At 41.3% G+C, this 277,255-nt stretch overlaps 2 long non-coding RNA genes across 2 annotated transcripts; one reads left to right on the forward strand and one right to left on the reverse strand.

Annotated features, from left to right (window-relative positions):
• Nucleotides 1-38,241: 38,241 nt before the first annotated feature.
• Nucleotides 38,242-136,610, reverse strand: LOC140457893 (uncharacterized). The gene is made up of 3 exons (XR_011953407.1): nt 136,521-136,610; nt 95,830-95,932; nt 38,242-38,291 (listed from the first exon to the last, which is right to left on the reverse strand). It is a non-coding gene; the product is annotated as an uncharacterized lncRNA (long non-coding RNA).
• Nucleotides 80,633-189,744, forward strand: LOC140457894 (uncharacterized). Its single transcript, XR_011953408.1, has 3 exons — nt 80,633-80,746; nt 87,749-87,819; nt 189,694-189,744. It is a non-coding gene; the product is annotated as an uncharacterized lncRNA (long non-coding RNA).
• Nucleotides 189,745-277,255: the final 87,511 nt, after the last annotated feature.

Here is a 277,255-nt window from a genome sequence, read left to right on the forward strand (position 1 = left end):
TTGTCACACAATCTTGCTGTGAGTCTTCACTGAAGGGTAGCTTCCAGGTGTGTGTTTTTATTCCTTTCACCCCGACTTTCCTGAATGTTCCATGTCTTTAGTCAATGGTGTGATGAATGCGGTTAAAAGTATCCAATGGGGTTACACCAACACCCTTTACTATTGCCATGTCAGGGAGGTGGAAATGCACATTCTCAGGTATTGGCCAGAAGTCAAGGTGTCAGAAGGTCTGATGGATACTTTTCCAATTCAAAAGCATCAGGCTGGTTGTGACTTGTTCCTCATGAACTTTTGTGACCTCTTCGACCTTGGTTTCCACTGTTCTCTGTTGCTGATAGCTGCTGGCTGCTATTGAATTTAGTTTGACGGATTTTCTGTTGGGACTGATTTCTCCATCTGTGGATCAGTTTCGAATGTCCAATCTTGGGTCCATGGTTGCTCGACCATAAGCCTCAGTGACAATCCCAGAAAATCACACCAATTTCCCAATACAGCAGGAATCTGCAAGGGTCACAACTATTTCACATTTTGAAGTTGAGCAGCAGACTGTTTATGGTGGAACACATCACATAGCAACCAGCCATTGATTGCATGATTGGACAGCATCGAAACTCAATAATAAAAACACAAGAAATGTACATAATAGTAGACCATGTGGCATTTTGGACTTGCTCACCCATTCAGTGCGATCATGGCTGATCCTGGGCTACAACTGCATTCTTCCTCCCACTACACATCCCCTGATTCTCTGAGAGACTGTGCATCTCTGTATCCCAGCCTTAGATATATCCAGTGATGTGATCTTCAGAAATTTGTTGGGCAGAGGATTTCAAAGATTCACAATCATTTGAGGAAAGTGATTTCTCCTCAGCTCAGTCTGAATTGACTGGCCACTTATTGTGAGACTGTGCCCTTGACCCCCACCCCATGTCTACCTTTACCCTATCAAGTCTCTTCAGGATTAACAATAAAAGTGTCACATCGTGAAACAAAATTAAGGAGAAAAAGCCAACACAGTAGTCGGGAGCTTTAAAAAAAATGTTGAGACTTCCAGAGATCAAAGAAGGCAGAAACTGCCAAACTGAGCATATTATTAGAGAATTATGCTCTACTTTCTGCACTGTACATTTAGCTATTAATGCTCATATAGACCTAGGCATTTTGGTGGGGGGGGGGTAGGGGAAATTGTTAGTGGAGATGGACTTCTGCCTGCCACTGAGCTGTCTCTTGACCTGGTAAAAACACAGACTGCAGATGCTGGAGATCAGAGTCTAGATTAGAGTGGTGTTGGAAAAGTACATCAGGTCAGGCAGCATCTGAGGAGCAGGAAAATCGATGTTTCGGGAAAAGGTCCTTCATCAGGAATAGAGGCATGGAGAGATAGATGAGAGAGGGGTGGGGGTGGGGGGTGGGGAGAAAGTAGCATAGAGTACAATAGGTGAATGGGGGTGGGGATGGAGGTTATAGGTCAGAGAGGAGGGTGGAGTGGATAGGTGGAAAGGAAGATAGGCAGATAGGACAGGTCATGAGGGCAGTGCTGAGTTGGAAGGTTGGAACTGGGGTGAGGTGGGGGAAGGGGAAATGAGAAAACGGGTTAATTCCATGTTGAGGCCCTGAGGTTGAAGAGTTCCAAGGCAGAAGTTGTGGCGTTCTTCCTCCAGGCGTCGGGTGGTGAGGGAACAGTGGTGAAGGAGGCTCAGGGTCTTCATGTCCTCGGCAGAGTGGGAGGGGGAGTTGAAAGGTTGGGCCACAGGGCGTGGGGTTGATTGGTGCGGGTGTCACAGAGATGTTCCCTAAAGCACCCTGTGAGGAGGTGTCGAGTCTCCCCAATGTAGAGAAGACCTCATCAGGAGCAACGGATACCATAAACTACATTGGTGGATGTGTAGGTGAAACGGTGATGGATGTGGAAGGTTCCTTTAGGGCCTTGGATGGTGGTGAGGGAGGAGGTGTGGACGCAAGTTTTGCTATTCCTGCAGTGGCAGGGGAGGGTGCCACGAAGGGACGGTGGATTGTTGGGTGGCGTGGACCTGACCAGGTAGTCACGGAGGGAATGATCTTTGCGGAGAGCGGAAATGGGTGTGGAGGGAAATATATCCCTGGTGCCGGGGTCCGTTTGGAGGTGGCGGAAATGTCGGTGGATGATGTGGTTTATGTGAAGGTTGGTAGGGTGGAAGGTGAGCCCTGGGGGGGGTCCTGCCCTTGTTACAGTTGGAGGGGTGGGGTTTGAGGGTAGAGGTGCGGGATGTGGACGCGATGCATTGGAGGGCATCTTTAACCACTTAGTAAGGGAAATTGCGGTCTCTAAAGAAGGAGGCCATCTGGTGTGTTCTGTGGTGGAACTGGTCCTCCTGGGAGCAGATACGGCAGAGGCGGACAAATTGGGAATACGGGATGGCATTTTTGCAGGAGGTAGGGTTGGAAGAGGTGTAATCCAGGTAGCTGTGGGAGTCGGTGGGTTTGTAAAAAATGTCAGTGTCAAGTCAGTCATTATTAATGGAGATGGTGAGGTCCAGGAAGGGGATGGGGGTGTTAGAGATGGTCCAGGTGAATTTAAGGTCAGGGTGGAATGTGTTGGTAAAGTTGATGAATTGCTCAAACTCCTCTCGGAAGCACGAGGTAGCGCCAATGCAGTCATCAATGTAGTGAAGGAAGAGGTGGGGAGTGGTGCCGGTGTAATTACAGAAGATGGACTGTCCAACAAAGAGACAGGCATAGCTGGGGCCCATACGGTGCTCATGGTTACCCCTTTGGTCTGGAGGAAGTGTGAGGATTCGAAGGAGAAATTGTTAAAGGTGAGGACCAGTTCGGCCAAACGAATGAGGGTGTCAGTGGAAGGGTACTGTTGAGGACGTCAGGAGAGGAAGAAACGGAGGGCTTGGAGGCCCTGGTCATGGCGGATGGAGGTGTAAAGGGATTGGATATCCATAGTGAAGATGAGGCATTGGGGGCTGGAGAAAGAGGAGGTCTTGGAGGAGGTGGAGGGTGTGGGTGGTATCTCGAATGTATGTGGGGAGTTCCTGGACTAGGGGGGATAGGACAGTGTCAAGGTAGGTAGAGATGTGTTCGGTGGGGCAGGAGCATGCTGAGACAATGGGTCGGCCAGGGTGGTCAGGCTTGTGGATCTTAGGAAGGAGGTAGAACCTTGCAGCGCGGGGTTCCCGGACTATGAGGTTGGAAGCTCTGGGTGGGAGACCTCCTGAGTTGATGAGGTTCTGTATGGTCTGGGAGATGATGGTTTGGTGATGGGGGGTGGGGTCATGGTCGAGGGGGTGGTAGGAGGAGGTGTCTTCGAGTTGGCATTTGGCTTCAGCGGTGTAGAGGTCAGTGCGCCAGACTACCACTGCACCCCCTTTATCTGCTGGCTTGATGGTGAGGTTGGGATTGGAGCAGAGGGAGCGGAGGGCAGCACATTGTGAGGGTGAGAGGTTGGAGTGGGAGAGGGGGGTAGACAGGTTGAGGTGGTTAATGTCTCGGCGGCAGTTGGAAATAAAGAGATCGAGGGCAGGTAATAGGCCAGCATGGGGTGTCCAGATAGATGGAGTGTGTTGGAGGCGAGTGAAGGGGTCCTCGGAAGGTGGGCGGGAGTCCTGATTGTAAAAGTAAGCTCAGAGACAGAGGCGGGGGAAGAAGTGTTCGATGTCACAGCATGTATTCAATTCATTGATGCGTGGGCGGAGGGGGATGACCCTGAATGACCTTTAGCCCTGACATCATCTGTCCATTGGTGGCAGATGCTCTGTTGGAAAGTCATGTGCACTGGGGTCAGAAACTTGCAATGGTAGACCTTTGGAAGCTTGCATAAAGGGAGAAAGAGATGGCTTTGTAGGTCACTAACAAAAAAAAGATGCCTTTTAAATTCTAAAATATTTTAAATTTGCTTCTGGGACTCATATTCTGAGTGATTGTACGTGGAAAAATACTGCCCAAATTTCCTAAGTTTTTATCTCTTTCCGCTGCCAAATTCCTGTGAAGGGCTTATTCCCGAAATGTCGATGTCGATTCTCCTGCTTCTCAGCTGCTGCCTGATCTGCTGTGCTTTTCCAGAACCATCCCTTTTGACTTTGAATGCTGGATGCCAACTCATATTAGGTGTCTAGGTGTCCAGTATTCAGATCTGTTCAATTCCACAGACACTGCATTTCTCATGTTACACTGTGATTTCCAAGGATATGTTCCATGCAAGTAAGCACCTTTTTGGTTAATGGGGAGGAGAGTCTGAGTGAAGTTTATCACTGAAACCATTTCCAGCTTGTACACCCTTATTCTACTGGAATCAGGCAGAAGAGCCCAGCAGAGCATGATTGATATTTTACTGACACTTGGTAGAGCTTTCAATCTTTAATCTGTTATGTGCAGCTTTCTGACTGCACCATCCAGCACTGTGCTATTGCCATCTGCAGGGGAACATCAATCCAATCAACTCGGTAATTGTGACTGCATATAAGAAATAATGTTCGTTCATGTTTTTCGAGAGTGATATGAGTAGTATCAAATTGGAACCTATTTTACATCTTGATGAAGTCATTGTAAATAAAACAAAACAATACAGTGTGTTGCTGATTCTCTGTCAGTCATTTTGTGCTATTGCACAAAATACTATCTTCATAATTTTAAATGTTGAAGTTACATTTTAAGTTTTGTCTAATAGAAATACGAAAAAGTGCTCTCTTGTAAGAACTACATATTTTTTTCCAGTTCTAGTTGGGCTGGTGCCATTTCAGTGGTCGGAAAAATTATTATCTGTTTGTGGTCGTGGAGGACTCAATATTTCTAAAAGCGATTTTCAAAAGTATTCAAGAGAAGTTAGTACATTACTGATGTTGGAGTGTTGCCAATTTATGATCCCAGGTCAGACTGTGAAATTCTTATCATCTGGCAAGGGATCAGCAAACCTTTTCAAAAATAGGCAAAATGTGAGAACAGGGCACTTAGAAAATAAAGCCACAAATTCCACAGTTTTGAACAAGTAACAAATACAAATTTAGAACAGTAATATACTTTGTTTATATGGTTTATATCCTAGGATGTAGGTTCGCTCGCTGAGCTGAAAGGTTCATTTCCAGACATCTCATTACCTTACTAGGTAACAACTTCAGTGGAACTCACACAAAGCAATGCTGAAACTTTCTGCTTTCTATTTATATGTTTGGGGTTCTTTGGGTTGGTGATGTCATTTCTTGTGGTGATATTTCCTGTGGTGAAGTCACTTCCTGTTCCTCTTCTCAGGGGGTGGTAGATGGGGTCTAACTTGATGTGTTTGTTGATAGAGTTCTGGTTGGAATGCCATGCTTCTAGGAATTCTCATGTATGTCTTTGTTTGGCTTGTCTTTGGATGGATGTATTGTCCCAGTCGAAGTGGTGTCCTTCCTCATCCGTACACGAGGATGCTAGTGAGAGAGGGTCATGTCTTTTTGTGGCTAGTTGGTGTTCATGTATCCTGGTGGCTAGTTTTCTGCCTGTTTGTCTAATGTATTGTTTGTTACAGTCCTTGCACGGTATTTTGTAAATGACATTAGTTTGGCTCATTGTCTGTATAGGGTCTTTTAAGTTCATTAGCTGCTGTTTTAGTGTGTTGGTGGATTTGTGGGTTACCATGATGCCAAGGGGTCTGAGTAGTCTGGCAGTCATTTCCAAGATGTCTTTGATGTAGAGGAGAGTGGCTAGGGTTTCTGGATGTGTTTTGTCTGCTTGTTTGGGTTTGTTGCTGAGAAATCAGCGGACTGTGTTCATTGGGTACCCATTCTATTTGAATACACTGTATAGGTGATTTTCCTCTGCTCTGCATAGTTCCTTTGTGCTGCAGCGTGTGTTGGCTCATTGAAATAATGTTCTGATGCAGCTTCATTTGTGGATGTTGGGATGATTGCTTCTGTAGTTCAATATTTGGTCTGTATGTGTTTTTTTCTGTTGACACTGGTTTGAAGTTCCCCATTGGCTGTTCGCTCTACTGTGACATCTAGGAATGGCAGTTTGTTGTTTTCCTCCTCTTTAGTGAATTTTATGCCAGTAAGAGTATTATTGATGGTCTTGAAGGTTTCCTCTAACTTGTTTCGTTTAGTGATGACGAAGGTGTCATCCCCATAACGGACCCAACGTTTGGGTTGGATGGTTGACAGAGCTGTTTGCTCAAGTCTCTGCATTACTGCCCCTGCTAAGAATTCTGATATCGGAGATCCCATGGGTGTTCCGTTGGTTTGTCTGTAAGTTTTGTTGTTGAAGGTGAAATAGGTGGTAAGGCACAGGTCCACTAGCTTGATGATATTCTCCTTGTTGATGAAGTTAGTGGTGTTTGGTGTCTGTGTCTTTGGGTCTTCTAATAATGTAGTCAGTGTTTCCTTGGCCAGGTTAATGTTGATTGAGGTAACCAGGGCTGTTACATCAAAAGATTCTATTAGTTCATCCTCTTCTATCTTAGTGCCTTTGGTCTTCAGGAATTCTTGGGTAGAGTGAATGGAGTGGCATGAGCCTTCTACTAAATGTTTTAGTCTTTGATGTAGCTCCTTGGCCAATCTATACATTGATGTTCCAGGCAGCAAGATGATGGGTCTTGGGGGGGGGGGGGGGGGGCTCCTGGTTTGTGAATTTTAGGTAATCCGTAGAAGCGTGGTGTGTTGGATCCGTCTGGTTTCATTTTTTGGAAGTCGGTCAACAAACACATCAAGTTAGACCCCATTTACCACCCCCCTGAGAAAAGGAACAGGAAGTGACTTCACCACTGAAAATAACATCACCACAGGAAATGACATCACCAACCCACAGAAACCCAAACATATAAATAAAAAGCAGGAAGTTTCAGCATTGCTTCGCATGAGGTCCACTGAAGATGTTACCTAGTAAGGTAATGAAACATCTGGAAATGAACCTTTCAGCTCAGTGAGCAAACCTACATCCAAAACCTCAACCTGACCTACAAATCTTCTCAAAACTTGCTAAGTTTATATTATAGTATGCAGAATTACCGTGACATAAGTATGGATCCAAAACACTATGATCATCCACCCCACAGAGCACATCAAATAGCAAATGGGTTCAAAATAGAACCCATACATATCTCAGCAAGATGTTGGTGACACAATAGTTCTTGAAGACCAATTAAAACTTCCCAAGGGATTAGAATTCTTCACAGTTGAGCATCTTGCCTCAAAGTTCTCCAAGGAGCTGCTTTTTCATTGACTGCTTTAATGACTGTTGGTATACTCCCTGCTAAAGGAATAATATGGTTCAACTTAAAAGGATTCAGAAAGAGTTTACAAGGATGTTGCCAGGGTTGGAGTGTTTGAGCTGTAGGGAAAGGTTGCATAGGCCGGGGCTATTTTACCTGGCGCATTGAAGGCTGAGGGGTGACCTTATAGAAGTTTATAAAATCATGAGGGGCATGGATAGTCAAGGTCTTTTCCCCAGGGTAGTGGAGTCCAAAACTAGAAGGCATAGGTTTAGGGTGAGAGGGGAAAGATTTCAACGGAACCAAAGGGTCAACATTTTCACACAGATGGTGGTACATGTATGGAATGAGCTGTCAGAAGGAGTGATGGAGGCTGGTACAATTCATCATTTAAAAGGCATCTGGATGGGTATATAAAGAGGAAGGGTTTAGAGTTATATGGGCCAAATGCTGACAAATGGGACTAAATTAATGTAGGCTATCCCGTCAGCACAGATGAGTTAGACTGAAAGGTTTGCTTCCATGCTTTACATCTTTAAGGATCTATGGCCCACCTTTCATGGGATTATGCTTTCCTGAATTCTAGAAACTTCACCCCAAAATTTAATTCCAGGTGCAAATCTAGTTTTTCACTGATTGCTTAATCATATTAGGACTGCCCTTGCTTTTAGATATTGACTGAATTGACCTGTTCTGAGATGTTATTCTGTAACTCTGGAGTACATGGGACTTGAATTTGGACCCTCCTGTCTTTGCTTTCTTTTTATAAATCCAGAAGTGCTTTTACTGCATTCCCACCACTAAATCACTGTGACCTTTTGTTTTTTTTTAACTATTAACTGCCAATAATAAATCATGCAGCTAATTAGAAATTTGCATGCAAAACCCATGATGGCCAATGCAAACCATCAAAGTGAAGGAGGGGTAGGGAGAGAAGGAAGGGACTAAATCAAAATTGACTTGTGGGAGGAAATACAGCACTGTCCCTATTCTAATCATCTTGTTCAGAGATATTATTACATATCACTGCAGCAGAGGACACTTGAACCTGGGCCTCTTGTTCTAAGGGTAGGGAGACTACCACTGCACCACAAGAGGATCCTAAATGCATTATTCCCTGATTTCTATACTGGCTCAGGTGCATCAAATGGTTAAGGCCTAATGGCGCAAAACAATCAAAGTATTTTTAGTTTTTTTTCCTGAGTCCTAACACAACCAACAAGTATACCTCAGTTCCCTTATCAGCAGCCCAGCTCAACATCAATGATTCTTAACATGTAACCTGTTTCTGACTGTTTCTTTAACACAGACTATCTGTAGTCTTTGAATAGTTTTTCTGTGACCTTGAACTATTGAGTGATCTGTTGAAAACTTTGCAACATGCCTCACACTTGGGCATTACTAAGCCACATTGGAACACCCGATTCCCTGAATGTTTCAGCTGACAGGTTGCTAGCTTCGACAGAGATCAAATGGATACAACAAAAAGAAGGAATTCATCATGCATCATGGGAAACAATGATAGCAATAACAACGATATTATGTAAACTATGAAAGAACTGCTTAACATTCAAAACATAAAACACTACTTTTACGATATGGCAGAATAATGGAAGAAGTATTTAAAGAATAGCAGCAATTCTGAATAGTCATTACTTTTTGTTGGCATATAACCCTTGTTGCATAACTAATTGAAGTTGATTATGATTTTCCAAGCACTTTTATGATATTTTTGGCAACGTTAAGATGAGTTATCATGTGAATACCATAACAAATTGCATTCATATAGTGCCCTTAATAAAGCAAAATACCTCCAAATGCTTCACAGAAATGTAATCAGACAGAAATGGATGCCAAGCTAAACTCAAGACCATATGGCCTGAATTGTTGAAGGCATGGCTGCAAATGATGAGTATTACAACCAAATCCAGAGGGATAAATAAATTCCTTTCTTTTCTTTCCCAAGGTTCATAATGACAGAGTTCCTTTTTGGTTTTAAAATGTGACTTTTTAAAAGTTTAGTATGAACCTGGCCATGTAAATCTATATTTTAAAAAAATCAGCAAAATCTCTTCAGGTAGTAATTAAGGGATTCATCTTGTTAGTAAGACTCACTTAGTTAAAAAAATATAACCATTATTAAAAGGTACAACTCATCCTGAAGGCTGCAGCATATAAGTAAACACTAAAATACAAAAACAAAGCAGGTTAGAGGATGGGGGAGATGGAATGTAAAAATTAAAGTCTATAAGAGAAATAAGACATATATTCTTTGTTGATGATCTTGAAATCTCAGTTGTATAGCAGCAAATGCAAACTGTTGTTTTCTTTTTCACTTACAAAACTCTTTTAAACAGCAATCCAGCCTATTCAAATGAGATACTAAGGAATCTGGAATTCCTTTTTGAATAAAACTTTCAATCTTTTGTGATGTACACAACTGAGATGCATCTGAATTTTTAAAAGTCTCTTGGGACAGAACTGTTGCATTCATGCTGCCCTGTCTGCCTTGTCTTTTATCCAGTGATCCACTGCTCTTCCTCTCATCGGTTATGCAGATTCTTCAGTGGTTTTCTTGTGCAATCATGTGGCAGGAAAGGAGGAAGTGCTCACCACTTCTGGGACTTTCACATTGCTGGGACCATATTTAATAACCAGCTGCACACTGCTTTAGCTGCTGGTGAGCTATCCTCATTCTGTGGTGCTGGACCATTATGGCACAGAAAGGAGTGCTACCTCCTTGCTTTGTGGCCTGAGAACTGGAAAAGCTGGTGATTGGGTTGGTGAAGAGGAGGACCGTTTGTTTTTCCAGTCAGATCAGGCCATCCTGGACCCAGATAGTAGCATGGGTCAGCACTGCATGCTTATTGAAGTTGAACGCCCAGCAGTGTGGAAAGAAGCTCATTGATGTTCTGCAACTGTAAGTCCCACCATCTTCTCTCTGCTACCTCAAATGCACAGGGTCAAGACTCTCTCTAACTCTGCCATTGTACACACACTTCACCAAGGCTTATAGATTGCCTTTGCAAGCATTATGTGCACTTCATTGCTGTCATCCACCTCGTTCAGCCAAACAACTAATGTTCCCTGCACTCCGGACTTCCGACTCACTCAATACTGCCATCTCAACACCTCTCCTGCTCAAGAATCACCACTAACTGATTTTCCAACCACATCCGTCATACTCAATACCACCATTTGTCTCATGGTTTGGAAACTGAGTCCACAAAGGAACTGAGACACCCAAGAGTAGTGGATATTGGTCGGACATTCGGTTCCTCAATCTCTACATGGAGAAATTTCCAAACTTGCCTGAGAAGAGCATGACCATTCATGTTAGAACAAAGAGACCTCAATGGTTTGATTGTGTGTTTCTGCATTGTTCCCCCATTACCACCAGTGCTAACTCGTTCTTAGCCTGCACAAACTTATATCTCTCTTACACAAATAATTCCCTCTCTGCTCATATGTAGACACCAGCAGCGCTCAGCAAACCTTAATGAAAAGACTGGCCCTGGAGACCCTCAGCTCTACCACCATCTACAATGCAGAAGTCGCTGAATCCTCAGAGGATACATCACAAAGCTTTCTCCCACATCCTCGACTGACTTAGAGACAAGCATCTCAGTGGGTACTCTTCCTAGATTAGAGTTGGCAGCACAAATCCACCCGCCAATTTCTCTGACAGTCAGAAGGCTGCCAGAGACCTGACTTTGTTAAAATATACATAGAGGCAAAGGAACACTAGGCAGGTTTTTCCAGAGGCATCTGATAAGTTGGATTGAAAGGTGGAAGAGTCCACCAATGTTATCAGTACCATCTGGCTCCAGGATGTATGCACCTGGACGCTCAGTGTCTGCCAGATACACACATAGATCTGCACTCAATGTTGAAGGTGAGATCAGGACAAGGAACTAGGATCTCAATCCAGGTGCTCCTTCATCTCATGTGTTGGCAGGTACTGATTAGGAAGAGTTGAAAAGTGCAGTACTGGAAAAGTACAGCAGGTCAAGCAACATCCGAGGAGAAGGAGAATCGACATTTCAGGCATAAGCCCTTCAACATGAATGTGGGTGGTGCTGGGGAAGGGGGCTGAGAGATAGATAGGAGGTTGGGCATGGGGGTGGGGAGAAGATAGCTAGGAAGGTGATAGGTGGATGAAGGTGGGGGGGTGATAGTGATAGGTCAAAGTGGAGAGTGGAGCAGGTAGGTGTGAAGGAAGATGGATAGGTAGGACAGTTCAAGTTGGTGGTGCCAGGTTGGAGGGTTGAATCTGGGATGAGGTGGGGTAAGGGGAGATAAGGAAACTGGTGAAGTTGATGTTGATGCCATGTGGTTGTAATGTAAAAGATGAGTAGGTTTTCCTCCAGTCATCAACAATGTCCTCCAGTCATCAGGTGGCTTGAATTTGGCAGTGGAGGAGGCCCAGGACTTGCATGTCCTTGGTGGAGTGGGAAGGGGAGTTGAAGTGGTCAGCCACAGGGTTTTGGGGTTGTTTAGAGATGTCTCCTGAAACATTTCGTGAATTAGCATCCTGTCTCCCCACTGTAGAGGAGACCATATCCAGAGCAATGAACAATGAGGTTTTTGGATGTGCAGGAAAATCTCTGCCGGATGTGGAATGATCCTTTGGGGCCTTAGATGGAGGTGAGGAAGAGATTTGGGTGGTTTTACACCTCTTGTAGTGGAAAGGGAAGGTGTTGGGAGTCGAGGATGGATAGGTGGGAGGCATGGACCTAACGAGGGATTTGAGGAGGGAATAGTCTCTGCAAAACGCAGATGTGGTGGGGAGGGAAATATATCTCTGATGGTGGGGTCTGATTGTAGGTAGCGGAAATGGCGGAGGATAGTACGTTGTATCTGGAGATTAGTGGGGTGGACGGTGAGGACCAGAGGGCTCTATCCCAGTTGCAGTTGGAGGGGTGGGGTTCAAGGGCGGAGGTGAGAGAAGTGGAGGAGATGGGCTGGAGGACATTGTTGATCATGTGGGAGGGGATATTGCGGTCCTTGAAAGAGGAGGCCACCTGGGATGTCTTGGAGTGGAATGGACCCTCATGGGACTGGATGTGGTGGAAACCAGAGGAATTGGGAGTAAGTGATAGCAATTAGGAAAAGGACCCCAATAAAGGATATCAAGAAACTTCTTCTGATCGCACACTAGATGTCCAGCCTTTCCAACAATTTCCCCAACCTCCTCTGCACCTCACAATTTCCCCACATAAAGGAGGGTGCCTGCTTTTGGGCAGACTTTCAGAAGACTAGGGGTCTCTGGTCCTAAATAGCACCAGGAATGACCATCTGAGTCTTCCAGGTTCAACAGCCGACTACAGAGCATGATCTCACCACCTACTGAGGGTATGCTTGACATAGGTCACACCTCTTCATTGATAAACTTTCACTTCTGTAAATATATTTTCACTTGCACCATTTTAAATGTTTATTATAGTATAACTTTCCCTGTGCAACCTGGTTTGGCAGCATCAGTTTGAGGAGAAAGTGAGGACTGCAGATGCTGGAGATCAGAGCTGAAAATGTGTTGCTGGAAAAGCGCAGCAGGTCAGGCAGCCTCCAAGGAGCAGGAGAATCGACGTTTCGGGCAGAAGGGCTGATGCCCAAAACGTCGATTCTCCTGTTCCTTGAATGCTGCCTGACCTGCTGCGCTTTTCCAGCAACACATTTTCAGCCGGCATCAGTTTGAGGAATGAGTAACTTCTTCAGACACTCGAAGGATGAAAGAAGTTACAAGCTTTGCTCGTCTCTCTCTCTCTCTCTCTCTTAGATAATGGATGCCCTTCTGTTGAAGTGGTAAGTTGAAGCCAGATAGGTCACATTACTAAATCAGTAGAGGCTAGATTACTACAATTGTCCCTGACAGCATCTGCCATTTCCAAGAGTTTTACTCTACTCCTGAAGATCAAAAAGGGAACTTACTTACTCCCACTTTGTATGAGTTGTCAACCATTTTGTGCCATTATTGTGCAGTTGACTTTTGATCTGAACTGGCATGATTCTAGCTTCATGGTCTTGGAAGTGAGTTGCAGGCTCTGCCTATGATGCAAGAGATTTCCCATTCTTCATGTTCCCTTTGGTTTGCTGTCTCTGTCGCTGCAATAATTTTTAAGTCTTTTCCTACCTCTGTTGAGTCCATTCATATGACAGTTAATGTACCCACCTTACCCGAAGTCCATGACTTTGGACATTTTCACACCTTTGATGGCTCTATATACTTCCCAAACAGAGACCAGAATGATTGTGACCTGTGAGAATTCCCCATCCCTGAGCTCCCAGTTCCCTCCTACTAACTTTTCCAATATGCATTATTGATTTGGATTTTGGTGTGCAGGGAATAATTTCAAAATTTGCAGATGATACTAAACTTGGAAGAATTGTAAACTTTGAGGAGGACACTGTGGAAATCTATAAGGACATTGACAAGTTGGTAGAGTGAACGAACATGTGGCAGATGAGGTTCCATGCAGATATGAAAAGACACTATAAATTTGGGGTTACAATTCTAAAGGGAGCAGGAGCAGATGGACTTGGTGTACTTGTGCATACATTATTGCAGGTGGCAGGACAGGTACAAACAACTGTCAGTAAAGCATAGTGTTCTCAGCTTTATGTACATAGGGACAAAGAGTACAAAAGCAGACAGTTGTTGTTGAACTTGTACAAGGCACTTGTAAGACCTCAGCAGGAGTGTTGTGTACAGGTGTGGGCATCACATTATAGAAAAAATATAAATATATTGGAAAAAAATGCAGAGATAATTTACAAGAATGTTGCCAGAAATGAGAAACCTGAGTTATGATGGTAGATTGAAATATTTGGGACCAATCTCCTTGGAGGGGAGAAGGCTGAGAGAAGGTTTGATAAAGGTGTATTGAACCATAAAGTGGGCTGGACAGAGAAGCTAGAAGAACCTGTTCTCACTCATCAATAAAAATAAAATAGATTTAAAGTGGTGTGCAAAAGGCAAAAGATTGATGCGAGAAAAAGCCTTTTTAACACAGCAAGTCGTTAGGGTATGAAATACACTGCCTGGAAATGTGGTGGAGGCAAATTCAATTCATGCACTCAATAGGACGTTTGATGAGTATTTGGATATGAAGAAAAGGCAGAGAATGGGCAGTAGATAATTGAAACAGAACAGATAGGATGGACTGAATGACCTACCTGCATCATAACAATTCTGTCTTTAAAAGATTCAGTTTGAACTCCCCTCTTTTCTTTCTGAAACCGCCTCCTATCACTATCACCATTCCTTCAGCAACCCACTGCAGTGAATACCATCATTCGGCTTGGTCTACCTCCTTTGTCCAACAATCTGTGGACTGCTATCCAGATAAGACATTTGACGAATGTCATGACAATGTCTTACAACCCTGAATGTGTTTAACTTTTAAGTACTATTTTTAAAACAAAGATATTCAAGCCAAAAGATGGCTGAGGATATATATTATGTGGTTGTCTGAGGTCTCTATCTGGATTATACATATTGGGAGAGGAATCATGGAATTCCAGATGTGAAGAATGTTAAGAGAACTACAGATGGCAACACTTGAACTGGAGAGATGACATTCAGAAAAATGGAACCTTCATCTCCTGTGGGTTGTTTCTCAGACTGGTCCTCCACTCATCCCTGGAACATTTGGATAACCACGATACCTATACAGTACCTATATGTACTGACTGCAGTTCTGCCTACAACACCATAATTCCAAGCAATCTCACCTCTAAACTCCAAGACCTTGGTCTTGGATTGCCACTCTGCAATGGGATCCTTGACTTCCTGACCCAGAGAGCTCCATCAATAAAACTGGGTGACAACATTTCCTCTATCATAATCCTCAACACCGGTGCCCCAGCAAGGCTGTATACTTAGCCCCCACTATACTCCTGAAACATTGATGACTATGTTGCCAAATTCCATCCCAACTTCATTTACAAATTTGCTGATGAGACCAGAGTTGTATGTCAGATCTCAGGCAATAATGAGGCAGGAAAGAGATTTAGTGCATAGCGAAATGGTATAAAGTCAATAATGTCACCATCAACATCAGCAAAACAAAGCAGCTGGTTATTAACTTCAGGAAGCAGAGTGGAGGGGATGTCCCTCTCTGTGTCAATGGTGCTGAGGTGAAGATGATTGAAAGCATCATGTTCCTGGGAGTGATGATCACCAACAATCTGTCCTGGTCCACCCATGGAAACAATGGTCAAGAAAGCACAACAATTTCTCTAGTTCCTCAGAAGGCTAAGGAAATTCAGAATGTCTACAAGAACTCTTACCAATTTTTATCGATGCACCACAGTGTGATGATGTTTTGGCCTTAAGAGGTGTGTTTTATCCTGGTTTATTTTAGACAGAGAATGGAGGACTGGTGCTGAACTGTCAATGAGAAGAATAACAACTTGTGAAGCCTTTTTTTTAAGTTGGAACAATAGAAGCAGCCTGAGTGTCTGTGGTAGGGAGCATCTATCAAAGATCCAGAATTTTTAATTAGCTTTCTGCAGTTGTTGCTGATATTTCAGCAGGGTTGGAAGGTCATGAATCTCTCCTGGCTGCCATACTGTCTGTCTCAAAATTGTCTTTTGATGTTCTTTCCTCCTGGATTGGAGAACTGTATGGGAAACATTTTGTTTTCTGAATTTTCCTATTGCCGATGGTGTGTTTATGGGCTGTGACTATTTTGGAACAGGTCCTGTTTAGTCATAAAATAACCTATTGTGCTTTACGTTTTCCAATAGAGTTAAGTTATTCCAAGTTTCTCTTTTTTTTGTATTTTAACTACAATGCTTGAAAAATTATGTTTTGCCTAATGTCGAACAGTTTGGCCAATCAAATTGCGCCTTGAACACAGCACTTCACATCTACCTTTAAAATAAGAAAAACGTTAGCATTTGGGATGCCTTCTTAATATGTTTTGAGGGTGTCTGATCTGGTCCATAACAATAGAAGGAATTCTATCTGGATGCATCACAGCATGGTATAGTAATTGCTCATCCCAAGACTGTAAGAAACGGCAGACAGTCGTGAACACAGCCCAGTCCATCACACAAACCAGCCTTTCATCCATTGATTCCATCTACACTTCCTGCTGCATTGGGAAAGCAACGACATAATCAAAGACCCCTCCCAGCCTGGTTATACTCTCTTCCACCTTCTTTTGTCAGGCAGAAGATATAAATGTTTCAACTTATATATGAACAGAGTTAAGAACAGCTTCTTCCCTGCTGTCATCAGACTTTTGAACAGACCTCTCAAATGTTAATTCTGATCCCTCTCTCTGCACCTTCTCTACAGCTATCATACTGAATTCTGCACTCTATTCTGTTACCCCGATGCACTTTGAATAATCCATATGGCCACTTCCTCCCCTATGTGCTTGAAAGCAGAAACACTAGTCTACGAGCTATTTAGCAGTTCAGGTTTCACTGAGCTAAGGTTTGCTCTGAGAACTTCCTTTGGACATCCCTGTGTTTGCAGGTAAAAAGAAATAATGTTCCTCTCTGGTGAAAACAAGTCATCAGAACTTCTTTCAAGTAACATTTCCAAAATAACTTAGGACAAGTCATCAGCAAGGCCACTGTTGAAGGAGACTGTATAAACTCCTTTTAAGCTAAATGTAGAATCAAGAGTCTCCAAACAACTATTCAATTTCTAAAGTCAGCATCATCAGAATCACCATCTAATGGCAGCTACTTTTGACAATCTAGTCATCATGGGCAATCCCAAGACTGATTCTTTGGTATTCTAACAGGTTTCAACAAGGGAAGGGATCCTTTCTCGATTTGCCTTGGTGCAGCCAACCAAGGGAGGAATTGAGCAAAGAAGAGGAGTCAGTTCATTCTTCCTCAACTGGGAGCACATCAATCTGGGAGTATCTCATTGTAAGCCTGAAGGATGGTGAGTGGGGAGGCAGCAAGTTCAAGGGTTGCTCCAGGAAGATTGTGATGTCTGTGTCGCTGTTGGCAGGCAAGAGCTTGGCCCCAATTTTGGACCAACATCAAAGTCCCAAAATCCCTGGACAAACTAGTTCCCTGTGACAGAGCAAAGTACAATTATATTGTTGACTGAGGCCCTTCATCCCATTTCTTCTTTATCATCTATTTGAAATAGTAACATAAAACTAACCCCTTTCCCTTTTTTCCCTTAGCTCTGCCACAAAATATTAACTAAATATTTGCATTTCAAAAGAATAACTGAATACAGAGAAATTTTTAAACTCATTGGTTGCTCATAAATTGTCAGCTTCTCTCATTTGTTATCTATATATTAATTTTCAACTGCTTCTTGGATCTATCAGTTTGTGTTAATGGCTATAACTATCCAGTTTAATAAAGCCATCAGTACTGTTATAAAGTTGAAGACATGTATTGTACCGTTAAAATGAAGTAAATACTATTATGAACTGAGAGCTGACAAGCCACCTGTGGTGACTAGGTAGCAGTCTCAGAATGTAATGGAAAATTGAAAATATATAACGTTTAGCTGTGAAATGGTTACCTGAGTTGGTTGCTGATTTGACAACAATTCAAATTTAACCAATCAGTTTATATTATGCCCCAGAATACTAAAACTCAATCTAGTTTGAATTTATTGTTTTGCCAACATCTAACCAGTGAGATAATCCAATGTTGGGGATATAAGAAGGCAGGTACTTTGAAAGTTGCAGATGGAGCAACTGCCATCAACACAGATCCAAGAAATTAGGAAACAATCTCTATCAAAGACACCTGTTCATATGAAACATATTCACAGTAAAAAGAAAGAAGATGACCCAGGGAGATCTTCAGCTGAAAGAAGACAGACATCAAAGACAACAGGTATGGCTTTGAAATTAAATTCATGTAATTTTAATAAGTGGTTTGTTGGAACAGTATATTGTTATAGAGTTGGAGGTAGATAATAAGCAGTTAGGAGAAATGGGGGCTTAGACTTGTGAATAGTTGTTATTTAATGTTCACTTTTAGAGTTAAGAAATAAATTGTTTTTTTTAAATAGTGGAACTTGGGGAGTTCTCTGTCACTCATATTTTAACAGATTACAAGGTGAGGTGAGCTTTTCTGGGTTTTTGATTAAAATAACATAAGTGTTCACCACTGTGTTATAACAGTACACAACAGAGTTCACTTAACTGAATTCCAGTAGCTCAATTATATGTTTCCAAAATCCCTTAGGGCCATCCACTTTAAATTCTTATTTCTAACCTTTACCCATTGTGTGTGTTTTTTTTTCCTGTTTCCTCTTTGTGGTAAAACATGTTAAGATGTCACAAATGTAAATTGTTGTTCTTATAAAGCACTGTGATCCATGTGAACTTAATAAAACAGATAGTCATAGCATCCAGGTAAAGCTGGCAGATTGATCGGCAGTTTAAGACTACAATTGTGATAAGATCAAGGTGGAAGTCACATTTATTGACATGCATCTTGAATCCATCAATATCTCCAATAATAACAAATATTTGATTGAGTAAGCATTTTTGACAAGAATATACATTTTAAGTTTTGCACCATAGTCACAGGGGCTGAAATTTTTCTGAAGCTGTTTTGCTGTATTAAAACAAAATCTGTAAATGGAAAATAAAGGAGGCCTAGTGTTTGTTAGAGTTCCCCTGATCTGTTTCATCATTCTGATACTTAGCATAACAAATTGCTGCAAGTGGGATATGAAAACAACATGAAAGCATCTGGAATCTGCATGCACAGAGCAAACGACTGTATATCTTCTAAAACAACAGATTAGAACATTCTGAAGTGAACAGCATGAGACCTGAACAAGCTATTGAAAGTTAGACTTGTGAATAAAAATGTTAAATTAGGTACAGAAAAAGAAATTTTAAAAAATTGGACTCAGCAAGAAAGTGAAAAGATACAGAAAGAAAATGTTTTAAGATATTTTTATTTAAATTTATAAATCTTCTTAAACTCATCAAATTTGAAGAAATCAGACTGTTAGTTTTCAATGTCAGAGAGGCTGACTAGGGGTAATTAGGTTGATTACATAATTGAAATGCACTTAAATTTCAAATTACTTGACTAAATTTTTCATGACAAATCAATTTTATAATTATCATTTAAATTCAGAAACTTCATCCTGCTCAGTATATTTGAATGGGGAGGCAGGTAGCAAGACTGTTTTTTTGTTAAGCCAATAGCTGAACAACACATTTCTGACAGCAGCTCCTCATTTAAGCACATAGTTGCAAATCTGCGCTCACTTGTGGCATTTGCGCATCAAGAAATGTAGTCTTTCATAGGTTATAAGTGTCACTGCCTAGGCCAACACTTATTGGCCAATCCCTAACTTAAGTAACAGAGGGCACTATTAGCCATGCCAATAAAAATCTTGATTGCAATTTTTGGGCCAAAATCCTTTATAAGTACGACTTCCCGTCCAATGACATTTATTACGAAGTGAAATGCAACAGCTGCAACTAAGCATTAAGTTCTCACAGAAACTAACAAAAGGTCAAAACCTTGACACGGTAGCTGTAACACACAGTACACCGCTCTAAACTGCTGTGTGTTCACCCTACATTTTAAATGTGCACCTGTTCCATCATAAATACTCGCTCATTTTCTATGGTGTTGCTCATGGCCACTACATCAAGACATTTATTTGATTGTACAGATTCCCAAATAAATTCTGCCCTTGGAATAACCCAGTTCTACAGGGAGCATCAGTAAATAATTCTCCTTTGCTACATCTCAACAGCATCTAGAGTTGGTTATTAGCTATGCTCAATTACTTCATGTTTGCTTTTATGCATATTGAACAGTAATAATGAAACCTGAGTTATTTGTGTTATCAATGAAGGAAAAATATAAGGCCATAAATTCATATTAGCCAGGCTGAACTGTTATTTTGCCTCATAGTGGGAATCTGCTATGAACTGTTATGTGCCTTTACGTCCATGATTACTGTAATCTGTGTCTAATAAGTTTTGACAGGTTGGGATGTCCTTGGGAAATGGGGATGTAAATTCACTTTGCATTAGAGACACAATCTCTTCAGGGAACGTATAGTGTTAGCATGTCTTGGGATTATCTTGCCTGTTTTTGCAAACATTAATGCAGCACCATTTTAACAACACAAAAAAAATGTATTTTTAAAGTAGATTTCCTTTACTTTTTTTGTCTTTTTTATAGTTTTCGTGAAGTTTGCTCTGGTGTACACTCTGTACTATTGCTGTTCAATATCAGAATGTTACACTCTTAATTCACTAATAATATTGTTTCAATATGGAATGAAGGGTGATATTGTGACCAACCTATTGCAGACAGCACAAATGGGACATTGCAGTCAACCCTTGGCTGTGCTCCTATGATTTTCGAAGATGTACTTGCTGTGAGTGTGACACATCTGAATACGCACAGCCATCATAATTCTTCCTTTTTACAATTATCCTTCTCTCCCGCCTCTCCACCAACCTCACCCTCCCACCTCACCTTCAACCCCCTCCCTACCATCCCCACCCAACAGACACATTCCATTTCCCTATTCACCAATTCCACCTACCTTCATAGCCATTGTCCCAGGCTGAGACAGACTGTTTAGAGTCTCACCATTGTCCTTAAATCTGAGCTGAGCTTCAGAACCCATATCTTCTCCATTATTGAGTATCATAATGTCCACTTCCATCAGTAGCATTCTACAGAAAGCTGAATTTCTCTATTTATATTGAATGGATAGCCAATCTGTGACAATGGCAAATATCCTTCAGGTTACGTAACAAAACCTCTGGCTTTATAAACATTTCCACTGTACACCTGTAGAGCCCACTGCCAGCAAATGCCTGGTCTCTAAATTAACAACTGAGGTAATCCCAACACACTTCATGTTCTTAGGTTGGGCCAGGCTGTTTACAAACTTGGCCTCTGATTTGGTCTTGTGCTGAGCTCACTGACAGCATTTACTCTGCATCACAAAGATCACCTGTTTCCATTTTCTTTTTTGTCCATCTCGATCCCGTATACCCATCTTTTGAAACCATTATTCTGCCACACTGCTGGTAAGATGCCCATTATCTAGCCTCCATAAGTATTAGCCTATCCAACACTCCATTGCCTATGACCAATCACTTCTGTGTCCAATCTTTTTTCCAACGTCTCAAATTTAAAATCTTCATCTTTGAGTTCAAATCCATTTATGGCCCCATAACTTCCAATAGCCGTGACATTTCTTTTCCACCCTTAAAATAAATATGAATTGCACTCTTGCTACTTTGTGAATTCTACTTGTTCTTTCCAGGCCTCTAAGCTTTAAGATGGGGTGGTATGGTGGCTCAGTGGTTCGCAATGTTGTCTCACAGCATCAGGGACCTGGATTCAATTCCAGCCTCGGGTAACTTGGAGTTTGTGCATTCTGCCTGTGACTGCGTGAGTTTCCTCTGGGTGTTCCAGTTTCCTCCCATAGTCCAAAGATGTGTACATTAGGTAAATTGGCCGTGCTAAATTGTTCAGGGATGTGAAGGTTAGATGCATTGGTCAGGGAATAATGTAAAGTAATAGGGTAGGGGAAGGTTCTGGGTGGGTTACCCTTTGGAGGGTCATTGTGGACTTTTTGGGCCGAAGGGCCTGTTTCTGCACTGCAGGAATTCTATTTTAAAAATCTGAATTTCAATCCTTGAGGAATTTCACCTTCTTTTCTTCTCCTTTAAAACACTAATTAAAATGTGCATCAGTACTAATGTTTCTTCCTTTGTCTCTGTGTCACCTTCAGAAGTCACATGACACCAGGTTATAGTCCAACAGATTTATTTGAAATCATAAGCTTTCAGAACACTACTCCTTTGTCAGGTGAAGTGGAGGGAAGCACACAGGCACAGAATTTATAGGTGGAGAGATAATTGTAAGAAAATTCCAGTTCGTTAAGAGTTTCAAAAGATAGTACAAAAGGTGTGAGTGGTGTGTCAACAGGCTGAATAACAAGTGAATGAATAACCTATGATCCAATTAATTAAGGCAGAGAGATAATAACAAAAAAAGATGGTGCTAGAAACAAGCGAAATGGCTGGAAGAACATATAGGTATAAGAGTCACATGATGAGGGTCTAACCAAAGTATTAAGCAGTCTAAAAATGTACACCGTAATTAAGGTAGAGAGATCATAAGAAGTTATCAAGGTGATGGTGTCAAAACAGGACATAAAGAAAGATTTTGCAAACACAGAACAGTATGGTGGGGTTACATGTGGTGTAACATGAACCCAAGATCATGTTTGAGGCTGTTGTCAAGAGTACGGAACTTGGCTGCCAGGTCCAATCAGCTATTCTGCATTGTTGTGCATCTCAAAGGCCACCTTGGAGGATGTTTACTCAAAGATCAGAAGCAGAACATCCCTGGCCGTTGAAGTGTTCCCTGACTGGGAGGAAGCATTCCTATCTGGTGATCGATGTGCAGTGTCCAATCATCCATTGCCATAGTGCCTGCATGGTCTCACCAATTTACCATGCCTCGAAGCATCCTTTCCTGCAGCATAAGAGGTAAAGAACATTGGCCGAGTCACATGAGCACCTACCATGTATGTGGTGGCTGGTGTTCCCACGTGGATGGTAGTATCCATGTCAATGATCTGGCATGTCTTGCAGAGGCTGCCATGGCAAAGTTGTGTGGTGTTGTGGTCTCTGTTCTCTTGAAGATCGGGTAGTTAGCCGCATATGAAGGTCTGTTTGAGGTTCGCTGGTTGTTTGAAGGCAAGAAGTGGAGGCACAGGGATGGCCTTGGTGAGATGTTCATCATCATTGATGACATGTTGAAGGCTACAAAGAACATGGTGTAGTCTCTCTGCTCCAGGGAAGTACTAGACAATGAAGGGTATTCTATTGACTGGGTCCCATGTCTGTCTTCTAAGGAGGTCATTGCAGATTTTTACTGTGGGACATCAGAACTGTCAATTGATGAGTTGAGCATTGTATCCTGTTCTTATGAGGGCATCTTTCAGCGTCTGTAGGTGTCAGTCACGTTCCTCCTCCTCTGAGCAGTCCCTCTGTATATTCAGGGCTTGTCTGTAGGGGATGACTTCGTTAACATGTTTAGGTTGGAAGATAAGTACAGTATCATGAGGTTATCTGTGGGTTTGTGGTAGAGTGAGGCACTGAGGTGTCCGTTCTTGATGGAGATCCATGTGTCCAAGAGTGAGACTGATTTTGAAGAGTAATCCATGATAGGTGTCTATTGTTGTCAGGCCATGTTTCTGTGAAATTCCTTTGCCAGTGGTTGGGGTTGGGAAGGTACTACATTAGATGGAAAAAGTAAATGCAAGTTGTAATTCTGAAACTGTAGATATATGATACATAAGCAATTATGGTTATGAGTTTTTGATTGTAGTGATCAACTTTATACATGGGGCAAAACTAACTAAACTAGTAGATTTGATCAAATTAAGCAGACAATCCATTTTGGGTTTTGAAACATGAACTTCTGCCTGAACAGTACAAAACAGGCCATGTGATGTCTTTTTAGCAGAATTCTCTGAAGATGCCAAAACAGCAAATGCCTTTATGGCTGCAGTATTGTAGTAATAAACCAAATGCATCTATATCCCCAATGCACCCTTTCTATAGATCTTTAACCCATATTGATAAATAGCTTTACCTTTTTATAGTAATCTGCTTCTCATTATCTACCATATTTTGTGTCAGCTTTTAAAGAGAAAATGTCCACTAAGTTCTAATTTGGTTTAAGAGCACAGACCTTGAATGAGCAAAGAGGCAGTAAAAGGCTCACTTGATGATGCAACAATGTAGTCTGACCTATGGTATTTTGAGATTTGGGATTCGATTGTTACTTATTGTTTTTCTTCAACTTAATTGTCGATGTTAAGACAGGAAATTGAAGAGCACTGGAAACAGTGTTATTCTTTGATCAAGAACGTGTGGAAAAAAAAGCTCTTTTCTGTCTTAACTAAAACCATTTCAGTTAATTGAATTGCAGTACAGGTGAAAATATTTCAAAGGATTACTGCAACAACACCTTTTACAGGCCAGTAAAATCAGATTTTAATAGGTCCATGTGACATCCAACCATAGAAAAATAATGGCAACTGCAGCAGGATACTGATAAGAAACTGAGCAGTGATGACATGCCAGCTGTCTGTGAGAAATAACAGAGTTTAATGAACAAGGATGACATCTTCTGTATTGACATTTTAATGAGATAATATATTTTATTTTCACTGCTGTGACTGTCCCTTAACTAATCATTAAAACTCAACAACATTTTTTTGACTAGGTTAAGTCTTGTCATGAAATTTAACACAAACATTTACTAATCTAGTCATGTAAAATGATACTTGTGCTACAGAAGGTAGCTAGTTCAATATTTCCATCAAAGGACACAATGGGTTATTAAAGCCTTTACATTGGCACTACTATGTAAGTCTCTTCAATTCAATAACCCACATGCAGTTTCTCTGCAATTAAAGCATTACTCTTTCATTGAGTGAGATGGAAGATAATAACATGATACACAAGCTGCACAATGAGATTTTCTCGTGTGGGTGCCTAATTTTTCCTCCCTCATGTTGTGATGATATTAGATTGACTGCAGAAAATGACTTCCGCTCTGATCAGACTGTAGAATGAGTGCTTTCATTCCTTTGGAAATTGAGGAGGGGCAAGTGATTGCAGAATATTTGAATTCCTATGTGATTCTGGATGAGGCACACTGGAAACTAGTAGAATTTCAAATGTTCTAATGCAATAAAATTGAGCCCTCGGCTAAGAATGCTTCCTCTTGTCTCAGTGTGCGACACACACTATCTGGATTTATTTCAGACCATTGCATCCTTGGACAAAGATGCTTAAGTCTTGAGAATAGAGACTTGATGTAATAAGCTCCTCACTTTTTAATTGTTTTTTTTGTTTGTACTTCAAGATTTGCTTGAAGTCAGCAGAGGACAATTTACTGCCAATTTGTGGTTACCCTTTAAATTTGTGGCCTGCCTTATTGAGCTATTTTGTTCTTTGTAGCTCTTATAATGTAGTTAAGAACAAAATTCCAGGGAGTAGGGAATTTAACTCATTGACAATGAAGGATCAGTGGAATTATATGCAAGTTAGTGTGCTAATTGTAGGGGAAATTAACATTGATGGTATCCCCAAGACATCGCAAACCCTCAATTCTTTGGTGAAGTGCAGATAAAATGTCTTTATGAACAGATTTAATATAATTTTGAGAATATTTTAATTGTACCTCGAGGATTTTCATGACTGTCTCCTGCTCCAGCTCAGTCTTTGCTGCAAGACTGGCAGCGATAGCGATGGAGGAGCCCAGTCCCAGGATCCAGCTGATTTTCAGCTTCAGGAGGGAGAGCCAACAAGATTGTGGCTGAATAAGCTAGTCGGAGTGGAGGCCTCAACCAGACATCATCACCTGGACAAATTCCAAGCCTGCTACTTTAATTTCTTGTTTTTTTATATATAAAAATCCAGGATGTTGCCAGAATGTGGCAACTCTTGGCAGTTTTCACTGTATTCTGGTACACATGACAATAAATTTAATCTAATCTAATAATAAATTTAATAGACAAGAGGAAAATAGATTAAATAAAGAAGCATGTAGTAAGGGGCACAAAACTTATATCATTAACAAATATGCACTGTAAAGAACAAAACAGGAACTTGCCCTCAATTAATATTTCTTCTAGTCTCTACTAATAACAGCAGCTGCCCAGCTCCAGATGTCAGATCTTCCTCACCTTCTTCCCTGAACACTTCTTGCTTACCTGTAGAGCCCCAAGATAATTGGGCTGAGGATATTATTCTGAGGAATAGTTTACGTGATTACCACATACTGTGATGACTTCCCGTCCATAAGGCATTGCCACAAGTGGAAAATTTTTATTTTAGCCTCCAGTAAATTCTTCATTGCTTGTGCTTCTTGGAACCATAAAGTCAACTGCTGTAATGACATCAAGGACATCTTCTGTTTCCTTTTCTCCGGCAATCAACTCTTGAGCCCAATCAGGATCAATATTGTGAAGAAATCTGGAGGTGAGTGATTGTGACACAATTCAAGCGCAGTGTAGGTGAACAAGTTACTAATGCTGCGTGAAAACATGATTGAAAATCTCTTCCATCATTTTACTTATAATCGGCAGAAGGTCGCTGAAGTGATCATTAATCAGCCTACATCTGCTATTAGGCCCATTTTAGCCTTTACATCTCACCATTCACCTGTTTGTATCATTCCACTGTTCCTTTTACCAGAACATCTTCAAATCTGTTCTTATTCTGAGCTTATCAGTCAATTTGCAAAAGTTTTTTGTTATTTCTACCTGCAATATTGCCATCTTCCTCGCAGTTTACTCCATCTTTCTCAATTGGTATCAGAAGCAACTGTCTTTCTATCCTTCCTCAATGTGAGAAAATCTGACAGCTGCAAGAAACTTTAGCCAGTGACTAATACTGGAAATCATTTTAATCAAGAGCTGAGGTATTTGTACTTGCTTGCCATGGCAGGAATTAATATGTTTGAGATACCACAATACGGTGTAACGATGCTTAAGCAATGCTTTACTTAGACTTTAATTATGATATCAGGGGTGTGGGGTTAATCTGAGTATAATCAATTTTAACATGAACTTGCAGAATCTCAACAGAAATTCATTTCTATTTCTTGAGAAGCATTTATGAAGAAAATATCCAGAAAATAAAAACTGACTTTAATTAGACTCGCCTGTAATATCTTCCAAATCAGTCCCTCACATCTTGTTCTATGTTCACGTTGCAATGAGCCTCTCAGAGGCCGTTTCAGTGATTAATTGGAAATTTGGAACGTCAGTTAGATTTTCATGTGAATGATGTTACTGCCTAGGTCAAACCAGTTCAGGTATTAGCCTTCTTAGCAATAAACCCAATCATTAAACATTAAAGTACTCAGCTGATATTTTGATACCAGAATAAAAGGAACATTGCTAGTGAAAAATGAAGATTAGAATGTTTGGCCAAGTGACAAAAAGCAGGCCAAGCAATTTATTATTTCTTTTAAATCCCTTTCAAATTATACTTGAGCATCTGGCTCTGAAGTCCAGTTATGTGCATATAAAAAGGTACTACAGATGGATTTTTAAGATACTTGCAACACAAAAACAGATCTTTCATTTCAACAGGACTAAGTCAGTTTTAGGCTGCATACGCACAGGCCTCCTCACAACATTCTGTCCTATCCCCATTAGTATTTTCTTCAATTTTCATTCTCACCCAGGTGTTTATTTTGCTTCCCCTTGAAATACTTCTGTAATATTTACCTCAACTACTCCTTGTGCTAATGAATCCCATATTCAAACCACTTTCTAGCCAAAGACATTTCTCCTGAGTTTTGTTGGATTTATTAATGATTAATGATAAATAGATGATTCAGAATAAGACAACTCTATTTCTCAGCCTCAAAAGTGATATTTTTGCACATACTCAGTGTTCAAATTGACCATCTTTTCAGCCATGCCATTTTCTACTCGTGTTCATGGTCTACCACAGTTTTTCTCCACAAAATGACATGATTTATGAACTGGAAGTTTATAACTGGACTCAACCAGCTGATTCAGATTGTATTACAAAGATGTACAGGAGCTTAAGATCCCAGGTAATAAATGGAAAAGATGGTGACCATTAAAACCCTTCCACCAGATTCCAGAAGGTTTCAAATATCAGCATATAGGCTGACATCTTCTGTTTATTACACTTACAGTCCTCAATTCTGGCTTTGTCTGCATGGGAAACCTGCACCTGGCATTAACCTTGACACCGGAGATGACAATATCAAAAAAAAGCCCTGTCAACCTTGAGAACACCTCTTCATTAAAACCTAGAGCCTGTGCCAACACTGGGAGAACTGTCTCACAGACTGGTCAAGCAACAGACTGATACTGTCATACTCATGGAATCATCCCTGACAGATAACATCCCAGATACCATCACCACCATCCATGGATATGTCCCATCCCTCTGGCAAGACAGACTAGGCAGAGGTGATGGCACAGTGGTATACAGTCAGTGGGACTTGCCCTGACAGTCTTAAACATTGTCTGTTGACCCCATGAAGTCTCATGACTTCAGGTTAAACATAGCAAGGAATCCTCCTGTTGATTACCATCTGGTGTCCCTGCTGACTATATCTGCAGGAAGTGCACCCAACTCCAGCTCCTCTAAAACCATGTTAGGGAACTGGAGCTGGAGCTGGATGAACTTTGGATCATTCGGGAGGCAATGAGAGTTATTGAAAGGAGTTACAGGAGGTAGTCACTCCTAACGTACAAGAAAAAGGCAAATGGGTTACAGTCAGGGAACGGAAAGGGAACCGGCAGGCAGTGCAGGGTTCCCCTGTGGCCATTCCCCTCAACAATAGGTATACCGTTTTGGATTCTGTTGGGGGGATGACTTACCAGGGGAAAGCAGTGGGGCATAGGGATCTGGTACTGAGTCTGTCCCTACTGCTCAGAAGGGAAGGGGGAAAAGGAGCAGAGCAGTAGTCAGTGGGGACTCCATAGTTAGGGGGACAGGTAGGAAATTCTGTGGGGACGAGAGAGACTCATGGTTGGTGTGTTGCCTCCCAGGTGCCAGGGTTCATGATGTCTCTGATCATGTTTTGGGATCCTTAAGGGGGAAGGAGAGCAGCCCCAAGTCGTGGTCCACATAGGCACCAATGACATAGGTAGGAAGAGAGATGGGGATTTAAGGCAGAAGTTCAGGGAGCTAGGATGGAAGCTTAGAGCTAGGACGGTCAGAGTTGTTGTCTCTGGTTTGTTGCCTGTGTCACGTGGTGGTGAGGCATTTAATAGGGAGAGAGAGGAGTTGAACATGTGGCTACAGGGATGGTGCAGGAGGGAGGGTTTTGGATTCTTGGATAATTGGGGTTCTTTCTGGGGTAGGAGGGACCTCTACAAACAGGATGGTCTTCATCTGAACCAGAGGGGTACCAATATTCGGGGGGGGGGGGTGTGGAAATTCACTAAGGGGGGTGGGTTTAAACTAATCCAGCAGGGGGATGGGAACCAAAATTGTAGCTCAAGTATAGAAAAGGTTGAGAGTAGGGAGGTCCAAAATCAAGTTTCAGGGACGTAAGATGCCACCGGCAAGCAAGAAGTTGGTTTGAAGTGTGTCTACTTCAACGCCAGGAACATCAGGAATAAGGTGGGTGAACTTGCAGCATGGGTTGGTACCTGGGACTTCGATGTTGTGGCCATTTCGGAGACATGGATAGAGCAGGGACAGGAATGGTTGTTGAAGGTTCCAGGATTTAGATGTTTCAGTAAGAACAGAAAAGATAGTAAAAGAGGGGGAGATGTAGCTTTGTTAGTCAAGGACAGTATTACAGTTGCAGAAAGGATGTTTGGGGACTCGTCAACTGCGATAGTATGGGCTGAGGTTAGAAACAGGAAAGCAGAGGTCATCCTGTTGGGAGTTTTCAATCGTCATTGTCTACAGGAATAGTGCTAGAAGACTGGAGGATAGCAAATGTGGTTCCCCTGTTCAAGAAGGGGAGTAGAGACAATCCAGGTAATTATAGAGTAGTGAGCCTTACCTCAGTTGTTGGTAAAGTGTTGGAAAAGGTTATAAGGGATAGGATTTATAATCATCTAGAAAAGAATAATGTGATTAGGGATAGTCAGCATGGTTTTGTGAAGGATAGGTCGTGTCTCACAAACCTTATTGAGTTCTTTGAGAAGGTGACCAAACAGGTAGATGAGAGTAAACCGGTTGATGTGGTGTATGTGGATTTCAGCAAGGCATTCAATAAGGTTCCCCACTGTAGACTACTGTACGAAATGCAGAAGAATGGGATTGTGGGAGATATAGCAGTTTGGATCAGTAATTGGCTTGCTGAAAGAAGACACAGGGTGGTGGTTGATGGGAAATGTTCATCCTGGAGTCCAGTTACCAGTGGTGTACTGCAAGGGTCAGTGTTGGGTCCACTGCTGTTCGTCATTTTTATAAATGACCTGGATGAGGGCATAAAAGGGTGGGATAGTAAATTTACAGACGACACTAAGGTCGGTGGAGTTGTGGATAGTGATGAAAGATGTAGTAGGTTACAGAGAGACATAGATAAGCTGCAGAGCTGGGCTGAGAGGTGGCAAATGGAGTTTAATGCGGACAAGTGTGAGGTGATTCACTTTGATCGGAGCAACTGGAATGCGAAGTACTGGGCTAATGGTAAAATTTTTGGTAGTGTAGATGAGCAGAGAGATCTCGGTGTCCATGTACACAGATCCTTGAAAGTTGCCACCCAGGTTGACAGGGTTGTTAAGAACTTCTAGGAGAAAGTGAGGACTGCAGATGCTGGAGATCAGAGCTGAAATTGTGTTGCTGGAAAAGCGCAGCAGGTCAGGCAGTATCCAAGGAGCAGGAGAATCGACATTTCAGGCAGAAGGGCTGCATTGTCCTGTTTTCAAATAATTCTCCATTATCCCATCAATTTATTGATTATTTCAGTCATGGTGACATTCTCCAGATTTATTTTCTCTCCATAGTTGATTCTCCTGCTCCTTGGATGCTGCCTGACCTGCTGCGCTTTTCCAGCAACACATTTTCAGGGTTGTTAAGAAGGCATACAGCGTTTTAGCTTTTATTAATAGAGGGATCGAGTTCCGGAACCATGAGGTTATGCTACAGCTGTACAAAACTCTGGTGTGGCCACACTTGGAGTATTGTGTACAGTTCTGGTCACCGCATTATAAGAAGGATGTGGAAGCTTTGGAAAGAGTGCAGGGGAGATTTACTAGGATGTTGCCTGGTATGGAGGGAAGGCCTTCTGAGGAAAGGCTGAGGGACTTGAGGCTGTTTTTGTTAGAGAGAAGAATGTTGAGAGGTGACTTAATAGAGACATATAAGATAATCAGAGGGTTAGATAGGGTGGAGAGGGAGAGTCTTTTTCCAAGTATGGTGACGGTGAGCACAAGGGGGCATAGCTTTAAATTGAGGGGTGACAGATATAGGACAGATGTCAGAGGTAGTTTCTTTACTCAGAGAGTAGTAAGGGTATGGAATGCTTTGCCTGCAACGGTAGTAGTTTCACCAACTTTAAGTACATTTAAGTCGTCATTGGACAAACATATGGACATATATGGAATAGTGTAGGTTAGATGGGCTTCAGATTGGTTTCACAGGTCGGCGCAACATCAAGGGCCGAAGGGCCTGTACTTCGCTGTAATGTTCTATGTTCTATGTTCTACCGTCCTCCTTCGGCTAATGAATCAGTATTCCTCCATGTCGAACAGCATCTGGAGGAAGCACTCAGAATGGCAAGAGCGCAGTATGGACTCTGGATAGAGGATTTCAATATCCAGTACTAGTTTGGCAGCAACACTACTGATCAAGCTGGTCAGGTCCTAAAGAACATTACTGCTGGACTAGGTCTGTGGCAGATGGTGAGGGAACCAGTTCAACCTCATTCTCACCAATCTCTCTTCCACTGATGCATCTGTCCACAACTTAACAGTAAGAACGACCAAAGCACTATCGTTGCGGACTTGATGTCCTGCCTTCACATTGAGAAGACACTCCATCGCATTATTTGGTAATATCGCCATGCTAAAGGGGCAGACTGAGAAAAAAATTCAGCAACTCAAGACTGAGCATCTGCGAGGTGTTTGGAGCCATCAACAGCAGCAGAATTATACTCCAAGACAATTTGCAACCTCATAGCAACTCATCCCGCAATCAACCATTACCATAAAGCCAGGGGATCAACCCTGATTCATTGGAGAATGCAGGAGGGCATATCAGAAGCAGCACCAGGCATATGTAAAAATAAGTTGCCAATCTGGTGAAGTTACCAGACATGACTACCTGTGTGCCAAACGGCAGAAGCAGCAAATGATAGACAGAGCTAAGTGATCCCACAACCAACATATCAGATCTAAACTTTGCAATCTTGTAACACCCAGACTTGAATAGTCATGATCAAATAAACAACTCACTGGAGGAGGCAGCTCTATAAATATCTCCATGCTCAATGATAGCAGAGCCCCACACATCAGTGCAGAAAATAAGGCTAAACGTTTTCACAACAAACTTGAGCCAGAAATGCCAGGAAAGAAGGGCTCATGCCCGAAACGTCGATTCTCCTGCTCCTTGGATGCTGCCTGACCTGCTGCGCTTTTCCAGCAACACATTTTCAGCTCTGATCTCCAGCATCTGCAGTCCTCACTTTCTCCCAAATTCAACCTGGGGCCAGTTACCATTCCATCAGTCCGCTTTCAATCAACAGGAAAGTGATGGAAGATGACATCAATTGTGTGAACAATCAGCACCTGCTCAGCAAAAACCTGCTCACTGATGATACCTGATAAGGGCTTTTGCCTGAAATGTCAATTCTCCTGCTCCTTGGATGCTGCCTGATGTGCTGTGCTTTTCCAGCATCACACTCTTGACTCTAATCTCCAGCATCTGCAGTCCTCACTTTCGCCTACCTGCTTACATATACCCAGATTGGGTAAAAACAATGACTGCAAATGCTGGAAACCAAAGTTTAGATTGGAGTGGTGCTGGAAAAGCACAGCAGTTCAGACAACATCCGAGGAGCAGTAAAATCGATGTTTCAGGCAAAAGCCCTTCCTCAGGAATACAGGCAGAGTGCTGAAGGATGGAAAGATAAATGAAAATGCCCAAAATGTCAATTTTACTGCTCCTCGGATGCTGCCTGAACTGCTGTGCTTTTCCAGCACCACTCTAATCTATACCCAGATTGGGTTCTGCCAGGGGTTCTCAGCTCCTGACCTCACTACAATCCTGGTTCAAACATGGATAAAAAAGCAGATTTTCAGAGGCAAGATGAAAGTGCTAGCGCATGACGTCAAAGCCACATTTGAATTATTATGGCATCCAGGAGCCTGATCAAAAATCGTATCACTGGGAATCAGGAGGCAAACTCTTTGATGGTTTGACGAGGAGAAAGTGAGAATTGTAGATGCTAGAGATCAGAGTCAAGAGTGTGGTGCTGGAAAAACACAGCAGGTCAGGCAGCATCCGAGGAGCAGGAGAATCAATGTTTCGGGGAAAGGCCTTTCATCAGGAATGAGGCTGTGAGCTGAGGGGGTGGTGAGATAAATGGGAGGGTGATAGGGCTGGGGGGGAAAAGTAGCTGAGAGTTCAATAGGTAGATGGAGGTTGGGGTAATGGTGATAGGTTGGAGAGAAGGGTGGAGCAGATAGGTGGGATGGAAGATGACAAGGTAGGACAGGTCATGAAGACAGTGCTGAGTTGGAAGGTTGGAACTGAGGTAAGGTGGGGGGAGGGGAAATGAGGAAACTGGTGAAATCCACATTGGTGCCATGGGCTTGGAGGGTCGCCAAGCTGAAGATGAGGCGTCCTTCCTCCAGGCGTCGGGTGGTTAAGGCGTGGTGATGGAGGAGACCCAGAACCCGCATGTACTTGGTGGAGTGGGAGGGGGAATTGAAGTGTTCGGCCACAGGGCATTGGGGTTGACTGGTGGGGAGAGTGCCAGAGATGTTCTCTGAAGCGCTTTGCAGGTGGTGCCGGTGTAACCGTGGAAGATGGACTGTTTCTACGTGACCAACAAAGAGATATGCATAGCTGGGGCCCATGCGGGAGCCCATGGCTACCTCTTCTATCTGGAGGAAGTGGACGAATTCGAGGGAGAAGTTATTGAGGATGAGGACCAGTTCAGCCAAACGAATGAGAGTGTACTGTTGGGGATGTCAGCAGAGCAAGAAACAGAGGGTTTGGAGGCCCTCATAATTGCGGATGGAGGTGTATAGGGACTGGATGGTCAATGTCCCGGTGACAGTGGGAAATAAAGAGATCGAGGTGGATACCAGACCAGCACGGGGTGTCCAGGTGGATTGGGTGTGTTGGAGGTGGGAGAAGGGGTCCACAGAAGGTGGGCAGGAGTCTTGGTGGAAAAAGTAAGCCCAAAGGCAGAGGCAGCGGAAGAAGTATTCAATGTCACAACGTGCATTGACTTCATTGATCCAGGAACAGAGGGGCATGAAGGTAAGGCCTTTGCTGAGGACTGATCGTTTACCCTCAGTGAGGGGGAGGTCTGGGGGCATGGTGAAGACTCAGCAGAGCTGGCAGCTAGGACCAGTCTCTATACACCTCCATTCGTCATGATAAGGGCCTCCAGGCCCTACATTTCTTCCTCTTCCAGTGTCCCCACCAGTACCCTCCACTGACACTCTCAATCGTTTGGCTGAACAAGTCCTCAATAATTTCTCCTTTGAATCCTCCCACTTCCTCCAGACAAAAAGGTAGCTATGGGCAGCTGCATGGGCCCCAGCTATGCCTGTCTCTTTGTTGGTTACGTGGAACAGTCCATCTTCCACAGTTACACCGGTACCACTCCCCACCTTTTCCTCCGCTTCTATGAGTAGGTTGAACAGTTCTTCAACTTCACCAATGCATTCCACCCTGACCTTAAGTTCACCTGGACTATCTCTGACACCTCCCTCCCCTTTCTGGACCTCTCGATCTCCATCAATGGTTACTGACTAAACACTGACAACTTCTACAAACCTACTGACTTCCACAGCTGACTAGACTAAACCTCCTCAGAGAACATCTCCAGGACACCCACACCAATCCCACTACCCTGGATGAACACTTCAATTCCCCTTCCCACTCTGTCAAGGACATGCATGTCCTGGGCCTCCTCCATCATCACTGTCTAACCACCTGATGCTGGAGGAAGAATGCCTCATCTTCTGCCTCGGGATCCTCCAACCCCAAGGCATCAGTGTGGATTTCACCTGTGTCTTCATTTCCCCTCCCCCACCTATCCCAGTTCCATCCTTCCAACTCAGCACCATCCTCATGACCTGTCCTACCTGTCCATCTTCCATCCCACCTATCCGCTCCACCCTCCTCTCCTACCTATCACCATTACCCCATTGCCATCTACCTATTGCATGTTCAGTTACCTTCCCCCCAGCCCCACTCCTTTCCATTTATTTCACCAACCCCTCGGCTTACAGCCTCATTCCTGATGATGGGTTTTTGCCCGAAATGTCAATTCCCCTGCTCCTTGGATGCTGCCTGACCTGCTGTGCTTTTCCAGTACCACACTCTCTTTGCCTGGCATATGGGAAGATGGCTGTGGTTGTCAGAGGTCAATCACCTCAGCTCCAGGACATCTCTACAGGATTTCCTGAGGATAGTGTCCTCAGCCCAATCACCTTCAGCTGCTTCATCAGTAACCTTGCCTCCATCATAAAGTCAGAAGTCGGGATGTTTGCTGATTATTTGTCAATGTGTAGCATAATTCGCAAATCCTCAGATACCGAAGCAGTCCATATTTAAATACAACAAAATCTGGACAATATCCAGGCTTAGGTTGAAAAGTGGCAAATAATGTTCATGCCACACAAGCATCAGACAGAAACCATCTCCAATAAGAGACAGTCCAACCACCGTCCTATCACATTCAATGGTGTTGTCATCAGTGAACCCCCTATCACCAACATCTCACATTTATCGTTGACAAAAAACTCAACTAGATTCACCATATAAATACAGCAGGTCAGAGGCTAGATTACTGCAATAAGAAACTCACTCCACGCTTCCCAAATCCTGTCCAATATTGACACAGCACATGTTAGGACTGTGATGAAAGACTCTTAATTTGTTTGCACCATATCTACAAACATCTACTTCCTTCAGCACCAATGCTCAGTAGCAGTAGTGTGTATTATCTACAAGAAGCGATATAGAAATTTACCAATGATCCTTAGACAGCACTTTACAAGATCACAACCACTTCCATCTGGAAGGACAAGGGCAGCACACACTTGGGAACACAACCACCAACCTCCAAGCTCCCTTCCAAGGCATTCATTATCCTGACATGGAAATATATTGCTGTTACTGCACTGCTGCTGGGCCAAAATCCTGGAATTCCCTCCCTAAAGATATTGTGAGTCAAGCTACAGCACACGATCGGCAGCAGTCCAAGAAGGCAGCTCACCTATGAATGAATGAAACAAAACCTAACAAAAATTCTTTTGTAATCTTAACAATTTTCAAGCACTTGAATTAGGGAAAATAATTTCAACATTCTTAGTGTAAAACAAGGGTGGGATTCCATTGCTGATTGCTAACTCGAGGCTCCTATTCAAAAGTGCATGTTGATGCATATTTTGTGTCTCCAGGATTGATCCTGAAGGGGTTAACCTTCATGGTTGCAAAGCCTGTTAGTATACACTGGGCTTCAAAATCAGTTAGAACCACTTAAGCTAAATACTGGTCAACTGCCTATGCTCATGTATTCATTATCCAACAAAAAAGATGGTTGATGTTCAAGATGGAAACATTGCTTTGATGAAGGAGGCAAGGCCTTCTGACACAGTGGTCAGAACACAATTCTGGACAGAGTAGATAAGACGTCAGCTAAGACAACTGCTCCTTTTGGGGGAAAAAATAGTATATGGACTAGACAGGACTTCATGTATGTTCCCACTCTTTGTTGACATGAATGTCAAGGTGGTCCCTGTGTTTGCAACTCTTTAATCCTAATTCCACTGTAAAACAGCATCTGGGGAAATCCCCAAAGCTTTACCTGAAATCCTACCAAATTGACATCTACAAAAAACAGTGGTAAATACAACAGCCAGAAATAGTTGAGCTTGATGTTCTGGGCTGCTTGGGGAGGGATGTTGCAAATGGCTCCAGGTCATAGAAATACTTTTCCCTGCTACTATTACAGTAGAGTGACAACACCACCACAATTCCTTGACATTTGCATATACTCATGTTGCAGCTGTCTGGAAATGCTTGAATCTGTCATTGCATGTGAAGAAAAGGATTGAACTCCCAGTTATGAATGTTTTCCTCAACCTATCAAAAATTCACTTTAAAAGATGCTAATGAAAAACAATACATCACAGTCTATTCTCCACATGCATCATCTTTAATATCACCCTATTTTAGTTAAGTATTGAGTTATTTTTGGCCATCACTCTTGTTTACATTTACCTAACAAATTGCAAGTGACATCCTCTTTGAGGCATTTAATTGTGTGTGTGCTTAATTCCCCAGTGCAGTATTTTATTGTCACTTCCTAATTTGGGATGATAGAGGCTATGGTTGTTTCAGTTTTATTCAAATATTTTCACAATAGTATTTTTCATTACAATTTGTGGCATTGATAAATATAAGAGCTTAAATTAATTTGTTAAATGCTCAAATGATTCAACAGCACTAGATTTATTCAAGAGTGCATTAATAAAGAGAGACTTTGCAAACCAATAACATAAAGGTTGTTCCAGAATAATGGTAATAATATCAGTACTCACAACCACACTGAAGAAAATATGACAGCAATGTGTAGTGTCCTTGTTTAACCAGTTACATTCAGAAACCCAGAAGAAATACACTGCTCTTCCAAAGGGTACACTGTTGCAATTCTCACCCATAGATTCAGCATTGAAATAATTGGATCTGCAAGAAGTTGGAGCAATTGGCCGTAAGTTCTATATTAGAATTGGCTGATAAAGTAGGGTTATTTTATCCAGAAGTAACTGAGATTTTAATGGTGTAACGAGGGTAAACTATTGCTGAACAAACTTGTCAGTGATGTAAATCTAATTTTATAAGTGTTTGGTTCCCTCCAAAGAAAATTCTTGTCAGAGATTATAAAATATGTTCTTTATTGCTTTAACTCGGTATCTCTTATTCCATTCTCTAAATTTTATTTTATTTTCCTTTTTGTACAATTAAAATTTGGTTCCTGCTTTCTTCTTCTTGGTTTAGCCCTCTGCCTGTCTCAGTAAGGGCCCTTCATGTTAGCTGAGATTCCTAACTGTTGCTTTCCCCGTTCACAGACTTAACCGAGACGCTAGAGTGAGTGCGGGACTGCAAAAGACACTGGGTTCAATTTTACCAAAATCAGTTAAATGTAAATTTTGTCAAGTTTCAGGAAGAGTTTCTCTCTGGGAGACTGCAGGACATTTTTCACATAATTTTTCTTAATTCTTCCTGTTACTATGCATGACCTAAGCAGAAGTCCCAATGGCAACCCCTCATCGTGTCCTCCCTTTTCCACAGATAGAGGTACTTGCCACTGCTGGGATCTGTCAGGATTCCAGGTATTAGTGCCACCTTTACAGCCTCACCATGAATCTGGTAATGGACGCTAGCCAGCGGTTGCCCTTCTCCATCTGTGTATTGGGAGGGAAAACAAAAATAAGTGCTTCTTGGAGTACATAGGTAGCAAAGCTTGCATGTCAATACACATGAAGGTGCACATTCTTACAGTTATGGACTAGACTAAACCCCTTCAAAATATTTTAAGAAGATACCTCAGACCCCAAACTTTTCTCTATTTTAAAGATCAGTGTAAGATGTAGTGTTCCAGATGCAATATAATTAGTCGAACTACACGACTTTAAGCAAAATACACTTTAGTTTTATACTGTAGTTAAAATACAAACAAAATAAAATGGTAAGACAAAAACAGGTAAAACTGTAACTCTATCAAAATGCTTAACAAAATAATATTTTTATTAACTACTAGTAATGTTTTAGTAGGGTCAGAGATGGGGGCAAAAGAGGGGAAGGTGTGGCATTGCTTGTCAAGGATAGTATTACAGCAGTAGAAAGGGTGATGGAGGAAGACTTGCCATCTGAGGTAGTTTGGGCGGAGGTTAGAAATAGGAAAGGTGAGGTCACCCTGTTAGGAGTTTTCTACAGGCCTCCTAATAGTCCGAGAGAAGTTGAGGAAAGTATTGTGAGAACGATTCAGGAGAAGAGTGAAAGTAGCAGGGTGGTTGTTATGGGGACTTTAACTTCCCAGATATTGACTGGGAAAGCTATAGCTCGAGTTCGTTAGATGGGTCGGTGTTTGTTCAATGTGTGCAGGAGGGTTTCCTGACATAATATGTAGAAAGGCCAACAAGAGGTGAGGCTATACTGGATTTGGTTCTAGGTAATGAACCAGGCCAGGTGTTAGACTTGGAGGTAGGTGAGCACTTTGGGGGCAGTGACCACAACTCGGTGACTTTTACTTTAGTGATGGAGAGGGATAAGTGTGCACTGCAGGGCAACAGTTATAGATGGGGGCAGGGAAATTATGATGCAGTGAGGCATGACTTAGGATGCGTGGATTGGAAAAGTAGGCTTCAAGGGAAGAACACAAATGATATGTGGAGATTGTTCAAGGAACAGCTAATGGGTGTCCTTGATAAGTATGTACCAGTCAGGCAGGGAGTAAAGGGTCTTGTGAGGGAGCCGTGGTTTAATAAGGAATTGGAATCCCTTGTGAAAGGGAAGAGGGCGGCCTATGTAAAGATGAGGCGTGAAGGTTCAGTTGGGGCGATTGAGAGTTATAAGGTAGCCAGGAGGATCTAAAGAGAGAGCTAAGAGCAGCATGGAGGGGACATGAAAAGTCCTTGGTTGGTAGGATTAGGGAAAACCCAAAGGCTTTCTATAGGTATGTTAGGAATAAAAGGATGACTAGGGTAGGTATCGGTCCAGTCAAGGATAGTAGTGGGAAATTGTGCGTGGAGGCGGAGGAGATTGGTGAGACACTAAATCAATACTTTTCGTCAGTATTCACTCAGGAACAGGACACTGTTGCTGATGTGAATATTGAGTCACAAGTGATTAGAATGGATGGCTTTGAGGTACGTAGGGAAGAGGTCCGGGGAATACTGGAAAGGATGAAAATAGATAAGTCCCCTGGGCCTGATGGCATTTATCCTAGGATCCTCTGGGAAGCTAGGGAGGAGATAGCGGAGCGATTGGCATTGATTTTTATGTCGTCGTTGTCTACGGGAATAGTGCCAGAAGACTGGAGGATAGCGAATGTGGTCCCCTTGTTCAAGAAGGGGAGCAGGGATAGCCCGAGTAACTATAGGCCAGTGAGTCTTACTTCTGTTGTGGGCAAAGTCTTAGAGAGAATTGTAAGGCATAGGATTTATGAACATCTGGATAGGAATAATGTGATCAAGGATAGTCAGCATGGTTTTGTGAAGGGCAGGTCGTGCCTCACAAACCTTATTGAGTTCTTTGAGAAGGTGACCAAGGAAGTGGACGAGGGTAAAGCAGTAGATGTGGTGTATATAGATTTTAGCAAGGCGTTTGATAAGGTACCCCATGGCAGGCTAATGCAAAAACTACAGAGGTATGGCATTGAGGGTGCATTAGAGGTTTGGATTAGGAATTGGCTGGCTGGAAGGAGACAGAGGGTAGTAGTTAATGGTATAGTTTCATCTTGGAGTGCAGTTACTAGCGGTGTTCCACAAGGATCTGTTTTGGGACCATTGCTGTTTGTCATTTTTATAAATGACCTGGAGGAGGGGCTTGTAGGCTGGGTGAGCAAGTTTGCAGATGACACGAAAGTTGGTGGAGTTGTGGACAGCGAAGAAGGATGTGGCAGGTTACAGAGGGATATAGATAAGTTGCAGAGCTGGGCAGAAAGGTCGCAAATGGAATTCAATGTAGCTAAGTGTGAAGTCATTCACTTTGATAGGAGTAACAAGAAGGTTGATTACTGGGCTAATGGTAGACTACTTGGTAGTGTGGATGAGCAGAGGGATCTTGGTGTCCATGTACACAGATCTTTGAAAGTTACCACCCAGGTAAATAGTGCTGTGAAGAAGGCATATGGTGTACTGGGCTTTATTGGTAGAGGAATTGAGTTCTGGAGTCCTGAGGTCATGTTGCAGTTGTATAAGACTCTGGTGTGGCCTCATCTGGAGTATTGTGTGCAGTTTTGGTCGCCATACTATAGGAAGGAAGTGGAGGCATTGGAACGAGTGCAGAGGAGGTTTACCAGGATGTTGCCTGGCATGGTAGGAAGATCGTATGAGGAAAGGCTGAGGCACTTGGGGCTTTTCTCATTGGAGAAAAGAAGGTTTAGGGGAGATTTGATAGCGGTGTACAAGATGATTAGGGGTTTAGATAGGGTTGACAGTGAGAACCTTTTTCCACTAATGAAGTCAGCTGTTACTAGGGGGACACAGCTTTAAATTAAGGGGTGGTAGCTATAGGACAGATGTTAGGGGTAGATTTTTTACTCAGCGGGTTGTGAGTTCATGGAATGCCCTGCCAGTAGCAGTGGTGGACTCTCCCTCTTTATGATCATTTAAGCGGGCATTGGACAAGCATTTGGAGGTTATTGGGCTAGTGTAGGTTAGGTAGGCTTCGGTCGGCGCAACATCAAGGGCTGAAGGGCCTATACTGCGCTGTATTTTTCTATGTTCTATGTTCTATGTAATTAACTGTTCCAATAGAGTAACATCCCATAAATGCATCCTTGGCAAAGTAAATTCAGTAAAATAGATCATCTCGCATGCAATTCTAGCAGCAGGAAGGGAACCCCCGCTTTTGGCTGTAACAGAGAGAGGAATAATAGCTTCCATATCCAGCTTTAAGACCAAAGCAACTGCAGAAAGTTAAAACTAAAAGTCTTGGTGTGTGAGATTTTGACCCTAACCATTCAGGCTGCTTCTTTTGTTCCAACTCTTAAAAAAACCAGTCCTTCACAAGCTGTTTCCTTTATTGGGTTTGAGCATACTGCTCAGTAACTCTATCTCAGTCTTTCTTCATTAAACAAAAGGATGGAATACACCACTTAAAGCCATAGTATTGTCACACTTACAACTATTGCTTTTTAAAAGCCAAACTACACATTTATTCATCCTTAGCCATCTTAGAATCCTGTCTAAGTGCATGCTATTGTTTTCTCAATACCAATTATCCTCTCCTTGTTTGAGTTGGAAGCAGACAAGCAATGTGACCAGTCAACATTCATAATCACACACAAATTATGTTTAGCATACTTCTATATTTGGTGAGGCATGGAGGATTTCAACAAGGAAAGCTATAGGATGCTTGTGCATGGGTCTTTGACCTAGGCATCTTATCCAATGAATGATGCACAAGCCACATAACAGAAAAGTGCAAGAGCCATTTGACAACTGATAGCGTGTTTCTCCCCCCCAACCCCACAGTGAACATCATCCAAGAAAGGTAGCCTTGTATATAAGAGCATGTTGGCAAGTACCGATGGTACTGAAAATGTGTTGCTGGAAAAGCACAGCATGTCAGGCAGCATCCAAGGAGCAGGCGAATCGACGTTTCGGGCATGAACCCTTCTTCAGGATTCCTACACTATCTACAGCCAATCATCTGGAGTATTGTGTGCAGTTTTGGTCGCCATACTATAGGAAGGATGTGGAGGCACTGGAACGGGTGCAGAGGAGGTTTACCAGGATGTTGCCTGTTATGGTAGGAAGATCATATGAGGAAAGGCTGAGGCACTTGGGGCTGTTTTCATTGGAGAAAAGAAGGTTCAGGGGTGACTTGATAGAGGTGCACAAGATGATCACGGGTTTTGATAGGGTAGACCATGAGAACCTTTTTCCACGTATGGAGTCAGCTATTACGAGGGGGCATAGCTTTAAATTAAGGGGTGATAGGTATAGGACAGATGTTAGAGGTAGATTCTTTACTCAGTGAGTTGTGAGTTCATGGAATGCCCTGCCAGTAGCAGTGGTGGACTCTCCTTCTTTATGGGCATTTAAACGGGCATTGGATAGGCATATGGAGGATAGTGGGCTAGTGTAGGTTAGGTGGGCTTGGATCGGCGCAACATCGAGGGCCAAAGGGCCTGTACTGCACTGTATTATTCTATGTTCTATGTCCTCAGTGTAGTGTCATCTCCCAATCTTATTAATTGAGCTTCTCCGCGCACACAAGTGTTGACTCCATTCATTCAATCCCCACATCAAAATCCCTACTACAGCAGTGACTTCTGATAACCCCCTTTAACTTTCACTGAGCAGGTCTCCAGACCTCTGTGGTCCACCCACAATTGACACAACAGATAGCCTTAACCGATGTGTAACTGGATCCTCAACCAATCTGCGTACAGATGTCCCAATGAATAACCGTAACTCTCTGGACTGGACCTGTAGAACTGACAATTGTTATCTCCTTGGACAATAGTGAAATGCACCCATGACACTAGATGTCCAAAATCATTGACTGATGGTGTCTAAGCCCCTGGATTGATAGCAAATGGTGCCCTTGGTTTACTATGTTGGGACCAATGATTCTTTTCCCTTTGACTTGACTGAAGACTACTCTCCTAAAACTTTGAGACTTGGCCATCAGGCAAATGCAGTGGGCTTGCCACAGATTCTGCTGATACACAGTGTAGATGTGAGGTTGATGTAGAATGATGCCATCTGGCAAAACACCCTCACTCCCTTGACTGATTAATACTGACAACCATGACCAACTCTCTGATTTTGTGACTACTCTTAAAGGTAAGGCCAAACAGAATCACTGAGACCCTTTAGGTTCAGCTGATGGGACAAAGCACAGAAAGGTAAGGCAAGGCAGAGATGATGTCAGCATCTAAGTAGGTGCAAAAATGTGTGAGCAAACATTGGGCATTAAAATGTCACCAGTCCATTAGTGAGATGGGTACCTGTCCCTGCATGCAAAGTTTCCTTGCAGTAAGATTGCAATAAAGGGGACTTGTGCTCCAAAGTGGTTCAGCACTTGGTTGGAAAATGGGACCTCTTTTACTCTCAGTGTCAAGAATCATCTTCCTGCCAATTTCCTCATTCTCTAAACCTTCTTTCCAATGTACACAATGTTCAATAGTTGTGAAGAATCTCCCATCCACAACCAGCACCCTTCCCCCAGATTAGAGAGAATTTCCACTGATGATCCTGCAAAGTACTTGAGCAGTTGTCAAAGAAGGTGAACAATAAATACTGCTCCTTCATTGCTGACTACAAAATCCAGGACATTATTTCTTTTTATTCATGATGTATTAAACATTTTCTTCCTCATTCATTCCACATGTTTATGTTTGTATAGTTCTACATCAACTGTCAGTTTCATACTTCAGTGTAATGCTATAGATATAGATCCTGACAATAAATAAAGCTTCTGCTCATTCAAAGACAAAACTCTTAATTGTGTTTTTTTTTAAAAGAGTTATCCTCTGCCTAACTTATATTTTTAGATAATTGGGAAATAAGTGTTTTTATTCACATTTTGCATTAACTCCTTGTCATATAATGGCAGCAACTGACTGGAATGCAAAAGGAACAGAGTGAACAGTGGTGTAAGTCAGTATTGTTAATGTGCTAGGTATGTAAGTGTTCTGTTATCTTAATGCTTATTATTTCAACGCAGCTTTTGAATAATCCTCCATTGATCACTGTACATGTACTCCCACTTATTGAAAACACATCGGCCCACACCCCATCCTACATCTCCCCGACCTCTCTCTCTCTCTCCATTTTCCTCTTTTTTTCTCTTCTTGATTTCTGGTCTGAAGATTAGTCTTTATACATTGTGGCACTAAACGTTCCTGGAAGTTCTATCCATTTCCTACCATTTCCCTGGGGCTTTCGCCAGTCTCTCACCAATATCGTGTGAGGCTAATAGAATCCTGAGAACGTCTCAGCATTCTTAAACAGACATTTGCACTGGCAAAGCAATTCCATCTCCTGGGTGAGCAGCAAGCTGCATTGTACCCAGCTGTCAATGTATCAGAGAAATATCAAGGACCTGACAAATGGCCTAATGCTGATGTAAACAGAGCAGGACTCTGCTGAGGCAGCTTCAATATCCTATTTTAAGAATAGAATTCCATTTACATTTAGTGAAACTGTCCGAGAAATAATTAAGAAATCTGAATAATGTTTTTCAATGTAGGGCATTCAGTTGCAAATGTATTCACGGTTTAATTAACTTGGTAGAAACAAACTTGTCATATTTATCAGATTATTTTCAAAATGCAGACTCTATTGCTCAAAGAGCAATGTTGCCTTAGTTTTGCAATAAAAATAAAGGCGAGGTTAAAAGCAGTCTCCATTAATATGGAATAAATTGAGCAGCAGCTTTGGCATCTGCAGTTAAACTTGGAAATCCAAACATTAATGCCTGAGTTTTCTTGCTCTTTACAAGCTTCATTACAGGGATATCTTGCTGATGGATTTGGCATTAAAATCAGTGAAAATGAATATTTAACAGCTGTTCACAAGTAAACTCTTTGACCCTGAAAATTTACAGCATGGAGTTTTATTCGTTTATAATTTAATTACTGTTATACATTTTTTTAAAAATGAACTATAAAAATAAAACATTTTCCGGTTTCCTTCTGTCTCTTATTTCTCTTAATCCAATTTTTCTTTGCCTCATCTCCTGTCACAGAATCAAAATGAAGCAGTTTGGACCTTTGTATCTACACCAATTCTGAATGAATATTATGATTTAGAACAAATCTGATTTTTACCCATAACCCTGCAAATTGTTTCTATACAATTCATCAGCCAACACCCTCTTGAATGCCTTGTTTGAATCCACTTCTACCATGCTTTCATGCAGTGAATTCCAGACTCTAACTTCTCACATTGCATTTGTTTCTTTCACAAATTACTTTAAATCTGAACTCTCATTCTCAATTGTTTTATGAATAGGATCAATTTCTCCTTATGGATTCTCTCAACATATCTCATGATTTTGAAACCTTCTATCAATTTCCTGTTAAACTACAAGGAAAATAATCCCAAAATTCTCCAATTTATCTTCATAACTGGAGTATCTCATCCCTGGAACCATTCTTGTAAATTTCTTTGGCTTTGTCTCCAATGTGTTCACATCCTTTTGAATTGTGGTGCATAGAACTAAGCAAAATACTTCACTTAAGGTCTAACTACAGGCTTATGCAAGGTCAGCATGGAACTTTTGTATTCTTTGCCTTTGTTAATAAATCCTAGGATACTGTATGCTTTATTAATTTTTCTCACCAGCTCAAAATTTTACACTGTTCTCCACACACTTTGCAATGCTTTCAAGGTTTATACCATCAAATGTATGTATTTTCATTTTTGTGCTTTTTATAATTGTAAACTGAAGCATAAAAGAACCATTTGAAATCCAAGGATCTACAAAAATGGGTGCATGTTTGAAACCAAGGAATTTGGTACCTTTTGTGAACCCTTTTTCCGCAGGTGTGGTTCTAGAAAAATACAGACAAATTGGAGTTGAGGGGGGTGTTTGAGTGAAGCTGATTGGTTTGTGCATAGGGATCAATTATCAATGACAAATATTGTCTGCCTGCCAACAACAAGATGATTGGTTGTCAGTTAGCAGAACAACCTGAGAATTGAGAAAGACAGAGAGAAACTAATTCGGACTAGGAGAGATCATCGGCAACAAAAAAACACCGTCAGTTTGCTACAGTAAGCCACTTTAAACCTGAAGCAAGCCAACTTATCTTTCCTTTAGGTGATGCTGCAAGTTATAACTTAGCATTGAAAAGCCACAGGTCTGACATAAGTGAAAGAGCCACCTTGCCCCTCTGGAAGTATTTGAGAAAAGGAAGGGCAAGAAGAAGCTTTTGGATCAGCAAGAGCTGTTTTCCCAGCTTTCTCTCTGCATGTGTGTTTTTATTTCTAGTTTCATTTTGTCTGTGTGTCTGTCCGTGTGTGTGTATAAAAGCAGGTTTATAAAAGGTTTACACTTCTAGTTTGTAGAGTTTACTTACTTTTATTCAATCTGATTAACTTGTACTCAAATCTAATTGCCTATAATAAATAGTGATTTCTTCTTAACTACAAAAACCAGAATCTGGATCTGAAATCAGGCACTTTGTATACTTCTTTTAAACGTTTTTGCCTATTGTGATGACTCCAGGAATGGGGGAGGGGTTTCATTTCTAGCTTGCTACTCCAGTGAACTCCATATACAATGATTAGATTAGCTTAGATCCCCTACAGTGTGGAAACAGGCCCTTCGACCCAACAAGTGCACACCGACCCTCTGAAGAGTAACCCACCCAGATCCATTCCCTCTAAATGGTGTACCTAACACTATGGGCAATTTAGCATGGCCAATTCACCTGACCTGCACATCTCTGGACTGTGGGAGGAAACTGGAGCAGCCGGAGGAAACCCACACAGACACGGGGAGAATGTGCAAACTCCACACAGACAGTCACCCAAGGCTGGAATTGAACCTGGGACCCTGGTGTTGTGAGGCAGCAGTGCTAACCACTGAGCTACCATGCCACCCATTAGGTTATTAACTTATGCCAGAAAAAGGCAGTTTCACAATACTTAACCCCTGAGGATCTCCTTTACAAATTTTCCCCAGCCTGAAAACATTCATTAATTATTATTCTTTGTTTCCTTTTATTCATCCAATTTGATATCCACATTGCTATCGTCCCTATTGCTCAATGACTTGTATGCATAATTTTGCAATTCAAGTTTATATTCCCTCATTTCAATGTTGTGTATCTTAGTGAAGATTCTTCAATCTGATTGTTTGAAAAAGTGGGGTATTGCTGCTTGTCCTAGATCCCCATTGAATTGTGTTATTACTCAAAAGCTACAAAAGGTCTGTGAAGAGCTGTAAGAAAATCAAAAATTACTGTGAGCAAGCTTACAATTGTGGACTTAAGTTATTTGTCAGGTTGAACTATTATGTCAGAGGGAGAAAGTGAGGACTGCAGATGCTGGAGATCAGAGCTGAAAATGTGTTGCTGGAAAAGCGCAGCAGGTCAGGCAGCATCCAAGGAGCAGGAATGAGGAAGGGCTGATGCCTGATACGTCGATTCTCCTGCTCCTCGGATCCTGCCTGACCTGCTGAACTATTATGTCGAACAACTTCATAAAAAAGAAAGTTGTCAGGATAAAGCAATATCTAAATTTTGACCTACTTTGTTCCTATTGATATTGGATTGTGCACACATTTCACAGAGAACTTGGTCCCCATAATTTTTACACAGTGAATGCAAGTGTATACTTAAGGAACGACCATTTATTTGGAATCACGCTGTTTGATGTTTACAATAATATAATACCTTTGGGCTACTTAAAAGCTTAGATTATGTAATTTTGGCTGACTATGTTCTGGATAATGGATAAACAATTAAAAGATTAGTGCTTGTATAGATAGGAATGTGGACATAATCTAATACTTAACAGATAATTGTTGATATAACGTGTGGAAGAAAACAGGTTTGTTTTTAAATGGAAACATGGGTTGGCAACATTTCCCTTAAGACAAAATGTGCAGCAATTCAATCCTTTTGAAGACGAGAGGGAAAAAAACTGGACTGGAAACAAATTATATGGTTTAAAACTGCAGGATGCATTTTGCTCTTTGCATTAAATGAAAGAAAATAACTTTTTATTAAACTGGACAGGTTTACAATCACATGGTTTTTCTTTCATTTAATGTATGTAGTAACATTTCGGAGTAGAATTTGAGCATTTAACATTGACACATTGGAATGAAGTATACAACAAAACAAAAACATAATACTTTGAGCTGGGAAATTAAGATTTAAATGGAGGGGACCAAAGCTATTGTTTCCTCTCTTTCAAGTCAGAAGGGATCAAAGCTATTATAATCTTCCTTTCAAAGCAGAATTTCTTTCTCAGTGTAAAGTATTATCAGCTCCATAGGGTCTAAATTATCCCAGCATGAAACAGACATTCCGTCCCATTCTGTGGTTATAAAATATAAACTGCTCACAAAATACTTAAAATAACCACAAGTTATTTGATAAAATTGTACTTTGTAATTGCTTCCATAAGCAAACTTCCTGATAAATAACCACTTTTATTACTATTCCACACAGCCACAGCTTTCTAAGCTATAGGGGGCACAATTAAATTGGAGGTGCTTCACAGGATTAAAGAGCTTGTTTAGCCCAGAAAACCAGTCTCAACAAATACACAAACATGCAGCAACACAGATACAGACACACACACAAAAAGAGTTTCCATTGTCAGGGACTTCTAATTTACAAAAGTTGAATTTGAATGAATAGAGATCTCTCTTAATAAGATTCTGTTATTTCTTGTTTCCTGAATATTAAAAATCAACAATCAAAATTGACAGCTGGTCATGATTTACTGAATAACAATTTATAGCTTAAATAATAGTTCACCACTCACAGATCATATGTAATAATGCTGCTTCCATATTCTAGAAGCATCTAAGTTGCAATTGAAAGAATCTAAATTGGAAATATTCATCCAGTGGGTAATTAAGCAGGAGAGAATTGAACTTTGCTGTGTTCTTAGCATTTACTTCTGAAAGCTGGTGCTGTGTACTGGCATTTGGCTGACCGAAGAAAATACATTATATCTTTTGTTCTGTCAATTATTATTTAAAAGGAGAAGAAAATGAACTCTGGGAGTAATGAGCATATGTTTATTATTGATTTTAGGAAAGCTGTTATGAAGCATTATGTGGAATTTACGATCACTGGGAGGGTTATAAAGTCATATGGACCGGTTTTTAGTGACACTCCCGCAACACACATCAAACCATTTGGGTTGGATTAACATCTTAAATTGATCTGCAGCTCTTGGTACCATGTAACAGTCATTTGTTTGGACAGAATTTGAATTTTGCAGAAAAAAATAGACATTTTCTCAAACCTTTTCATCTTACACACCTCAGGACAATTTGCAGGAATACCAATTTAAGAGGTCAACAAGCATTAACACTGCTTGAGAGAAGGGCAATGACTCAGAAGGGCAATGAAGATAACTACCATGGAGAATACTGAGTAACAGCTAACATCCAGGCTTTGTTTAAATTTAAGCAGGCTGACTCTAATTGGTCAGGGTATTGCTCCGAGAAGTGAACCAGTAAATGGCAGTCACCAATATTGTTGAGTTGAAATAGATGCAGTGTCTGTACAGGTTCTTTTCATTGGCAAGCAACAAGGCCTTATGCAATAATAAACGTAGCTGCCAATACACACAAGTGCAAACCCGACTGACATTTCTAAATTGGTTCAGTATAATCCTTTGCATTTTCAAGATAATTCAGCACGTATTGTCCTGTAGCATTAGATCTTTTCTTTCGATTAGATTCCCTACAGTGTGGAAACAGGCCCTTCAGCCCAACAAGTCCACACTGACCCTCTGAAGAGGGACCCACCCAAACCCATTTCCCTCTGACTAATGCACCTAGCATGATGGGCAATTTAGCATGGTGGTGACATGCACATCTTTGGACTGTGGGAGGAAACCGGAGCGCCTGGAGGAAACCCACACAGACATGGGGAGAATGTGCAAACTCCTCACAGACAGTCTGCCCAAGGCTGCAACTGAACCTGGGACCCTTGTGCTGTGAGGCAACATTGCTAACCACTGAGCCACCGTGCTGTCCCACTCTGTGCTGTGAGTTTCTGCAAACATATGTCGATGTAAGGCATATCAAAGTCAATCTATTTGATAATGACTACCCTGATCAGATAATTTCTCACTGTGTAGTGTGCAAACCCATGAAAGGCCCTAAGTTGGTCCATCTTAGTCCTGAAAGGTGCCTATCTACCTCAGATTACCCCGATAGAATAGTATATTTTAAAAGTCCGGACAACAGATGAAGCTAGTTATTTCATGCTGCTACTGTCCTGCAGCATCACTGGTAATGTTAGCCATTAGTAGAATGCTGCCATCAAACTAAAAAGATGTTCTGCCTATCACACAACTGAATAATGTATATGAATTTCAGTAGCAGTGTGTTGCCAGGTATGCAGCCTTTGATCCACCAGTCTTTGGGATAACATTAAACAGCATGCTCCTTAGGCTGTTCATGACAAACAAATTATTGATTAAACTCAATAATCCAACACTTGCAACAATTTCCACCATTAGACATGGTACTGTAATAAGCCAAAGTTTGCTGGATAATCCTGAAAATGTGGAAATTAGGCTAAAACTCAATTTAGGGTTGTCATTTGACCTCATGGTATGGTGCATTCACTTGGATTAGAAATTAGATACATTGATACACAAGACCCTGTTCTATGCAGAAAGAAAAAAAGTATGTGCTTACACTGCATTTGTTTAAACTCAGTGCAGTAGCTGACAGCCATTAACTTGTTCATTGGTTAAGGCATTCTCCTGAGCAATCAGTCAACCTGTGTACTTTTAAATTTGAATGAAGTTTAACAATTAACTATCACTCAGCATTAATGAGCACATTCTCTACGGCGACATCTCAATGAATCAGAGTTCCATAGCAAACCAGCATTTTCATCTCATGCAATATAAAGATACAAAGATAGGTGGAGTTGTGGACAGTGAGGAGGGCTGTTGTCGGCTGCAGAGGGACTTAGATATGATGCAGAGCTGGGCTGAGGAGTGGCAGATGGAGTTCAACCCTGCCAAGTGTGAGGTTGTCCATTTTGGAAGAACAAATAAGAATGCGGAATACAGGGTTAATGGTAGGGTTCTTGGTCAGGTGGAGGAACAGAGGGATCTTGGGGTCTACGTACATAGATCTTTGAAGGTTGCCACTCAGGTGGATAGAGTTTGTAAGAAGGCCTATGGAGTATTATTGTTCATTAGCAGAGGGATTGAATTCAAGAGTCGTGAGGTGATGTTGCAGCTGTACAGGACTTTGGTTAGGCCACATTTGGAGTACTGTGTGCAGTTCTGGTCGCCTCACTTTAGGAAAGATGTGGAAGCTTTGGAGAGGGTGCAGAGAAGATTTACCAGGATGTTGCCTGGAATGGAGAGTAGGTCGTACGAGGATAGGTTGAGAGTTCTCGGCCTTTTCTCGTTGGAACGGCGAAGGATGAGGGGTGACTTGATAGAGGTTTATAAGATGATCAGAGGAATAGATAGAGTAGACAGTCAGAAACTTTTTCCCCGGGTACAACAGAGTGTTACAAGGGGACATAAATTTAAGGTGAAGGGTGGAAGGTATAGGGGAGATGTCAGGGGTGGGTTCTTTACCCAGAGAGTGGTGGGGGCATGGAATGCGCTGCCCGAGGGAGTGGTAGAGTCAGATTCATTGGCGACCTTTAAGCGGCATTTGGATAGGTACATGGATGGGTGCTTAATCTAGGATAGAAGTTCGGCACAACATCGTGGGCCGAAGGGCCTGTTCTGTGCTGTATTGTTCTATGTTCTATGTTCTATAAATGTTGAATTTGCCCTTATATTTGCATTCTTCTGAATTGTCCCAATTTCAAATGCAACATGAAAAGTTTTGACACAATGTGTCTTTTTCAGCAATATTGTGTAATATTCAGGGTTTCAATACCAGTTGATTGGCAGAACATGTAATTAAGATGTTTGAATAATGGCTGTCCTATTAATACTTAAAAATAATCTGGGATTCTGAAAAGAAATGCACACTTAGTCTCCAAGTAACCAGAGGTTCTCTAAACTAAGGTGTTGACCATCCAAGAGGAAGCTTCAGTATCCTCCTCATCCTACTGTCATCGCTATTGTGGTGGTGAAACTGGGCAAGCTGCTCTTGAGTGTGCAGAAATGATAGCACAAGGGATATCAAGGGATTGTAGGGCAGGCTTAACCCCTATTCCTCTCAACTGGAATTGATGTCAATGAGGGATTCTTCAATATTCAGTGTGTCTCTTATTTATACATGTGTGTGTACATATATGTATATATGTACAGTTTAGCAGTAGGCTGAATGGAGATTTATTGGTGGTGTTCAAAGTTCTGGAAGGTTTTGTGAAGTAATTAAGGAAATCTATCTGCACTGGTCAATGAGGTGTAATTGGAAGAAATGAATTTCAGATCAAAAGAGTGGAGAAAGAGGTTGACAGAAATATTTAATGCAGTTGTTAGGACATGGAGTACTTTACTGGGAACAGTTTTGGGCGTCAAATCTATAGCAATGTTTAAAAAGAAAATGGATAAGCAATGTGAAAATAATTATTCAAAATATTATGGAAACAGGAATTCAATATGTGTATTCAACCAATTAATTGTCTTCTATGTCTAAAAACTGATTCTCAACAATAACATTCCAATGAAAGTGCCCAGTATCAATAAATTCTTCACATACATTGACATTTTCTAATCAGCTTGTTCAGGGATGGTATGACACAGCAGATGAGACTTGAACCAAGCCTCTTGGTCCAGAGTTAGGAATGCTACCACAAGTGCCACCATTACATGAAACTATGATGATCTCTGACCCAGAAGCAGTGCAGTAAAAAAAACTTATAATTTCTTTAAAATGTTTGTAGAATCTACATTTGGGCTTAAGTATGTATGAAGCAGCTTTTAAGAGTTTGCACCATTATAATGAGATCAATAATAATCTTAAACAAAAATAAATATTAATTTATGCAAACTAGCAACTGTTGATCTGGAAGCAACACAACAAGGAGGAAGTTAACATGTGAAAGTTGTGTAGCTGGCAGACGTAAGAAAGACCTGCAAATAAAGGTGAATTTCAGCAGGACAATTACAAAGGCAGCACATTTACAACATGCTATATTGTGTTACACTTAAGAGATTTAAAGCTGTTTAGAACAGAAATTGTGTATTGGAAAAATCTACAACCTTGCTTGAATTTTATCAGAGCTGGCTAGACCATTTAACAAGATTTTTTGAAAGTGACAGTGAAGGAGTCCTTTGGGGAATTTATGTCATCGAGATAGTTATGAACCTGGTTAAGAAGGTATTGCACGATAGTGTCATTTGATTAATGACATATCTCCAGGGGATTTAGATGGAGTGCAGCTACTGTTATAGATGACTTGAGGATCAAAACCATTGATTGAGAAATGTTATGTTCCAAGACCAAGCTGGAAAGACTGCAATTGCACATGATGCTACATTTGTAAGAGTAGTGACGTGAATGCTTGTGGTTGTGTAAAACAGGTCTTTATTGTACTAACTGTTTAAAGGAAATTAGCCTTTCTAGTTGATGTATTACTGTCACTTATTCATCTGTAATTTGCATTAGTTTTGATTCATGTTTAAATAGAAGCTATAAAATGTGGAACCTTGGTGGCATTTTCTTCATTTGGCAGTCATTCAGTAAATTTTGTTATTTTGATTTACAGTTGCCCCAAGAGAGATTGTATGAGAGCAGATTTTAGGTGACAGAAAACCTTGAAATCATTGAAGAATTGGTTATAAAAAAATGTAATTGCTTTTCAGATGGCATGTTTGAATGACTCAATAGTTTCCCTTACCCACATTGATCATACAAACTTGTGGTTGTTTATTTTTGTTTCCTTTATATATCAACTTTGAAATTGTGCACTGCTTATATTAGCATTGAAGCATTAAATGTATCCATATGTAATTCACTTAACAGTTATTTTAAACACATTAACATTGCCAGTGGAGGTGGTAGAAGCAGGCACAATAGCAATGTTTAAGGTGTATCTTGATAAATATGTGAATGGAAGACAAACAGAGGGATAGAAACCACGCATGGGCAATAAGTAGTGGGTCTAAATCAGGATTAGAATCAGTGCAGTCTTGATGAGCCAGAGGGCCTGTTCCTGGTCTGTATTGAATTGTATTGTATTGGTAACAAAGGAATTGCTTACACATTAATTGTTCTTATCTTAACTTTTGCATAACATAATTTCAAAGTCATTCTCATTCAATGCTTTTCACCTTATATCAGTTTGCTTTATTTTGTCTGATGTATTTTTAAACATGTTTTCATGTTACTGTTGCCAAACAATTTTCTTTTTGGCAAGAGGCCCAAGAGCCATTGTGCTATCTTTGAAGTTATATGTCATAGTTTTACCTGTTAACACTTCCTCGCTTTCCTAGAATGCCACATCCTTCATCTCTATTTGATATATAGCTATAACTTTTAAAAATGGCTATTCTCTAATTTCTGCTGTCTTTCTTAGTTTCCACAATTATTGTTACCAAACTGAAGCACATCTTCCGATCAATTATTTCTTTCTAGAAACCTCTGGAGATGGAGTTTCTACTCCCAATGTAAGACCTTTTCAATTCAATCTGAATCCTCTGCAAGTTTGTCGATATCTCTTTCACTCAAACTAATCTTCAAGAGGTTTTCATTTAATACTACTGGTTTCAATTGCTTCTGTTGGCAGTTGTAATAATGGACACTTCACACAATTTCTTTTTAATCAAAATTTTCTGTTCCACTCTATGCTGAACAATTCATGTCTGATGCATAGTTGTAGCTTTGTAATATGCCTTCAGGATGATTTCATTCCAGTCAGATTAGCACTGTTACTCATTTGCTACAAACCTTTGGGAGTGAAAAGAAAGCAATTCTTATCAGAAACTCATCAGCTTCAAGATGTGTTCAGCTGATAGAGATTTATAGCAGTTTTACTGATTATACAGCAGTTCCAGCCAGGATCAGAAAAATATTTGTTCTCATGAGATGTTTGTGATGAATTATTATAATGTGGCTTTAGCATATTTCCCTATTTGCACAGTTAATAACTGCCAAGTTGGTGAAGCATTCTAGGATTGAAGAGAACTTTAAGCAGAATGATATGTAATTAATCTTTTGATGTTATTTGAATTGAAATAGCAGAAAGAGCCAGAAAAATTAGAACATTCTTTATGCTTTCACCTTGAAGGAACACCTTGAGATGTAAAAAGGAAAATTAATGAATATGTTTACAGAGATAAATGGCAAAATATTTTCATCAACAGTCAACACTGAATATGACATGTACCTACATATTAGAATTGAGTGTTATGCAGGAAGTATCACATTTAGTCCATGAGTCAAAGGATCTAAACTGCCATCACTCAGATGCAGTTAATTCAAAAGAATGCCATGGCTTCAACAGAATTAAGTTTTTTTTTCATTATTTACTCAAATATTGCTGTGATCCCTTTCCATGGATTATAATTTATTTACTGTTCCTGTGTAATTTAGCTTTGCTGCCAAGATGTCTTGATCCCAGCTTTAGTTCCAGAACACAGAACAGAAATTCCACAGAAAATACATAAAATGGCAGAGGCAGCCAATACTGCTTATCATTTAGATCAAAGTTTTCATAATGTGGTGTTTTTAAACAAGCCATATTAAGTCATAATAATTGCAGTCCCAGAAACAACAGCAATCAGTCAGCTGGGGTTCAAATTGTACTACTTCAGCTTCTGAGTCAGAATGGGTTCAACGCATTCTCCAGCACCTCAGCAGAGAAAATCAAGACTGGCACTCCAGTCAAGTACTGAAGTAATCCTGCATGATTAATGATGCTGCTGTCATTTGGTTGACATAGAGTCATAGAGATGTACAGCACAGAAACAGACCCTTCAGTCTAACTCGTCCATGCCAACCAGATATCCCAACCCAATCTAGTCTCACCTGCCAGTCTCTGGCCCATACACCTCCAAACCCTTCCTCTTCAAATATCCATCCAGATGTCTTTTAAATGTTGCAATTGTACTAGCCCCCACCACTTCCTGTGGCAGCTTATTCTGTACATGTACCACCCTCTGTGTGAAAAAGTTGCCCTTTAGGTCTTTTTTATATCTTTCCCCTCTCACCATAAACCTATGCCCTCGAGTTCTGGACTCCCGCACCCCAGGGAAAAGACTTTGTCTATTTATCCTATCCATGCTCCTCATGATTTTATAAACCTCCATAAGGTCACCCCTCAGCCTTCGATGTTCCAGGGAAAACAGCCCCAGCCTATTCAACCTCTCCCTATAGCTCAAACCCTCCAACCCTGGCAACATCCTTGTAAATCTTTTCTGAACCCTTTCAAATTTCACAGCATCTTTCCGATAGGAAGGAGACCAAAATTGCACGCAAAATTCCAACAGTGGGCTAACCAATATCCTGTACTGCCGCAACATGACCTCCCAACGCCTGTACTCAATACTCTGACTAATAAAGGAAAGCATACCAAATGCTGTCTTCACTATCCTATCTACCTGCGACTCCACTTTCAAGGAGGTACGAGCCTGCACTCCAAGGTCTCCCTGTGTAGCAATACTCCCTCGGACCTTACCATTAAGTGTATAAACCATGCTAAGATTTGCTTTCCCAAAATGCAGCACCTCACGTTTATCTAAATTTAACTCCATCTGCCTCTCCTCAGCCCATTGGCCCATCTGATCAAGATCCCGATGTAATCTGAGGTAATCTTCTTTGCTGTCCACTACACCTCCAATTTTGGTTTGATCTGCAAACTTAGACATATTAAACAGAGGCACTGCTTATAGACTTCCTAAAGTTTATTTCTAAATTAACATCACACAAACAGATTGCTTGGTAATTGACACATTGCTGTTTGTGAAAGTTAACTGCATGTAAACTGACAATCTAGTTGAATCTGAAAAACCTTCTTGCAAGTCACTCAGTTCAAAGATCATCAAGAATGAGCACCATATGCTGTTTTGCCAGTGTTGATCACATACCAGGAAAGAATGAGAAAAAGAAACATAACTGGGCAATTTTTCATATTGTCAAGTAGGTGTTCATATTGTAGCCATATTCGGTCACTGGCCTAAGGGAACAACTGGTTTTGCAGTGCAAGTCTTAAGCACAACAGCCAGGGTGTTGTCAGAGCCCATAGATGTTGCAGTGTCAAGTGCCTTCTGCCATTTTGTGATGACAAGTGAGGTAATTGAATTGGCTGATATCTGGTTATTCAATTGGCTGATATCTGATTACTGTAATCGTAGGGAACTTCAGGAGGAGAGTACAACTTCAGCTTTGTCTTTGCACTCAAGTGCTGGGTTCTGCCATTGTTGAGAATGGGGATGTTTGTGGAGCCTTCTTCTTGGCTTACTTGGTTAAGCTTCACAATGATGAAGGCTGGATGTGGATCTAAAGAGCTTTGATCTGATCTATCGGTTAGATGATCACGTAACCTTTTCTGGGACACTTTTCAGTGAGGTAATTCTCACAGCAAAACAATAGAAAAGGAGATCCTTATTTAGGATTAACTCATGCTGTAACTTCAAGGCTAAAGATAAATAACTGTTGTGAATAAGTAACATATGGCTTATGACTCATCATGCAAGTAAAACTAAAACAACTCTATTCTAGTAACTAGCCGGGGGTTATATTTTCCATTATTACACATTATCTGTGATGCTCATAAAGAAAACAAGACATTTATTCTATAAATTACAAGAGAAGAGCAGAACCATTGAGAACTTGTCAGATCAGCAAAATCACTTGAAAACAGACTGCCATTCATCTCTTAGTGATGGGAAGATAATATCTGAATAACAATTTCTAAACAAGTATATTATTTAATGTATACAAACTAGACATAAAATGGAATACAAAAATTGCAATTAAACCAACACTGACAAAATCTCAGTAGAGGAGGAAGTTGCGTTATTTTCTTTAGAAGACATAAATGTATAATATATACGATATGTAAAATATGCTTTGACTTAAACTGAGAGGCAGATTTTGAAATCACTTTCTCAACAGTGAATGCAGTCATGTTACAGATATGTTGTGAGTTCAGTTAAAATAAACCAGCAGCTCCGAGTGGCAAAGCATAAAGTATATGAGTAATTTATCTATTGAAATGCCTGCAGAATAAGATGTAGTGATTTACTTAAAGTCTTCCAGTGAAAGCTGGGAGGTCCACAGCAATAGTTACTGTTCCTTCTAATTGAATTTTTGGAGTGGAATATTCCCCATCCCTATGAGGCGTGAACATTCATAAGAAGTGAAAAGTCAGATTCTTGACATCAAGAAAAATCATTCCAATATTCTGCTCAAGCTTTAAATGGTGATTTCAGAAGCTCACCATTGAATGGCGAGTACTTGCTTACTTACTTTCATGTTTTTGCATTTCATTAAAGCTGCACAGTCACATCCATTTTCATTCACATAAGTTAGCACGGCAAAACACCAGCCTCACAATATCACCCCGCCTGCTCTCGAATCAACTGTCACACTACAGCCATCAACACTTTCCTATTGAGCTCACTGACATCTCTGACCTATATGCTTTTGACAGGTTGCTTTGTATTCAAGGACACACGCATCTCAGACATCTACACAGGCTGCATCTTATGGACGTCAGCTTGCTTTCTAAGCATTAACCCACTTTACACTTGCTTGGAGGCTGATCACCTCTGTGTGGCGTGCATTACTTTCTCAGTGCGCAGAGACTTCAGTGCTGCTATACAGGCTGCCAGCCTTTGTAACTTGTATTTGTTTTTGGTGCAGATTCAGAGATGGCAGTTTGGTGTGCTGGAGAGCACTGAACAGTCCAACAAGTGGACTTGTCACAATATGGCATTGTGCTACATCAGTGTTACACCTGCAACATATGTCTGTGGTTTACACAGCAAACACACTGCATTTGTTTCCAGCGAACTGTTACATCTGAAAGTCAAAGGGGAGCAGTCCTTAATGGGTGAAGGGGGTCAGGTGGATATGGGGGTTACTGCCATATGTAGTCAAAAGGCTGACCAGAATCCAGTCCAGGAGTTGGCCACAAACAGTAAATCCTTAGCTCTACCTAAGTCAGAGGATTCATGATTTTTCAAACTAGGGGTTGTGTCAGTCTGTCCTGAAGGTCAAGTACAATCCGTTCAGGATTACCGATAGGTCAGTTCGGGGTCGGTGAAGATATCAGTCTGGGAGTGAATCATGGTCAGTGGGATCTGTTCTGTCAAGATCAGAAAAGCACCAACAGGTCAGGCAGCATCCGACGAGGAGGAAAATCGACATTTCGGGCAGGAGCCCTTCATTCCCGAAACGTCGATTTTCCAGCTCCTCAGATGCTGCCTGATCTGCTGTCCTTTTCCAGCACCACTCTAATCTTGACTCTGATCTCCAGCATCTGCAGTCTTCACCTCTGTTCTGCCAAGTCTGTCCATGAGGTGGCCTCTCGTCACTCCTGAGGGTTTGCTCAATTAATGATCAGGGGACTATTCAGGAGGCAGATTTGGAGTCCGGGTGAAAGTGGCCATGTCTGGACATGAGAGTCAATGTGCTGTGCCACTGAGGAAATGATGTCAGTGATGGGGGCAGTTGGAGATCATAAGGCAGGAAATCAGCATTTCGGAAGGTATTGGGAGCTCTGAAAAATGGGGGTGTTCATGCAGGCTCTGATAACTCTGGAATCTACATGTGGACAGTGTAAGGCCAATGAGTTCATGGGAATTTCCAAAACCATGCATTCTTGGGCAGACTAATTGTTGTACAAAGGGGTGCAATTGAAATAGAGGGAAGCTGAAAGGTCATAGGAGCTACAGAGACAGCAACACAAAAGGTAAATTTAAGAATGGGAGGACCATCTTGCATCTCAGATGAAGCCTGCAAATCACTCACATAAAATTTGAACTTTCTCATGGCAATTTGAAAATCAACTGCACAATAATTGTACAAAACAGCTGATAGTGCATGCAGAGGAGGGGTCCCACTCATGATGCAGAGATTGTGTTTCTAACTTTGGACCAGGAGCCCAGGTTCAAGTTGCATCTGGTCCAGAGGTGTGTAATGACATCTCTGAACAGGTTGATTAGAAAAATGGGTTAAAGCTTTGTTAGCAAATCAAGTAAGAACAGCAATTTACAGAGGGAGAAATGTAAGTTTCACTAAGTAGGCACAAGCCTCACTCTAATTTCCATTCAACTGTCTATATACACTGAGTAAATATGTTCTGATCCATCATTATCACGCTGCATCACCTTCTTGTGTAGAACTTGCACACAGAAGGACTGGATGGCAATTTACACCTGCCCTGAATTGTACAGTACTTCATTTCATGAAGCCAATGGGGACAAATGTGCATCTCCCAATCCTCAATCCACAAACCTATCCAAGACGTAATCATGCCATTTTCTCCACATCCCAGCTGTTCAGATCCTTATTCCATGAAAAGGACAGCCCATGCAGTGCAATTGTCCACAATCACTCGCTTCTCCCATATTCAGGCTCTCATCAACTGCACCCACATTGCCCTGTGAACCCCTATCATCAACCTGCAGAGATCATCAACAGAAAGAGCATTTACTTTATCAATGTTCATATGAAATGTGATTATTGATGCCAAATCTTGGAAGCCTGCACCATGTGTCCTGGACTTGCCATATCTCTTATACATCAGACAACCCACAGGTTCCTACCTCCTTCCAAGGTCTTTTGACCATAAAGGGATGGCTTCTGGAAGACAACGTTTATCTTCTCTAAACATGCCTTATGCCACTTTTACGAAAATCTTGGACTGACTCAGAACAAAGACACAAAGCTGCTCACACTTCGACTTCCAACAGACTATTGGCCTGTTTAATATAAGGTTTTGATGCCTAGACCATTCCAATGGAAGCTCAGTTTAACCCAGAAAGAGATGGTCCATCATTGTGACATGCCGTATTCTTCACAACTGGAGCTGAATAATGGAGAAAGCACAGTGATCTATGAGAATCCAGACGAGGATAATGATCAACAGTACCGCCCTAGAGAGCATGACAGAACACTCAGACCAATAGATCAGAGATATTCCAACTGAAATCTAATAGCTTTCAAGATTAATCAGCTGGCTTTTGAAATTTTAATTTTTGCAGATTCTGTTGGTATTATGGCAAACAGCAAAAGACATGAGGACTTTGTTATTTTGGCAGTCCTTAATCTGTTGAGTTGGTGAGTAAATGTCTCATTATCTATTTGATTGTACACTTGAGATCTTTGGGTGACCCCACTTTTATGTCTCTACTGATTACATTTCACAATGACTGTTAGGGAGAAAACAGTCTGTGAACTGACATTGTATGACACTAAGATAAGGTAATTCTTAAAGCTTCCAGCAGGATTTCATATTCAATTGTTGTATAGTGAATTCTTTCATATTAGCCAGCAAATTGAGAGGACTCACAATAATCTCCTTTGACTCTTCCATCATTGTAATGCTTCAGTGTTGCCTGAATTGTGTGAGCATCTTCTAAGGCAGCAGTGAACCTGCAAGAGGCAGCACATTGTGTGTTTTATCTCAGCAGGTAATAACGTTATGACAAGAGTGATCATGTAAACTACCTATGTACATCTCTCAGTCTTGAATGGCAGTTCACTCTCTTGAAAAGCTCTTGGATAACAAGTGCCTTTCCCAGCAAAATTGTGTTGAATCATCACTGATTCTGTACTCTCACTCACAAATTAAGGGCTACGGGGAGAATGCGGGTAAGTGGAGTTGAAATGCCCATCAGCCATGATTGAATGGCGGAGTGGACTCAATGGGCCGAATGGCCTTACGTCCGCTCCTATGTCTTATGGTCTAAATGTGGAATAATGGGTGTTGGCCTATGGCACAATCCCTGTACACTGTAATTAACCTCCGTGTTGTCTGCAGTAAAGTGCAACACCTTGGGTGCAGTCTACAGTATCATGGATTGGGGATTCCTAATGACTGAGTCTATCTCAGTAAACTGTTAGTGAGTGATGAGTGATGATCGCCTTGGCATTTCTAAAAAAGCTGCTCAACTTTCACAGGACTGCAACTTAACAAGATTTGTTGGCGAAAAATCTACGAGAGCAATCACTTTAGCAGTGCAAGTGAACACACATTTTAGAAGTGACAGGTTATTTACAATGTATATCAAAGTTCAGCCCCAACCTATGCAGCTGCATTGGAGGGATCCTGCTCTGTTTTTTCAGCCTGTTGAATAGTCCTCCCTAGTGCCTTTGGTCCTCAAGGGCCCAGGTTTGCTGGCAGTTTCTGGACCAGATGCTAGCGTAACCTCCTCAGCTTGAGCTGGCTTTGAGATCACAGGCACTGGGGAAATCGAGGGCTGGCTACTTCTCCCCTGTTCAGGGAAGAAGCTTTAGAGAACTCTGTCTCTCACTCCTCCTTTCTGGGGGTAACCTGTTAGCACTGCCCTATCGTCTTTGGAGAAAAGGAAAAGGAAATGAGGTCATGGTCGTTCATTCCTTACCATTGTTGCTGGAGAATGTGACTGAGCAGACGCTCAGTGTGCTGGAGCTGGATTTCCATGCAGTCACCAAACTATTGATTGAGACATGAAGATGCAGGCATGCCAGAGCTAGAATAATGTTGCTGGAGGTTCGTGTGCCTGTCTGTGCAGTTGACAGGGTAATTAATTACTGAGAACAGGGGAAGGGGCTTGTCTTCTGCCTGGGTCTGAGCAGGTGCCAGCTCTCAGGCAATGTGCCAAAGACCTTGGGCATTTCTTCCTCGACCAGTTACATTGATGTGTCAGAGGTGCGTTACTCAGGTTCTCCTTGGTGGATGTTCACTCGTGCCTGCACAAGAATGGGAAATCCTTGTCTAAGATTATGAGTGAGTTAGCACTGGTAGTAATGGGACAGCAGTGACACAGCTAAATGAAGCTTACTGAGATTTGTAGCCATTGAGTTCTCACTGAGCCCAGCATGCCGTCTCTGTCCAATGCAAGCGTTTTCTCTTTGTCAAGGGTCAGGAGCTTGGTGCCTGACCACACCATATTTTGTCTTCGACTTTTCAGCCTCATCATGAGCCATTTTTCCCTTCAATGAGACAAAGGGAGGGATTAAGTGTGATGGAAATGGATGGAAGAGCAGTTAATGGGGGACACATGATCAGAAGTGGTGGTAAGGTGATCAGAAGAGTGAGTAGGAAGTACAAAGGGCAGGAAGGGTTATTAATTTGAGAGGATGAGGTACAGAATGGACATGATGCATGCAGTCAAGATTAGAGTGGTGCTGGAAATGCACAGCAGGTCAGGCAGCATCAGAGGAGCAGGAAAATCGACGTTTTGAGCAGGACCCCTTCATTATCCTCTGCCCTGCAGCTCTTCAACCATATCCTGAAACAGACTCGCTACCACAGCCACATTTCTTTCCTTAGTGCCTGCCTCTGCAACCACTGATCCCACATGGACTCTGGACTAAATTCAGACCAGCACAGTTTCGATCCGAATAGGACAACCAGTACAGACTACAAATTCAAAACCACCAGCACCGGTTCTCCTTCAGGACAAATCCTCTGCCATGATGCATGCAGGACTGAGAGTTGTACTGCATGACCCTTCGTGAGAAGTGTGTGCAGTAGCAGACTTAAAGTGAGTGAAGGCCCTCTGAGCACAGAGAGAAAGGTGACATCTACCCTTGTGGAGTTCAGATGTTTATTGATCTCCTTCCTGTACCTCCCGGGGGACACAGCATTGACCCAGGGTGCAATTCATTTTCAGGATGGTTTGGCTCAGATGACATGGCCTCCTGTGGTAGTTGGCCAGGAAGAGGATTGTCCTCCCCTCCACCACCTCATCTGATATTCGGGTCCCTGTCCATAAAGCAGGAAACGAGCTTTCCCTTCCTCTGTGCCATACATTTGGTAATAGTGATCAGGCATCACTGTGTGAGGGTCAAACAGTAGCTTGCTGGATCTGACATATTGTACAATTGAACTTAAAATGTAATACTAGAGGCATGAAAAGCAGTGGCAAGCAATTTCAACTCCCTGGCTACACAATTCCCCAAGAAAGACAACTAAGAGCTCACTTGCATAATTAACGACGTGAAATGCAGACAATCGTGTGAGAAAAAATGAAATCTCATTTAACAATATACTTGAACTGAAAATAGGAATATTTTGTGGATGATATTTCTGCAGTTTATTTGTTGCTGGTTTCTTAGTTTCCTGATGCATGCAGTGTTCAGACCAATATCTGCCATCCGCACTGCTTTAGAAAAGATCTTTGTGTTTTTCTTCTTGCTTGTGGGAAGAGAAAAGTTCTTATTGCTAGCCAATTTCTAGCTCCTTCACAATGATGTGATTGAGATGAGTACTCAGCAAATTGTGGGAATCACACTTCTGTTCCATCCCGATGTGATACTACATTTGGCATCCTCCATTTGTGAATCTAGACAGATATTGTTGGCTGACTGTTCTCTCATGAGGAAAATCACAGCTTGGTTCATTCCTATTCTCATTTAATATCCAGACAGGTTTCCAGTTAATGACAAACAGCAAACCACTACAAGATTTTTATTTCCCTTCATCACTCAAGAGATGCTGAGGCTAATTTGCAGAGCTTCACAACCACTGTGTCTGAGATTAGCTTATTCGACACAGACCAGGATGTGAACTTGGCACTTTCCTGTGTGTATAATCCATCACACACTACATGATTCATTTATTGCCATGTCCCCTAATTCTGGGTTGTTCTATTCACTGGGAGACTTCCGACAAACATTGTCTGATGTTGCTAACTGCATCACAGCAACTCAGAATGGCTCTTGAGAATTAGAAAAAAAACACACACACAAACTCATATGCATTTTATTTTAAGGAATAGTAAAGAAAAGGTGATACTGAGTGAGCCTTTCCGGGACATTTGAATTGTTAATCACTTCAGCACTAGTTTAATTTGTGAGTGAAATGGCAAAAGGGCTGTTTACACCAAACTACTATCAAGTTTTGCTGCTCTTTTACTTTTTATAACATTTGATTGAATTTCAGTTAAGGTAAGGCCTGCATATCAAAATCTCTTCATTTAGTTAAGATTAGTCTACAGCTGAAGTCTCTCATTGCTGTTCAATTATGACTCTAGGAAATTATAAATAAATTTAATATTTAATAGAGCTAATCAAAATTTGCTTCTTTCATATTACTTAACTTATAAGCAACATTTGAATAGCATTACAAGATGGTAGCTCGATTGACTGATTAACAGAATATCAAGAAAGATCTAACAGCTGAGGTGGTGGCAGTTTTTAATAAAGGAACCATCTGGCATTGCCACCTATTTGCTGTGATATTGCTACCCAACAGGTAGCTGTACTGTAATGTCCTCAATTTACTGTGACAGCAGCTGCTCAATTCAATATTAAGAGCACTGACTTCACCACTCATGAAAAAGACTGAAGTTTGATCAAACGCAGAATTCATTCTCCACAAAAAGTTTGGGGCGACAATTGGCATCAGTTCGTCATGTTCTTATGTTGGTTGAAGGAGCTAGAGCTCATGAGCACAACATTTGAATTAATCAATCAGGGACCATTGAATGTCTTGAGCAAGTTAGCTGTCCCAAGTATATACTGCATAACAGGCACTATATACAATCTACATTTACCTTTTATTTAACTGATCGCCTGTCTTAAAATGACAATCAGTAAGAAATTAAGTAACAATTACAGATAAATTATGTTACATCGTGTTTCGTCTTCAAGGACACCTGTAAATTCTTGACAATCGATTTCAAGTCTTTAAAGTTTTCAAACATTATGAAAAAATAATCTGCATCTCTTGATATATGAGCGAGTGCTGGATTGATTTTCAGGAAATTCATTGTTATCTAATAATGACGATATGTGACAACTGTTTGTGGTTTGGTAGACAATGATTTACACTTAAGTGACAAGGTCACCATGAGTTATCTTGACTAACACTGTGACTCAAGCAGACATCATTTATCACCAATGTTTGTGTATTCTATACTTGTACATGTGGCCACAACATGTGAGAAATTATCAAAAACAAATTGTGGCACAAATACAAATTGTGGATTTTTTTTTGTTTTGCAAAGATTCACAAATGATAAAGAACTTTATGGGCTTTGCATTCCAAATTGTACATTTTTGTTTGAATTGAAAAATTACAGCTCTTCCCCCAAGCTATTTGATATTCTCTGATGATTTTTCACATTTTTTCCTCTGTTATCTGCTGATTTAAAAAAAAAAGTTTCCATTTATTTTGCCTGGATTTGAATTTCAAACCATTGCCCAGAACTTTTGTACACTCTTACTGGCCTCCATTTTGATTGAAAATATATTCATATGTATTTGGGAACAATTGTGCATGAGTTTGACAAAATTACACAAAAGATCATTTTTCTTTCCACAATTACTTTGGATTTTACCTGCTTATGAAACACTCAAGGTGTAATCTGAGCAAATCTGGGAAATATTTCCCAAAATAAGTTGAGGAGCCATAGCTCGAGATATTCCTGTTGATGTTATTTGCAGATGAGGGTGATGATAAATTGGCAATCTGCTTTCCATCTTTTCTGGTTTCAATCTCACTGGCTTCATCAACTCCAGACCCAATCTGAGTCGTTTTGGCCTTCTTTCTGTCTTATCATTTAAGTTAATGTGTTCAGCTAAACTTGTAGTTTTATGAAACAAAGAAGTTGAAACTACAAGCAGTCTGATGAAATGAGATATGCAATGGGTGTGCCCCTTAAAGAGTTGTAATAGTGTAATGCTAAAAAAAAAATTACCCTGACATTTTTATTTAAGTCTGTTGGAACTGCTATCTGCTCTACTTTCTGTACAGTTTTCATCCCTTTGTTTTCTTGTGCTGAGGCATGGACTATAATTGGTGTCTACTTTCTCAGGTTCCAAAACCTCACCCCTCTTTTCCTGAGGGTCATAAATTTTGTTGATTTCAGAGTTATGTCCTGCATTAACAGACTATGTCTTAAATCAGGAGTGGCAAATGGTTAATAAACTGTGAAGGATATCGCAGCTAAAGCTCATCTTACGTTTACCCACTGTCTATATAGTTACTTGGCTTTTCAGCAAGAATCACTGAATAGCAATCAAGGGTGGAAGCCTAATTTCTCCTTCCAAGCTCAAGATCATTGAAGTCAATCATTCCTCTCCAATTTCTATTGCACTGCTCGCTAAGTCAATGGCGATAATACATCTCAGCCCTCTAATCAAACTGTCAACACTGGTTTATCCTTTTGAATATATCAGAAGGATGGAGACTCAATTCTTACTCCAAAGACTTCAGTATTTAATTATAAATGGCCCTTGTGTTGTACTGAGGGGAATGCTATACTGTTGCAGATACTTTCTTCTGAGATGAGATATTAAACAAAAACCAGTACCACAATCTCAGGTGGATATCAGGAGTTGTACCAGGTGTCCTGATTCTTCAACTCACACCTGGAATGAATAATTTATTTCACCATGCTTTGCAGAACCATACTGTCCAGTTTCCTATACTACAGCAATGGCTACATTTAAAAAGTACTTTGTTGACCGTAAACTCCTTTGGAACAACTTGAGCTTATGAGAAATGGAATATACATGCACATTATTTCACCTTTTGTATTTGGTCCAGCCTAATGTTACTGTTTGTTTCTGGGTAGAATGTAATGGAGGCTGTAGGGCTGGCAACAGGCCTGCATCATCTCATTTCTGGAAAGCCCACCAAATTAGCCACCTCTCAGGAAAGTGTTGTGCAGGGCAAGGCTTTGCCCAAGATCAAGAATCCTCCACTCAAAGATCAACCCCCTCAGCATTCTTCCCAATTCCAAGATATTCTTATCAATTAGAGTCCAGCAGCACTACATTGTCTCACAGCGCCATTGGTGTGGTGTGGTGGCAGCTGCTGGTAATGCAGTCAGGCCAGGCTTGGATTTGCAGGGGCCCCAGGCGACAGTGATGACAAGATAGATGTCAGAGTGGGCAGTTGTGGGGCAAGAGGGAGAGGGAGATTGACAGCAAGGACTGAGGGTGGATTTCAGCATTTCCTTCACTCTTAATGCCAGGTTCTTCAATCAGGCATTGACAGCTTGTGTTCAAGTTTGGAAGGCCCTGCGAAATCCTGTTAGGATTTTCTTTCCTTGATTCCCATATGGCAAGTCCTCCATCCACCATGAGATGAATATCTGCAGCTGTAGAATGAGGCCTGAAGAGGATGTTAATTCACTAATTGCCTACTTAAAGGCTTCAATTGGCTGGTAAAGGCACCCACCAGCCATCACGCACCAGCCTTTAGTTCGGGAGAGGTAGACCACCTGTGAGGTGCCCACCTGCCTTCCCACCTGATTAATTGCCCCTGCCACCAACTTACCATGGGGTGCATTAAATTCCAAACATTGAAAAATATAGTAAAGTTTCATTTGGCCTTTTTAAAATGTCTGCTTTCCAGTACCTGCCAAAAAATTAGGAGGTAAAATGTACTTTGTCTGTATGTTAAACATTTTCGAGAGCAACACTAATAGCTGGCAATTATACTTACAAGACGTTTGGACATGTCCTGTCTGTTCAGGTCTGTTTGGCTGGACATTAGCTTGGAGGTAGGTAGGCAGTAGAGAATGAGAGGTGGGGAACATGTTGGTCACTGGGATCTATCTGATGGTAACTGAGGTGATGATAGTCATTGGTGGATAGAGAGAGACTCAATCACTGAGAGTCAGGTAGTTAACTGGGAAGCCTGTTAGGCCTGAAAAAGACACTCCTGCTCTTGAATTGGGGCAATAGATTCAACCTCTCTTTCTCTCTTTTACCTGCCAGATTTTGCAAAGTCAGAACCCTGCTCAGAGTGGTTAAATATAGAATCACTTGAAATGAAGGCGCAGCACCTAATTAAAATATTTAAATGACCTAACCCTACCCTAATTGGTCACTTGTCCATCATCCCATCTCTGATAAAACTACAAAAAAAAACAGGTTTAATCTGGATTGGCCTCTTGATTCAAGTTTCTGGAATTTTAACCTTTCAAATTAATCAAACTCAGCCATTCAAGGGGAAATTCTTCACCCTAAGTTAAAACACACTGCATATCATAGCTGGTGTGCTGAAGTCAAAATGTAAGGTACCATTTAAGAAATTTCCACTGAATATGGTAGTTCAGTAGTTAATTTTACTTACACTTTGTGTTTGCATTTATGTTACAGCATTGTTCTGGAATTCACACATGGTTTTGAAAGAGATAAACCACTTTTTCAAGGATCTATTTATATGACAGAAATCTTTATTGCAGTTTTAATAGTAAGCAAGATGAATTATAGGGAGACATGTTTTCATTATTATAAAAGTCTACTTCCTCAGTTATGAGGATCTAATCAGCCAGACTGCCCAATCAAAGCATAAGTGTTATTGGGCTGAAATGACTAGTTCTTTTGATTATCATGGGACAATAGTCTTCAAATGTGCACCCCTCCAGGGTTAACTTTGATCTTTATGACTGTAAACAGGTCTGGAACGTCCCTGAAAGCTTGAAACTCATCAGAACTACTTTCAAGTTAGTAAAAGGACAATATTTGGTTCACAATCTGCCTACATTTATTTCCTCTCAGGACATCAAACAGGATTGAACAAAGTCATTGTAGACAATCATCCAAGAGCTACAAATACCTGAAACACATTGACACTTCTGTCCAACATCTGATGGGAATGATGCAGAAATGGCAGGGTTCTTGTTTTTAAATATCGAGACAAGTCTAAAGTTATTTTGCTGGATTGTTCCAGGACGAGGAGCTGAAGATGAATGATTTTAAAGCCCATTTTGAAGGTTAGATTTGCTTTAGGGTAAAATTTATACACACGAAGGGCTAGCAAATCTGTATTTGGCTTCTGACAGGGCATCCTGAAATCACTTGACATCCTAACAAATTCAGAACAGCTATCTCAAGCCACCTAGTTCTTGTGTTCTTTTGTAAAGATTTCTAAATATCATGCTGTATCACTTTATTTCATTGTATACAGAGTTGGGCAATTATATAAATGCACCACATATTAAACTGATAATGCGTACATACTTTATGAGTACTATATATTAATGCACATGTCCATTTACCATGCAATTAATTCCACAAACGTGAAAGGTATATATGTTTCCAGAATAGTGATTTTCTATTTCATCACTGAATCTGTCACAAGCCTCATTGAGCTTGGATCATGGTGCAATTTTGTACTATGTCAGAAGAGCTGAACTGGGTCAGTGCTTTTATGAGGACACAGGAAGAGTCGTCAATCTGATGGCAGAATGCAAGACCCAGAAGAACATAGATGCTCACTATTGTTTTCTGTATGGAGGTCAGCCTGCTTGTTTTGATAAACCTTTATTCATGAGGAACGTCACAACATCACAGTCCTAGGCATCTGAAGGCAGTAGTACTCACTAAAAATTTGTCAAGTGTACAAATTTCAAGCAGTTCTTAATAAGATTCTGAATTCAAATTCCTTCACCATTTTGAACAGGTTTACCTCTACAATGGGAGAAGCCATTTTTTCTACTAGTCTCCACATAGGGATTCCCATGCCACAAGACTGTGTATCTATCCACTGATTGGATTGATTACAAGCAAACTTAAATGTCACTTTTAACCATCAAGTCATTGATGTTAAAATGAGCTTTGTTGCCCTGGCTTCTGGAACAGAGAGTAATTGTTCTCTGTCACTCACTCCTCCCAACGACAGCACTAAAGCTTATGACTGGATGCACAAAACAGTCCAAATCACAAGCAAACCTCAGACTCGTTCTCAAAGGATACAATCTGAAAAAAATTCTCAGTTATGAAAAATGTTGTTTTCATAAAAATGCCTGAAATAGACAATTTCGAGCCTATTTTGATGAAAACCAGCTTTATGTCTTGAATGAATTTCTCCCTTTTCTTTTGATCACTATAATCGCCTTTCTCATTATTGCTTTACCAGCATTCTCCATTGACTGGCTCACAAACTAGGGTTTCTCAGTGACGGATATTTCAGTAATAGAATCTCAGCACCATTGGAAATCTGATTGCTGACTGAGAATGAGTTACAAGTTCATTTAAGTCCAGAAATCTAACTCACATTGAATTTAAAGAGCCATGTTCAGTTAAAGTTTTGTAGTTTGTTTCTAACAAGGTAAAGCAGATTTTTTTTATTTGTTCTGTGCTTCCGAACCATCATCATAAATTGTATCTGTTAAAGAAATATCTAAATTACTCTCACTGTGCCAGCCTCATCCATTGTTTTTTATTATCCTCTGTTTCAAATAGTTATTTTCACTGATAAGAAACATTTGTCTCTGTTTCCACCATCTTCCATCCGGTGGCAATGCGTTCCCTGCTGTAACAGCTTGCAACAAAATTGCTCCGATCTCCTATTCTCTCAATTTTCACCAAATGGATGACCTAAGTTTGCAGGTTTTCATAAAAGACAAATAAATGACGACTCCTTAATTTGGTTTTGGAGAATTCTCCTGTTCTTTAGCCTCTGCATTCAGATTTTACAGGCAAATGTCCCTTCTGAAAGCCCAACAGGCTGATGTTGTATGAGTGAGAGACACAGAGAGTCTGTGTTTCTATCTCTCCTCTCAGTCCTATAGTTGCTTGTGCCTCAAAGATTCATACACTGCTGGTCTTAATTACTTCCCTTGACAGGTCCTGTATATGATCCCACCTATCCCCTCTGGTTAGGGAACCTGAAACAGGATGCAAATACTGTAATTCAGTTAGAAAGCCTTAGCAAAGCCAGCTTCTTCATTGGTCAGATACTTTACTCACTATAGAGTCCATCACTTAGCAGAATGTAAGTTCTGAAACTTCTGCTGCTATATTGGGCTGTGGGTGTGAAACACTGGTAGCTCATGGTTTAGTAGTACTTTGGCACCAATTCCTCTTGTTGGTCTAATTGTTAATGGTACAGATAGACCAGTAGTGAGACTTAATAAGAAGAAGCACATCATAGGCGCGGCATAGTTGCACGATAGTTAGCACTGCTACATAGGGGTTAGCACTGTCACAATGCCAGTGACCCAGGTTCAATTCCAGCCTCAGGAAGTATGGACTTTGTAAGTTGTCCCTGTGGGCTTCCTCCAGGTGCTCTGGTTTCTGCTCAGAGTGTAGGTTAGGTGGACTGGCCAAGGGAAATTGCCTCATGGTGTTCAGGGATGTACAGGCGAGGTAGACTTTTGGCAGGAAAATTTATAAAGACTGCAGGCACAGATATTTATTCAAACATTTGAGTAAAGGGATGCGCATTGTGCTTTAGACTGTGAAAGGTGAAGAAATGTCCATTTTACCAATGAAGAAGGCGAAACCCAAAATATTGATGTGGAAAATAACTTTCAAGTCTTGTTTCCAAAGAAAATGCTGCATTGTTACTATAATAAAGCTTAAAACTCTGAATACAGTCACTGGACTCAAAACCTAAACTCTACTTTCTCTCCACAGATGCTGCCAGACCTATTGAGTTTCTCCCAATTTTCTGTTTTTGTTTCAGACATGAGGTATCCACATTTCTTTGTTTTAGATTACAAAAAGCACTGGAATGCTTCAGAGAAAAATACAGTTTAAAAAAATAAGAGAACATAAGCACACTGAGATGAAATGGAAGGCAAAATAATTCCAATGTCCAAAATGGGCCAATTAGGATAGCACTGAACATCTTGGAGCAAACAATTCTTAAAAGGCAGAATTGCTTCAAAATGAAATACTAAATCTGAAGCTGAATAAGTTAATAGACTGCTGTGTTTACTAGGCCAAGTATGATAGGAAGAGACAGCATCAGTGTGATGGAATAACAAATCCTCACAGGCGCAGGAAATGCCCACTCATTCTCAAAGAATACTACAACTCTCAAGCTATGGGCCATTTTGCAGAAACTGAGAAAAAGCTGCACACAAGCTCACAGCAGCAAAGAAAACAAATATCTGTTCATACAACGGCAGTTGTACCTCTTTCGCTATAAAGGATTTCTGAGGCATTCTTTCAGAATTCAACCAACCAAATATTGATAGAACTTCTTACCAACATATTCATTTAAGATAAATTGACATACTGGGCAGCACGGTGGCAGAATGACTCACATTGCTGCCTCACAGCACCAGGGAGCCAGCCTTGGGTGACTGTCTGTGTGGAGTGTGCACATTTCCCTATGTCTGCATGAGTTTTCTCCGGGTGCTCTGGTTTCCTCCCACAGTCGCAAGATGTGCAGGTTTGATATTGGTCACGCAAAAATTTTCCCATGTTATTTAGGGATAGCCAGGCAAGTTGGATTTAACTTGGGAAATGTGGTGTTATAGGGAGGGTGGGATGCTCTTTAGCGGGCCGGTCCAGAAAGAAGGGTCGAATGGCCTCGATCTGCACTGTAGCAATTCTGTGATTCTATAAATGTTAATTTTGATCCAGGAACAAGATTCACTCTCGTATCAGGTCAGAGATCATGACCAAAAAACACAAGATACAACCCACATAGATGAACCTATATGGTCCAGGTGGAACAGTTCCCTATTATATGCTATAAGTAATTCTGCAACAGAAACAAAGCATGCAAGTTAAAAATGTGTCTGTGGTTCACAACCAACACTCTTCAGTTTTGAGTCTGCGTTTGAATCTTGGTCTAAATATCCTTAAGTTATCAGAAGGAGTTCAATTACTTTCAAGAGAACTAGACAAACATTTTTGAACAACAATCAAGGCGCAACCAGTGGAGGATTTCGCTGGGCTTCTGGGACTCATAACAGAAACCCAAATATAAGGAAGTATCCACAGAGAACACTTAGAACAGCAGCAAAAAATGTTTCAGATGGTCAAGATCATGCAGTGGACAGTCAACCAAAAGAGATGCAAGCCAAGTTAAGGAGAAGAAAAATGTAACCAAGCATTTACAATCAGTGTTGAAGGATGGCCAGACCAAATGTCCAGTGAGTTGGCTGAAAATGTATACTTTTGAGCAACAAGAGCATTTCAGAACTATAGACAACTTACAAACTTATGACCAAGATTAGTGCTTCTAGCATGCCTCTTGAACATTTATTGCAAAGCAGCACTTTGGCATCAGCAAGGACATAGTCAGGGACAAATCAGTAGTATGTTAGCCAGAGGTCGCAAAGAGGTTGATAATCTCATAATTCATTATGATTATTCTGGAAAATACTCCAATCATCACTAAAGACAAATCAGAAGACAAAAAGCAAATAAAGTTAAGCATAAAAAGCAAGTACTGAGAAAAGAAGAATCTGTACAACCCTCTGGAGCTTACTGATGAATCTTTAATGCAAGCTGTTCAGGCAGCAAGACAGCCTGATGAAACCTTTGGTACAGCAAAGTTGACTTTGATTCTCAATGATGAGCTAACACAATTTCAAGAGCAATATTTCAATCTACTGTCTTTCAAAGCAGAATTGTCAGTGCCGGTGAAAGAGATAGTAGTAAGCAAGAAACAATCTTCTCGAACCATATTTGTGGATGTGAAAATGTCCAGGAAGATATCCACGAAGGGTGATGAGGATGTTCAATCAAATCATCAATTTGAAGTCGACAGCCTCAGTGGTAGAGAAATCATTCAAGATTTCAAGGTCAATAGTCTCAGACCAAAGACCTACCAATCTTTCAAGTCAGAAGGGAACACATTCTGTAAGAAATATGTAGCATATAGTATAAAGCTCTCATTTCCCATCACACCGAGTTCTGTCAGCTTGTAATATAACAATCTTCTAGAACCATATTTGAGGATGTGAAAATGGACTGCACGGTGGCACAGTGGTTAGCACTGCTGCCTCACAGCGCCAGAAGCCCCGGGTTCATTTTCCGCCTCAGGCGACTGACTGTGTGGAGTTTGCACATTCTCCCCATGTCTGCGTGGTTTTCCTCCGGGTGCTCCGGTTTCCTCCCACTGTCCGAAAATGTGCAGGTTAGGTGAATTGGCCGTGCTAAATTGCCCGTAGTGTTAGGTGCAGGGGTAAATATAGGGGAATGGGTCTGGGTGGGTGCGCTTCGGCAGGTTGGTGTGGACTTGTTGGGCCGAAGGGTCTGTTTCCACACTGTAAGTAATCTAATAACATGCCAAGAAAAGCATGTTATAGTACATCAGAAATCTTTAGCTTGAGTTCATACATACACATGCCTGTGATCATAATGTACATATGTACAGACCAGCAGCTATATGAAAAGTTGACTGAATTCTTCAGTAAAACCTGACCCACAGCTTATATTTATGTTACAGGAACTAATGTAATGTTCACAGCATGATAGCTGATGATCTTCAACTATCAAGCTACGGGAATGCTGGCAGTGCAGTATTAAGCATCAGCTACCACCTATTGAAGAGTGCTCACTGAAGATTAGACAACCCTGATTGTAATGTATTTGGACAACCAACCACAAGACAGCAGGTACAGAACTCCAACAGCAGACTTACCACATTTGGGAGCTACAAAGCCAGAAGTCTTCTCCAAAAAAAAGTAGAAAACAAAATTTCAATCTGACTTCCTGACATAAAAGTAAATATAAATTGCAAGTTAGATGCAAAATAAACAGTAACGTTTGCAGCTAAAAAGCTTCATATAGGCTTATAATCAACATCAACAGACAAAGACTACTGCCTATCTAACTACATAGTCCTCCTGTACAAAAGAAACCAGCATTTTCAGTGCTAAATAGCGAATTTCTAGGCCAGAGAAGTTTACCTGTATGCAGTAGTTGGTTGGTAATGTCATTTTGTCTCCTTTAATTTATTGTGAAAGGTAATGTGATGTCATCAATCCTTATCTGGTGAATTATCCCTCTTGTGGCTGAAAGCTTCTCCCACAAACCTTTTTTAAAGGCACAAACATACAAACTCTCAAAAGACTCTTGAAGAGATTTTAACTATGAAAAATAGAGCAGAAGCAAATGAAGAAATAACAAAAGGACAGTCAATGAACCAAATGAAAGAAAAGAACAATTAAACTCTGCATCCTACTTTAAGAAAGCAAATAGACACAGACTTCCAACAATAAGTGAAGGACAATTATTTGACAAAGGATTGGGCAGAGGGTGACATCTTCACAAACTGTAGCTATTTAAGCAACATACATAGCTTACTTTGCATATATATGCCATAAATGATCCCAAGAAGAGATTTCTTAAAATATTACATGTTATTAGAAGGAAGGGCTTTGCAGAATAAACACATCCAGTCTTTCTGACAATAATAAAGCAGAGATCTGGAGAGTAATTGAGTATTTACTCAAGGTTATAAATCAAATTCCAAAGCCACAATCTCCAATACACATTCACAGACAGAAACCTCAAGAGTCTTTTGACGATTTTGTCAGTAAATGCTGCAGCAAAGGACATACATGTGATCTCTGTGAAGAAAGACTTATGGAGAAAAGACTTGAGTTGACAATTGCCTCTATTCCACTCAAAATCCTACAGAAAATCATCTCTGCAAGAAGACATATCACCCAAGATTGATGCATTGCTACATGAAGTCAGAGTGGTTAAACAATGCATTGCGCATGCATGACAGATGCAGTTTAATGTGGATAAATGTGAGGTTATCTACTTTGTTGGAAAAAAAAGAGGAAGGCAGATTATTTTTTGAATGACTGTAAATTGAGAGAGGGGGAATGTTCAAAGAGACCTGAGTATTCTTTTACACCAGTCACTAAACCTAAGTGTGTAGATGCAGCAGGCTGTAGAGAGGACAGACTTTGGCCTTCACAGCAAGAGGATTTTTGGACAGGAACAAGGATGACTTGATGCAATTATACAAGGCCTTGGTAAGTATATACCTGGAATAGTGTGTGCAGATTTGGTCTCCTTGAATTGAATTTGAATTGAATTTATTGAGGGGTACAGCAAAGGTTGCCTAAGGTTTGCTGTAGGACAGATTGTGTCACACAGGATTGAATTCACTTGGGTTTAGAAGAATGAGGGGGGATCTTATAGAAACCCATAAAATTCTAACAGGATTAGATAGGTTAGATGCAGGAAGGATCTCCCGATGTTTGGGGAGTCCAGTACCAGGGTCATAGTTTGATGATAAGGGGTAAGTCTTTTAGGACTAAGATGAGGAGAAATTTCTTCACCCAGAGTGGTGTGCCTTTGGAATTCAAGACGACAGAAAGTTGTGGAGGCCAAAATATTGCATTTTCAAGAAGGGGGCAGATATGGCTCTTGTGATTAAAGGGATCAAGGGATACAGGGAGAAGATGGGATTAGGGGATTCAGCTCAATGATTAGTCATGATCATATCGAATGGTGGAGCAGGCTTGAGGGGTGGAATGGTCTACACCTGCTCCTATCTTCTATGTTTCAACGACCAACATCAATTACATGCCTTCAGTGCAGACAACGTTATTGCTATGGTCAGCAAACCAGGAAGAACTGTCATAGACACAGCTTGTTCACATCTGCAAAGCATCTGGCTTGAAAGAACACTGGGCACACATGTTTCAAAAGCCAAACCAGACCCTGGAACAAGACCAAGGTCACCAATAAAGTGGTACAACAGCACAATGTTGGAGCATGGAAATTCATTCAAATGTACACAAACCAGTCAATGAAATGAACAGTCAGCAACCTTTGGAAGATGACCAAGCCTTTCATGTTGTCAAAATCATAAAGAATGTCAAGACTACTAGAAACTTTTATAACTGTCAACATTATAACACCCCAAAAAGTAAGCCAACATACCCTGAAAGCCAGGATTGACAAGAGCTAGCGTCAACGTTTTAGCATTACACATCTGAAAGGATATGTAGCCTAACAAGTGACACTCAATGGTACAACCAACAAAAGGACATCTCACAGCATCTAACAAATCTTCAATTCCACGGGGTAGCACAGTCTCACAGCGGTGCCAATGTGCAAGTTCAGTTTGCAATCTTCTACCAAAAGTCCAGCAGGGCAGGACTACCAGTGTGCACAAATCTTAGCATCGTAAGTGTTCATAAGATTCATGCAAAGTCAAAAATGAATGCATCACAGAGCTTTCATCTTCAAGGAGAGCAGAGAATGAAATATATCAACTACCAGTAAGTAAAAACTACCACAACAGAACATCAGATAGAGAGGGCGAGTCAGAAATCCCATCACAAATACTTAGATATAAGCAAGGAATTTGAAGAAAAAAAAAGCAACAATCAGTGGATCCTGGAAATCTTAAACAAATGCAGAAAATGCTGGAGAAACATTGCAGGGTTGGCAGCATCTGTGGAGAAAGAACCAGAGTTAACTTTTCAAGTCCGATATGAACATAAAGATGAATCATGTTGGACTCAAAACGTTAATTCTGATTCTCTCTATGCAGATGCTGCCAGACTTGCTGTGTTTCCCCAGCATTTTATTAATTTGTTTAATGTTTCCAAGATATACAATGAACCCAGGTCATACAAAGTCAGAACCAACCATTGTGCTACACTATAAAGAAACTAAAGCTGCTTCAGACCAATTGTACACAAAGAGTGAGGAAAAACATTCTGGCAATAGTCATGTGTGATGATACTCAATGACAGCAGCCACTGGCAAATCAACCAAACTGTCAATCAAGAGCAAAAAAAGAATAACCTCTCTAGATAGGTGCACAAACCTCCAAAGCATAATTTCAGAGGTTGAATTATTTACCCTTTTATCTCTGTTTCTATCTGCAAGTCTGTATAAATGTTGAATTGACAACATGGTTTTATGTGCAATGATATACATTTGTTTGGGATTTCTTTCATTTGGAAAAATGGGAATGTTGTTCTCTGTCTCACATAGATACATGAGACATCTTAAAGGTACATGCTCATGGTATCATCACCATATTATGGCATGTCACTTAACGGTATAAAGTTTAGCCTTCATCTTACTGAGCTTTGTCCTCCTGCAATATTTACATTCTGACAGAAGCACATCATAGTACATCCAAATGCCTTAGCTTGAACCCAGGCAAACAAATGCCTCTGATTGTAACATGGGTATGTAGATACAAGGTGCTGTAATAAAATTTGATTGCATTCTTCAGTATTACATGACCCATGTCTCATTTTTATGCTATGGGAATTGTTTTGAGAGTTAACTTTCAAGAATTTAGCAATCACCTGAAGCTCTGAAAGCATTCTCTCACAAGTTGCTGTGAGCTGTAAGCTCCTGTGACCATGGCTACAGCAGTTCAGTTTCACCAAACAAAGATTTCTCAGTCTGTCAGGATAACTGAGGAAGCATTGACTAAAATGGTATTAAATTATCTGAATATTTTAATGACAATTCATAACAGTTTTCAAATCTGCCTGAATGAATCCAAAACGTGGGTGAAACAATGCCAGGATCCTGATTGTACTTCACTGTTGGGGAACTAAGCCCACTATTTTTTGTCTGTGGAATGATCCTCCTACATCTCAACACTTTTCATTACCTTAAGCCATCAGGAAGAGCTTTACAGCCAGTTACGTAGTTTAGAAGTGTACTCCTTGCAGATTTTGGAAACAAAGCAACCAATTCGTGCATAGCTAGTTCCTGAAAATGTTAAAAAGATAATTTAGGCTTCGACTGACAGATAAGCATTGCCCAGTGCACCAGAAAACAAAACTCTGCTGCTCATTTGAAAATGGTGACATGGAATTACTAGGACTTAGCATACAACAATTTACATGTTTACCTGTGTGATAATAGTTTTTGTAACTCGTGCAATGCAAAACAGGATTTGGAGAAACATGGGTATGTTTGACATTGGATGGGAATGCAGGAAGTCACCATTCGTGGCTGTTGGAAAAACTAAGAAATGCTAACATTCTGGTTTTGTTCTGGTCTTGAATTAGTGCAGGATCCTCTAAAAGCGAATTTGAAGCTGTCACAGTGGTCACTCCTTAGTTTTCTAAGGACAAAGGCTAAAACAAGCAGGAGTATTCAAGACCTTGAGGATTTTTGCCAGAATGTGCACAAAGAAATTGTTTCCACAGAGGACTGGTAACCAGAGGAAACAGATTTCAGGTAATTGGAAAAATAATCAGAGGCAAGATGAGGAGATTATTTTTTTTTGTTCACAGTGAGATGCTGTGATCTGGAATGCCTGTGCCTGAAAAGATAGCGGAATCAGATTTAATGCTAACTTGAAAAAATATGTAATTCAATGAACACTAAAACAGGAAAATAATGCCAGACCGTGGGGAAAGAGCAGGGGAGTGCAACTAATTGGATAGCTATTTCACTTGCACAATGGGCCAATGAAAGCCTCCTCCTGCGCAGTATGATTCTGTGATTCTAAGAAATGTTTACACAAGATGGTTTCTTTCACTGATGTGATCGGAGTCCAGCAAGTGAGCTGCTTCCTATTTGCCTGAAGTGAGAGGATTTATCTTGTTCCTCAGTGGATTTTATGCTTGCCTGTATAATGGCTGACAAGGTTGTATTGATTTGATGAATACCTTTTCTTTCTGCATTAATTTATTGCTACTTGTGCTGAGAGGAAAATAAAACATTTGCATGCAAACAAAATTAGGTAAGGTGATATCTAATTTATCAACCTTTTCTTTATACCTGTGCATGGGGATTTATGAGATTTCATTTCCATTAGAAAAAATGTTCAGTTCTTTAAATCCAAAGCAGGGTTTAGCACCTATTGGTTCTTAGAGTGCGTGACAGCCTTAGGGTTGAATAAGTGAGTTTTATGAATCATATCATATAATAGATCTTTTGGCAGATAATTAGCCCATGCAATACTACAAAATGTTATTTCTAGTAACCATTTAATATGACAGTAAATGTGAAAACTGAAAATCAAATCAAATAGCACAATAATCCTGGTTCCAGTGCTCCATTCTAAACAGAGAGAACATAAGTGTTTTTACAGACATTAACTCACAATGAACAGACAGAAGAAATGTTTTCAAAGTGCCAGCCCTCAATCAACCTCCTCCAGTATTCTCTTGCACCATGAGTCATTTGAATGTTAATCCCAACATCTTTCAATCATTCATCTCACCGAAATATTTAATTGGAACAAGGCAAATGAATAGATCACACTAGTTAAATAATGCATTATTTAATCTATTTATTTACGCTTGTCAGAAATTATTGTGCGCAAAGTGACTACTGAATGTCTTCACAATGATTACCAGTCAAAAGTACTCAATTAGCTGTAAAGAATTTAGGGCAACCTGGTGTATTAGATGGTCTTCCATCAATACAAGTCGTTCTCTTTCTTTTTTAACAAGCAACTCTTAAATAGCTGAATACGTTTTAGGGAAATGTTTGCAGAGGAAGTGAAGAGCACAATATTTTTCCATGGCAACAATGTACATTGCCACTACTCTCTCACGCTGCAACACCACCCCTACCAATCCAATTTGCCCTATTTTAAATATGCATTCTGGCTGAATCACCCACATCAGACTTCCTGTACCTCACATTGGAATTCATCTCCCTCTGTCCACCATCTACTCCTTGTGGCAGGTTTCCTCCTATCACCCCTCATGTAGTCAAAGGGAATCCTATTTAACTCCTTTCAAAAGTTCTGCATCTTGCTGTTGGATCTATTTGACACCTTTAATTTGAAGATTTGATTCGCAAACTTGTAAACTGAGCTTCAAACTTCCATATCCTATCTATCGGTCTCATCTTTCATCCTACTACTAGCCTTATCCATGATTTTATTACTGCAGACTCAATTTCTCTACATCCTCCTCCCTGGCCTATTGTATTCTATTTTACACAACCACCAACTCATCCACAATTCTGTTACCAATAATCTGTCCCACAGTGTTTTCCACTCATTCATCACCTTATATTTGGTGAGTGCCACTGACTTCCCACACTTTTGTTAAATACATTCACTCTCATTTATGAAATGCACGTGGTCTCCTGAAATCCTTATGCACCCTGCTAACCTCTGATTTGGGCCTCTTCTACATCCACATTGGCAATATAACCTTCAGCCAACTTGACAGTAGTCTCTATACAATGCCAGCTGTTAATGGATTCTATCAACTATGATAAATTATGACAAAATTTCGATCAACTCCAAATACTAATATTAAAACGTCTGTATATATAACCATTAGGAGGTAAGTACTGGATGACTAGACTATAACTGAAAATTATAAGACCCATTAATGGAAATTGAGGTCCTAATTAGCCTAGTTACCATGATCTATAACCATGATCTTCATTTTCTATTATTGCTTTTGAACAAGTATCTAAATGTTACCTTGTATTAATTTATACTTTTCGTTTCCATTTCAATTTGACATTTTTAATGTAAATGAAGATTTATACAGTATTACTATGTGAATTATTTTGGCTTCATAATTAACCAGATTGATTATATCTTTGCATTGTTCCTCAGAAACATTTATGATCAGAAGACATATTTAGAAAATTAGGATTTTGGGTAATCCAAGATGGAGGACGGGAAACATTTCTGTCAGTAAGAGCTGCTCCTTTTTTTTGAGGTATTTTAGGTGTTGGAGGTGATTTCCTCGAATTCCAGGAGCAGCAATTACTGTTTTATATGCTGTTGCATTGTTTTGGAACTTTGGTTAAAAAAAAAGTCAAAACAACAGCAGTTTAAAAGGGAGAAGAGCAGACAAAGGAAGCATATAGTGAGGACAGTGCAGGAGAGAGAGAGAGAGAGAGAGAAAGAAAGAACGAACGAACGAACGAACAAACGCCTTTGCTGTTTGAATTCGTGTATCGCTGGACATCAGAGTGCATCTGGGAAAATTGACAAACAGTAAAATTCACAACTAATCTTGGAGGAACTGTTGGGCAAAGTTCACAGCACAGTATCAGCTAAGTTAATTTGTTGTTTTAAGTCTGTCCAAGAGAAAGGATGCAGTAGTGAGTATAGTGGATTTGTTCTTGATTATATGTTTTTGGAGATAAGTCTCTTGATTAAACTTAAAATATAAGCCATAGCTATTCATTTAACCTGGGGCAGTGTTTGTAGAGGAATAAGACGGTGTTATTTTCTGGATGAGCAAAAATGGCCTTTGCAGAGATGTGTACTTCTTGTCAGATTTGGGAGTTTAAAGAGAGTTTAAGGGTCACTGCAGATTATATCTGCCATAAATGCTGTTGGATGCGAATCTTATCAGATCGAATGGATCGGTTGGAGAGACAGATAGAAGCGATGAGGAATTTGCAATAGCAACAGTATGCGATGGATGGCAGTTATAGGAAGGGGGGAAAGTCTCAGATACAGTCACAGAGATGGGTTAACTCCAGGAAGGGTAAGAGAGGTAGGCAGCTAGTGCAGGAGTCTTCTGTGGATATACCCATTTCAAACAGGTATGCTGCATTGGAAAATGTAGGGGGTGATGGATTCTCAGGGAACGTAGCACGAACAGCCAAGTTTCTGGTATTGAGACTGGCTCTGCTGCAATGAGGGGTACGTCAGCTTCCAAGAGATCAATTGTGTTAGGGGATTCTGTAGTCCGAGGTACAGACAGACGTTTCTGTGGCCAGCGGAGAAAAAGCAGAATGATGTGTTGTTTTCCTGGTGCCAGGATCAAGGATGTCTCAGAAAGGGTGCAGAATGTTCTCACGGAGGAGAGGGGCCAGCCAGAGGTCATTGTCCACATTGGAACCAACAACATAGGAAGGATAAGGGATGAGATTCTGAAGGGAGATTACAGAGAGTTAGGCAGAAATTTAAAAAGGAGGTCCTCAAGGGTAGTAATATCTGGATTACTCCCAGTGCTACAAGCGAGTGAGGGCAGGAATAGGAGGATAGAGCAGATGACTGCCTGGCTGAGGAGTGGTGTATGGGAGAAGGATTCACATTTTTGGATCATTGGAATCTTTTTTGGGGTAGAAGTGACCTGTACAAGAAGGATGGATTGCACCTAAATTGGAAGGGGACTAATATACTGGCAGGGAAATTTGCTAGAACTGCTTGTGAAGATTTAAACTAGTAAGGTGGGGGGATGAGACCCAGGGAGATAGTGAGGAAAGAGATCGATCTGAGATGGGTACAGCTGAGAACAGAAGTGAGTCAAACACTGTGTGGGCGGCACGGTGGCACAGTGGTTAGCACTGCTGCCTCACAGCACCAGAGACCTGGATTCAATTCCCCATCAGGCGACTCTCTGTGTGAAGTTTGCACATTCTCCCCATGTCTGCGTGGGTTTCCTCCGCGTGCTCCGGTTTCCTCCCACAGTCCAAAAAAAGATGTGCTGGTTCGGTGAATTGGCCATAGTGTTAGGTGAAGGGGTAAATGTAGGGGAATGTGTCTGGGTGGGTTGCGCTTCAGCGGGTCGGTGTGGACATGTTGGGCTGAAGGGCCTGCTTCCACACTGTAAGTAATCTAATCTGGGCAGGCAGGGACAAGGTTGGACTTATAAATTAAACTGCATTTATTTCAATGCATGGGGCCTAACAGGGAAGGCAGATGAACTCAGGGCATGGTTAGGAACATGGGACTGGGATATCATAGCAATTACAAAAACATGGCTCAGGGGTGGTCAGGACTGGCAGCTTAATGTTCCAGAATACAAATGCTACAGGAAGGATAGAAAGGGAGGCAAGAAGAAGGGGGACTGGCATTTTTGATAAGGGATAGCATTACAGCAGTGCTGAGGGAGGATATTCCCGGAAATACATCCAGGGAAGTTATTTGGGTGGAACTGAGAAACAAGAAAGGGATGATCACCTTATTGGGATTGTATTATAGACCCCCCAATAGTCAGAGGGAAATTGAGAAACAAACTTGTAAGGAGATCTCAGCTATCTGTAAGAATAATAGGGTAGTTATGGTAGGGGATTTTAACTTTCCAAACATTGACTGGGACTGCCATAGTGTTAAAAGTTTAGATGGAGAGGAATTTCTTAAGTGTGTACAAGACAATTTTCTAATTCAATATGTGGATGTACCTACGAGAGAAGGTGCAAAACTTGACCTACTCTTGGGAGTTGACTGAGGTGTCAGTGGGGGAGCACTTTGGGGCTAGCGACCATAATTCTATTCGTTTTAAAATAGTGATGGAAAAGGATAGACCAGATCCAAAAGTTGAAGTTCTAAGTTGGAGAAAAGCCAATTTTGACGGTATTAGGCAAGAACTTTCGAAAGCTGATTGGAGGCATATGTTCGCAGGTAAAGGGACAGCTGGAAAATGAGATAACAAGAATCCAGAGAAAGAATATTCTTGTCAGGGTGAAAGGGAAGGCTGGTAGGTATAGGGAATGCTGGATGACTAAAGAAATTGAGGGTTTGGTTAAGAAAAAGAAGGAAGCATATGTCAGGTATAGACAGGATGAATCGAGTGAATCCTTAGAAGAGTATAAAGAAAGTAGGAGTATACTTAAGAGGGAAATCAGGAGGACAAAACGGAGACATGAGATAGCTTTGGCAAATAGAATTAAGGAGAATCCAAAGGGTTTTTACAAATGTATTAAAGACAAAAGGGTAACTAGGGAGAGAATAGGGCGCCTCAAAGATCAGCAAGGCTGCCTTTGTGTGGAGCCACAGAAAATGGGGGAGATACTAAATGAATATTTTGCATCAGTATTTACTGTGGAAAAGGATATGGAAGATATAGACTATAGGGAAATAGATGGTGACATCTTGCAAAATGTACAGATATTAGAGGAGGAAGTGCTGGATGTCTTGAAACGGTTAAAAGTGGATAAATCCCCAGGACCTGATCAGGTGTACCCGAGAACTCTGTGGGAACCTAGAGAAGTGATTGCTGGGCCTCTTGCTGAGATATTTGTATCATCGATAGTCACAGGTGAGATGCTGGAAGACTGGAAGTTGGCAAACGTGGTGCCACTGTTTAAGAAGGGCGGTAAAGACAAGCCAGGGAACTATAGACCAGTGAGCCTGACCTCGGTGGTGGGAAAGTTGTTGGGGGGAATCCTGAGGACAGGATGTACATGTATTTGGAAAGGCAAGGACTGATCAGAGATAATCAACATGGCTTTGTGCATGGGAAATCATGTCTCACAAACTTAATTGAGTTTTTTGAAGAAGTAACAAAGAAGATTGATGAGGGCAGAGCAGTAGATGAGATCTATATGGACTTCAGTAAGTTGTTCGATGAGGTTCCCCATGAGAGACTGATTAGCAAGGTTAGATGTCATGGAATACAGGGAGAACTAGCCATTTGGATACAGAACTGGCTCAAAGGTAGAAGACAGAGGGTGGTGGTGGAGGGTTGTTTTGCAGACTGGAGGCCTGTGACCAGTGGAGTGCCACAGGGATTGGTGTTGGGCCCTCTACTTTTTGTCATTTACATAAATGATTTGGATGCGAGCATAAGAGGTACAGTTAGTAAGTTTGCAGATGCCACCAAAATTGGAGGTGTAGTAGATAGCAAAGAAGGTTACCTCAGATTACAACAGGATCTGGACTAGATGGGCCAATGGGCTGAGAGGTGGCAGATGGAGTTTACTTCAGATAAATGCGAGGTACTGCATTTTGGGAAAGCAAATCTTGGCAGGACTTATACACTTAATGGTAAGGTCCTGGGGAGTGTTGCTGAACAAAGAGACCTTGGAGTGCAGGTTCATAGCTCCTTGAAAGTGGATTCGCAGGTAGATAGGATAGTGAAGAAGGCATTTGGTATGCTTTCCTTTATTGGTCAGAGTATTGAGTACAGGATTTGGAAGGTCATGTTGCGGCTGTACAAGACATCAGTTCAGCTGCTGTTGGAATATTGTGTGCAATTCTGGTCTCCTTCCTATCGGAAGGATGTTGTGAAACTTGAGAGGGTTCAGAAAAGATTTACAAGGATGTTGCCAGGGTTGGAGGATTTGAGCTACAGGGAGAGGCTGAACAGACTGGGGCTGTTTTCCCTGGAGCATCGGAGGCTGAGGGGTGACCTTATAGAAGTTTAAAAAATTATGAGGGGCACGTATAGGATAAATAGACAAAGTCTTTTCCCTGCGGTCGGGGAGTCCAGAACTCGAGGGCATAGATTTAGGGTGAGAGGGGAAAGATATAAAAGAGACCTAAGGGGCAATGTTTTCATGCAGAGGGTGGTACGTGTATGGAATGAGCTGCCAGAGGATATGGTGGAGGCTGGTACAATTGCAACATTTAAGAGGCATTTGGATGGGTATATGAATAGGAAGGGTTTTGAGGGATATGGGCTGGGTGCTGGCAGATGGGACTAGATTGGTTTGGGATATCTGATCGGCATGGACGGGTTGGACTGAAGGGTCTGTTTCCAATCTGTACATGTCTATGACTCTATGACTCTATTTGAAGTATGTCAAGGTGAATTTTTCTTCTCTGTTAATTTCTGACCAGTTAAATTAACTCACTCAGATCTTTACAGAAGCCTATTGACAAAAAAGCTGTTTCCAAGTGTCCTTAAGTATTTAGACAACCATTAGAATATTTGATCAAGCAATTATATCTTAGAAGCAATGATATCAATGGATATCTGTTGGTCAGATAAAGTATTGAACAACAAATAGCAAGCTGAATCTTTATATACAAGCTAATCATATTTTTTATGATCACAACCATCTCTCTCTACTTTTCATGAATTGCCAGAGAATTTTAATTAAGTTCTACCTTAAGTGTGAAGAATAAGGATCCTTGAAAAGTTCAAGGGGAGAGTGAAGGTAAGAAGGTATTTTTGCAAAGCTAACTGTAGTGTTGCAAATCATCCAGCAATTTTTGGTAAATTTACACAGAATGCTTTCTTCACATCAAGTTACGGATTGATATGGATATTAAGAATGTGAATCTTTAAGTGAGAGGAAAAGATGGGATTTGTAATCAGTAAAATTGGGGCACCAACTTTCTCAATAGATGGGCATCCAGAAGGAGAAAAGACAATGCAACTGGTGAATGAGGCATCTTGGTCTAAATGGTCTTGTCCAATTCAAAACTCAACTTCAGATGTATTCATTTTCAAATATTTCCCCTCTTTTCCTCTGAGAGAAGTTGGGCATAAAATTGTCTTGTGTATTGGCCAGAACCTTTAGCTTTTATTTACTGAGCAAGGGGGTTTGTTGTCAAAACTCTTGCTCAAATATAGAGAGGAGTTTGTTCTTTGAGTGGGGGGTGTAACTTCAGTAAAATATTACTCCTTGCTTGGTGAATTAAGAATCAGGTGTTGTCGCTTTTACCCCTTAAATGCTATTCTTGTTTGTTCAGTAAGGGGGTGTGATACTTTTCTAACCAATTGGTCAGATTTTGAGCAAAGGAGAGCAGAAACAGGAAGTTGGCTGTGTGATTGGAGGCAAAGAGTGGTGATGTTTGGACTGGGATACAGAGCACACCTCCAAAATTTGTGGATGATATGAAACTTGGAAATATCATCACACAAGGAGGATAATATAGAATTTCAAAAAGACATAGACTACAAGTAGTTTGCAGAATAGCAGACGAGTGGTAGATTAAATTTAATACAAAACATTGTTAATTTATTTATTTTTGTTAGAAGAGCTCGGAGAGAAAATGTAATGCAAAAGGTGCAATTCTAAAGGACCCTTGGTGTATTTGTGCATAAATCACTAAAGGAAACAGCACAGATTGAGAGTGTTTAAAATATCAGATGTCACCCTGGGCTTTATCAGTTGAGTCATAAAGCACAAAAGCAAGCAAACTAATAGATTAGATTCGCTACAGTGTGGAAACAGGCTCTTCAGCCCAACAAGTCCACACAGACCTTCTGACGAGTAATCCACCCAGACTCATTTCCCTACATTTACCCCTGACTAATGCACCTAACACTCTGGGCAATTTAGCATGGCTAATTCACCTAACTACTACATCTTTTAGATAGAACTCTGTTTTGGCCTCTAAAGAACTGCATCTGGGTCTGGGTGTCTTAAAACCACTCATCATTTTTCATGGTAGAAATTATTAGAATAATAATACTGTATGAGTGACTTATACTGATAATAATTTGCAATCAGCCAGCTACTTGTGTCAGGGTAGTTATTTCTTGTGAATTAAAAACCTCACATGTTGCTATTCCTTCAGTTTCACAGAAATAGCATCTGCCATTAACCTCCCAATGAGTTTCATGAAATTGCTGACGTGGTAAACAATTGTCATCAAACGCACCACAGGAAGTTAAGTCAAGTGATTGTTAGTGTAAGAATTGTTTTAACGATGTGATCATTGTGATTGCCAAATCAAGCCTGATAGTGTGAAATTCCATTAGTCCAGAAAGTGAACCATTAGAACGATAGAATCATATACTGTCAAGTTGTCCTTCGTTCCCTCTTACTACATTTCTCTTTCTGCAATCCACTTAGCATTAAATTGGATATAACAGTGGCAACATCCATAAAAGTATAATCTACATGCGTGCACTCATTTTTGGTTCAGATGTGACAAATGGCCAATGAGAAAAATCTCACAAGGATCACAGCTCAGAAAATATTAATCTTGCAATCACTGTGTGCGGGTTGTGATGAGCAATTTTTCTTCTGGCATTATCGAAAGGACCAGACAAGAAAATTGCAAAAGTGGCTTGTTAGCTGAAAATCGTTTCTTATTTTGTGAATGCAAACATGTTTACAAGGACATCATTGTCATCAACAATGATAATGGCATCGAATATTTAATTCTCAGTATACATCGCTTTCAAAATGCTGGAGCTCATTGTCACAAATTAAATCTATGACCCAATGGAAAAAGGAAATAATTACATGGCTGATTCTTTTTCTCTATCAGGTATCTGCAGTCAGCAGCATGGAAATCCATCTGTGAATAGCAGCTGTAGATCAAAGGCACACAATCATTTTGGGAATGGCTGTACTCACAGTGATAGGGGCATTAGAGATTTAATGATGATTGAGCGGAGGTTGACATAGTACTAGAATATACAAGCATTACTCAAATATAGCAATTGCTTACTCTGATACAAATTTCATCAAACAAGCTTAGTCAATTCAAATTGATAATAGTTGAGCAATTTATGTTTAAAGATTAATACAGGCTATCTCTTGCTCGCAGAGAGTGAATCAAATGTAATTTCTAGGTAAAACAAGGCTGGACAGTGATGAACAATCGATCCAAGTAGCACTGCCAAAAATCACTCCCCACTTTAAATTAACACAATAGCCTTAATATTAATAGTCGCTCATGACTCTAAGAGGCCCATAATATGTAATCTGTTTTAAATGGGGATCATATCCCTAACCTGCCATTTCGGCATCTGTTATTGTCTTACACAGTAGTAAGTTTTATGTCATATTAATATTCCTTGTGGAAATGAACTTTAAATCAGGCTGTCTCTCACAATGCAGTCAGAAGTCATATTTAAATTTGACATGAGTTGTTGGGATACATCTTGCAAGACCATAAGACCATAAGACATAGGAGCAGAAATTAGGCCATTCGGCCCATTGAGTCTGCTCCACCATTCAATCATGGCTGATAGGTTTTACAAACTCATTTTCCCACTTTCTCCCCATAACCTTTGATCCCCTTGGCAATTGAGAACTTATTTATCTCTGTTTTAAATATACTCAATGACCTGGCCTCCACAGCTTTCTGTGGCAATGAATTCCATAGACTCACCATTCTCTGGCGAAAGAGGTTTCTCCTTATCTCCATTCTAAAGGGTCTTCCCTTTACTCTAAGGCTGTGTCCTCAGGTCCTCATCTCTCCTACCAATGGAAACATCTATCCAACATCCACTCTGTCCAGGCTGTTCAGTATTTTGTAAGTTTCAATCAGATCCACCCCCCCCCTCCCATCCCTCTAAACTCATTGAGTGTAGACCCAGAGTCCTCAAACATTTCTCATATGTTAAGCCTTTCATTCCTGGGATCATTCTTGTGAACCTCCTCTGGACCCACTCCAGAGCCAATATGTTTTTCCATAGGTATTAGGTCCAGAATTGCTAACAATACTCTAAATGTGGTATGACCAGAGCATAATAAAGCCTCATATGTACATCCTGCTTTTATATTCTAGTCCTATTGAGATAAATGACAACACTGGATTTGCCTTCCTAACTATTGATTCAACCTGCAAGCTTACATTAAGAGAACTCTGGACTAGAACTCCCAAGTCCCTTTGCTCTTCAGATTTCTGAATTTTCTCCCCATTTAGAAAATAGTCCATGCTTTTATTCTTACTACTCAAGTGCATGACCTCACGCTTTACCCCATTGTATTTCATCTGCCACTTTTTAACCCACTCTACTAAGCAATCTAAATCTCTTTGCAGCCTGCAACCTCTGTGACTGATAAATCTGTTAAAAGTGGCACAGTGGTTAGCACTGCTGCCTCACAGCGCCAGAGACCCGGGTTCAATTCCCACCTCAGGCGACTGTGTGGAGTTTGCACATTCTCCCCGCGCCTGCGCAGGTTTCCTCTGGGTGCTCTGGTATCCTCCCACAGTCCAACAATGTGCAGGTTAGGTGAATTGGCCATGCTAAATTGCCCGTAGCATTAGGTGTGGGGGAATGGGTTTGGGTGGGTGGTGGGTTGGTGTGGACTTGTTGGGCCGAAGGGCCTGTTTCCACACTGTAAGTAATCTAATCTAATCTAATCAATACACACCCTGCCCATCCACTTATCTTTGTATCAACTGCAAACTTAGCCAGAATGCCCTCAGTTCCTTTATCCAGACCATTAATGCATAAAGTGAAAGGTTGTGTTCCCAACACTGACCCTTGTGGAACACCCTAGGCACCAGCTGCCATCTTGAGAAGGATCCTTTTATCCCCACTCTCTGCTTTCTGCCAGGCAGTTAAGCTTCTATCCATATTAATACCTAGCCCTTAAACCATGAGCCCTTATCTTACTCAGCAGCCTCCTGTGTGGTACCTTATCGAAGATAGATCACATCCATTGGCTCTCCTTGGTTTAATCTGCTCATTACCTCCTCAAAGACTTTTTACAGATTTATCAGTCATGACCTCCATTGATGAAATCATGCTGTTTTTGCTCTATTTTACCACACACTTCCAAGTATCTGGAAATCTCATCCTCCACAATGGAATCCAATGTCTGAGGTAAGCCTAATCGGCTCATAATTTCTGATCTTTTACCTTGTTCCCTCTTAAACAGGGGGATCACATTTGCAATTTTCCAGTCCTCTGGGACTCTCCCTGACTTCAGTGATACATGAAAGGTCACTATTAAAGCCTCCACAATCTCTTCAACTATCTCTTTCAGAACTGTAGAGTGATGAACACTGTTTCGGTGGTGGAAGGGGTCAATGTTGAAAGTGATGAAGGGTGTGTCAGTAAACTGGTTTGCTTTAAGCTGGATGGTGTTGCTGAAAGTTCACTCATTCAGGCAAGTGGATGGCATTCCATCACACACCTGACTTCTGCATTGGAGGTTCAGGAAGTGCAGAAACTCACTGCAGAAACCCTAGCATTTGACCTGCTGTTGTGGCCACAATATTTGTATTATTTATCTGTTCACTGGATGCGGGCATCATTGGCTAGGCCAGCATTGATCACCCATTCCTAATTGCCTGGAGAAAGGAGGTTAAGAGCACACCATATTGCTGGCGATCTGCATCCAGACCTATGATGACAGATTTACCCACAGGGTGTTACTGAATGAGCTGAGCTTTTACAACAATAGAGAGTGATTGCATAGCGTTATTCAACTAGCTCTGTATTCCAGATTTTTATCGAAACTTTAACATCTGCCACAGTAAAATTTGAACTCATATTCTCCGAACATTGGCCTGGGGTTCTGGATTGCTAGTCCAATGCCATTACCATGATGTCATTGTGCTCCCCCTCATACATGGATCGTACAAATTGGTTTTTGTTCAATGGTAACTCCAAAATTGTTGATAGGACAAGAATTCGGCGATGGTAATGATATTGAATGTCAATGGGATACAGTTTTACTTTCTCATTGAAGTTGACTATTACCGAGCACTTGTATAGCATGAATGTGCTGCCATAGTCTAGCCTAAGCCTAAGTGTTGTCCAGCTCTTGTTGAATGTGGGCATAATGCTTCAACACATGAGGAATTGTGAATGGTGCTGAACATTGTGTAATCATCAGTGAACATTCCATTTCTGACTTTCAGACAGAGGAATAGTCGTTGATGAAGTAGTTAAAGATGTTGGGCCAAAGAAATTATCCTGAGGAATTCCTACAGCACTAACAAAAACAGTTCCAGAAATGAGGAACTTCAGCCACGTGAATAAATTGAAGATGTAGGGGCCTTTCTCCTTGGAGAGAAGAAGATTAAAAGGAAATTTGATTGCAGTTTTCTAAATTATAAGCAGGCTGGATAGAGTGGATAGCGAGCATCTGTTCTTGTTCATAAAAGGAAGACAACTGCAAGGGCATCGGTTTAAAATGATATGCAAAAAAATTTAAAAAGTGGTGTGAGAAAGAAGTTTTTCAGTCAGTGAGTAGTTAAAATACAGAATGAATTGCCTGAAAATGTGATAGAGGCAGGTTCAACTGAGGCATTCAAGAAGGGCATTAGATGATTTTTCAGATAGAAATAGTATGCAAGGTTTTAACGAGTTTTGAGAAGATTTGTAGCTCAGGTTGAGATTTTGGATGTAGGTTTGCTCACTGAGCTGGAAGGTTCATTTCCAGATGTTTCGTTACCCTACTAGGTAACATCTTCAGTGGAGCAGGAGAATCGACGTTTCAGGCATAAGCTCTTCTTCAGGAATCCTGAAGAAGGCCTTATGCCTGAAACGTCGATTCTCCTGCTCCTTGGATGTTGCCTGACCTGCTGCACGTTTCCAGCAACACATTTTTCAGCTCTGATCTCCAGCATCTGCAGTCCTCACTTTCTCCTAACATCTTCAGTGGATCTCATATGAAGCAATGCTGAAAATTCCTGTTTTCTGTTTATATGTTTGGGTTTCTTTTGGTTGGTGATGTCATTTTCTGTGGTGATGTTACTTCCTGTCGTGAAGACACTTCCTGTTCCTTTTCTCAGGGAGTGGTAGTTGGGGTCCAACTCAATGTGTTTGTTGATAGAGTTCTGGTTGGAATGTCATGCTTCTAAGAATTCTTGTGCATGTCTTTGTTTGGCTAGTCCTAGGATGGATGTATTGTCCCAGTCGAAGTGGTGTCCTTCCTCATCCATAGGTGAGGATACGAGTGAGAGAGAGTCATGTCTTTTTGTAGCTAGTTGGTGTTCATGTATCCTGGTGGCTAGTTTTCTGCCTGTTTGTCCAATTTAGTGTTTGTTACAGTCCTCGCACAGTATTTTGTGAACTGACATTAGTTTTGCTTGTTGTCCATATAGGGTCTTTCAAGTTCATTAGCTGCTATTTTAGTGTGTTGGTAGGTTTGTGGACTACCATGATGCCAAGGGGTCTGAGTAGTCTGGCAGTCATTTCTGAGATGACTTTGATTTAGGGGAGAGTGGCTAGGATTTCTGGACATGTTTTGTCTGCTTGTTTGGGTTTGTTGCTAAGAAATCGGCGTACTGTCTTCATTGGGTACCCTTTCTTTTGGAACACACGGTATAGGTGATTGGACAAACAGGCAGAAAACTAGCCACCAGGATACATGAACACCAACTAGCCACAAAAAGACATGACACCACTTCGACTGGGACAACACATCCATCCGAGGACAAACCAAACAAGGACATGCACGAGAATTCCTGGAAGCATGACATTCCAACCGGAACTCTATCAACAAACACACCGAGTTAGACCCCATCTACTACCCCCTGAGAAAAGGAACAGAAAGTGACATCATCACAGGAAATGACATCACCAACCAAAGAAACCCAAACATATAAATAGAAAACAGGAATTTTCAGCATTGCTTCACCTGGGGCCCACTGAAGATGTTACTTAGTAGGGTAATGAAATGTCTGGAAATGAACCTTCCAGCTCAGTGAGCAAACCTACATCCAGTATGCAAGGTTATGGGGAAAAGGAAGCAGATTGACAATAGGTAATGTTATATGTTTGTTGTCAGTGAGTAAATGTATTCTGACAAACCATGAGTAGTTTGCAGGAACCCTTTTTAACTTGGGTGCTTTATGTGTTGAAGTACTTAAAGAGGACAAGTGTCATGAGTGGTCCAACCCTAACTTATTGAACCCTAACTTATTTGTCGGGAAAAACAATATTTATCAGACTCTATGATTGTATTTTATTTAAACTCTATCAAACACTGTCAATCTCTTCACAGAACTCTTCAGTAAACAGTCTCAAATCTACACTAGCTTTCTACATCTGGCATGTGCTTTGAAGGATTTACTACACTCTATCTACCGGTCCAACCACTGTATTTGAACTGTTTGTGTGAATGGTCTAATGAAGCCCATTCAATAAGGCTAGGACAGACTGTTCCTTGGTCTTTGAGAGTTGGTTGATGTTTCAGAATCTGCAGAGATTGATTTGGGCTTCCCCTCTCATCTAGGGCTAGTTTGGTTTTCTGGTCATCTCACCGAGGTGATCTTCTGAGTCTGGTCAGTCTGTTGATGTTCACCACGAGCTACAAGGAGCTGGAGATGCTGTGTAGCTCAGCTGCCAGTCAAAAGTGCTCTTCGGAGATACCATTGAAGGAGGTGCTAAAGCAGAACATGCCAGGGCTCCAGATTGCCCCTTTAATCCCCATGTTTGCACTCTTTTTGAAGATTCTGTGGCCTGTTTCCAGCACTAGCATCAGGCAGGGGCAGGAAGATCAAACAAAGTGACTACTTACATATTTGGAGGTCACACAATATATTTTTGAATTTTCATCCGTCAAGTGCTGTCCCTTGTCATGTGATGCCTCTGGCCTTCTATTGAGCTGGGTGCCACCAAATCTGCATTGAAAAAAAGTGATGTGAGAAAGAATTTTTTGCACAGTGAGTACAGTAGTTAAAGTACAGAAAGTACAGTTAAAGTACAGCCTGAAAATGTGGTAGAGGCAGGTTCCACTGAGGCATTCAAGATGGGCATTAGCATAGCATTCTTCTAACAAAGCAGATTTACTGGAGCTGTAAGCAACAGGTCATTGTAAAGTTATGTGGCGAATAGCTCCTGGCCAGGTGCAGCTCCAGTTTTGTCTAGTTTCAATGGGAAATTGATTGCCCAAGACTTGGTTGCATGAGTAATGTCTCTTCCAGCTCTGCAGATTGTAAATTGCAGAGTGTGGCTCCATCTAAACTTGGCTTCCGAGCTGAATTTTTATTCATGTTCACGTAAAAGTATCAATATTTCTGCAACAGTTCTGGAGGGCCGGTGCAGATATCCTGAGCCAATTAGCCACCTTTTCTACCATAACAGTCATTGTAGATTCAGAATACATTTGGAGTATTGTGCGCACTTCTGGGCCCAGTCTCTCAGGAGGGATGTACTGGCCCTGGAGCATGTTTAGAGGACGTTCACCAGAAGGGTCCTCGGAATGAAAAGCTCAACATATGAGGAATGGTTAAGGACTCTGGGTCTACACTTGATGGAGTTTAGAAGGATGAGGGGGGATCTAGTTGAAACATACAGAATACTGAAAGGTCTGGACAGGGTAGATGTTGGGAAGATGTTTCCATTGGTAGGAGAGATGAGGACCTGAGGGCATAGTCTTAGAGTAAAGGGAAGACCTTTTAAAACAGAGATAAGGAGAAACTTATCCAGAGAGTGGTGAATCTATGGAATTCATAGCCACAGAGGGCTGTGGAGGCCAGGTCGCTGAGTAATTTTAAGACTGAGATAGATAGGCTCTTGATTATCAAAGGGATCAAATGTTATAGGGAGAAAGCAAGAGAACGGTGTTGAGAAACTTATCAGCCATGATTGAACGGAAGAGCAAACTAAATGGGCTGAACAGCCTAATTTCTGCTCCTATGTCTTATTGTTTTATGGTCTTATAACAGTTCTGTGAACCACAACCATGTTCCATTGTGTTATGTCCAAGTCCAACAGCAGAACACTTTCCTCAGGATTCCTATTGATTACAGGTATTCCCAGGCTTCTTGATGCCACAATTGGTCAAATGCCGTCTTGATGTTAAGGCTGTGGCTTCTCTCTTATCTTCTCATATATCCTCTTGACACATCTCTGTTTTAGGCCTGGATTTTTGTTTTATCTTCCCTACTGTTAATTTCTCAACATTTTGATTGGTATCTTATAGGCTCCTCATAAAGTTATCTGAATCATCCTCCAAAAATGATTACAGAATTGAGAAAACCTTTCTTATCATATTCCAATTTTAGGGCACCACTTCATATTTTGAAACTCTGGGTCATCATCATCCACAGGATTAGGACTAGGATTAGGATTAGGATTAGGATTAGGATTAGTAGTCAATTTGTCTACCAATTATAAAGGTGACCTAGGTCATTTTACAATTTGATCAAGCCAAGAGGAAATTAATCTGTGTGATTTAGCCAAAAACAGTATTAAAAATGTGATTTATTGGACAAAACAAATGATATCATTTCTTAAATATCTCTTGTTGATGTACAGTCACTGCAAGGTCTTAAAATCTAAAATGAAAAGTTAGTTTTTTAAATGAAATTAGATAAGTTTAAACCAAAACATTATCCCGATTATTCTGAGTTGTATCCACCTTCTCTCCCTCAATAGTACACTGTTGCTATGCCTTTGTGCAGCAATTTATCATACCGACCTGTCAAGTTGAAGCAAGACATCTTGTCTAAGATCTTTAATCAATAAATAATAAACGCATCATTCCATAAGTAGACCTGGTTAACAATGTACTGTCAAGATATGTTATTGTCTTAGTCTGCTTTGCACAGAATGAGCATTTGTGTAAATATCCCAGAAGTTAACATGTCAGTGCCAATTATTACATACAAATCTCTTGACTGGGACTGCATCACCAGCACTGATTTGGATTTGTCATCATAGCTGTCTGCCAATTTGAGGGTAACCTCTATTCAGAGTTGTCAGTTTCTGTCGCACCTCCAACTGTCACTAAACAAGCAACATGTCCAACAAGGTAGTAGGATCCAGAGGTACAGGATTTGTTTCCTCTTCTTTCCTTCTCTTCTGCCTCACTGCCTCATCATTAAACATTGTGACTCAAAGCGTGATTCAGCTTGATGAACAATCATCAGCATTTTGATTAACTACAAACTCCACCTAGTCACTCATGTCAATGTAGCTCTGCTTCAAGAATAACTTCAAAATACTTGTAAAACATTTTATTTTTGTGTTCTCCTGGAATATTGGACCCCTGACCATTGAGATAAAACAGACAAGTATGTAGTGCATGGGACCATCAGTCAAACTCCCTCACTAAATAGCTTTGTGTTTGGTACCTGGTGAGGGCAATAGCTCTTCAGAAGAATGTAGCAAGATTTATACTTGTTGTGCCATGAGTGATTCAGCTGTGCAAGTGTGGTGAAGAAGAGTGGAAGAGCATTAATCAATAGAGGAACTGAGAGGCACTAGTGTCTGTAGACATGATTCCAGAATTATATGTACTTCCCTAATGACAGAGCTAAGATGTCACCAAACGGCTGCTGGACACTGTTTATAAAAGAGAGTGATCCAACCAGAGGCCAACAGCATTTGAAGAAAAATGATGAGACACTGAATGCAGAGTTTAAGGAGCTAGTAAAGAGATTGAAAGCAGGCGACAAATCTCAGGATTACTCCCAGTATCACATGCTAGTGAGTATAGAAACAGGAAGATTGAGTGAATGTACACATGGATGGGAAAATGTGCTATGATCACAGCTGATGGGACTACTAGATAATTAAGATGACAGAATAAAACCTTCATAGACTTTGCTTTTACTTGAATAGTTAATGTGATGGTTAATGTGGTGGTTAATGTGATGGTTAACATGGTGGTTAAAGTGGTGGTTAATGTGATGCTGAATGTGGTGGTTAGTGTGGTAATTAACGTGTTGGTTTATCTCTGAGACATAGTCAAACAAAACTGAAGATTTTCTTTAACAACAGAACAGAGGTTTATGACACAAAAGAAAAAGTTTTTAAAAATCTGTCTAAATACATACAATAAACACAAAATGATCTCAAAGCATACAACAAAATAAGGTTTCGGTCTGCATCCTGACACTATTCATTACAAGACCAAAGTCCAGAGATTTGGAGATGCCGGTGTTGGACTGGGGTGTGCAAAGTTCAAAATCACACAACACCAGGTTATAGTCCAACAGGTTTAATTGGAAGCACTAGCTTTCAGGGTGCTGTTCCTTCATCAGGTGGTTGTGAAGGATCGGCGCTCTGAAAGCTAGTGCTTCCAATTAAACCTGTTGAACTATAACCTGGTGTTGTGTGATTTTGAACTAAGTCCAGAGAAATTACACCCCTCACTCAATACTTTTAGAATTCACCCTTCCCACCTGGCACCCTATTCTCACACTTATATTAAATTATCACCACTTCACAGGAGTTGTCAAAGCTGTCTATCTGTGCTGATGACCTTTAAAACTCAGAATACACTAACTGATGCGATGGAAAAGGTGACAAGATTTGACTTTTCCTGACCATCCAGTATAACAAGAAAACAGAAAATGCTGGAATAGCTTAGCAAGTCTGGCAGCATCTGTGGACAGAAATCAGAGTTAATGTTTCAGGTTGAGTGACCCTTCCTCAGAATTCTATCCAGTATGACAAGAACGCATTAACATTTAAGGTAAGCTCCACAATTCTGCAAGAATCTCCAGAAGTATCAGAGGTAATGTCTTGAAATTTACAAAATTCTTAAAGGTTTAGATCAGGTGAGATGCAGGAAGAATATTTCTCTGGTCTAGAGTTTCTCGAACCAGGAGATACAGACTCAGAACAAGGGGCAACCATTTAGGACTGAGATGAGGAGGAATTTCTTCACTCAGAGGATAATGAATCTTTGAAATTTGCTATGTCAGAGGGCTGTGGAAGCTTAGTCACTGACCATGTTTAAGACAGAGAGCAAGGGATATGGGGATCAAGGTGAAAATAATATTGAGATAGATGATCGATCACGATTTAGAATAGCAGAGTGGAGTCAATTTTCCTACTGCTATTCATATATTCATAACACTTTCTATAATGATATTATTGTAATAATGGGCAATTTATAATGCTAACTGCCTACAAAGCACAGAAGCCAAATTAGTGCATGGGACCATCACCAAACTCCCTCACTAAATAGCTTTGTGTTTGGTACCTGGTGAGGGCAATAGCTCTTCAGAAGAATGGAGGAAGATCCATACTTGTTGTGCCATGAGTGATTCAGCTGTGCAAGTGTGGTGAAGAAGAGTGGAAGAGCATTAATCAATAGTTAGAGGAATTGATAGGCAATAGTGTCTGTAGACATGATTCCAGAATGATATGTACTTCCCTAATGACAGAGCTAAGATGTCACCAAACGGCTGCTGGACACTGTTTATAAAAGAGAGTGATCCAACCAGAGGCCAACAGCATTTGAAGAAAAATGATGAGACACTGAATGCAGAGTTTAAGGAGCTAGTAAAGAGATTGAAAGCAGGCGACAAATCTCAGGATTACTCCCAGTATCACATGCTAGTGAGTATAGAAACAGGAAGATTGAGTGAATGTACACATGGATGGGAAAATGTGCTATGATCACAGCTGATGGGACTACTAGATAATTAAGATGACAGAATAAAACCTTCATAGACTTTGCTTTTACTTGAATAGTTAATGTGATGGTTAATGTGGTGGTTAATGTGATGGTTAACATGGTGGTTAAAGTGGTGGTTAATGTGATGCTGAATGTGGTGGTTAGTGTGGTAATTAACGTGTTGGTTAATCTCTGAGACATAGTCAAACAAAACTGAAGATTTTCTTTAACAACAGAACAGAGGTTTATGACACAAAAGAAAAAGTTTTTAAAAATCTGTCTAAATACATACAATAAACACAAAATGATCTCAAAGCATACAACAAAATAAGGTTTCGGTCTGCATCCTGACACTATTCATTACAAGACCAAAGTCCAGAGATTTGGAGATGCCGGTGTTGGACTGGGGTGTGCAAAGTTCAAAATCACACAACACCAGGTTATAGTCCAACAGGTTTAATTGGAAGCACTAGCTTTCAGGGTGCTGTTCCTTCATCAGGTGGTTGTGAAGGATCGGCGCTCTGAAAGCTAGTGCTTCCAATTAAACCTGTTGAACTATAACCTGGTGTTGTGTGATTTTGAACTAAGTCCAGAGAAATTACACCCCTCACTCAATACTTTTAGAATTCACCCTTCCCACCTGGCACCCTATTCTCACACTTATATTAAATTATCACCACTTCACAGGAGTTGTCAAAGCTGTCTATCTGTGCTGATGACCTTTAAAACTCAGAATACACTAACTGATGCGATGGAAAAGGTGACAAGATTTGACTTTTCCTGACCATCCAGTATAACAAGAAAACAGAAAATGCTGGAATAGCTTAGCAAGTCTGGCAGCATCTGTGGACAGAAATCAGAGTTAATGTTTCAGGTTGAGTGACCCTTCCTCAGAATTCTATCCAGTATGACAAGAACGCATTAACATTTAAGGTAAGCTCCACAATTCTGCAAGAATCTCCAGAAGTATCAGAGGTAATGTCTTGAAATTTACAAAATTCTTAAAGGTTTAGATCAGGTGATATGCAGGAAGAATATTTCTCTGGTCTAGAGTTTCTCGAACCAGGAGATACAGACTCAGAACAAGGGGCAACCATTTAGGACTGAGATGAGGAGGAATTTCTTCACTCAGAGGATAATGAATCTTTGAAATTTGCTATGTCAGAGGGCTGTGGAAGCTTAGTCACTGACCATGTTTAAGACAGAGAGCAAGGGATATGGGGATCAAGTTGAAAATAATATTGAGATAGATGATCGATCACAATTTAGAATAGCAGAGTGGAGTCAATTTTCCTACTGCTATTCATATATTCATAACACTTTCTATAATGATATTATTGTAATAATGGGCAATTTATAATGCTAACTGCCTACAAAGCACAGAAGCCAAATTAAATAAAAAGCAGTTCAAAAAGTGCAAGTCAGAATATCAAGTTATATCTATGATTTGTGACATCAAATATTCAAAGAAGAGGAAGGAGAATCTGCATGCACCTAATCTTCTTTCAAGTTGCTTTTGAATGACGTCTGATTCTATTGAAAGAAAAGCATAATTATTTCCAGTAAAATAGCTTTCCTGTTCCTTTAATGATGAACAAGGGCGGCATGGTGGTTAGCACGACTGCCTCACAGCACCAGAGACCCATGTTCAATTCCTGCCTCAGACAACTGTCTGCGTGGAGTTTGCACATTCTCCTTGTGTCTGTGTGGGTTTCCTCCCACAGTCCAAAAATGTGCAGGTTAGGTGAATGGCCATGCTAAATTGTCCATAGTGTTAGGTGAAGGGGTAAATGTAGGGGAATGGGTCTGGGTGGGTTGCTCTCCCTTTTCATTATAGATCATGAGTGCAAGACAGTGATGCTAGGGTCAGGTGGAAGCAATAGAATGGCTACCCTTTTTAAAAGAGTTTGCTTATAAAGTCAGTGAGTGTTTAACTGTTTAAATGCTGTGACTATATAAGGCTCATTAAGACAGGCTTTTAGTAAGTATTCAAAGAAAGAAAGTGGCATTCATTGTATTTTAAGTCAGATCTAATTGGAAATGATAAAAGAAAAATTCTCCAACTCTCTTATATACAGGTAGTCAAGAATTCACAAGTGTACACAAAAGTTATAAAATATGAGGATAACGTAAGTCATTTAAAAAACCAAAAAAAAAGTCAGTTTTACACAGATTTGGCAAATCAGTGTCTAGGATGGTTTCAGACTAATCCCAATAGTCTTTCTGAATTATTAATCTGGACCATTTTGGGGACAGAGTTAGTGATGGGCAAGCAAGAGCAAGAACACTGATTCAATGTTGAGTTTTTTTTTCCATGGCCCCACTGAAAGTGCATGTGATGTTATGGACCAGATCAAACTCCCTTTAAAATATATTAAGATGATAGCCTAGACTCTAACTGTTTCTTTTTTAACAGCAAGTGCCAGGCATTACATTCCAGATGCTATTTGAATGGTAAAACCACCAGATTTGAAGCAAAAAACACTTTATTCATACATTATAGTTAAAAAAAGGAATTGGAACAACTTAATGCTATCGGAAAACTTAACAGGATAATGGATTATTTAACTACTATACCATAACTGTTCCAATATAGTAACATCCCATAAACCATTGATAAAGGCAAATTCAGTAAATTAGATTGTTTCACATGCAGATCCACCAGCAGAAAGAGACTCCCCAGCTTTTAGCTGTAACCGAGAGAGGAAAAATAGCTTCCACATCCAACTCCAAGACCCTAGCAGCTGCTACTGAAAGCTAAAACTAAAGAACCTGGTTCTGTGGGGGTTTGACACCACCCATTCAGGCTCCTTCTATTGTTCCAATTTTAGAAACAAAAACCCAAGGCCTCCCAAGCTATTTACTTTAAGGGGCTTTCAATAGATAGCTTGGTACCTCTGTCATAAAACCTCTCTTCAAACAAAAAAGCCAGGTTTAAATATACCCCTTAAAATCATAGTATCATCACAGTAGTTGAATGGGTGTAGTAGTTACTTCAGTGAAAATTCTTACTGAAAATTCAAGTATGGCCTTCACCCCAGTCTTACAACCTTTATTTTACAACTTCCCACAGAACCAGGTTTTTTAGTTTTAGTTTTCAGTAGCTGCTGTTGGGGTCTTGAAGTTGAATGTGGAATCTATTTTTCCTCTCTCGGTGACAGCTAAAAGCCAGCGAGACTGCTGGTGGACTTGCATGTGAAACAATCAAATCTTACAACCTCACTTCATTTGCAATTCAAAGAGCAAAACAGACTGCTGCATACCTCTCTCTTAAATGTTCAAAACAATGAAACCTTGAGCAATACCACAGAAAAATTGCTAGAGTATCAGGAAAATGTATTTACCCCATGTGAGAGAGAAAGTTTCTTTAAAATCTATGGAATCAATTTTTCTCCAGCAGCATAATTTCTGGCAGGATACAGATTGGGACAGTGATGAAGGAAAAGCAAATAAGTAGTTATTTTGGATAGTACGTTACAAGCAAATTCTACATTCTCCACAATTTCAAAGGTACTTCAGTTCATTGCCTGCAGAGAGTTATGAAAACTGAAGCAACTTGTCAAACAGTTGTGTTGTAACTGAGCTGCATGAATTAGAATTACATGTTTGGTTGCTTTTTCTTAACCTGAGATTGAGAAGGGACAACCTGGCTATCATCACAGCACAAGTTCAATTTACACAAGCTTTCAATGCACTGGCATATGACCAGTTCATTGAATCATCTAATGTGACATCAAAAGCCAATTTATTCCCTGCTCTATTACCAAGTTCTTCTGCTTGCTGGCAAACTGTAAGAACAAACAGTTAGATTAGTCCTTCAAATTTAGCAGCAAAAAAGCTTGTACTGACAATGCGCTGACAAGTCACAAAAATAAACCTCTAAATTAATCATATCAATTTGTCTGCAGCAGACCGTACTCAGTAGGTTTCTGGATGAAATGAAAATGTCAGCTGTCGAAACATGTCTAAATACTTGATACTTGGAGTTGTCAAGAAAACAAAAGTCCTCCACAAAACATCAACTTGGAATAATGGGAGATGGAGTTTTTTTTGACAGGTGAGACATAGTTGTACATGCCTAACCAGGCTAACATGTTGCCACCGTGGTGGAGCACTTGCATTTGTGCATTGCATTTTCTTTTCTGATCCTTACCTATCTATGTTCACAAGAAAAATGTATGAAAGAAATCAATAAATATGCAGGAGAGCTTTGTTCATTATAAGCCTTGACACATTTTCGGTCTGAGAAAAAATTGGAAGGATTAGGAAGTATGTCTGTTGAGCAGTATTACAAATGCACCTTCTATAGTCAACAAGTCATGGAATTGAGCTTGAATCCAGAGTTTTGGGCTCAAAGACAAGGGCAATACTGAGTAAGCCATTTAACACATTGAGAAAGTGAAGCCTAGTGAGAGTACAGTGCCATGGGTGAAGAACTATGAGGCCAGCCCAGCAATCTGATTCCAGGAGTCAGGGAAAAGCTTGAAGAGAAATTCAGCAGTGATAGGGAGCTGTGGGTGACAGACTTCAAGACCCACCTCAACATCTGATTGCTGAAGGAGAAATCTAGCATCCTGGAAATGAACAAACTGTAAAATAATTCCATTGGTCACAATGATATTTTGGATTTTCAGTATTTATTGGAATGGGAAAGAAAAGAGCCCTCCGTGTTCACCAGCAAAAACTGTGCAAAGAAACAGGCCACTGTCAATGACACTAAGGTCTGCTCCAGGAGGAGCTAGGCCCAGTCAATATTACAGACAGTCATTAGTATCAAGAGAGAGACCATTTCAGAGCTGCATTGGCAAATCAAGGAAGAGTACACAGCATTATGTACATGTCCAAACCATTAGATCATGCTGATGAGTGAGATGAATGCTTCTTGTAAGATATAGCAGACCTCCTTGGAAGCTGTTGACTCTGTTGATTCACTGATGCTCAAGAACAATTCTGCTATAGAGATGTCATAACTACTGAAAATAATGCTGGTTTAAATTGGATAGAGGTAGATTTATGTGTCTTTTCAGAGGCTGAGATGTAAAGTTATCAAATCATCTCCATTTTAATTTGGATCAAATTCAAACAGCAATCTGATGCCGTGGGTCAAACCTGAGACTTCCCGCCTTTAATTCTTTCCCTTTTTGTGCACTTGAATCCACCACACCCTTGCTACTTAGTTTAAAGCTATATCCACAGCCATATCCATATCCATGTGATTTCTTAGGAATCATATATCAGCATGATTCAGGTGGAGCCAATCCTATCAGAATAGCTCCCTCCTTCCCCAGAACTGGTATCAATAACATATGAATTCAAATCCATCCCTAACACACCAATCTTTCAACCCCATGCTTACCTCTAATCTTGTTGACCCTGTACCAATTAGCTCATGGTTCAGATAATTATCTGGAGATTATAACCCTTTTTGGTTCTACTTCCCAAGTTAACCCCTAACTGCTCATATTCCCTCAGCAGAACCTGTATCATTGGTACCCCTACATGGACCATGACAACTGGATCTCTCCCCTCCTACCCCAAGATTCTCTGCAGCACAGAAGAGCTATCCTAAACCTGGGCACCAGGCAGGAAAAATAGCCCTTGGGACTCTCAATCTTGTCTACAGAGAACAGTGTCTATTCCCCTAAATTTACTATCCCTGATTACAACTACATTTTTTTCTTTTGTCCCCATTCTTGAATGGCTCCATGCTCCATGGTACTATGGTCAGTTTGCTCATCCCCCTGCAGCTTCCACTATACTGCACACAGACGGCAAGAATCTCAAACTCATCAGACAAGGTCTGAGGCTTCAGCGCTACCTCCTGGATCCGTCTACCTACCTCACTTTAGTTGCACCATCCTTCCTTGACCACTGACTGAATTTGAGGTCATTAATCTAAGGGGTGTGACTGCCTCTTGGAACATAGCATACAGGTAACTCTCCCCTTTCCTAACGTGTTGCAGTTTTGAGCTTAGACTCCAGCTCATCATGCAACCAACACTTTTACAGATGTGGTCGCTTGGAACCACAATGGGGTCCACCAGCTCCCATGTCATACATTGCCTGGCCCGGCAAGTTTATTTTAATTGCTTAGTTCTTAATTTGATTTTTAAAAGTTTCATACTGGTGTTTTAGCTTGTAACCTGTAAATATGACCCCTATTGACCTTCTATCTGAAGCAACCTATAATAGATAACCAATTTAATAGCTATTGCCAACCAATTAACTTACAATTTATCTCTGATGTCACTCATTTGTGCTGGGCCCCTGAATCTGGGTTTTAATTTATCCTGTTAAAAAAACCTTACAAACTGATGAAGGGCTTATGCCCGAAATGTCAATTCTCCTGCTCCTCAGATGCTGCCTGACCTGCTGTGCTTTGCCAGCACCACAGTCTCAAGCCTGATCTCCAGCATCTGCAGTCTTCACTTTCTCCTTACGAACTATCAGCCAAAAATGAAGCAGGCAAAAAGCATCTCTTCTGCTGCACCGAATTCCCATGTTGCCTCAAAATTCCCTGAACTATGTATTCACTTATGCTATGTGTCTCAGTCTGGATGTGATCTCTCCTTCCTTACTGTGTGAAGTCACTTTAAAATCACAGCAAGGGGGCAGATCACAGGCTGCACTTCACTTCAATGAAAGGGAGAGCACAGAAACCTTAACCATTATTCTTCTTTATGAAGTGAAAATGCTTTCATAACTTTGAATATCTTTTGCTTGGCAGAGACTGAAGTTAACTTAGTGCACTAGGAATCAGTCACTACTGCAGACACTCTCATCCTTGAACTACAAGATGATGTAGACTCTTAATTCCTCTTAGAGATTGCAAATGGGAGGAAAGAAATGTACCAATGATCAGCCACAAGATGGCATTCTAGAACTTACTACCCTCTTTCAGGACTAAGAGACTGAGGAAGAGCCAACTATTTGTGTTGTTTGCTTAGTGGAGATAGAGATCTTTAACCTTGCCAGACTCTTATTGGGCAGCACTGTTTATGAAGTCTCTGCTGTCTCTCTTCAGGAGAGTTATTCCTTTGAAAGAAGCAAATAGGTAAAGTTGAAGACATATTTCTCTGAACCTGCCAACGATACACAATAAAAGCAAAATACCGCAGATGCTAGAAATCTGAAATAAAAGTAAAGTGCTTGAGAAGTTCAGCCAGTCCTGCAGCATCTGTGGAGAGAGAAACAGAGTTAATGTTTAAAGTCCGATCTGACTCTTCTTCAGAACAGAATTCAGCAAGTTTCAGCTATCATCAATGTGAACAAACTTACATTTGAAAAAACAATTTTTGAAATTACCTGCAGAATGAGGAATATATTTTGGAAAAAAGATGTCGAGGAACACACTAGGAAGTAAATCAATTTGCCACCCAGCCTCCTTCCCAGTTGGGGAACATTTCAGTGGTCCAGATTATTTGACCTCAGACCTTCGGGTGACCATCCTCCAAGGCAGACTTTGGGACAGGCAGCAGCGAGAAGTGGCCGAGTAGAGGCTAATAGCTAAGTTCAGTACCCCTAGGGAGGGCCTCAACCTGGACCTTGGGTTCATGTCACAGTACAGGTGACCACTATTACACTGTACACACACACAGACACTCCTCCACACACACACAGATACACATACACACACATGCACACACACACAGACACTCACTCACTCCTACAGACACACACACTCTACATTCACACATGCATCTTTTCACAGACTTAAACCCCTTTACACTTGCACACACATATACACTCTTTCTCACTGAACCCACAACCCCCCACCCCAGATACACTCACGCTCCTACTGACACACACACTCCCACATGCACCTTCTCACAGACCTAAACCCCTTTACACTCACACCCACACGCACACATATACACTCTCTCACAGAACTCACAACCCCTCACCCCAGACACACACACACAGACACAAACCCACATGCACACATACATATATACATTTGTGGGGTGAATTTGTACTTACAGAGTGACATTTTACTTTGCTCAAAGACTGCATGCTCCTTCACAACCACCCGATGAAGGAACTGCACCCCGAAAGCTAGTGCTTCTAAATAAACCTGTTGGACTATAACCTGGTGTTGTGTGATTTTTAACTTTGTACACCCCAAAGTTTTTTTTTAGATTACTTACAGTGTGGAAACAGGCCCTTCGGCCCAACAAGTCCACACCGACCCGCCGAAGCGCAACCCACCCATACCCCTACATTTACCCCTTAGCTAACACTATGGGCAATTTAGCATGGCCAATTCACCTGACCTGCACTGTGGGAGGAAACCGGAGCACCCGGAGGAAACCCACACAGACACAGGGAGAATGTGCAAACTCCACACAGTCAGTCGCCTGAGGCGTGAATTGAACCCAGGTCTCTGGCGCTGTGAGGCAGCAGTGCTAACCACTGTGCCACCGTGCCACCACTTTGTACACCCCAGTCCAACATGGGCATCTCCAAATCTAGACCCAAGTACTGTACAAGAACTTTGAACAAATTCATGTCCAGCAGACTATTTCCTTATCTGCTATTTGTTAATGGAGTGCCGGAAATGTTCATGTTTGTGTTTACTTTCTGAGATAATGATGAGGGAGAACAAACATTTATTGTGTCCTAAGAAATCTGAGAATGTTGTTGGAGGCCAATGCCTCAGGCAAAAGAAATTTTAGGTAGGGGATGAGGATCAGGAATAGGAGCATAGAATTAAATGTTCATTGTTAAATGTCAATGGTTATCATGAAAAAAAAGTGATAATTTGAGGAAAGGGTTGAATACATCAATGACTGCTGAGCATGTGCCAAAGGAGCTATGGTCATCATAATATCAGACCATATGAAATTAGAGCTAGTGTCCGTAGGATTACAGAAAATGCCCTTCCTAACCAGGTTTTGTATATCAGTATGCTTAATAAAGTAATATAGTGTTCTATCCCCATGTGTACAGTATTAACCTTACTGTCTCCCTCAAGGCCAAAATATATATATTGTCATGTGAGATGTCTAAAGTGGAATGTGCTAACCTAAGTACTCCAGAGCTAAGCAATTCAGCAAGCAATGGATCAGATCTAAGCTTTGCAGTCCTGCCACATCCAGTAATGAATGATAGTGGACAATCAAACTCCCTGGAGGAGGAGGTTTCATACATACTGTGAACCTCAATGGTAGGGAAGTTCAGTACATCAGTGTGTTAAATAAGGCAGACGCATTTGTGTCAATTTTTTTTTTGCAACACCAGTGGATGATTCATCTCTGTCTCCTCCACCACCCCAGATGCCAGTATTGAGCCAATTCAATTTACTTCATATGATAATAAAAAAGGCACTAGCTATGGGTATTTGCATAACTGCAAATGTTATGGACCCTAATACATCCTGACAATAGTTCTGAACTCTTATACCCAAAAAAGGTTTTGCACTCGCATCCAAGCTATTCTAAGACCGCTAAAACACTGGTATCTGCCCAACAACATGCAAAATGATCCAGGTATGTCCTGTACATAAAAAAACAAAACAAGCATAGCATACAAGGCTTCAGGCCAAGTGCTGGAAATGAGATTAGAATAGGTGGATTTTTGATGACAGTGTGAAAACAATGGGCTGAAAGGTTTCTCTCTGAGCAGTAAATCAATCTGGCCTATTTTAATCTCATTAGTCTATTCTTAATCAGCAGGGAAATAGCAGAAGGTGTCATCAACAGTGATATCAAGCAGCATTTACTTAGCAGTAATCTGCACATTGACACTCAGTTTGAGTTCGGCCAGAGCCACTCAGCTCCTCATTGTGGCCTTGGTTCAAACATGGACAAAACTGTTGAATTCCAAAGGTGAGGGGAGTATGATTTTTCTTGACATCAGTGCCATTTTCAACTCAGTATGGTAGCAAGGACCCCTAGCAAAACTAAAGTCAAAGGGAATTAGGCAGAAAAAAATGCTCTGCTGGTTCCAGTTTAACTGGTACATAGGATTATGGTTGAAGGTCAGTCATCTCAGCTCCATGGCAGCTCTGCAGGAGTTCCTCAGGGTAGAGCCCTAGCCCCAGCCATCTTCAGCTGCTTCATCAATGACTTTCCCTCTATCATGAAGTCAGAACATGAGAATATCTGCTGATGATTGCACAATGCTCAATACCATTTGCAACTCTTCAGATACTGAAACAATCCATGTTCAAATGCAACAATGCTTGGACAATATCCAGGTTTGGGCTGACAGGTGGCAAGTAACTTTCATGCCTCACAAGTTCCAGGCAATGACTATCTCCAGTGAGAGAAAGTCTAACAATAACTCCTTGACATTCAATGATATCGCAATCACTGAATCCACTACTATCAATATCCTTGGCATTAAAATTGAAAAGAATTGGGACTGGACCAGCCCTGTAAATACTGTGACTCCTGGAATAGGTCAAAGGTGTCCTGGAGTGGGTAACACACTTGTTAGCTTGCTCGAGCCTGTTCATCAATTGCAAGGCACAAATCAGGAATTTGATGGAATACTCTTCATTTGTCTGGACCTGTGCAGCTCTAACAATACTCAAAACGCTTGATACAATCCAGGACAAAGCAGCGGGCTAGATTGGCACCAGATTCACTCCCTCCATCACCAATGCTCAGCAGCAAAATGTTTACCTTCTGCAAGATACTCTGCAGAAATTTATCAAGGCTGCTTAGACAGCAACTAAGTCGAAACGTGTGGCGCTAGAAAAGCACAGCATCCAAGGAGCAGGAGACTGTGCTTTTTCCAGCACCACCCTTTTCAACTCTGATCTCCAGAATCTACAAACGTCACTTTCTCTTAGCACCTTCCAAACCAAGAACACCAATATCTAAAAGGATCAGGGCAGCAGATACAATACAACCTGCAAGTTCCCCTCCAAACCACACAACATCCTGTCTTGGAAATATGTCACTGATCCTTCAATGTTGCTGGGTCAAAAGCCTAGATCTCCATCCCTAACAGCATTGTGGGGGGATGTACACCAAATGGATTCCAGCTGTTTGAGGAGATAATTCACCATAACCTTGTCAAGCAAACTAAGAATGGGCAATAAATACTGGCCCAACTAGTGACGCCCATATCTCATGAGTGAATAAAAATTCCAAAGAAGTTGACTAAGGCCTAACATTTATATCCTCATCAGGTGACAAAATCAAGAAATTCCTGGCTCTGCCAATCCAACTCAGGAGGAAATGGCCCCTAAGTTGGAATTTTCATTCTGCTGTGGGTATGTTCCCTGGGGGTTGGGCTGGCAATCTTGGAACAAATGAGGAGACTGTATGCAGAGAGAATAGGGTAGAAGATAGGTTTCAGGGCTCTTGTGCTGTGTCCAAAACGTGAAAAAGAATAAACCATAAACATTCCTTCAAACTTTATGCCCTCTTATGCCCTGCACATTCCCCAAACCCCATTCATTCCATCTCATCCCATCCCATTTTACCTACCCTGTTAGATTCTGTGTATAGTCCATGCCAGGCCACCCCCCTCATCTTCCATCACCCACTCATAATACCTCAGAAACTCAATGTTGACTTATGCATTTGTGCCCACAGTTCATAACCTCTCACACACTTCATGACAATCTTTGTACCTGTATGCACCTCCTATAACCTCTCATTGGCTTGAAACACTTTGTCCCAATGCAAGCCTTGATAACAACCACCCTAAGACTTACACATGCTTTATTGCAAACTATGTCTTTGTACCTCTCATAATTCCATGTAAATATATGTCCCATAGCCATCCATTATCCTTTGTAGCCCCTATGTCAAATTACTTTGAACTCTTGAGCATTCCTTTGCCCGTGCAAACACAATGCCAATTCACTGAGTATCCATTATGGACAGACCTCAGGACATTTACTGAGATTACAAAACATGAATTTTAATTGTTAAGTTCAGATTTTACTGTGATGAAAATGTAAATTATCCCATTCTTTAAAAAAAACTGCTAGGTTTACATTGCTTCAACACATCATACCTTATAATACCGAACATTTTATCGATGTGCATGTAACGAACATTGGAATATAGAATCCACTTTAAAGAGTCGATAAATGGCTGTGGCTGTCAATAAAACTGTGGAATGGCAGGCACTCTATTGGGATAATGGGTAGTTGTGAAATAAATCAGGCAATAGTAAGTAAAGACCTATTTTAACACTCCAGGCATTTTTTTTGGTTATTAAATGGAACGACAACGACAGCTTGACTGATCCCTTTAACAGTCACATTTTACAATTTCTTTTGACTCTTTCTTTGGCCTACTTTGAACGATTCCAAAAGATACCTGTTGAAGAAACCTCTCAGACTTGGACCTTGCGAACTGATTATTTTATATCATGGGGAATTCACCGTCCTAACTGTGGCTCGGTTTATTCCGAAGTACATCAGGATACTACAGGATGATATAGAGAAAACAGATAGGAGCTGATCGTTAATTGCACAGTTTGGCATGCTTACAAGTTGGCACTAAATTAGAGGTTAGTCATTAAGTTCAAAACTAAAGCACAATTCTGCATTCTATAAGTGGACAGAACAAATGGTATCACCACCTGCTCTAGTTACACAGATTGCTAACACTAAGCAGAGATATCCATAATTGGCTGACTGACCGTGAAGAGGCAATAACTAGAGAAGGAAAGGGGACTAATTGGAAAGTCTATGTCAGCTTGACTGGTTCTACAGCCTGTGCTGATCATTCAGCAAATGGAGGAGACACTACCTTGAGAAGGAAGATAAGGACAACCTTTCACATTACCTCATAGTAAGGAATGCATTGCCAGCAAAGTTCTGTCTGGGGACACAAAATGGAACTCTCAGCTGAATCAAGAAAATGGCTTCCAGGCAAATAATGTTAACTTTTCCCCAACAATACTCACCATGGGCACCTGCCCATTTTCCAAAGTGTAGAACATAGAATAGTACAGCCCACAATGTTGGGCTGAGCATTTGTCTTAATCTAAGATCAACCTCAACTTACTGCGGTCCATGTGCTTGGCCAGCAGTTGCTTACATGTCCTTAATGTCTCTGACTCTACTACCACCGCTGGCAATGCATTCCACACACCTACCACCCTCTCTGTAAAGACCCTACCTCTGCCATCTCACCAATACCTTCCTCCAATCAGCTTAAAATTATGACCCCTCATGACAGACATTCCTGCTCTATAGAAGAGTCTCTGGCTATCTATTCTGCCTGTGCCTCTCACCACCTTGTACATCTCTATCAAGTCACTTCTCTTCCTTCTTCTCTCCAGTGTGAAAAGCCCGAGCTCACTCAACCTCTCTTCATGCAGCAGTTCCATGTTGAACTGTACTTGACCTTCTATTAATGTGTCTTGGATAGGCATAACCAATCTTACCTCACTAAAAGATTACTCTGGCCACCCAAACAACATCACAATGTTCAGACCTACACCTACCTATGGAACTCGTGTTTCAGATACCTTGGTCATCAAAAGCACACAGGAGTGGAGGCAATAATTGATTTCTACAGGCATTAATCTCCATGAAGCACACATGCACAAAATGCAACCCAACCCAATTTGCAGCTCTGCGTTTTGCAGTGGCAAAAATCCAGGCCTAATTCTTCTGATTACTTCTCATGTCTGTGCAGTAGTTTGTGCTTTAGTGCACATGGATGCATAAATCAGCTAGCTGCTTCACTGCTCTCACCATGAAGAATATTTTCCAATTTCTCTTTCTTGACTCCAAGTAGGATACCTCATGCTTCCCATGCTGAACTGTACATGTTTTCACTTAACCTTTTTAAGTCCATTTGCACCCATCAAATAACATCTCAGAGAGAGAAAAGAATCACATTTTGATGCAAACCTTCAGAATAATCTAACTTCAGAGTTCACTTATAAGCGTCATTCCTGCGTATGTCTGATTTACTTGCTTATTTACTGGGACTCATTATATGCTAATATTGAGACATGCTTGATCATGAGACATGATTTATAATTGTTGAAACGCAATATATACACATGAAATTCTTTCCCTCTACTTCCCTGAGTAACATCACAGTTCTTAAATCACAGTGCGTTCTCGCACTGGTTTAAAATCTGTTTTGGAAAATGGTGAAGAAGTTTATACTACCCCAGTTACAACTGGCCGGACTGAGGTTGAGGCTGTTCTGCTCATTCCTAAGATTCCTGCTTCTGGTGCTGACATTGTCTTCAGAGTGTCAGCCCCACTGATTCGAGTGGCCCTTTTAAATGCAGTTCTCCAGTTAAAGTGGCTTATTATCATTTGCTATGTTGGCATGGTAACTGACATGCAGACTCCTCCTATGTACTTACAGCATTAATGTAATTCAGTTACTCCATGTGAATGAATTTCTGTCTGATGAAAAGGTGTTACAAAAGGCAGTATCAGATGTTATATTTTCCTGAGTGATTGAGCTGACCCTAGGAGCCGAGCTGTCTCAAAAATAGCTCTATCGAAACTCTGATCTATTGTTCCATCCAACACCTCACAGCATTGTCTCAGCAACACCAATTCAATACTGTCAATCAAGCTAAATGTCTTGCCTATCTGTCTGGCCTGACCCAATTCGATAGCGAATTCTACAAGCTTCCTGGTTTATCATCTTGGCTCCCTTCCCAGTGTGCTGTTCAGTTGGCCAATTTTCCAAGCATGACATCCATTTGACCAATTTTGTTTTCAGTTCAAAAATGCTGTTATTTTGTTTGAAAGAGATTGTCCACTATCTACATTTCCCCACTTCTGAGCAAATGAGTCTTTTACCAATTTAGTTCAAAATTTAGTTAGCAGTCCCTTGGGTTTAACTAACTTCTTACACATCCTAGATATTAAAACTCATTATGTTAAAAAAGTTATTCAAAATAAAATGACATAGAAAAATACGGTATCAGAAAGAATATTAAATAAATAAAAAGTTACATCAAAAAGAGTGCATTCATGGTCTGTGCCACTCATAGCAAAATATGTGGCTCACATTATACTTTAAATACAAATCACCAGTTGCAATAATCAACCTATCTTGGTGGGAATTGTCATATCCATGTGTACAGGTTGTTTATTTTGCATCATGATGATGCTTGTTAGTCCAGACAGTTCCCTTTTCCACTGGGCAAACTTGACTGATAGTATTGTGAGGGATACCAGGGTCATTATAATGATGATGATTGCCAAGTGTGAAAGGAGACAGATCCATGGGTGCATTTGGATATTCGAGCTCCAATCCCAGAAATCGTCCCACCAGATTTCAGCTATCTCACCCTTCAATTCTTTAGTATGTTGTACTATTCTGGAAAGAGGTTTTATGGGCACTAGCCATTTGTAATTAGATCTGATCCGATCTCTCCACCTGGTGTTTTATTCCTGCGTTATATATTTTGAAATAATTCCCAAACTTATCTTTTAATTTGTCACTCACATCAATGAGAGTCATTTCACTGTTGTGCATGTCTGTCAGTTCTATTGGACCTATTTGTGCTGGGATATGAGGAGTGATGCAGAAAGTGGGGGGGTTGGGGACACTACACATTGTTGCTCCGTACTGGTATTCCCGAGTGTAATTATGATACAGTTATTACCCTCCCTCTGTAGACAACTCCAGTGATGTCCATTGTCAGCCTCTAAGCCTCAAGTTTAAATTAGATTAGATTACTTACAGTGTGGAAACTAATGCACATTCCAAATCCACAGAGTGAATGTTCATTTGAGTAGACTAGATATGGACTCCAAAGGTCTGATCAGCTGGCTCAGAGTGGTCTCCATCAGTCTCTCCTCCTTCTTGACTACATACAGTGGAACAACATGATATCCCATCCATATTCCATTCTATATAACATTTGCATTCTCAATTTCAAAAATGCTTAACCTAATCTTAAAGCTGGGGATTATTGGGATTCTCAGCACCATTCCTCGGGTTTCACCTGGAGTGCCTTTGCAACTTTCATTAAGCTACGCATTTGGCTGTCTCAGTTAGCCCTGGGAGATGTTTGCACATCATTTCTTTCCTGTCATAGATATTCCAGCTGTTCATCACTGAGCCAAGATGGGATTCTCCCCTGTCTAGCCTGGCTGAGATCCTCACTCAGCTGCTCAATCATCCAGTTACCGTGGATACTCCGCAGGCTACAGTTTTGCTGTCTGCTGTTATCTCTGATCTTGCCCCCCATGACCTGATTGATAGATTTTACTGGCCTTCCAGTAAGATCACTTCAAGTAAAGTGGGTGACTAGTCTGGTTCCCAGTCAAGTCTTCCACAGCCCCCTGCCAGTCATTCTCATTTATTTCCTCCAAGAGTGGTTCAGCTGAGCTTGATATCCGGATCAGCCAAATCAAAGATATAAACAGTTGATATTGTTACCCCGTAAGCAGTAGCTAAGTCATTGATCAGGTCTCTTTTCCTGCCAATACTCAGGGCTGGTCTCGGCTTACATTCATTCCTCCCAGTCCCCAGTCCCAGGACTCTCTGAGTCAGGTGCAAGTACAACTCTAAAGCAAGGAAGGGCACCATTCTGGTAGTTGAATTTCCATTATATCTACTATCCCTACAGGCATCAATTCATGATGGATGTTATCAAACAGGATATTGCCTGTGTGTTTTAATATAAGTCCATTTAGTGGTCCAGTGTGGTGTCAGAGCAAGCTTGGGAGGGGGGCCTCATTGCCAGTTTCAGTCAGTTTCCAATCTCATTTTCTAAGAACACTCCCTGATTTGGCCTCCCTGAACACCGCTGAGCTGTCTTTAACCCCTTCTCCAAGCTATGGACTAATGTGACAATACTATGCCTTTTAGAGGTTTGATCTGTGCTGTTTCTCTTGCACAGTGGTGTTGCCACAGTAATGACGGAATACCTGCCACAGAAGCAGTGAGTAAACAGCTTTGAGCTTCCTGAGTTCTTTTTTAAAAATTAGACAAAAACATGAGCGGCTGAAGTCAGGCCCACACAAACCCAGGCTTTTAGTTTTGCTTTAAGTTGGGGCTTTTAGTTATTGAAGCTGATAGATACAGCTCTCTCTCTGCTGCAGCAAAAATGCTTAAGTTCTCTCTCTGCTACTACATTGTTTCTTTTGTGATTCCTTTCTCCTGGACGAGAAGGGACATAGCACATGAGGAAAATCTGTTTTGCTGAATTTGCCTTTGCCAAAGGTGTGTTTATGAGATGCTGCTAAATTGAAACAGTGATTAGTAGTTAAGTAATATTTTATTTTATTAAGTATGTCAATAAAGTTAAAGTAATGCATTCAAAGTTTGTGAGAAGATTTGTAGCTCGGGTGCTCGTTGTTGTGGTTCTGTTCGCCGAGCTGGGAATTTGTGTTGCAGACATTTCATCCCCTGTCTAGGTGACATCCTCAGTGCTTGGGAGCCTCCTGTGAAGCGCTTCTGTGAACTTTCCTCCGGCATTTATAGTGGTTTGTATCTGCCGCTTCCGGTTGTCAGTTCCAGCTGTGCGCTGCAGTGGTCGGTATATTGGGTCCAGGTCGATGTGCCTATTGATTGACTCTGTGGATGAGTGCCATGCCTCTAGGAATTCCCTGGCTGTTCTCTGTTTGGCTTGTCCTATAATATTAGTGTTGTCCCAGTCGAACTGTTGTTGCTTGTCATCTGTGTGTGTGGCTACTAAGGATAGCTGGACGTGTCGTTTCGGGGCTAGTTGATGTTCATGGATACGGATTGTTAGCTGTCTTTCTGTTTGTCCTATGTAGTGTTTTGTGCAGACCTTGCATGGGATTTTGTACACTACATTGGTTTTGCTCATGCTGGGTATCGGGTCCTTTGTCCTGGTGAGTTGTCTGAGAGTGGCTGTTGGTTTGTGTGCTGTTATGAGTCCTAGTGGTCACAGTAGTCTGGTTAGTTCAGAAATGCTCTTGATGCATGGTAGTGTGGCTAATCCTTTGGGTTGCGGTATGTCCTCGTTCTGTTGTCTTTCCCTTAGGCATCTGTTGATGAAATTGCGCAAGTATCCGTTTTTGGTGAATACATTATAGAGGTGTTCTTCTTCCTCTTTTTGCAGTTCAGGTGTGCTACAGTGTGTTGTGGCCCTTTTGAACAGTGTCTTGATGCAACTTTGTTTGGGTGTGTTGCCTAAGGGAAAGACAACAGAATGAGGACATACCACAATCCAAAGAACCAGCCATGTTACCATACATCAAGAATATTTCTGAAATGACAGCCAGACTACTACAACCACTAGGACTCATAACAGCACACAAACCAAATGCCACTCTCAGACAACAACTCACCAAGGCAAAGGATATCCATGGTGATTTTAAATGAGGCGTTGGGGGCCGGGGAAACCGAAGTCTTAGAGGAGGTGGATGGCGTGGGTGGTGGTGTCACCATGGATATCCAATCCCTCTACACCTCCATCTGCCATGACCAGGGCCTCCAAGCACTCCGTTTTTTCCTCTCCCAACGTTCCCAACAGTACCCTTCCACCGACGCTCTCATTTGTTTGGCTGAACTGGTCCTCACCCTTAACAATTTCTCCTTGGAATCCTCCCACTTCCTCCAGACCAAAGGCGTAGCCATGGGCACACGTATGGGCCCCAGCTCTGCCTGTCTCTTTGTTGGCTACGTAGAACAGTCGATCTTCCATAATTACACCGGCACCACTCCCCACCTCTTCCTCCACTACATTGATGACTGCATTGGCGCCACCTCATGCTCCCGTGAGGAGGTTGAGCAATTCATCAACTTCACCAACACATTCCACCCTGACCTTAAATTTACCTGGACCATCTCTGACACCTCCCTCCCCTTCCTGGACCTCTCCAACTCTACTAATGTCGACCGACTTGACACTGACATTTTTTACAAACCCACCGACTCCCACAGCTACCTGGATTACACCTCTTCCCACCCTACCTCTTGCAAAAATGCCATCCCGTATTCCCAATTCCTCCGCCTCCGCCGTATCTGCTCCCAGGAGGACCAGTTCCACCACAGAACACACCAGATGGCCTCTTTCTTTAGAGACCGCAATTTCCCTTCCCACGTGGTTAAAGATGCCCTCCAACACATCTCGTCCACATCCCACACCTCCGCCCTCAGACCCCACCCCTCCAACTGTAACAAGGACAGAACGCCCTTGGTGCTCACTTTCCACCCTACCAACATTCGCATAAACCAAATCATCCACTGACGTTTCCTCCACCTCCAAAAAGACCCCACTACCAGGGATATATTTCCCTCCCCACCCCTTTCCGCCTTCCGCAAAGACCATTCCCTCCGTGACTACCTGGTCAGGTCCACGCCCCCCTACAACCCACCCTCCCATCCTGGCACTTTCCCCTGCCACCACAGGAACTGCAAAACCTGTGCCCACACCTCCTCCCTCACCTCCATCCAAGGCCCTAAAGGAGCCTTCCACATCCATCAAAGTTTTACCTGCACATCCACGAATATCATTTATTGCATCTGTTTCTCCCGATGCGGTCTCCTCTACATTTGGGAGACTGGACACCTCCTAGCAGACCGCTTTAGGGAACATCTCCGAGACACCCGCACCAATCAACCACACCGCCCTGTGGCCCAACATTTCAACTCCCCCTCCCACTCTGCCGAGGACATGGAGATCCTGGGCCTCCTTCACTGCCGCTCCCTCACCACCAGAAGCCTGGAGGAAGAACGCCTCATCTTCAGCCTCGGAACACTTCAACCCCAGGGCATCAATATGGACTTCAACAGTTTCCTCATTTCCCCTTCCCCCACCTCACCCTAGTTCCAAACTTCCAGCTCAGCACAGTCCCCATGACTTGTCCTTTCTGCCTATCTTCTTTCCCACCTATCCCCCACTCCACCCTCCTCCCTGACCTATCACCTTCATCCCCTCCCCCACTCACCTAATGTTCTCCATGCTACTTTCTCCCCACCCCCACCCTCCTCTAGCTTATCTCTCCACATTTCAGGCTCTCTGCCTTTATTCCTGAAGGGCTTTTGCCCGAAACGTCGATTTTGCTGCTCCTCGGATGCTGCCTGAACTGCTATGCTCTTCCAGCACCACTAATCCAAAATATAGATGAAAATGGAATAGTGTAGGTTAGATGAGCTTCAGATTGGTTTCACAGTTCGGTGCAACATCACGGGCCGAAGGGCCTGTACTGCGCTGTAATGTTCTATGTTCTATGACTGAAGAAATAATTCCACTGTTCTGTTTTAAATGATAGCATCACAGGATATTTTGCATCTGCCTAAAACAAATGTAAATAGTCTAAATTGAAACATAATCATGCCATGATCTTAATAAATAGTGGAACTGGCTCAAAGGGTTGAATAGCTATTTCTGCTCCTAAATCATGTGTTCCTATGGATGTATGTTCAAGAGGAAGCCAGAAACTTAGTTTAATATCTCATCCCAAGATAGCACATCCTTTGCTTGTATATTAATTGGGTTTAATTTGTGCAGATGATGGGTATTAAATGGGGATTCACTTGAGCCTGTTAGATATAAACACATTCTGAAACTGCAGTTATTGACTTAGAAGGGTTACATTTAGATTAGATTCAATTCCCCACAGTGTGGAAACAGGCCCTTTGGCCTAACCAGTCCACACCGACTCTCCAAAGAGTAACCCACCCAGACCCATTTCCCTCTGACTAATGCACCTAACACTATAGGCAATTTTGCATGGCCAATTCACCAGACCTACACGTCTTTTGACTGTGGGAGGAAACCGGAGCACCCAGAGGAAACCCGCGCAGACACAGGGAGAATGTACAAACTCCACACACACAGTCGCCTGAGGCTGGAGTTGAACCTTGGACCCTGGTGCTGTGAGGCAGCAGTGCTTACGCCCTAATGATGTTTAACTGTGTAAAAAGAAAATTAATGTGTGTAAAGATTGGTTTTTGTTCTATCATTTACCAACTGGCTTTTTGGAATAGAATGCCTTTAGAAGTGTAGCAGTCACTCAATATTGCACTGAATACTGCACAGAAGTGTTATCCTCAGCAGCTATGTTGAACACCTGCAGGGGGACTTGAATCCATCACTTTCTGACTCAGAAGTGAGAATTGAACCACAGCTATCCTTATATAAGCATTTCTTTAAAAAAATGTTTTCTCCACTAGTAACTATTCTAACATTTCTAGTTGGTGCCTCACATTGTACTTTCTATAAACCTGAGGTTAAACAAACCTCTACTAATGATGTGCTAATTTGTACAAACTTCTAATTCCAATCACATTGATTTACATTGGACCCCAGTTCAGCAAAGCCCTGATATTAAAGTTATCATCCTTGTTTTCCAATCCCTCCATAGCCTCTCTATTTCTGTAATCTCCTTCAGGCCTAGATTCCTCCAAATTGTCTTTTGTAGCCTCATGAGTATCGCCAATTTTTAATTATTACGGCAATGCTGGTGGAATTTCCTCCCTTAACCTTTCTGTATCACTTGCCTTCTTTTGAATGCTCCATTGGATCCAGCTCTTTGACCAGGCCTTTGGTCACCTGCCTGAACATCTCCTTATACTCAGTGACAAATGTTGGACAACGTACCTGTTAAGCATCTTACAACTTATAAGGCATTACATTAATATAATCTGATGGAATAGATGGCTGACGAGTGGAATGGAGACAAGCCTAAAAAGTGCTCCTCATGGCATGCCTCTGACAACCAAGTCCAACTCCTGGCCTTCTCGTGTGGCTTCACCTCTAAACCTGGTGGAATTGTTTCTACTGACAGGAGAAGGGGTGAAGACAAGTCCTGGCCCCTTAAAACCAGTGCTTCATGTAGATGAAGGCAGTCCATCTAAGAAAGGGAGAACTCTGATTGCAAAACTCTACTGCCTTGCGGCCAAACCCACTCACGGGAAAGGCATTGGGAGTAAACCCTGAGGACAAATCCGGAGCTGGAGTCCCTATGGCAGACCGCCATTGTCTTCAACCTCGTTCTGGCAACTCCTGTGACGATACTGGTGCCAAGCTGCCCTTGCCTTTCCCTTGGACAACATCGGTGGTGTGGAACGGGTAGACCTGCTGAATGAGCAACTGCCGGTCTTCCATACAACTTTGCCCAGGCCTGTGCCCTGCACCCATCATCACCTCACCGTGACAGCACAACACAGAAAGCAGCAGTCTATAGGTTATAAGCCTGTGCTCGTTAGGCATACAGCAAGGTGCCAGGGGTTGCTTTTGACAGAGGCAAAGGCCATTGCACTCACTGGACAGCTACCACCCACCTCAAGCTGGCAGCATTCAGCCAATTAGGTGCTATCCTGCCACAGTCTGCCTGCTTCACTGGGTATGTGGGGCTTAGGGATACAAGTAGCCTGAACTGCGGCCTGTACACACTGCACCAAGCACAACAAGAAGACAAAGAAAGATGCTGGAATATACGGACCATGACCACTGGTATATTAGATGACCTTTGGGAGATCAGCAATACATGCAAGACAGCAGTGATTAATAATGAACTGCTGCGACTCCAAGTGGACATCACAACACTCCAAGAGACACGCCTCAGAGAATCGGGAACCTTACGTGAGAGAGACTATATTTTCTTCTGTCAGGGGAAGGGCTCAGATGAGACCAGAGAGCAGGTGTCAGCTTTGCTATGAAAAACCCACAGCTGAAGATGATAGAGCCCAGCGAGATCAGGTGAGAGCTGATTTTCTCACTTCGACTCCATTGATCCGACAGGCCGATCAAACTTGTCAGTGTCTATGCCCCAACCCTATACTCTACACAAGACGCAAAGGACAAGCTCTATGATCAGCTTTCAATGATAATACAGGAGATCCCAAGTCAGGAACAGTTGGTGCTACTTGGCGACTGTAGCAGCACCACGTGCCTGGCCAAGCTGCCTGGGCAGTATGGGATTGGCAGTATGAATGACAACAGGCAATGACGGCTCGAGCTTTGCACCCTCCATAAATTGTGTGTCATCAACAACTACCTCCAGACCAAAAGCTCAGCACAAAGTGTCTTGGTGACATCCCCACATGAAACACTGGCACCAGATGGACCTGATAATCACCAGACGCTGCCACCTGAGAAACGTACTCATGACCCGCACCTTTCAGAGTGCCAACTGCGACATGGATCACTCTCTGGTTTGCTGCAAGATCAGATTTCCGCCAAAGAAGATGCATGAAGCCAAGCCTCCAGGCAAGCAGCGCATCAATGCCAGTAAGACCCAATGCCCAGACAAAGCAGCGGAGTTCATCAAGTCAGTGGAAGATGTGTTCCTTGCAAACCCACCAGAAGGAGATGTTCAGCAGAGATGGGACTCTCTCAGGGACATTATCCACAGCACTACACTCAAGGCCTTCAGGCAGAAAGAGGACAAGACACAGGACTGGGTTGAAGCGAGCTCATGTCAACTCACCGTTGTCACCAAGGCAAAGCATGTTGCACTGCTAGAGCACAAACACCAACCCATTCAGGCAACATTGCAAGAGCTAAGGACAGCAAGTGGCAAGGCCCAGAAAACAGCCAGATGCTGTGCAAATGATTACTGGCTACAACTATGTTGAAGCATTCAGTTATCATTTGACACAGGCGACAGCCGTGGAGGGAATGAGGGGATCAAGAAAACCATTGGTCCAACCAAGAGCAAGACAGCCCCACTGAAAACCATAACAGGCGAAACCATCAAAGACAAAGACAAAGACAAAGGCAAGCAGATGGAGAGATGGGTGGAGCATTACTCTGAACTTAACTCCAGAGAAAACATCATCTCGGACCGGGCGCTCGACGCCATGGAACACGTGCCTATCATGGAGGAACTGCATTCATTGTCGACTGCCGATGAACTGACTAAAGTATTTCAGTGAGAAGGCACCAGGATTGGGTGGTGTTCCACCAGAGGCCAGCAAGTGCACAAAGGGTATCCTGCTAAACCATCTGCATGAACTACTGCACCAGTGTTGGAAAGAGGGAGCAGTGCCACAAGACATGTGAGACTGAAACAGTGTCACCCGATACAAGAACAAAGGGGACTGAAGCGACTGTAATAACTACAGGGGAATCTCTTTGCTGAGTATCGTTGGGAAGGTCTTTGCCTGCCTGGTCCTGAACAGACTGCAGAAAATCGCTGAAAAGGTATATCCCGAGTCTCATTGCGGTTTCAGGTCAGAACTTCTCCCTTCGACAAGAGAAATTCAGAGAGCAAAGGCCTTCATTGACCTTACGAAGGCTTTTGATCTTATGAGCAGATATAGCCTTTTCAAAATCCTTGCCAGGATTGGTTATCCTCCGAGGCTCCTCAAGATAGTTCAGTCATTCCACACAGACAAGAAGGGCTTCATTCAGTTTGACAGCTCTTCCTTGGAGGCCTTTAACATTCACAGTGATGTGAAGCAGGCTGTGTGCTTGCCCCCACCTGTTTGGCATCTTCTTCACAGTCATGCTGAAGCACGCCTTTGGAACATCAACAGACCGTGTCTACCTCCACACCAGATAGGATGGGAGGCTGTTCAGTCTGTCCCAGCTGAGGGCGAAAACCAAGGTTCATGAAATATTCATCAGGGTCACGGCACTGGCAACACATTCGGAAGAGCAACTCCAAAGCTTCGTGGACAGCTTCTCAAGAGCCTGCCAGGACTTCAGCTTGATCATCAGTCTGAGGAAGACCAACGTGTTGGGTCAAGGTATTGAGCACCACTCCCCCCACCAACCACCATCAACCACCACCCCACATCACCACCGCCACCCCCCTTCCCCCCAACCCGAGCAATTACCATCAACAACTATGAGCTGGAGGTCATCTAAGTGTTTACATACCATGGCTCCACCATCATGGACAGTCTCACCCTCAACTCTGAGATCAGATTGGATGAGCAGCCTCAACACTCATCAGTCTGACAAAGCGAGTCTGGGAGAACAGAAAGCTGAAGACACGCACCATGGCTAGAGTCAACAGAGCCTGCACCCTCAGCATGCTGCTTTACAGCAGCGAGACCTGGAGCCTCTACTCTAGACAAGAGCGGCATCTCAATGCCTTCAACTTTCACAGCCTAGAGACGCATCCTGGACATTCGGTGAACTGCCCAAGTCACCAACAATGAGGTCCTGGCCCATGCCCAGATACCCAGCCTCTTCACCCTGCTCCAACAACACCGTTTCTGCTGGCTGGGCCACATACACCGCATGTCAGACAGGAGAATCCCGAAAGACTTGCTCTATGGAGAACTGGCCTCCAACAAGAGCACAAGGGCGGCCCCAGCTTAATTTCAAAGATGTCTGAATGAGAGGCTTGAAGTCACTGAACATGAACGTCAAGAGACAGGAGGACATTGCAAGCGATTGCTCTCGCTGAAGGCTGGAATTATGCAGAGGTCTAAAAAGAGGAGAAGCTAAGCTGAGGCTTGTTGCTGAAGAAAAGCGAACCTGCCGATAAAACAGCACCAAGACAACACCGGAGGACAGTGCCTTCAAGTGCAGCTGCTGCAGCTGAGACTGCCACTCCCATGTGGGCCTCTACAGCCACAACAGATGCTGCTCGACCAACAACAATTGAAGCATGGCCCCCCCAGGCACAAATCCATGGTCTTGCGAGACTACTGGTTGCCAGAAAAAATATCCCTCACTGGCCATCTGTAACTGTGATCCATCACCTTGAAATTTTCAGTTAATCCATTTGCTACATCTTTGAAAGACAGCTACTAAGAGTTCATTACCTTTATTTATAATAAAGTATTTTGTGATTTGAGACCTAAATGGGCTAGTTCTCATTTTTATAACTTATACCATCTTATTCTGGTAGAAAGTGAGGACAGTAGATACTGGAGATCAGAGTTGAGAGTGTGGTGCTGGAAAAGCACAGCCAGTCAGGCAGCATCTGAGGAGCAGAAGACGCGATGATTTGAGCATAAGCTTCAAGTGGAGATGGTTTCCCAACATCTATCATTTTAAATCCTTTTTTATATTTATAAGTATCTCCAATCACATCATCTCTCAACTTTCTAAACTCAATTCAATTTCATCTCCTCCTCTTATATCTTTTTAACTTTATTGGTGCCCTTTAACTGCTTACTCTCCACTGCCCTTCTGTCTTTCCTTACATTTGTGTCTTAAAATTGTTACCTCATTTGTTGGCCAGATTGTTTTTTAAGTGCACAAATGGAATTTCTTTCCTTTGGGTATTATTCTTAATCCCTTGAATATTTTTCATTGTTTGCGTATAGATTTATCCATTAACAATTTGACCAATTTATAGAGCCCAATTTATTTCCCATTCCTTCAATGCTTTCCTTGTTTAGATTTTAAACATTAATTAATGACTTCTCCCTCCTGTCTTTCAAAGGTAATATCAAATTCAGCTATGTTTGGAAGAAATTCCCTTGATATCATTTGTGAATGAATTGTGGCATTCCTTATCAGTGTACATCATCATTGTTTTGCTACAAGAAACATCAACTAAACAAAACCACTCATTGAATGTCACAGGACAGTTGGCCCTAAGCTAAGATTCAAACTACATACTCATTGCAATACTCTGGTTGCCTATTTCAATCTTAGTAATATCAATTCTCTGTCCCTATTTCATTCTGAACGCCATGAATTTATGTCTTGTCACCTTGACGATCATCTTATTTAAAGATTTCCCCACTGACTGTCTGAATCTCATCCTATATAAACCAAAGAAATCACAACTCTGCTCCTACATTTTTGCCTGTGCTTTTACTAAGTATTTGTTGTGCTCTTTTGGTCCTATGCTACCATGTTTCAACCTCCAAACTGTCCAATGACCCTTGCTCTTTATCTTTTGCACAGCTTGCTTCCCACTCAGTATTTGCAAGGTGCCATTTTTTCCAGAGAAGTAATGCATTTCCTTTTGGAATATTGTGTATAGGACTATTACAGAAAATTGAAATTAAATGCTATGAAATCACATCACATTATAGTTGAGTAATGAGGCGCCAACTATATTGGTAATCATATACGTTTTCTTCATCCTCGTAATTTGCTCACTAACATCACCTGGAGCCATTCTTTATACAAATAAACAAGGAAAGTATCTGAATTAAAATAAATACTGCAAAGTAAATGTTTTCAGTGAACATTGTAAAAATGAAAAGAGGTGTTTATGAGTCTGCGTCCAAATAGTTCCTGGAGGTGTTCAGAGCTAACCTCTCTTTTCTTTCTCAATCTCTGTGAATAAAAAACACTTCACAAACTTACACACGAGTAATTGTATTTATGTAATGTGGTTTCTATTTTGACTTTCAATGTCATCTGGCATCATTCAGTATGGAAATGCCAATCTCTTCTTGCATGAAAGCAATGTTTCCCTGCTGTACTGCAGCAGTTTAAGACACAGCTGTCTAGCAAATGTACCAGCAAACTATTTCCTTGAATGCCTGCTAAATCTCAGCTCTAGATTTTACTGTACACAATATTAAAGTTGTATTTCTGGAAAACATCAATCATACAGTACAAGTGATAGGGTTTTCAGAGTTTCACTTCACGGGGATTCCTTTTGTGTTTAATTTTGATGTTCCTTACCCAGTGTCGTTGTTATTCCTATTCCAGGTGGTTCTGATTACTCGGAAAAGCAAGCTTGCGTGCAGAACATGAAACAATGAACTATGCACCCAGGTCATTTGGCCACTTTTTCCAGTGGATAAAATATATACTTTCCAAATGTAATTTAATCCTAACAGAATATTTCTTCCTGAGAACCAACAATAGCCTCTCACGCATGTATAACTGGTTTCAAAGACAAAGCATTACTTCAGCTAGATATGCCATAGAACTAAATGCAGGACACTGGGCAGTTTCCCTTGGATACAAGATGAGCAGAGACTGGGGCCGATACATTTTTCATTGTTTAGCACAAGGATGTGCTCAATGACTTTCACATTACGTATTCTGGCACAATGTCTCTTAAATGTCAACTCAGCTATAGTAATTGAGAAAAACAATCCCAATAACCAAAATATCTTCTGCAGACACCCAGCCTCCAGTCTGTGTCTACTGCTGTAGTGCTGGAAATTGCCATGAGCTGGAATCTGTCAGTCATTAAAATTGAAGAACCTTCTGTGCTATGACAGTCTAAAAATAAAAAAAAAGGTTCCTTGCAATCTGCTTTCTGTTTTATTCTGATTCAATTTTTTTCAAAATTAATTGTGCTGCTAAACATTTCTTCAATAAAATGTTTATTTCTGATCTCTGCAAAAATAAACTGCTGTGACTAATTAACTAGATATTCCTTAGATGCGCTATTCATCACTTAACTGGCATAGTGGACTGTTATCAAATGCTCTATTTAAAAACGAATGGGTCATTACTGTTCAAGAAACATTTGACCAATCACCCTGCAAAATATTAACAAAAACTGATGAGTATTTATCACAAATTTGCACTCTTGGTATAGAGCTTTGTTCAGAGCATTGGAGCTGATTCACTGATGTGGTACTTCCAATGAGAACTGATATTCTCATGTGGGTCCTAGGGGCACACAGGCAACTTTTGAGACTTTTGTCAAGATATTGCCTTTGAGGTCAGCTGGAGTTCCCAAGCCTTACTGTGTAATAAAGAGCAAGGTTTCCCCTGAATAGCAAGGTATACTCACTGCTCAATTAAGAATAGCCATCAGATTTTGAAGCTGGAGAGCCAATAGAACATCCTGTAGCAAGAAGGGACCTGTCATTTCAGATAAATAAGAGATTGGGAGATAGGACCCTGCATAACAAAATTTGAAATGTTGCCGTGAAAACATCGTCTCCAGACTCCCAGTGTGGAATTGGAACCCCTCCACAACTGAGATCAAGTAGCTAGGATAGGGGCTCAAAGACTGGCTATAGTACTCTCCCACCATCCCGCTTGCCCTGATCTGCTGCTATGAAGCCATCCCTGGGCAGCCAGCTTGTTGCCAGAGTCATGGGCCATCCACAGGTGAACTGGGAAATTCAAATAGGCCTCTGACAATTGGCTTAAATTGGCTGTTTTATTGGTTACCCCATACTTTCAGCTCCTTTCACCCCACCTTCAGGAAAATGACCCCAGAGTGGGAATGTACTGGTAAACTGATATACCGGATGGTGGTGAGGACTTACCCCATATGGGAGTGAAACATTTACCTCAAGGCTTTGTACGAAGAAAAGCAAGGGAAGTCTCCGTAGTGTTTTGATCATTATTTACCTCTCAACATAGAATCACAAGAAACAGATTATTTGATTGTTATCCTTTGCCATTTATGCAAGCTAGCTTTATACAAATTGGCACCAGTGTTTCTTACATTACAACAATAGCTGCACTTCCAATGTACTTTATTGGTTTTAAAGTATTATCCTGCAATTGTGAAATGCAGCGAATAAAAAAAAATTATTTATTGGAGTGAAAACTGATGCTGATTATCCCCTCAATGTCTCCAATAGCAAGAAAATGACCTATTCAGGCCTACTTCCAAGCTGTATTTCCTGCGAGTAATGCTTCTCACCTAATCATGGAAGCAGTCCTAACAGAGACCTGAAGCTTACTTCCTATGGTCTTATTTTCATTCATTTTAATAGATGGGAAAGGGGAAATAAAGTGAAGAGTGCAGCTAAGCTCATAATATGTGCTCCCTGCAGACAATACGCCAGAAATATGTACTTGTAAAATGACCCCTTCTGTCTACATGTGCACTTATCATGTAACATTCAGGCTGAGGATTAGAATGTATTCTATTTTACATCTTGTGACAGCAGCAAGCACTGCCAGATCTATAGGAGGACAGTTATTAAAATTGTAGTATTCAGCCTATATTCTACTTACAAAGCAACTAAATCCCAACTCTAGGAGATCTATCACTTCTGCTATTAACATTCCGATTTTTGAATTACTTGTTCTTTCAGACCTTTTGAATCAAGTACCAACTGTGCTGAATTTGGTGAGTTTTGCAATTATGAAATCATATCTTCTGGGAACCAAAGTGAAAGTGCCCAAACACACTTCACTTACGATCATTAACAGCTGCTAGAGATGGGAAAACTCCTATTCCATCTTCTGGGCTGGATGCAAGCCCAGAGCTCACAGCAAAAAAGAAAACTGTATGCTCTCAGATGTAACCAATCACACCCTTCACCTCCAGCTGATGGTTGCACTACTTGTTTCAAGCATAAAACTCAGAGGGGAATTTAACAATTGAACAGCAAACTAGCAAAACACACTGATAATGTCAGCCAACAGCCTAATGTCAGGCCCCAATGAAACACATGAAGTGGGCTGGAGGTACTAAGGGAATGTTCCATGAACCTCTCTGGATGAGATTTCATGCAATATACAATGGTCCAAACAACTAAACAAAAGGTAGCTCTCCTTATTGTAAGAGTGGAAATAAATGGGAAGGTAGAATGTCCTTGTATTCTTTGTGGAGCCCACAGAAGCAGTCTTGCTCCTTCTGGCCCCACAACAATAATTAAACACTTTCTCCTGTTTTACTGCATTTCCAGGCTTGATTGGGTGGTCACTCCACTCACATGGCAGCTATAATCAAGCCTATTTTTCAGACATAGAAACTCTCTGCACAGATTAATGAGGCTCCTGCCTTGTGCACCTTGATGATACAAACATGCATTGCTCTGCAGCACTACCATCTCCATTCCAAAACTGCTGCTGTCTTATTTCACTCAGTTTGAGGGAGTTTAAATATCCTAAATAGGTTATGGGTGGCGAGCGTGAAGTGGTTATGATTTTGTGTGCTGTTCTACTTATTTCAAAACCAATAGAAATTTGGCTGAGAAAACTTAATTGTGGAATTTTGTCAGAAATATTTAGGGAGATGGAACTTATCCAGTGGCAGTACTGGAGGAAGAACAATAGATTCTCTTGAAGCCTTGACCAGTATTCCACTCTCAACAAACAGATTACCCAGACATTTGCCTCCTTTGCTACTTGTAGGACTCTACTGTACTCAAAATTGCCTGTCATGTCTGTCTCAATTCAACAGGGACATGACACCTCAGAAACCTTTCATTAGTTGCCAAATGTTTTAGGATACCCAAAGGACATGGATTGTGTGATACAAAGCAAGGTCTTTCTTCTTTTTGTTTATGATCTTAATAAAAGAAATGGAGGAACTCAAACAAATACAAGGGTGAATGAATTGGATACTTAAAACGTGTAGACCAAAGAAACTGAATTTATTCTTACTGGAGAAGATCGTAAAGCAATATAATTCATTTTATAGGAATAGATGACATGGATATAAATTAATTTCTTAACTTCAATCGTGGCTGCAAGATTAGGGGCCATCGATTGAAAAGAGACAATTCTTGTACGATGTTAGACATTTGAGGAATTGTTTTCCCTCCATGTGTACAAAATGAGATTGTACATTGTCAGAGAGAGGCAATTGAATTCACTGAGCTCTTTTAAAATGACATATGAGGAATATCTGGCAGGATGCAGTATTTAAAGAAATTGACAGAGGTGATTCAATAGTTATGGAAAACTGTAAGGAGTTACTCAGTGCCTGCTAAGACTGTGTGCAGAAGCTCATTGTTTGGCTTTTCTTAACAGTGTAGTTGTATAAATTGCTTGCTTAGCAATTTTAGATTGGATCATTAGAAGGCCATAAAAGATAGCACTGCATTAAAGTGTCACCTTAAATAAAGGGCTCAAATCCTGAATTAAGCTTTGAACCTGTAATCATTCTAACCAAGCAACAAGCATGCTATCAGCGAGCTAAGCACTGAGGATTACAACAGTGGGCAGAATATTCAGAATTTGGGCTGTTTAATGTTTCCACACTGTAAGTAATCTAATCTAATCTATCAGAATTATATACAAACACAAAAAATGGAAAAGACAAACAGGTACTTTGAACCAGTCCCATCCCAATATAATGTAACATAAGAGCACATTCGGCATGACCTAAAGCTCCCTACCATCACATTATATGCTGTACTAATCCCTTATGTCAGCTCAGGGGAGAAACTTTAAGCTCTAGGGTGAATTTACAGTGTTAAAATCCACAGTGTTATATTCCTATCACAATAACTATCTGAATAGAAGAGAAGTGCAGGGATGTGGGGATCGAGGTGGGGAGGGCAATACTGAATTGTTCCTTAAGATTGCCAGAATGTGTTGTAGAATTGCTTTATTCTGTGCTGTGATGATTCTGTGATTCCAAAACTAAGGGCTGACGATCTAGCAACAAGAGGAGCATTAAATGGCTCAGGGTGAGACTTCTGCCTTCACCTAGGGATAAAATTCTCCCATGAGAACCCTCTCAGCCCACCGGGAGCTGTGACCACTGCTCTGACTGTATCCAGTCTCCAGTGAGAAATACTAGTTACTGGATGATAGACAAGTTGTGAAAGATTCTTTATGAGACCTGGAGTGAAGTCCCAACCAGGGAGGGGCTGAATGGGGTATGAAGATCTGGAAGCAGCATGCACTAGCTTTTCCAAAGGGTAACAATAAATAGAGTCACAGAGTCATAGAGATGTACAGCATGGAAACAGACCCTTCGGTCCAACCTGTCCATGCTGACCAGATATCCCAACCCAATCTAGTCCCACCTGCCAGCACCCGGCGCATATCCCTCCAAACCCTTCCTATTCATATACCCATCCAAATGCTTCTTAAATGTTGCAATTGTACCAGCCTCCATCACATCCTCTGGCAGCTCATTCCATACACGTACCACCTTCTGCGTGAAAAAGTTGCCCCTTAGGTCTCTTTTATATCTTTCCCCACTCACCCTAAACCTATGCCCTCTAGTTCTGGACTCCCTGACCCCAGGGAAAAGACTTGATCTATTCCCTACCCATGCCCCTCATAATTTTGTAAACCTCTGTAAGGTCACCCCTCAGCGTCCGACGCTCCAGGAAAAACAGCCCCAGCCTGTTCAGTCTTTCCCTGTAGCTCAGATCCTCCAACCTTGGCAACATCCTTGTAAATCTTTACTGAACCCTTTCAAGTTTCACAACAGCTTTCCGATAAGAAGGAGACCAGAATTGCATGCAATATTCCAGCAGCGGCCAAACCAATGTCCTGTACAGCCGCAACATGATCTCCCAACTCCTGTACTCAAAACTCTGACAAATAAAGGAAAGCATACCAAACGCCTTCTTCACTATCCTATCTACTTGCGACTCCACTTTCAAGGAGCTATGGACCTGCACTCCAAGGTCTCTTTGTACAGCAACACTCCCTAGGACCTGAAAAAAAATGAAGGAGGGCCTTTCATCAGAAAAAGGGGCTGTGAAGTAGGCACTCTTCATTTCCTGCCCAAAGCCCAGGAAGGCTCAGGCCTCCCTGAAAGGCTTCCCAACCAACTTTGGCCTTCCCATGTGCCTGATATATTTCAGCCTAGTGGGAAGTGGTCTTTAATTGGTTACTTAAGGATTTCAGTTGGTACAAGAATGGACAAGGCCAGCTGGTTGCTGTTAAATCATGACCAGGTCAGGAGTTGATAGTACAGACAACCACGGAATTTTACCAGGGCCCTGCCTGCAAATCCACAGACAAAGTACCGTAAAATTCTACCTCAGTAGGGTGTACACTTGTGAATATCCAGTTCATGGTGAGATATGGTGGACCATATCCAACCCTACCAAGTCTCACCTCCTTTGCACCAAGTGATACACAATCATTCCAGAGTTAGAAGTTACCCTGACTTCTTCTCTTCTATAAGACCAGAAGATATAGGAGCATAATTTGGCCATTCAGCCCATCAAGACTTCACAACCATTCAATCATGGCTGATATGTTTCTCAACCCCATTCTCCTGCCTTTTGTCTGTAACTCTTGATCTCCTTACTAATCAAGAAACTACACTCAACGATTTGACCTCCACAACCTCCTATGGCAATGAGTTCCACAGATGCACCACACTCTGGCTAGAGAAATTCCTTCTCATCTCAGTTCAAAAGGGTCATCCCTTCACTTTAAGGGTATGCCCTCAGGTCCTAGTCTATCCTACTTGGGGAAACATCTTCTCCACACACTCTCTATCCATGTCTCTCAATATTCTGTAAGTTTCAATGAGAATCCCTCTCAACCTTTCAAACATCAAGTATACACCTAGAGTCCTCAACCATTCCTCATTTCGGAAGTGCTTTATTCCTGGAATCATTTTTCTAAATGTCTGCTGGAGCCCTTCCAGTACTAGCGCATCCTTGACTAGAGCCTTATATAGCTTCAGCAATACATCCCAGCTCTTATACTCTAGCCCTTTTGAAACGAATGTTAACATTGCATTTGCCATCCTAAATGCCAACTGAACTGAATCTTAACCTTATGCGAACCCTGAACTGGAATCACAATTCTCTTTGTGCTTCAGATTTCTGAAGCCTTTCTCCATTTAGAAAATAGTCTATGCCTCTAGTCTTCCTACCAAAGTGCATAACCTCCCACATTGTATTCCATCTGCCACTTCTTTTCCCACTCTCCTAGCATGTCTAAGTCATTCTGTAACATTCCCGCTTCCTCAATATTACCTGCTGCTCCAACCATCTTTGTGTCATCTGTGAATTTAGCAGCAATGTCCTTGATTCCTTCATCCAGATTGTTAATGTATATTGTGAGTAATTGTGGTCCCAGCACTGACCAGTTGCCACCCTTTTATATCCCACTCTCTGTCTTCTGCCAGTCAGCCAATCTTCTATCCGTGCTAGTACCTTGCCCAGAATACCACAGACATGTATCTTACTTAGCAACCTCCTGCGCAGTATCTTGTCAAAGGTCTCCTAGAAACCCAAATAAATCATTCCTCCTAGCTTTCCTTTCACTAACTTGCTTGTTACTTCCTCAAAAAGTTCTTACTGATTTGACGGGCATGTCGTCCCCTTAACGAAACCGCGCTGATTAAGCCCTATTTGACCATGCACTTCCAAGTACTCCACAGTCTCATCCATAATAATGGAAATTTCTTTACCAAACACATCTGTAAATTGCCTTCCTTTGCCCCTTCACCTTGAAAGTGAAGCACAAGAATTTCTTTGTCCCTAAGTTTGAAATCAAGGGTCATTTGCCTTGATTGGCTAAGTTACCTGATATCAGTTGAGAATAGCACTAATAGTGTGGGTTTGATTCCTGTCCTGGCTGAAGCAGATTTGAAACCTGCCTCCTTGCTCTATCCCAAAAAGCTGTCAGGAAAATGGCTCAGGATGAAGCATCATCAAACTATAAACTATGACCCTGCCTTCAGGCAGAGAACATGTGCATGGCAATGGCAGAATTGCAACTATTGATTCAGCTGTTTCTTCAACTTTCCCTCATCTTCTGAGTCCAAACTTTCTGCTCCCCCTCTCCCCATGTACATCTTTTTTTAATTTCCCTCCTACGTACCATCGGGTTTTCTCTCAGATCCCCTTGCCCATAAGAGTCTTCTGCTGATTACTTGACCTTATTCCCACTAAACTGTTAACCACCCAACTGATGTATTTTGATCATATATCACAGGACACTAAAATCCACATCTGTTGTACTATTCCACCTGGAATCAAATATATGTCAAAAAGCAATCATAGCAGTCTGGTTAACCGTGCTTTTCAGAAATATATTTAGTGATAATCTTTCTATTAGTACTAGTTACGTGGTTTCTAAGCTTCCACAAAATTACATGAAATAGGAACTTCAGAATTAATAAAACATTTTCTGTGCAAATAATATGATGTTATTAAGTTCTTTCAATTAAAGAACAAGATGTTCTTTTTTCAAACTATATTTATTAACATTCTGATCTCAGACCAGTTATCTGCCATGTGCCGAAATCTTAAGCAGTAAAATTTCTCCATAAACCTCTGTCTTTTCCATGGCACTCCCTAAAATCCACGGCTTTTCTCTGTCTTCATATTTCCTTCCATAGCGGTTGTCACATGTTGTCTTATAGCGCTCCTGTAGATGTGCGCAGTAAGTTAACAAAGTCACTAATGGGAACATAATATTGAAGATGCTCGAAATCTGAAATAAAAACAGGAAATGCTGGAAGCACTTACCTGACCTGGCAGTACCTGAGGAAAGAGAAACTGAATTAGTGCTTCGAGTCAACTATGACTCTTCAGTCAGACGTGGAGCGTAAAACTTCCTTTTCTGTGAATAAAATACTTAATCCTTTGTGTTCCTTTTGTGGTTTCTGAAAAGGAACGCTGATGAAGCTTCTCAATGTCTTGGAGACGTGTAAAGACAATAAATTACATCTTTACTGCAGTGAAATAAAGACAACATACTTTTGCAGTTGTGAGCACACCTCCCTCATTATCACGTCACTGCTGTATCTCTAAAATTATGAATCATAATTATGAAAATGTGCAACCAACCGTAGAATTAATTCAATATAATGAAGACTCTTAAAGGGTATGACTGGCCTAGTTTCCAGTAGCTAATTTTCTTCATCAGCTACACGAGTACATAATATTTCTAATTATGCAAATTTCATTACTACAGTAACAAATAATATTCAGGCTGGATACTACATTGCAAATATTCATATTTCTATAGTTGCATAATAAAATGCACTACCTTCCTGCTTTAAGGTGAATGGTCTGATTTATATGTTTGCAATTGACTGTTTTGACAGGCTAAAAGGATGTGAATTTCTATTCTGTCATCTGATATAATATTCAAATGTTTAATTCTATAGAACAGTAACTCTGCCTCAACCATTGAGTAGAATAAAATGGCAAAGGGAGAGCCAGGCAATTTAATTTTAATTAAAGATTCAAGGTTTTGCTGGTACATTTGCTTAAACTGATCAAAGGGATCAATGAAAAGTCGAGTTATCTCACTTTGTGCTGAACCAGAGAGCAATTATTCAAGAAATAAAACAGCAGGTTGGGTTAAAGAGAATCATGTTGCAGAAAATCTTAACAGGTCTAAGTTTCCCCAGCTCCTACTGTTTTGGAAAACACAAATGTTTGTACAGGTTGCTTCAAAAGCTATAAATTCAAATAAACTATCTATTGATCCATTTTCAATTCCACCAATTATAAAAGGACTTGAATTACTTCAGCTCAATGAATATTTTATTACATTCTTGTTTTGTGACAGCTGGCATTGCAAGTAACATTAGTTCCTAACAAAAGGAGAGCTTGACACAACAGATTGCATTATCCACTTTCTAACACAATTTTGAACAAACTAGCTTTGATTCTCTAGCTATATTATCAAATGCTTGCTATGGATTGTAACATGGAAGGGCCATCATATACTGTCCTGCAGGTGCCTTTCATTTTTAGAACCAGTTGATTAGTACTGAACTATTGCTGATAACAGCATCAACTCTGCAAAAGGCCACATAGATTAGATTACTTACAGTGTGGAAACAGGCCCTTCGGCCCAACAAGTCCACACTGCCCCGCCGAAGCGCAACCCACCCATACCCCTACATCTACCCCTTACCTAACACTATGGGCAATTTAGCATGGCCAATTCACCTGACCTGCACATCTTTGGACTGTGGGAGGAAACCGGAGCACCCGGAGGAAACCCACGCAGACACGGGGAGAATGTGCAAACTCCACACAGTCAGTCGCCTGAGGCGGGAATTGAACCCGGGTCGTTGGCGCTGTAGATCTTTTTAATTCCATGACTCAAACTGCAATTTGAAATCAAAGAGAATGAAAATCAGGGTTTTTTTTAACAGATTAGCAGACAAACAATGAGATTTAAAATCTATATCAATTGTTAAAAAAAAATGTAAATTTTCACTTGGTTATCTAATTTGCAAATTTTGCCAATATTAAAAGTGCTGTTAATGCATAAAAATGGCTGACATTTTTTCAACCCACTAATTTCCCTAATGACCATAAGAGCATGGAATTGCAAAACACTGAATGAATCAGCAGATGAATCGAAGGTAAATTTTGTATTATGTGCTTTCCTAAAGCAAGCTGCAAATTGTAAGTTCAATTGTTTGCTTTATTAATGCTGCCATCTAGTCCAACTGCAAAACACCTTACTACACTGCAATTATGTGCTTTATTTGTCTCTTTCCATTCAATTATTACAAATTGAAGGTAAGTGTCAGACACTTTCCACAAACATTTGAAATAAATAGACAAGTGCATTGAATAATGGTCCACTGAGAGTACTTCAGTAAAGAAGCAGAGGTATTTACAAAGTACTTCAATCCCTAAAGCTTTTGTGATTGTTGTTTCAACAAGCACAACATAATTTGATGAATAACTAAGTAACAAAAGAGTTTTTAATGTTTTTAAATCTAAATATGAAAGGGTGTTTTGAAGGAAATGTAAATTGAGTCCTGTCATGCTCACTGTGTTTACTCAGTAAATCTGGACAGTGTTTACTTCTGAAGTATTTTCATTCCTGGTTCTGGCATTCCTACTGGCCTAGCAACTTGAATGATTCGAAAACACACCGCCCGGATTCTTTAATGGTCAGACAGTGGTTTCTGCAAAAGAAAGTTGTGCGATGGGATCCTGTGGAATTCCCAAATCCCCAGTCTCCAAGGAATTTGTCTTGACAATACAGAGCTCTTTCCTAATTTGATGAAAACATCTTGAGGCGATGGGATTTGTGATTGCCATTTCTTGGGATTGGACACTTTGTAGCTTTGCTCATGGTAGATATTATCCAACACTGGAATAAAATGTCACATCTTTGTGAAGTGTATACAAATCTGGAGAAATGGATAGTATGCTTTTTTTGAATCCACTTGATTCTCATTTCCTTCAAATCAGTTGGTGAAATGAAATTAGACGGTACGGTGGCTCAGTGGTTAGCACTGCTGACTCACAGCACTAGGGTCCCAGGTTCGATTCCAACCTTGGGTGACTGTCTGTGTGGAGTTTGCACATTCTCCTCATGTCTGCGTTGGTTTCCTCCGGGTGCTCCGGTTTCCTCTCACAGTCACAAAGATGTGCAGGTCAGGTGAACTGGCCATGCTAAATTGCCCATAGTGTTAGCTGCATTAGTCAGAGGGAAATGGGTTTGGGTGGGTTACTCTTCGGAGGGTCGGTGTGGACTTGTTGGGCTGAAGGGCCTTTTCCACGCTGTAGGGAATCTAATCTAATTTAAAGAGATAGGCAATTACTGTGCCAAAAGTGAAACTAAAACAATACCTGCACTATCTAATAAGGAGACAGAGTACACAGGACTATCGAACTGCATGTGTCTGTAAGTCAGTCCATTTTAAGACCACAGGAGGTAATTGCTGTACCATCTTCAGTTCAATTAGTTCCTAATTGTATATTTGCAAAATAATCAGATAAGTGAGATATCAGACTGACATTCTTCTTTATAGTTGTATTTCTAATGAGGTGGTCTTGAACAAATTTTCTCCCTCTTTTCAAAAGGTTTGGCTTTTTCTCATAATATTAATTATACTGATGTTAAAGTGTAACATTTATATTCTGATTGGGCAATCTCAAAAATTGAAATCAAGTAAAAACATCATTTCACAAAAACAGAATAGATGAATTTCTGCGAGAGGTTCTTTGAAGTAGGGGAGAGTCTCAACAGAAGTTCAGTTCCAAGAATGATCTCAGGCATTTCAACGAACATTTACTGTTAACATTCTTGTCAGAAATTGTTTTGGAATTTCCAAGGAGATTCATGGATTCTTGCTTTCATCATAGCATCAGTCGAAGGTCAGAAATCCTGGAAGTGAGCTTTTTGCCAATCTTCTGCAAAGATTATTAAGTCTGATTGGGAGAACTCACAGAAGTTCCTATTCTATTTTCTCTCCTATCATACTCTAAGGACTATCACTCACTCTTCTGCTTCCAGGCCATCTGACCAGTTCCAAAATTTAAAATGTCCCATTGTATATTCTATCCCTTAAACCTTTGCCAAATAAAACTATGAAGCTCTCTATTGAATTTGCCAAGTTTCCGGTATTACTAAAGTGACATTGTTATAAGAAATAATGTAGCCTCCAGAAAGCACTCCTATAAAAGAGACCACCAGGAGAAGACCTCCCTTGCAGCCAGATGCCTTGGGCCACCACAGACAGCCCACCCAAGGCAAACATCCTCTGGAAGCAGGCCAGAGAAGGACAGCAAGTCTCAAAAGGGTAATGTGCTTTCCTGACATAAGATCAGCAGTAATTTGAATTGAGAAATGGATCAGCTATTTTGTTTTTTTCTTCACTCGTATTGTAAACCTAGCTTAGTTACTAGATGTCAGACTGTTAGTGATTCTTTAAGCGAAAACTGGACAGAGGTCAGAGTTACTACAGATCAAGGCCAGGGCTTAGAACAAGCTTAGAGTCAGAGTTAAAGTCACACTTAACCCTAGTTCAGAAGGTTACAAAGTACAGTCTATTATAAAGGAAATTATTTAGAGAAGTAGTAAGGTTATGCTCCAGTTGTAAAGAACTTTGCACCCTGTACAGAAAGCTTTGCACAATCAGGAGGGAGGGATCACACCTGGAGTGACACAGCAACCCGATATAAATTGGAACCAGGGGCCCAGCGCCAATCAAACACTGACTTCACAGAAAGGCCGTAAGTTCATTGCTTGAGGATAACTGTTAATTTGAATATCTATCAATTAAAGGTCAATGGGAAGAATATTTCCTGATTACAAACTGAAAGACCAGTACAATTGCTTTTAAAAACACATTAAGTAAATCAAATGTAGTCCCAGATGTGTTGTACTGTATGTTATAGGAGCTAGTGGACTCATTGTGGTTCATAGTGGTTACATGTGAAACAAGTGTTTGTTGCTTGAGGACCTCTGGCTCAGAGTTGATAAGCTGGAGTCTGAGCTTTGAACACTGATATATTATCAGGGTGGGAAAGTTACCTGGATGCTGGATTCAGGAGGCAGTCACACCCCTTAGATTCGGTCAGGGACAGGAGGGTGTGACTGTGAATGAGGCAGGTGGAAGGATCCAAGAGGCAGTACTAAAGGAGCCTCAGCCCTTGATCTTGTCTAACAGGATTGAGATTCTAACTCCCTGTATTGATGAGAGTGGGGGCAATTGGGAGGATGAGGAAACTAACCAAAGCACCATTGTACAGGGAAGTATTCAACAGGGGGGGAATAAAGAGAAATGTATTTGTAAATGGGGATAGAATAGGCAGGGGAATAGATGCTGTCTCTATTGCCGGAATTGAGAGTCCAAAAGGCTACATTGCCTGCCTGGTGCCAAGGTTCAGGACATTTCATCTGGGCTGCTATGGAACATAGGGTGGGAGGGGAAAGATCCAGTGTCATGTTCCACGTAGGTACCAATAATGTAGTTAGAATGAAGAAAGAGGTTCTGTTGAGGGGATATGAACAGCTAGCGGCTAAATTAAGAAAGCATAACTAAAAAGGCTGTATTCGCCAGATTACTCCATGCACAACAAGCTTATTGGCACAATGTCAGCAAGATTAAAAAGGTAAATGCATGGCTCAAAGATTGCTGTAGGAGAAGCAGGTTCAATTTCATATGACATTGGCACCAATACTGGAGAAGAACAATAGACAATAGGTGCAGGAGTAGGCCATTCTGCCCTTTGAGCCAGCACCACCATTCATTATGATATGGCTGATCATCCTCAATCAATATCCTGTTCCTGCCTTATCCCCATAACCCTTGATTCCACTATCCTTAAGAGCTCTACCCAACTCTTTCTTGAAAGTATCCAGAGACTTGGCCTCCACAGCCTTCTGGGGCAGAGCATTCCACACACTCCCCATTCTCTGGGTGAAGACGTTTCTCCTCAACTCTGTTCTAAATGGCCTACCCCTTATTTTTAAACTGTGTCCTCTGGTTCAGGAGGGACCTGTTCTAATGAGTAAGCTCCATCTGAATCGTGCTAGGACTAGAGTCCTGGCGAATCACTTAACTGTAGACAGTACTTTAAACTAAATAGTTGGAGTGTGGTGTTAGTTGCATGGAAGTCAATGGAGGTAAAGGAGAAGGTAGGATTGATGGTTAGTGATAGAGTTGATTGGGTGACCAGAAAGCAAGAGGAAGGAACAGAATGTGTGAATGTCATATTGTACCAAGGGACCATAAAAGTACAGGGCAACTCAACAATAGAACAAAGTTAAGGACTTGGTATCTTAATGCATAAAGCATTTGGATGACTGATGGCACAAAACTAGGTAAATTGAAGTCATAAGGGCTCAGGAGAGGTTATTATGTTTCCAGATGAATGATTAGGACAGAGAGTGTGGAAAAGATCAGGAATCTAACTTCTAGCGCAGCAGATAAGAGGACATCTAAGAGAAGGGGGCAGTCAATGCAGGACTGAGGATGTTGTACTTAAATGAGCACAGTGTACAAAACAAGGTAAATTGTGCTGATTGATATTGGCAAATATAATGTTGTGGGCATTACAGACACATGGCAACAAGGGAATCAGGGATGGGAAACAAATATCCAAGGATAAGTGTCCTGTTAAATGGACAGGCAGATGGGTAGAGCGGGTGGTGTTGCCTTGTTTGTAAAAATTAAATGAAATCAATAGCAAGAAATGATATAGTTGGAAGCATATAATTTATGTGAATAAAGCTGAGGAACTGCAAAGGAGAAAAGACCTTGATGGGAGTTAGGTATGGCAGTGGTCAGGATGTAGGGCAGAAAATAAATTAGAAGATAGAATAGGCATGTAAGAAAGGCACAATTACAATAATCAATATCAGGTTGACAGCGGATGCTGAGAAAAGTAATTTGTGGAATGTCTACGAAATGGTTTTATTAAAACAGCTTGTGGTAGAGCCTACGAGGGAACAGGCAATTGGTGATGCGTAATGAGTTAGATTTGATTAAGGAGCTTAAGGTGAAGGAATCCCTAGGGAGCAATGACCATAATATGATAAAATTCACCTTGCAGTTTGAGAAACTGGAATCAGATGTAGTTATATTACAATTAAGTAAAGGTAATTACAACAACATGAAGGAGGAACCAACCCGAGTTGATTGGAAGTGGAACCTAACAGAGAAGATAGTGGAGCAGCATTGGCACGAGTTTCTAGCAATAATTTGGGAGTTGCAGCAAATACTTATTCCAAGGAAGAAGAAAAATGCTAAGGTGGGGAGAAGGCAACCATTGCTGTCAAGGGAAGTCAGGTACAGCAGAAAAGCAAAAGAAAAAACATACAATGGAATGAAGATTAACAGAAAGCCAAAGGATTGGGAAGCTGTTTAAAGCTGCCAGGGACAACAAAAGCAAGCAATAAGTGGGGGAGAAGATGAAATGAGAAATCAGCTAGGTAGTAGAATGAAAGAAGATTGGTAAAAGGTAGATAACTTGACCGCTGGCAGATGAGGCTGGAGAAGCAGTAATTGTAAACAAAAAAAAATGGAAGAATGAATAGAAACTTTGTATCAGAATTCATGGCGGAAGATACCAGCAGCATACCAGAGCTCCAAGAGAGTCAGACAGCAGTGGCCATCACCAAAGAGAAGATGCTGGGGAAACTGAAAGGTATGAAGGTGGATAAATAACCTGGACCTGGACCTGCAGCTCAGGATTCTCAGGGAGCTAGCTGAGGAGATTCTGGAGGTATCATAGTGATCTTTCAGGAATCACTTCAGTCAAGGAATGTCCTAGACAACTGGAAAATGGTTATTGTAACATCCCTTTTTAAAGGGGGAAGGAGGCAGATGATTATAGGCCGGTTAGCATGGTGAGGTCAGTGCGGGAGAAAGAGAGAGAAAGAAACTGACACCAGAGTGATCCTGCACAGATACTGCCTTTGCTACTTGAATTCATGTGTCACTAGACATTGGAGCGCGTCTGGAAAAATTAACAAACAGTGAAATTCACAACTGATCTTGGAGGAACTGTTTGCGCGAAGTTCACAGCACAGAATCAGATAAGTTAATTGTTTTAAGTGGCCTATAGAAAGTCTGCAGTAGTAAGTAGTGTGGGTTCTTTCTTGATTATATGTTTTTTTGAGATATGTCTTTTGATTAAACTTAAAATATAAGCCGTAACTATTAATCTAACCTGAGGCAGTTTTTTCTGGGTCTGTAGATTGTGAAGGAGCAAACATGGTCTTTAGTAGAGTGATATGTGCTTCTTGCCAGATGTGGGAGTTTAAAGAGAGTTTAAGGGTTACTGCGAATTATGTCTGCAATAAATGATGTTCGTTGCAAATCTTATCAGATTGAATGGATCAGTTGGAGAGGCAGTTAGAAGCAATGAGGAATTTGCAACATCAACAGTGTGTGATGGATGGCAGTTATAGGAAGAGGGGAAAGTCTCAGATACAGTCACATAGATGGGTTAACTCCAGAAAAGGTAAGAGAGGTAGGCATCTAGTGAAGGTGTGTTCTGTGGCTATACCCATTTCAAACAAGTATGCTGTTTTGGGAAATGTAGGGGGTGATGTAGCACATCAGGGGAACGTAGCACAAACAGTCAAGTTTCTGGTATTGAGACTGGCTCTAATGCAATGAGGGGTATGTCGGGTTCCAAGAAATCAATTGTGTTGGGGAATTCTCTAGTCCAAGGTGTGGACAGAAGTTTCTGTGGCCAGCCGCATAAAAGTAGAATGGTGTGTTGCTTCCCTAGTGCCAGGATCAAGGATGTCTCAGAGACAGTGCAGAATGTTCTCAAGATGGAGAGGGGCCAGTGAAAGGTCATTGTCCACATTGGAACCAACAACATAGGAATAGAAAAAGTTGAGATTCTGAAGGGAGATCACAGAGAGTTAGGCAGGAATTTAAAAAGGAGGTCCTCGAGAGTAGTAATTTCTGGAATACTCCTGGTGCTACTAGCTAGTGAGGTCAGGAATAGGAGGATAGAGCAGATGAATGCATGGCTGAGGAGCTGGAGTATGGGAGAAGGATTCACACTTTTGGATCATTGGAATCTCTTTTGGGGTAGAAGTGACCTGTACAAGAAGGACGGATTGCACCTAAATTGGAAGGGGACTAATCTCCTGGCAGGGAGATTTCCTAGAGCTGTCAGGAGGATTTAAATGAGTAAGGTGGGGTGGGGGGTAGGAACCAGGGAGATAGTGAGGAAAGAGATCAATCTGAGACTAGTATAGTTGAGAACAGAAGCAAGTCAAATAGTCAGGGCAGGCAGGGACAAAGCAGAGAAGGTAGGACTAATAAATTCAACTGCATTTATTTCAACGCAAGGGGCCTAACAGGGAAGGCAGATGAACTCAGGGCATGGTTAGGAACATGGGACTGGGATATCATAGCAATTACAAAAATATGGCTCAGGAATGGACAGGACTGGCAGCTTAATATTCCAGGATACAAATCCTACAGGAAGGATAGAAAGGGAGGCAAGAGAGGAGGGGGAGTGGCGTTTTTGATAAGGGATAGCATTACAGCTCCTGAGTGAGGATATTCCTGAAAATTCATCTAGGGAAGTTATTTGGGTTGAACTGAGAAATAAGAAAGGGATGATCAAATTATTAGGATTGTATTATAGACCCCCTAATAGTCAGAGGAAATTGTGAAGCAAACTTGTAAGGAGATCTCAGCTATCTGTAAGAATAATAGGGTGGTTATGGGAGGGGATTTTATCTTTCCAAACATAGACTGGGACTGCCATAATGTTAAGGGTTTAGATGGAGAGGAATTTGTTAAGTTTGTACAAGACAATTTTCTGATTCAGTATATGGATGTACCTACGAGAGAAGGTGCAAAACCTGACCTACTTTTGGGAAATAATGTAGGGCAGGTGACTGAGGTGTCAGTGGGGGAGCACTTTGGGGCCAGCAACCATAATTCTATTAGATTTTAAATAGTGATGGAAAAGGATAGACCAGATCTAAAAGTTGAAGTTCTAAATTGGAGAAAGGCTAATTTTGACGGTATTAGGCATGAACATTCAAAAGCTGATTGAGAGCAGATTTTGCAGATAACGGGACAGCTGGAAAATGGGAAACCTTCAGGAATGAGATAACGTGAATCCAGGGAAAGTATATTCTTGTTAGGGTGAAAGGAAAGGCTGGTAAGTACAGGGAATGCTAGATGACCAATGAAATTGAGGGTTTGGTTAAGAAAAAGAAGGAAGCATATGTAAGGTATGGACAGGATAGATCGAGTGAATCCTTAGAAGAGTATAAAGGCAGTAGGAGTATACTTAAGAGGGCAATCAGGAGGGCAAAAGGGGAACATGAGATAGCTTTGGCAAATAGAATTAAGAAGATTCCAAAGGGTTTTTACAAATACATTAAGGACAAAAGGGTAACTAGGGAGAGAATAGAGCCCCTCAAAGATTAGCAAAGCGGCCTATGTGTGGAGCCGCAGAAAATGGGGAGATATGAAACGAGTATTTTGCATCAGTATTTACTGTAGAAAAGGATATGGAAGATATAGACTGGAGGGAAATAGATGGCGACACCTTGCAAAATGTCCATCTTACAGAGGAGGAAGTGCTGGATGTCTTGAAATGCATAAAGGTGGATAAATCCCCAGGATCTGATCAAGTGTACCCGCGAACTCTGTGGGATGCTAGAGAAGTGATTGCTGGGCCTCTTGCTGAGATATTTGTATCATCGATAGTCACAAGTGAGGTGCTGGAAGACTGGAGGTTTGCAAACGTGGTGTCACCGTTTAAGAAGGGCGGCAAGGACAAGTCAGGGAACTATACAGCAATGAGCCTGACCTCGGTGGTGGGCAAGTTGTTGCAGGGAATCCTGAGGGACAGGATGTACATGTATTTGGAAAGGCAAGGACTGATTCGGGATAGTCAACATGGTTTTGTGCGTGGGAAATCATGTCTCACAAACTTAATTGTGTTTTTTAAAGAAGTAACAGAGAGAATTGATGAGGGCAGAGCATCAATCTAAATGGATTTCAGTAAGGCTTTTGACAAGGTTCCCCATGGGAGACTGATTAGCAAGGTTAGATCTCATGGAATACAAGGAGAACTAGCCATTTGGATACAGAACTGGCTCAAAGGTAGAAGACAGAGGCTGGTGGTGGAGGGTTGTTTTTCAGATTGGAGGCATGTAACCAGTGAAGTGCCACAAGGATCAGTGCTGGGTCCTATACGTTTTATCATTTACAAAAATGATTTGGATGCGAGCATAAGAGGTATAGTTAGTAAGTTTGCAGATGACACCAAAATTGGATGTATAGTGGACAGGGAAGAAAGTTACTTCAGATAACAACAGGATCTTGATCAGATGAGCCAATGGGCTGAGAAGTGGCAGATGGAGTTTAATTCAAATAAATGCGAGGTGCTGCATTTTGGGAAAGCAAATCTTAGTAGGACTTATACACTTAATGGTAAGGTCCTAGGGAGTGTTGCTGAACAAAGAGACCTTAGAGTACAGGTTCATAACTCCTTGAAAGTGGAGTCGCAGGTAGATAGGATAGTGAAGAAGGTGTTTGGTATGCTTTCCTTTATTGGTTTGAGTATTGAGTACAGGAGTTGGGAGGTCATGTTGCGGCTGTACAGGACATTGGTTTGGCCACTGTCGGAATGTTGCCGGCAATTCTGGTCTCCTTCCTATCGGAAAGATGTTGTGAAACTTGAAAGGATTCAGAAAAGATTTACAAGGGTGTTGCCAGGTTTGGAGGATTTGAGATGTAGGGAGAGGCTGAACAGGCTGGGGCTGTTTTCCCTGGAGCAACGGAGGCTGAGGGGTGACGTTATAGAGGTTTATAAAATCATATGGGGCATGGATAGATAAATAGATAAAGTCATTTCCCTGGGGTCAGGGAGTCCAGAACTAGATGGCAGGTGAGAGGGGAAAGATATAAAAGACACAAATGGGTCAACTTTTTCACACAGAGGGTGGAATGTGTATGGAATGAGCTGCCAGATGAAGTGGTGGAGGCTGGTACAATTGCACCATTTAAAAGGCATTCAGATGTGTATATGAATAGGAAGAGTTTGGAGGGATATGGGCCCGGTGCTATCAGGTGGGACTAGATTGGGTTGGGACATCTGGTTGGCATAGGCGGGTTGGACCGAAGGATCTGTTTCCATGTTGGACATCTCTATGACTCTAGCCTGATGTCAGTAGTTGGTAACATTTTAAGGACGTTGTTAAAGATGAGAATGCATGATAAAATAGGGGTGAGTCAGCACAGCTTTGTCAAAGGGAGGTCAAGCCTGAAAAAATTGTTAGAATTCTTTGAGGGTGTAACAAACAAGTTAGACAAAGGAGAGCCAGTTAATATGATCTATTTAGATTCCCAGAAGGCTTTTGACAAAGTACCACATAGGAGGCTGCTGTGTATACGATAACAAGCTATGGTATTATGGGCAAGGTACTATCATAGATCGAGAATTGGCTGACTGGCAGAAGGCAGAGAATGAGAATAAAGGAGTCTTATTCAGCATGGCAGCAGGTGTCAAGTAGAGTATCATAGTAGCCAGTGCTGGTACCACAACTATTCAAGCCTGTACTCAATGTAGTTTAGAAGGATGAGGGAGATCTCATAGAAACTTACATAATACTGAGATACTGTGGACGTGGAGAAGATGTTGCTACTCAATAGAGAAACTAAGACTCAAGGGCACAGCCTCAGAGTGAATGGACGACTCTTTAGGAATCAGATGAGGAAGAATTTCTTCAACCAGAGGGTGCATAATCTGTAGAACTCATTGCTGCAGGAGGCTGTGGAGACCGAGATATTGACTGTATTTCAGACAGAGATAGATAGGTTCTTGATTAGTAAGGAGATACAGGGTTGCAGGGAGAAGGTAGGAGAATAGATTGAGAAACTTATCAGCCATAATCAAATGCCAGAGCAGACTTAATGGGCCAAATGGCCTAATTCTCTTCCTATATGTTATGGCCTTACAGCTAAGGTGAGAGTACATCTGCAATTCTGTGTGCAGTTTTGGTCATCTTATTAAAGGAAGGATACACTATGACCAGTCCAGAGGATGTTTACTGGACTAATACCTGGAAAGAGTGGTTTATCTCATAAGCAAAGGTCAGGTCAGGCTTGTATCCCACTGGAGTTTAGAAGTGTAAGACATGACTTGTCTGAAACATATGAGCTCCTGAGGGATCCTGACAGAGTGGACTTGGAGGGGCTGTCTGCTTGTCCCAGAATCTAGAAATAGAGTTTGCTGTTTAAAGGTAAGAAGTCACTAATTTAAGACAAAGACTAGGAGAATTTAATTGACACAGATAGCTGTTAATCTTTGGAACTGTCTTGCACAAAGGCTTTGTATTGGTTGTAACAAGGTGGAGCTCAGAGAATATGAGTTCCCTGATTGGGACTGTTAATCCGGTACAGTCAGGGAGCCTTGGCTGACAGTAATAAACAAGAGTGTCAGAAGTTCTGCTCAGTCTGAGAGCTGGCTCTGAGGAAGCTGGATCAGTGTCAAGGATTTCCCATATGTAAATGAAGGGTGACTTGATGATGGGATACCTGTGGCCTCTGGAGTTACTTCAGGCATTATAAGCAGAGTCCTTGAATATTTTTAAAGCAGAGGCAGATAGATTTTTAGTAAGAAAGAGAGTGAATACTTAATGGGGTAGCCTGGAATGTAGTGCTGAGGTTACAATTAGATCATTTTCTTCAATGATGGAGTAGGCTAGAGGGACCAAGTAGCCTATTGCTCCTTCTGATTGATATACTTGTCTGCTTGTAGCTGTAAAAGAAGTTGCTGCATCAGGTCATTGGTGTTGTTATCATTGGCGTTATACAGTAAAACACTGCAGAAGCTGGAAACCTAAATTAAAAACAGAAAGCGTGGAGAAAGCAAGGTTGGCAGCACCTGCAGAGAAAGTAACAAGCATTAAGATTCTGAGTCTGGCATGACTGTTTGGAATGCTTCAGGATCCAAAGTGACTCTTCAGCTCTGGAGGAAGATCAAGATTGCAAACCTGGTCAAAAGCTTGACAAAGTTTCTGCAAGTACAAATTTCATTGAGAACACAGAAAAAAAGATTATTTTGAATAACAATATGAAATCACTATTGATTCTTTTGCTTTCTCTGAATGTGGAGGAAATGTTAAACTAGCAAATATCCTAAGGTTTTGTTTTTGTTGATAGGATGTGCATGTTGCTGTCTCAGTCAGCACTAATGCTCACCTTTAATGATTCTTGAAAAGCTGATGGAAGGCCCTCCTCTTGAACTGTTGTAGTACGTTTACTCTCGGTACAGCCATTCTCAGGAATAGTATTAACAATGGAGTTAAACGTTTTTATCCAGCAACTGTGAAGGAAGAGTAATACAGTTTCACGTCAGGATGGGGTATAACTTGGAGGGGACTTGCAGGTGGTGGCATTTCTGTGCATCTGATACCCTTCTCCTTCTCAATGCCAAAAGCTGTGGATTGGAAGGTACTGTTGGAAGATCCTTGGTGAGTTTCTCCAGTGAGTCTTGTAGATGGTACACACTGTAGTCACTATGCATCTGGAATGGAAGGAATGAATACCACAGGCTATGGAAGGGTCCCAATTCAGCAGGCTGCTTTGACTTGGTTGGTGTCAAGCTTTTTGAGTGTTGCTGAAACTACACATCCAGGCAAATGGAGAGTCTTCCATCACTTGTACCTGACTCGTGCCTTCTAGATGATGGACAGGATTTGGGATATTAAGAGATGAGTTACTTGCTGCAGAATTCCCAGACTCTGTTGGCTCTTGTAGACCTAATATCTAAATGGCCGGTCCAGCTCAGTTTTTGATCAATGCTAACTCCACTCTCAGTTTTCTCCCACCCCTGCCACTCTCTAATGCTTTTTGTCCAGACACACAAATCTTGCTCAGCCTCTATAGCTGCTCTGTGTTTCTCAAGTGATGAGCAGGAGCAGGTTGCAGTAGAGGTGCAGTTGAGTGGAAGCAATAGAGAGCAGTGTGAGGGACAAGAGTGATCAGTGAAGTGACTTGGAGGGAGCAGTAAAGAGAGTAGGATAAAACAATGGAGGATATTAGAAGAGCAGCAGTGGGAGTAAGAAGAAACATTAAATGGAGTCTGGGAAACAGTGAGGGGGGAAGGAAGAAAGAAGTGTTGAAAAGCATGGGAAAAAGCAGAGAAATGTGATGGAAGGATCAATGAAGTGATTGTGAGGGAGAGCTAGAATGAACAGAATGGAGCTGTCAACATACAATGAAGGAGTGGGCCACTTGATCGCTCAGTGAGGTCATGGCTGATCTAATGACTCCAAATCCCTGCCTACCTACAAGTACCTTTCTGCCATTGCTTACCAAGAACCTACAAATCTGACCCTGATAAATATTCAAACGCTATGCTTTCATCACCATTTGAGGAAGAAATTCTAAAGGTCCATGATCCTTTGTGTGAAAAATATGCTTCTTAAATGGGTGACCATTTATTTTGAGACAATGGCTCATATTTCTAGAATGTCTCACAAGAGAAAACATCACTCTGTCAGGACCTCCCAGAATCTTATATGTTTCAATCAAATCACTTCAGTCTTCAAAGGTGCAGTGGAGCCTTGTTCATCCAACCTTATCTTGCAAGACAATCTGCCAATTCCAGGTAAAAGGACTGAATTTTACCAGGCTCTGAGGAACATGGACTATGGTGACATGAGCGATAGAACTGGATGAAATGTCTGGCCCAGTTTATCTCATCACAGCTTGCATACTTTTCTCAAGCAGGCCTGTGAGATTCTCACTAGGCAGCAACGAGTTCCCAGGTGATGCTGGTAAATGCCTTGTCAACAACCCAACTCGCCATACCAACTGGCCATTAGGAAAATTCAACATGGAAACCAGAGCAAGTTCATAACAGCTCAATTTGTCAGTGGCTTCAAAGACCTTCCTGATGGATGCTTGGCACCAACATCTTAGGTACACACATGGCACTGACCGCATACACCCCACATCCATAGACTAGGTATTCAAACTGTGCCAGCAACTCCAATCTCTTATGGCCCAGAGTTGATCCATTTTACAGGATGATTCTGCACTTCAATGCTTTATCTCAGATCCACTAGTACCTATGATTATAATATGCAGCAAGGACTGTGTTCGCTCAGGCGCACACACCCAGATCACGAACTGGACCAGATTGCGTCTCCAGCATCTTTGTTTGTTACAAATCTCACTCACCTTGTTCCTACCTGCATTGCTGTGTCATCTCTCAGCCAGAGATACCAGGTTCGTTTTACTACTGACCCGCTGTACCACTTAGCGCAGACACAAAAGCTAGGAAGCTTGTCACAGTAGTCAGCAGGCCTCAGTCCAGTCAAAGTGTATAGCCTTCACTCAGGGGACCCTAGCTCAGCAAGGGCAGCCTCTGATACCAATCCAGGCCCTTCCCAGGGTATTCGGAGTCAGGATCCTCTGCTGATAAGGGGTAAAGAACTGAATAATGGTTAGCACACCTTCCTTGTCTCTTTCTGTCCTGTTGTGGGCTGTTTCCTCTTCGAATAAGAGAGAGGCTGGTATTAAGATAAAAGTGAGTGACCAGCTATTACTGTGGAGAAGTGTCCCAAGCCAATGAGAATGCAAGTACAGAATGAATGATGTCACAGGTTGAGGTGTGTGAGAGCGATGAGGAAGATATTGCTAGTATTAGCTAAAATAGTGGAGAGATTGGCCAGCGATATGTCCAATAGCAGAGATAGAGAACTTCCAAGAAGAGTCATACTAGACTTCAAAAGTTAACTCTGTTTTCTCTATCTATAGATACAGCCAGACCTGTTGAGTCTCTCCAACATTTTTTTGTTTATATTTGTATCAAATATCTCACTAGTCACAACTTTTAAGACTTTAAGATGAAGTCCATCAGGGTCTTGGAACTTGTCAGCCTAAGATTCCAACAATTTGTCTGTGAAGAGTCTGGGGAGGTATGATTGAGGGAGTGTTAAGTGAGGGGAAGGGAGAACAATATTGCTTATATTGCTTATATGCTGTCTTAGATGTGGGTAGTTGTCTGGATTAGTGGTGCTGGAAGATCACAGCAGTTCAGGCAGCATCCAACGAGCAGCGAAATCGTTTCGGGCAAAAGCCCTTCATCAGGAATAAAGGCAGTGAGCCTGAAGCGTGGAGAGATAAGCTCGAGGAGGGCGGGGGTGGGGAGAGAGTAGCATAGCGTACAATGGGTGAGTGAGGGAGGAGATGAAGGTGATAGGTCAAGGAGGAGAGGGTGGAGTGGATAGGTGGAAAAGGAGATAGGCAGGTAGGACAAGTCCCGACAAGTCAAGGAGACAGTGCTGAGCTGGAAGTTTGAAACTAGGATGAGGTGGGGGAAGGGGAAATGAGAAAGCTGTTGAAGTCCACATTGATGCCCTGGCGTTGAAGTGTTCCGAGGCGGAAGATGAGGCGTTCTTCCTCCAGGCATCTGGTGGCGAGGGAGCGGCGGTGAAGGAGGCCGAGGACCTCCATGTCCTCGGCAGAGTGGGAGGGGGAGTTGAAATGTTGGGCCACAGGGCGGTGTGGTTAATTGATGCGGGTGTCTCGGAGATGTTCCCTAAAGCGCTCTGCTAGGAGGCGCCCAGTCTCCCCAATGTAGAGGAGACCACATCGGGAGCAACGGATACAATAAATGATATTAGTGGATGTGCAGGTGAAACTTTGATGGATGTGGAAGGCTCCTTTAGGGCCTTGGATAGAGGTGAGGGAGGAGGTGTGGGCACAGGTTTTACAGTTCCTGCGGTGGCAGGGGTGAGTGCCAGAATGGGAGGGTGGGTCGTAGGGGGGTGTGGACCTGACCAGGTAGTTGTCTTGCTGCCTGCTCTCTCTCCTGCACCTACTGCCTCCCACTCCTTGTTACTTCTCAGTTCCCTCCAGCCACTGACTCTCATGTCCCTGCTTTTGTCCATCCCAAAATTTCTCCTGCTCTCTACCAATCCAGTGGTGATCAGTGAAGAACAAAGGAGGAGCTTGGGGGGAACAAGAGTGGAAGGGAGTTGTGGAGGGAGGGGAGTGGCAGAGGGAACAGTAGTGAGTCTTGAAGTGAGTGGTGAGTTGGCAGGAGTGAGACCAGTGTTTTTGTTCATTTCTGGTTTCGTTTTAGCTATGCTGCTTTTGGCGCTTGGGATATTGCTGCCAGTGACTTGACAGCATTACAACTCTGTCAAAGCATGTATGGGAATCTACCCTTTTGCCATTTCAGTGTTAGAAAAACAGCCTAAAAATGGCGAGATTGAAATAGCAGCAAGAGGAATGAAGAGGTGGAGAGATGTGCAGTGACATTAAATCTCTGTCATCCCTGTACCTATGGGCACATAAGGTTCAAATCATCCCTACAGTTAAACAGTCCCAAATTGCAAACAAATAGTATTTTATTTAAAGAGAGTGTATATTTATTTTAGAGATGGAGAGACAGATGGCTGGCCAGCTGGTCTAAGCACCTTACATTTGCATTGGAAATAATGCTGAAATCCATTCAGCAACATTATTAAGTCATTCTAATCATTTTGAAGTGATTTGTGTTTAGGTATCAATAGTGCCCTCTACTGTGCGTTATCATTATCACTACGTACAAATTGAACTGCAAATACTTGGCCTCTTTCATCTGTAGCATTAACTCTATGCATGCATATGGGGAAAGAAATCAGCACGCGTAAACATTTAAGAATTTATTAAATAAAATTATTCTTAAATATTGTTAAATATGCAATAAATGGGGAGGGAGTTCTGGGTGGGATGTTTTTCAGAGGGTTGGTGAAAATCCGATGGGTCAAAAGGCCTCCTTCTGCTTTGTAGGAATTCTATGGTTCAAAGATATGGAATTTTCTATTGGAGATTCTAATCAAGGCTATTTCAGAAATGTAAAGCCATACTTTAACTCTGATGGGTCCTTGATGGTACAGGATAGTTTAGGCAAGGCAAACTGTATGCCTTTTTTTCCAACAGTCGCTTGCTGGTATTGGTAACTTATTGGTAACTTAAATGTCCAGATAAATGTATTTAATCATAGACAACCACTTTGACAGCTCCTATGAAAGTGAAATTATGTGTAAGATAAGAGTGAGATTCAAGTGCAGGAAGGACAGGGTACTAGGTGGGTACAGGGTAGGAGTCTAGGTAAGCTGCCAAGTGGGTTTGCTCAGTGAAGGATCTGGGAAGAAGAGGTGCAGGGAAGAACAAGTTAGAGGGAGTAAGAACAACATTGTGTAAACCTTGCTATTTTAGATGTGGATAGTAATCTGTCAGTCCTGCCCCCTGCTCTCTTCTGCCTCCACTTCCTCCTGCTTCTTGTTACGTCTCTGTTCCCTCCACCCACTTTCTCGTGTCACAGCTTTTACCCACCTCCAGCTCCATCTTACATCTGCTTCCTCCTGCTCTCTGACATTCCCATGGTGATTGGGAGAAGCAATGGAGGAGCTTGGAGGGAGGAGGATTCGAAGGGAGTTGTGGAGGGGGAGGAGTGGAAGAGGGAATAGTAAGGAGTCCTGGATGGCATGGTGAGTGGGAGGGAGAAAGAACACTGTTTCTGTTCTTTTCTGTTTTGATGCAGGCAATTATTTGGGGCAAGTCCACAGGATGACATGCAGGGAGCTATCAGTGCACAATGTGGGAATAGGGCCATGTAAGAGATGGAATGTCAGTCAGGTTGGGTAAAAAATGAAAGGAGGTGGGTCATTGGGTCATGGAGGTGCTCAGGGACACTAAATGCCATCAGATTGTCACATTAAATGCCAGCAAACATTCACAACTCATAGAATGGAACTGATATTATTCATTGCAGTGATAGCTGCTACACTAAAGAGGTCCTGATTTGTTTTAAAGGTTGGCAAGAATAGATTTCACTAAAAGATATTTGGATAAGTACATGAATAGGAAAGGTTTGGAGGGATATGGGCCAGGAGCAGGCAGGTGTGACTACTTTAGACTGGTTGGATGAAGGGTCTGTTTCCATGCTATCTGACTCGATGACTAAGAAGATCTAATCACTGCTGGGTTTGGTGGCATTGATTTACGAGTGATTTGCAAAGTCATCTCAAGCTATAACTCCTTTGACTCTGGATCCTTGTGAGGGTCTACCAGTGATATATTCAGGATGCCTCAGTTTGTGACCCACAAGTGGGTAAAGCAGTTCAGCAGTGGATTGTTTGTCAGGAATGGCAATTATGGCACTGCAGATGAATGTGTGCTCCCTTTCACAGCTCTGATTGGCTCCCATGGGTATCAATAATTGCCCAAACATGGTAATGGGGCAATAGCAGATCACTCAGGCATATTTAGAAACTGCAAGAATTTCCATCCCCTTAATGTTCACCTGATACATAACCATAAAAATATCTTTTTGCAGGCAGATGCCAGATTCTTAGGTATTTCCTAGATGGTTTTGGGAAGTTGCATGTTGTTTTTTTTTCACTGTCACCTTGAAGGCTTCAGATCTGCAAACAGACTCAAGGAATTGCCTCTGGAAGATGAAGGAGGCATACTTCAATTGTGGCCAGTGTCTTTTGTTAGGTAACAGAATAATTAAGTCTTACAGAACTAGAAGAGTGCCATGTGACAGACAAAAATGTGGTTGAACCAGCGATCAGCATGATGAAGATGCAGAAGTGGTCTTTCAATCCAGGCAGGTCATCCAGAATTGATGCACAACATTGTACAGCAGTGGAGTATAGACCTGCAGGAGGACCATAGCAAAATCTTCATTCTCTTTTCAGGTGATTCAGAAAGGGAGAAGGCGAGGAAGAAGATGAGGAATGTGAAGTGGTTGATGCCATACTCCACAATTCCTACCAGCTGTGATGTTTTTATTATTGTAGGGTTCATTTACTTAGTACCAGAGTTCACCTGTGACCTATGCAGATACTCTTTAGCAATGACAAAACCTTAATTTCACATTTCCTATTGCTCCTCAGTGGTGTAACTGCCAATGTCTTGAGCAGAGATAGGGGCAGTATGATCAGATCCCTAATCTGACCATTTCATTGCTCTTGGTTAAGTGCCTTTTGGGTTTTGGAGCCCATGTGGGCCGTGACAAAGACCATTCCACCTGCAACAGTGCAAAGGAGAATTAGCCTTTTTGGCACAAGGCATGATGTAGGGAATTGACTATCTCGAGGATGGTATTAAAATTGCATCAACACTTTAGGCTGGTCATTTCTGTTGCTCTGAATAAAGAAATTTTACAAAACCTGAAATGTTAAAGTTTTGAGGACAAATTGAGACAAGGCCTGTATTTTCTTGATTCTGGAAGGTTAGTGTCTGATCCTGTTGAGGTGGTTAAATTATGTGATAAGGTAGATCGTGTTACATCTTACATATGTACCATACTGGAATATGAGCCACATATTCCCAAAGTCATCACAAAAGTTAGAGCTTTTGTGCTAGATTGACAGAAGGCTAAAGTAATTACTGAAGATTGACGGTCTGTTATAAATCAATGGACTCTAGACACAGGTAAACAATGATATTCCAGTATTTGATTGATTACTGGATGGGTTATTTTAATTATATTACTGAATAAGAACATTTGAATGAAGCACAGATACTTTTCTTGATACAGAATCTCTTCCCATAAAAAAACTTCCAACTCCTTTGTCATCCTAATCCGTGACACAACACTTCCTGCTCTCTAACAGTTACAAGATTGTATTAAATATGGCATCCGGATGAATAGAACATATTATGTTGATAACAATCATGAGTTTTGTGGATTTTTACAACTTAAAAAGAATCGTATGGAAAAATTTAATATTGAATGACGTACACAAGTTGGTTAGGTCTAAAGGATGTTTCTAATTATTCAAACAAATGTATAGTTCCAACTTTTATGGTTAGAGAGCTCATAATCATTGAGTTTTTTTAAATTCAGTTACAAAGATCCTGTTATTAAATATGTGTCTTAATTGTGGTTTTCACAGCCATGCTGATATAACCCAAGAACAGATTATTTGCTACTGGATGACAGTATGGTTGGGAAATGGTTAGCAGTATGCACATAATTTCTGGAGCCAACTGGTCTTGTCTCCACAGTAAGAGACATGCAGCATTTCCGTTCTCCGGTGTCCACTTTGTACAAAGTAAATAACAGAGGCATTGACCTTTGAGAATTGGAGTTCCCAGGAATTAAAGTTTAATCTTCTGGGCATTGCTGCATGAACAGATGGAGAAAATAAAAATCATTAATAATGTGCATACTCAGCTTTAAATATTCTTTCCTCACTTTCATTTATTTACTATATAAAGACTGTAAAAATAGTTGACCAACAGTCAAGAATCGTCAGTCAGCTAATATAGTGTTTGTTTGTTTCCAATTCACGAACAAAGGTGAACACCCTAGAACAGCCATACTGAATGCTGAACATTGTGCAATGCGCAAAGATCCTCCACATCAGCAGTTGTCCCTCAACTCACGGTGGACACTTGCAAGGTTCCTGCTGTGGGTCTAAATAAGTCAATTCTGACCCCGCAGATTTCTGGGCATGTGGAGCAGGACATCCTGTGAAACTGTGAAATCTGAGAGTGAAAGATTTACTCCCTTTTCCATCCTTCCCTGCTGACACTTTATCACCCCATTACAGCTTTTGGGCTCGAAGCATGATGCAGCTTGACGGACAAATTGTTGTCGTTTTGAACAATTGGTAGCAAGCGCTTCCAATTAATTCTTATCAATGCTGGTGCAATTCAAAGAGAATTTTAGAGTACCTTTGGAGTGTTTACTTTGTCCTGCCCTGAAATGCTGGCCATATGAAAATTGGGAAAAACAGGACCTGGTGGTTGACACACCTTTTAAACATCCAAATATAGGGAGCAGGCCGTCATAGTTGGTCTTATCGCACCTTTTTTTTAATGCTAGGTGATCTGGCTCCAAGAACGATATCAGCATTTGTTCAACTGTCCTCCTATAAAATCCAAAGAATCTGGCAGATGCATTAGTGGCAGAATTTCTCTTGCATCGATATATATCTCTGATGCACAGTCCAAGTCTCCCTGCAGTACAGGGGCAATGCTAGAGCATTTCATTCTGATGCCATTTTCCATTACTCAGACAAATTTCTCACATGCATTCTCCCCTTATTGGCTTGGATGAGCCAGAAGACAAAGGCAGGAACCACCATCAGTATCTTGTTCACAGGCCATTGTCAGGAATGATGGAACATCCTGCACCATACAATGCACAACCACATTTCCACACTGGAAGAGAATAAAATAATATACAATAAATAATATAATAACATATAATAGTAAGACAATAAAATAGTATTGTTTTAAGGAGTCTTATCATCTGCTTTATGTAATCTGGGATAAGGCAAAGCCACCACAGAGTTATGAGACCATAGAGCCGCGCTCTCATTAGAGTGAGGAAATAACTGATGGTGGTTTAACCTAAGGATCATCATGTGTCAGGCAAGGAGAAAGCCTTTCATAGTAATGTCAGCCAGTGTAGGAATTGAACCTAGCCAGCTAGTATCTCCCTGCATTGCAAACCTGCCATCCAGCCAAATGAGCTAAACTATAATCACTTTATGAGCTGCTGTTCTCCAGCAAATGGAACGGTGTTAGGAAGCAGGATTATTCAAGGTTAACCCTGCTTCCTAGAACCATTCTATTTGCTGAAGAAGAACAATTTGCAAAGTAAGAGGTTACAAATGTAACCTCACATGACCTCAACTTGTCTCAAAGTGCTTTCTGTCAATGAACCACTTACTTGTGTCAAGTATAGTTATTGTTGCAGGGGAAACAATAGTAGATTTGGCATTGCGAGACCCCGTAAGCAGCAACATGATAAACAGTTAAACTGTTTTCGTGATGTTGGTGGAGGAATAAGTTTTGGCCAGAACACCAGGGACAACTTTCCTGCTTTTCATTTAAATAATGCTGTATAATACTTGACATTCACCTGAGAAAGCATCAAATGGACAATCAGCCCACAGATCACAACCTAGAGGAGGTTATGAATGGATGCTCACAAGCACATGGTTCAGAAAGTCTGCATCTATATTTTATTTTTAGTGCCATTAAAAGGATACATAGTGCTCAGTATTACTCCAGTACACAACATAGCAAGAAGTACATTCACAAAATGTGAGAATAGGCTTTCTCCCGCCTAACTCTTTGTGTCTTTCTCTGGGTGATATGTAAAAATTAGTCAAATTCACGAAGCAGTGAACAAGATATTTTCTGAGAACAATTTACTGTGGAAAAGGATATGGAAGATATAAACTGTAGGGAAATAGATGGTGACAAATATGTCCAGATTACAGAGGAGGAAGTGCTGGATGTCATGAAATGGGTAAAGGTGGATAAATCCCCAGGACCTGATCAGGTGTACCCTAGAACTCTGCGGGAAGCTAGAGAAGTGATTACTGGGCCTCTTGCTGAGATATTTGTATCATTGATAGTCACAGGTGAGGTGCTGTAAGACTGGAGGTTGGAAAATGTGGTGCCACTGTTTAAGAAGGGTGGTAAGGACAAGCCAGGGAACTATAGACCAATGAGCCTGACCTCGGTGGTGGGCAGGTTGTTAGAGGGAATCCTGAGGGACAGGATGTACATGTAGTTGGAAAGGCAAGGGCTGATTAGGGATAGTCAACATGGCTTTGTGCATGAGAAATCATGTCTCACAAACTCGATTGATTTTTTTGAAGAGGTAACAAAGAGGATTGATGAGGGCAGAGCAGTAGGTGTGATCTATATGGACTTAGTAAGGCGTTCGACAAGGTTCCCCATAGGAGACTGATTAGCGAGGTTAGATCTCATGGAATACAGGGAGAACTAGCCATTTGGATACAGAACTGGCTCAAAGGTAGAAGACAGAGGGTGATGGTGGAGGGTTGTTTTCCAGACTGGAGACCTGTGACCAGTGGTGTGCCACCAGGATCGATGCTGGGTCCTCTACTTTTTGTCATTTACATAAATGATTTGGATGCGAGCATAAGAGGTAGAGTTAGTAAGTTTGCAAATGAGGGTTGGGATATCTGGTCGGCATGGACAGGTTGGTCCGAAGGTCTGTTTCCATGCTGTACATTTCTATGACTCTATGACTCTAATACGGGTTTTTCTTTCAAATAGAGCTTCCCAAGGGGTCATTTTGAACTGTGTATCAAATATATAATTCGTACTCAAATGCGAAATAGTAAGTTCGTATATATATATATAAATAATGTATGTGTTCACCTACTGAACACATATGCAATGTGGCAGTCAGTTTGTTAAGTTCATTTAGTCAGTGGTGAGATGTATCAGCTATTGTAACACATGAGAAGTAAAACTCTAAGAAGCTCTTTCCTTAACTGTTGCCCTTTATTAAAATCAAAATTAACCAGGAAAGCCTACCATTTGATCACGTATATTGTTTCTCATGCAGTGAAAAATCTTTACCACCCCAGCTCATTTAATGCAAAGTGGAATACCTCAGCACCATAAATGTGAAATATTGTTATGTCTATACATACTCTTTGGTGCTGCACACTTCTTAGCTTTTAAACAATGAAGCAACTGTTTTGCATTCAGCTATAAAACACAAAAGCAAGAAAATAGTGTTGGTGTTCCGCAAAATACATACACAATTACAATTTGATGTACATGTGAGGATTTTTTGATCATCGATTTCTGTGGGTAGTAATATTCGCAAAAAGAAATCACTGGCTACATATTTGTGATTCTGTGACAAGTCAACTGTCAAGCAGAAGTTGCATTTATATAGCGTCTCTAATGTAGTAAGCAGTCCCAAGTCATTTCAGGAGAATGTCAAAGTAAGAATATTTTAGAACAGGTAACCATAAGCTTGGTGGAAAGATAGAGAATCAGAGTTATTTAGGGAAGGATTCCATAACTTAGGATCTAGACGGCTGAAGCTATGGCAGCCAATGAAGAGTGATGGAAATCAGAAATAAGCAAAAGAGCTCGAACTGTGAAGGCATGCATATATCTCAGGATTGTAGAACTTCAGATGATGAAAGAGATAGGGAAAGCTGAGGCTATGATGGAATTTGAATACAAGAATGAGCAGTTGAGAATTTTAAAATCAAGGCATTGCCTAGCTAGAAGGAAATATAGATCAATTACAGCTGGGATGTCATTTAGGCCTCCACATTTTAGGAACAATATTCAATTATTGGAAAAGTTACAGTGTAGATTCACTCATGATCTGAGATAAACATTTTCAACTAAGAAGAGCGTTTTTATTTCTCTCCACTTGTAATTATTTGTTGATAGGCATGTTCAAGGTTCTGTTGCATTATCAGAATATAAATCATGATAAGTTATTACTGGGATGATAACAAGTCAGAATAGCACTGATTTTGTCAGGACAAAGATTAAAGGGAGGATAAAGGGTGGATAAAGGGAGAATCCAATTAAAATGTGGAATCTTGCACTGCACAGATAAAGCAGGCTTCAAGAGTTCTTTTTTTAGATTAGATTCCCTACAGCATGGAAATAGGCCCTTCGGCCCAACAAGTCCACACGAAGAAACCCACCCAGGCCCATTCCCTATATTTACCCCTGACTAATGCACCTATCACTATGGGCAATTTAGCACAGCCAATTTACCTGACCTGCACATCTTTAGATTGTGGGAGGAAACCCACACAGACACAGGAGAATGTGCAAACTCCACACAGACAGTCATCTGAGACAGGAATCAAACCCAGGTCCCTGGCACTGTGAGGCAGTAGTGCTAACCATTGAGCCACCATGCCACCCCTAAAACATAAAATGTTTAAAGATACCTTAGAACAATACATTGTTTCAAAAAGAGGAATTTTCAAGATGATGCAATAGATGCAGTACTTTGAGATTCGATTAAACCTCTTATGTGAAGGGAAGCAGTAATGTGGATGTGATGATGGATTGCTTGTTTCTGTGGTCTCTAGGCTAGGGTTAGGGTTTGGGTCACAAGAAACTCTCATAATTTTAGGAAAAAGGAAGATTAAGGACTTTCAGAATGGGATTTCCCAATCATTTCCCCAATTGTGAAACCCTTGGAAAATAGAAATTACGCCATTTCCCACAAATATTCCCAGTTCTTTCAGCACTGTGGGAATTGTCGCCTGAATTGACGTTTGTCTCAGAGGCATTCTTAAGTGTTTCATGGATGGGTGAATCATGTCACAACATTTCATAGACAGCAATGGGCATTCATAGTGTTGACATTTGAGAATGAATGGTGGCCATGACACTAGGAAAACTATATATTTTTCTATTACATTTGCTGCAAACGCAAGAGTTTTTGCTTCTGGTACATTGTTGAAAGAGTTACAAATTGCAGCCAAGATGTTGCGGTTTTGGAAAGTATGTTCTCAAAGCACTTTGCATATCTGTCAAGAACCAGTGGCAGTTGGGCAACATCTTAAAACACATTTGATTTTTTAAAAAATGTTGCTTTTCTTCATATGTTCAGCAATGACAACTAGGTTTAATTGATTTCTGCAGCTGAAAATAGGTTTATCGTACATAAATGGTCTTTTAAGTCACATTGCCAATCTACCACCTATGAGTAACCTGATTAGAAATTACTAAAAATGACTTTGAATATATTTAAAACTATTTCCTAGCTACATTGTCAGTTTAGTGAATGAAAAAATCAACAGCTTTTAAAATTTTCACTCTGCTGCTCTGCCTCAAAATAAACGTAAACTCTCAGTGGTGATTAGTTAGCTAAGAGACAAAGTTTGTACTTAAAAATTCTTTCAGAACAATATTTTTAAAAATAGCACCAAAAATTGCAGGGATACAACATGCACAAAGCATAATTTGTTCTTGGAATTATGTAATTTATTCGCATTAGTGATTCTGCTATCTTGGCAAACTACAGACCAAAGCAGCAAGGTGGTTTTCTCATTAGGCATACCCCTTCCCAATGTCCAGGTCCCAAGGTCAGTTACAGAGTGCCTTTGGTCAAGGTAACACCCCTAGTATCGAAGGTGGTGCAGACCTCAAAGAATGACTTACTATGCACACTGCATGATGAGCAGCCCATTTACAGTTGAGTAAATTCCAACAGTGGCAGGATGAAGCTTTTAATTAGGCCCCAGTTGGCCACCCGATAGCAATTGATAGTAGCATAGTCAACCATGAGCCTTCCCACCAGAACTTAATAAGGTGGCAGTGCAGCTCGTCCACCTTACCAAAAATAGCCCCTCCTGTCTCCAAATTTGATACTAGTTACAACAGAAGATCCTGTCCACCTTTACTGACTCATCCCACATAACCGCTATGATTTGAGCGTGCAAATCAAGAGCACAGTTAAATGGCATTTTTGTGGACTGTAATATTTAAAGTTATACATGTCTTTGAAAGAAGCTTCAATTCAAATTGAATTAAATGAAGCACCGATGGATTGTTAATTAAAATCTAATTAGTTTGTGTACAGGATGATTATTTTCTGGTTTTGCAAATAAGTCTGGTGATGTCACTGCAGAAAACAGTGTAATTTGTGGAGCTATTAAGTGTTGCAGTTCTTAGCTGATGGTCCAGATTGGTCATATATTTAGTAGCTCTGAACAGTAAACACATGCGTGGGATGTAGGTGTTGCTATCTGCATCAGCTTTTGTTGCCAATCCTTAATTGCTTAGAGGGCAGTTAAGAGCCAATGACTTTGCTATGGGCCTGGAGTTACATGTAGAATCAGACCAATTGAGGATGGCCGATTTCCTTTCCTGAATGACGTGAATACACAAATGCACACAAAGATATATAAAAATGGTTTCATTAAACTTGCTATCAATGGTCACATTGCATGATTTACTGACCAGGAGTCAAAATATTCAGTTAATCAGTGGTCTTATTTTCCATGCTAAAACTCCATCATTTTCAATCCAGTTGTTTTGTTATGAACATCCTTTTTTCCCTGAGAATAAAACCTGGAAATATAGGGATGCTCTTTAAAGGAGAAAGCAAGATGGTGGTGGACATTTGGAGTTAGAATACAAGTGATAAGCTTAGCACTTGATTCCCTCCCATGTTTCAATGTTATTGTTAGGAGCTCAATGTTGTGTTAATAGCTTACTGAATGGGGGAACCTCATGAGGACATCCACTTAGTAGCACCTAGCACGCACTCAGTGGAGGTCTTAGTAGGCAGGGTGCATGTAATTTTTATTTTATCAGTCACCAGGAGAGCTATAGCACACCAATCAACTCTACACTAACTCTTGGGCCACTGTTGTCACCATATGCACAATCCCGCTCATACGCAAAAGCCTCTCAACTGCCCCAACAATACTGATTACCAAATCAAAGTTGTCTGTTCCTCATCGTTCCAAGACCAGTGGACTGCCCAACAGAGTGTAATGAGGTCCAACTGTTGGCTTACACTTCCTCCTTCTGCAGCTCCCAGGAAAGTAGCCTACGAATTTATTGGCTTCAGTCACGGAGAGGAGAAAGAAAATGGACCTTTATTTCTTTCTCATATGTATAATTTCAATGATCTGCTCACAGAACAAAATCTAGCAAATGAACTTAATGCAGTGGAAAACTCCAACCCACCAACCCTTCCTTCATTGCCCTCTTCCCTTGCCTCCAGCTTTCTCATAAACAGGACCCTTGCCATCTATGAAATCATTGTGAATGATTGATTAGCAACTTGGCCTTGATGGAAACCTAGATGAGGTGTGATGACAGCTTACCCACTAATGAAACCTCCCAGTCTGCCTATAGTTTCCAACCACTTGCCCCAAACAAACAGAGTCACTCCTCTCGCCAAAAGCACACCTTGGTCTGGTTCCTTTCCCTCTCCTCCAACCTTCACCCTTGTCTCCCTCAACATTCCCAATACTTGCCTTTAAAATTTCTGGCTCACAGTAACATTCCCATGTTCTCACATATCTACTGTCATTGCCTTCCTCCCTATTGACTTCTCAGCAAGACTGCTTTCAATCTCCATCTTGATGCACCATGGCCACTGTTGTCACCATATGCACAATCCCGCTCAGAGGCAAAAGCCTCTCAATTGCCCAACAATACTGATAACCAAATCAAATCTCTCTCTCTCTTAAAATTATCAGCTTTTCTATTCTTCCTTAATCTCATTCTCCATGTAAACTCCGAATACATATTCACAGCCATGATTCAATACTGCCTTCTCGTGTACTGTCATCACTCCCATTCTGTCAATCACAGCAAAGATCATCTCTGATCACTTCCTTGTTGGCCTTTCACCTAAATCATTTTTTTCTCGCCTCAATTCCTCTGTATATCCCAGGGGAGAGTTGAGAACATCCTCCAATTCACTACAGCACTTCAAAATCCAAATTCTCTGGTCTGTGGCCTCCATGACCATATAATTTCTGCAGCAACTAATTTTCTCCACCACACCATCATGTTTGATGTACTAGCCCTCAATAATTATTCTCACATATAGAATAAAATCAGAAAGCACTGGAGAAACTCAACAGGTCTGGGGAGCATTCTGTGGAAAGAAATGGAACTGACACTTCTTCAGAACTGAACAGGGTTGGAAACTGATAGTTGTTTAGATGAGCAGAAAATGGAACACAGAGTCAAGATGGCCTGAACAAAAGTGAAAGGAAATGCTCATGGTAGAAAATAAGTGATCTTGATGCAAAATAGGTGCTACTGATAGCTGTGCATTATCAAAAATAGACTGGCTGTGCAAACAAGACATTGGGGTAGTTGAGGGTGGGGACAAACTCAAAGTGGAGGAAAAGTGTTCATGCTCTGAATTTGTTGACCTGAATGTTGAATCCTGAAGGCTAGAACGTGCCTGGGCAGAAGATAAGGTACAACACTGCAGCAAGCCTAAGACAGAAATGTTAAAGACAAAAAAAACTGCAGATGCTGAAATCCAATATAGACCGACAGGTGGCTGGAACACAACAAGTGGGACTTCACCACCCTGCCTTGCCATCTTCATGATCTGCAGTTCCCTTTAACCCCATCTCCATTCGTGAAAAAGGTTCACACCCGAAATGTCGACTTCTCTACCTCCCGATGCTGCCTGGCTTACTGTGTTTTTCTAGGACAGCAATGTTCAGATGGAAAATGTTCCTCTCTTACTCTGCGGTGGTTAGGTGGTGATGTTCAATAAAAATCAGCCATCCTTAGACTAAAACTTACAGAATAATTTAACAAGGCCAGATGAGGTCATCTTTTGGACAGTGACTACTTGACATATAGTTATTCTGGTAATAAATTATGCATGTCAGCAACACATGCTTTGAAGATAGCGGATTTCTATTCATTGTAATTGATGACATTAGGTGAATCAATAGTTATGTTTTTTAAAATGGTAAAATTCAATAAATGATCTTTTAAAGATATAAACAGAACTGATTTTGATATGGATCGTGATGGGATTATGTTGTGTTAGGATAAAAGAATGAATGCCAGAACCAGTAGGAATGTAATTGGTAGCCCGGGAAACATATAACACTCTAAACTTTACATTTTTATTTATTCATGTATTTCAAAGATTAACTGTAATTATTAGTTCAATTGTAAGTATTGACTTTAAACCCAAGCAGGTGATTATTAGATATGTTGGCACACAGGTAGTTCTTCTGTAATGCGATGGTTGCAGTCTTCTGCAGAAAAATCACATTCTCTAAACAATGCCGGAAGTGTTGGCAATGTAATTCATTACAGCCAACACACATTTAAAAGTTTGTGCTTTAGAAGCAGTGTTCCCTGATCGCCAATCACATTACAATGAATTTGTGTTAGTGAAATGCTCGTTATAGCAGAACGACAGGTACAGTGTTTTATGTTCAAAACTAATCTAAAAGCTGTGGACACAAAGTTCAATCAAAAAATTAAATTTTCAGGCATAAAATAGTTGCAAGGAATGTACTTAAATTGAAATATAACAAACGTTTAAATAAATTATGTAAACATAAGTTCAAAATCAGAGAAATGAAAAATATCATTCCATTCTTGATTAATTATGCACAAACCCAAGACTAATTAAATTATATGAAAGAATATGACCACTAAAGGGACACGTCATAGAGTCATAAAGATGTACAACATGGAAGCAGACCCTTCGATCCAACTCGTCCATTCCGACCAGATATCCCAACCCAATCTAGTCCCACCTGCCAGCAACCAGTGCATATCCCTCCAAACCCTTCCTATTCATAGACCCATCCAAATGCCTCCTAAATGTTGCAATTGTACCAGCCTCCACCACTTCCTCTGGCAGCTCATTCCATACACGTACCATCTTCTGTTTGAAAAAGTCGCCTCGTAGGTCCCTTTTATATCTTTCCCCTCTCACCCTAAACCTATGCCCTCTAGTTCTGGACTTCCCAACCCCAGGGAAAATGCTTTGCCTATTTATCCTATCCATGTCCCTCATGATTTTGTAAACCTCTATAACGTCACCCCTCAGCCTCCGACACTCCAGGGAAAACAGCCCCAGCCTGTTCAGCCTCTCCCCATACTTCAAATCCTCCAACCCTGGCAACATCCTTGTAAATCTTTTCTGAACCCTGTCAAGTTTCACAACAGCTTTGCAATAGGAAGGAGACTAGAATTGCACGCAATATTCCAACAGTGGCCTAACCAATGTCCTGTACAGCCGAAACATGACCTCCCAACTCCTGTACTCAATTCTCTGAACAATAAAGGAAAGCATACCAAACGCCTTCTTCACTATCCCATCTACCTGCGACTCCACTTTCAAGGAGCTATGAACCTGCACTCCAAGGTCTCTTTGTTCAACAACATTCCCTCGGACCTCACCATTAAGTGTATAAGTCCTGCTAAGATTTGCTTTCCCAAAATGCAGCACCTCGCATTTATTTGAATTAAACTCCATCTGCCGCTTCTCAGCCCATTGGCCCATCTGGTCATGATCCTATTGTAATCTGAGGTAACCCTCTTCGCTGTCCACTACACCTCCAATTTTAGTGTCATCTGCAAACTTACTAACTGTACCTCTAATGCTCGCATCCAAATTATTTATGTAAATGACAAAACGTAGATGACCCAGCGCCGATCCTTGTGGCACTCCACTGGTCACAGGTCTCCAGTCTGAAAAACAACCCTCCACCACCACCCCCTGTCTTCTACCTTTGAGCCAGTTCTGTATCCAAATGGCTAGTTCTCCCTGTATTCCATGAGATCTAACCTTGCTAATCAGTCTCCCATGGGGAACCTTGTTGAACACCTTACTGAAGTCCATATAGATCACATCTACTGCTCTGCCCTCATCAATCCTCTTTGTTACTTCCTCAAAAAACTCAATCAAGTTTGTGAGACATGATTTCCCATGCACAAAGCCATGTTGACTATCCCTAATCAGTCCTTGCCTTTCCAAATACATGTACATCTGTCCCTCAGGATTCCCTCCAACAACTTGCCCACCACCGACATCAGGCTCACTGGTCTATAGTTCCCTGGCTTGTCCTTACTGGCCTTCTTAAACTTTGGCACCACGTTTGCAAACCTCCAGTCTTCCAGCATCTCACCTGTGACTATTGATGATACAAATATCTCAGCAAGAGGCCCAGCAATCACATCTCTAGCTTCCCACAGAGTTTTAGTGTACACCTGATCAGGTCCTGGAACTTATCCACCTTTACCCGTTTCAAGACATCCAGCACTTCCTCCTCTGTAATCTGGACATTTTGCAAGATGTCAACATCTATTTCTCTATAGTCCATATTTTCCATATTCTTTTCCACAGTAAATACTGATGCAAAATACTCATTTATTATCTCTTCCATTTTCTGTGGCTCCACACAAAGGCCGCTTTGCTGATCTTTGAGGGGCCCTATTCTCTCCCTAATTATCCTTTTGTCCTTAATGTATTTGTAAAAGCACTTTGGATTCCCCTTAATTCTCTTTACCAAAGCTATCTCATGTACCCTTTCGCCCTCCTGATTTCCCTCTGAAGTATACTCCTACTTCCTTTATACTCTTCTCAGGATTCACTCGATCTATCCTGTCTATACCTGACATATGCTTCCTTCTTTTTCTTAAACAAACCCTCAATTTCTTTAGTCATCCAGCATTTCCCATACCTACCAGCCTTTTCTTTCACCCGAATAGGAATATACTTTCTCTGGATTCTCGTTATCTCATTTCTGAAGGCTTCCCATTTTCCAGCCGTCCCTTTACCTGTGAACGTCTGCCCCCGACCAGCTTTGGAAAGTTCTTGCCTAATACCATCAAAATTGGCCTTTCTCCAATTTAGAACATCCATAGAAATGGAGCTGCAGTGAGCCTGTTGTGATTGGAACACGCAACCTTCTGATCTGGAGTCAGACCTGCTACCATTGCGCCACAAGCCTACACGTGGCCCCAATAATATGTCGAGCAGCAGAGGATTGAAGTTTCCCTAGGATTTAAAAGTCTTATCTCTGAATATACATTAGCCAGCATGGATGAAACATTAGCCTGGATGAAGAATACTTGTTCAAAAGAAAGAAGGGAGCTGGTTGATCTATAAAAAATCATGGAAGTCTGTTGGATAAGATAAGAATATTTATGTCTCTTTTTGGGTTATCTTAAAATTAATTTAGTGTTGGATTAAGACAGTGCACTAATTTTAATTAAATATACATGTTCAATGAAAATTGGAAGATTTAATTGTATGAATGTGTGATTCTTATACATTTTGAATTAACTAATTCAGCATAATAACTGCAAAATTCTATATGACAGCTATTTTTCTCTGAAAAGGAATTATTTGAATTTACTATCTGAATAGTCTTAACTCTGTGAGAAAAATTTCATTTCAAACCTAAGAATGAAAAGAATATCTGATCAATTAGATTCATTCCCATTGGGTACTCTTCCAAAAGAATTTCTTATACTACCCAATCGCCAAACTCCCTTTCCCCTCTAAAGCTCTACAATGTACTAATATCTCCATCCAAGCTTATTCCAAGGTCTTTACATTTGACTCCCCTTTTTTCAGGTTTCTGTGACTGTGACAAAAGTAAACCACCGCTCTTTGTCCTCCTGACTTGTCTGCAATGGTTGGCATGGTGAATCACACAATCCTAGGTGCAACGAAGAAGGTTATTGGGGGTTCGCAGTTTGGGATATTTTGTTCGCATTAACAACTGGTTAACACATAGAGACAAGAAAAGTTGGGATAAATGAGTCTTTATCAGGTTGAAAACACAGAACTAATGGGGAACCTCAAGGATCAGTCCTTCGGTGTCAATTAGTTACAATCTATATTAATGACTGTAAGGAATGGGCAGCATGTAATACATTTACATCTGTTGACAATAGAAAAGTAGGTGGGAGAGCATGTTGTGATGAGGATAATGAATCTCCAAGAGGACCCTAGATAGGTTGAGTAAGTGGACAAATACTTGTTTGGTGGAATTTAATGTAGGAAAGTGTGAGGTCATGCATTTTGGTCTAAAGAATCAAAAGACAAACTATTATTTAAATGGAGAGAGAGAGACTCCAAAAGTGTGCAGCACAATCGGTATGGCTGTTCTTGTGAATGAAATGCAGAAAGTTAGCATGTGGGGTCAGCAAATAATCAATCAGGCAAATGCCATTTTGACCTTATTGCTTGAGGGTTGGAGCTTAAAGGTCGAGATGTCTCATTCCAATTGTATAAGGTGTTGGTCAGGCCATACCTGAAGTAATGCATATAGTTTTGCTCCCCATGTTTAAGAAAAGATTACTGGAATTGGAGGCAGTTTAAAAGAGATTCACTAAATTGATGGCGGTATGACTAATCAAGAATGACTAAATAGGTTATACCTTTATTTATTAAAGTTTAGAAGAATAAGGGGTGACCTTATTGAAAAATATAAGAAAGATTCTGAGGGGTGTGATAGGCTAGATGTTGAGAAGATGCTTCTGATCATGCAAGAATCTTAAGTTAGAAAAGTTAGTTACAGATTACAAAAAGGTTTTCTCCTCCCAGATGGTAATGAACATCAGGAATTCTTTAACCTCAGAGAGTTGTGGAGGCTAGATCACTGAACGTATTTAAAGAGGAAGTAGATAGATTTCGGCTATGATGAGCTGATAGGAAAGAGGAATTGATGCTGAGGAGAGATCGGCTATGACCTTACTGAGTGGCAGGGCAGGTTTAAAGGTCCCAATTACCTACCCTTGCTTTTAATTCTAATGCTCATGCGTACTTATGGACACAAAAGTGGCATTTGGGGGGGGGGGGCACAGTAAGCAAGGGAAATAGGCACGAGAGAAGCAGCAGCCCAGACTCTGATCTCCTAGCCCTAGGAATGGCACTTTCTCTGGCAGTATAGTGACTGGAGAGGGAAGAGCAACAAGATGTCAGCCATAGTGATAGGGTGAACACAGTGAAGGAGCAGTGATGTGGGCAGGCCATGAGTGAGGACATCCTATGGCCTGTCGCAGCGCTGATACAATAGGCCATAGCTGCACATGTACAGGAGGTGTTCTATCCAAATTGGTAAGTGGAGTTGAAATGCCCATCAGCCATGATTGAATAGCGGAGTGGACTCAATGGGCCGAATGGCCTTACTTCCACTCCTATGTCTTATGATCTTATGTTTTTAGCTCCATTTTGAGTTGCTCTTAGCTTTCAGTTTCCAGTTCTGTTTTCACTCATTAGATTTGCTGACTGAGCCACTCAAATGTTTCAGCAAATTGCATTATTTTTGATCTTGTTCTGTTCATACTTAGATTGCACTAGGAGGAGTAGAATCAACAGTCTAGATTCTGTGGTCAGCAGAGAAGGAACTGCAATAGGAAAGAAAACTGTCCACAAAGATCTAATGATTTGAATGTGTCCCAGTGCATCATTAATTTCATTTTGGCTCCAGCCACGGAGACTCTTAGACATCGATGAACAATGACACAGTTAAGCTGGCTGAGCTACCAATCAGAATAAAGGTTTCTTCCAAATAAAAGATCAGGAAATAAAAAGCAATTATTATTAAACCTTTTGAAAACATTTACAGGCAGCTAAACAAATATTGAGACATGTATATAAAATTAATACGAAACTAAAATAAATAAGTACACTTTAAAAGGGCAATAAATTATTTTTAATATCCCTAATTTTTATTATAATTTGAAATGAACGGTATTCCACAGTTCTAAATTTAAGTTTTATCTGTGGAGCTTGTGATTTTGTATACTGTTAAGAACTCTGTGACACCTTAATCAACAAGATTTATTCTTTACAATAGATTTTACTTAACTATATAATACGAAGTTGCAGTTCATATCAAATCATTGAATCTGTGTAACTTGCATTTGCAAAGACTGCAATATCATATCCAAAGGAAGAACCAACAGAATCAATGGCTGCAACTTCCGATTTCCATGTTCATCTAGACATCTGCACACCACATACATTGTTCTCACTTTTACATAGACATGATGAAGAATGCTGACAGTTGTTACTTTCATTGCAACTGCAAACTCTGTGCCATTTATGTCACTCAAGTCCATTGTTACAAGTTTAGTTGTAACATTTTGCTGCAAGATAGTGAATTTTGCTTACAGGTAAAATTGTACAATCTTTAAATTGTACAATCTTCCTTTAATAAAAATGTACAAACCTTGGCTTTTGTTATTGTTCCACAACCTTCTGTTTGTAATGAAACTTGATATAGCATCTTCTTAAATCATGGCCATCTGACTGAGTTGCACATATCAGCAGTGCCTCAGGATATGATACATCCGAACATGTACAGATCAGAGGTTGTTGGTATTTCTGGGGTCTCATTTATTATTGTGTTTTTATTAAGTAGGTAATAAAAAGTTCAGGGAGATAACTGGTTAGTGTTTCCTTCCGAAAGAGCTGGAACATAAGAAGGTGTACTATTGTCCTTTATGAGGCCGGAATTCGCTTGAGGCTGTTAACAAGATTGAACCTTTTCTCTTCCACCCATCAGATATTGCAGTATAAAAGAAGATTGCTCTGAGACTTTGAGACCTTTCCAACAAAATATCTTCTAACTATCTTGATTCATTTCCAAGCACTTTTAAATTTGAAACTTTAAATTTGTAACAGCAATCATAAATTGGCAAGTGTCCAACTGTTTGGTCAGACTTGGAAGAATTCAATATGTGTTCAGATTTATCAAGACAATCTGGATTAATGAGTAAACTGTGAAAAGAGCATATCTGCAAATATAAATTAAGGCCATTTGCTTCTTTTAAACTCTTTGTGTTCTAAAAAAGATTTTGAGCCAATCCATATGGCTTTGTGTGTGCACATCATTTTAGTAACTTTTCCTAATGTTGTGTCTCTCTGGGGAAATCAAGGGATGTCTCACAGTTTAGAGAAGAAATAGTTTAAAATTAGAGGTTGTTTTTGGTTGTTCTCTGTGGATTTTCAGTCATAAAAAAGTCACTACTATAATTACTCTAAATGTATGTTTGCCACTCCCTGTTGAGTATCAATAAATTGCAATCATTAAGTATTCTGTCAAATATAGCACTCAACATTTTCAGAACTTTACTCGAGACACTTAATGTAAAGATGCAGATTAACGTACCTGATAGGCCTAGCTATCATTTTCACATTTTTGCTGGTTGGAAAAGTCATCTACTTTCCTGTACTGCAATCTTGAAGGATAGTTATTTCTGTTCACAGTTGTTCCTGTTCATGTCTACATCACTCTATTTACAATCAGCATGAAGGAAACTTCCCTCAGTTCTGAAGCTCCATTTAATGTTAAAGAGAGCAGGTATAATTAGGAGTCACCGAGAGGTCAAATACAATGCTTTTTTTTAAATTGCAGAAGACACATTTATATAGCACTTTTCACAGCCTGAGAATGCAACAATGCACCTTCAAGCCAATGAAGTACTTTTGAAGTGTGGTCGCTGTATAGAATCAACTGTCTGTAATAAATCTTAGTCAATTTTGAATTTTAGTGAGGAAAGATTGTCAAGCTAATATGTTATATGTAACTTGCAGCCGTTTAGCCTGCAGAATGGTAAAACAAATATGCTCTCTGCTCCCACCATTAGAAGTATGATGAACACGCAATCTCATTTATAATGTTTCAGTATAAATGCAGAAACCTTTCACCAACCTGTTTCTCTCACCACAGATGATGGCTGAAAAGCTCAGCATTTCCAGCAGGTTCTGTTTTCATTTCAGATTTTCATCATCAGCAGTATTTTATTTGCACATTAGTGTTATGCTGTAAACATTTTTACCTTTTGATGCATATTGTGATTTAACCAGGTAAATCAAGGCAGAATATATATGTGTAATGGTAGGGTCCTGGGGAGTGTTGCCAAATAAAGGGACTGCAGGTTCATAGTTCCTTGAAAATTGAATAACAGTTGTATCGGATAGTGAAGAAGGCATTTGATAGTGCATTGAATAAAGGAGTTGGGATATGTTGTGGCTGTACAGGATATTGGTTAAACCACCTTTGGAATATTGCATTCAATTCTGGTCTCCCTGCTATCAGAAGGATATTGTTAAATTTGGAAAATTCAAGCTCAGAAAAAGTTTACAAGGATGTTGCTCGGGTTAGAGGGTTTAAGCTATCAGAAGTAGCTGAAAAGGCTGGGGTTATTTTCCCTGGAGTGTCAGAGGCTCAGTTTATAAAATTATGATGGGCAAGGATAGGGTGAATAGCTAAGGTCTTTTTTCCCAGTGTAGGAGAGTCCAGAGCTAGAGGGCATAGTTTAAGGTGAGAGGGGAAAAACTTAAAAGGGACCTAAGGAGCAACATTTTCATGCAGAGGGTAGGACATGTGTGGAATGAGCTGCCTGAGGGTGTGGTGGAGGCTGGTACAATTACAATATTTAAAAGGCATCTGGATGGATGCATGAATAGGAAGGGTTTAGAGGGATATGTAACAAATGGAACTAGATTTATTTAGGATATCTGGTCAGAGTGGATGAGTTGCATCAAAGGTTATGTTTCTGTGCTGTACATCTCTGTGACTCTCTGACTGTACAGTTATCTAGGGAGCAATATTAGAGACTGAATTTGTTGAAGCTGAAGAAGAGAGTCAGCACTGGCAGATGTAGCTTTGGTTATTTTATGACACACATATGTCGGGTCACAGCAAAAACTACCACTTATGATGCTGATTTTTACAACCACCAGACTGCTAAAAGATTTAAAGGCACCATAATGTCTGCCTTAAAAAAAAGTCCATGGGGTACATTTGAGTAAAATTGCCAGTTTTGGTTGGAGTCCCTTCAGCTCCATAGGCAACAGATCTGAGGAGACCTGCCAAAGGCAAATGTGGAATTATTGTCGTGAACTCCAGAGAAGCAAGGGCGCTCTCATTGGTACCTTTTCATTCCTCCGCCCCAACCAGGGGTCACCCTCACCCCATCAACCAACAATCTCATGGCTGTCATCACACCCCACTGTATTGACAGTCACTGAGCCTCCAGTGGGGTTACCCCACTACCAAGCTACTGAATTTCCATGAAGCTGGGCTTGAAAATCTTGAAAATCTCTCTGATTGCCAGAACAAGCAGACAGCTTGTACACTTCTCCAATCAGCCACCTGACAAAATCAAATCAGGGGCTTGTGCTTCAAAGTTACCCTGCTTCGGTGTTGAATAATGGAGAAACTGAGCCTATGAATTTTTTTCATGGATCATTTGCTTTGCCAAAAAAAAGGAAGAACCCTTGCGAAATTGAAAGGTATTTATTTGTGGTTGACCACACGAGAGAAAGGAGTATTTAGGCAGCTGAAGCCTGTATTGTAAGCACAACTGGGGTGGGCCATATTAATGCACTTAGGGAATGTCAGTACTAATTAGGAGGTCCCACTGATTATGATCCTACAAGTTGTACATATTTTGCAAAGGTGGATGACAGCCAAAGTGCCTGACATTGAGATAACTTCAGATAAAACTTCATGTTTCCAAGGGTGATCAGCATATAATGTTTTAATCACATAGCAGCCATTAAGACGAAGATCTGTATTATTTTCCACATAATCACTGTGGAGACAGGAATCTGATGCATAGTTGGGTGTTGGGCAGTTCATTTCTTGATGATGGATGGTATAAAACTTTTAATTTGTGTGACATGGGATGTATCAGATGCCTGGAGATTTTCCAAGGAGAGGAACTCATCACTAGCCCAGAAACAACGCAGAATGCTTTTTTTGTTGTTCAGTTGCAGAATATGAGCCTGTACCTGTATCCAAAATATCCACTCACTGAGGCAAGAGATGCTACGCAAATCAGCCAAAAGTTGGCAAATTATCAAAAAATTTAAGCATAACGTCAGAAAATCAATCACCACACATTACATGAAAAATCAGTATTGATAGTCCGTGGAACATTTTCTTTCTTGCTAAAGAGCTTGTATAATCCCCTTATGCATGTGAAAAGTCTGCTTTTATCTTGCCACACACATATCCAACATGGAAAACTCTAAAAGGGAATAAATTTGAATTGGTGGTCTTAGGCAGATTGGATGCATATGATTCCCCATCAAAGCTGGACATGTAGTTATTTATTGTTTCAGGCAAGTTGGCTTGCAAATTATCCCATTATCCTAGCAGAAATATTTGTTAAAGATGTAGCCCATGAACTTGGACTCTTCAGTGACATTAACGACAAGAAAACTGGAATTTAGTAAATTGTGCACACTATCTTCCTGGGTACTTGCGACACAGCACTGCATTCTGGGAAGGGCATTAGTGTAATGTACCATCTGTGAGGTGTCAGCATCACAGGGTATTGGATTGTGACCTCAAACATACCTTCAACTGCAAAGCAGCCCACTTGATTAGCACCACATCCCACAAATATCCATTCCCTCCACAACTAACACTCAGTGCACACTGCAGCTACTAGCTACAAAACGTACTGCAGAAATTCACCAAGGTTCCTTTGACAGCACATTTCAAACTCACAACTGCTTCCATCTTGAAGGACAAGGGCAGCATACACATGGGAACACCACCAACTGTAAGTGCACCTCCAAACCAATCACCATCTGACTGTGAAATATGTTGTGATTCCTTCACTGTCATCAAGTCAAAATAGAGTCACAGAGTCGTACAGTCATACAGCATGGAAACAGATCCTTCAGTCTAACCAGTCCATGCCAAACATAATCCCAAACTAAACTAGTTCTACCGCCTGGTCCTAGTCCATATCCCTCCAAACCTTTCCTATTCATATGCTTATCCAAATCTCTTTTAAAGATTGCAATTGTACCCACATCCATCACTTTCTCAGGAAGTTCATTCCACATTCAAACCACCAATTTTTGTGTAAAAAATTTGCTTCTCATGACTTTTTAAAATCTCTCTCCTCTCACCTTAAAAATGTGCCCCCTTGTCTTGAGATCCCCATCCTAGAGAAAAGACATCTGCTATTAACTCTGTCTGTACCTCTCTATCAGGTTGCCTCTCAATCTCCGACGCTCCAGTGAAAAAGTCCCAGCCTATCCAGCCTTTCTTTTCAAGTCAAACCTTTCATACCCAGCACCATCTAGGTAAATCTCTTCTGAACCCTCTCCAGCTTAAAAACATCCTTCCCATAATAGAAACCAGAACTGGGCATAGTATTCCAGAAGAGGTCTTACCAACATCCTGCACAGCCTCAACATGATGGAACTCTCTCCCTAACAGCATTGTGGGTCTACCTACAACAAATGGACCACAGTCATTCAAGAAGGCAGCTCACTACCACCTTTAATGATAGTGCCATATTTATTATAAACCTCGATGCAAATGGACTATTCCAGGCAGTAGCAGTTGACCTTGTGAATATCTTCCAACATCAATGCAGCTGGGAGCTGATGGATGCCCTTAATGTGAAGAGATGTGGTTTTCTTATGTTGTTTTTATGCAGAGAAAAACTGAAAAAGAAGGTATTATTAGAGCAGGCAACAGATTTGCACTAGAGGAGACGACCCTTTGATAGCATTTCATCAACTCCAGTAATATGCTGGAGGACAGATGTTTTGACTGCTGAAAGCCTGAAGTTCCTTTGGACACTGAGGTCTGTAACACGTTCATTGTTCTCTGTTTGACTACATTAATCCCACAGCCCTATGCTTCACCAAACTTGATTGGTTAAATGGTGGGGTGAACTCAGAACAATGTAAACAGACATCGAACCCTAACACTGCAGAAAGGTTGCGATTGCAGAGAGATTTTAAAACTCTTGCAAGTATTCTGTGGCACATTTAGAAATTAACACTATCTCTGCATTGCTCTGATATATGCAAGATATGCACCAATCAGCTGAGTCTGAGCTTCCATTGCAACACTCTGATATCCAATGATTTTTGGCTGCACCATAACTGAAACTGAAATATTAGCCACCAGATTCTACCTCCCAACTGGGTTCAGAGATGATGTCATGGAGTTGCTCACCATTTCCATGGTAAAAATAATACTTCACAGGGTGTCTCCACCACACTGGACCTGGACTCCTCCATGTTTCTTGACAATGATGGGAAACGATGTGCAGACTTGCCAAACCACCAGGCATCTCTGCATGCTTCAATATCAGCATTCCCCAGTAGCTTGCCTATGCAGGATTCACATCTGGGCCTTTGATTTTGGATTAAAATTAAGGGGGTCATGGTGACCTGTTGTGCAATCTCCCTAACAACAGGCCTGGGTGACGTGGCTGCTAAAGTTGAAATGGAGGCCCAACTTGTTTTGCTGGAAAGACAGTGCAAAGTGTTCAGATAATGGCAGTAGCATTTAAGTTTATTGTGGTTTGACTGCCAGTCTCCAAAGTCTCTTTTAGATAGCTCGGGAAAAGGAATTGATTCTAAATATAAGTACTCTATTCATTAGGCAGAGATTATCCAGGATAAATCAGTGATTCTAATATTTTCTTACAGCAGAAATCTGAATCAAAATTATAACAGGATAATCAGGACTGGAAATTATAGCCTCAGGGTCTCACAAATTGAATTTATTTCATTTTTAACTTATACATTTAGGCACACTGAACATGGTTTAGTATAATATATCTGAAATAAAATACTCAATGATCAACAAGAGGCTAAAGCTATGAGAAGCAGTGGCTCATGTTAATAGTGAGTCTCAATGCCATCTGAATTTTAAGTATTAGATTCATGACATCCTCTTTGTTGATATGTCTCCTGATGATTGTTACTCTTCCCTTGTTAGCAAGTAACAAACACGAGCTAGTAGTTATCCAGTATTGAACCCAGGTGCTTGGCACTGTGAGACAGCAGTACTAAGGGCAGCATGGTGGCTCAGTGGTTAGCACTGCTACTTTACAGTACCAGGGACCCGAGTTTGATTCCACCTTTGGGCAACTGGCTGTGCGGATGTTGTACATTCTCCCCATGTCTCTGTGGGTTTCCTCCGGGTGCTCCAGTTTCCTCCCATGATCCAAAGATGTGCAAGTTAAGTGGATCAGCCATGCTAAGTTGCCCATAGTGCCCAGCGATATGCAGGCTAGATGGATTAAACAGGGAAAATGTGAGGTTACTGGGATGTAGCAGATCTGGGTGGGCTACTCTTTGGAGAATTGGTGTGGACTCAGTGGGCCAAATGGCATGGTTCCACAGTGTGGAGATTCTATTTCAGATGCAGTGTTTTTAGATGTCCAATTGATGCTGTTCCAAATGCTTACTTTTAGCTCAGTTCATGACTTTATTCTTAAATGCATGTCTACAGCCTGAATAATTTGTGGAAATCTTTTCAATTGTTAATAGTTTTTTGGGGAGCTTCAACTGAGCCATTGGAATTCTACTGTCAGAGCATGGTAAAGTAAATCTTTACCATGAATAAAAGGATTTAGTATTCAGCAGAGGCCGTGATTATCAACACTGCAGTAATCATATGCATTATGACTGCCTCACTTTGGTCTGTTTGAGAGCTTTTATTCCAAAATTAACTGATTGTTGCAGGTTCCTCATTTAAACCTTTATAAAGCCAGATTCCACCTAATTTCATTTGGGTCAGGGATGTCACCGATCGACTGCAAAGCATTCTGAAAGGGTAGGGTGAACAGCCAGTTGTTGTGCATATCGGCACCAATGATAAAAGTAAAAAATGAGATGAAGTCCTGAAAGCAGAATTCAGGGAGCTAGGAGAGAAGTCAAAGAGGAGGACCTCAAAGGTAGCGATCTCAGGATTGCTTCTAGTGCCATGTGCTAGCCAGGGTAGAAATGAAAGAATAGGCAGGATGATCACGTGGTTTGAGGGATAGTGTAGGAGGGAGGGGTTCAGATTTGCAGGACATTGGGATCGGTTCTGGAAAAATTGGGACTATTACAAATTGGATGGTCTGCACCTGAACCAGACTGGAACTAATGTCCTTGGGGGAGTTGTTGCTACTGCTGTTGGGGAGGTTTTAAATTAATGTGGCAGGGGACTGGGAACCAGAAGAGAAAACAAGTCGACAGTGAGGTGGAAACTGAAGACTGTAAGAATCATGAAGATAACATTAATAAGGGGAAGAATAGGCAGAGAGCAGATGAATGCAAAAGAACTGGTGGCCTGAAGTGCATATACTTTAATGCAAGGAGTATAGTGGGTAAGGCAGATGAACTTAGGGCTTGGATTGGTGCTGAGGAGCATGACATTATTACAATCACAGAGACTTGGTTGAAGGAAGGGCATGATTGGCAACTAAATGCTCCAGGATATAGGTGCTTCAGATAGGACAGGGAGGGAAGTAAAAGAGGGGAAGGAGATCCATTGCTGGTCAGGGATGATATCACAGCTGTGCTAAAGGAGGACACTATGGAGGGCTTGAGTAGTAACGCATTATGGATAGAGCTGAGGAGTAAGAAGGGTGCAGTTACATTGTTGGGGCTGTATTAAGGCCTTCCAACAGTCAGGGTGAGGTAGAAGAACAAATAGGTAAACAGATTATGGAAAGACGTAGAGGCAATAGGGTGGTGATGATGGAAGATTTTAGTTTTACTAACATCGACTGGGATTAACTTAGTATCAGACGGGGCAGAATTTATAAGGAGCATCCAGGAAAGATTTCTAGAGCAGTATGTCAATAGTCTGATGAGGGAAGGAGCCATATTGGACCTGGTGTTGGGGAACGAGCCATGTCAAATGTTAGAAGTTGCAGTGGGGGATTTCTTTGGGAATAGTGACCACAATTCTGTAAGTTTTAGAATACTCGGAGATAAAGATGAGAGTTGTTCTAAGGGAAGAGTACTACACTGGGCCAAGGCCAATTATATATCAAAATTCAGCAGGAGCTGGGAAATGTGGATTGGGAGCAGCTATTTGAAGGGAAGTCCACATTTGATATGTGGGAGGCTTTCAAAGATAGGTTGAAGATAGTGCATGTTGGCATGTCCCTTTGAAAACAAGAGTTAGGAAAGGCAAGATTCGTGAACCGTGGATGACAGGAGAAATTGTGCGACTAGCCAAGAGGAAAGAGGAAGCATACATAAGGTCCAGGCAGCTAAGAATAGAACAGGCCTTGGATGAATATCGGGAGAATTGGACCAATCTTCAACGAGGAATCAAGCCGGCTAAAAGGTGTCAAGAAATAACTTAAGTGAGCAGAATTAAAGAGAATATCAAGGCCTTTTATTCATATATAAGAAGCAAGAGGGTAACTAGAAAAAGGGTTGGACCACTAAAGGGTAAGGAAGGAAGGTTATATGTCGAACCTGAGAAAATGGGTGAGATTCTCAATGACTACTTTGCATTAGTGTTCACTGAGGACAGGGACATGATCAATGTTGAGATTAGAAACAGAAGCTTGTTTACTTTGGATCACGTTGACATAAGGAAGGAAGATATGTTGGGTAGGCTAAGGATATTAAGGTGGACAAATCCCCAGGACCAGATGGGATCTATCCCAGGTTGCTGAGGGAGGTGAGAGAGGAAATAGCTGGGGCTCTGAAGATATCTTTATAGCATCCTTAATCACTGATGAAGTGTCAGAAGACTGGAGGGTTGCTAATTTTGTCCCCCTGTAAAAGAAGGGTAGTAGGGATATTCCAGGTGACTAAAGACCAGTGAGCCTGATGTCAGTGGTGGGAAAGTTGCTAGAAAAGGTACTGAGGAATAAAATCTATTTATATTTGGAAAAGAATGGGCTTTTCACTGTTGGTTTTGTGCAGTGGAGATCGTGCCTCACCAACTTAATAGAGTTCTTTGAGGAAGTGACCAAGTTGATAGATGAAGGAAGGGCTGTGGATGTCATATACATGGACTTTAGTAAGGTGTTTCTTCAGGTTCTCGATGATAAACGTATGAAGAAAATGAAGTCACATGCTGTGCAGAGTGTTCTAGCTCAGTGGATAAAGAACTGGTTGAGCAATAGGAGAATGAGAGTAGTATTGAAGAGAATTTCTTGAAATGGAGAATGGTGACCAGTGGTGTTCCACAGGGGTCAGTGCTGGGGCCACTGCTGTTTGTGATATACATAAATGATCTAGAAGAGGGCACTGTTGGTCTGATCGGTAAATTTGCAGATGACACGAAGATTGGTGGAGTAGCAGAAAGCATAGGCGACTGTCAGAGAATACAGGAGAATATAGATAGACTGGAGAGTTGGCCGGAAAAGTGGCAGATGGAGTTCAATCCAGGCAAATGTGAGATGATGCATTTTGGGAAGTCTAATTCTAGAGCAAATTATACTGTAAATGGAAGAACCTTGGGAAAAGTTGATGAGCGGATAGATCTGGGAATTCAGGTTCATTGTACCCTGAAGGTAGCTGCACTTGTGAATAGAGTGGTCAAAAAGGAATGTGATATGCTTGCCTTCATCTAACAAGGTATTGAGTGTAAGAGCTGGCAGGTCATGTTAAAATTGTACAAGACTTTGGTTTGGCTGCATTTAGAATACTATGTAGGGATCTGGTCGTCACAATACCAAAGGGATGTGGACGCTGTAGAGAGGGTGCAGAGAAGGTTCACGAGGATGTTACCTGGTATGGAAGGTGCTAGCTATGAAGTGAGGTTGCGTAGTTTAGGATTGTTTGTATTTTTTAAAAAATTGACAGGGAAACCTGATTAAGGTCTACAAAATCTTGAAGGTTATAGACAGGGAGGATAGAGATAAGCTTTTTCACAGGATGAGGGATTCAAGAACGAGAGGTCATGCGTTCAAGGTGAGACGTGAAATACTTAAGGGGGATACGCACGGAAAGTACTTCACACAGGGGGTGGTAGGCACCTGGAACTTGTTGCGAGCAGAGGCAGGCACGATAGATTCATTTAAGGTGTGTCTGGATAGATGCTTGAATAGATGGGGAGCAGAGGGATACAGATGCTTAGGAATTGGGTGATATGTTTAGACAGTGGATTTGGATTGGCTCAGTCTTGGAGGGCCTGTCCCTGGGCTGTAAATTTTCTTTATTCTTTGTTCTCACACTACTCTCAAATATAGATCCCATACTTATCAATGGGTTCAACCTCAAATAAGCATTCCTGAGGCATCAGTGTGACATTTCTGTTCACTGCTCCAGGTTTTTTTTTAATGACTCCTCAGTGTGAAATTGCTCAATCACTGTCCAAATATGAGAAATGTGGTGTTGATTCACACCTAGTGAGGAGGAGGTTAAGACGCTGCCAACTTACAAAAACAATGTAAGGGAAATGAATTTCATCCCAGCAATTTGGAATGTAAACCCAAAAAGTGAGTGAGCAGTATGTTTATTCAATGCATCATCCAGCTCAGCATTGTCAGGAGTTATTCAGAAAAGCCAGGGGATTACATTTTCACCATCTCCTGATCATTACTGCAGGAAGAATAGAGTCACTTCCTAGATCAAGCACTTCTGACCAATGTATTTATATCCACTGAGTGTTCAAAATGTGTAAGCCATTCCATGTAACGTAACAGCATAGACCAACTACGATTTAATAACTGGTTATAAGTTGTACTGCAGGCACTCCAAACTATTGATGAATTAGGATATTACACATTTTTTTCCTGAAGATTTCTATTTATTAAAAAAATTATATGCTGTAGCTTTCATAAATGACATAGTAGTCCATTTTGTTTTCAAGTATAGAGTCACAGAGTCATAGAGATGTACAGCAGGAAACAGACCCTTTGGTTCAACCCGTCCATGCCGACCAGATATCCCAACCCAATCTAGTCCCACCTGCCAGCACATGGCCCATATTCTTCCAAACCCTTCCTATTCACATACCCATCCAAATACCTCTTAAATGTTGCAATCGTACCAGCCTCCACCACTTCCTCTGGCAGTTCATTCCATACACATACCACTCTCTGTGTGAAAAGGTTGCCCCTTAGGTCTCTTTTATATCTTTCCCCTCTCACCCTAAACCCTCCAGTTCTGGACTCCCCTAACCCAGGGAAAAGACTTTGCCTGTTTACCCTATCCATGCCCCGCATAACTTTGTAAACCTCTATAAGGTCACTCCTCAGCCTCCAACGCTCCAGGGAAAACAGCCCTAGCCTGTTCAGCCTCTCCCTGTAGCTCAGATCCTCCAACAGTGGCAACATCCTTGTAAATCTTTTCTGAACCCTTTCAAGTTTCACATCTTTCCAATAGGAAGGAGACCAGAATTGCATGCAATGTTCCAACAGTGGCCTAACCAATGTGCTGTACAGCCGCAACATGACCTCCCGACTCCTGTACTCAATACTCAAACCAATAAAGGAAAGCATACCAAACACCTTCTTCACTATCCTATCTACCTGTGATTCCACTTTCAAGAAGCTATAAACCTGCACTCCAAGGTCTCTTTGTTCAGCAACACTCCCTAGGACCTTACCATTAAGTATATAAGTCCTGCTAAAATTTGCTTTCCCAAAATGCAGCACCTCACATTTATCTGAATTAAACTCCATCTGCCACTTCTCATCCCATTGACCCATCTGGTCAAGATCCTGTTATAATCTGAGGTAACCATCTTCCCTGTCCACTATACCTCCAAGTTTGTTGTCATCTGCAAAATTACTAACTGTACCTCTTATGCTCGCATCCAAATAATTTATAAAAATGACAAAAAGTAGAGGACACAGCACCGATCCTTGTGGCACTCCACTGGTCACAGGCCTCCAGTCTGAAAAACAACCCTCCACCACCACCCTCTGTCTTCTACCTTTGAGCCAGTTCTGTATCCAAATGGCTAGTACTCCCTGTATTCCATGAGATCTAACCTTGCTAATCAGTCTCCCATGGGGAACCTTGTCGAACGCCTTAATCTCTATGGTACTTTGAACTCTGTTTACGAAGAGCTGCATATTTCAGTTATAAAATGACCATTTTCTTGCCAGCAAAATATATCAGATATTTTTGCATTTGAGCGGTTTTAATTCTTCTTCATAACAAATTATTTTCTCAGTTAAAACATGGCGGTATCAATATTTCACAAGAGTGGGCAAACAAGTAACTTAATTTAATGATAAAATTTATATGAGTGTACCAAATATTTTAAAATGGGTACCTAATGGCTATTTTCTCCAAATATTTGCTAGTTTTCTGCAACACCTCCTGGTTGCAGAACTTTCCAAAATGCTCAATTGTGCGTTTATTCCATTTGTTGATTGGAGAAGTGTGTTTTTCTTTTCTCCTTCCTTCCTCCCCCCCTGCCATGCACCTTCATTTGGCAGCATTTCACTGAACAACATCTGCCACAAATCTCAAGATTTGCTGTGCAGTAAAACCCTATTTACACACGATGGTGAAATTTAAATCTCATGTATTACAGAAGTCTGATTGTGATGCAGGTTTGAAGTCAAATGCCCGAGTGTTTTAGCTGCTCTGTAATTTTATCCACTTCATAGTCAGTATTTGACTTACAAAAAGCAAGTTTCTGTAAAAATAACGTTTCTGGTTGAAATTGCATGACTACTTTGCAAGCAGTATAGGTATGTACTCATAGGTTAAATGACTAACTGATTGAAATCTGATTAATGGGAGCAACATCACAAGAACACTGACAAATACACGTTACAACATATGGTTAACATGCATATTGCTTTGAAAGTATAAATATGCCTTGATAAAAGACATGTACAATTGGCACAGAACACAAGCTGAAGTGTTTCCATGATGATTTTAATGATCAAGTCAATATCACTGTTAGTGAGCAACCAGCGATTTGTATAGTAAGGTATTCTGCACTCTTTCTTAAATTTGTAAAAATTTGATCAGTTCATAATTGGTAAAGAATTAACCATTCTGTGCCTAATAAATTGGATTAAAATAATTTTTAAAAACTCAGTCAAATCGTATAAATCAAACTGTTTGAATTTTTGTGAAAATTTAAAAGAAATATAAGCAAATCAAAGCTAACACTCTGTGCTTTATGATTTAACAGATCAATGCTGGACATTAAAATGAATTCACTGACCAGAAACAGACCATTTGGCCAGCAGGTTTAAAAAAAACTCTCATATTCTGCTTAATCTAACCCTATTAGCATATCTTTCTATTCCAATCCACCTCATACTTATTTAACTACCTTTGAAAGTATCCATTCTGTTCATCTCAACTATTCCATACAGTTAAAAATAACACAACACCGGGTTATAGTCCAACAGGTTTTATTTGGAAGCACTCGCTTTTTGAGTGCTGAAAACTAGTACTTCCAAATAAACTTGAATTAGAATTAGAATTCCTACAGTGTGGAAACAGGCCCATCAGCCCAACAAGTCCACACCGACCCTTCGAAGAGTATCCCACTCAGACCCATTACCCTTACCTATTACTCTACATTTCCCCCTGACTAATGCACCTAACCTACACAATCCTGAATACTATAGGCAATTTAGAATGGCCCATTCACCTAACTTGCACACCTTTGGATTGTGGGAGGAAACTGGAGCAAACACACGCAGACACGTGGAGAATGTGCAAAATTCACACCGTTGTCCAAGGCAGGAATCCAACCTGGATCCCTCGCACTGTGAAGCAGCAGTGCTAACCACTGAGCCACCATGTTGTCCCTGTTATCAAGGACCTCTAAAACCACAACAGAGTACAGAAAGCACTCTCTTATGAGGATACCTCACAAATTGGTTTGTACATATAAAGTAGTTTCTAATAAATCCAGCAAGGAGTTTTTGGATTAAAACTTGTTGAACTATAACCTGGTATTGTATGATTTTAAACTTTGTCCACCCCAGTCCAACACGGGCTCCTCCACATCATATTGCAGCAAGATGCATACCAGAATCTCTGGGCAATGAAATTTACCATGAACTCCTTACTGGATTTATTAGAAACTACTTTAATATGTACAAACCAATTTGTGAGGAAACCTCAAGAGAAGGTATATTACGTACCCTGTTGTGGTTTTAGAGGCCCTTGTTAAATTACCATTCTCCTTTACATGATATCTGTAGCACAGAAACAAGCTATTCTGTGCATAAGATCCATGTCAGTGATTATGCCTGCACATGAACCAAAAAGCTGAAGAATAGAGACTCATAGTTAATTCAGTATTTCCAATTATAGGGTACAGGGGGACATAGATTCAGAAATTGCTGTTGAAACAAAATATTTTCTATGATGGCTCTACAGCTCATAATGAATTTTGAATATATTTCATATAGCAAAACAAATTGAGAAATGATTTCTCTCTCCCAAATGCCTTACCACAACAGGAGTTCTAGTATCTAGATCTTTCTCTCCACAGATGCCTCCAGAACTGAGTTTCTCCAGATTTTTTGTTTTAGTTTGCATCAGAGTTCCAGTATCTGCAGTTCTTTGTTCTATTTTGATGACCAATCTATTACAACAATGAAACCTGGGGCCTTTGCAGGTTGTAGTATTAGGCAGTAATATAGGTAGGGTACATTCAGTTCCTCCACGATGGATGGAAAGTGGACTGACTAATAGGGTCATTAAATATCTGAGTGAGTGTGTGCTGCACTCACACTCTTTCCACCCAATCACACTATCTGCCAACTCTCAAATCCATCCAAAAGGTTTGATAATACATTTTGGGAAGGGGAAAAAAATGAATTTTATTCTTGATTTAAATGATTTTAGAACACAAATTTTTAGCAGCTAAAATTGCATAGACAACTTTCAAATATTCGCTAATAATGTGTGATTGAAGCCTTTGAAAATTATTATATGCAATTATTCAGAAAATAAATATAAATATGACCTGGGATATAATAAAAAAAAATCCAATTCTACTGTTTAATATATTCTTCACAATTACTTTATTTCACCTATGAATGATGGTCTTTTTATCTTTCTCCATTCAAAATGAATGGAGAAGAAATGATTAAAGATAGATAATGGTTTTGTGTGATTTATTATCAGTCTTTCAACGTGGTCAAGTACAAGTGAAATATCAGCTTTTTGGAACAATGTGGGCTTTTATAACAAAATTGGGTCATTTACTCCATATCCTGAGTTTTAATACAATCTAAGCATTAGAGTACTCTACATTTTAGTAGTTGACCTGATCTTGCATAATGTGACTACATAATAACAGTAATTATTGCCATTTTGCACATTAACATTCCCAGTGCTTTTATTCAGAACAACTCATCATAATTGTTAATGTAAATGCAAATATGTAACAGAATCTGTATTCTTTGTTGTGCACTCAAGTTTTAAAGAACTCAGATTTAGTTGTGTTCTTCTCAATCTACAGATATCACTGAGAGCTTTATGTCATGAATAAGACATAAAATAATGCACAGGTAAGGCTCTGAGCAAATATCCTGTTGTGGTTTATGATAGAAACACTTAGAAACTCCAATACTCAAATCCTTTAAACAATGGACTTAATCCAAAATTTGGAATAAATTGGTTTTCTTCTGAAACATTGTATTTGCTTCCTTAGTTGAGGGTCCTTTTCAAAATATTGCTCATATTCCAGTGTGGAACAAAAAAAAAATTTTTCATTTTATTGTCTGTGCCGAATGACCGTGTAAAATTCAAGTCACGACTTTCTTCTGCACAATATTCATCAGAGACTCATATAGAATGTGCTTGAGATGAGTCATGACATTTCATTCACTATAGAATAAGTCAAAATCTGAGACATATGTTTCTTTCAATCCTCCCTGATATTTGCTAATAACATCCTTACTGGAACAACAAAGATTTTGGAAATTGGATTCACACTGTGTTCTACCTTCTGGGCATTGTGATGAAAAATATTAATTTCATGAATTGTATGTTGCAGGAATATTACTTTTAGCTTGGAGAAAGTAAAGTAGGTGTAAAAACCTGGGTTTGAGAAACTGGTAAAAACCCCTAAAGTAATTACCATTCAAAGACTGGTCCTTGTTTAGTTAATGGATTTGGATTCAAAGTATGAAAAAGCCTTAAACCAAAGAAAGGTTTGAAAACAATGGATAAAAAAGGAAAGCTCTGCATGCAGCTATACAGTTTTCAAATCAAATGATGGGTTTTAAATCTCCATCTGGGAAGAATGTCACTATAGGCATAGATAACAGTCTTATCTTTTGAGTTGATGTGTGTGTTTCTCAGAAGTCACCATGGAAGAGTATGAGAAGTCAGTTATGTCCCTTTCGACAGTAAGAACAAGGGTCGAAGAGGCAATTGTGAACCAGGAGCATTCCTGATCTCAGTTCACTAGGCAGGAATTATAGGTGGGGTCTGTGCTCAGAATGAAAATTCCAAAGTATGATGATTTAATATGGTCATAGCTGCAAAGAAGAATTTGCTGGTAGAGTCCTCACTGAGGGAGAGAATGCTCTTTGACATCTCCAAATGGGAAATTAAGGAGAGTCAAAAATAATTACTGAGAGCTTTTCCACACTTGCTTGGTCTCAGAAGATGTGAAAGAACCTTTAATATCCGATAAGGTACAAAAAACTCTTCGATGAAACGCCAATGGAGAAGGAATTTTCATTCCTAGTACAGCTTATGTTTGGAAGGTGAGTGCCAACACCAATGGATTGTCGAAGGATTTAAAAAGAAAGGGCATTCTTCTTCAAAACCAGAAGAGAATGAAAGAGGTACACGATGAGTTAGCTGGTAGTGAACTCCCAAAACTATGCATAGGAGCATATGAAGTTGAACCTTCTCAGAACAGAAAGTATAAATTAGAAATACAAGTACTTAGATATCAACAAAGGGTTTCAAAACATGTTACCAACCAAAATCATAAAAAGTCATTATTGCTCATGGTGCACTACAGAGGAGCAGTAGCCAGCACTAACTGATGTACAGCTCACCAATCATGTGCAAGGAGAGCGAGGAAGAACACTCCAACCATCAAAATTGTGTGATGATGTTGACTGATAGCAAGAGGCAGCAACACAACCAAGTTGTCAAACTAACGCAACTAACAATGCATATGTCTCTAGACAGATATAAAATCACCAGGTAGTTGTGTGTCAAATCTCTGAAGCAATACAATGAAATTTGAAGTGTTAATCTTGTAAATTTTGTTTCACCTGTTTGTTTAATTGTTGAATGGATAACACATACCTTTGTGAAATCTGGATATGCAATCGTATCTGGATAATTTTATATCTTTGGAAAAAGGGATTGTTGTTATGTCTCATGGTGAGTATGTCAGTATACTTATGATATCCTCACTGAATCATGGCATGTGAATGGAAGATATAAAGGCCACATACTCCATCTTATTTTGGGGCCACTTGAGGCATGTCATTCAAGTGGAACCATGAGGCTCTGAGATATTCTATCTTTTGTGTATAACAGATAACAGTAATGTCTGTTGAATTCTTGAATACCACAATATCCATTCCCAGTTTCTTATGGTAAAACACCCTGCTAGAGGCCATTTCCCCCAATACCCACCCTTCCCTCAAGGAAATGTCTCCTTCCAGGTCACAGCCCATCCCTGATATGCTTACATTTCAATGTGAGAATCTAGGAACGGGGAAGCATTGTCTCCCTGAACATGTCATGGAATGTGATTGGCAAACAAGAATTTTAGTTTCCACTTTAGTCTGTGATTCCCATGATACTTGTTTAGCTTGCATAACAATGAGGCAATTAAGTGTGCACAATGTAATGCTCATGATTACTTAAGTCCATCATTTGTATTCTGCATTCTTGGACAATAAGTGACCTGTTGATGGAATGCAAATTGAAGGCAGATGGGTGGCATTATTTAGTCAATGGCAGTATGATTTAATGAAATTGTCCCTAGCAGGGCCTCAAAATTAAAAATGCTTCCTCTTTCCCCAAAGAAAAGAATTGTAACTTACCATGGCCAACCGCCTGTACAGTAATCAGCTGAGGCTCTTGACTAACTGTGGCAGCACACCCATTAGCCCACTAAGGATTAGTCTCCTTTTACTTTTATACCCATATTTACATGAAATGTGAATGCTTTTTAAAGTTGGTTGGATCACGTATATATGTGTGTGTATATGTACGCACATTGTACTGCTACAATTATTTTAATTAACTGGTTCAGATATGCTATGACACATTTTGAACCTGGACCTTCTCACCCAGAGATAAGGACACTACCACTGTCCCACAAAACTCTCTATTTGCTATATACAGTATTATATCTCCTGTCTGGCTAATAAATGAGCTTCAACTTCACATCTGCTTTAATTTTCCAGTTTATGGCTCTGTAGAAACCACATGAAATTCAAAGATTTGATAACTTTTGCCAAATGTTTTCATTATTTTTATCATCAAATCAGTGTGCATTTCTCTCCAAAGACATACTATATTTGTCAGCTTTGCCTAGAATGACATAAATCTCCTAAATCTTTTCACTGCATTTCAAAGAATACCTGCAAGTAAGTGAAGGTAGTCAGATTTCAAGTTTAGATTAAATATTCTCATTTTTGTGCTATCAGCAGATCATTTTATGGAAGTCCTTACATGTCCTAATAGATTAATCAACACTGAGTTAATATATTACTATATCCTCCATTTAGTAAGTCCTCATGTTCACAGTGCTTGATGATAATCCTAGCACCAACAGAAGCCTTACTTCTGCTTATAATGACTGTAGTACTACTCAGCCCCATTAGCTTCCCTCTTCCAGTTTGCTACCAACAGCAGCAATATGGAAGAATGAAGTATTACATGTTCATGGACATTGTTTGGAACTACTGTAATATGGCTGATTTCAGTGAAGTCCTCATGGCACATGACTACAACCAGCCAGGAAACGCATTAGTACAATTTCCCCCCAACCACTTAGGCACAGTCTGCTACCTATTTGTGACAAGAACACTTAAAACTGGTTCTAAAACATCCCCCCATGAATTAGTATTATTGTTTCAGCCAAAACAAAATAATAATTTGACATCTAAATCAAATCATTGAACTGTTAGATTTATTATGACTAGTCAAATGAATTGTATGAATGGATTTATGCTTGGACACAACTGCCTCTCCAAACTTTAACACTTTGGGTCAATAGAGATCAGGACACTTGTGCCTCTATTCCAACCTTACAGTTGTCCACTCCCTTGTTAGTCCATTCACCACAGTCATGATACTATGAGTTGTGTAATTGAAACTCAGGATAGGATTTTCACTCTAAAATGTACACCTGTGTACGTTGTGGTTGTCCTCTTCATGGAGATGCCAGTGGAAACTCCGTCTGAGGCTGTTGCATCAACACCAAAGTAAGGGCAATTAAGTTGGTGATCCCTGCTGCACACTGACCCCTTAGTCTGAAGGGCTAAGGAGATTGATAAATGAGGAACACCTTCATCATTGATGGTGATTGCTTCAGAGCTTTGATGATGCTCTGGATTGTTACTGGGGTCCACAAGGAGTGGATTGTTTGGGCCATAAGACCATAAGATACAGGAACAAAATTACACCATTTGGCCCATCAAGTCTGCTCTGCTATTTGGTCATAGCTGATATGTTTCTCAACCCAGGGTAGGTTGGATGCTGCCTGAACTGATGTGCTCTTCCAGCACCACTAATCCAGAATCATGTTTCTCAATCCATTCTTCTGCCTTCTCTCCATAATCCTTATTCATCAAGAACCTATCAATTCTGTCTTAAATACACTCAATGAGGTGGCCTCCACAGCCTTCTACAGAATGAGTTCCAGAAATTCACCACCCTCTGGCTGAAGAAATTCCTCCTCATCTCAGTTTGAAGGGTCATCCCTCCATTCTGAACCCGTGCCCTCAAGTCCTAGTTTTTCCTACGAGTGGAAATATCTTCTCCATGTCCATCTTATCCAAGAATCTCAGGCTTCTTATGCTGTTAGCGTTACTGACCATCCTATGCCTGAGAGCGTTTCAGTGCACTGTTTCTGTATCTCCTCAGGACTCCCTACAAGGCTGGCTACTTTCTCAGAGATTGTACTCATGTTTTCCAAACCCTAGGCCATGGTAGTGCACACGAATTACATGGATTTCTCCATTCTCAGTTCATGACTCTACACTGCATCAGGGAGATCTGATAACTTGATAAACACTTCACACACTTGGTCACAGTATCACTGCTTGGCCTGTGATTCATTTCTGTGTTATTTGTCAATAGAAAGATACTGATGTCATACCTCTTTCCTTGATTGGGTCTAAGGACCAATTTGATTTATAGATGCTGAAGAACATCCACTCATAGATCTTAACATTAAGATGATCTCACCTTAAGAAGATAAGTAAAAGAAATAAAGATAGTATTAAATTTAACCAGAAAGCACATATTTATGCAAAGATGAACTGTTGGTCAGAAGATTGGTCAGAATATTTTTAAAATATGACTAAAAGGTTAATAAGGAGGGAAAAATTAGAGTATGAGCAAAAGGTACCTAAAAATATAAAGCCACACAATAAGAGACTCTAAACAATTTACAAAAGAAACAATTTAAGAGTGAATGCTTGTGCTATAGAAAATGAATCTGGGTAACTAATAATTGAAAAAAAAGGTGATGACAAATTAATTGAACTGGAACACAAGAAAATTTCAATCACCAGGAAGTACTATTTAGTAAGTTATCAGGTCAACAAGTCGCTGGGTCCTCATGGTTTTCATCTGAGGGTCTTAAAAAGAAGTGGCTAGTGTAATAGTTGATGCATTAGTGTACTTTTTCTCAAAATTTCACTAGATTCATGGAAAGTACTTAATTTAACTTCTTTAATCAAAAATGGAGGGAAACAGAAAGCAGGACACAATACACCAGTGAGCTTCACATCTGTAATAGGGAAAACACAAGAAACTATTTATAAAGACATCATAACAGGATGCTGAGATAAATTCAGATAAGTAAGTATACACACATAGGTTTTCTGAAAAGGAAATCACATTTAAACAATTTATTGAAATACTTTGAAGAAATATCATGCTGTGGATAAACAAAACCAGTACATGTTCTGTAGTTAGATTGTCACAAGTTATTTAATAAGGTGTCACATCAAAGGTTGTTGTGGAAAATAGAACCTCATGATGCAGCATATTACATATTGACATGAATAAGAGATTGACTAGTGAACAGGACATGCAAAGTGGGCATAAATGGGGTCATTTTCTGCATGTCAAAATGTAATCAGTGATGTGTAACTGGGATTGGTGAAGGCTTCAAATTTTCAATTTATGTAAATGACTTGGACGAAGGCACCAAAGGCACGGTGGCCAAATTTGCTGCTCACACAAAGGTAGGCAGGAAGAAAAGTTGTGAAAAGCACATAAGGAGATTACCAAAGGATAGATTAAGTGAGTTGTCAAAAAAATAGTAAATTGAATATAATGTGGGATTATGTGAAATTGTCCATTTTGATTAAAAAACATGATCCAATGGTTGAGAAGCTGCAGAGCTCTGAAATGCCAGAGGATCCAGATGCCCTATTTTGTGCATGGCAAAAGGTTAATATGCAGGTACAGCAAGTAATTGCAAGAGCAAATAGAATGTTATTATTTATTTTGAAAGAATTAAATACAAAAATAAGGGCTATGTTTCAGTGATATAGGGCATTGGTGAAACCACATCTAGGGTATTCTAAAAGTATTGGTCTCCTTCTTTAAGGAAACATATAAGTAGGTTGGAAATCATTCAGAGATGGTTCGCTAGACTAATACGTGCAGGTTAGGTGACTTGGCCGTGCTAAATTTCCCATAGTGTTAGGTGCATTACTCAGGGGTAAATATTGGGTAGGGTAATGGATCTGGGTGGGTTACTTTTTGGAGGGTCGGTGTGGAATTACTGGGCCAAATAGTAAATTGAATAGTAAATAGTAATTTCCAAACTGTAGGGAATCTAATCTAATTTAATCTAATATCTGAACTAGGCAGGTTGTCTCAAGAAGAAAGACTGGACATTGTACATATTCTGTTGAAGCATGTGTTTCATCACTAAGAAATCGCTGTAATACGGTTGACAAATTAAGGACACTGTTTCTACAGCACAAACCTTTAAAACGCACGTTGGCTGTAGCACAATTACAGCACCAACACTTTAAGTGCTGCTTCAAAAGCACAATTTTTCTATAACGCAGAGTTGCGCAATAATGGAAGCATCACATCATAGAAGAACTGACAGTGGATGTGAAGGTGGATGTGAAAGGAATGTTTCTTCTCATTGGAGAATCTAACATTAGAGGTCACTTTTTAAAAATAATAACCCATCTGATATGGTGATAAGGATACATTATTTTCTCTTAGAAGAATAAGAGTCATTGGAGCTCCCTTCCTCAAAAGGTAGTGGAGGCAAAATATTTTTATTTCACAGGTGATTAATCCTTGATAAGCAAAAAGGTGAAGGTTAACAGGGACATACAGAAATGTGAAGTTCATGTAAATCAGATTAGCCATGGTCTTACTAAATAGCAGAACAGGCCCCAAATGTTCAAGTGGCCAACTCTTGCTCTAAATTTGTGTTTTTGTGTTTATTACATAATAACAATTAGATACAAGTTTACATTTGCTAAAGAGATATTGTTACAAAGACAATGATAGAATTTGATGCTATCTCTGTCCCGTTAAGCTATTCTCCCAATTTCCCTACTCAACACATAATGAAAAAATCAGATTGCAGAGCTTAATAGAGTCTCCAACATTTACTTGTTCATCACCACTACCGTATGCAACATTCTTCCCATGCTTTTGTTTAATTGATAGTTAACATTTGTTCATTCATTTCTAAAATTCATTGTGCTATCCCATCTTCAGCCAATTGTCTGACTTTAATAATTCATGTAGTTTGCAGTTTCAGAATTCTTTCAGGATACATTATATTTGGACTTTGAAAATTGGTAGGTCTTTGCCTCGACGACTGTTGATCTTGGTTTTGACCTTGCATGGTCTGTAAACTGAAGGATTTTTTCTCCCTTGGACATTCTTCTCTGAAGACATTGTTCCTACTAATGCAAGTTGTTGTGGATGCAAGTCTGCTCGCTGAGCTGGAAGGTTCATTTTCAGACGTTTCATCACCATACTAGGTCATAACTTCTGAGAGCCTCCAAATGAAACACTGGTGGTATGGCCCACTTTCTATTTATGTGTTGAGGTTTCCTTGTGTTGGTGATGCTATTTCCTGTGGTGATCTCATTTCCTGTGGTGATGCCATTTCCGGTTCTTCTTTTTAGGGGGTGGTAAATGGGATCCAAGTCAATATGATTGTTGATAGAGTTCCAGTTGGAATGCCGTGCTTCCAGGAATTCTCATGCATGCCTCTGTTCAGCTTGTCCTAGGATGGATGTGTTATCCCAGTCTAAGTGGTGCCCTGCTTCATCTGTATCAAAGGATAGTAGTGACAGTGGGTCATGACTTTTTGTGGCTTGTTGATGTTCATGTGTCCTGGTGGCTAGTTTTCTACCTGTTGTCCAATGTAGTGTTTGTTTGAGTTCTTGCAAGGTATTTTGGTAAATGACATTAGTTTTGCTTGTTGTCTGAATAGGGTCTTTCAAGTTCATTAGCTGATGTTTTAGTGTGTTGGTGGGTTTGTAGGCTACCATGATGCCAAGGGGTCTGAGTAGTCTGGCAGTGATTTCTGAGATGTCTTTGATGTAGGGGAGAGTGGCTAGGGTTTCTGGACGTATTTTGTCTGCCTGTTTAGGTTTGCTGCTGAGAAATTGTTGGACTGAGTTCATTGGGTACCCATTCTTTTTGAATACAATGTATAGGTAGTTTTCCTCTGCTCTTTGTAGTTCCTCTGTGCTGCAGTGTATGGTGGCTCATTGAAATAATGTTCTAATGCAGTTTTGTTTGTGGGTGTTGGGATGATTGCTTCTGTAGTTCAATATTTGTTCCTTATGTGTTGTTTTCCTGTAGACGCTGGATTGAGGTTCCCCATCGGCTGTTCGTTCTACTGCGACATCGAGGAATGGCAGTTTTTTTTGTTGATTTCCTCCTCTTTCATGAAATTTATGCCAGTAAGGGTATTATTGATGGTCTTGAAGGTTTCCTCTAATTTGTTTTCATTTAGTGATGACAAAGGTGTCATCCATGTCGCGGACCTAAAGTTTGGATTGAATGGTTGACAGAGCTGTTTGTTTGAGTCTCTGCATTACTGTCTCTGCTAAGAACCCTGATATTGGAGGTCCCATGGGTGTTCCGTTGGTTTGTCTGCAGGTTTTGTTGTTGAAGGTGAAGTGGGTGGTAAGGCATAGGTCCACTCGCTTGACGATATTGTCCTTACTGATGAAGTTGGGGGTGTTTGGTGTATGTGTCTTTGGTTCTTTTAGTAGTGTAGTCAGTGTTTCTTTGGCCAGGTTGATGTTGATGGATGTGAATAGGGCTGTTATGCCAAAGGAGACCATTGTTTCATCATCTTCTATCTTCGTGTCTTTGATGGTCTGCAGGAATTCTGGGGTGGAGTGGATGGAGTGGAGTGAGTCTTCTACTAAGTGTTTTAGTCTTTGGTGTCGCTCCTTGGCCAATCTGTAAGTTGGTGTTTCAGGTAGCGAGACTACGGGTTTGTGGGGGCTCCTGGTTTCTGAATTTTGGAATATTCGTACAGGCATAAAACTCTTTCAAGAGGAAAACAACAACAAACTGCCATTCCTAGATGTCACAGTAGAGTGAACAGCCAATGGGGAACTTCAAACCAGTGGCTACAGCAAAACAACACATACGGACCAAGTACTGAATTACAGAAGCAATCATCCCAACACCAAACCGAGATATACACGAGAATTCCTAGAAGCATGGCAACACACGAGAATTCCTAGAAGCATGGCACTGGATCCCATTTACCTCTCCCTGAGAAAAAGAACAAGAAATGATATCACCACAGGAAATGACATCACCAACCCAAGGAAACCTAAACACATCAATAAAAAGTGGGCCATACCACCAATGCTTCATCCGGAGGCTCACTGATAATGTTACCTATTATGGTAATGAAACATCTGAAAACGAATCTTCCAGCTCAGCGAGCAAACCTACATCTAAAACCTCAACCTGAGCTCCAAATCTTCTCAAAGCTCACAAGTGGTTGTTCCATGATCAAGATGCTCCTTAATCCCCGATTGTCTTTCATAAAGAAACTCTTCCCTGCTGAATCAGATCATTGCTGCTCATGAACTCTGGTGAACCTGTAACTTCATAGATGTCTATAATGGAAGACATCTGCTCAGGAGAAACCATTATTTTCTTCTTTGCAGTATCCTGAATTTCTGAGAAAGGAAATCTCTTCTTTTTCACTATGTCTTGAGTTTGTGGACATTAGTTTGTCTTCCACAGAGTTGAATGCAATTCATCTTTATTTTCTGAAAGCAATTCTTTATTCTCAGTCTGCTGGTAGATCTGCATTGAACTATGCAAACTGTTTACTGGTTGATTTAGTTGAATGTTTTTATTTACCCTGCACAGTTGTACTGGTGCACCAGATACATTCCCATTGACAGTTGTGGTAATGGAGGATTGCTACTCACTTGCATCCTTTCTGACACTGGTTCATTCTGCTTTGGAGGATGCTGAATTAAAGGTGCCTGTTGAATTTGTGTCATTTATTCATAAAATGTGAAATTTAACTCTGCAAAAACCATTTGTTTTGCAGACAGTTTTGCTGTCTGAGCTGCTTGAATTAATAATTTCTTTGTAAACTCGAACGGTTTGCATTGATCCATTTGACAGCATTTTCTTTTGCTTGTAAGCTGCATGATCAGTTCACCATAGTGATGGATTTCCTTCCTGTTGACTGTATGAAAATATTTTCTTCTGCCACCATTGGTATTGTCAATAGATTCTTTCATTTTTTTTAGATTCTGGCATTAGTTAAGTAGCCTAATAAATCATCTACTGCTAGCCCCTTAACCAGGTGGATGGCATCAGTATGTTTCTGGATCTATTGTTCTTTGATTAGCTTCTCCTTGAATAGACTTGACGTAACTTGCCTTCTCTTGACCTGTTTGCTAAACATCTAAGAGTGTTGAGGTCAAGACATGTGTGCAGGCTCAAAAGTGAAAAGGCTTAATTATAAATCATAGATACATCATCTTATGCTCTTTATGTTGCATAACTGCCTGTCAGACAAAAAAGTAACTGGAAAGAAAATAGGGCCCATCAAATATCAGCAAGGCAGCCTATGGGTGGAGCCGCAGGAGATGGGGGAGATAGTAAATGAGTATTTTGCATCGGTGTTTACTGCAGAGAAGGACATGGAAGATATAGAATGTGGGGAAATAAATGGTGACATCTTGAAAAATGTCCATATTACAGAAGAGGAAGTAATGGATCTCTTGAAATGCATAAAAGTAGATAAATCTCCAGGACCTGATCAGGCATACCCAAGAACTCTGTGGGAAGCTAGTGAAGTGATTTCTGGACCCTTTACTGAGATATTCATATCATCAATAGTCACAGATGAGGTGCTGGAAGACTGGAAGTTGGCTAACATAATGCCACTATTTGAGAAAGATGGTAAGGAAAAGCCAGGGAACTATAGACCGGTGAGCCTGACATCAGTTTTGGGCAAGTTGTTAGAGGGAATCCTGAGGGATAGGATTTACATGTATTTGGAAAGGCAAAGACTGATTAGGGATAGTCAATATGGCTTTGTGCATGGGAAATCATATCTTACTAACTTGATTGAGATTTTAGGAGAAGTAATAAGGATTGATGAGGGCAGAATGATGGACGTGATGTATATGGACATCAGTAAGGTATTTGACAAGGCTCCCTACGGAAGACTGGTTAGCAAGGTTAGATCTCATGGAATACAGGGAGAACTAGCCATTTGGGTACAAAACTGGCTCAAAGGTAAATGACAGAGGGTGGAGGTGGAAGGTTGCTTTTCACATTGGAGGCCTGTGACCAGTGGAGTGCCACAAAGATCAGTGCTGGTTCCACTACTTTTCATCATTTGTGTAAATGATTTGGATGTGAACATAGGAAGTATAGTTCGTAAGTTTGCAGATGACACCAAAATTGGAGGTGTAGTGGACAGCAAAGATTGTTACCTCAGATTACAATGAGATCTTGATCAGATGGGCCAATGGGCTGAGGAGTGGCAGATGGAGTTTAATTTAGATAAATGTGAAAGGCTGCATTTTGGGAAAGCAAATCAGAGAAGGATTTCTACACTTAATGGTAAGGTCCTAGAGAGTGTTGCTGAACAAAGAGACCTTGGAGTGCAGGTTCACAGTTCCTTGAAAGTATAGTTGCAGGTCGATAGGATAGTGAAGAAGGCATTTGGTATGCTGTCCTTTGTTGGTCAGAGCATCAAGTATAGGAGTTGAGAGGTCATGTTACGGTGGTAAAGGACACTGGTTAGGCCATTTTTGGAATATTGTGTGCAGTTCTGGTCTCCTTCCTATTGGAAGGATGTTGTGAAACTTGAAAGGGTTCAGAAAAGATTTATAAGGATGTTGCCAGGTTTGGAGGATTTGAGTGATAGGGAGAGGTTGAATAGGCTGGGGCTGTTTTCCCTGGAGCGTCGGAGTCTGAAGGATGACCTTATAGAGGTTTATAAAATCATGAGGGTCATAGATAGGATAAGTAGACAAAGCTTTTTCCCTGGGGTAGGGGAGTCCAGAACTAGAGGGCATAGGTTTAAGGTGAGAGAGGAAAGATATAAAAGAGACTGAAGGGGCAACATTTTCACACAGAGGGTGATACGTGTTTGGAATGAACTGCCAGAGGGAGTGGTGGAGGCTGGTACAATTGCAGTATTTAAAAGGCATCTGAATAGGTATATGAATAGGAAGGGTTTCGAGAGATATGGGCCAAGTGCTGGCAAATGTGACTAAATGAGGTTAGGATATCTGGTCGTCATGGACAGGTTGGACCGAAGGGTCTGTTTCCGTGCTGTACATCTCCATGACTCTGTACATAAATCTTGAGAGTTCTGCTGTCTGGATTATGTAGTGCCATCTCTGCATGCTGCAGCTTCTGTTTCTTCAGCAATGATATTCAATCTGACAAGACCGTGACATTTGCCCTCTATCAAACATATTACAGTGAGATGACTATTGATTTAAAAAAGTTCTGTAAAACTCATGTCATTCGGATGACCACTTTCCTCAAGGAATTCATGCTAGTGTTTCTATCTCATTGACAGCTTTGTATGTGTAGGCATTTAAATGTTTATTGATCTAAAACTGTGTCCAACTTCTGCACATTGACTGAAAGTGATCCACGCAAATCTATGAACAAATGAATAAGGTCGGTCACTCTGCCCTTCATGCCTCCTCCCCCATTCAACAAGATCATGACTGTATGATTTTAACCTCAACTCTACATTCTTGCATATCTCCGCTAATGTTTAATTCCTGACTGAATCACAAATCTACCTACCTCTGTCTTAAAAACATTTAAAGATTTTGCATCCATTGTCTTTTAACGAAGGGAATTCAAAAGACTCCCAACCCTCTGAAAGTACATTGTTTTCCTCATGTCTGTCTTAAACAGTTTACCCCTTATTTTTGAACTATGAGCCCTCCCACAAGAGGAAACATTCTTTCCACATCCACACAGTCATATCCCCATGGAACATAAGTGTTTCAATTATGTCACCTCTGACTCTTAGAGTCATAAAGTCATAGAGATGTGCAGCATGGAAACAGACCCTTCGGTCCAACCCGTCCATGCCGACCAGATATCCCAACCCAATCTAGTCCCACCTGCCAGCACATGGCCCATATCCCTCCAAACCCTTCCCATTCATATACCCATCCAAATACCTCTTAAATGTTGCAATTGTACCAGCCTCCACCACATCCTCTGGCAGCTCATTCCATACACGTACCACCCTCTGCGTGAAAAATTTGCCCCTAAAGTCTCTTTTATATCTTTCCCCACTCACCCTAAACTTATGCCCTCTAGTTCTGGATTCCCCGACTCCAGGGAAAAGACTTTGCCTATTTATCCTATCCATGCCCCTCATAATTTTGTAAACCTCTATAAGGTCACCCCTCAGCCTCCGATGCTCCAGGGAAAACAGCCCCAGCCTGTTCAGCCTCTCCCTGTAGCTCAGATCCTCCAACCCTGGCAACATCCTTGTAAATCTTTTCTGAACCCTTTCAAGTTTCACAACATCTTTCCGATAGGAAGGAGACCAGAATTGCACACAATATTCCAACAGTGGCCGAACCAATGTCCTGTACAGCCACATCATGATCTCACAACTCCTGTACTCAATGCTTTGACCAATAAAGGAAAGCATACCAAATGCCTTCTTCACTATCCTATCTACCTGCTACTCCACTTTCAAGGAGCTATGAACTGTACTCCAAGGTCTCTTTGTTCAGCAACACTCCCTAGGACCTTACCATTAAGTATACAAGTCCTGCTAAGATTTGCTTTCCCAAAATGCAGCACTTCACATTAATCTGAATTAAACTCCATTTGCCACTTCTCATCCCATTGACCCATCTGGTCCAGATCCTGTTGTAATCTGAGGTAACCCTCATTGCTGTCCTCTACACCTCCAATTTTGGTGTCATCTGCAAACTTACTAACTGTACCTCTAATGCTCGCATCCAAATCATTCATGTAAATGACAAAAAATAGAGGGCCCAGCACCAATCCTTGTGTCACTCCACTGGCCACAGGCCTCCAGTCTGAAAAACAACCCTCCATCACCACCCTCTGACTTCTACCTTTGAGCCAGTTCTGTATCCAAATGGCTAGTTCTCCCTGTATTCCATGAGATCTAACCTTGCTAATCAGTCTCCCATGGGGAAACTTGTCGAATGCCTTGCTGAAGTCCATATAGATCACATCTACTGCTCTGCCCTCATCAATCTTCTTTATTACTTCTTCAAAAATCTCAATCAAGTTTGTGAGACATGATTTCCCACACACAAAGCCATGTTGACTATCCCGAATCAGTCCTTGCCTTTCCAAATACATGTACATCCTGTCCCTCAGGAATTCCTCAAACAACTTGCCCACCACCGAGGTCAGGCTCACCAGTCTATAGTTCCCTGGCTTGTCTTTACCGCCCTTCTTAAACAGTGGCAACACGTTAGCCAACCTCCAGTCTTCCGGCACCTCACCTGTGACTATTGATGATACAAATATCTCAGCAAGAGGCCCAGCAATCACTTCTCTAGGTTCCCACAGAGTTCTCAGGTACACCTGATCAGGTCCTGGGGATTTATCCACCTTTAACTGTTTCAAGACACCCAGCACTTCCTCCTCTATAATCTGGACATTTTGCAAGATGTCACCATCTATTTCCCTACAGTCTATATCTTCCATATCCTTTTCCACAGTAAATACTGATGCAAAATATTCATTTAGTATCTTCCTCATTTTCTGTGGCTCCACACAAAGGCAGCCTTGCTGATCTTTGAGGGGTCCTATTCTCTCCCTAGTTACCCTTTTGTCTTTAATACATTTGTAAAAACCCTTTGGATTCTCCTTAATTCTATTTGCCAAAGCTATCTCAGGTCCCTGTTTTGCCCTCCTGATTTCCCTCTTAAGTATATTCCTACTTTCTTTATACTCTTCTAAGGATTCACTCAATCTATCCTGTCTATTCCTGACATATGCTTCCTTCTTTTTCTTAATCAAACCCTCAATTTATTTAGTCATCCAGCATTCCCTATACCTACCAGCCTTCCCTTTCACCCTGACAGGAATATACTTTCTCTGGATTCTTGTTATCTCATTTCTGAAGGCTTCCCATTTTCCAGCTGTCCCTTTACCTGCGAACAAATGCCTCCAATCAGCTTTCGAAAGTTCTTGCCTAATACTGTCAAAATTGTCCTTTCTCCAATTTAGAACTTCAACTTTTAGATCTGGTCTATCCTTTTCCATCACTGTTTTAAATCGAATAGAATTATGGTTGCTGGCCCCAAAGTGCTCCCCACCTGACACCTCAGTCACCTGCCCTACCTTATTTCCCAAAAGTAGGTAAGGTTTTGCACCTTCTCTCGTAGGTACATCCATATGCTGAATCAGAAAATTGTCTTGTACACACTTAAGAAATTCCTCTCCATCTAAACCTTTAACACTATGGCAGTCCCAGTCAATGTTTGGAAAGTTAAAGTCCTCTACCATAACTACCCTATTATTCTTACAGACAGCTGAGATCTCCTTACAAATTTGTTTCCCAATTTCCCTCTGACTATTGGGGGTTCGACGATACAATTCCAATCAGGTTATCATCCCTTTCTTATTTCTCAGTTCCACCCAAATAGCTTCCCTGGATGTATTTCCAGGAATATCCTCCCTCAGCACAGCTGTAATGCTATCCCTTATCAAAAATGCCACTTCCCCTCCTCTCTTGCCTCCCTTTCTATCCTTCCTTTAGCATTTGTATCCTGGAACATTAAGCTGCCAGTCCTGCCCATCCCTGAGCCATGTTTCCGTAATTGCTATGATATCCCAGTCCCATGTTCCTAACCATGCCCTGAGTTCATCTGCCTTCCCCGTTAGGCCCCTTGCATTGAAATAAATGCAGTTTAATTTATTAGTCCTACCTTGTCCCTGCCTGCCCTGACTGTTTGGCTCACTTCTGTTCTCAGCTGTACCTGTCTCAGAGCGATCTCTTTCCTCACTATCTCCCTGGGTCCCAACCCCCCCCACCTTACTAGTTTAAATCTTCCCAAGCAGTTCTAGCAAATTTCCCTGCCAGTACATTAGTCCTCTTCCAATTTAGGTGCAATCCGTCCATCTTGTACAGCTCACTTCTATCCCAAAAGAGATTCCAATGATCCAAAAATGTGAATCTTTCTCAACTTCAGAGGATACAGCCTTGCCTATCTTGTCTTTCCTCATAAGGCAATCCACTCATTCCAGGCATTACTCAAGTAAATCTTTTCTGAACACTTCCAACACATTAAAATCCTTGTGTAAGTATGGTGACGAGTGCTATACACATTACTCCAGATGTAGCCTGACCAATGTCCTGTATAAATATCTTGTCGTCAATTCCGCTTGCAGTAAGACATAAAATTGTAGTGGTGCTCCTTTTTACTTGCTATACTTGTGTACTAACTTATTATAGTTCATACATGAAGACACCACAATTCTCTGAATCTCAGAGCTTTGCAACCTTCCATCGGTTAGACAATTTGATTATTTTTTATTCTTTCTGCCATAGTGCATATTTTCACACTTTCTCACATTGTACTCCACTTTCTAGATATTTGCCCGCTTGCTTAACTTACTTCTATCTCTTTGTGAACTCCTTTAGCCTTTTGGGGCAGCACAATGGCTCAGTGGTTGGCATCACTGCTTTACAGCACCAGGGACCTGGGTTCAGTTCCAGCCTCGGGTGACTGTCCGTGTGGAGTTTGCACATTCTCCCCGTGTCTGCATGGGTTTCCTTCAGGTGCTCCGCTTTCCTCCCACAGTCCAAAGATATGCAGGTTAGGTGTATTGGCTACGTTAAATTGCCCATAGTGATCATGGATATGTAGGCTAGATGCATTAGTCAAGAAAATGGGTTTGGGTGGGATACTCTTCAGAGGGTTGGTGTGGACTTGTTGGGCCGAAGGGCCTGTTTCCACACTGAAGGCATTCTATGATTCTTCACAACTCGCTTTCCTACATATTGTTGTGTCATCTGTAAATTTGTTCTCTTCATCAAAATCATTTATGCAAATTATAGAGTTGAGGCTGCAGCACCAACCCTTGTGGCATACCACTTATGATAACCTGCTGCCCTGAAAAAGACCCATTTATTCCTCTTCTGTATTTCCTGTTAGCCAACAAGTCTCCTATCCATGTAAACAATGTTTTTACCCCGAACACAAATAACCCTTGATGTGACATGCGGCGATGCTGTCACTTTAAAAAGATTATTTTGTCCTTTGTTTTGAAGAGAAGTTGTAAAGGCAGAGGTGACGAAGAGTCTTGGGAGTTTAAGAGTTTATCAATGGAAGGGGAGTGGCCAGTTCTCCCAGTTCAGGCATTTTATTTGCTGTAACACTCAAGATATTGGAGTCCAGAAGAGTTCAAGCTTCAATAAAGGATTCCTCTGACTTTTTATGAAACCTCGCTCTGGATATTATCCCCTCCTGCCTGTAAGAGTCTGTAATTGAATTTGCCTTTTTGTCAAAGGGTGTGCTTATGGGATATTACTGCATTGGAATAGTTAATTAGTTAAGTTGCTGTATTGGCTCAGTTAGGTTTGTCAATGGCTGTTACTCTAAAGTACGCCTTGTTTTGTTTATATTTCAACTGTAGTGATTAAATAAATTCTGTTTTGCTTAAAGCTGAGGGGTTTGACCAGCTCCATCACACCTAGAATATCCACTTCAAATCTACCTTTCAAATAAGAAAAAATTAGGATCGAGACTATCTTCTTGAATTTTGAGGGAATTTGGCCTGGTCCATAACTGACACCTTAACAAGTGCCTACTGTAAACCTGAACACAAAACATCCTCTGATTCCTGTTCACCCACAGCACAAGTTACTTCTTCAAAAATCTCCAAAACACTAGTTAAACATGATTTGCCTTTGACAAAACTACGTTGGCTCTGTTGAGTTTTTTGAAGAAGTAACAAAGAGGATTGATGAGGGCAGAGCAGTAGATGTGATCTATATGGACTTCAGTAAGGTGTTTGACAAGGTTCCCCATGGGACACTGGTTAGCATGGTTAGATCTCATGGAATATAGGGAGAACTAGCCATTTGTGTTCAGAACTGGCTCAAAAGTAGAAGACAGAGTTGGTGGTGGAGCGTTGTTTTTCAGACTGGAGGCCTGTGACCAGGGGAGTGCCATGAAGATCGGTGCTAGGTTTTCTATTTTTTGTCTTTTCCATAAATGATTTGGATGCAAGCATAAGAGTTTGCAGATGACACCAAAATTGGAGTTGTAGTAGATAGCGAAGAAGATTACCTCAGATTACAACAGGATCTTGATCAGATGGGCCAATGGGCTGAGCAATAGCAGATGGAGTTTAATTCAGATAAGTGCGAGGTGCTGCATTTTGGGAAAGCAAATCTTAGCAGGACTTATACACTTAAAGGTAAGGTCCTTGGGAGTGTTGCTGAACAAAGACACTTGGAGTGCAGGTTCATAGCTCCTTGAAAGTGGAGTTGCAGGTAGATAGGATAGTGAAGAAGGCATTTGGTGTGCTTTCCTTTATTGGTCAGAGTATTGAATACAGGAGTTGGGAGGTCATGTTGCGGCTGTACAGCACATTGGTTAGGCCACTGTTGGAATATTTTGTGCAATTCTGGTCTCCTTCCTATTGGAAAGATGTTGTGAAACTTGAAAGGGTTCAGAAAAGATTTACAAGATTGTTGCCAGGGTTGGAGGATTTAAGCTATAGGGAGAGGCTGAACAGGCTGGAGCAGTTTTCCCTGGAGCATCGGAGACTGAGAGGTGACCTTATAGAGGTTTATAAAATTATGACGGGCATGGACTAAACCTTTTCCCTGGGGTTGGGGAGTACAGAACTAGAGGGCATAGGCTTAGGGTGAGAGGGGAAAGATATAAAAGGGACCTAAGGGATAACTTTTTCACACAGAGGGTGGTACTTGTTTAGAATGAGCTGCAAGAAGAAGTGGTGGAGACTGGTGCAATTCCAACATTTAAAAGGAATTTAGATGGGTATATGAATAGGAAGGGTTTGGAGGGATATGGGCCGAGTGGTGGCAGGTGGGACTAGGTTGGGTTGGGATATCTGGTCGGCATGGACAGATTGGACCGAAGGGTCTGTTTTCATGCTGTACATCTCTATGACTCTTATCCAAGTGCCTTATTCTAACATCTTTAATAATAGTTTCTAATATTTTCACTGTGATAGATACTAAGCTAACTGGCTTGTAGTTTCCTGCTTTCTGTCACCCTCCCTTTCTGAATACTTAGCTATTTTCTAATCTAAAGTAACTTTCTCAGATTCTAATGAGCTGTGGAAGATCAAAACCACCATATCAACTCTTTCACTAGTTACTTCTTTTGTTGTGGTTGTGTTCGCCAAACTGGGAATTTGTGTTGCAGACATTTCGTCCCCTGTCTAGGTGACATCCTCAGTGCTTGGGAGCCTCCTGTGAAGCGCTTCCGTGAGCTTTCCTCCGGCATTTGTAGTGGTTTGAATCTGCCGCTTCCAGTTGTCAGTTCCAGCTGTCTGCTGCAGTGGTCGGTATATTGGGTCCAGGTCGATGTGCTTATTGATTAATTGAATCTGTGGATGAGTGCCATGCCTCTCGGAATTCCCTGGCTGTTCTCTATTTGGCTTGTCCTATAATAGTAGTGTTGTCCCAGTCGAACTCATGTTGCTTGTCATCTGCGTGTGTGGCTACTAAGGATAGCTGGTCGTGGCGTTTTGTGGCTAGTTGGTGTTCATGGATGCGGATTGTTAGCTGTCTTCCTGTTTGTCCTATGTAATGTTTTGTACAGTCCTTGCATGGGAATTTGAACACTACATTGGTTTTGCTCATGCTGGGTATCGGGTCCTTCGTTCTTCTTTTAAGTTACGTCTTTTGAAATATTGGTGAGATATTTGAAGATGTACAAATGCAGTTTTTTTTTGTCATAGTTGAGCACTACTTGGGCTTGGGAGACATTTTTGTTCCACAGCATGACCTTAATTCTTATTTTCTGTTCAGGGAAATCAAAGTTAACATTTTGGGATCAGTGCATTTCTCAGAAGGATATCTCTTTACAGACACTGCCAGGCCTGGTGAGCTTTTCGAACAACTTCTGTTTTTCTTTCTGATTTATGGCATTTGCAGTTCTTCAGGTATTTATTTTCTGTGGTTTGGCCTATGCTGTCCTGTTATAAGGTTATCCTTCTCTTCATTGGATTGCCCCAATCTTTCCTGGTTTCTTCTTTGACCACACTCTAAGTAGCTTTCTCCAAAGGCAAGACTTTTTGGCTTCATTAAATTGTATGAGTACATGAACATACAAATTAGAAGGAAGATTAGTTCACTTGGCTCCGTGTGCCTGTTCTGTCAATCAATAAGATCATGGCTGATGCGATTACTTCAATTTGCAGCCAACCACTCCCTTACTTATTTGAAAATTCATTTATCTCTGCCTTAAAAATATCAACAATTCTGTTTTCTCTGCCTTTTGATGAAAAGCATTCCAAAGACCTCTACCCTCTCTGAGAAAACAAATTTTCCTTTGCTCTGTCTTAACTGAGTGACTCCCTTTTTTAAACAATGACTGCTGGTTCTAGTTTCTCCCACAAGAGGCAACATGCTTCCCACATCCACCATGTCAAAATCCTGAGCATCTAGGCCACCCAGAATATGCTTCTTTTTTATCTTCCTGCAAAAATGGACAATTCCACATTTTCCAACATTATATTTTATTTGCCAGACTTTGTCCATCCAGTGAACCTGTCTATAATCCTAAGCTGCCTCCTTATGATTTCCTAACTATACCTGTATTTCAGCAAATTTAGCGAACATGCCTTTAGTTCCTCCACCCATGTCATTTATATAAATTTTAAAAAGTTAAGGCCCCAACACTGACCTCTGTAACATGCCACTCATTGCATTCTGCCAACCAGAAAAGAACTCATTATGCCTACTCTGTCTCTTGTTCAGCAGCAAAGCTTCTATCCTTGTCAATGTTAGCCAGAATGCATGAACATTGTTTTTCACGATAACCTCAGATGAACCCTACTATCAAATACCTTTGGAAATCCATGAACTGTATATAGAATTATCGAATTCTCTCAGTGTGGAAGCAGGTTATTTGGCCCATCAAGTTCAAACTGACCCTCCGAAGAGCATGCCACCCAGACCCAACCCCTTTACCTTTCCCAGCAATCCTGCATTCACATGGCTAATCCACCTAGCCTGCATATCCATGGACACTCTAGTCAGTTTAGAATGGTCAGTCTATCTAACCTACACATCTTTGGACTGTGGGAGGAAACTCGTGCAGAAACAGGGAGGATGTGCAAACTCCACACAGACAATCAGCTGGGGGTGGTATCCACCATTTGCTCTTTATTAGTCAATTAAATAAAGAGCAGCTGGTGGATACCACCTCCGGTCGATTGTCTGTGTGGAGTTTGCATTCATTTTCACAAAACCATGTTTGCCTGTTTATCATGTTTTTTTTTTCTCAGCGTGTCTGCTATAACATTTTTCATAATAGCTTCTCAAATCTTCAAATCTTCCCTGTGGCAGATATTAAGCTAATAGGTTTCTGTCAGTTTTGTGCTTTCTGTCTCCCTTCCTTTTTGAATAAAGGAATTACATTCTGTATTTTCCAATTTAATGGACTTTTCTCCTAATCTAAGGAATTTTGGAGCATTAAAACCAATGTATCAACTATATCACAAGCTACGTTTTTTTAAGACCATAGTAGGAAGTACCTCAGAACCAGAGATTTATCAGATCACATACCAATAATCTGCTCTTCATCACTTTACTTTATTGGAATTAACTTGACCTCCTCCTACCCTCCAGAGATTATTACCTTTGAGGTTCTGCTTCTTAATTTAGTGTCTAGTCCCTCAGACCCACTCTATAGAAACTCTTTCCTTGTCCTGTCTATATCTTTCGATCACACATGGACCACAATCACTGGATCATCTTTCTCCCATTCTAAGTTCCTCTCCAGCCCTGAGAAGCTAGTCCCAGACCCTGGTCATAAGCAGGAAACTCAATTTAGGGACGCTCTTTGCTGCAGTGAAATGGTGCGCCATCAAGAGCATTCTGTCTGGATGTATCACTGTTGAAAAGTGTGGTGCTGGAAATGTGCAGCAGGCCAGGCAGCATCCAAGAAGCAGGAGAATCGACGTTTCAGGCATAAGCCCTTCTTCAGGAATGAGGCTGGTTTGCCAAACGGGCTGAAATGAAAAGTGGGGGGGGGGGGGGGGGGGGGCACTGGGAATATGATAGGTGGAAGGAGGTGAGGGTGAGGATGAGGGTGATAGGCCGGAGAGGGGATGGGGGCAGAGAGGTCGGGAAGAAGATTGCAGGTCAAGAAGGAGGTGCTGAATCGGGGGGTTGGGACTGAGATAAGGTGGGGGGGGGAGGGGAAATGAGGAAGCTGAAGAAATCTACATTCATCCCATGTGGTTGGAGGGTTCCTAGGTGGAAGATGAGGCATTCTTCCTCCAGGTGTCATGTGGCCAGGGTCTGGTGATGGAGGAGGCCAAGGATCTGCATGTCCTTGGCGGAGTGGGAGGGGCAGTTAAAGTGTTCAGCCACGGGGCAGTTGGGTTGGTTGGTATGGGTGTCCCAGAGGTGTTCCCTGAAACATTCCGCAAGTAGGCGGCCTGTCTCCCCAATGTAGAGGAGACCACATCGGGTGCAGCGGATACAGTAAATGATGTGTGTGGAGGTGCAGGTGAATTTGCGACGGATATGGAAGGATCCACTGGGGCCTTGGAGGGAAGTGAAGGGGAAGGTGTGGGCTTAAGTTTTGCACTTCTTGTAGTTGCAGAGGAAGGTGCCGGGAGTGGAGGTTGGGTTGGTGGGGGGTGTGGACCTGACAAGGGAGTCGTGGAGGAAGTGGTCTCTCCAGAATGTGGCAAGGGAAATATATTCCTGGTGGTGGGGTCTGTTTGGAGGTGGCAGAAATGGCGGAGGATGATACGATGTGTCTGGAGGTTGGTGGGGTGGAAAGTGAGGACCAGTGGGGTTCTGTCCTGGTGGTGATTGGAGGGGCGGGGTTCAAGGGCGGAGGAGCGGGAAGTGGAGGAGATGCGGTGGAGAACATCGTTGACCACGTCGGAGGGGAAATTGCAGTCTTTGAAGGAGGATGCCTTTTGGGCTGTTCGGTAGTGGAATTGGTCCTCCTGGGAGCAGATGCAGTGGAGGCGAAGGAATTGGGAATGTGGGATGGCGTTTTTACAGGGGGCAGGGTGGGAGGAGGTGTAATCTAGGTAGCTGTGGGAGTCGGTCGGTTTGCAGTAAATATCTGTGTTGAGTCGGTCGCTCGAGATAGAAATGGAGAGGTCTAGGAAGGGGAGGGAGGAGTCTGAGACAGTCCAGGTAAATTTGAGGTCGGGGTGGAAGGTGTTAGTAAAGTGCATGAACTGTCCAACCTTCTTGTGTGAGCACGAGATAGCGGCAATCATTGATGTAACGGAGGAAAAGGTAGGGCATGGTGCCAGTATAGCTACGTAAGATGGACTGTTCCACATATCCGACGAAGAGGCAGGCATATCTGGGGCCCATGCGGATGCCCATGGCTACTCCTTTGGTTTGGAGGACGTGGGAGCATTGGAAGGAGAAATTGTTAATAGTGAGGACCAGTTCAGTCAGTCGAAGGAGGGTGTCAATGGAAGGATACTGGTTGGTTCAGCGTAAGAGGAAGAAGCAGAGGGCTTTGAGTCCTTCGTGATGGTGGATGGAGGTGTATAGGGACTGGATGTCCATCGTGAAGATAAGGCGTTGGGGGCCAGGGAAGCGAAAATCATGGAGGAGGTGGAGGGCGTGGGTGGTGTCCCGAACGTAGGTGGGGAGTTCTTGGACTAAGGGGCACAGGACAGTGTCGAGGTATGCAGAGATGAATTCGGTGGGGCAGGAGCAGGCTGAGACAATGGGTCGGCCGGGACAGTCAGGTTTGTGGATTTTGGGCAGGAGGTAGAAACGGGCGGTGCAGGATTGTGGGACTATGAGGTTGGAGGCGGTGGATGATCTCCTGAGGTGATGAGGTTATGGATGGTCTGGGAGATTATGGTTTGGTGGTGTGAGGTGGGGTCATGGTCAAGGGGGCAGTAGGAGGATGTGTCCGCGAGTTGGCGCCTAGCTTCAGTGGTGTAAAGATCGGCGCGCCAAACTATCACTGCGCCTCCCTTGTCTGCTGGCTTGATAGTGAGGTTGGGGTTGGGGCGGAGGGAGTGGAGGGCTGCGCGTTGCGAGGGTGAGAGGTTGGAGTGGATGAGAGGGTGGACAGGTTGAGGCGGTCAATGTCACGGCGGTAGTTGGATATGAAGAGATCAAGGGCAGGTAAGAGGCCAGCACGGGGTGTCCAGGTGGATGGGGTGTGTTGGAGGTGGGAGGAGGGGTTGTCAGAGGCTGGGTGAGAGTCCTTGTTGAAGAAGTAGGCACGGAGGCGAAGGCGGCGGATGTATCACTACCTGGTATGGTAACTGTAGCATTCAAGACCAGAGACGGTTACGGATAGTGGTGTACTCAGCCCAGACAATCACAAAGGCCAACGTCCCATCTATAGAATCCATCTACCAGGCCCGCTGTCTAGGAAAGACCGCCAGCATTCTTAAAGAGCCATCCCACCCTGGTAATGTTTTTTTCACAACCTCTACCATCGGGGAGAAGGTACAAAAGCCTGAACACATGCACCACTCAGTTTCAAAACAGTTTCTACCCACTGTTGTTAGAATACTGAACTGACTCACAAACTCTTAACATTTACCTGTACCTGTGTTTTTGTTTTTGTTGCTGTTTAACTATTATTTACTGTCTATGCTACTTGACTATGTATTCTGCCTGTATTGCTCGCAAGACAAAACTTTTCACTGTGCCTCAGTACACATGACAATCACTTCAATTCAATTCAATTCAATTCAATGCAAATCCCTCTTACTATACAGTCCATACTATCACATTCCTTTAAGCTCCCCCCATTTAAATGGATCCCTCTACCACAAAGCCATAGTCAGTTAGTCTGTCCGTCATACAGCTCCCACTTTCACCCAAACCTACAGAAAGAATCTCAATAAAAACTGAAAGAACTGCAGATGCTGTAAATCAGAAACAAAAATAGAAATTGCTAGAAAAGCTCAGCAAGTCTGGCAGCACCTGTGAAGAGAAATCAAGCTAATGTCTGGAGTCCAGTTCTAAGGAAGGGTTACTGAACCCGAAACGTTAACTCTAATTTCTGTTTACAGGTCCTGCCAAAAAGAATCTCAAACCTGCTTAGCAATTTTCAAGGCTGAACCTCCTGTATTCCTGCTTTCCTAACAGTTTCGCTATCTTGTCCCTGACCAAATCAGAAGACACAGTCTCAATGGGTGTAACTACACCTGGTAAAAAAACATCCAGGTAACCTTCCCCCCACGCTGACATAGCACAGTGTCTGCAATTTGCTCTCCTGTTCATAAACTTTGAGCTGAGATTTTGATCGATGCTGACAGTTATTGGATATGCATCGAAGATTGTGGTGCTGGAAAAGCACAGTTGGTCAGGCAGCATCTGAGGAGCAGGAGAATCGATGCTTCAAGGCCTTCCTTATGCTCGAAACATCAATTTTCCTGCTCCTCGGATGCTGCCTGACTGGCTGTCCTTTTCCAGCATCACACTCTTCGACTCTGACCTCCAGCATCTGCAGTCCTCAGTTTCTCCCATTTATTGGATATGAGCTTGTCCCGGATTATACCTGTGTCTAGGAGTCCCCACATCCTGCATTTATAACAGGTTTCCACCTTTATTTTGTCTGAGTCAACTGATTATATTCAAAATTATTGATTTACATTAATGTCTTGAGCAACCACTTATAGTACTAAACAATAGTATTGCAATAAACCTGAACACTTAAGGATAAAGTGAATAATAGTAGGCTTAGTTTTTTAATACTTCCATTTGGTACTATCTCTTAATTAATTGTGAGGCAAGTACTTAACATTTTACACTTTCTTTCCAATACCAAAAATTTTCAGAATTCTAAACAGTGGTTACTCACCAATCAACCATTGTGTTCTCCCAGATTTCCAACTGTCAGATACCCAACCTGGGCCTCAAAATATTCTTTTAAATATGTGAAAAATACTGTCAGTGATGGAAATCTGAAACAAACTCAGCAAATCTGGCATTTCTGTGGAGAGAGAAACAGTTAGCATTTCAAGTTGAATATGATTTCTTTAGGACTGCAAGTGATGAGATACTTTTAATAACTTTTGACAGAGACAGGGGAGAGATAATGGGTGCTGTTGAGGCCCAGTACTAAAGAAAGGGGTTGTTAATGGTAGTTAAAGAGAAAATGAGTGATGTAAAGTGGTTGTAAATTAAAGTGTGAATGAGAGAGAGTGGTAACAGGACAAAGTTTCAGTCTATTCTATTCCCCTCTTCCATGTTCTGCCCCCTACATCCCCTCTTGCTGCCTTCTTGAAGGTAATGAATCTGGGACTTGAATTAACTTCTCTTCTGACAAATCTGCCAAAGACACAATATTTCCAATAATAATTCTATCATTTATCATTCCTGAATTCAGATCTCCACAGTCACAGTTTTCCACTAATCTGCAGAATTCATTAATATAATTACCCATGGATTCCTCTGGATATGAAGGATTTTGTTTATATCTCACTTTAATCACAAAATAAATTAAATTCTTGAAAGAGTAATTGTAGAAGTTGTATTAATATAGAAACAGGAATAGGCCATTCAGCCCCTTGAGCCTGTTCTACCATTCAATGAGGTAATTACTAATCTGGCATCTACCTCTATACATCTGTCTTTAGTCTTTGTCCTTTAATACATTTGCTGAACATTTGCTAAAACTAATAACTGATCGAGCATCAACTGCCATTGTGAAAGAGAGTTCCAATCCTCAACCACTCTGTATGCAGAAGTGCTTCCTAACATCTCTCTTGAGTGGTCTGGCCCTCACTTTTAAACAATGGTCCTAATTCTAGAACCCCCTACCAATGGAAGTAGTTTATCTTTATCGATCCTGTCTTTTCCTGTTAATATTGCAAAGGCTTTGATCAGACAATCCTTTAAGCTTCTAAATTCCAGAGAAAACAGGCCTAATGCATATAATTTCTTCTTATAATTTAATCCCTGAAATCCAGGCATCATTCTTGTACACCTACATTGTACACCCTCCAAGGCCAATCTCTCCTTCCAAAGTTCTGCTGCTCATATCTGCTCACAGTTTTACAAGTGAGGTCTAATCAGGTTTTGTACAGATGCAGCATAACTTCTGCATCCTTATACTCCCTTATACTCTATTCTTTTAGATGTAAAGGCGAGCATTTCATTAGTCTTTTTGGTTATTTTCTACATCTGAAGACAGCATTTTAAAGATCTAAGCACTTGAACCACCAAGTCTCTTTGGACATCCATGTAGTTAACTTTGTACCATCCAGAAAGTACCATGATCTATCTTTTTTTGGTCCAAAATAGATAATCTCACAGTTGCTTTCACGCAACTCCATCTGCCCCAGTTTTGCCCATTCACCTAATATACCAATATCCCTTCGTAATTTTATACTGTCATCTATACTGGCTACAATGCTGCCTAACTTAGTGTCATCAGGTTCTGGGGATTTGTCACTCTTTAGTTTCATTGATTTCCTCATTATCAATGATTTACTTAAGTTAATTTTATTCTATCCCTCTCCCAATCCACTTTTAATTTCCTTGGGACTTCCAATCTCCTTTTCTACTGTAAATAATGAGGCAAATAAATTGTTTAACACATTTGCATTTCCACATAGTCATTGGCATAGTCAGTCTTTAGTGGGCCAATATTGTTCCTGACCACCTGCTTTCCATCCTGGTGGTATTATTGCTAAACCAGAGACCCAGACAATGATCTGGGAACCTGGATTCAAATCCCACCGTAGCAGATGGTCCAATTCTAATTCAATAAAAATCTGGTGGGAGGAGTCTAATGATGACTGTGAAATCATTGTCAATTATCCAAAAGAAACCTAGGGAAGGGATCTGACTTCCTTACCTGATCTGGCCAACTGTGACTCCAGACCACAGCAATGTGGTTGACTCTTCACTGCCCCCTGGGCAATTAGAGACAGGCAATATGATGCCCACATCCTGTGAGTACATCTCTTTTGATGTCCAATGGGTTCATTTCTGTGAAGTTCTGTGAGTTTCTTCGGTAGTATCTGTGCCTTCTTTTTTTGTTTTGGTAATTTATACCATTATCAGCTGCAGTTTCTATTGAATATAGTAGCATATTGTTTATTGGTTTGTGATTTTGAATTTAAATTTGAAGTAACTCTTGAGAATTAAGAATGGATTTCACCATGATGTTCAATCTGTGTTCTACTTTGATTCATCCCTGATATTAATTCTTGCTGGTATTATTATTTCCCCTGCACATCTTCCAATATTATTATCTATTCTCCTTACTTTTAAAGCTTTTGAATTCTGCAGTATTTCAACGGCTTTCATGGCCAAAACACAGTGTATTTAGTTTTCCACAACTTTCTTAAATAACGCTGTCTCTGTGCAGTTTAAATGTAATCTTTTTGCTCTTACAGTAGTTTAAATAATCGGTTTTCTGCTCTTACTATAGCATCAAGTCTTTTAACTATTTTCTTCTGTTAGACTCCATGTGCTTTGATACTTGTCTCTTTTGATGCCTCACTTCTGCTTTGCAATATTCCTGGTGCTACAACATATGTAAAATGTAATTGTAAAGTCTTTTAATATCCTACTGCATCCATATCTCATCATGAACTTCATTGCAATGACAGTGCCTACTGAGAGTTCTAAATGCTCTTTCTTTTTACTTCTAATCTTCTCAGATTGTCCTTTTGTGTCGTTCATTTAGAGTTTCCCTCTTGAGAACTCTGTTTCGTAGACAAACCGTGAACCAAAAATGCTCCTATGGATCTTGCTTCCTCATGGAATCTGTAATTGGTATGTGTAGCTAGTCTTTAAGTTTTTGCTGGTTAATTCTGCTTTTCTTATGCTTCTTATCAATTCTGAAGTAAAGGCTTTAGCCTGAAGTGCTGCTTTTCCTTTGTTGGTTTTTCCATGTGCTCCTGCTGACTGCTTGTTTGTTCAGGCATTTGCAACTGCTGCTGTCTGTGAGTAATTTTTAAAGTGGCAAAGTCTTTAAGACTGTAAACTCAATTAATCTTCTGGAATTTTTTTTCCTCCAGTGTTTTGTTTTCCATTATTGCACCTTGTGGTATGAAGCAATGATGCCCATCACTGACCATGATGTGTATTTGTGGGTAGATGGATGCTGCATCATTCCTTTTTTATTCAATGGGTCTGAAAGCTATCTTAAAGAAGAAACAGTAGTAAAGGAACAGCCACTTGTTCATTTTAGCAAAAGAACAAAAGATGTGATTCATTGCAGGATAGCAGTTATATAAAGTTGCATTAGTTAGTTACTATAACTATTGACAGACATAAAAGACACAAGATATAATCATCTATAGTCTATCCCTTTTGGGATTCAGAGCTATTCTCCTGATTTCCCCACCCATGGCTGTATGGCAGCCTCAGATTGTGTGGAATTTAATGCATCTCCAACATTAACCGTTTCAGAACCATTACCTTGTGCAATAATTTCCATTTTACTTCCTTCCCTTTTACTCATTTCCCACTGTCCCAAACTCCATTATAAATTTTTAAGATCCTTCCCTACCAGAGATATGTACAATGCAAATGAGTTACTTCCAGTCCCTGTGACTCATCAGTGCTGCAACTACATGTGAATTTTTACGATTGCAGTGCCCATTTTTGGATATTCTTTATGTGCGTTCTTCTGCCTGAATTACCTAGCATCTTAAATTAGTGAATATTGTGATTGTTGAAGATTGAATGGGAACCAACTTGGTACTGAACCTTACTCTCCTAATTCACTGGAAGCCAGATTTATCTGAGAGTTCAGTCTGTGAACTAAATTCATTTTCTCATCAGGGAACTTGATTACATCACACTAGAATGAATAATGCTGGGAAGACAGGAGAGATGAGAGTGATAAATGGATTAATAGGAATGAGAGATACTCCCATCTACAGAAGGCCAAAATTAAGCAGGGCAGGAACAAATTAGAAAAGACTCAGTAGAATATGAGCAATTGCCGGCTGGACTGGGAAACAGGAAGCTTCAGGCATTCATAGTCTAATTTTAAAATGGTTCGGGATCCATAAACCACCAAGCATAAATGGCCTTTTTAAATCTCATGAGAGATGTTACATTTGAAAGACTAGAAATTACTGTTTGCAATTTTGGCATTTGGATACTTGTCTGACATTCCTGTGTCATGTAACAACATGATCTGTTTTAAATTATGCATGATTTTTCTTACAGTAGACATGTACAGATAGAACGTATGTCAAACAAATGCAATCGCTGTTTTACTATTAATATCACTAACAGCAATCTCTGGGACTGATAATTTTAACGATAAATTTGAACAGTCTCATTTCTAATGTCACAGCAATTGCTTTGTGCTGAGATCAAGGCCGAGGAATTGCTTTCAATGATTAAAATGGAAACCAAGAAAGGAGAATCTCATGATGTATACATTTACAATTTCATTACAAAAAGCACGCAGAAAGTCCACTCAAAATCTTACTCATTTTAAAATAATTCCAAACAGTCTCTTTGGTGTAACTTGCAAAGTAAATTGGTAACTGGCACCACAGAATGCCAGGATTTGGAGGCAGATTTGTTTCCCTGAAAAGTGATTGGATTTATATAGAGAAAATGTGCCCTGATAATACATTGCTAAGGAATCATTTATGGAAACACTTCAGAAATTCTCTGACAGGCAATTGACAGATTGATAGATTTTAGCAAAATCTCATGTTTTTGGGAGACATGATAATAGCATCTATGTATAGACCAGTTGTTAATTCAGGGAGAGTATAGATACTGTTGTGAAGGAAAAGCCACAAATAATTGTCTGTGCAATGCCTTTGATTTGAATTGTTGTTGATTCCAATCATGTCATCAGACGCCATATTGTTGCATAAATTAGTTACAGATTTCAAAGTTCTGGATTTCAATGTCATCCTTCAAACATGATTCCAGAGTGCCAGATGTGAAGTTCAGGGTCAACATTGGATAGTCTTCTCCTCCAGGAGAGGACCATGTACTTAAGGAACCTGGCAAGCTAAGAGTATCCAACAATATAATTTAACAGGTGACTTGCCTAAATATGAAGCAGTTCTTTCTTAGTGTGGTCTGGCGATTGTCCCATTAAAGTACATTCCATAAAATGACCTTCAGCCTCAACTATATGTTCTTGCGTACATTGTGAAGTTTATTATTGTACATTCCCTAGTAATAGGTTTGAAATGAACTGTAACATGCCATATTTTAAAAGAAACACATTTTTGTCAAAATGAATACAAGCAGCCTTTTAGTTTTGAATAAAATGGTGTAACACTAACTTAGAAAAAATCCTCACTACTGCCACGATGAATGATATTGTTTGGCAAAACCTTACATAGATTCACAGCCCTACCACCAATCCTTATTACTGGGATTAGTTGAAACTACTGACACCAGCTGGGGAAGCATGCCCACCTGAATTCTTGGGCAGAAGGTAAGTTCAAACTTGGTAAATAGTCAATGTTTATTACAGTAAAGGTATATTGTATTTAGTTACATTCTATCCGAGATACATAATTAACTCCTGTGGCTTACATCAGCTTCAACTTAAGAATAAGCATATATTTACTGTTACTAAAATATACTCGTATGCACAAGATTTCACTCGAGTTAGCACGCTGAATATTTTAGTACCAGTTAGCTCCTCCCAGGAACAGTACCTAATATTTCTGATAGGCAGGGCTAATCCTGTGATCAGTTAACTCTTTCATATGCTAACTATCTTATGCAACTTCGTTCTCCAAACCTTTTTTTTTATGGCTAACTAATGATTTGTACAATTGTTTCAAAGTAAAGTAGGCTTACCACTACACCATCTCTCCCAAAGTTTCTGACTTTATGAATGGCTGACAACTTGGTTGGGTTGCAAATCTTGCTTGAGGTTGAAACAACCAGGTGCAGTTTGTTGTTACACTAGAACAACTAATGCCAGACAATGTACTGAAAACAACAAATGCTGGAGATCATAGTGGGTCAAACAGAATCCATGGAGAGAGAGCAAGCTAACATTTCAAGTCTGATGAAGAGTCACCTAGACTCAAAACATTAGCTTGTTCTCTCTCCATGGATACTGCCTGACTTGCTGTGATTTCCAGCATTTGTCGTTTTCAAGACAGATTCCAGCATCTGCAGTAATTTGTTCCGACATGCCAGAGAATGTAATTGTGTTTCGGAAACACATAATCTCCTCCGTTTAAAGTTATAGCAATCTCCTCCATTTGAAACTGTACATCACATGAATATGAACCTTCCATTCTCACACAATCTTTTCAATAATGTCATTTTATCAGATTTAAACATTGTGAAACTGACTGAGCTGTTCAGCGTTGCTGCTTTTAAACAGTTAAAATGTCTGCATTGTAAGTCTGCTGTTCACCCTTGGCAGTTATGTCATGAAGAAGGTCAGATGATCAGATTTTGAAGGTTTGTCTACAGTTGAAACACGGTTGAACAATTTCTTCAAACATATGACATCAGTAGTATCATTTGATTTCAGTAAAATCAGTAATATCATCTGATTTCTCATTTGTGAAGAATTGTGGACAGCACTGTAATTAATCTTGTCTGTTATTTTTTTCTCTTGGGTTCAGTGAATATTCTCCTGAGACCTAATGAAATCTTTGTTATATTGAGACAAGTTGTGTTGATCACAGGGGTTTGGCTTATAGGTTGGTTGAGGTAGGTTTTCATGAAGAAAGCATGTTTTAATGTTCGGAACTGTTAGTTTCTGATGATGGCCACTTTTTCGTCATGGTAGATGTCTCTGTATTTTAAGAGTGACTGTTACATGACTTAAAATCTACTCAACGACAGTAACTTCAGAGGCAGATAAGTGGAGCAGCATGAGATACCCAAGGGAATGATGCCAGTCATGGTGGAGAGTAGGGTGAGAGGTGGACAGAAAAAGCAGGGGGTTGGCTTCCTGCTCTCACCTTCTCCCCCCCAAATGCCATTTCCCTCAACTGAGGATAGAGTCTCTTTGAATGATATCACTGGCAAAGGACGTCAGGCAAGCCTAACAAATTTATGAGGCCTTTTAAGGAGCTCATTTGACTAGATTGGAAGATCCCCTGCAAGCTTTCCTTTGATGGATTTAAATCACACGGAGGCAGTGAGATGGCAAAATCTTCACCTGCATCTTCCAGCCTGATCAAATGAATCAGATAGGAATATTAAAATCTGCCCAAAGAATACAAGCTGCGTATATAACCGTTTTTTTTAGAGATGCACTATTGCTTATTTTCAGAGCTTATCATTATCTTACTCAATATAAAAAAAACTCAGTGTAACTATTAGTATATTTATGCATCTGAGTGATGAAGTAAATTTCTTTCAAGTCTGCTGAAACTGCTATTTATTTTATTGTCTTTACAGTGGATTCTCTAATAACTGAAGTGTCCAATGCAAGGCTATATTGACATCCATAGATCTGACAGGCTATGTTATTGTTAGAAGTGGTTAGGAATCAGTGCAACTGCATTACTACACACATTGCTGTTTCAGATTCTCTAGTCTATACTTTAATGACTGAAATTTAGTTTAATACTTTGTGAGGTCCAATGTAATGTTTACTTTTTTAATCAAATAGTGAAGATATATCATGTGAGGTATGAGCATAAACCTAGTCACTTACAAGCAATTAACAATTCAAGGATTTGTTTCCTTTTCTGATAAGTATTTGGAAATATTTTAACTGGATAGTAAAGTAGATAAAGGCACTTGTAATATCAAAATGAGCTCGGCTTTACTTATGGCAAAGGTCGTTGCTGATGAAGGGGATATGCCTGAAATGTCAACTCTCCTGCTCCTTAGACACTGCCTGACAGGCTGTGTTATCCCAGCTCCACACTTTTCAACTTCTTGCAATCATAAAATCTAAAGTAAGGGAGTGTAGAAATAAACCAAAAATATTGTGCATTTTTTGAAGTGTTGCCTGTGAACTATTTCATATTCACACTCAGACATTTTGAACCATCAACAATCCTGTAACTTCTTTGCAATATCTCATTCATATCCATGTATTCACAAGACTAGCTGTTACTAACAATTAAAAGCTTTGGTAGCCTTGTATGGTGATGTCCTCCAAAGGCTTTGCATATATTTTGATTTAACACAATTACAATTTGCACAATTTCACAATCATCTCTTGTTACAGAGACCCAGACAGACACCCACTGACTGTGGCAAGGACTGAATGACAACACAGGTTCTAAAAAGATACAGTACAAGATAGCAGACGATGACACATCCCTCCCAGATCGTCACAATGCCTTCTGTGCTCACTTTGAGCAGAATTTTGGCAGATAAGCAACATTTATTCCAACAAGCCCTGATGAACCTATCCCAACAGTCATTGCATCAGAGGTCATTTCAGTTTTCCTTCGTGTGAATGCAAGGAAAGTACTAGGCCGTGCACTCAGAGCATGTGCAGATCAATTGACACAGGTCTTCTCAGACATCTTCAACCTCTCCCTGCAGCAGGCTACTGTCTCTGCCTGTTTCAAGAGGGCCAACATCATCCCTGTGCCTAAGAAGGCTCATGCAGCATGTCTCAATGACTACCACCTAGTGGCCCTAACTTCGGTGGCCATGAAGTGCTTTGAAAGACTGGTCATGGCATTAATCAACTCCAGCCTCCCCACTACTCTTGACCCACTCCAATTTGCCTATCAGACCAACAGATCCATGTCAGATGCCATATCACCTGCCCTTCACTCCTCCCGAGAACATCTTGACACCAAGAGCAGCTATGTAAGAATCCTACTCATTGACTACAGTTCAGCCTTCAACATTATTTTCCCTTCGAGACTAATTACTAAACTTAGTGATCTAGGATTAAGCCCCACTCTCTGCAACTGGATCCTCAGTTTCCTGACCAACAGGCCACAATCAGTGAAGATTGGGGACAATATTTCATCCTCACTAACACTCAACACTGGAGACCCCCCCAGAGGTGCGTACTCAGCCCCCTAATGTACTTACTGTATACCCATGACTGCGTCACTAAATACCAGACTAATGCCATTTACAAGTTCGCTGATGACACCACCAGAGTTGGTCAAATCTCCGATGGCAACGAAACAGACTACCGACAGGAGGTGGGAGAGCTGGAAAAATGGTGCAATGAGAACAACCTAGCTCTCAATGCCAGCAAAACCAAGGAACTCATTATTGACTTTCAGTGGGATGTTACCTATGCCCCCCTAAACATTGACAGCACAGAGGTGGGACAAGTGGAGAGTGTCAAGCTCCTGGAAGTGGTCATCAACAACAGGCTTTCTTGGATCTTCATGTGGATGCCCTGGCTACAAAGGCCCAACAACATCCCTTCTTCCTCAGACAGCTGAGAAAATTTGGCATGATGGCGAATACCCTGGCCAACTTTTATAGGTGTGCCACTGAAAGCATTCTGTCTGGATGTATCACTACCTGGCAACTGTACAATTCAAGATCGGAGACAGTTACAGAGGGTGGTGAACTTATCCCGCACATTTACAAAGGCCAACCTCCCATCTTTAGAATCCATCTACCAGGCCCACTGTCAAGGAAAGACTGCCAGCCTTCTCAAAGATCCATCCCACCCTGGCACTGCTTTTCTACAACGTCTACCATTGGGGAGAAGGTACAGAAGTGTGAACACACACACACACACACACACACACACACACACACACCACCAGCCGTTTTTGAATCAGTTTCTATCTTACTGATGTTAGAATACAGAATGGACTCACAAATTCTTAACATTCCTATGTTTTGACTTTGGCTGCTGTTTACCTATTATTTACTTCTCTATGCTGTTTAACTCTGTGATCTGCCTGTATTGTTTGCAAGACAAAGCTTTTCACTGTGCCTTGGTACATGTGACAATAAGTTCAATTCAATTCAATGCAGTGGTGCAGATGGAACCAACCTATGTACCTTCCTACAGAAAGCAGAAACAAAGAAATCGCACCTGGATCTTACACATGCAATGCCGCACAGTATAGGCAAGTCACACACATATTACACACATCACCTTTCGGTAAAATGTCCATCTAATATTGTAAAGCCTATTTATTTTACTGCAAAATTATGACTAAAACGGAACCAACTTGATGAACCACTTGGACTTTGCTGATGCATCAGCTTCATAGGAAATCTTCTGCTGTGACAACTTTCTCTCACTTCCCGTCCCTGCTACTCTATTTCTCGTCTGAAATTATTTCTTCCAAATTTGCATTAGTGAGTATGAAAACATTTTGCCTTTAAATATTACTTCAAATGTTAAGAATATTGTAAATGTAATTCCTGAAGCATCTCTGATTATATTAAAATATTATATTCTGCAAACTATGGTGCCATTGGGTTCGGCTTCAGTGATTTGAAAACATCAGGAATTTAGACTTCGAATGCAAGAGGTGTTGGACCAAAGCATGGAATCACTCTCATATAGTCAATTTCACACTTTGTTGCTATACTGTCCCTGTGCTTGCTGAACCTCATTGGCTTCTGATCAAACAATATTTTGATTTTAAACAAAAACAGAAGGGCACCTGGACTTGAAACATTTACTCTACTTTTCCCTCCACAGACGCTGCCCGAACTATTAGGTTTTTCTGGCATTCTTTGTTTTTGTTTCAGGTCTCCAGCATTCACAGTTCTTGAGTTTAAAATTCTATTCCTTCTTTTCAAATTCCTCCATGGCTTTGGCCCTCCCAATATCTGTCTTCTTGAGCTACATAACCCTCTGAGATACATGTTCCTCTAACTCTGACACTTGTGCACTCCCAATGTCAACTGCTTCACAACTGGCAGTTGTGTTTCAGTTGCCAAGGCCGCAAACTCTGGAACTCTTTCCTTAATTTCTCTACAACTCTGCTTCATCTTACTTCTTTAAGACAAATCAAACATTCCTCTTTGACCAAGCATTTGGCTATCCTAATTAATATCCTCTTATGTGGCTCCCTGTCATATTTTATTTGAAATGCACCTTGGGATATTTCATTAAGGTGTCATAAAAATAAGAGCTGTTGTTGTTTTACTGTTATTTATAAGATCTAAACAAACATAGCATCATGCACCATCCATGTGAATATAATGACAATTAACATCAACGAGGCACTAATATATTTCGCGCCAAAAATCTTTCCTCACTAATACAACAGACTATGAATGGATAGACACAGTACAACACAGGACAGCAACAAACACATAAAACAAATAAACTAGACCTGCAGAAAGAAAAACTAGGCAAACTTACATAAAACAATAACACAGACAACACAGAAGCATGGATAAAAAGCTTATTTGACCAACCCTTAACAAACACTGAAAAAACCGTCTTAGTAAGAGGATTAAATTGCAACTTCCAGGATGAAGACAAGAAAGATTTCTTAGCAGCATTAGAAACAACACGGAAAGACAATCAACTCAAAAAAAACCCAGCAAACAATCAGACCGACAGTTGCACCAACATTAAGCAGGAAAAAGGAAGGAAGCACACTCAATACACAAGAAAGGAAAGCACTAGAAGGACTAAAAAAGAAACATTGTTATCCTACCTGCAGATAAAGAACATTTGACAGTCATTTTAAATCAAAGAGACTGCATTAAGAAAGCAAACGCACTACTTACAGATGCCAACACGTGGTGATAGTCCCAACTCCACAACTGGAGAACCAAATCACAGCCCTACTCAAAAATCTTCAGAAATCTGGAGAAATAAATAAGACTGACTACCAAAAAATGAAACCAGATGGATCCAACACATCTCACTTTTATGGTTTACCCAAAATTTCAAAACCAGGAGCCACCCTCCGACCCATAGTCTCGCTACCTGAAACATCAACTTACAGATTGGCTAAGTAGCTACACCAAAGACTAAAACACTTCGTAGAAGACTCATGCCACTCCATCCACTCAACCCAAGAATTCCTGAAGACCAAAGACACCAAGATAGAAGATGATGAAATAATGGTCTCCTAAAATGTAACAGCCCTGTTCACATCCATTAATATCAACCTGGCCAAGGAAACAATGATTACACTATTAGAAGAACCAAAGACACATACACCAAACACCACCAACGTCATCAACAAGGACAATATCATAAAGCTAGTGGACCTATGCCTTACCACCACTTCACCTTCAACAACAAAACCTACAAACAAACCAATGGAACACCCATGGGATCTCTGATATCAGGGTTCATAGCAGAGGCAGTAATGCAGAGACTCAAACAAACAGCTCTGCCAACCATCCAACCCAAACTTTGGGTCCATTACATGGATGACACCTTTGTCATTACTAAATGAAACAAATTAGAAGAAATCTTCAAAACCATCAATAATATCCTTACCGGCGTAAAATTCACTAAAGAGGAGGAAAAAACTACAAACTGCCATTCCTTGAAGTCACAGTAGAGTGAACAGACAATGGGGAACTTCAAACCAGTGTCTACAGGAAAACAACACATACGGAACAAATATTGAATTACAGAAGCAATCATCCCAACACTCACAAATGAAGCTGCATTAGAACATTATTTCAATGAGGCACTGCACACTGCAGCACAGAGGAACTATGAAAAGCAGAGGACACAGTTATTCAAAAAGAATGGGTACTCAATGAACACTGTCTGCTGATTACTCAGCAGCAAGCCCAAACAAGCAGACAAAACACACCCAGAAACCCTTGCCACTCTCCCCTACATCAAAGACATCTCAGAAATCACTGAGGTAAAAACAATGACTGCAGATGCTGAAAACCAGATTCTGGATTAGTGGTGCTGGAAAAGCACTGCCTTTATTCCTGATGAAGGGCTTTTGCCCAAAACGTCGATTTCGAAGCTACTTGGATGCTGCCTGATCTGCTATGCTCTTCCAGCATCACTAATCCAGAATCTCAGAAATCACTGCCAGACTAGTCAGACCTCTTCGCATCATGGTAGCCCACAAACCCAGCTAATTATCTTGAAAGATCCTATACAGACAACAAGCAAAACTAATCTCATTTACAAAATACCTTGCAAGAACTGTAACAAAGACTACATTGGACAAACAGGTAGAAAACTAGCCACCAGGATACATGAGCATCAACTAGCTACAAAAAGACATGTACTGGATTAGTGGTGCTGGAAGAGCACAGCAGTTCAGGCAGCATCCAACGAGCAGCGAAATCAACGTTTCGGGCAAAAGCCCTTCATCAGGAATAAAGGCAGTGAGCCTGAAGCATGGAGAGATAAGCTAGAGGAGGGTGGAGGTGGGGAGAGAGTAGCATAGAGTACAATGGGTGAGTGGGGGAGGAGATGAAGGTGATAGGTCAAGGAGGAGAGGGTGGAGTGAATAGGTGGAAAAGAAGATAGGCAGGTCGGACAAGTCAAGGAGTTAGTAACTGAGCTGCAAGTTTGAAACTAGGATGAGGTGGGGGAAGGGGAAATGAGGAAGCTGTTGAAGTCCACATTGATGCCCTGGGGTTGAAGTGTTCCGAGGCGGAAGATGAGGCGCTCCTCCTCCAGGCGTCTGGTGGTGAGGGAGCGGCGGTGAAGGAGGCCCAGGACCTCCATGTCCTCGGCAGAGTGGGAGGGGGAGTTGAAATGTTGGGCCACGGGGCGGTTTGGTTGATTGGTGCGGGTGTCTCGGAGATGTTCCCTAAAGCGCTCTGCTAGGAGGCGCCCAGTCTCCCCAATGTAGAGGAGACCACATCGGGAGCAACGGATACAATAAATGATATTGGTGGATGTGCAGGTGAAACTTTGATGGATGTGGAAGGCTCCTTTAGGGCCTTGGATAGAGGTGAGGGAGGAGGTGTGGGCACAGGTTTTACAGTTCCTGCTGTGGCAGGGGAAAGTGCCAGAATGGGAGGGTGGGTCGTAGGGGGGTGTGGACCTGACCAGGTAGTCACGGAGGGAACGGTCTTTGCGGAAGGCGGAAAGGGGTGGGGAGGGAAATATATCCCTGGTGGTGGGGTCTTTTTGGAGGTGGCGGAAATGCCGACGGATGATTTGGTTGATGCGAAGGTTGGTAGGGTGGAAGGTGAGCACCAGGGGCGTTCTGTCCTTGTTACGGTTGGAGGGGTGGGGTCTGAGGGCGGAGGTGCGGGATGTGCACGAGATGCGTTGGAGGGCATCTTTAACCACGTGGGAAGGGAAATTGCGGTCTCTAAAGAAGGAGGCCATCTGGTGTGTCTTATGGTGGAACTGGTCCTCCTGGGAACAGATACGGCGGAGGCGGAGAAATTGGGAATACGGGATGGCATTTTTGCAAGAGATAGGGTGGGAAGAGGTGTAATCCAGGTAGCTATGGGAGTCAGTGGGTTTGTAAAAAATGTCAGTGTCATCCGTCGGCATTTCCGCCACCTCCAAAAAGACCCCACCACCAGGGATATATTTCCCTCCCCACCCCTTTCCGCCTTCCACAAAGACCGTTCCCTCCGTGACTACCTGGTCAGGTCCACACCCCCCTACGACCCACCCTCCCATTCTGGCACTTTCCCCTGCCACCGCAGGAACTGTAAAACCTGTGCCCACACCTCCTCCCTCACCTCTATCCAAGGCCCTAAAGGAGCCTTCCACATCCATCAAAGTTTCACCTGCACATCCACCAATATCATTTATTGTATCCGTTGCTCCCGATGTGGTCTCCTCTACATTGGGGAGACTGGGCGCCTCCTAGCAGAGCGCTTTAGGGAACATCTCCGAGACACCCGCACCAATCAACCAAACCGCCCCGTGGCCCAACATTTCAACTCCCCCTCCCACTCTGCCGAGGACATGGAGGTCCTGGGCCTCCTTCACCGCCGCTCCCTCACCACCAGACAACTGGAGGAAGAACGCCTCATCTTCCGCCTCGGAACACTTCAACCCCAGGGCATCAATGTGGACTTCAACAGCTTCCTCATTTCCCCTTCCCCCACCTCATCCTAGTTTCAAACTTGCAGCTCAGTTACTAACTCCTTGACTTGTCCGACCTGCCTATCTTCTTTTCCACCTATTCACTCCACCCTCTCCTCCTTGACCTATCACCTTCATCTCCTCCCCCACTCACCCATTGTACTCTATGCTACTCTCTCCCCACCTCCACCCTCCTATAGCTTATCTCTCCATGCTTCAGGCTCACTGCCTTTATTCCTGATGAAGGGCTTTTGCCCGAAACGTTGATTTCGCTGCTTGTTGGATGCTGCCTGAACTGCTGTGCTCTTCCAGCACCACTAATCCAGTATTTGATTTTCAGCATCTGCAGTCATTGTTTTTACCTTACAAAAAGACATGACCCATTCTCACTAGTATCTTTACATACAGATGAGGCAGGACACCACTTCGACTGGGACAACACATCCATCCTAGGACAAGCCGAACAGAGATATACATGAGAATTCCTGGAAACATGGCATTCCAACTGGAACTCTATCAACAAACACATTGACTTGGATCCCACTTTCCACCTCATGAGAAAAAAAGGAAATGACATCATCACAGGAAATGATGTCATCACAGTAAATGACATCACCACATTAAATGATATCACCACAAGAAATGACACCACCAACCCAAGGAAACCTCAATACATAAATAGAAAGTGGGCCATCCCACCAGTGCTTCATCTGGAGGCTCGCGGATGATGTTACCTAGTATGGTGATGAACCGTCTGAAAACAAACCTTCCAGCTCAGCAAACAAACCTACATCCAGAACCTCAGCCTGAGCTACAAATCTTTTCAAAACCTGCTAGGCACCAATAGGTGAACAAAAAAGCTGGCAGGCAAAACCAGTAATTTTTTTAATAAGTAAAGCTATCAAATATGAATATTTGGAAGTCAAAAAGTAAAATGGAATGAAAATGATATCTGAACATAGTAATATATGGGATTATTCATGTTCTTTTTCATAATATTTTAATAATCTTCATTTCATTTCCTTAAGTTTTGACAAACAGTGTGACTAAAATTACCTAGAGCTGAATATAAGAATAAATTCTTCAAATCCCACGGACAACGAGGAACTGCCAGGATGCATAAAATCATCAATATTTTGTCACAAGTTGTCAAATATGTAATGAAGATGACTGCAGTCCCTTAGCTGTCATACATACCTGGAAAATTTAAGCCCCAGTTTCATACTTGGGAGCAAAACAAAAATTCACATAACGAGAATATTGTAAAATTGGTTTCTGAGTTTCAATGGAGCAACTCTGGAAGTTATCCAGATATATTCAAGCCATGATCTGGCTGTGCACAGCCACAATTTAAAATAATTATTCTAATTTAAAAATAGGAAACTTCTGCTATTGGTCTCTTTATTGAAATGCAATGTGTGACTTGGATTCTGTCCAGAAAATTTAAGTCCTCCCAACTCAATGGTAAGAAATTTTATTGCTTAGCATGTAAATACGCAAAGGGTTTTGATAACTGAGCAAGCACGATATGTTTCAAGACCGGAATAATTAAGCTAAGCCAGCAATTTTATTTGTGATTGGCTTAGAAGGGATTATTTTTATTCCATTGTGAATAAATACATGGTGTGCATTAGGAAAATCAGAGCCGGGTAAAAACAATTATACTTTTACTTTGAGTACAGCTTCTTAGCATTTGTGAATTGGGCTATGTCAGTCAGTGATATCAGCACTCAGCGAATTGGAGGCTGGACCTATAAAGTTCCGGATACAATGGTAACTCTTACCATCCTCCACATATAGATATGTTCAATAAAGCCTGCTGCTGTTCACTCGCAGGAGTGTAGATCTCATATTGTGACAGTCAGTATCTTGTTAAAGTTAGCATTTCACTATGTAAGAAAGTGTTCCATTAGACAGCTACATACCATATGAAAGATCAAAGAAAGAGGCTCTTCCTCCTGGAATTTCATGTTATTTCATCTGTTGCCAGTGTCAAATCTGATTCTCTGTGGAATTTGAAGACATCCATTTTGTTCACAGAAATAAAGCAGACATGCTGTCGAGATGGGAATGTTCTAGAATGAATGCCCCTGCAACAATGATGTAATCTGATTCACTAGTGATGAGCAACTGTTTTAAAGTAAGCCTGACTGAGTTTGCTGTTTGGAATGTTAAACACATATAATCCCTCGCATGACAACCAGGAGGTCCTGGAAGTGCAGAGCAATTGTCACCACCTGAAAAGAAGAAAAGATGGATTAGAACTGAGAGATGATGTTTGGTATTTATTAGTGATATTGTGGTGCTTAAGAAAATAAATGGAGCCAGACTGTCATCCCTGACCAATTAACCGGAAAATTCTGGAAATGTTCATCGGATCGAGCAGCACCTGTACAGGGGAAAACAGAGCTAACATTTCAGATTTTGAACTCTCTATTAGTGAAATCTACTCCAGCAATTAACTTTCAAAATAAATATCATACAATAATGTAATATAAAATGTGCATTAATAATTATAGTATTTTTACATGAAAAGTAGAATATTAGTGATGTTATGTTAACTCTATTTTTTTCACACTATATGAAGTACAAAAGGTATACATGATAATGTATAATATAAATCACGTGAGTTCTTATGAGTTTCTGTAAATATTACTCAATTATCTTTTGCACAATTTGCATTATCAAATATCTTTATGAGACCATAATGTGTAGGAGCAGAATTAAACTATTTGGTCCATCGTCATGGCTCCTTAGACACTGCAAGCCTTTGTGGTTTCCCTTCCTTTTTAATACACAGAATCTTTAGTGTGAAGTTGAGGCTGCTAGACTCTATATCTTGTTTTGCTTTTTAGCACAAATGGATAGGCAGGCAGCTACCCAGAATGGAGAGCACTCAGTAGTCATAGGAATGGACATGACACTAGACAGCATTGCCCTAAATCAACATCACACCCACAGCATGTGCCAGAGCCTACACAACGAACACACTGCACGTGCTGCAAGCAAATGGCCATGTCTAAAAGTCAAAGTGGAACAGACCTTAGTGGGGTCATGGATCTGCAGTCAATTATGGGATGCTACCACAGTCGGTATAGATGTTTGTCTGATCTTAATCCAGGATTGCCATGATCATTCAGGTGCTTGGTCCAATCATAGTCCAGACATCAGAGTCTTTGCAGTTTAGTGATTGGACCATGGTCAAGCCTACAGGTTAAATCCAGGGATTACTTGTAGGTCAGTTAGGATGCTGTGGAGATATCAGTCTTGGGGCTGAGCTTTTCTCAGTCAGCACTGGCCTCCTCAAAAGTCACAGTCACTCTGACCATGACCTGGGATAGTGAATATGAAACAAGGTAAAAACAATGACTGCAGATGCTGGAAAGCAAATACTGGATTAGTGGTGCTGGAAGAGCACAGCAGTTCAGGCAGCATCCAACGAGCAGCGAAATCGACGTTTCGGGCAAAAGCCCTTCATCAGGAAACAAGGGCACAGCAATTCACAATGCCATGGGCTCTGAGTATAAAATTATAGGAGGAAGTTCAACAGAAATGGGGGAGTTTGAAAGATGATTGAGACCAAAGGGATAACAGATATGAAAGCTGAGATGGGAAAGTTAGTTTGTATCTCAGGTCAAGCCTATAAATCATTCAACAAACCTCAAAGTTCAACCTTGTTATGTTATTCTGAAATTCAACTGTGCAATGACTACATGAAATGGCTGACACCACATGCAAAGCGAGTGGAGTAAGTCACTGTTTTTTTTTTCCCTTCAGTGATGGAGTAAATCGTTTGGAATCTGAGGCCCCGCTCAGGGTAGTGACAATTCATGACTGCAATGATTCAGTAATGCCACCTATCACAATTCAATTTACACTCCATTGACATTGTCCAAGAATACACATTAAGATCTATGGCCTCAAAGGAGTCATAACCAAAACTATATGCACATTAATTGCCTCCTTGTCATGTAAGTAAAACAAATGTAACCAGATAAAAGCTATATTTATATTTCAGAAACACATTCCATACCTAGGACTGGAAAACAATGCTTCGCAGCTGCCACATTCACATGGTGAACTGTAAGTATGCAAGAATGTGATGTTTGAGGATATTTCTTTTAGCAGAGGTAGGCTCTTCTGTCACTGGAAGAATCTTATTCTCACAATATGAATGAAAACACTGTTGTACAATTTACATTTGGATAATGTTACATATCTCAGGTTTCCTTATGAAGACATGACATTGATCTCCTTATGAAGTTCCCATGACATAATACACATGATTGAGTGTGAGGACTCAGAAGGTGTTTCCATAAAATTATTTTGTCTTTCTGACCTACTATACAGATTATCTGTTCCCACATCTAATGTAGACATTGTTAGAGCCTGAGTTCTTGTTGGCCTTGTTTTAAGTCTGAAAACAGCAAAGAAGGAGGCAGCAACTACAGCAAGACCTGCGGCTGCCTACAGGAGCTGCTACACAGCCTGCTAAGAGAGAAGCTGCAGGCCAAGATCTACTGAGGTAGCGAAGGAGCATGATGAGATCCCATATCAAGTGTCCTCACTGTCATTTTCTCCAACTTTCTGAAAGAGAGCATGGGCACAAATTAAGGATTATTGGACCATCATCATCATTAAATGGTTTTGTCTGCAGGACTTGTGCTCAGAATGATTGTGCCAATTCTAGTCACAGCTTTCCTGACTTTTTAAGACACCAGTTTGTTTCAAGGAGCAACAAAGAACCTGTGTAGAATGTTCCAATCCTCGACCTATATATGGATCCGAATTGTAACTGATGTCATTTTCTCCAGATCATGTTGTTGATATCCTTCCTGCTTGACAAATAGAGTCAAGCAACACAGACAGAGAGATCTTCCACTATTTGGGACTTCTCCCATGTGCAGGGTACTATCGAGACCACCCTTTCGCTTACCTGAAGAGTGCATCAAGAGAAAATAATTTTGCTCCATCAATGTTCAAATTACATTGGACTTGATGGCAAATTGTGAGGGTCTGTACCAATATCCTGAGGGCAGTCATGACTCTTACATACCAGAAAACACATAGGTTCCTACATCCTTCCAACTCTTCAGGTCATACAATGATGGATGTTCAGAGACAATTGCTCCACCCTCCAAACTTGGCTCATGATGCCTTCATGAAACCCTAAGATATGTGCAGAACCAAGATATTACACTGCTCATGCTTCTGCCAGATGCTTAAATCCCTTCAACAGTTCCTTGCAGTATAGCCCTGAAAGAGGGTACCACATCATTGTGGCATCATGTCCTCTTCAAAACTGCAGCCAACAAGGCAGGATTTCTTGAATGCAGAGGAAGGGGATAGACAGTAATCTGAGGATGAAGACGAGGATGAGGATCAGGGCAATGACAAGGAAGACCATCTAAGACATCATGCCAGAGTAATGCATCATCTTGCATGAGAAGCCAGAGATAATGGAAGGAAACAGCTGTAACTGCTCATATTGTGAACCCCAGGCATAGCCTCTTCAAATTGGTGAAACTACAAATGTACATATTTCTTTCTTAGTGACCCTCTTCTCATCTCCACGAGTTTTGAACTTTCCTGAGCCACCAGGCAAACATCCATCTATGTTTGAACCTGCACATGTTTTCCCCCTATTCCAAGCATATTGAGTAAATATGTCAAGTCTCCCCATGGAAGCCAAGATAATCAATGATCTCTCCTCCTCCCTTATTACTCCTTTCCTTTCAGTACTTTATCATTTCATCCTTTATCTGTTAAGTTTCCCTTCATAACTGTTGTTCCTTATGAATCCCAACATTTTGCCTCAAAGCCCTTATATTAAGTTCCTCCTCTCTCCATCAATAGTAGTAGTAGCCCTTGATAACCACAACCCCTTTGATTACTGGAGGCCACAGCCCAGGACTGATCATGGCACACCCCCTTGAGCAACTTAGCTGGAGAGCCGTACATGTGTACAGCTCCCACCCCTCTTCCTACTCTCATCACACCAGTCACACTGTACTCACAGAGTGGGTTGTGGACCACTCCTTGGACTGTAGATATATGTAGACTGGTCTTGACAGTCCCAAATGTCAGAATGACCTTGTCCAAACCCTTGGACCGTCATTGGAAGCTGCCCTTAAGTTACTCTTAAACTTTAAGACATAGCTGTTTGCTTGAAGAACATGCAAAGTGTTTGTTGTGTAAGGTGCTGGAAGATGGTGAAAGTGTAACACTGACGTGGTGCCGAACATCGACATGTCCACTCCTTTTAACCAATTGCTGGTGACAGCACTTTGTCTTCTCAACCAGAGCTTGCATGCTCGCAATATGTCCATCTTGCCTGATTTTGTGTCTGCGCAGAAAGGCAAGGCAGAATATAAATATTGTGAACCTGTAAGCTCTGGTTGAGAAGACAAAGTCCTGAATGCAAGGCAAGACATAGCAGGGCAAGGCAGCAAGACACTAAGTGAGTTAGTGGTCAGAGAGGGAGTGAGGATTCCTGACATTCCTGAGATGCAGGCTTGGCAAACCAGGAGTGCCTGTCTCTCTGTGTAAAATGTAAAATTGAAATGCAGAAATGAACTCTAAGTGAATTGGAGATATGCCATGCTGTTGGGCTGGGGTGAATTGTCAAGACCATGGAAGTGGATGCATGCAGCCACTGGCCATGTAATGTGCCTTGAGAGGTTGATGCCAGGTCTCCAAGACAGATGCCCAGAGGAGCAAGCAGTGAGCTTAAGTTGCCAGGTAACCTCTGTAGCTTTCATGTCAGGAATTCTCAGCATCTAGCGTCAATCCAATAGGTGGGAAAATGAAACCTGCAGATTGCTGAGGTTAGATTAGTAATAACGAGGGTGAAAATCTACAATAATACATGCAACTAGGCTTTTCTCCACTTACTGGTGAGAATCTTGTCCTGTCAACCAACACTTGGTTGGAAAATAGAACGTTTAGATCTTGATGTTAGGAAGATCTTCATGGAACATCTCACCCAAGTTTCTCAAAGTTCTTGCTATGACTGAGTCATTCAGGGAAGATTCCATTCAAGTTGAATAGTTTATTCTCGGTATTTGAAGAGATGTTCGTATAAAATGTGCTAGTCAGAATATTTCAAGGAAATAATAGTAATTTATGTATTTGAATATTCACTCAACTAGAGTGAAATTTATGCACTTATCATTTTGCATACTGTGCAATGTTTCATTAGTGTAAGCTTATGAATATTAAACTGACACTTTGCAAATTAACAAGACTCATTTGGTGCAGATACAGCACCTGATGCCTTGCCCTGGCAACGATTCCCTGGTATACTGAAAGACAAAGATAATGGCTGAATTATAGGATCGTAAAAAATCACTCATGCTTAATCATTTGTTCACAGCTCACTAGGATTTAATTGTTTTCAAGAAATAATTGTATAAATAAATTATTCTATTTTAGCTTAAAAGTTACTTAGCTGTGAGGAGCAAAGTACTTAAATGTAAATTGTGAGCCAATATTTGAGTTAATAATTTGAAAAATATATAAAGGTATAGACAATTTGTTGTACAGTCCATCGTGCCCATTTCTTGCCCCATTTAGTCCTCCATGGTTACATCCAAGTACCAAACTTCTCTTTGCCAGCTAGCCTGGAGAGCATTGGCCCTTGTTCCTCTTGTATATTGTGCATATGATGCTGTGGTGGACCAACAGGATGTGGGGAGGGGAATTCCTTCTCTACTGTTGAGATGAACAGAGATGCCAACATGTTCAATGCTCTCAAGTATGAATTCATTCCAGAAAATTTAGGCATCTATAATACATTGCCAAAACTTTTGAACAGAACTCTATTAACAAACTATCCTTTTCCTTCTGTCAAATGTTCCTAATTTATAGAGTTTATAATGAAGTAACAGCTGTGAGATACACAACTAACAGAACTATTTTAGTTCTTCAATGCCATTCCCTAATCCGGTAAAAGCATTTCTGTTTTAAATTTATACCTAAACAAGTATATTTGGCAATTTTTGCATTGGTTACAACATTAAAACTACAGTTGGACTCAATGTCATAACACTGACCCATATCCCAATAATATTTGTACTCCAAAAGTAACTTATTGTGTGACTATGAGCGAGCTTGATGCAATTAAAAAACACTTTGCCAGTGCATTTATTATTTGAATTTTGATGATTTAGTCAGCCATGCTTGATTGAACAATACAAATCAAATTCAATAAATTCTTGACATTTACCTATTATAAGGTGGTTTGCTATTTATAGTTACTTATGGACAGTGAAGAAAATTTCATGAAAAGATTTCATCGACAATGTTTTTGTTGCAATTACATATTTGACAAATTGGTCAGTGATTACATGCTGTCTGTGGAATCTTGCTGGCTGCTATTCATAGCCATGTGTTGATACGCAATGACATTGAGTTTGAGGTTGTTAGTAAGTTTGAATCTTGCTGAAGATTTGACATGACCTATATTAGTGTAAATCCTTCCTTTGTATGTTTGGCTAGCAAACTTAGAACTGGCCGAATGAGTGCTTGAGATGATTGATTTTTTTTCAAGGAGTCTTTCAAAGGTAAAGAATGGAGCACCAAAAATGAGTAAGTTTTGGGAAAGCATCACAGATGGTGGTACCTGCAAGGCACAAAGTTTTGCCACTTTGGGGAAAAGGAGTGGAAGTATACAGTTCATAGCATTATCTAGTTCTCAATTGATGCTATTATCCTGTCAATCATGTAGGATGGAATTCATAGTCAGCAGTCATGAGTTCCTGTCAGTTTAATAAAATGTGAAGTAAAAATGTGACAGCCTGATGCTAGACAAATCACATTTATCATCTATGGAATTCAAACGTGTTAAAGCACAAGCATGTGATCAAAGATGTGAGACATGGGGAAGCAAAGTTGTCATGTCTATACAGTGTGCTTTACCTCAATAATGTGTTCCACTTAATGTCTTCTGGAAAGCTAGAAAGACAGAGCCTGCAGTAATATCTTTTGGTCTTATTTCTAAAGCTACTCAAATGCCTACCATTTGTAGAGATCCTGTGACGTTGAGGGAAAGGTCATATTGCTTGCCTATAACTGCAAAAGTGTTTTCTTTAATACTTTGAGGAAATAATTATCATGTGGTTAATGGTTAAGGCATTTTGTTGACATTGCGTAGTTTTAAATTTGTAAAGTGTCAAAATACCTCTGTTGATTTTGTGGTGAGATATAACAAAGGATTTGAATAGTTCTAATCTGGAATACAATTGAGGTGAAAGTCTCTGACTTGGTGAAGGATGCATCCCCTGTGCCTTCACTGGCTTTGTTCTTGGAGCTGAGATTCTGCAGTGTTGAGCTCTTCCTGATAGAGATTCACTGGGTGCCACTGATGCCTGCATAAGAGAAGAGAGGGAATGAATTGTGTAAGAGCGATAAAATATTGTGCATATTAAGAATAAATTAACACTGGTGTTACTGGGAGAACAACACAATACAGCACAATGACGCTTATTGCTATTGAGGTCACACTGTCCCTGTATGAGCAATTGTGGACTTTTTTGATGTCATTGGAAATTTTCTCCTCAGATGGAGTCGGGAGCCTAATAACTGCTTCCTGATTGTCTTGGCCCCCTCAGTTTAGCTGTGGACTACTTTTATTTCCCCTGCAGTGAGATAAAAGGATGTATTAAGTATGCTGGAAATAGATGGAAATTCAGTCAGTGGTGTTGCATGAGCAGTAGAGGCGGTGAGGTGCCCCAGTGAGTGAGTAGGAAATGCAGAAGGCAGTGGGGTGGAGGAAGTCAATAGTTTGAGAGGGTGGGGTGGGTGAGAGCCATTGAGTAGATCTGTTTCAAGTAATAGTGAGAGTTGTAGTCTATGAGTGAAAGATTAGAGTGGTAGAGTGAAAGATAACCCTGTGAGTATAAGGCAACAGAGAGAAGATAGTGGCACTTACCCTTGCAGAGCGCAAGGGTAAACTTCTTCTTGCAACTGCTGGGCATTCCTTTTAACCAGGGATTAAGTACTGAGCCAGGATGCATGTGGATGTTCGGCTTTCATTTGGAAGTCTATAGGAAAAAGGATGGCCCTCATTTTCACCACCCAACCCAATAGACAATAGACAATAGACAATAGACAATAGATGCAGGAGTAGGCCATTCTGCCCTTCGAGCCTGCACCGCCATTCAATATGATCATGGCTGATCATTCCTAATTAGTATCCTGTTCCAGCCTTATCTCCATACCCCTTGACTCCACTATCTTTAAGAGCTCTATCCAATTCTTTCTTAAAAGAATCCAGAGACTGGGCCTCCACTGCCCTCTGGGGCAGAGCATTCCACACAGCCACCACTCTCTGTGTGAAGTAGTTTCTCCTCATCTCTGTCCTAAATGGTCTACCCCGTATTTTTAAGTTGTGTCCTCTGGTTCGGCACTCCCCCATCAACGGAAATATGTTCCCTCCTGCCAGAGTGTCCAGTCCTTTCATAAGCCTATACGTTTCAATCAGATCCCCTCTCAGTCTTCTAAACTCAAGGGTATACAAGCCCAGTCGCTTCAGTCTTTCCGTGTAAGGCAATCCTGCCATTCCAGGAATTGACCTCGTGAACCTACGCTGCACTCCCTCAATAGCCAGAATGTCTTTCCTCAAATTTGGAGACCAGAACTGTACACAGTACTCCAGGTGTGGTCTCACCAGGGCCCTGTACAGCTGCAGAAGCACCTCTTTGCTTCTATACTCAATCCCTCTTGTTATGAAGGCCAGCATGCTATTAGTCTTCTTCACGACCTGCTGTACCTGCATGCTTGCCTTCATTGACTGGTGGACAAGAACACCCAGATCTCTCTGAACAGCCCCTTTACCTAATTTGATACCATTGAGGTAGTAATCTGCCTTCCTGTTCTTGCCACCAAAGTGGATAACCAGACATTTATCCACATTAAACTGCATCTGCCATGCATCTGCCCACTCACCTAACTTGTCCAGGTCACCCTGTAATCCCCTAACATCCTCATCACATTTCACCCTACCACCTAGCTTTGTGTCATCAGCAAATTTGCTAATGTTATTGCTGATACCATCTTCTATATCATTTACATATATTGTAAAAAGCTGCGGTCCCAGCACGGATCCCTGCGGTACCCCACTGGTCACTGCCTGCCATTTCGAAATGGAGCCGTTAATCACTACCCTTTGTTTCCTGTTAGCCAACCAATTCTCTATCCAATCTAGTACTTTGCCCCCAATCCCGTGCGCCCTAATTTTACTCACTAACCTCTTGTGTGGGACTTTATCAAAAGCTTTCTGAAAGTCCAGGTACACTACATCCACTGGATCTCCCTCGTCCATCTTCCGAGTTACATCCTCAAAAAATTCAAGAAGATTAGTCAAGCATGATTTCCCCTTCATAAATCCATGCTGACTCTGTCCTATCCTGTTACTATTATCCAGATGTGCCGTAATTTCATCCTTTATAATAGACTCCAGCATCTTTCCCACCACTGAGGTCAGACTAACTGGTCTATAATTTCCTGCTTTCTCCCGCCCACCCTTCTTAAAAAGTGGCACAACATTAGCCGCCCTCCAATCCTCAGGAACCGACCCCGATTCTATTGAACTCTGGAAAATAATCACCAGCGCATCCACGATTTCCCGAGCCACCTCCTTCAGTACCCTGGGATGCAGGCCATCAGGTCCCGGAGACTTATCAACCTTCAGACCTAACAGTCTCTCCAACACCAAATCCTGGCAAATAGAAATTCCCTTAAGTTCAGGTCCTTCAGCCACTGTTACCTCAGGGAGATTGCTTGTGTCTTCCCCAGTGAACACAGATCTGAAGTACCCATTTAATTCCTCTGCCATTTCTTCGTTCCCAGTAATATATTCCCCTGCTTCTGTCTTCAAGGGCCCAATTTTTGTCCTAACCATTTTTTTTGCCTTGGACATACCTAAAAAAGCTTTTACTATCCTCCTTTATATTCTTGGCCAGTTTACCTTCGTACCTCATTTTTTCTCTGCGTATTTCCTTCTTACTAATCCTCTGTTGTTCTTTAAAAGCTTCCCAGTCCTCCGTTTTCCCGCTTATCTTCGCTAAGTTATACTTTTTCTCTTTTAACCTTATATGTTTCTTTACTTCCCTTGTCAGCCACGGCCGCCCATGTCTCCTCCTGGGATCTTTCTTCCTTTTAGGAATGAACTGATCCTGCATCTTCTGCATTATACACAGAAATATCTGCCATTGTTCCTCCACGGTCTTCCCTGTTAAGGTATTAAACCATTGAACTTTGGCCAGTTGCTCCCTCATAGCTCCATATTTCCCTTTATTCAACTGAAATATTGTCACTTCAGATTGTACCCACTCCCTCTCAAATTGCAGATTGAAGCTTATTGTATTATGGTCACTACTTCCCAATGGCTCCTTCACTTCGAGGTCACTGACCAATTCTGGTTCGTTACACAATACCAGATCCAGAATCGCCTTATCCCTGGTCGGCTCCAGCACCAGCTGCACTAAAAATCCATCTCTGAGGCACTCCACAAAGTCTCTTTCTTGAGGCCCGATACCATCCTGATTCTCCCAGTCTACCTGCATGTTAAAATCCCCCATAACAACTGTAGTAACATCTTTGCGACAAGCCAATTTCAGCTCCTGATTCAACTTACCTCCAACATCCAGACTACTGTTTGGGGGCCTGTAGATGACTCCCATGAGGGTCTTTTTACCCTTAGTGTTTCGAAGCTCTATCCACACTGACTCTACATCCCCTGACTCTAGGTCCGCCCGCGCAAGGGACTGAATATCCTCCCTTACCAACAAGGCCACCCCACCCCCTCTGCCCAGCAGCATCTCTACACTCTGTCTGTGAAGTGGGCAGCAGGTTTTGCTTTTGAGCCATACTCTCAGTGACAATGGCACAACACTGCTGTGTGGAGCAGTTCCTGGCTTGTAACATCTAACAAATCATGCAACTTTAAACAATGTGTCAACAGTGTGAACGCTGGAAAATCCTGGCAATGGTGAGAACCATGAAAAAGAAATTATCAACCAGTTCAACCTGAACTCCATTAATCGGTCTCTCCATGGATCCCTGCCACCGTTGTCTTGCGAAAATTGATCATGGTACTGTATTTCAGGTTAACTTGATCCACATGATCCATATGTTCCTGTAATTTCTCCATTGAGTTGGCAAGCAGAATAATGACACTGGTATATCAAAGATTCAAAATTCACTGCTACCATTAGTATTCCATCTTTGTATCCAGAAAGTGTATTCTCAGACCATCCCTGATTCGATGGTGAATAACTGCTGAGGAAATAACTCCCTTTTTGACTGAATTATTGCCATGCTGGATATATGTTGCGCCTGCCCCTTTATTGTTGTAATACAGAAGCTACCATATATTTCTCACCTCACAACTCTGTATTTTCTATTGAGTGTCTCAATGGTTAGCACTGTTGCCTCACAGCACCATGGACCTGGGTTCAATTCTGCCCTCAAGTGACTAGCTGAGTGGTGTTTGCACATTCTCCCTGTGTTTGTGTGAGTTTCCTCTGGGCTCTAGTTTCGCCCCACAGTCCAAAATATGCAGGTTAGGTGGATTTGCCATGCTAAATAACCCACAGTGTCCAGAGATGTGCAGGCTAGATGGATTAAGCAAAGGAAATGTGGGGTTACAGGGATATTGTAGAGGTCTGGTGTGGCCTAGATGGGCTGAATGGCCTGCTTGCACCCTATAGCGATTCAATGATATTTTCAAAGCTAGCATCAGACAAATGTCAACTGTCAATTTAGTTAAATCTAAATTTAAGTGCAAATAAGTTGTTTTATTGTGTTTAATAGTTGAAATGTCGATTCCATATTCTCTGCCTGTGCCTACCACCCTTTATGCTAAACAAGGGGAGGTCGTTTTGCTCACAAGTTTCTGCATATTCTGCTTGCTGACAATGTGTCACCCTTGATTCAGCAGTAGCAATTTGCTAATGGATAGTACTTTCATTTCAATTTAAAGGTTCTGGGAGTATATCTCACTCAAGGGACCTGAGTACTCAATGAGCACAGGTACTTCTGTGGAGAATTAAAGAATTGCAGCAATGTCAGAGCATCTGTTTTTGGGAACCTGACATCTCAGCTATCTACTCAATACTTCACTCAAAAAACAACAGAAAGTTTTCCTGCCGTCTTGGGCAATGTTTCTCCTTCAATCAATGTTACCATAAAATAAAAACAAATGATTTTAGTATTGAATTTAATTGGCTGTTTTATTTGATTGCCTAATATCGGTGAGCATGTTTAACAATAATTCATTGTTATGGTGCTTTGAGACGTTCTGTAAGCATGATAAGGCATGATATAAATGTATGTGATTTATCACAACAGTTGAAAAACATTTCCCTTTATAAACATTGGCACTTTCTACAAAAGGTTAAATAAACAGCACTATTTGCTGTTAAAAAAAAGTATTAATCATTCTATTTATAATATTGTAAAAATTGTTTGATGTTCCTCATTATTACATTCCACAAAATTGCCAGTTGTCCATACAATGACATCACATAGAGTGAAGGAAGGTTTGCTGCATTATCTTGTTTCTTTCATTCAGTTATTTTTCCTTTAAACCTGTCCAACTGAAGCCATAGTACATTAGAGATGTTCATATTTGGAGTATGGTTTTACAAAATATAAGCATACCTTATTTATTTTGGCAGTGGCTAAATCAGATAAAAGACAAATAAATTATATTCACCTTTATAATAGTCTGTTAGTGCATTCCAGTTCAACTTCTCTCTTCCATTACTGTAATCCTTCATTTTGTTTTTATTTTCTCCCAGAGCTGGTTCAAAGGGTTGGCTTCAATTAAGTTTTTATCCAGAAAGTCACCAGTCTGTAACACTTCATCATCAAATTCAGCATTAGTTTTCCCTGGAGCAATATTGTACTATTTATTAGAAGTATTATTTTTTATGTCCCATTTTTTATATGTATTTTATTTTCTCCTTTTTAATCTGCTTCTCCCTTGGTTCAGCTCTATTCTTACTGAAAAAGTGGACAGGAAACCGGCTTCTAGAGTTTTACTTATAATATTATTGGTCTATTTTTTGCTGCTGTAATGAAGTCAATGTGACTGATCTGGCATGTTTCCAAATGTCCTGTGTGGCAAAGTGCCCAATCTCCATTTGGCATATTCTATTGGTACAGGTGTAATTGAGAAATCAAACTGCAGAACTTCATAGTATCACCATTCATCAAGCCTAGTCTTTTACAATACATAGTATGTGTGACGCAGATCTTTCTCTGCTGATATTTGGAGCAAAAGAACACTGTGAAATTCCTTTTAAATGTATTAATTGGGGACTTGGTTTAATAGTTTAGCCTTTTGTACTTTTCACATCAATTTGGTGTTAGTACTGCATTCTCCACTGCTTCATTTTTCAGTGTACTTTATCCAATCACCCAGTGTATTAGATTTGATATTGAATTCAGCTTGAAATGCTTTCTTCCTCCATTCAAGGCCTGTACTTGGTTTCAAGTTCTTGAAAGGGGCTCTTCTTTCATCACAATTAGCCATGATTTTCATGACAGCAATAAGCAAAACGTATACTTCCCAAACTAATGGACACCAGACAAAATTACAATTGCTTCAGACTCTAAACCTTGATGATGGACTAATCAGTAAAGGTGACTTACACAAGCTTCTTTATACTGCAATTGTTTATCGGTCTGAAAAGGATTAGCTTTTACTCATTTGAAATATTAATTGTTGAAGATGTCAAATCATGTTAAATAAAAGACATTGGCCTGGGGCCAAAGACTGCTTGTCGACTCATCTGTTTATCCTGCCATTTCAAGATCAAGATGACAAGGTATAAATTACAGAGACAAAGAGTATAATGGATCCGGACTTTGTAGACAGTTTGTTGACTTATGTGTGGTCAAAATAAGGAGGCAAAACTGTACCTTGATAGAATAATGTTGAACAAGCTATTTAGTTTACAGTCACACGATTTGCTTTAAGGTTGGCGTTGGGAATTCCGACTGTCAGTCTACGGAGTGAAACTAAATTCGTTAAAACATTTACCAGCTGTGCCACGAGAGGTTCAATATAATCTGATCAAACCTAATGATTCATAACTAAACAACAGAAGTGACAAATTCCGTTATTTGCTCTGGGAATCAGATGCATTATTGACCCACTCCCATTGAAAATAATGCAGGGGAGCCTCTGCAATTTATGATTGTGACATTCAGGCCAGTGCTAATTACACTGCGAAATGGCTGCACACTCAGCAGGTTTGTGGAGAATTTTGAATCAATCAGGTCAGATGCATCTCAACATGTCTGGGCAGGTGGGACCTTTGAACTCGGGACACTTGAGCCCCCTTCAATTGATTTGTATGGCACTGGTGCCAAATTAAATGTGGCCAAAGCCACAACTCTTGAAGAGGAGTCTGATTCTCACTGCAGCAGCTAATTCAACCAAGTGAGATTCACATTAGGAGCAAGAGGAACCCAGTGTAACGCCAATCCAGTACAGAGGGAACTTACCCTGATCCTTGGATGCAGTGCTTTCATGAAAGAGGTTGAAAGGGGAAGAAAAGGAAACTGTACCAGGAGGTCATAGACATAGACATGAGATTCAGTCCTCATGGACATGAATACAGCGTGAGAAGAAGTTCAATGATGTCATTTTTAATTATTATTCTTTACATGAGATGTCATTGAATCATAGAGTTACATAGCGTGGAAACAGACCCTTTAGTCCAACTCACCCATGCTAACCAGATACTATTTGCCAGCATTAAGCCCATATCCTATTCATATACCCATCCAGATGCCTTTTAAAGGTTGTAATTGTACCAGGCTCATGCACCACTATCTGCGCAAATAAGTTGCTCCTCAGCTTCCATTTAAATCTTTCTCCTCTTACCTTAAACCTATACTTTCTAGTTTTGCACTCCCTTACCAGGGGAAAAAGACCTTGGCTGTTCACCCCATCCATACCCCTCATGATTTTATAAACGTCTATAAGGCCACCCCTCAGCCTCTGATGCATCAGGGAAAATACACCCAGCTTATTCTGCCTCTCCCTGTAGCTTAAACACTCCAAACCTGACAACATCCTTGTAAATGTTTTTCTGCACCCTGTCACATTTAACAATATCTTTTCAATAGCAGGGAGTCCAGAATGGAATGCAGTATTCCAAAAGTGGCCCAGCCACTGTGCTGTACAGCCACAACATAACCTCCAATTCCTATACTCAATGCACTGACTAACCCTTCTTCCGGTCTACTTGTGATTCCACCTTCAAGGAACTATGAACCTGCAGCCCAAGGTTTCTTTGTTTTTTTCAACACTCCCCAGGGACCAACCATTAACTGAATGAAGTCATGCCCTCATTTGCCTCACCAAAATGCAGCACCTCATATTTATCTAAATTAAACTCCATCTGCCATTCCTCTATCCATCAGCCCATGTGATCAAGAACCCATTATACTCCAAGATAACCTTCTTCACTGTTCACTGCACCACCAATTCTGATGGTGGGTGACACTGGTAGGGTCAGCATTTGTTGGTCTTCCTCAGTTGCCTTTGAACTGGGTGTCTTGTTAGGTCATTTCAAAGTGTAGATAAGAATCAACCGCATAGAAATCCGGTAAGGATGGGGACTTCTTTCCCTCAATGGCATTAATGATCTAGAAGGGTTTTCATGACAATATATCTCTTGGTAACTATTAGTGAAGCTTTTAAAGTCCCGATTTTATTAGGTGAATTTAAATTCCACCAGCTGGCATGCTCAGGCAGAGCTGACTGCCTGCATTCCCTTGGAGAAAGCAAAGCTCAGCATCATTGGTAAAGCCATCACTGAGACTATAAGAAACAATGTTGCTGAAGTCATCCAGGATGACAGAATATTTCTGCCATTTGTATGTTTTTGACCCTAATTTACCCTCAACTTCCTTCTACCCCTGGTTTGCTGAGATCAACTCTCCTCTTGTCTATGGTTTCAAATAGCCACGACTTCACAGCTGACTGGCCAGTGACATCTGAGGGTGATGACCCAGAGGAAGACAAAACCTCTGAGGAAGAAGAACTGTCACTTAATCTGATGCTCACAGCCACCAGTTTAAATATTGGTATTGTGTATACTTTGGAGAGAATTACAGTGACACAATCTGCATGTGGACAGTCACCAGGTAAAGTGATTTTCACTTAGGCCAAGGGGAAAGCATACTACACACATTGGCTCCCTGAATGTGAGATTTCACACAAATCTAGCAGCAGAGATTTCAGATCAGGATTTTGATCAGGCAGTTACAAGAAAAGGATAATGAGCCTTTCCTGATTAAGGGCCTTTGCCTAAAAGGTCGATTTTCCTGCTCCTTCGATGCTGTCTGACCTGCTGTGCTTTTTCAGCACCCACTCTAATCTTGACTAATCAGCATTAAGGAGAAAGTGAGGACTGCAGATGCTGGAGATCAGAGCTGAAAATGTATTGCTGGAAAAGCGCAGCAGGTCAGGCAGCATCTAAGGAACAGGAGAATCGACGTTTTGGGCATGAGCCCTTCTTCAGGAATGAGGAGAGTGTGCCAAGCAGGCTAAGATAAAAGGTATGGAGGATGGACTTGGGGGAGGGGCGTTGGAAATGCGATAGGTGGAAGGAGGTTAAGGTGAGGGTGATAAGGTGAGGGTGATAGGCCGGAGTGGAGAATGGGGGCGGAGAGGTCAGGAAGAAGTTTGCAGGTTAGGAAGGTGGTGCTGAGTTCGAGGGTTGGGACTGAGACAAGGTGGGGGGAGGGGAAATGAGGAAACTGAAGAAATCTGAGTTCATCCCTTATGGTTGGAGGGTTCCAACCACATTAGCATTAACACTGGCATCAGATCCACTCCCTCCACCTCCAATGCACAGTAGCAGCATTATATAGGATCTACAAGATGCACTGCAGAAATTCACCAAGAATTCTGAGATAGTACTTTCCAAACCCCCAATCACTTCCATCTAGAAGGACAAGTGCAAGAGATGCAAGGGGACACTGCAACCTAACGTTCCTCTCCAAGACATTCACAATCCTGACTTCAAAATATACCACCATTTCTTCACTATCACTGGGTCAGAATCCTGGAATTCCCTCCTTAACGACATAACTGACAACACGTAAACTGCAGATACTGGATTAATGGTGCTGGAAGAGCACAGCAGTTCAGGCAGCATCCAACGAGCAGCGAAATCGATGTTTCGGGCAAAAGCCCTTCATCAGGAATAAAGGCAGTGAGCCTGAAGCATGGAGAGATAAGCTAGAGGAGGGTGGGGGTGGGGAGAGAGTAGCATAGAGTACAATGGGTGAGTGGGGGAGGAGATGAAGGTGATAGGTCAAGGAGGAGAGGGTGGAGTGGATAGGTGGAAAAGGAGATAGGCAGGTCGGACAAGTCCGGACAAGTCAAGGAGACAGTGCTGAGCTGGAAGTTTGAAACTAGGATGAGGTGGGGGAAGGGGAAATGAGGAAGCTGTTGAAGTCCACATTGATGCCCTGGGGTTGAAGTGTTCCGAGGCAGAAGATGAGGCGTTCTTCCTCTAGGCGTCTGGTGGTGAGGGAGCGGTGGTGTAGGAGGCCCAGGACCTCCATGTCCTTGGCAGAGTGGGAGGGGGAGTTGAAATGTTGGGCCACGGGGCAATGTGGTTGATTGGTGCGGGTGTCTCGGAGATGTTCCCTAAAGCGCTCTGCTCGGAGGCGACCAGTGTCCCCAATGTAGAGGAGACCACATCGGGAGCAATGGATATAATAAATGGTATTAGTGGATGTGCAGGTGAAACTTTGATGGATGTGGAAGGCTCCTTTAGGGCCTTGGATAGAGGTGAGGGAGGAGGTGTGGGCACAGGTTTTACAGTTCCTGCGGTGGCAGGGGAAAGTGCCAGAATGGGAGGGTGGGTCGTAGGGGGGTGTGGACCTGACCAGGTAGTCGCGGAGGGAACGGTCTTTGCGGAAGGCGGAAAGGGGTGGGGAGGGAAATATATCCCTAGTGGTGGGGTCTTTTTGGAGGTGGTGGAAATGTCGGCGGATGATTTGGTTTATGTGAAGGTTTGTAGGGTGGAAGGTGAGCACCAGGGGCGTTTGTCCTTGTTACGGTTGGAGGGGTGGGGTTTGAGGGCAGAGGTGCGGGATGTGAACGAGATGCGTTAGAGGGCATCTTTAACCACGTGGGAAGGGAAATTGCGGTCTCTAAAGAAGGAGGCCATCTGGTGTGTTCTATGGTGGAACTGGTCCTCCTGGGAGCAAATACGGCGGAGGCGGAGAAATTGGGAATACAGGATGGCATTTTTGCAAGAGGTAGGGTGGGAAGAGGTGTAATCCAGGTAGCTGTGGGAGTCGGTGGGTTTGTAAAAAATGTCAGTGTCAAGTCGGTCGTCACTAATGGAGATGGAGAGGTCCAGGAAGGGGAGCGAGGTGTCAGAGATGGTCCAGGTAAATTTAAGGTCAGGGTGGAATGTGTTGGTGAAGTTGATGAATTGCTCAACCTCCTCACGGGAGCACGAGGTGGCGCCAATGCAGTCATCAATGTAGCGGAGGAAGAGGTGGGGAGTGGTGCCGGTGTAATTACGGAAGATCAACTGTTCTACATAGCCAACAAAGAGACAGGCATAGCTGGGGCCCATACGTGTGCCAATGGCTACCCCTTTGGTCTGGAGGAAGTGGGAGGATTCAAAGGAGAAATTGTTAAGGGTGAGGACCAGTTCGGCCAAACGAATGAGAGTGTCAGTGGAAGGGTACTGTTGGAGACGTCGGGAGAGGAAATAACAGAGGGCTTGCAGTCGGTCAAGAAACGACCACCTTCTCAAAGGCATCTGTGGATGCGCAATAAATGCTGGCTCAACCGGTGACAACTACATCCCACAAGTGAATAAAACACTTCGCAGATTAACCAGAAAGCCTGCTGTCTTTGTCAGGCTGAATGGTGGAGTCCAACTCCTACTTGACAGGGAGTTTCATGCAAAGCTTGTGGAGTAACCTTGCAGTGTGAAAGTGGTCTCCAACTCCTGAAACTACTTCCTAGTCAAACATGATGCAACATCTGATGGTCTATTTCTCAATTTCCCCTACAGCACAGGCAGAAGCAATTGGAGCGTTGCATTAGAAGTGCAGACTGAGATCCAAATGAGCTTATTAGAATCATAGAATGTTTACAGCACAGAAGGAGGCCATTTGGCACACCATGATGATGTTCACCCACTCCCCCCTCCTGCATCAGAAAGAGAACCTCACTTTGTGCTTGTCCCCTGTAGACCTGCACACTTTTTCTTTACATATAATGATTTGATTCCTTTTTGAAAGCTTCATTTGATTAGCCTCCACGATACTCTCAGGCAGTACACTCCATAACTTTCTGAGTCACAATATTTTTCCTGATGTGACGTTGCTTTTTTTGCCAATTGACAAGAGCCTGTGTTCATTGATTTTCAATTCTTCCACCAAGGAAACAGTTTTGTTTTCCTCATCTACTTTCCAAACTAATCCAGACTCTCAATTCATCTGTTAAATCTTCTCTTAAACTTTCCATATGGAGTCATAGAGATGTACAGCATGGAAACAGACCCTTCAGTCCAACCCATCCATGCCGACCAGATATTCCAACTCAATCTAGTCCCACCTGCCAGCACCTGGCTCATATCCCTCCAAACCCTTCCTATTCATATACCCATCCAAATGCCTCTTAAATGTTCAATTGCACCAGCGTCCACCACTTCCTCTGGCAGCTCATTCCATACACATACCACCCTCTGTGTGAAAAAGTTGCCCCTTAGGTCTCTTTTATATCTTTCCCCTCTCGCCCTAAACCTCTGGCCTCTAGTTCTGGACTACCTGACCCCAGGGAAAAGACTTTGCCTATTTACCCTATCCATGCCCCTCATATTTTTGCAAACCTCTATAAGATCACCCCTCAGCCTCTGATGCTCCAGGGAAAACAGCCCCAGCCTGTTCAGCCTCTCCCTATAGCTCAGATCCTCCAACCCTGGTGACATCCTTGTAAATCTTTTCTGAACCCTGTAAGTTTCACAACATCTTTCCAATAGGAAGGAGACCAGAACTGCATACAATGTTCCAACAGTGGCATAACCAATGTCCTGTACACCCACAACATGACCTCCCAACTCCCAAACTCAATACTCTGACCATTGGAGGAAAGCATACCAAATGCCTTCTTCACTATCCTATCTACCTGTGATTCCACTTTCAAGGAGCTATGAACCTACACTCCAAGGTCTCTTTGTTCAGCAACACTCCCTAGGACCTTATCATTAAGTGTATAAGTCCTGCTAAGATTTACTTTCCCAAAATGCAGCACCTCGCATTTATCTGAATTAAACTCCATCTGCCACTTCTCAGCCCATTGACCCATCTGGTCAAGATCCTGTTGTAATCTGAGGTAACCATCTTCACTGTCCACTATACCTCCAAGTTTGTTGTCATCTGCAAACTTACTAACTGTACCTCTTATGCTCGCATCCAAATCATTTATGTAAATGACAAAAAGTAGAGGACCCAGCACCGATCCTTGTGGCACTCCACAGGTCACAGGCCTCCAGTCTGAAAAACAACCCTCCATCACCACCCTCTGTCTTCTACCTTTGAGCCAGTTCTGTATCCAAATGGCCATTTATCTCAGGACAATTTAACTGAAGTTTCTCATCACTGGAACCATATTTGGAATATTTTTTTGCACCCTCTCTACTGCCTTCATATCCTTCTTAAAATGTGATCCCCAGAACTGGCCAAATAGTCCAGCTGAGGACAAACCAATGTTATTTTTTGATTTAACATAACTTCCTTGTTTTTGTCCTCTGTACACAATGATGTTTCATAGCTGTCTGCTTATGAACAGCTTCCTCACTGAGGTTGAACTGATTGGCCTATAGTTCCTGGACTTATATTTACACACATTCTTAAATAACAGTGTTACATGTGCAATTGCCCAGGCCTCTGGCACCACCCAATTGGATTATGGAAAATTATGACCAGAACCTTGATAATTTCCATCCTCATTTCCATCAGTTTACTTTGACTCATTTCATTTGCTTCCAGGGGTTTTTAATCAACTTTAAGTAAAGATAGACTATCCAATACGCACTCCTTTACAATCTTACATCCTTCCTGTACTGACATACTTCCTCTTTCACCATGATCTGCACAGTACCTTCTTCCCAGACAAGAAAGATGCAAAGTATTCATTTAGTTCCTCAGACATGCTCCCTGTCCCCGTGCACCAAACCCCTTTGAGGTCGGGTAACTGTCCCACTCGTCCTCTTACCACCATTTTAAAGAAGATTAACTTCATCACTGCCACTGGACTCCTTTGGTCATATTACCTCAGAGACCAAATCCCTGTCAATGCGTCACTGAAAGTCAGAATTGAGAAGAGGATGGTACTCCAATTTGCTCCACATTGAAGACCTTTACACAGTCATCTTCAGTTAATCCAGTTATCTCAGATCCACTTCAATTCAGCAGAACTCTCTCATAGTAGAGAATGCAACTACGCAACATGTCCATAGATGATTGACAGTACAGGTTGCTGTTGGCTAAGCTTTCTTGCTCACATAATCCATACGTGTTTTCCTGCCCCAAGTCTCTCACTCTCCTGGAGGTATAGATTTGTGTCAATCTGGGATTCTGCAAGCACCTCACTTAAGTGATCATTTGTCATTGGTGCATCTAGGTAGTAGGAATCAGAGGAAGATTCCAGCGAAGGCAAACTACAATTGAACCCAATTGAGGCTCTGTTCAAGTACGTTCCAGCAGAGTTTACTTGTCAGTGAGTGACCTCAGTTCATTAATTATCTATCCAGGCAGAAACCAATTATTTGCAGCCCAATCATCACCCAGCTGAGGTGAACTCACAGAACACACCAAGAACAAACAGTTCCTTGTCTTTAAAAACAAAGCACCAACCTGGGCTCACTTTGCAGTTAAAACATTTGAGGATGTTCCCCTAAACAGGTCTCCAATGCCATCTGTTTACCACAATATATATATGTAGAAAGTGTTTTTCTTTCCTAGTCCCATTAATAGTCCCATTTTGAAACAGCTCCTGTTTTATAATATCCCCTGAAAACATATTTAGGACTCAGACACAGAAAGCAAATGCTGGCAGGTGAGGAGGCCTGAGGATAAAAGGAATCCAAATTATTGGCCAGAATTGTGCCAGTGGCCTCTGGGCCATGACATGAGAACCAGACATGTGTGCCCAAAGCCGTGCTGGTGGACAGTGGGACCACAGCGGAGATTCTACCATCAGGGGCCAGTTAAGAGGCGGTAGCCTGGGCTGCTGACCGACTGAAGGTGTGACCTGCCTCCACAGATTGTGCCCAAACCAGTTTTGCTGCCAATTGCTGAGGGCACAAGGGAAAAAGAGAAGACTCCTCCCGGGAGTGGGAAGAGATTTAGCGCCGTTTCAGGGCCAGGCAGGCAGACAATGGGACAGTTGAACTCTCCAGCAGTGACATTAAAGCTACAGAGGTAGACAACGGGACCCCTTCATCAGATATGGCACCCCCAGCAAACAGAAACTCTTCCACACCATCACAAAACCTCCAGGACGCTACTCAATGCAGCTAATGGACTCAACATCCTAATATAGAAACTTAGAATGTAGGAGCAGGAAAAGGCCATTCAATATGATCATACATCTCTGGATAGCACTGCTGCTTCCCACTGTCAGGGACCTGGGTTCAATTCTAGCCTTGATTGACTGTGGGAAGTTTGCACCTTCTCCCTGTGCCTGTGTGGGTTTGGTCTGGTTTCCTCCCTCAGTCTGAAGATGTCTTGGATTAGCCATGGGAAATACAGGGTTATAGAGATTTGATGGGATGCTATTCAGAGCATCAATGTGGACTTGATGAGCCAAAGGGCCTACTTCCAGACTGTGGGGATTTTATGATGTCTGTTTTTCGCTCAGCAGACTTACTGAGTGTTCCCAGCATTTTCTGTATTTATTATAGTCTTTAATCAGCAGCATTTTTTGTGCATTATTTTATTTCATTTAAGTTTACTTCACATTTAGAGAGCTTGCCACTCAACAGCTTGAACTACTTTAAGAATGAAAAAAGAAGCATCTATTTACCCCCATTCATCTTCCCAGTGTGGCTATGCCTGTTATGAATTAGGCATTCCTTATGAACAATAAATAATATGTGGTTTGCTTCTAAGACAATCAGAGACATTTCTGCTTGTTTGGGGAATGGACACTAAGCTGAGTACATTTTAAGTATGTCAAGTGTCAACTAGTTCTGCAATAGTGGATGAACGTTGAAACTTTATGGAAAGTACGCTTTAAGAAAAAGATACCACATTTATATTTTTAGGAGTAAGGACATCTAACATGAATTGACATCAGAAAAAGTGAAACAAATGCGACCAAATTAAACCATGCAATAGAAGCATATTAATCAATGTGTACAACATTTCTTTGACTGAAATATTAGTGGGAGTTTATTGCACTTGCCTTCAATTCTTTGATTAATGTGGCAAGTACGAACACTTTATACATGTTAATTAGTGACTTTTCACAGCAAATTATTTTAAAACAATGCTATAAACAGAACAATTCAATAGTTGCTCAAAAAATATTTTGATCAAGTGAATGAACCTATACTTAGAGTCACAGTTACAGACTGAAGGAAATAGACTCTTCAGTCCAACTCAGCCATGCCAACCAGGTTTCTCAAACTAAATTAGTTCCATTTGCCTGCGTTTGGCCCAAAACCTTTCCTATTCACGCCCCTGTCCAAACGTCTTTTAAATGTTGTAACTATACCTATCCTACATTTCCTCTGGTAGCTCATTCAATATGCGCACCACCCTCTGTGTGAAACATTTGCCCCTCAGGTCCCGTTTAAATCTTTCCCCTCTCACCTTAAACCTATGCCCTCTAGTTTTGGACTCCCCTACCCTGGGAAAAAGACCTTGACTATTCACTTTATCCAAGCCCCTCATCATTTTCTAAATCTCTTTATCCAAGCCCCTCATGATTTTCTAAATCTCTTTATCCAAGCCCCTCATCATTTTCTAAATCTCGATCATCTCTCTACTTGGAGGGTGATGGGTTCTCAGGGGAATGTAGCACGAACAGCCACGTTTCTGCTATCAAGGTTGGCTCTAATGCAATGAGGGGTACATCAGGTTCCAAGAGGTCGATTGTGTTCGGGGACTCTCTCGTCTGAGGCACAGACAGACGTTTCTGTGGCCAGCAGCAAAAAATCATAATAGTGTGTTGCCTCCCTGGTGCCAGGATCAAGAATATCTCAGAGAGGGTGCAGAATGTTCTCAAAGGGGAGAGAGACCAGCAGGAGGTCATTGTACACATTGGAAACAACGACATAGGAAGGATAAAGGATGAGATTCTGAAGGGAGATTACAGAGAGTTAGGCAGGAATTTAAAAAGGAGATCCTCGAGAGAATAATGTTTGGATTACTCCCAGTGCTGCAAACTGGTGAGGGTAGAAATAGGAGGATAGAGCAGATGAATGCGTGGCTGAGGAGCTAGTGTAAGGTAGAGGGATTCACATTTTTGGATGTTTGGAATCTCTCCTGAGGTAGAAGTGACCTGTATAAGAAGGATGGATTGCACCTGAATTGGAAGGGGATGAATATACTGGCAGGGGGATTTGCTAGAGCTACTCGGGAGGATTTAAACTATTAAGGTGCAGGGCGGGGTGGGACCCGGGGAGATAGTGAGGAAAGAGATCAAGCTGAGACTGGTACAGTTGATAAAAGAACCGAGTCAAACAGTCAGGGCAGGCAGGGACAAAGCAGAGAACAAGGTAGGACTGATAAATTAAACTGCATTTATCTCAATGCCAGAGGTAACAGGGAAGGCAGATGAACTCAGGGCATGGTTAGGAACACGGGACTGGGATATCATAGCAATTACAGAAATGTGGCTCAGGGGTGGACAGGACTGGCAGCTTAATGTTCCAGGATACAAATGCTACAGTCAGAACAGAAAGGGAGGCAAGGGAAGAGGGGATGCGGTGTTTTTGATAAGGGATAGCATTACAGCTGTACTGAGGGAGGATATTCCTGGAAATACATCCAGGGAAATTATTTGGGTGGAACTGAGAAATAAGAAAGGGATGATCACCTTATTGGGATTGGATTATAGACCCCTTAATATTCAGAGGGAAATTGAGAAACAGATTTGTAAGGAGATCCCAGTTACCTGTAAGAATAATAGTGTGGGGGATTTTAACTTTCCACACATAGACTAGGACTGCCACAGTGTTAAAGGTTTAGATGGAGAGGAATTTGTTAAGTCTGTACAAGAAAATTTTTGGATTCAGTATGTGGATTTCCTACAAGAGAAAGTGCAAAACTTGACCTATTTTTGGGAAATAAGGTAGGGCAGCTGACTGAGGTGGAAAGAGGAAGCACTTTGGGGCCAGCGACCATAATTCTATTGGTTTAAAATAGTGATGGAAAAGGATAGATTGGATCTAAAAGTTGAAGTTCTAAGTTGGAGAAAGGCTAATTTTGAAGGTATTAGGCAAGAACTTTCAACAGCTGATTGAGGGCAGATGTTCACAGGTAGAGGGACGGCTGGAAAATAGGAAGCCTTCAAAAATGAAATGATGAGAGTCCAGAGAAAGTGTATTCCTGTCAGGATGAAAGGAAAGGCTGGTAGGTGTTGGGAATGCTGGATGGCAAAAGAAATTGAGAGTTTGGTTAAGAAAAAGAAGGAAGAATATGCCAGGTTTAGAAAAGATAGATGAAATAAATCCTTAGAAGAGTATAGAGGCAGTAGAAGTATGCTTAAGAGGAAAATCAGGAGGGCAAAAAGGGGACATGAGATAGCTTTGGCAAACAAAATTAAGGAGAACCAAAGGGTTTTTACAAATATATTAAGGACAAAAGGGTAACTAGGGAGAGAATTGGGCCCCTCAAAGATCAGCAAGGCGGTCTTTGTGTGGAGCTGCAGGAGATGGGGGAGATACTAAATGAGTATTTTGCATCAGTTTTAATGTGGAAAAGGACATGGAAGATATAGACTGTAGGGAAATAGATGGTGACACCTTGCAAAATGTCCATCTTACAGAGGAGGAAGTGCTAGATGTCTTGAAACACATAAAGGTGGATAAATCCCCAGGACCTGACCAGGTGAATCCTACAACTCTGTGGGAAGCTAGGGAAGTGATTGCTGGGCCCCTTGCTGAGAAATTTGTATCATCGATAGTCACAGGTGAGGTGCCGGAAGACTGGAGGTTGGCTAACGTGGTGCCACTGTTGAAGAAGGGCGGTAAAGACAAGCCAGAGAATTATAGACTGGTGAGCCTGACCTCGGTGGTGGGCAAGTTGTTGGAGGGAATCCTGAGGGACAGGACATACATGTATTTGGAAAGGCAAGGACTGATTAGGGATCATCAACATGGCTTTGTGCGTGAGAAATCATGTCTCACAAACTTGATTGAGTTTTTTGAAGAAGTAACAAAGAGGATTGATGAGGGCAGAGCAGTAGATGTGATCTATATGGACTTCAGTAAGGCATTCGACAAGGTTCCCCATGGGAGATTGATCAGTAAAGTTAGATCTCATGGAATACAGGGAGAACTAGCCATTTGGATACAGAACTGGCTCAAAGGTAAAATACAGAGGGTGATAGTGGAGGGATGTTTTTCAGACTGGAGGCTTGTGACCAGTGGAGTGTCACAAGGATCAGTGCTGGGTCCACTACTTTTCATAATTTATTTAAATGATTTGGATGTGAGCATAAGAGGTATAGTTAGTAAGTTTGCAGATTACACCAAAATTGGAGACATAGTCGACAGCGAAGAAGGTTACCTCAGATTACATTGGGATCTTGATCAGTTTGGCCGATGGGCTGAGGCGTGGCAAATGGAGTTTAATTTATATAAATGTGAGGTGCTGCATTTTGGGAAAGCAAATCTTAGCAGAACTTATCCACTTGATGGTAAGGTCCTAGGAAGTTTTGTTGAGACCTTGGAGTGCAGGTTCATAGCTCCTTGAAAGTGGAGTCACACGTAGATAGGATAGTGAAGAAGGTGTTTGGTATGCTTTCCTTTATTGTTCAGAGTATTGAGTACAGGAGTTGGGAGGTCAAGTTGCGGCTATACAGGACATTGGTTCGACCACTTTTAGAATATTGCGTGCAATTCTGGTCTCCTTCCTATCGGAAGGATGTTGTGAAACCTGAAAGGGTTCAGAAAAGATTTACAAGGATGTTACCAGGGTTGGAGGATTTGAGCTATGGGGAGAGGTTGAATAGGCTGGGGCTGTTTTTGCTGGAGCGTCGGAGGCTGAGGGGTGACCTTATAGAGGTTTACAAAAATATGAGGGGCATGGATGGGGTAAATAGACAAAGTCTCTTCCCTGGGGTGGGGAGTCTAGAACTAGAGGGCATAGGTTTAGGTTGAGTGGGGAAAGATATAAAAGAGACCTAAGGGGCAACGTTTTCATGCAAAGGTTGGTATAGAATGAACTGCCAGAGGAAGTGGTGGAGGCTGGTACAATTGCAATATTTGAAAGGCAACTGGATGGGTATATGAATAGGAAGGGTTTGGAGGGATATGGGCCAGGTACTGGCAGGTGGGACAAGATTAATTAGGATATCTGGTCAGCATGGATGAGTTGAACTGAAGGGTTTGTTTCTGTGTTGTGCATCTCAATGATTCTATGACTCGAACTGAAAAAAGTAGAAATTTACTGCAACTGAGTCAGCTTTGGAAAAAGAAAGATGTACTGTTTCTTCATGTGAGCTGCTACAATAGGAACAATTCAGAGTCCTTTTGTCAAAACTGACGTAATTGTTCAAAATGAGAAATTAATTTTGCATTTTAAACAATTGAAGTAGTCTTTAAATTTAAGTGGAGTTGAAGTTATGAATGCTTATCTCAACAACAAAAGCAGAAGGATTTAGTTAATGGAATGTCTTCTCTTTGAAATTATCCTGTGACTGTACTTTGTATAAAGTTTTGTAGAAGATAACATTTGAAAAGAAATACAACAAATGAGTGATGAAGTGAAGGACAACAAATGAAGGAAATAGAACTTATAGTTTAAAGATAGTGTAAACAGGCAGCAGCTACAATTCTGTCTTTTCTTCACTGAACAAGTTTGTTTAAAATGATCCCCATGTAGTCTTGTAAAAAGTAGTTTGGGGTTACGGCAGAGGTGAGGTGAAAGTGACGGCACTTGATATCAAGACAACGCAATCGACTGAGAGTCACAACAGGCAGCCTAATAAAGCAGGCACCAATAGAAATCAGAGCAAAAACTCTGCAATGGCTGGAATTCAACCTGTACAAAAGAAGGCTTCTTATGAAGGCTCCTCCACTTCTAATACCTCTCACACCCTCACGGCACCTTTCCAAGCAATTACAGAAAGCATAAGCCCTGCATCTTTACTTCCTCCCATCCTCACCATCCAAGGCTCCTGGCACAGCTTCCAGGTAAAGCAGCAATTTACTTGCGCTTCACGCAATCCAGTCTACTCTATTCACTGCTCACAATGTGGTCTCCTCTAGACAAAGTGCAGACTGGGTGACTGCTTTGCTGAACACTGCTGCCTCATAATGCCAGGTACCCAGGTTCAATTCCAGCCTTGGGTGACTGTGTGGAGTTTGCACATTCTCCCTGTGTCTGTGTGGGTTTCCTCTGGGGGCTCCGGTTTCCTCCCACAATCCAAAGATGTGCAGTTGAGGTGAATTGACTGTGCTAACTTCCCCACAGTATTCAGGAATGTGTAAGTGCACTAGTCAGGGATAGATGTAGAGTAACAGGGGCGGTGGATCGGTCTGGGAGGCTTACATTTTGGAGGGTTGATGTGAATTTGTTGAGCCAAATGGCCTGTTTCCACACTGTAGGGATTCTATGAAAAATACCTCCTCTTGCCTGCAACTCCAACATATCATTGTGTTCCCTGGCCAACATCTCTCTCTCAGGTTTGCTGCAGTGATCTAGTGAAGCTCAGCACAAGCTGGAATAACAGCATCACATTTCTCTGTTTTGGGACTCTGCAGCCTTCAGGACTGAATATTGAGTTCAATAATCTTAGGGCCTGAGCATGTCCTTCCCCAAGCCCCATACACCAGGCCTTGTCATCACAACCATCCCATTGTCAGCCTCTCATGGCCACTATTAGCATTATTGATTTCCCCAGGCTGACCTTTACCCATTCCTTTGCTTGACCATCTGTGGTTTTCTCGCTCTCTCTCTGGGCTTCATCTCCAGCTGCTGTTTATTCCACTTCCTTCCCCCATCTCGTCTTCAACATCTATACCTACCTTTTCCTCGCAACAATCAATTCTGGAGAAGCCGAAACATTAATTCTGTTTTCTCTCCTCAGATGCTACTAGACCTGCTGAGTTTTCCCAGTCATTTCTGGTTTTGTTTGCTGTTTACCATTGTTCTTTTGTACCCCTCAGCCATACTTCCTGGACTGTGGCATTGTGGACAAGTGAAATATTACATTCAATTATCTGAATCTCAATTGTTAATGTCTGTGATTGCTTGCGTAAGTAGGGATTTGATAACATCTTGAAGCTTAAGTTGTTGTTTATTCTGCCACTACTGTTCCTGATTTACCTTCAGCATTTAACACGGGGCCATTTTAATGAGCCCAGAACAACTCAACCACAACACGGATTCAGATCTCTCTCTTCCACTATCCCCTACCTGTAACCAATGCCCCTTTGTTGCACTTCGACAAATTCTGCAATGACTGAAGAATTTTGAAGAGATCTGACATTTTAAAAGTAAACTTTGCAATTCATCGTAGCTGATTTATTGCAGCCCTGACAAGATAACGTTATTATTAAGAAGACAGATCTGCCCATGTTGATGTTGGAAATGTTTAACGCAATATTCTTTACTGGGGCTGCCATAATTTCTGTTTCAATACGTTTTCCCAATTTAGAGGTGTCAGCACCATCTAGTGGAAATCAGCTCTTATTACAACAATCTCAACAAGTTAAAAAGGCTCATGAAATGTATGTCGTGTGTGTTACCTATTTGGATGTCATGCTGCAGCAACTTTGTTTGCTCATGTCACCACATTAACCCTGCAGCATTGTGTGACTGTCAATCATGATAAACAGAATGGCATTAGGCATTATACTGTACAACCCAACGAGGTACGCATTTTGGGAAAACAAATCTTAGCAGGACTTATGCACTTAATGGTAAGGTCCAAGGGAGTGTTGCTAAACAAAGAGACCTTGGAGTGCAGGTTCATAGCTCCTTGAAAGTGGAGTCGCAGGCAGATAGGATAGTGATGAAGGCTTTTGGTATGCTTTCCTTTATTGGTCAGAGTACTGAGTACAGGAGTTGGGAGGTCATGTTGCGACTGTACAGGACATTGGTTAGGCCACTGTTGGAATATTGCATGCAATTCTGGTCTCCTTCCTATCGGAAAGATGTTGTGAAACTTGAAAGGGTTCAGAAAAGATTTACAAGGATGTTGCCATGGTTGAAGGATTTGAGCTATAGGGAGAGGCAAAACAAGCTGGGGCTGTTTTCCCTGGAGCGTCAGAGGCTGAGGAATGACTTTATAGAGGTTTACAAAATTATGAGGGGCATAGGTAGGGTAAATAGACTCCCCTGGAGTGGGGGAGTCCAGAACTAGAGAGCATAGGTTTAGGGTGAGAGGGGAAAGATATAAAAGAGACCTAAGAGGCAACGTTTTCACGCAGAGGGTGGTACGTGTATGGAATGAGCTGTCAGAAGAAGTGGTGGAGGCTGGTACAATTGCAACATTTAAGAAGCATTTGGATGTATATATGAATAGGAAGGGTTTGGAGGGATATGAGCCAGGTGCTGGCAGGTGGGACTAGATTGGGTTGGGATATCTGGTCGTCATGGACAGGTTGGACCAAAGGGTCTGTTTCTATGCTGTACGTCTCTATGACTATAAATACTAATAGTGCTGGCAGTATGATTAAGAAATGAAATGTTATACTTAGAATCACAGCCACCAGCCTTCTATCTCCTGCTCAAATGCTACACAATCATGAAATGCCATATTTAGGGCAGAATTTAGTGCAGCCCATCAGAGTGAACATAATGGTAGGTGGGTAGAACAGGGAATCTGCCAAGGTTGATAGGATGCCAATTAAGCTAATTATGAACCATTTCACATCAATTATTTTCAACGCCACCAGAGTTTAGTCATGACTTCAGGATTTAACAAGTCTTTCACAGGTCTCTTGTAGCTCCAGTCAATACCCAGAAACCCTGTCAATTATGGCTCTTGCCATGTAGGGACAAAGTGAGGGCTGGAGAGGGGAGTAATGTGCTCCTCCATTTACAGGCACTCAGTGTATAACTGACAACCAGTTGTTGGGTCACCCCTTGCACTTTCCTCTGAAGTTTCTGCTACCCTCTTCACAGATACTTTCTTCCCACAGATCCCCAATCCACATCGCTCATGTTTCTCCAGGAATTAATAAGCAAAGATAGGCCTCAAAGCATCGAAGTTCGCAGTGACATTACTAACAATGGTAACAGTATCTTCACCCACTGGGGCTTTTGTCCATGTGGGTAGTCGAGTGCCCGATGTTTCTCCCCATTTCTGGAGCAAGTTGAATTGCCCACCAGTTCACCAGCTGGTGAAAGGAACTGGCACCACAGTTCCTGTACTCTGCCGTGGTTTGTAGTGGTCTGAAAAACCAACGTAACCAGGCCAGTTTCAGCTTGGATTTTATTTTGCCAAAGCATTCAAAAATAACAATTTGTCATAGCAAGTTGCAATAATTCCATGGGGGGCCTGAATGTTATGGGTTCACTGGGTGGCACAGTGGCACAGTGGTTAGGACTGTTACCTCACAGCGCCAGAGACCTGGGTTCAATTCCCGCCTCAGGCGATTGACTGTGTGGAGTTTGCACGTTCTCCCCGTGTCTGCGTGGGTTTCCTCCGGGTGCTCCGGTTTCCTCCCACAGTCCAAAGATGTGCAGGTCAGGTGAATTGGCCATGCTAAATTGCCTGTAGTGTTAGGTAAGGGGTAAACGTAGGGGTATGGGTGGGTTGCGCTTCGGCGGGGCGGTGTGGACTTGTTGGGCCAAAGGGTCTGTTTCCACACTGTAAGTAATCTAATCTAATCACTTCAAAATTAGACAGAAGCTCTGATGAAAGAATAGATAGTGCAAGTGTCACTTATCACTTTAATATGGCTCCACATTTGAGGGTGCAATTAATAACATCCAGGTCTTGGAGAAGATAGAATTGTGCTCTTAACTAAAATTGTTCCCAAATGTGAACTTGATGTGATTCAAATGAAATATATTCACTGGGAATTTCCTCAAGGTGCTTCTTGTAGGTATGAGTAACATCAACAAAAACCCTGGACACTGGGCAAGGAAATTTCTGATAAATACAGCTTCCATCAAGCAGAGATTTAAACCATTCCAAATTAATTGCATTGAAATCCAGAATGAAATTAAATCTAACATATAGATTACCTGGTTCAATTTGTATATTTTACACACATATCATGAGCATCAAATAAAGTTGAAGGAGGTGGTACGGAAAAGATATTTAGGGAATTGAATGGTAATACTGGAAGCATAGGGGAGAAGCAGAATTGCTTCATTTGGAATGGATGCGACAGTTACAGATGATAATATTTTGATTTCAAACTAGAAAATGCTGGGTCGCCTTGCCCTCCACCCCCATCTCAAACGTTACAAAATCACAGATGTACTGCTCACAATTTCCAGATGAACAAACTAACCAGACATGTTCTCCACTTCTATGCCCCTTTATTTTTGTCAGCCTAGCATAAAAATACAGTTTCAGTACATTAGTGTGTTATCAGAAATCTAACTTCAGTAATCTCTTTCACTATTTTTGGTTTTGTTGCTATGTAGCTTTTAGGATGATATCATTAAGTCACAATGTCTCCAATTGTGTAGCAAAAGGGAACTGATATGCCTGAGTTTTAAGAAAATAGCCTTGGGGCTAGTTTGACAGTTGTTTGAGAGATATCTTAAGTGATAACAGTTGGTGTGATGCTAGGGAAACAAAGAGAAGTTGTAGTTTGAACAAGATACAGAACCATCACGTGATAGAGGCAGCAAAAGGTACAAAAGATATTTGGGTAAGGAATTTAGATTCAGTTTGGGGAGATGCTGGGTTTTACTTTGCAACTTGCTCATTTCAGAAACAGGGCTTGCATTGGGCCTGACGTTATTTTGTTTCGATATACATTATCCACAAGCACACTTGTATTTGAAGCCTTCTATTGAAAAGGAGTGAAAGATCATTTTAGGAACACTAGCTTGTACATTTGCCATATTTGGTAGATGAATCCTAATGCTGAACACCCTTCGAATACAGAAGTATTTTATTGTTTATGTTTAGCTCTATTGCCTTGATGTCTAGAGTTCGATTCAGAATAACACTAATGTCAACAGCCTGGCTTTAATTACCATTCCAGCAGAATTAGACATGGGACCAGCCTCCACACCTGCCCCTGACATTGGAAGATAATGGAAAACGAGCGCTGGCAAATATTGCCAAGAGAAGTGGATCAGGATAGCATTAAGATCTCTTGTGGCAAAGTGGTAGTCTTTCTTCCTACCTATCCGCTGCACCCTCCTCTCTGACCTATCACAATCACGCATCCCTCCCTGCATCCACTATCACCTTCCCAGCCACCTCCCCCATCTAGCCCCAGCCCCACCCCCATCCTCCTATTTATCTCTCAGCCAGACCCTCCTTTCCCCCCAACCCACATTCCTGATGAAGGGCGTTTGCCCAAAATATTGCCTTTTCTGCTCCTCAGATGCTGCCTCACTTGCTGTGCTTGTCCAGCACCACACCTTTCAGCACAGTGGTAGACAGTAGACTTAGGTTCAAGTTCCACCTGCTTGAGAGGTGTGTAATAACATCTCTGAAAAGTTAATTAGGAAATAGCTTTAACTTCTCCAACTGTATCCTAAAATCTGATGATTGTTAGAAACATCCAAGACAGTGACTATCCAATAGCATGCATGATTATCCAATAGCTTATTTGCCACCATTGCTGAGGTTTTTTTTTAATTCTAGATTTGATAAATGAATTCAAATGTCACATTTGGATTTAAATGCATGTGCCCAGAGCATTAGCCCAGCTTACTGGTAAAAGTAACATTGTTACCACATTTCCACTATTCCCCTCGATGAGTTTGTGTTAGTACATGAGGTATTTCTGAGTAAGAAATTTGCAATAATTTTATAGGGTGAAAAATTACATTACAAATTCACAGAACTTATTTTCACAATTGAAGGGAAATCCTCTTTTGAAGTATCAGAAACGTAACTGTTAAAATGGAAAATGTTCAACATGTTGCAAAATAATAAAACTGCAGACAAATTAAACTGCAGACAAACCCCTTGACAATTTAGAAGCAACATGGCACATTTAGAGGGTGAAATATCATTTCTGGCGTCACTGGCATTTTTAACTAAAGATGCAATTTGCAACATTATTTACTTTGAGGCATGCTTTGGGGAGGCAATGGTGTAGGGTCATAAGACGAATAATCTAGGGGCCTTAGGTTAATGTTCTGATGACATGTGTTCAAATTCCACAGTGGCAATTGATGGAACTTAACTTTAATAAAAATCACTCTCAGTAATAATGACCCAGAAACCAATCATGGATTGTCATAAAAACCTGTCTGATTCACTAAGCTCTTTTAGGGAAGGATATTTGCCATCATTAACCAGTCTGGCCTGTGTGTAACTCCAGAATCATAGAATGTGACTTTTCACTGACTTAGCAAACCATAAGGAACAAACACTGGTTTTGCCAACCATACTATAATCTCATGAAAAAGAAGAATGAAAAAAAAGTATCAAATTGAATAAATTGTGTTTTTATAATAATTTAATATACCTGGATGTAAATGTTTAAATTTTAAGCATTCATTTCTCTGCTTTTTGTGGTTTTAGGACTTGGCAAAATTTCCACCCTCATAAGCTTCTCATTAGGTTCGAGGTACAGTAGTGTCTTGTCTTGTCTAATGTCTCGATTTGGGAAGCAAGAGAGTCCAAGATCTAAGGTTGCCCCAGGGCGAGCTGAGAGAAAGTGAGGACTGCAGATGCTGGAGATCAGAGCTGAAAAATGTGTTGCTGGAAAAGCGCAGCAGGTCAGGCAGCATCCAAGGAACAGGAGAATTGACGTTTCGGGCATAAGCCCATCTTCAGGAATCATAAGCCTGAAGAAGGGCTTATGCCCGAAATGTCGATTCTCCTGCTCCTTGGATGCTGCCTGACCTGCTGTGCTTTTCCAGCAACACATTTTTCAGCCCAGGGCTAGCTAAGGAAGGTTCGCAAGAAAGCAGCGACCCATTCACATTCAACTGACAAGGAGCTGTTGTGGATAATAATGTGTTTATACTGTTTCCATAGCTCCCAAAGAAATAAAGCCCGGAGCAACAAATGCTATAAGCTAGTAAAGAATTAGCTTTGTGTTCTCCTCAGGGCTAACAGAGGAAAAAAAAGATCCGTTTAACCAGATTATTTGCCCAAATGTGGTGATCTTTTTTAAATCAAAAATAAATTATCAAAGTATTGCTATTAACCTCATTGCATGCACTTCTGGAAAGCCTTCTAATAGGACGGATATTAAAACCACGTGAAGGTTCAAAATGGTCACTGCGGCTGATGCAAAAAATGAAAAGCTACAATTAAGAAGAAGGACAAAAGAAAATTAGATTGGAACAGAACCAAGAAAACTGGATACAATACAGTAACTCTTCTCAAAATCTGGCAAGATTTTGAAGATAAAAGAGCAGATTGTTTCAGCTGACTGCCAAATGAGTAATAAGAGGGCAGAGGTTTTAGAGATCATCATCATCAGGACAATGAAGAAGAAAATTTACTTCCAGACAGAGTACCGTTAAAGTTTGGGGAGCATTGCCACAAGTGGTTACTGAGGCTGAGACTATAACATCTCTTCAAAAGAAACTGGTTAAATGTTCCAAGAGGCATATATAGTAAGAGACAGAGAAATGGAAATGAAATAGACAGCTCCTGTCGAAGGAACGCGATGCCACAGGCTCAGTGGATTGAATGTGCTGTGTGTTCCATTATTTCCCAATCTTATTGTTTTACGTATGAGGATAAAATTATCATTTACACATTCTGAGAAAATATTCAGGAAAAATCTATTCGGCACAGACCAGCTAGTTCAAATGCAGTATTTGTTAATAACTAAAAATGCTTGAAATTATGTGGAAAATTATGCACATTATTTTCAAATATAGAATAAGTCAATTTCTTTGCTAACTAAAAAGAACTGCACTGAACTGATTAAGTAAATTGAGTGTCAACCACATAAACTTCAATATGAAAGAAGAGGAGAACATGGGCATGCATTAAGTATACTAAAATGTCTTAATGGTATAGAGTTGTTCAAATTTGTTGTTAAGCAACCTAGTCAAAGGAATATAAAACTACAATACTGAGGATGCTGGAAACCTGAAATAAAAACAGAAAATGCCAGGGCAACTCATAGTCCAGCTGTGAATACGAAACAAAGCAAACATTTTGAGTTCAGAAGAGAATGGGGTCAGAAAATGCTTTGTTTAATGACCAGAATAAAGAGGGTACAGACATCTTGAACTGTTGAGGGGCTGGAGAAGATTACAGGTATGTGATAGAGAAAGACCATGGAGGGATTTGAAAACAGGAATGAGAATTTTAAAACCTAACAATTGCTTTACTGGGTAATGATGTTGGTCAATCAGTGTAGGAATCATCTAGGTCAGAGACATCGACTATAAAGTTTTGATGACCTGAAGTTCACTGAGTGTAACATATGGAAAGCCAGTTTCAAGTGCACTTGAAAAGTCAAAGCTATAGCTAGGGAGAAATTGAGGACTGCAGATGCTGGAGATCAGAGTCCAGAATGTGGTGCTGGAAAAGCACAGCAGGTTAGACAGCATCCGAGGAGCAGGAGAATCAACGTTTCAGGCATAAGCTCTTCATCAGGAATGTGGATTCTCCTGATCCTCCGATACTGCCTGACCTGCTGTGCTTTTCCAGCATCACGCTCTGAAGTCTATAGGTAACAAAGGCATGGATGAAAGTTTTTGTGGCAGTTATGCAGATTAATGGGTGAAACTGGCTGATACTATGGAGATGTAAGTTGGGGTTTTAGTGATGGTAAAGATATGTGATATCAGGAAACCATCTTTTGATCAAATATGACACCAAGGCTGCAAACAGTGTTGTTTAGCCACAGACAATTGTCAGTGTGGAGTCAATGACTAGGACTTGTCATATAAGTAGAAGATAATGGCTTCAGTCTTCCTAATTCAATGTAAGGAAATTTAGTCTCATCCAGTATTTAATGTTGGGTGGGCAATCTGATCGTTTAGAGAGCAAGGAAGAGTAAAGGGAGACAGCGAGGAAATGGAGCTCCGTGTCATCAGCATATTTTTGGAAACAAATGCTATAGATTTGAAGTTGCTGGCAGGATGGTTGCTGCAGTGGGCAGTTTGGTGGGTGGGGGAGGGGGTGGGGGTGGGCCGGGCCGTAGGATGTGGTGGAAGGTTGGAAGACATCCAGAAATAGATCCTTGGAGGATACCAAAGGTAATGGTACATTATGAAAGTGATTCTTTAGCTATAATCAGGGTTCTGAATTTGGATGAGAAGGATCACTTGACCAATACCTGCCCTGCCTTATTGTCCTGTTTTCAAATAATTCTCCATTATCCCATCAATTTATTGATTATTTCAGTCATGGTGACATTCTCCAGATTTATTTTCTCTCCATAGTTGATTTTCCTGCTCCTTGGATGCTGCCTGACCTGCTGTGCTTTTCCAGCAACACACTCTCGACTCTAATCTCCAGCATCGGCAGTCCTCACTTTCACCTTTAATCTTATATGACGTTGTAACACCATCTCAGAATTTACTCCTTTCAACCTATAGTTCAGGCTGTAGCCTCTTAATCAGAGAGTCATGTTTTCAAGCTCCTGTCTGGAATATAGAGAAGAAAATCAAGGTTGACACTCCATTACAAACCCTGAGGATATCTCTACTTGTTGGAGTGCCCGCTGGCAGTTTTCAAGTGCAAATACCAATTACATCTCCCCCAGCACCCTCATCTCCTGAGCAAACATTGTGTCCCTACACTGTGGAAAGAGGTCATTCAGCCCATCACGTCAGCACTATCCTCCAAAGAGCATTTCATAGAAGCTCAAAGGCCTACCCATAACCATGCATACACTATGGCTGAGATTAGAGTGGTGCTGGAAAAGCACAGCAGATCAGGCAGCATCCGAGGAGCAGGAAAATTGATGTTTCAGGCAAAAGCCCTCAATCAGAGATTCCTGATGAAGGGCCTTTGCCTGAAACATCGATTTTCCTGTTCCTTGGATGCACACAGACCTGTTGTTTTTTTTCCAGCACCACTCTAATCTTGACTCTAATTTCCAGCATCTGCAGTACCCACTTTTGCCTAGTTGATATACACCATGGTCAATCCACCTAACCTGCATATCCTTAAACGCCACAATATAGCATGATCAATCCACCTAACCTGCACATCCCTGAACACTACGATGTAACATGGCCAATCCACCTAAACTGCACATCCCTAAACACTACAATATAGTGTAGCTAAACCACCTAACCTGCACATCCCTAAACACTACAGTGTCGCATGGTCAATCCACCTAACCTGCACATCCCTAAACACTACAGTGTCGCATGGTCAATCCACCTAACCTGCACATCCCTAAACACTACAGTGTCGCATGGTCAATCCACCTAACCTGCACATCCCTAAACACTACAATGTCGCGTGGCCAATCCACCTAACCTGCACATCCCTAAACACTACAATGTCGCATGGCCAATCCACCTAACCTGCACATCCCTAAACACTACAATGTCGCATGGCCAATCCACCTAACCTGCACATCCCTAAACACTACAATGTCGCATGGCCAATCCACCTAACCTGCACATCCCTAAACACTACAATGTCGCATGGCCAATCCACCTAACCTGCACATCCCTAAACACTACAATGTCGCATGGCCAATCCACCTAACTTGCACATCCCTGAACACTACAATGTTGCATTGCCAATCCACCTAATCTGCATATTCCTAAACACTACAATGTCGCATAGCCAATCCATCTAACCTACACTTCCCAAAGCACTACAATTTAGCATGACCAATCCACCTAACCTGCATATCCCTAAATACTATGATGTTGAATGGCAAATCCATCTAACCTGCATATCCCTAAACACGACAAGGTAGCACGGTCAATCCACCAAACCTGCACATCCCTAAACACTACAATGTCGCATAATCAATACACCTAACCTACACATCCCTAACACTACAATTTAGCATGACCAATTCCACCTAACCTGCACATCCCTAAATACTAGAATGCAGCATGGTCAATCCACTTAACCTGCACATCCCTAAACATTACAATGTAGCATGGACAATCCACCTAACATGTACTTCCCTAAACACTACAATGTACCATGGCCAATCTACCTAACTTGTACATCCCTAAACATTACGATGTAGCATGGTCAATCCACCTAACCTGCACATCCCTAAACACTACAGTGTCGCATGGTCAATCCACCTAACCTGCACATCCCTAAACACTACAATGTCGCATGGCCAATCCACCTAACCTGCACATCCCTAAACACTACAATGTCGCATGGCCAATCCACCTAACCTGCACATCCCTAAACACTACAATGTCGCATGGCCAATCCACCTAACTTGCACATCCCTGAACACTACAATGTTGCATTGCCAATCCACCTAATCTGCATATTCCTAAACACTACAATGTCGCATAGCCAATCCATCTAACCTACACTTCCCAAAGCACTACAATTTAGCATGACCAATCCACCTAACCTGCATATCCCTAAATACTATGATGTTGAATGGCAAATCCATCTAACCTGCATATCCCTAAACACGACAAGGTAGCACGGTCAATCCACCAAACCTGCACATCCCTAAACACTACAATGTCGCATAATCAATACACCTAACCTACACATCCCTAACACTACAATTTAGCATGACCAATCCACCTAACCTGCACATCCCTAAATACTAGAATGCAGCATGGTCAATCCACTTAACCTGCACATCCCTAAACATTACGATGTAGCATGGTCAATCCACCTAACCTGCACATCCCTAAACACTACAATGTCGCATGGCCAATCCACCTAACCTGCATATCCCTAAATAGTATAATGTAGCATGGCTAATCTACCCAACCCACAAAGGGCGGCATGATGGCTCAGTGATTAGCACTGATGCCCCACAGCACCTGGAACCTGGGTTTGATTCCTGCCTCGGGCAACTGTCTGTGTGGAGTTTGCACATTCTCCCCATGACTGAATGGGTTTCCTCCAGGTGCTCCAGTTTCCTCCCACATTCCAAAGAATGGCTATGCAACATCGAAGTGTTTAGGGATGTGCAGGTTAGACGGATTGGCTATGTGATATTGTAGTTTTTAGGGATGTGCATGTCAGGTGAATTGGCCTTGCCAAATTGCCCATAGTGTTAGGTGCATTAATCAGGGGTAAACATGGGGTAGGGGGATGGGTCTGGATCGTTTCTCTTCAGAGGGGCGATGTAGACTTGTTGGGCTGAAAGACCTGTTTCCATATTGTTGGGAATCTAATCTAATCCCTAAACACTACAATGTAATATGGGCCAATCCATCTAATCTGTAAATCCCAAAACACTACAATATCGCATAGCTAACCCACCTAATCTGCATATCCCTAAACACTACAATGTAGCATGGCCAATCCACCTAACCAACACATCCCTAAACACTACAATATAGCATGGCCATCCACCTAACCTACACATCCCTAAACACTACAATTTAGCATGGCCAATCCACCTAACTTGCACATCTTTGGACTGTGGGATGAAACTAGAACACCTGGAGAAAACCCATGCAGACACGAGGAGAATGTGCAAACTCCACACAGACAGTCACCCAAGGCAGGAATCAAACCAGATCCCTGGTGCAGCAGTTCTAAGCACTGACCATCTGCATTGCCAGCAAGATGGTAAGGTTTTCCTTAAAGATATAGATTGTGTCGCAATGGTATTATCAGGTGTTGACCTGCCCCATTTACCCAAGACCTGAACAGTGGACAGGAGCTTCCCCACAAGGGCAAACGTCTGCTGGGAACAGAAGTAAGGATCAAGAGGATCCCAGAAAAGTAAATCCTTTCTGTTCTTTGTATGTTCTGTTTCTCCAGGTCACACAAGAAAACCTTTAGTTTCACTTCTCCAGAGATAAGATTCCCATCTTCCAATCTCCAACCAGGCTTACCCTCCTGACATTTCCATGCACTAGACTTGCCTATACCCCAGGGTCTAATCAGCTTCTTGCCACTTGAGTTTAATATCTTGACAGCTTCCTATCAACTTTGGTCAGCAAACATTATAAAGTAAAGCATTAATCACAGGTCTAGGCTGCCTTGTGCATTGCACAGACATGAAAAGACGCATATTGCAATGCTCCCATCCTGGAGTTCAACTTGAACCCAAGGTTTCTAATATAATTGTGAATTCACAGTTAAGTTGATAACTTGTGTTTGTATTCTTCTAACATGGCTAGTCTCTTGGTCCTAATAACTTTGACTGAACTTATGTATTGTGTGTCTTCTCAAGATCAAAATATAACCCAAATGTGCTTTATTTTTATTCTTACTTTAAAACAAGGAATTGGTTACTGTAAATTAATTCAGAAATATAATTTCACCCTTGCTTTGAACCACCCTTAAGCCCACCCAGGAAAGGGAGAATTTAGAGTAATTAGGATGCTTTAAACCAAAATGTATAGTTCCAAGTTAAGAAACAGATGGTTTAAGGCATTATCTTTACCACAATGTTATGCATGCTTGTTGCAGGCATCTGTATTTTGGCCACCACATTATTTCCCATTATTAGTGCAGCAGTATCTATTCAAGTGTTTCCCAAACATTTTCCCACTGGGACCCAACTTCAAGGTTTGGAAATTGTTGTGATTCCCCTAAAGCAGGGGTCCATGAGTATGAGAGCACAGCTGTTTGTAACATTGTCAGACCTTCACAGTGGTGGGTACTGCCTTAGATCACATGACCCCAAAATTCTGGCTCGTGATTGCTTTGACTCTGACTTTGGCAAACCTGATCTATTAGGTCTGATGTAGCTTTAAGGATTATGGTAACCTGAATTAAATTGGGCCATATCGTGGTATTACCAATATCCTTACCTTCCTCCCTTGCCAATTAATGCTTTCATTTTGTTGTTTTTTCTTCCATGTTTTTCAGACACCGTAGTGACATTTGAATTAAAAACTTTCCTTTGGGATTTTTTTCCTTTCTTACATTGCCTTTTCAAGAGACTATCAGTTTTAATTTGGTTGAATTTGCCTTAATTTGGTTCTTCAAGTTTTACACAAAGGTGATTTCCATGGCCAGTACGTATTGTGGAGTGCATTAGCAGCCCTGAAAACAAAATTTTGATTTCTTAAATTTCTATTGAAGTTTTGATTTGTATTGCAGTGCTTTGTTGAGAAGCAGTAATTAGTTACATTTATTTCTTGGGTAATTGGACCTTTTTCATTGTTTATATAAAACAATCTAAAGAGAAGTAACTAGGACACTGAGATGGTCGAAATAGCCCTATCTTTGCTTCTCCCTCGTAAGTGTACCTACCTTTTCCTTAAATACATCTAGACTAGACCATTTGCTTCAACTACTCTTCTGGTAGTGTGTCCAATAGACATCACTAATCTTTGGGTAGAGATCCTTCCTCTGAGTTCCCTATTGTGTTTGTGGTGACCATCTTCTAATGATGCATGTCTTTCCCTTAAGAGAAGCATATTCTATGTACCCATTCTATAAAAGTCTTTCAAAATGTTAAAAGCGGAACCCTTTTTTAAGAGAGACTACCCCAGTACTTTCCAAGCTTTTTCTCACCCTGACCCCATTTCGGGACTTGAAAAATGTCTTGACTCCTCAGTGAGCTTTGGGAGCTCGAGGAGAAGGCATACAGTCGGTTCTGATATAATGCGATAGTTCCCATCTCACATTATAAAAAAATTACAAAAAAGCAGCATCATTTAAACTATATGGGCCGGAATCGCATTATTTCCAATACAGGTAAGGAAAGTTTGTGTTCCACAAATAACGGTCTAAATTCTTTAATTACATTAAAGCGGGTTCGTGTTGAAGAAGCACACATTCGAGCAAGGTGAAAGTTGGTGATCATTGCTGCCTGTACGTTACAATTCCCTGAGGGTCCCAACCCAAACTTTGGGAATCCCTGTGATAGACCGTGTCAGTCCCTTTCTGATCTGCACACCAACATATTTCAGGAGTTAGTCGTTGTAAATCTTCTCTGAACTTCTCTTGTGTCCCTATAGGATGAATTATTCAGCTTTTTGGATAGGTCTAAGTTGTACTGAGTTTTAAAAGGAATTTCCAACGCAGGGCCTAGCATTCGTGATGAAGGGTTTTGCCTGAAACGTCCATTTTCCTGCTCCTAAGATGCAGCCTGACCTGCTGTGCTTTTCCAGCACCACACGCTTGACTTTTTTCTAGCTGTGTTGTACTAAACGCAATGCATTAATTACCTACTACTTGGCATCCTACATGTCAGACTCCAGCCCCATCTTACCACAGACCATTCTCAGAACAATTCACCATTTAGCGCTGATCCCACAATTCACCATTATCTTTTGTATTCATGCCAGCTTTAAAAGTCTGATTGTCCAGGGTGACCGACAGACCATATCCCAGCCCCTGGACTGGGAACAGGAGCTACCCTTTACTAACTGTGTTGGAACTCCCTGAGCAAAGACATCCCCCCCTTAATTAAGAACTACTGACAACCAGGTCAAAGATACTTCCTTTGTGCCTGCTCGAAAAGGCAGGACAGCACAGAAGTAATGGGAACCTGGTATCTCTTGCTGAGGGGACAAAGCACAGAAGGACAAGGCAAGGTAGGGATGCTGTGAGCAAGCAGCTTGGCTTAGAGTGAGTGCACATCAACAAAGACCCTGATGATGCAGCCTGGTCCAGCCCATGATGTATAACCTGGGGATATGGTGTCCCTGCTGCAACATTGCAATAACAATTGCTGTTATGCCCCCAAAGGTGTGTCACTGAAGTGCAGAAACTTCCTATAAATACATTGCAGATATGCCAGGAAGGTTTTTAGAGGTTGGCATATATCAGCTGCCAATATCAGTGGATTTGGGCACCATGGAGCATAGGTTTTGATGCCTGTTGTCCAACATGGAATTCATTCAGAGCAAGCA

This window comes from Chiloscyllium punctatum, chromosome 32 (genome assembly GCF_047496795.1).
Source record: "Chiloscyllium punctatum isolate Juve2018m chromosome 32, sChiPun1.3, whole genome shotgun sequence".
In the NCBI taxonomy this organism is placed as follows: Eukaryota; Metazoa; Chordata; class Chondrichthyes; order Orectolobiformes; family Hemiscylliidae; genus Chiloscyllium; species Chiloscyllium punctatum.